The following is a 288358-nucleotide window of genomic DNA, read 5'->3' on the forward strand; positions in this document are numbered from 1 at the left end:
AATCTTGATTCCAGCTTATGCTTCATCCAGCCTGGCATTTTGCATGAGGTTCTCTGCATAGAAGTTAAATAAGCAGGGTGACAATATGCAGCCTTGACATACTCCTTTCCCAATTTGGAACCAGCTTGTTTTTCCATGTACACTTCTACTTGTTGGTTCTTGACCTGCATATAGATTTCTCAGGAGGCAGTTCAGGTGGTCTGGTATTCCTGTGTCTTGAAGATTTTCCACAGTTTGTTGTGATCCACCAGTAGAAGGCTTTGGCATAATCAATAAAGCAGAGTAGATGTTTTTCCTGGAACGCTCTTGCTTTTTTGATGATCCAACATATGTTGGCAATTTGATCTCTTGTTCCTCTGCCTTTTCTAAATCCAGCTTGCTTATCTGGAAATTCACAGTTCATGTACTATTGAAGCCAGTCTTGTAGAATTTTGAGCATTACTTTGCTAGCGTGTGAGATGAGTGCAATTGTGTGGTTCTTTGAGCATTCTTTGACATTCCCTTTCTTTGGGACTGGAATGAAAACTGAACTTTTCCAGTCCTGTAGCCACTGCATCATTTTCCAAATTTGCTGGCATATTGAGTGCAGCACTTTCACAGCATCATCATTTATGATTTGAAATAGCTCAACTGGAATTCCACCACCTCCACTAGCTCTGTTCATGGTGATGCTTCCTAAAGCCCATTTGACTTTGTATTCCAGGATGTCTGGCTCTAGGTGAGTGATCACACCATCATGATTATCTGGGTCATGAAGCTCTTTTATGTATAGTTTTTCTGTGTAGTCTGTTCCCTTGGTATCTCTAATTTTCCTGAAGAGAGCTCTAGTCTTCCCCATTCTATTGTTTTCCCCTATTTCTGTGCATTGATCACTGAGGAAGGCTTTCTTATCGCCCCTTGCTATTCTTTGGAACTCTGCATTCAGATGAGTATATTTTTCCTTTTCTCCTTTGCCATTGGCTTCTCTTCTTTTCTCAGCTATTTGTAAGGCCTCCTCAGACAACCATTTTGCCTTTTTGCATTTCTTTTTCTTGGGGATAGTCTCAATCACTGCCTCCTGTACAATATCATGAAGCTCCGTCCATAGTTCTTCAGGCACACTTTCTATCAGATCTAATCCCTTGAATCCATCTATCACGTCTACTGTATAATTGTAAGGGATTTGATTTAGGTCACACCTGAATGGCTTTCACAATAAACTGTGGAAATTCTGTAAGAGATGGGCATACCAAGCCACCTGAACTGCCTCTTGAGAACCTGTATGCAGGTCAGGAAGCAACAGTTAGGACTGGACATGGAACAACAGACTGGTTCTAAATAGGAAAAGGAGTATGTCAAAGCTGTATATTGTCACCCTGCTTATTTAACTTATATGCAGAGTACATCATGAGACACTGGGCTGGAAGAAGCACAAGCTGGAATCAAGAGTGCTGGGAGACATATCAATAACCTCAGATATGCAGATGACACCACCCTTTTGGCAGAAAGTGAAGAAGTACTAAAGAGCCTCTTGATGAAAGTGAAAGAGGAGAGTGAAAAAGTTGGCTTAAAGCTCAACATTCAGAAAACGAAGATCATGGAATCCAGTCCCATCACTTCATGGGAAATAGATGGGGAAACAGTGGCGGACTTTATTTTGGGGGGCTCCAAAATCACTGCAGATGGTGACTGCAGGCATTACATTAAAAGACGCTTACCCCTTGGAAGGAAAGTTATGACCAACCTAGACATCGTATTAAAAAGTAGAGACATTACTTTGCCAACAAATGTCTGTCTAGGCAAGGCTATGGTTTTTCCAGTGGTCATGTATGGATGTGAGAGTTGGAATATAAAGAAAGCTGAGCCCCAAAGAATTGATGCTTTTGAACTGTGGTGTTAGAGAAGACTCTTGAGAGTCCTTTGGACAGCAAGGAGATCCAACCAGTCCATCCTAAAGAAGATCAGTCCTGGGTGTTCATTGGAAAGACTGATGTTGAAGCTGAAACTCCAATACTTTGGCCACCTGATGTGAAGAGCTGACTCATCTGATGCTCTGAAAGATTGAGGGCAGGAGGAGAAGGGGACGACAGAGGATGAGATGGTTGGATGGCATCACTGACTCGATGGACATGGGTTTGGGTGGACTTCGGGAGTTGGTGATGGACAAGGAGGCCTGGTGTGCTGTGGTTCATGAGGTTGCAACGAGTCAGACACGACTGAGCGACTGAACTGAACTGGCTGAATGGCCTAGTGGTTTTCCTACTTTCCTCAATTAAGTCTGAATTTGGCAATATGGAGTTCATGATCTGAGCCACAGTCAGCTCTTTGTCTCATTTTTGATGACTGTATAGAACTTCTCCATCTTCTGCTGCAAACAATATAATCAATACAATTTTGATAGTGACCATCTGGTAAGGCCATGTGCAGAGTCGTCTATTGTGTTGTTGGAAGAGGGTGTTCGCTATGACCATTGCATTCTCTTGGCAAAACTCTTTTAGCTGTTTCCCTGTTTCATTTTGTACTCCAAGGCCAACCTGCTTGTTACTCCTGGTTTCTCTTGATTTCCTACTTTTGCATTTGAGTCCTCTGTGATGAAAAGTACATCTTTTTTTTGTTTTTGCTAGTTCTAGAAGGTCTTGTAGGTCATCATAGAACCATTCAACTTCAGTTTCTTTGTCATTACTGGTCGGGGCATAGACTTGGATTACTGTGATATTGAGTGGTTTGCCTTGGAAACAGACAGAGATCATTATGTCATTTTTGAGACTGCACCTAAGTACTGCATTTTGGACTCTTGTTGACTATGAAGGTTATTCTACCCAGCCATTAAAAAGAATACATTTCTTCCAAAGGATTCTTTCCCATGGTCATAGATATAATCGTCATCTGAATTCAACTTGCCTATTTCAGTCCATTTTAGTTTACTGGTGCCTAAAATGTCAGTGTTCACTCTTGCCATCTCCTGTTTGACCACTTCCAATTTGCCTTGATTCATGGACCTAACATTCAAGGTTCCTATGCAATATTGTTCTTACAGCATCAAGCTTTTTCCATCACCAGTTATATCCACAACTGGTGTTGTTTTTGCTTTGGCTCCATCTCTTCATTCTTTCTGGAGTTATTTCTCCACTCTTCTCCAGTAACATATTGGGCACCTACAGACCTGGGGAGTTCTTCTTTCAGTGTCATATATTTTTGCCTTTTCATACTGTTCATGGGTTTCTCTAAGCAAGAATACTGAAGTGGTTTGCTATTCCTTTCTCCAATGGACCACTTTTTTTTCAGAATTCTCCACCACGACCCACCTGTCTTGGGTGGCTCTACACAGCATGGCTCATAGTTTCATTTAGTTAAACAACACTGTGGTCCATGTGATAAGTTCAGTTAACTTTCTGTGATTGTAGTTCTTGTTCTGTCTACCCTCTGATAAAACGGTAACAGGCTTATGCAAGCTTCCTGATGGGAGAGACTGACTGAGGGGGAAACTGGGTCTTGTTCTGATGGGTACTGCCCTTCTTTGGAATAAAAAATGATGTTTTCCCATCCTGTGGCAACTGCTGAGTTTTCCAAATTTGCTGGCATATCAAGTACAGCACTTTAATACCACCATTTTCTAGGATTTTAAGTAGCTCAGCTGTAATTCAATCATGTCCACTAGCTTTTTTGAAAGTACTGCTTCCAAAGTCCTACTTGAATTTGGAGTTGGCTCCAGGTAAGTGACCATATCATCATGGTTGCTTGGGTCATAAAGCCTTTTTTGTACAGTTCATCTGTGTATTCTTGCTACCTCTTCTTAATCTCTTCAGTTTCTATTAGGTCCTTGTCATTTCTGTCCTTTATATTGCCTATCTTTATATGAAATGCTTCTTTGATATCTCCAATTTTTGTTATGAGATCTCTAGTTTTACCATTCTTCTCTTTTCTTCTATTTCTTTGCATTGATTCATTTAAGAAGGCCTTCTTATATCTCCTTGCTCTTCCCTAGAACTCTGCATACCATTGGATATATCTTTTCCTTTCCCCCTTGTCTTTTGTTTCTCTTCTGTTCACAGCTACTTGTAAGGCCTCCTCAGACAACCATTTCGCCTTCTTCCATTTCTTTTTCTTTGGGGTGGTTTTGGTCACCACCTCCTGTACAGTGTTAGGAACCTCCATTCCTAATTCTTCAGGCATTCTGTTTACTATATCTAATCCCTTGAATCTATTCATCACCTCCATTGTATACTTAAAAGGGATTTGATTTGGGTCATACCTAAATGGCCTAGTGGTTTTTCCTACTTTCTTCAATTTAAGTCCAAATTTTGCAATAAGGTGGTCATGAGATAAGCCACAGTTAGCTCCAGGTCTTGTTTTTACTGACTGTATAGAACTTTTCTTGGAGAAAGTAATGGCTACCCAATCCAGTATTCTGATCTGGAGATCTCCATTGACAAAGGAGCCTGGCAGGCTACATACAGTCTGTGGGGTCACATAGTGTCATACACAACTAAAGCGACTTAGCACAGCACATAGAGGGTCTCCATATTGGTTATAAGGCATATAATCAATCTGATTTCAGTATTGACCATCTGGTGATGTCCATGTGTCCAGTAGCCTCTTGGGTTGGTGGAAAAGGGTGTTTCCTATAACCAGTGCATTCTCTTGACAAAACTCTATTTGCCTTTGCCCTGCTTCATTTTGTACTCCAAGGCCAAACTTGCCTCTTATTCCAGGTATCTCTTGATTTCCTACTTCTTTATATTTATTATACTGTAGCCTATTAAGTGTGCAATGGTTTATGTCTAAAAAAATAAGGTAAATTCTTTAATTAAAAAAAATACTTTATTGGTAAAAAATGTTGATCACAATCTGAGCTTTCAGTAAGATGTAATCTTGTTGCAATGGTAACATCAAAGATCTGAGAACACAGAACACTGTAACAAATAATAATGAAACAAATAATAACAATGAAAAGCCTAAAAGAGTGTGAGTATAACTAAAATGTGACACAGTGAACACAAAGTGAGAAAAAGCTATTAGCAAAATAGACGTTCTCCATGCAAGGGTTTCCATAAACCTTCAATTTGCAAAAAGCACAATATCTGTAAGCACAATAAAAGGAAAAGCAGCGAGGTAGAACACCTGAGATCTATGTGACACTATTACATGATCTGACTTCTGTGAAATCAGAATCCCAGAAGAAAAGCAGAGAATACAGCAGAAGAAAGTTTTTTAAAAAAGGAAGAGAATTTGCCAAGGTCTAAAATTTTCAACTTTCATTCTCTATTGCATCCAGACTCACAGTGCCCTCTACTAATTCAATTTCCTGAAACTGTATTTCATATGATAAGAATTCCATTTCCAGTCATAGCTTACATATACTGTAAAAAGCAAAGCTTAAAAAAATCAAATATTTAAATGACTCAATAACATAATAAACACACACATGCAAACTCTAAGAAGTATGCTATATAATCCATAAGTGCACTTTTTGAAAAGTATTAGAATTCACTAATGAAATAAATGGTTCTGCATGGCTGAATTAATGAATATAGGGAAATTAGGGTTAATGTTCTTCTGGAAGTAAAGCCATTGGTTAAGCTATTAATCCTATAATGTGCTTAAATTAGTGATTTAATACTACTGATTTGACTTTAAAACCAGATAAGAAACATTAAGAACAGAAGGTGGCAGGGCTGTCTTTGAAATGTGTTCCTGCTAATAATTGTTTGGATCATCCTCAGAATTTATTTCTGCATCATATATACAAAAAGGATCAGATTTTCATGTTCAGTGCTGCAGATATTAAAGTGACACTTTAATCACACTAGATTAATCATGTCCTTGTAACCATGGCTTGTTTTATAATTCTTGGATATATATTTCCCCAATTTTAAATTACAAGAAACAAACAAAAAATCATACTATTTTAAGTATTAAAAATATTTGTCAGGGGTGGCTTCATATCGGTGTTAGAATGGCATGCCATCTGCAGGTTTTCCCCTTAAAATCTTAATATTTATTAATAACTTTGACAAAATGACAATCTTAATTAATGACTATATTTATCCTGGATAGAAAGATGGATTCCTTTCTAATATAACAGGTATAAAACAGGCTTAACTGTGAAAATATTCCTATCACTATAACTTAGCTTATATTTTAGTATAATCAAAGAAAGTTTTCTAGTTTTATAATAGCTAAATGGGTGAAATGCTATGATTTTAGTGAGGGCTATTTGGAACAGATATGTCCTCTAAATAGGTTCAGTTCAGTTCAGTCGCTCAGTCGTGTCCTACTCTTTGTGACCCCATGAATCACAGTACGCCAGGCCTCCCTGTCCATCACCAACTCCCAGAGTCCACTCAAACTCATGTGCATCGAGTTGGTGATGCCATCCAGCCATCTCACCCTCTGTTGTCCCCGTCTCCTCCTGCCCCCAATCCCTCCCAGCATCAGAGTCTTTTCCAACGAGTCAACTCTTTGCATGAGGTGGCCAAAAATCTAAAATAAAGACAGGGATGTCAATCGGTATAGGCCTTGTATTCATCCTAAAGGGGATAAAAGGGAGGTAAAATGACAAAAACTATAATGCAGTTTGCATTAAGCAAATAATTAGCCATTGCTTTGAAAAATACGCACCTCACTTTCACTTGACGTTTGTTTAAAAGCAAAATATTTCTACTTTACTCAAAATGGCAATACTTTCCATAAATTTCTGATTACTTCTTTAATAGCATTATGTTTCACTCTGAAAAAAAGAACAGTTCTGGTTTTCACATACTATAGCTCTAAATATCTGAAGTGATGTGCACTTCACAAATCTCAGAGAAAAGGTAGCCTAATATTTGGCTCTATGTATGATTTCTTCATTCTCTAATTTCATTCACTCATTTTATGAATATTCAATCATAATTCTTCTCCTTATAACCAAGGTTTAAACCAGTTTAAAGCATTGCCTAAGAATGAGATTTACATTGAATTTATCGCATGAATTTTTGAAATCAAAAAGGGTACCATAATTGCTGAATCTATCACCTCACAGAAACTGTTCATTTCTCTTACTGAAGAGGATATTCAAGAACGTTCTGAATATATAAATAATAAGATGATTATTAATGTCTTTAAAATGTCTGAAAGTTTGAGGGGAAAAAAAGCATACAGACAAGGTTAATTTATAAGGAAATATTCTCATACTGATTATTGAAGTTCTTGCAGCAAAAGGCTATTCATAAAACAGCTGTAACTTTGAATATACAGTAAGTCCCCTACATGCCAACCTTCAAGTTTCAAACTTTCAAAGATGGGAAGGTGTGTTCTTATGTCTAATCATGTAAGTTAGTTCGAATGTCTGGTGTACACTGTCAGGATTCCCTGGTGGCTCAGACAGTAAAGCATCTGCCTGCAATGCAGGACACCTGGGTTTGATCCCTGGGTCAGGAAGATCCCCTGGAGAAGGAAATGGCGATCCACTCCAGTACTCTTGCCTGGAAAATGCCATGGACAGAGGAGGCTTGTGGGCTACAGTCCATGGAGTCGCAAAGAGTCGGACACGACTGAGCCACTTCACTTTCACTTCTCACACTGTTGCGTGCATGCACCCTCCACAAATGGTTGTGCTTTTGTGTACCAAACAGTAGTGTATAGAGTACTCAAGGACACTATCCTTATTTCAAGCTACATCTGCAAGAGGATGGCTTCATTGGTCTCCTTGCTGTGTAACACCAGGAGCTTACTAATGAAGACATGGAGAATGGACGAAGAAAGAAGTCCAGGTAAAGATGAAGAAAGATAAGTGGAAGAAGCAACTGAAAGACTGAAGAGATTCAAGACAAAATCCCAACCTGCCTTTGCGCCACCTTAACTGTAGTAATATTTTTTATTCCAATAAATACCATAATTAATTTTACCTACCCTTTTCATCAGCTGTCTTCACTCAGCCGTGCTTAAGCATGCCAAGGCTGTATTCTCTTTTATTTGCTCCAGTTATATTCTCAAAATGTCTGCTCAGGTCTGCATGAAACTCCTCATTATTCTAAAAATGTCGATTTTTTTGACTAATTTTGAGGAGGCGCTTGATTTGAGGAGGCTCTGTTAGTTTTTGAGATACAGGACCTTAGCCTAGAATGGTACATGAAGGTTGTGGCAGCCTTTCAGAATGCAGTCCAGTGCTACCTTGTCATTTGTGATGAGAAAAAAAGAGATACTACCCAGACATCATACATGTCTACCTAGACAGCATATTAAAAAGCAGAGACATTACTTTGACAACAAAGGTCCATCTAATCAATGTTATGGTTTTTCCATTAGTCATGTATGGACGTGAGAGTTGGACTCTAAAGTGCCGAAGAACTGATGCTTTTGAATTGATTGTCTATATAGTATTGTACTGTAATAAGTTTATAATACTTTCACACAACTACTACGTAAAAAGCAAACACATTAAAAAAAAAAAAGCAAAAACAATAGCCAAAGAATTGATGCTTTTGTGGTGTTGGAGAAGACTTTTGAGAGTCCCTTGGACTGCAAGGAGATCCAACCAGTCCATCCTAAAGGAGATCAGTCCTGGGTGCTCATTGGAGGGACTGATGTTGAAGCTGAAACTCCAATACTTTGGCCACCTGATGGGAAGAACTGACTCATTTGAAAAGACCCTGATGCTGGGAAAGATTAAAGGCAGGAGGAGAAGGGGACGACGGAGGATGAGATGGTTGGATGGCATCACTGACTCAATGGACATGGGTTTGCTTGGACTCCAGGAGTTGGTGATGGACAGGGAGGCCTGGCGTGCTGCAGTCCATGGGGTCACAAAGAGTCGGACACGACTGAGCTCTGAACTGAACTGAACTGACCAGACATCATTGGATATTTTTTCAAGAGGGTAGACAGAATTGAATCCAGCAAGGAACAAGAATCTGTATAATCAGCATTAGGCATGAATAAAGTTGCAGCTTGCTGTTCATCTCCTATTTCTCAGGATCTTTTGGTTTTGCCTTCTCCCACTCACCACCCCCCCACCTCCTCCATCAGTAACTCTTCTTTTCTGTTCACTCAATGCCTGTCCTGTATGCCAGCTGTTGTACAGTATACTGTACTTTCCAAGATACTGTACTGTGGGATTAAAAAGTTTGCTTTATTTTTTTTTTTATGCATTTGCCTTTTATGTAGTAGTTGTGTGAAAGTATTATAAACCTATTATAGTACAATACTATATAGCCAATTGTGTTAGTTGGGTACCTCGGCTAACTTTATCGGACTTTTGAACAGATTAGACTTACGAACAACACTCTTGAAATGGAACGTGCTCATATATAGGGAACTTACATAGTAGCAATTATTTGCTTTTTATTTGATTGTAAAAGTAAAATGTCTATATAAGAAATGTGGAAAACTAATATGAGCTTTAAAAAGTAACAGGAATTAACTGCTATCTGGCCAGAACAATACTTTTAATAATTTAAAATCATTTTATTTCTTTCATTTTATGAAAATGTCTACTAATCTCTAATTTTAATAAAAATGTAATGATTTGGGGGAAGTCTTTAAAAATCTAATAAGTAAAGAAATTTTAAAAAATGATTTGTAAATGCCATATGATATTGTTATTACATATATCCATGAAATTATTAAAACAAATTTACATAGTTTATATGATGAGTTACCCTATTATGTAGACAAAAAACTGGCATAAAGAGAGATTAAGTTGTATAACCAAGGTTATAAAGTTAGTATGAAATCGAAGGTGACTTTGAAGTAAAAGGAAAGAACTTTTCGTTTAGAATAGTCTGAAGACCTGAATTGAGTCACAGCAAGCCAACAACAACAACAGAAATAACTTTCAGAGGTATCCTGTTGCCAGTCAGACTTAATTGTCAGAAACATATTAATAAAATGGAAATTCTGGAAAAAATGGTGAAAACTTGGAAACTTGGAAAACAGAGGAATACTTATGGAAATTTAAGTGTTTAGGTGCTGCAGAGAAATTTGTTTTCACTGTAAAAGAAGAAGTAATATTTTGACTTGATAGAGGTATTAGCTAAGTCTACAGTGGTAATTGTATTGCAATATATAAATGTTTCAGATAAGGCATATTTTACACCTTAAATGATCACAGTGTTGCAAGTCAAGTATTTGCATCTCAATTAAGAAAAATAAAATAACGTAAATTCCTCATAGCATAGCTTATTGCCCAATATAAATAAGGCTTTTTATAAAATATTTTTCAAATGAAATCCCAACTTGTCTTTGCACTTCCTTACTGTAGTAATATTTTTTATTCCAGTAAATGTCAGTCTTAATTTTACCTACCTTTTTCATCAGCTGTCTTCATTCAGCCATGCTTAACCATGCCAAGGCTGTATTCTCTCATATTTCCTCCAGTAATATTCTCAGAATGTCTGCTCAGGTCTGCAGTGAAACTCCTTGTTCGTCTTAAAAATGTCTGATTTTTTGACTAATTTTCCACAAAGAAAGAAAACATTCTTATATAAATGTTTGCTGATGCATCATGACATTATGCTTTCCAAGGGCATTATCTATGTTTCTAAAAAGTTCTAGGTGTTCTCATTTTAGTGCTTAGTGTTGAGTACAGCGTTGGTTCTTTATTTCCAGCAGTTAGAATGCTTTTTAAACTTCACCTCCGTTTTCATTGTTTTTTAAAAACATTCTTGTTTTTATTTCATTCTGAATGATTTATTTTTCAGCCCCCACAAAGGTTCTGTAATTGGCCAGAATAGCTTATTATCTAAGCTATTTTCTTTTTGTGTCTGCTTAAGCAGTGTTGCTTTCATTACTTCTTTTTGATAGTGTCCTTTCTTTCTTTAGGTCCTTTCTGAATCTAAAAAACAAGAAAGCTTTCTGCTTTAGCTAACTATATTTATAGTTGACATCCAGATGTTTTCATTCTGAGTTCTGCTACAAGTGAAGGAAAATAATAATTATATTTCACATTTGGATAGTACTGTGGGATTTCAAAATATTTTTCCTGACACCTTCAAAACAATCTGGATAGAAGTGTATATAATTTATACCATTTCCCTTATGGCTTTACCAGTGTTGTGCTGTAAGCAAGGCCTGGAAGGATTAGGTGACATATCCATAGCTTCATATAGTTCGAATGAGATATTGTTAGTCCACCTCTAGTGTGGTTTCCTTTTGACCAAATCTGACAACTTTTTTTTTAAAAAATACACAATATGCAAAGACTTTGATGTATTTGGACTAGATGCATATCAAGGCTGCTTCCAGCCATAAGATTGCATATGTATTATTGCATCTAGAGAAAATGAGGAAAATATGCCAGAAATTATTATTATTAAAATTTGTTCTTTTTTTTCCCTTTGTCTTTCCTTTTTCCTCCTCTGTTCATCTTTTTTCTCCTTTCTCAGCCAAGAACCAGGGGAGAAAACTAGGAACATCAGGAGGTCACACTCTGCATGACCACACTCTGCAGACTGCCATATTCTATACCTTCTTCCATCCCTTGGTGCCCGGTTTTAAATGGCAGCCATGATGTCTTTGGTACACCAATGGGAAAGTTTGTGGGAATCTGGGGCTGCTGTTCTATAGTAATTGTAATAGGGTGTACTACGCTGGTGGAGAAGGAAATGGCAACCCGCTCCAATACTCTTGCCTGGAGAATCCCATGGACAGAGGAGCCTGGCGGGCTACATGGAGTCGCAAAGAGTCGGACACGACTGAAGCGACTTAGCACGCACGCACACACTACTCTGGAATCCAGCGCGTGGTTTCTCTGCTCTACTTGAATTTTAGGCCTTAGGCTATGCTTGCCATTTTTTTCTGTTAAGATATAGCAACTTAAAGTTGGGATAAAGTGAAGTCGCTCAGTCGTGTCCGACTCTTAGCGACCCCATGGACTGCAGCCCACCAGGCTCCTCCGTTCATGGGATTCTCCAGGCACGAGTACTGGAGTGGGTTGCCATTGCTTTCTCCGTTTGAACATATGAGAGAAAGATCCGAATATTAGAAGTCTTTCAAGTGGTATGAATAAAATTCAATTTACCTGGTTTTTAGACTCAGTTATTCCCAAAATATTAATAATAGGTAATATATTTTTGATGATCTTTACAAATACATCACTATGCTTATGTACATGTACTTACAGATGGTTTTTCTTTATGTAATTTTTAATTAGCATATTGCTCTGCTATTGTTTTGTTCACATGAACAAGTGTGCATGAATAAGCCAGTGGATTTTTGAGTGATGATAAATAGAAAAAAACAGATGGCAAAACTGACAAAAGGTTTAGAGCTGTTGTAAATTGAATAGCATAGGTCAAACTATTTTAAACTAAAGTATTTTGTTCCCAATACAATTTCAGTCATTTCCAACAAAGTAAGTTCAAATGCCTTTTGTCCTCTGCCAGTTCTACTGAAAAATACATTTCAGTGCCACGATTACTGTTTGATGATGTTTAAGAAATATCTACATTGACTTTCTAAAATTTGAGAATAAGAATCAGTTTTGCAACAACTTGGAATCTTTTATGTTAATGAAATTTTACATAGATCTTACTTATTGAGCCATATTTATAATTTTATCTGTAGATTTTTGTAACAAGAAGAGGAATGGGGTTCTAAGTGTATAATAAATTTAAATCTCCCCTATTCAATACATATAGACCAAAAGAGATCACCTTGAGCTCATGAAGTAGCCATATTTTTAAAAAGTATGAGAAGTACATAATATAGAGGGAAGATTTTAACAGTGTTTGTTATAACCAATCAGTAACTAGAAAAATGAGGCAAACGTGTGTACCAATTTGATCAGCAATATTATAGTTCTTGATTATCAGTATTGTGTACTAACTGACCATGAGAGGTGAGTAGGCATGGAAACCTCAGACATATTCTGCTTCTAGGTCAAAGAGACCTTGAAAAATCACAGGCAAACAAAAAAATGCACCAGGACATTGATTTATGATTTCCCTTTTCTGAACAATGATCCTGATGATGTTTTACTATCTCTCCTAAATTTTAGACAGTAATCCTGTGATCAAAGCAAACTTGTTCTGGCTAGCTCATGTGCAGAGCAAAAATGTAAAAGTTTAAGGACAGATTGGATATGTTCTAACTGTATCATACTTGAATAACTGGTCAACATTGTTAACCACTTCAAAAAAGTTTATGAAACAAACATGGAAATTTCTTGAAGCAAGTTTTATAAGGCTGAAAAATATTGTCAGATAATCAATGGCCACTACAAACCCAGACCATCAGAAAGATGGATACATAATTCTTTATTATTCTACCACATAGGACGTTGTTATCTAGGCCTGACTAACAGCTTGGCCATGATTGAAAACCTAGTCCTAAGTCTGACAGCAACTCGGCCATGATTAAAGACCCAGAGCTAAGTCTGTTAACCAGCCGCCAAACCAAACTTTCCTACATGAGAGATAAGTTGCAGTTCTACCCCATTCTTTTTCTGCTCCGTGATTTCAAAATTATCTCCTTCCATCTATCAACTTCTGTCTAGATCCTAACTGCATTCCCATCAGTTTTATATTTTGATAAATAACAATGGTATGCCATTTCAAAGTTTGTTTCATGTATATACATCCATTAACTTGCATGGACTTTATGAATGTGGATAGGGAAAATATTGTTATTGGTTCCTTTTTTTAGTTGAACAAAACCCATGCTCACAGGGAGTAGAAATCTTCAGTGAAATCACATAGCTGATAAGTGATAGAACTAAAACACAAATCTGTGGCTACTGAGTCCAGTTGTCATTATCCTTTCACTGTACTATTAGTTTTCCTAGGAAAAAAGTGTGGCACTCTAGCACTTGACCATAGATAAAGGATTATAGTTCTCAAAATCTAAAATAAAAATATTTTGATTATCATAGAAGGTTCTGCTTTCTATGATTTAACACCAATTTTTAGCAAATGTAGGGACCAACAAATTCATATATTTAACATAGTTTGTTGTTGTTAACACAGATATCTAACTGCTCTTGCCAAGCACAGCTCCTCTCAGAACCTGCAATTGACTTCTGATGTTATGGTCTTTTACACGTATTTGTTTTATTATACATTTAAATTATGTCATTACTTTGCCATTTTTACCTAAGTAAATTAAAAGTGAGTATTTGGGGAACATAATATGACTCAAGAGAATCACCATTAAAGTCTTCAGATTATGTATACACTGGAAAAGCAAGAAACATGGGCCTGAAGGACAACATCGCCGGAAATGAAATTGGCAATTGAAGCAGGAAGGAAAAATGAACTAAAAAGGGACAAATTAGCAGGCGGGCTGCATGGTGTTCTGTCATTAACTATTGTGGTTTGTAGAGCCCCTTTGGTATTTGTCTCAGGAAAACAGCTGTTTGGGGCATTCAGTCCGTTCACTGTTCAGGAATAAACAAAGTACTGAGAGAAGACGAGGGCTGAAGCTGAGCCATTTTAGTGTTCCTATTCTTACATGCTTCCTTCCCCCATATCTTCTTTCCTCAGGGCCTACAAAATTCCAAATGTAATTAGTAATTCAACAAAGAAACTTGCACACACTTGCCCCTAGAGTCCCCTAGGCTTTTGAATATTTTTTTGCACACATTTTGGAGATTTCTACTAATACTTTTAAACAGTATGAAGGCAGTTGCTGAAGGTGATTCTTCTCTTGGCAACTCCCTTGATCAGATCAAAGTCTAAAAGAAAGTCAAGCAGGAAAACACAGAGGGGATGTGGGCAGGGGAAGGTCTGGTTAGTCAGTTGACAGAGAATCAGGAGGGAGAAAGAAGAAATTTTCTTTTCAGCATTCTTCGCTTCAGTTCGGTTCAGTTCAGTTCAGTTGCTCAGTCGTGTCCGACTCTTTGCGACCCCATAAATCGCAGCACGCCAGGCCTCCCTGTCCATTACCAACTCCCGGAGTTCACTCAAACTCACGTCCACCGAGTCAGTGATGCCACCCAGGCATCTCATCCTCTGTCGTCCCCTTCTCCTCCTGCCCCCAATCCCTCCCAGCATCAGTCTTTTCCAATGAGTCAACTCTTCGCATGAGGTGGCCAAAGTACTGGAGTTTCAGCTTTAGCATCATTCCTTCCAAAGAACACCCAAGGCTGATCTCCTTTAGAATGGACTGGTTGGATCTCCTTGCAGTCCAAGGGACTCTCAAGAGTCTTCTCCAACACCACAGTTCAAAAGCATCAATTCTTCGGCGCTCAGCAGTCTTCAGAGGATCACACAAATAATCATTCTCATTAAAATATTTTCAAATGGTTTGACTTTTTCACAGATTTTCCAGCTGCTCCACAGTCTTCTAAAAGAATATGCTTGACTAGCATAAGATGATAGATATTATTGACTTGAAAAGAATCCTGTGCTATAAAAGAATTTTATAAAAATATAAAAAGAAATGATTCTATTTGAGCTAAGTCAAGTATGAGTCTATATTTTAAAATAAACCATACTTGTATATTAAAGGAAATGTGCTGAAAATTGCACCCGTGAAGATCTAGAACTTTAAGTGGCTTCATCCTATTCTAAATGTCTACCTTTCTTGGGAATACAGCATGAAGTATCCATAATGAATTATGGCCTGAAGACGTTATTTCTCAGTGGTAATATATGGTCAAATGTTGATTTGGGGGAAGTATTGAAAGCTACAAATTACAGTCAAATCATATAAATAGAACTTTACAAGTGTATATCTGAACTGCATTACCATTCACACCTCATACCTAAAGTCAAAAATATTAAGCAATAGGTCACCCAATTCTAAATCTGTCTTAAAAAAAATAGAAGGCCTTTGTATTTTCTCTTCGTTTCTCTTCTCTGCATCAAAGATGCAATAGCTTACGATTAACTTTGTAGTTTCAGCACTTAAAAGTGAGTATGGAAATGTTTGCATTTCTGACATTAGAATTAGTGATGAAATAAATGCATTTAATGATAAAGCCCACTCCCCTGTATTTTTATATTACTTTAATAATCTGTTCTGTACTTAGATCTTATTCCCTGAGGATATAAAGCAACGTAACATTGCTTAAAGCAGCACTCTCAAGCCTACTTTATTTCCTGTTCCTTTCCAGTGATTCATCTCTTCATTATGTAATGGTTTTTATGTGTTTCCGTTATACTCCAGTTTTAAAATAGTATACTATACACTCTTTTTAAAGAACATTAGTAGGTGTGACAAAGTATGGATTCATTTGTGAAATGAGTCTATAAAATATGGGCTAGAAAGGGTTGAACAGGTTTCCTGACTCCAGATATCTCGGAGTCTGTAAAATACAAGTGAGCGATATGATCTCCACAAGAAAGATGTAGCATGCTAGTGTGTGAATCATTCATTGGAATTTTTCTATGTAGCTAAAAGGAGGAAATGAGAAGCCTGGGCCTGAGGTTTACAGGTCAGTTATTTTGTTTTTGGTGTTTTTGTTGTTTGGTTTATATTTATGGCAGAAACTGAAAAAGAACTAAAGAGCCCCTTGATGAAAGTGAAAGAAGAGAGTGAAAAAGTTGGCTTAAAACTCAACATTCAGAAAACTAAGATCATGGCATCTGGTCCCATCACTTCATGGGGAGCAAACAGAGGGGGAAACAATGGAAACAGTGGCTGATTTTATTTTGGGGGGTTCCAAAATCACTGCATATGGTGACTGCAGTCATGAAATTAAAAGATGCTTACTGCTTGGAAGGAAAGTTATGACCAACCTAGACAGCATGTTAAAAAGCAGAGACATTACTTTGTCAACAAAGGTCCGTCTAGTTAAGGCTATGGTTTTTCCAGTGGTCATGTATGGATGTGAGAGTTGGACTGTGAAGAAAGCTGAGCGCCAAAGAATTGATGCTTTTGAACTATGGTGTTGGAGAAGACTCTTGAGAGTCCCTTGGACAGCAAGGAGATCCAACCAGTCCATCCTAAAGGAGATCAGTCCTGGTTGTTCATTGGAAGGACTGATGTTGAAGTTGAAACTCCAGTACTTTGGCCACCTGATACAAAGAGCTGACTCATTTGAAAAGACGCTAATGCTGGGAAAGATTGAGGGCAGGAGGAGAAGGGGATTTCAGAGGATAAGATGGTTGGATGGCATCACCGACTCAATGGACATGAGTTTGGGTAAACTCGGGAGTTGGTGATGGACAGGGAGGCCTGGGGTGCTGCCGTCCATGGGGTGGCAAAGAGTCGGACATGACTGAGTGACTGAACTGAACTGAACAGAAGAGAATCAAAGATAATTTGTTCCCTGAATATAATTTGGCCAGATACAATGTATCTGTAAAACAAAGTAGATTCTAAGGATGTAGTTGCTGAGAGTTTAAAAGTGCTCATTACAAGAAAAATAGTGTACATATGTATGGCGATGGATGCTAACTAAACTTATTTTGGTGATCATTTTACAGTATACACAAATACCGAATCCTATTGGGCTAAAAATGTGCAGCATTTTAGATCAATTCTCAAATACAAAGCGGGACACAATTTGCTTTCTCAAGGCAGTCCAGTAAAGACATAAACTGTAAATCACACTTTAGGTAGTATAGATAACACCTAGTTCCAGAATTTTTATTTCATGATAATAACATTAATTTCAGTAGAATTTATATGTTAGTAAATTCCATGATCCTAGAATTGTATAAGTTTGTCATTGTTGATAATGAGAAATCACAAGCTAATTATCCATTTCTGGTGTGTTAATTATTTTGAATAGTACTTCTGTTGAAAATTTTACTCATAAGTTTTTCTAAGCAGTGTATCACCTCAGTGATTGTTTTGTAGAGGCAAAGGAAGTAAAATGGTAAAAAGTGATTTTTCGTATACAAGTCTATTTTCCCTAAAAAGTTTCTATCTGTAAATTATAAGAAATGCATGGCACAGGCTGCAGCACTCATTTTCCAGATCTCAGCCTGGGACTCTACCCCTAGGTGGAGCTCTGGTTTCTTACTGAGCCAGGAATTACTATTACTATTTGATTGCAGGGAACACAACAAAGGAAAGAATAATCCCTAGAATGAATTAATAACTGAAGAAAAGGTAGTCCAAGGAATTCTAAAGGAACCCTAAGCTATTAGCACCTTCATATTGCATCACAGCGACACTCAGCTGATTATTATAAATACATTTCTAGTATATCTCTAGAAGCTCTTTAACAGAGGGACTAATATAAAACTACCTTTTATCTACTTTTTTATTTCAGGGTATCTTACTGAAAAACCTAACCCAAAACACATAAAATCAATGTTATAAAAAAACTAAATATGACATAGGGGAAAACTGAATAAAGAAAGGTGACTACAACTGATTCTAATATTGAATATTGGGTTCTGTATATTATTCCTATTAACATTAAAACTGTAATTGTTTTGTTGGAGATATATGTATCTCTGTGATATTATATCAGATAGTTAAATATTTATTATGTTATATAGTAACATCTATTAGATGTATGTGATAGATATATTAGATATATTGGATATATAGATATACTTTGTTATATTTGTATTTATATAACATATAAAAGTATATTAAGGATAGATTTTTCACTTGTGTTTTTGAAACACAAACTGAAACACATTTGACTGCTTTGAAATGAAACTGACATTTTAGCATTTTGATATTGTGAATAGTCAAAAGATTAACAATGGCATCACCTAGTAGATTTTCAGAAATGCTGAATGCCCACCTCAGATCTACTGAATCAGAATCTACAACTGAACAGTTGCCCATGTGATCTATGCAAATTAAAGATTCAGCTTTTTTAAAGTATTACTTACCAACAAAATCTAGGCAATCAGATTTTTTTATATGTGTTTGTGACTTTTTGTCCAATGTAATAATGACTTGTCTGTTTAAAATTTCTATGTGATCAGATCAGATCAGATCAGTTGCTCAGTCATGTCCGACTCTTTGCGACTCCATGAATGGCAGCACACCAGGCCTCCCTGTCCATCACCAACTCCCAGAGTTCACTCAGACTCACATCCATCGAGTCAGTGATGCCATCCAGCCATCTCATCCTCTGTCATTCCCTTCTCCTCTTGCCCCCAATCCCTCCCAGCATCAGAGTCTTTTCCAATGAGTCAGCTCTTCATATGAGGTGGCCAAAGTACTGGAGTTTCAGCTCTAGCATCTATGTGATACCAAGTTATAATGTTTTTAGTCCTTTGGTATCAATAGAGTCAAGTTTACTACTCAGTTCAGTTCAGTCGCTCAGTCGTGTCCGACTCTTTGTGACCCCATGAATCCCAGCACACCAGGCCTCCCTGTCCATCACCAATTCCCAGAGTTTACCTAAACTCATGTCCATCGAGTCAGTGATGCCATCCAACCATCTCATCCTCTGTCGTCCCCTTCTCCTCCTGCCCCCAATCCCTCACAGCATCAGGGTCTTTTCCAATGAGTCAACTCTTCATATGAGGTAGCCAAAGTACTAGAGTTTCAGCTTCAGCATCAGTCCTTCCAATGAACACCCAGAACTGATCTCCTTTAGGGATGGACTGGTTGGACCTCCTTGCAGTCCAAGGGACTCTCAAGAGTCTTCTCCAACACCACAGTTCAAAAGCATCAATTCTTCGGCGCTCAGCTTTCTTCACAATTAAGCCATATTTTCCAATATATTCGACTAGCATACAAGCTTCCTGAGAACAAACTTAGTCATGCTTGTTTATTGAGTATTCCCAGTGTAGTAACAAGGGAAAACCAAACAAACAAAAAACTGGCTGGGAAGTGGCAGAATCCAAGGATAGCAGAAGAGAAAAATGAAGTACATATCCCGAGAAAAGGGTGCCAAAAGGAAAAGAGAAGATTCATCTTGGAGAGCATCTTTAAACTGCTAAACATAGATGCATATGCATTTTATATGGGCTTCTCTGGTTGCTCAGCTGGTAAAGAATCTGCCTGCAATGCAGTAGACCCTGGTTTGATTCCTGGGTCGGGAAATCCGCTGGAGAATGGACAGGCTACCCACTCCAGTATTCTTGGGCTTTCCTGGTGGCTCAGCCAGTAAAGAATTCACCTGCAGTGGGAATTATTGGGTTCAATCCCTGGGTTGGGAAGATCCCCTGGAAAATGGAATGGCTGCCCACTTCAGTATTCAGGCCTGTAGAATCCCATGGACAGAGGAGCCTGGCAGCCTACAGTCCATGGGGTCGCAAAGAGTCTGACACAACTGAGCAACTTTCACTTTCACTTTTCACACTCTCAACAGTAGGTGAATGGGAGCTCTTGTAAGAGTTAAGTTTGTTCATACACACAAAAATACCATAAAGGAGTTAGCAGAGATTTCAGACAATGTGGGGTTAATCTCCGGGTAATCAGAGAAACAGCTAATCTTGCTTATTTGTTCTTCCATTGCACAACTATTTTAAAACCCGTACTATGTACTACCTTCTAAAGAGACACAGATGACAAACGAGGGGCCCTGCCATTAAAGGTGTTATTGTCTTTATTTTTCTGGGCTCCAAAATCACTGCAGATGGTGATTGCAGCCATGAAATTAAAAGACACTTACTCCCTGGAGGGAAAGTTATGACCAACCTAGATAGCATATTCAAAAGCAGACATTACTTTGCCAAAAAAGGTCCATCTAGTCAAGGCTATGGTTTTTTCAGTGGTCATGTATGGATGTGAGAGTTGGACTATAAAGAAAGCTGAGCACTGAAGAATTGATGCTTTTGAACCGTAGTGTTGGAGAAGACTCTTGAGAGTCTCTTGGACTGCAAGGAGATCCAACCAGTCCATCCTAAAGGAGATCAGTCCTGGGTGTTCATTGGAAGGACTGATGTTAAAGCTGAAACTCCAGTACTTTGGCCACCTCATGCAAAGAGTTGACTCATTGGAAATGACCCTGATCCTGGGAGGGACTGGGGGCAGGAGGAGAAAGAGACGACAGATGATAAGATGCCTGAATGGCATCACCGACTCGATGGACATGAGCTTGAGTAGACTCCGGGAGTTGGTGATGGACAGGGAGGCCTGGCAGGTTGTGATTCATGGGGTCACAAAGAGTCGGACATGACTCAGCAACTGAACTGACTGAACTGACTGATGCTACAGCTTCTTAAGACAGACATGATTTTAAAATGATGAAATCATATTTTTGAGAAACAAGTGGTTATGACATGTTAGAGGGAAAGATAAGGAAGGAATTGAATTATACAAGAGCAGCTCAGATGTTCCCATGTACTGTGGGCTGTTTTCTAAATAGTTCGGTTAGGTATGGATAAATCATGTGTCAGTCTTTTCAGGAAGCTTGAAATAAACATTGGCTAGTCTTTTGTTCAATCAAATATTACTGAAAATACAATCAAAGTGTGACCCTTCTGATCACATAATGAAGCAAAGCCCATAGTAAAAGCCCATTTGCTTCCAGATATGCAACTGCAGTGAAGTTAATATTTGACTATGTATGATTTGTCACCAGTCATCTGAAATTCAGTTCCAAACTTCATGCGTGGATTACTAAATAATGTCAAAGCTCCCCCACTGTCTGAAGGTGAAAGTGTTACAATTTTGGTTTCAGAGAGAAGACAGAATTATTGATGAACCAAATATACAAAACTCTGGCAGAATTCCAGTTTAATTTTTCCCAGGTCCAAACTATGCATTGTTTATGATGCTCAATTTTTGATTCACACATTTAGATTGTGGCTCAGAGCAAGGTAAAAGGAAGCAAGGGATAGTCGATGTCAATTTTGAAATTTTAACAATCCTATGAAACAAGTAAGTCTTCCTTTGAAGTTCTGCCTGTAAGCTTTTCCAAATTAATATTTTTGAGTTTGACTGTCAATGAGTTTCATAAATACAGAGTTGGCATCTTTTTAATATTGTAATGGCTTGTATATTTAAAACACAATCAACATCTTGTTATACTCTGCAAGTACTAAATTATTCTTTTCATTAAATTTAGCTCATATCCTAAAATGAAGTCATTGAATAAATGAATAATAAAATTACAGGATGATTTCCAACTTAAATTCATACTACTGATATTTCCAATGCCTTCAGTGCTTATTTTGTAGCCTCTGTATATATTTCACATATTTTGAGATAAACCATTATTAGTAAAGGAGTGTGTATGTCCCAGCCAGTGATGACATGTCAAATGTATACTGACATCTCTCTAAAGTGAATTTATAGAAAAGAAATAATTACTTAAAAAAAAATTAGTATGGTCATGATGGCAGAAGTCAGAAATTAGTAGGGGATATAGTAGGGATTTTTTACAGAGATTTGTTTTCCACGACTGTGGGGTTGTTGTTGCAGTATTGTATACTGAAGCTTGAAACACACAAGACAGACATGAGGAAAGGAAATCACCAGGCTGATAACCATAGGCTGACGGTCCCCAAACTTCTTGGTACCAAGGACTGGTTTCATGGAAGACAATTTTTCCATAGACCAGGGGAGAGAGGGTGGTTCCAGGATGGTATTTATTTCCACTCATTATTACACCAGCTCCACCTCAGATCATCGGGCATTAGATCCCAGATCCCAGGGATCCCTGCCATAGGCAGTAGTAGCTGGAATTCCAAGTGAGTGAAAGTCGCTCAGTCGTGTCCAACTCTTTGCGACCCCAATGACTGTAGTCCACCAGGCTCACCTCTGTCCTTGGGAGTTTCCAGGCAAGAATACTGGAGTGGGTTAATTCCAAAGGGATGGACTAAAATCTATAGCCATTATGATTGCCTTTGACCTTGGTGGCAATGTTATCCGGAAGAAATCAGTGTCCTACTCCAAGGCCCTTCACTGCAAAACTAAACCCACACCTGGTCCAGAAGTTAAACGGAAAGAAGAATCTAGGTAGGATGGCGCAACTGCAAATCCACTGCTGCTTCACACCAACAAGTGAATCAGCAGATGCACAGCATGTGTATCCACATACGTGTGCACACAGAGGGGCATGCCGACAATGGTCATGGCTGCCTCTGTTCTCTGTATCTAGCAAGGATGTCTCTTTTGTTCACTGCCTCCCAAATGGAAACATAAAAAAACTGGATTCTGTGAAACGGAGCTCAGTCTAGCCAAGCTGACCCATTCCAAAGCCATCACGGTGATACTGACATCTAAAAAATTTATAAATATATAACCTATTGCAAAGTCATGTTTTTTGCGAAACAGAGATCTCTTCTACTGATTAAAGTTTAGCTCATGCTTCATGTAGTTTAGCCAAACCTAGTTATGATTCTGTTAATACCCTCATCACTGATTTCTTTACATAGGTGGGGGTGGGGGGGTAGACAGAGGGAAATAGAATTATGTTTCTATCTCATAGCAATTATTTTTCTGAAAATGAAATTTGGAATGAATTCCTGGTCTCAATGGCCAAATGCATTTATTAAAATATGTATGGCTAAGTTAATTACCTATATACAACTCATGATTCAGAAATAATTTATTTCCCTTTATTATTTAACAGAGTTTATTGTTTATAAATAATTGTGAAGCCACATGCATTTGTAAACAATACTGACAGCTCCTATGCACACTTGACCCAGTTTCTCCAAAATGCTTCCAGAAACCATTGTAAAATATCACAATCAGAATGTTGACATCGATACAGTTCACATACTGGGTACTTGTGACCACATAGTCTCCTTAATAAGTTCTCCAACCTCAGAATGGTATTGATATCTTGCTATCGCTCATCTTCAGCTTCTTTCAACATCCTCTGTGTGACTTCTTATTTCCTCCATCACCCATGTAATCAATTTTCTGTATTAAGTATCCTCTGATCAAAATTCTTAGGATGATTTGTGTTTTCTTAATTGGAAACTGTCTTGTGTGTTCCTTTAGGATTTTTCCATACCCTATTCAGTTCAGTTCAGTCATTCAGTCATGTCCAACTCTTTGTGAACCCACGAACCACAGCACACCAGGCCTCCCTGTCCATCACCAACTCCCAGAGTTTACCCAAACTCATGTCCATTGAGTCAGTGATGCCATCCAACCATCTCATCATCTGTCGTCCCCTACTCCTCCTGCCCTCAATCTTTCCCAGCATCAGGGTCTTTTCAAATGAGTCAGCTCTTCGCATCAGGTGGCCAAAGTATTAGAGTTTCAGCTTCAACATCAGTCCTTCCAATGAACACCCAGGACTGATCTCCTTAGAATGGACTAGTTGGATCTCCTTGCAGTCCAAGGGACTCTCAAAAGTCTTCTCCAACACCACAGTTCAAAAGCATCAATTGCCTCCTTTAGGACAAATAATGATCAAGAGTTCTTTTTTATTTACTGTTTTATTTTTGTTGTTGCTTTTCTTCCTAAGGCAATATAAAAGGGTCCCTAAGTGGTTCAGTGGTAAAGAATCCATCTCCCAATGCAGGACACATGGGTTCAATCCATAGGTTGGGAAGATTCCCTGGAGGAGGCAACGACAATCCACCCCAGTATTCTTACGTGGGAAATCTCATGGACAGAGGAACCTGACTCCAGTCTCCAGTCCATGGGGTCACAAAAGTTTTGGACATGACTAATCAAGTAAGCAGCAACAAAGCAATATCATAGGCTTCTCTGGTGGCTCAGCAGTAAATGACTTAGCAACTAAACAACAACCAAGCAATATGATAATGCTGAGTCCCTCAGTACAATGAAGTAGTTTTTTGTATCTATTTTCTTCTGACATTCTATATATCTTTTCCTATTTGAGACATTTGGACAAGAAGAACACATTTCCCTCTTACTAGCTCATGAATATTGTAAATCCATCAAAAGGATAGCCAAATAACAATGCCTCTCTTCAGGAGCAAATATTTGCTTTGAGTTGATCCTTACCTTCAGGCTTTTGAATTATTTGTTTATTCTTATGTTTTTCTCCATTGTCGTTCTTAGTGAGATAAAATTATTTTCACTAAGTAAAAAAAAAAAAAAAAAAAAAAACACAATTTAAGTAAAAGGGCAATAAAACAATAGATAAATTATTTCTTAGAAATATATACCCATCTACAATTATTGGAACCAAACTATCCGTACCTATAGCTATATCTCTAATGTCATTGATAGTAACGTGAAAACATCTTTACATGCCCAGTTGTGGCTATGCATATATAATATGAGTCCACATATTAGACTTCCAGAGAGAAGCTCAAATGAAGCTATCCTGAAATTATGATTCTAAGCAGAAAAAGAAAACATTGTGAATTAAACCAGATATTAGCTCAAATGAGTATGAATTTTGCCCAGTAATGTAATGTAACGTGTCAGAGGAGCCTGGCGAGCTGCAGTCCAGGGGGTAACAAAGAGTCAGACATGACTGAGTGAGGCACTGGCGGTAAAGCACCCACCTGCCAGTGCCGGAGACGTAAGAGACTCGGGTTCAACCCCTAGATCAGGAAGATATCTTGGAGGAGGAAATGGCACCCCACTCCAGTATTCTCGCCTGGAGAATTCCATGGACAGAGGACCCTGGTGGGCAATGGTTCATAAGTTCACAAAGAGCCAGACCCAACTGAAGTGGCATAGCACTGGCATTAGCAATGCAACATGTACTTTAAAATGTTCAAATAGACCTTCAATAAACAGACTAATACTAAGAAAATTAGAAGACTCCATAATTCCTGAGTTCCATATTACTATTGTTAACCTTTTGTAGAAAGGGATTTTCCATAAAAATAATAAATGAAAATTTATATATACTACCAAATATAACAAAACTAGTTGTAAATATCTTGAAATATAGTCCTTATTTTCACACAAGTTTCTCCTTTAAGAAGAATATGCTAGGAAAAAAGAAACTAATGTTTTCATGTATCAAAAACTTACACTATCTGTACATTTTTCTCTTACATTTTTTTCAAATAGAGATTTTCTTAATTATTTCTCTGTTTATTTTTTCCTTTCCTCCCTCTTCTCTCTCTCTTCTTCCCTCCCCTCCCCAAGCAGAGAAATAAAATATGTAAGATACTTTCCTTCTTTCTTGACCAGGTAGAGGAAAAAAATGTGTAACATAAACCTTCACTCTGCTTTTTGCTTTGGAAAAGAAAAAATTCTGGAAAATGTGAGTTAAAAGAGGTACTAACTTTTTTATAACTTTTATTAGTCCCTATCTGTTAATAAAATTTGATGAACTCAGAAAATTTGTTCTTTTTGATAATTAGTAGCCTCTGACGGAGGAGCCTGGTAGGCTGCAGTCCATGGGGCCGCTAAGAGTCAGACACGACTGAGAGACTTCACTTTCACTTTTCACTTTCATGCACTGAAGAAGGAAATGGCAACCCACTCCAGTGTTCTTGCCTGGAGAATCCCAGGGACGGGGCAGCCTGGTGGGCTGCCGTCTATGGGGTCACACAGAGTTGGACACGACTGAGGTGACTTAGCAGCAGTGGCCTCTGTAAGCACCTGCTTCTCTTTACTATTTTCTTGACTTAGTTCTCATCTTCCCAGGAACCTCAAAACAAAAAGCTGGTCATCAAAATCCAAGAAGTGTCGACCACTCTAGAAGTGTATGTGGGCTCCTATTCTGGGGACAGTAGTTTGGAGAAGCTTGCTAAACTGCCTCATAAAATAAATTTTGAGAAAATTTTCTTCCTACTCCAAAGCAATTTCTATTTAACTCTGTACAAACATCTTGGATAAATGTGTCATTTCTCCTCTCTCTCTCAGGGAAATAAGATGAAACAGATGAACAAAAGCAGTACAAATGTAACCACAGAAGGTGAACGATAAAATCTCTCTAAGAAACTAGGATCTGAAAAAGCAAATATTCATATTCACTGTCTGATTTGAGAGCCTACATTCACTAATTTCTGCTATGTTAAGAAATATTGTGAATTGTCCATAATCCCCTTTTCAAAATGGCAGTTTTGACCAATTTCTTAATGATTTTTTTTCAAGAACAGTTTGAACTGAAGATCTGCATAAAATAGAAGGTGAGTAGTTGTTAGTGACTTAATGATATGATGATACAGTGGAGTGTCTATTAATGATTTAGAAAAGGCAGAGAAACCAGAGATCAAACTGCCAACATATGTTGGATCAACGAAAAAGCAAAAGAGTTCCAGAAAAACATTTACTTCTGCTTTATTGACTATGCCAAAGACTTGGACTGTGTGAATCACAACAAACTGTGCAAAATTCTGAAAGAGATAGGAATACCAGACCACCTGACCTGCCGCCTGAGAAATCTGTATGCAGGTCAGGAAGCAACAGTTAGAATTGGACATGGAACAACAGACTGGCTCCAAATTGGGAAAGCAGTATATCAAGGCTGTATATTGTTACCCTGCTTATTTAACTTATATGGAGAGTATATCATGAGAAACACTGGGCTGGATGAAGCACAAGCTGGAATCAAGATTGCTGGGAGAAATATCAATAACCTCAGATATGCAGATGACACCACCCTGATGGCAGGAAGTGAAAAAGAACTAGAGAGCCTCTTGATGAAAGTGAAAGAAGAGAATGAAAAAGTTGGCTTAAAACTCAACATTCAGAAAACTAAGATCTTGGCATCTGGTCCCATCACTTCATGGCAAATAGTTGAGTAAACAATGGAAACAGTGAAAGACTTTTTTGGGGGGGCTCCAAAATCACTGCAGATGGTGACTGCAGCCATGAAATTAAAAGATACTTGCTCCTTGGAAAAAAAAGTTATGACCAACCTAGACCATTTATAAGCAGAAACGTTACTTTGCCAACAAAGTTCCATCCAGTCAAAGCTATGGTTTTTCCAGTAGTCATGTATGGATGCGAGAGTTGGACTATAAAGAAAGCTGAGCACAGAAGAAATGATGCCTTTGAACTGTGGTGTTGGAGAAGACTCTTGAGAGTCCCTTGGACTGCAAGGAGATCCAACCAGTCCATCCTAAATGAGTTCAGTCCTGGGTGTTCATTGGAAGGATTGATGTTGAGGCTGAAACTCCAGTACTTTGGCCACCTGATGTGAAGAGCTGACTCATTTGAAAAGACCCTGATGCTGGGAAACTTTGAAGGTGGGAGGAGAAGGGGACAATAGACGATGAGATGGTTGGATGGCATCACCAACTCGATGTACATGAGTTTGAGTAAGTTCTGTGAGTTGGTGATGGACAGGGAAGCTTGGCAAGCTGCAGTCCATGGAGTTCCAAAGAATCAAACACGACTGAGTAACCGAACTGAACTGATCTATTTTTGATACCCGTAAGTGAATACGCCAAGCTTTCATGAGTAAACATTACCCTATCACCCTCATGACTCAAAGCTTCTTTCTGTTAGATTACCAAACTAATTGAAAATTCAATCTGTTGCTCAATTCACAGAGAACAAGTTACTGCATTTAAACAGATCTCACAAATTGGACATTTTGTTTACACACCACACACACGCATAGGCTTGTGTTATACATACCCACCAACTGAGTTCCAAGTTCCATTATCTTCTTTTTTTCAGTAACAATAACGCCACATTCTCTACTATCTGAATTTCCATAGGATAATATTAGTTGAAATGTTAGTTTTTTTTTAATTAATTCTGATTCTTTCATCTTTCACAGCATAATAATGTGAAATTATATTTAAAACACCCATCAGTACATAAAATCTAGAGTTTTAAGCATTGAACTTTGTTAAAATGTGTAAAATGTGTAGAAAGTTGAGACTAGCATCAAAGGTTGTGAAAGTTATTTACAATGATATTATCAATGAGGAATTAACATTGAAAAAAAGAGCATTTTAAGAGAATTAACAGAATTGTTAAAACCAAAATTTTCAAACTTTATAAATTTTAATTTGTGAATAAAATTGTAAGTCAAAGATTGCATGTCTACCACTTTCAGTTCAGTTCAGCTCAGTTCAGTCGCTCAGTCGTGTCAGACTCTTTGTGACCCCACGAATCGCAGCACGCCAGGTCTCCCTGTCCATCACCAACTCCCGGAGTTTACCCAAACTCACACCCATCAAGTCGGTGATGCCATCTAGCCATCTCATCCTCTGTCGTCCCCTTCTCCTCCTGCCCCCAGTCCCTGCCAGCATCAGGGTCTTTTCCAATGAATCAACTCTTTGCATGAGGTGGCCAAAGTATTGGAATTTCACTTTAGTAAACTGAAAAACCCCAATATTTGAAAATATGTATTGGGAGAATTAAGATCATTTAAAATTAAATGTGAATTGGAAACATATATTCCCCTTTATTGTTATTTTTTGGTTGTCTTATGGATGTAGTGGGTCATCAAAGAACCTATTTTAAAATTTTCATTGTTCAAATCACTATTAAATAATCCTTTAATATTCACAGGAAAGTATATCCATATATTCTTTCAGTGGTATGAATTTTTAAGTTATCATCTTGTTTTCATTTATTTTGTCTTTCATCTAAAGAAAAATGTTTACAAGAACAGGTAAAGCTTTTTTAAAATATAATATACTTGTAGTAAAATCAATTCAAGGAACTTAATTCATGCAGATTTTCTTTCAAACTCTTCAGAATATGTGAAGAAACTGTAAATTACACAGATAGAGGGAAATATTTTTCTAATTGATAAATTTGTTAAAATTGACACAAAATCTGGATACTTTTGAAACTAACAGCATATTTACCAAAAAAATGAATATTTAAACTAATTTGTTTTAATTTACCCAGAATAGCACCTATGCCTTGATTAGCTTCTGTCTTACTAAAATGAAAGCATCTTTTCCTAAAAGTAGGCTGATTTCCATGCATTCAATGCATATTCATTTCAATTATTACATCTAAGTTGAATGGTTTATTCTTTAGCAACACAGCCATTTGTTCACATATAAACAAAATTCTGTTTAATTCCTAAGTACATTTTCCTGCTTAATGTGCTTAGTTTATTTATTACCTGACATAATGATATTCTGGAACTTATGAAAATCACACATCTGTTTTTCTTTTATATTGTTTTTCAATGAGTCCATTCACTGAGTGCCAGTAAAGTGAATAAAATATGTAAACAACAAAAAATATTTTTATGGAAGAAGAAGAAACTAATCAAAGAATTCCATAATTACAAGTCTCATATCAATAACTATTCCCCTGCTGCCTGCCACAGTTTATTTACTGCTGTCATTTGGTGCAGATATTTTACATATATTGCTCTGTTTAATCCTTACAATGATATAGCATAATAAACATGTTAAAAGCATTGTAGGTTTAGTTAAATTGAAGCTCCGCCAGTCCAAGTGGGAAGTATGTAGGGAATAGTGGCTATAATCCCAGTGTTGGCAGAGTCCAAACACACACACACAGACACACACACACACACCTGCACACATGTCATTCCCACTACATATACATTATGTATCTTTCGGTAAATAAAAACTACTCCAGGTGTTTCAATAAAAGTAATTTAGAAACAATAATTAAGTCTTACACTACCATTGGACTTGATTGAGAAGTAAGTGGCATTTGCTTTAAATGTCGATGCTGCAGTAAAGTAGCAGGAGGAAACTGCAACCGCAGTTACTATGGCGGCCACCACAGCTACCGCAGGCTTGCTGGGCTGGTGATGCGACCTGGATGGAGCATGTCGACTCCCACGGCCAGCTCTCACACCCAGCCTTGCTCACCAGCTAACACAGGAAGGGTTTTGGTCTCCGATTTCTTCCAACTCCCAACTCTAAAAGAATAAATCTCATTGACAGAAACTATATAAACAGCCAGAATTCTAGACACAGAGGAACTGGGAGATAAAGTTTTCAGCTTTGTATACTCAGTTATAACCAGGAGAGTGCTGCTTTGGTGACCCAGTGATAAAGGAACCCCTTGCCAATGCAGGAGACACAGGAGACATGGGTTCAATCCCTGGGTTGGGAAGATCCCCTGGAGAAGGAAATGGAAACCCACTCCAGTGTTTTTTGGCTAGGAAATCACATGGACACAAGATCCTGGTGGATCCACAGTCCACAGAATAACAAAAGAGTCAAACATGACTTAGCAACTAAACAACAGCAGCAATAACTAGGAGAACATAGAAGTGGATGGAAATGCTGAATTATAATAGTCCTTATGGAGCACTGCGACCTACGTAGGTGACGCAAATTCCTTATCTTGGAATTTTATTAGCTTTCCACGTAAACCAAGTTATTCAGCCTTTTTTCTCCACTGAATTTTCTCTGCCACTTGCCAGGGTCCAGCCCCCGTGCATCCAGGGAATTCGAAGTGGGGACGGCATCGGCAAACTGGATACAATAGCTTTAATTAAATATTAATTAGAGATATAAAGTGTAATAGAATAAGGATAGCTCAGTAGGAAAATTCAGTGGAGAAAAGAGGCTGAATAACTTGGTTTACGTGGAAAGCTAGTAATTCCAAGACAAGGAATTTGCATCACCTATGTAGGCTGCAGGTGCCCTCCCATTCTCCCGAAGGAGAGGAGACACTAAGGCCTCCCCGGTCGGATCTTAGAAGCCCAGGCAAAATTAGTAGACTTGACGAGCCTCCATGCTCCAGATGGGAATTCAGCCAGAAGGTGAGAGAAAGAACGACATGGGGAGACCAAGTTTCGGTGAACAAGGCCTGCACTTTATTTTCCAAAGTAGTTTTTATACCTTAAGTTGTACATAAAGGATAATGGGGGAAGGGGTAGAGTCATGCAAGGACAGCAGTCCTTGATCTTTATTGAAGCCAGGCTTTCAAACTTATCATATGCAAAAGTTTAGGTGATTTACATCATCTTCTGGCCAGGAGGCCTGTTAACATTTTATGACCCTTTCTTCAGAAAACTTATTTTTCTCTAAAGGTGATTATTCTAAAGCCAGGCACCACCCTCTGAAAGCATTAGATAAAGTTGCATTTCTATAGGGCAAAGGTGTGGTGGGCTATAATAAGCAAAGAATTAACTCAAGGGTCCAAGGTTACAAACATTAAAGCTACTACTTACATTCCTATACATTAATTATATTAATAAATACACTGCCAGGGACACAGTAGGTAAGGGATATGGAAACTTGGCAGCATTGGCCCAACAAGTGAAAAACCCTTCACCAATACAATTTCTAATCAACCTTTTAACTGCTCAAAGGAATCTGTATTCAGACAGTTTAGAACGTCTCATGCCTCTCACGGTTGGGAGGCTATGAACAATCACATGTGGCCGGAAGAACCTGTTCAGGCAGGCTAGAGGACTTCCAAAGGAGTTTGTAGGTTGCAACACTCTTGTCACACCCAGGAACTGTATTAACTGGAGCTGTAAGTTAACTCTTTTTCAGAGAGAGGTGGTGGGGGACAGCCCCCTGTAAAGTCAGAGGTGTAGGTGAGAGCACAAAGCAGTAAAGTAGGCAGACTCTGGCTTTGGGGGTAGATGCTCGAGAATTTCCAGGGGGACTCCTGAGGCTCGATCCTGCCTTTGCATATACCGCGCCTCCTTCCTTATGACCTTTGCCACGGGTGGAGTTCCTCACGCTGGCTCCCGACAGAGCACAATATGTTATGCATTTTCTTAGGTGACATTTCTAGTCCTAGAGGACAGGGAAGACAAATGTAACAAAAATTCTGGTACCTGATTATATGTGCCATTTACTTGGTTGAAATAATTGTGTATAAATAAACATTAAGACTGTATGACAAGGAGAGAATTGAGACTGGCGTACATACTGTGTATTTGGTTCAGGTTTTTTTAATTTCATGCCGAAATATGAAAGAAAACAGTCTTAGCATATGCCAATGAAGAAGCAGGAAGACATCCAATTTTTTAGTGCATCTCAGATATTTAAATACCAGAACTTATTTATTTTTGAGGAAAGTCTGTGATTCAATTAGCTGACGAGAGTTGTAAAGTGGAATAATCTATTGGAAATGGTAGATGTAATAACATTTACCTAAATCTGTTAAGATTCAGCAATGTTTTAATACCTACTTCATTATGGAGCAATGCTAGAGCTGTCATGGGGATGAAGCAATGATGTCCTTATTGTTCAAGAAAGTGTTTTGTGGTTTTGGCTGCTTGATCATGTATAATTTTGGAGTTCATTAAAATGATTGATACAAAACATGCAGAAAAGTCAAATTGTATGGAGAAATTTTCACAAGCTGCTCAGTAAAAATAAAAAGTAATTTACATAGGAAGAATACCTTGAAATTAGATTTCTCTTCTGTTAACAGTGGAAGCTATAAGAAAAAGCAACACTAAGTACAAGCTACCAAGAAAGTAATATTGTAATCTATCCTATATTCAGCCAAACTATTATTCAGCTATCTAAGTTAAAATATTTAGACTATGCTACCTGCATATTTTGGAGAAGGCAATGGCACCCCACTCCAGTACTCTGGCCTGGAAAATCCCATGGGCAGAGGAGCCTGGTAGGCTGCAGTCCATGGGGTCTCGAAGAGTCAGACACGACTGAGTGACTTCACTTTCACTTTTCATTTTCATGCATTGGAGAAGGAAATGGCAACCCACTCCAGTGTTCTTGTCTGGAGGATCCCAGGGATGGCAGAGCCTGGTGGGCTGCCGTCTATGGGGTCGCACAGAGTCGGACATGACTGAAGCGACTTAGCAGCAGCAGCAACACCTGCATATTTAGTCTTAGGAAAGTACTTGAAAAAAGAATTGTAGGAAAAATTTAAATAATTCAGAGAGAAGACCTCATTACAGAAGAAATGAAGCAAGTAAAAAGAAAAAAGATGAGTAATGAATTTTGAATTATATGTAGTTTAAATCTAAATGGCTGATAATGATTAACCACTGGAAATTTAGGACCAAAAATACATTCATATTGAAAAGAAGTATGTTTTTAAAGCTAGATGAAGTCATATTCTTTTAAATTTTAAAGTAATTTACTCGGAGACTTAGTAGTAAAAATAATTAGTAGTGATTCTAGTTTAATGGGTGTCTATTAATTTCTCTGGCCTTCACTGCTGTCTGAGTGGTAAAGAATTTGCCTGCCAGTGCATGGGACACGGGTTTGATCCCTGGTCCAGGATTAACCCCTGGAGAAGGAAAAGGCAACTCACTCCAGTGTTATTACCTGGAGAACTCCTTGAAGCCCTGTGTGCTCCTGGAGACCATGAGGTTGCAAAGAGTCAGACATGATTTAGTGACTGAACAACAACAGCATTGATTTCTCTACCAAGTATCCGTGATAACAACAACTTGGATTTCCTTTAGGGAACTATTATGAACCTACAAATACAGTTGTGTTGGGAGTAACAACCAAAATACAACATATATTTTCACGGTCAATGAATGGGCACTTAACTCCAAATGCACCTGACCACTCTTCTTGGAAACTATGTTTTCAAAAAATGTATGTATTTAAAGGTCTTCAAAATGTTTAACAATAGTTAAATCCTAGCCTTCCTTTGTGACTCAGTGGTAAAGACTCTGCCTGCCAATGTAGGGGACACAGGTTCACTTCCTGACCCAGACACATCACACATGCCATGGAACAACTAGGCCTATGTACCACAACTATTGAACCTGTGCTCTAGAGCCCGAGAACCACAACTCCTGAGCCCGTGTGCCATGACTAGTGAAACCTACGTGCCCTAAAGATTGTGCTCTGCAGCAAGAGAAGCCACTGCAATGAGAAGCCTGCACACCACAAGTGGAGAATAGCAGCCCAGCAACTGAGACCCAGCAGAGGCAAAAATAAATAAATATTTAAAAAATAAGCAAATCCTATAACAGTACCATACACATATTACCCAATTGTGTCAGCTTCTGAATTCCTGGAGCCATTGTTTCTAACACCTACTCACTTAGCTTTTCTTACTTCCTTTGACTCTGGACCATCCTATATTTATCCAGTATATTTATTTTTCTGTTTAAATTAGCCAGAGTGGTTGCAGTTGTTGCAATAGAAACAATATTTGTCAACAAAGGTCCATCTAGTCAAGGCTATGGTTTTTCCAGTAGTCATGTATGGATGTGAGAGTTGGACTATAAAGGAAGCTGAGCACCAAATAATTGATGATTTTGAACTGTGGTGTTGGAGAAGACTCTTGAGAGTCCCTTGGACTGCAAGGAGATCCAACCAGTCCATCCTAAAGGAAATCAGTCCTTGGTGTTCATTGGAAGGACTGATGTTGAAGTTGAAACTCCAATATTTTGGCCACCTATGCAAAAAGCTGACTCATTTGAAAAGACCCTGATGTTGGGAAAGATTGAAGGCAGGAGGAGAAGGGGACGACAGAGGATGAGATGGTTGGATGGCATCACCGACTCAATGGACATGAGTTTGGGTAACCTCTAGGAGTTGGTGATCTACAGGGAGGCCTGGCGTGCTGTGGTTCATGGGGTCGCAAAGAGTCAGACACGACTGAGCGACTGAACTGAACTGATTAACTTATCTTGGAAAAAAGTCAGAAAGCTCGGTAACAATCATGCATATTACTAGTATGTAGCAATTTTTAAGAGCAATGTTAACCATACCTTGATTTATGTCTGGAAGGTTTCAAAAAGATAGTTATGAATTCACAGAATATTTTCTTGATTTTTCTTAATTCTAACAAATGAATTATCAATCCCTATCATTGAAAGTTTTTAAAAGTAAATAATGTTTGTTTCAAATTCTGGGTATTAAAAAAAATGTAAGTTTAATTATTTTTCAAATCAGTTGCATAAATGAGAAAATCAATGAAAAAATTGCAAGTTATGAAAAATGTAATTGTTTATAGTTAAAAGAATGGATTAGTTATGATTATTATATGATTTTATGGAGGTGTTAGTTAATACTACTGTGGTAATCATATCACGTACATATATAAATGTAACATTAATGTGTAGTAAGGAAATATTCTTAAATATTCAATTTATTTTATTTCAATCACAGTATTTAAGAAAACTATGAAAATAGCCACCAGACATTTGCTGATACTTAGTTGTGGTCATTGCATTTTAACCCAGAAGTCAAGACCATGGACTTTGGGGTTACATGTATCTAAGATAGATTCTTAGCTGGTTCTTTCACCTTTGAGAACTTTGGCAAATAGCATAACATTTATAGTCTCCATTTCTCCTCTGAATAAAAGATAATAATAGAAATAAAAATATACTAATAAGAATTGACAAGTGACTTATATGCCTATAAAGGGCTTTGTACTGTCCCTGGCATTTCGAAACTTTCTTAAAGTTTTTAACAAAAGTGTTATTTTTACTGGGATTATTGTTGTTGCTATTGCTTAGAGAAATTATAGGCATCCAATATGATCTTTATTTGTGGATTGTGCCAGAATTTAAAAATCTACAAAGTGAATATAGATTTTTGACATGATACAACTGTAGGTTTTAATCTAAATTTCCCAGTTTGAGTGCAGATTTTTAAATTGTTCTTTTTACCAGTGGGTATCCAAATAAGAACTTGTTTGTGAAATTTTAAGCCAGGGGAAAGCATAAATATGAAGATATAAAAAATGCCCCTCTTTCTCGATAAAGCAGTTTGAAGCTGTGTCAACAAATCAAAATTGTTTTCCGTAAAGAATCAGAGATGGGTTTATAAAGACCTCACTCTCATATTATGTGCAGAATGTATCTTATTGGTCATAAAAACACCTATTTATCAAATCATAATGTGATAAAAAATGTTAGAATGGAATATAAATATCACCATATCCAGTCCAAACCTATAAATTTTTAACTGTTACAATCAGTTGCAATAATGTGGCATAAGGCTAATAACATTACAACCGTGGCTCATCACTGCAGGAGAAGAAAAATTACCTTTTTTAATCCAACAATGGTCATGTTAGTAACCACAGGAACTTCTAGTGAAGTATAGTTCCAGAAAAAAATATTCCTATGCAGAACCACAAGAATCACTTATCCACTGAATTACATTAATGAGTGGAATATAAACACCATCTTCCAGATGGTATAAAGGCAGTGTTTTCTTCACCATGAAGTTTATTGGTGTCAATCTTTGGATATCTGATTGATAATGATAACTAAAGAGGTTTGACCTAAATCTAGAAAACCCAAAGAAAATAGGTAGAGATCAGAGCCCAGTGGTCAATATTTTTGTAAAGTATCTTATTTTTGAAATGAATTCAGTGATTTTAAGACAGAAAAAGTATTGAAATAATGTTTAAAAGTGTTTAAAATTTGAAATAATGATCCAAAGCAGTAAAATTCCTCAGGATCCTAACTTATAGTTTTTAGATTCAACATTACTATGGTAATTTTAAGATGATAAAGGAGAAAAAAATTAGGGACATAATGATAGCTTTCAGAGTTCATTAATTTTCAAAATATTGCTATACAGCTTCTTTAGCAGGCAAAATAAAGATGAAATGATTTTAATAAAAGGAAATAGAAATTGATGCAATAGAGTAGCCTGAGCATAAAATGAGTGTTATCTGACTGAGTGGGTCACATTTAAAAGTGTAGGTTTAAAGTAGACCAAGGGTTCTGATAAAAATCTAAGGAAAATGGTAGAGTTCAAAAGTGGCACAAAACTTCTGTGAGAAGCAGTATTTATGTTACCGCTTCCTTTGGTCAAATGAAATGTGGGTTGAAAATGCTCTAACTTCAATGATAGCTATCAGGCCTCTGTGAAGCATCCTGTGAAAATGTATAGAGAGTCCAAAAAAAAAAAAACCAAACAAACCTAACAAAACAAAAACCTTAAAGCAAACCTATGTCACATCTGTGATATTTGGAGGGGAAATGGTTGTAAATGTTCAAACCAGAGCCCTGGAAGACCTGTATCTTTATTGTAGCTTTATTATGGCCAAGATGTCTAAATGAGCTGGTTCTCCATTTGAGAAAAAGGTGGCTGTTATCATCTTGTTTGAAGGGTTTTGTGACACAATGTGTAAAAAATAGTAACTCTTGTTATTAGATCTGTGTTTAAGCCTCATAAAGTACTCATATTTTTGAAGTCATGGCTTAGTGGATAAAAGTTTACTGCTTACTTTTATTAAGGTTGTACATGCTGCATGTCTATATATGCGTATGTGCATGCTAAGTCACTTCAGACATGTCTGACTCTTTTCTATCCCATGGTCTGAAGCCTGGCAGACTCCTCTGCCTTGAGATTCTCCAGGCAAGAATACTAGAGTGGGTTTCCATGCCCTCCTCCAGGGGATCTTCCCAACCTAAGGGTCAAATCCATGTCTCCTGTTGCTTCTACCCTGCAGACAGATTCTTTACCACTGAGCCATCAGGGAAGCCTGAGTCTATATACGCAAGATGTACATTATAAATATTGCATAAATTTAAAATATATACATAAAACTATGCTAGGAAACATGTTCATTCACAATGTCCTAAGATTGAGTGCATTCATAAATAATTCCTAGAATTTATCTCACTGTTCTTCATTTATGGTCATTTATTCTCTGCCTTTTTGACATTTACACTTCCAACCAGAAAAATTGATACATGGGCAAAATAGATGCTTCTCAGTATCACTTTTTCCCTAACATGTTTTCAGAGGACTCAAATAAGTTTGATAATATGAATAACTCTAAAGCGTTCAAGAGTTAACTCATAACTCATAACCTGTTTGGAAAATGGCCAGTATGAATAATTCTTCAACTTAAAATACTCTTTCTTGTATCCTATTACCATTGAAGCACTTAAAGTTATGAATATTTTATATGCAAAGAGTGATTTTTTTATGTACAAAATGATGCAGTTAAGTTTCATATTGCATTTCTAACCTGCCCCAAAGAAGGAAGATTTCAATGGTAGGAAAATTGTTGATGAGAAAGTAAATTGTCCCTAACATAAAAGAGAAAATCTAAGCTCTCAGAATTACCTTAGATCAACCATGGCCACTTAGCTTGCCTACACAACATCGCTGAGTTCTGATTTTTAAAACCAAATACTTAATAACCATCTGCATTTCCCTCAGGTGATTTTCAACTCTTAAGATGTAAACCTAGTATAAATCCACCATTTTTCCTGTACTTTTCCAACATGCCCTGAAACAAAGCATCATATAATTTATCAAACTTTGATACAAGTACAGAATATATATACCACAAATCCAGTAACCCTAGTGCAAACTTAAAAGAGTTACTTGGCCTGGTTTATTCTTAGTGAAATAATCATAGTGGTCATCTTCTTTTTCTATATTAATGATCAGTTTAATATGCTATACAAAAATGTTTACATGAGAATTAACGTTGAGAAGAGTGCAGTTTCTAGGACATCTATAAACCCCAGATATAAAGTACAGACATTTACTCCATCTTTCATTTGGCAAATCTCAATCTCCATAACTTCTCAAATATTATTTAGAATGACCCCTGGCCATGAAAGAGTCACTGTAGCTAATTTCCCCTCCCAGTGTAAGCAACAACAAAATGAACAACAACAAAAAGATGAAATGTTTTTAGACATTGTACCTCAGATAGAGGAAATAATAGAAAGAAGCTCTTTTATCAACCTTACTTTCTGCTTGGAGGTAGCTCTAGATCATGGTACTAGAGCGATGCCTCCACACAAAGCATGTGAGTATTGTTGAGTTGAAAAAAAAAAAGATAATCAGGTTTGAGAACTTGAAACAGAAATTACAGGGCAGAAAACAAGAGGTGGTTTAGCTATGCATATGAAAAACTCCAGGAATCTGCATATGGATACAAGTAGTGAAAGTTGCTCAGTGAAGTCTGACTCTTTGCAACCCCATGGACTGTAGCCTGCCAGGCTCCTCTGTCCATAAAATTCTCTAGGCCAGAATACTGGAGTGGGTATTTTTCCCTTTCCCATTCCCTTCTCCAGGAGATCTTCCCAACTCAGGGATCAAACCCAGGTCTCCTGCATTGCAGGCAGATTCTTTACCATCTGTGCCACCAGGGAAGTCCCTTATGGATATAAGTAAGAAATCTAGTTATCCACTTCAGGAAGTCAAGGAAAGAAGAGCAGAGAGGATATAACAAAGAACTGAGCTGAAAAAAAATGAAAGAGTATATGGAAGAAAGAAGGGAAATTTCAGAGAACATTGTTGATTTTTTTTTACAGTATCTATAATGTTGATAAATGTATTGCTAAATTGATCAAGGAAAAAAGATTATAAATCAACAGTATAATGAGGGACTGAGCAGACAGCACTATAGATTCCACAACATTAAAATTTTAAGGATATATTATAAACAGGTTTACTCCAACAAATCTGACAAAATTTAAGAATATATTGAAATTGAATTGTGAAAAACACAATTACCAAAACAGACCCAAGAAGAAATAGAAAACATGAATGGTGCTGTATCTATTTTAAAAGATGAATTCTTTTTTTAATATAAATTTATTTATTTTAATTGGAGGTTAATTACTTTACAATATTGTATTGGTTTTGCCATACATCAACATGAATCCGCCACAGTATGAATTCTTATAGTATAAACCCCTTCCTACAAAAAAAATCTTCAGACACAGATTACTTCACTAGTAAATTATAGGAAATAATATTAATCCTACACAAATTATTTCAGATGATAGAACAGGAAGGAATACTTCTTCAGTAATTATACAGCTTTGGATACAAGACAAGATGACTGAGACTCGACAGGGTACACTCATGTAATGTTTTAATAAAAGTAATAGACTTGGTAAACAGATGAAATAAATGACAGGCAAACATCACATCAGCACAACTAACCTTGGTCCTTCTTAGTTACACAAGACAACTTCATTCCTATTTTGAACCATCATGTATATGTGAAACAACTTAGCTTAAGGGGATGCAAAATCTCAATCAAAGAGAACTTTTTTATATTCTTCTGACATGTAACTAAAACCATGTTTCATGATAAGGCTCAATATCAGGAAGCAAGAATACGTAAAACAGTACAAAATAACAATCAGTTAAATGCTGTTAAAAAGGCATAAATTGTCCCTGATCTACTTCATACTCTAACACAGCATTGTATTAATCACTTAATAGTACATTTATTTCAAGTTTAATCAAGAGTTAGCGCTAAGACTTCAGGTTGCCCAGGAGATAAACACAAGCTTGCAGCAGGCAAACAGAGATCAACTGTGTTTGCATACAACTTGCTAATTCATGCTATGCGGCCAGCATCACCCTGATATCATAACTAGATAAATAAATTACAAGGAATGACAATTATATGCCAATGTGCTTCATGAACACAGATGCAGAAATCATTAACAAAATTGCATCCAGTTGAGTCTAGCAAAGTATAATCAATATAGCAAATTAGAACGAAGTGACATCCTAGAAATTCAAGGATGATATGACATTTGAAAATAAATGAATGAAATTTGCTATATAAATAGCATAAAATAATAAAGGAATAATTTTAGATTTTCATCAACTATAACTTAACAGATACACAGAAATAATCTATAAAGATTTACATGTCTTAAAGATGCATAGAAATAATTTGAAAAAATTAAACACTAATTCATAAAAACAAAACAAAATCTCAGCAAATTAGAAATGGGGGATTTCTTCATTCAGATTAAGGACATCAAAGAGAAATCTACATAGAGCATTATCAGTTTGTTTCAGTCATTCAGTCATGTCTGACTCTTTGAGACCCCATGGAGTGCAGCACGCCAGGCTTCCCTGTCCATCACCAATTCCCAGAGTTTACTCAAACTCATGTTCATTGAGTCGGTGATGCCCTCCAACCATTTTATCCTCTGTCATCCCCTTCTCCTCCTACCCTCAATCTTTCCCAGAAAAGCATCAGGGTCTTTTCCAGTGAGTCAGTTCTTCATATCAGGTGGCCATAGTACTGAAGCTCCAGCATCAGTCCTTCCAATGAATATTTAGGACTGATTTCCTTTTGGATGGACTGGTTGAATCTCCTTGCAGTCCAAGGGACTTTCAAGAGTTTTCTCCAACACCACAATTGAAAAGCATCAAGTCTTCGGCGCTCAGCTTTCTTTATAGTCCAACTCTCACACCCATACATGACTACTGGAAGAACCATAGCCTTGACTAGATGGACCTTTGTTGGCAATGTGTCTGCTTTTTAATATGCTGTCTAGGTTTGCCATAGCTTTTCTTCCAAGAAGCAAGTGTCTTTAATTTCATGGCTGCAGTCACCATCTGCAGTGATTTTGGAGCCCAAGAAAATAAACTCTTTCACTGTTTTCATTGTTCCCCCATTAATCTATCATGATAGATAGTGATGGGACTGGATGCCATGATCTTTGTTTTTTTAATGTTGAGTTTTAAGACAGCTTTTTCACTCTCCTCTTTCACTTTCATATCTAGTGCTAAAACAGTGAATACCTTTCAAGATCAGGGAATGGAAATTTAAACCTCAATTCTTAAAAGAGTAAGTTTGTAGTGAATAATATATGTAAATCTAAAGTAGAAATATTTCATAGAAACACACAAATGAGTGCAAATAACATTTGTGTAGAAATGGTGGTATTGTTGTATAAATTAGTATTTTAGTAAAATTTGCTGTTTAGTTATTAATAGTACAACAATGTTAATTTCTTATTGTCGATAGTGTTCTATTATTATGTAGACTGCATTAACGTCATTAAAGAAAGAGGCCATCAGACTGAAATAGTTCTGATACTTTCATTGTCTGTGTAAGAACATGGAAGCCAGAGTCAGTGCACTCATTCCCAAGAAAACCAAATTTAAGAGCAACCGATCACAACAGCTAACTAGCCTTTCCCAAATAAGGTAACTTTAAAAAACTAAAGCCAATCAAATTATTTCCTTACTTTGCTTCCCTGTCTGCTGTATAAAAACCTTTCTCCAGCTCCTCTCAACCTAACAACCCCTTTCAGTCTGGCACAGCCCAGTTCAAAATAAATGGGTGTTCAAGTAAACTCTAGAAAATTTTAATGTACTTCGGTTAATTACTTAATAGAAGCTACATTGGGGAAAGCTGGGTGAAGAGTGTGTGAAACTTCTCTGTGATACAGTTGCAACTTCTTGTGTGGCTGTAGTTGTTTCAAAGTAAAAAGTTAAAATGAGAGCATCTTGTCATTGTACCTGCCCATTCCTCCCCTCTGGTCCTTGGTAAAGCACTGGGTAATCCATCTGTTCTGGAGGTTGCACTGTCCACATGAAATTTTGGACTTGAGTTTAAAGCAGGCAGGGTTTGCAGCAGTTCCTGTTAGTGTTGCTCATCATAATTTCATGGGTTTCCCTGGTGGCTCAGCTGGTAAAGAATTCCTGCAATGTGGGAGACCTGGGTTCGATCCCTGAGTTGGGAAGAGACCCTGGAGAAGGGAACACCTACCCAATCCAGTATTCTGGCCTGGAAAATTTCATGGACTGTATAGTCCATGGGGTCACAAAGAGTTGACACAACTGAGCAACTTTCACTTTCACATCATAAGTTTGTAATATTTAAACATGATGTGAAATACCTCTAGAGAAAAGGAGAATGCATTCAGAAAACTATCTAGGGAGTAAAGATACTATCATATACCAAAATATTTTTTCAGTCACTTTTTCTTTAACTAATAGTCTAATTTTTCATAGATATTCATTTTAAATATACAATAAAAGAGAATAACTTAAAATATGAATGGTTTACTTTAATATTAACTATTTTTACTTAAAACTCAGAACTCATTTTAAAAATCTTGATTACAATTGAAATAAAGCCCTTTAATTATAAAGGAATGCATCTATCCCTATCTCTCAAAAATAAGAAAGATATCTGAAAAGCAATGGTTTTGTACAGCATTTAAAATATATATTGAAGTAGATTTCCTATAAAATACCCAAGTTTCATTGTATATTTTTTCATTTCTTTCTTTTGCTGAACACTGAACTTTGGAGGGTTAAGGGAATGATAATGACTTGACTCTTCCAGAATCTGACCTGTGTCTTTGGGACTTTTGATTTTTAATGTGTCCACAAAGGTCAGCCAGCCCTTGCTGTTGTGAATCACATTTATATTTATGCTCAGTCATTAAATGGCCTCTTTTAGTTTGTATCTGCTCATCCCAAATAATTCTATTTTCAGCTATGGGATAGACTAATATTCTTATTATAAATTCAAAATTTTACGTTTTATTCAATGAAAATTCCATCTCCTTAGACATAAAATGGATAGTCTTATATGTTTGCCTTCTATAGCTATACTAGGTACTGTATGCATTTAAAAATTTTTTAAATCCCTTGGAAAAATTTTTATAATCAGAAGACCAATATTTTCTGTGCAAATTTAGTGTAGTGAGTTCCTACCTAAATAAAAAAAATGCTTCGACATGACACTGTAGTGAACACAATGAGTATGTGCTATGTCGTCCCACACGTGAGCCAAGGTGAGCAGTGTCAGTGGCTTAAAGCCTATAAGATCCAAAAGTGATTATTTTCATTTCAAAGATTATTATCCGTGGCATGTGTATTTTAGCAACTTCGTGTTTACTTTTAGTTCTAGATCAACCAACGATAGAACACGCATGCTGAGTTTTTTACATTTTAATTTTCTACAGTCTAATATTTTTCACTGTAGACAGGTAAGGAACAAGTTCAATAAAATAGATAATAATCACAAAAGAACAAGAGGAATCACAACCAACTCTGGGCCCAAAAGTCTCTGGAGCAAATTCCACACTGAATAAGTCAATATATTTGAATGTGATGCTTGATTTAAAAATTATGTCTGGTAAGCCCACTGTATTCTTTAAAATATTATCTCCCCTTTTACCAAATACATACCCATGTGAAAAATGACAACTATGCTTAGATGCTTAGTTTGAATACTAAGTATTTGTGGGTTCATTATACAACTGCTTCATACTCTTCAGTGTCTGCCTTGGTCTAGTACAGGACTACACTGAATGGTAGGTACACACCACATACAGGGAGTTAGTACAGTTCTTTTTTACTCTTATATCTCAGACAGGTCAACTGCAGATCTCAGGAGAATAATTTAAAATCTCTATCTTACTGTAGTTTCTTGGCAGAATGCTCTTGGGGTGGTATTTGGGAGTGGAGTGCATGAAGCTTGTAAATTAAGCTTGATAAATTAAGAAAAATAATACTAATCTGTTTGCTTTGAAAAGGGTATTGTAGAAAAGTAAAGCGATACAAAATGTTTTTTTTTCTTAATAAAGTATAAGATGAAAATTTAAAGAGAAATTAATCTTATGAAATAAAATTTTGAGTAGAAGTATAATTGTATAAAAACTTTAATAATAAATTTGAATAATAAAAGAAAATATATTAATGTTCATAATAAATTTTGACTTAACATAATAACAAAAGTTATATAAAATTATACAACCCTAAGTATACCCTAACAAATAAAAATTTGTTTTATAATAATTGTGTCTAAATTTGAAATTATATGAAATATTAGTTCATTGAGAACAGAACTTTGAATATTACTTCCATTTAACATTTGTACTAGTATACACCATGTATGTATCATTAAAGTTATTTCTGTATGGTATGGTAAGAATTGAAGATTTACAGAGTTATAGAATTAACTTGACTAGTTATCCTGATGATTTAAAATAGCATTTTAAAGTTTTAGTTGGTTGACAGTTTAGACTAACCAAACGTAATTGTCAAGTTAGGTCACTTTAGTTAGAAACTTGAAGAATTAAAGATCTTTTAAGTATAAACAGAATGATAAAATTCACTGCTATTTTGTAAAAAATATTTAAGTATGTTTCTACTTATGCACTTATCTATACTGCCTTTATATTAAGTTTTTAAATGACTTAATTATATATAAAGATGAAGAATTAAAAATTGAGCAGAAAACATTTAAATACATTTTAATCTTGTCTTTATCATTTAATTTTATCTTTATCACTTCTGACCTCACTGTGAAATTGTAGAATTTCTTCTTCAAGGCTCTGCTGTACTAAACTATTAACAGAGTCTGAAAACATATGTTTTTATTTGAGGATACTATTTACTTTTATTAAAACTTTAACTGATTTTGAAGTAATGTTGATTCTTCTAACATAGAATTTCTGTGATGGTTGTCCTTTTATGTGATCTGTCCCTCTACTCAGCCAGAAAAAAGAAAAAATTGATTTAACAGTGAAATTAATGTGAACTATTCTTTAGAGAATTTATATTGAGTCTTGCAGATCCCTGGTGACCATTTAGTCACATAATGGTGCTATTTACTCAAAGTAATTCAGTGACTTAAAAGAGGCTGCTGAATTTTAAGTCAATAACTCTGCAAGTACATACACACATATTTGTGTGTTTACTTTTTAGGCAAAAACAAAAAGTTAAAAAACGAAAATAGTTGCCTACAGTTGATATATTTAGATGTTTTACAAGTTATATCAAATCACCAAACAACAGAAATTGAAAAACACTGTTCTCGAACAGTTAATTAGGATTTATTTGTGTGTGTTTTCCCAAGGAGAGGTACTTTCTTCTCAGCCAGTTGCCTCTACACACTGAGAATCTCTGAACTAACTTTCTAGAATGAATTTCTCAGTCTCTTTGATGCTCACAGCAAGAATTTTGCACTCAATTGTACAAAACAGCAAATCCAGATAGGGCAGGGCGAAGAAGCTACAGTCGCAGTTCACAACAGCTCTGAAGACTACCACTCCACCTCCCTATTTATCTCTGTCACTGAAATTCAAAAACTGCTGTGTTGGTTAGGAAAGGCCTGGGAGAATTATCTGCTGATTTATATCATCTGTACTCGTAATAAACTGAGAAATTACACCACAAAAAGCTCAGATAAGTAAGAGAAGCATGAATATCTCCTCTCAGTAATGAATATAAGTTCACATCCTTCTGAATCATGGAATGCTTATCAAGCAATACTGCCGCCGTCACTGTTGAGCCCAGTGTACACCAGCTCTCAGGCAGACAGGATCTAATTGGAGCGCCTTTAGCTAATTTCTTCCACTGATTTTCCACATTTTCATAGAGTGAGCTGAAAACAGACACACGGCACAGAAAAGCAATCAAATATGCAATCGGAAATCATTTTAATGTTACTCAAGGCGACATGACCATATGTTCTGGTTTACTAGTGTTCAACTGTTATTCCAGAATCCCACCTTGTTCACCAGCTCTTGTCCTAGACAAATGCAGCGTGATTTAGACACCTACCCAAAAGACAAGACCATATTTGTGAAGATTTTTATCTCCTTTGAATATATTGATATTTTCTGAAATGTTTGTAGAGAAATCATATAGACCTATATTTAAACAAACCAAATGGATATCACACATCCAAGTAGGTGCTTGCTCAAAATTATCATATTGTAGGAGTGTGTTGATGGTAGGATTCAGGTCAAATGATGGACTAAATATATACTATACTATTGCTCAAAACTTATGGCTTTTCTTCATATTTATCATTTCCTACAAATTCCCCAAAAGCACTAACTATAAAAGTAAAGAGAATTATTTATATAAAATATTAAGTGTTTTTTATCACCTAGGGCAGCATAAGTCAAGTTACTGAGTTGGCCAAAAAGTACATTCAAGTTTTGCCATGAATGTTCTTATGGAAAAACCCAAATGACCTTTTTGGCCAACCCAATAAAAAGTATATAAAGACATGATCAAATGACAAGTATCCTTGCCTGATGTTCCAACACAGGGTATCCATTAAGATAAATTAATAGAGTTAAACTTACTATAAAAAAAAATCATCTATTCATAGGTCTCATCTACTCTAAGAAACAATTTGTAAACTGAAAGTAAAAAATTTTGGGTAATAATTGGCTACAGTGTAACACTTGGATTAAATAAAGCAATTACCAAATTTTAATAATTCCATGATAGTCTGTATGAAAAAATAGAAATGTGGTTTTGGAATCTAAGGGCAGCGTGTGGCAGTCTGTCTCTATGGTCACCTGGTAGAATTGATACTTTGAGCAAAGTCCCTGTCAGAAGTAGGTCTGTCCCTTCAGTGACGATGGGACCATCATATCTTCACTATCATACCATCATGTTTACTTGCTCTATTTCCACACACACTCTGTGAAAAAATGTCCCATGTAGCTTTAACAACTAGCTCTTTATATTATCTGTCTCTTATGAGTTGAGTTAGGATTTTGTACCTCTAAAACTCATAGATATAAATGATAGATACCCATTTTGTGCTTCTAAAACTCATCAGATATAGATAATAGATACTCATATATCACATCAAGATTTACCAAAGAGGCCCAACTGGGTAACATACAGCACATTCTAAGAAGTGTGCATGACACTCTCACCTTTTGTGTATAAAAATACAGAACTCTGACTTTTTGTTCTATTATAATACTGATTGCAAAATGTTCAAATAATTCAGCAATAAATAAAAAACTAAGTACCATCAAAATATAGTACTATTAATTTCTAACTACATAAACCTTCACATGCATATGAACTCATACTAAAAACTGTATATACTCTAGGTATTTGTCATACCTATTAGCTGTCTGTTTCTCCTAAAGCAACATAGATATAAATGTGCGTGGCATTTTTAACAGCTGCATAACATTTCCTTGTATAAAAAATATTACTAACATAAAAATAATAAATGAATTTGAAATTTTTAGTTTTGTGTATTTTTTCCCATTTGTAAGTTTTTCTTTACAGATTATGTCAGGATTATAACTATAAAAAAACTTTGTATTTAGTTTGCGATTATACATGTTTACATACTCATTGAAGGAAAACTCCATGCTTTGTATTTAGCTTATGTCTTTATAGAGATTATTTCTATGCCTTGTTTGAAAAAAGAAAAATGGATAACAGTGTGGAAATTCCTTAAAAAACTGGAAATAGAACTGCCTTATGATCCAGCAATCTCACTGCTGGGCATACATACTGAGGAAACCAGAATTGAAAGAGACACAGGTACCCCAATGTTCATCACAGCACTGTTTATAATAGCCAGGACATGGAATCAACCTAGATGTCCATCAGCAGATGAATGGATAAGAAAGCTATGGTACATATACACAATGGAGTATTACTCAGCCATTAAAAATAATACATTTGAATCAGTTCTAATGAGGTGGATGAAACTGGATCCTATTATACAGAGTGAAGTACTGCTACTGCTAAGTCACTTCAGTCGTGTCCAACTCTGTGCGACCCCATAGATGGCAGCCCACCAGGCTCCCCCATCCCTGGGATTCTCCAGGCAAGAACACTGGAGTGGGTTGCCATTTCCTTCTCCAATGCATGGAAGTGAAAAGTGAAAAGTGAAAGCGAAGTTGCTCAGTCGTGTCTGACTTAGCAACCCCATGGACTGTAGCCTACCAGGCTCCTCCATCCATGGGATTTTCTAGGCAAGAGTACTGGAGTGGGGTGCCATTGCCTTCTCTGCAGAGTGAAGTAATCCAGAAAGAAAAACACCAATACAGTATACTAATGCATATATATGGAATTTAGAAAGATGGTAACAATAACCCTGTATACGAGACAGCAAAAGAGACACTGATGTATAGAACAGTCTTTTGGACTCTGTGGGAGAGGGAGAGGGTGGGATGATTTGGGAGAATGGCATTGAAATACATATAATATCATATATGGAATGAGTCGCCAATCCAGGTTTGATGCATGATACTGGATGCTTGGGGCTGGTGCACTGGGACGACCCAGAGGGATGGTATGGGGAGGGAGGCGGGAGGAGGGTTCAGGATGGGGAACACATGTATATCTGTGGCAGATTCATTTTTATATATGGCAAAACCAATACAATATTGTAAAGTTAAAAAATAAAACTAAAAATGTATATATAAAGAAAGAAAAATGAAAGTGATAATATTTTTTAAGTATGTCAAGGGAAATAAACAAATACACAAAACACACATATAAGTTTTTCATTTTAGAGTTTTGTAGCTGAGAAATCTGGTCAAATTCTCACCAAGCTAATAGCAAAGTGTCAACAGGGCTGTTTTCCCATCTGGAAGCTGTATGGGATAATATATTTCATTATTCATTTATGTCGTTGGCTGAATTCAGTTCAGTGCTGCTGTAGGACTGAAGTCTTCGTTTCCTTGTAGACTGTGAGAGTAATCCCCAGGTTTTAGAAGCCACCAACATTCCTCAGCTTATGGTCCTGCTCCTCCGTCTTCAAAACAAGTCACAGTGGGTTGTGTCTCTCTTATGCTTCAAATCTGTCTTGCCTCTTCTTCTATTAATACCATCACATCTCTTTGAATGACTATTCTAGTTTCCTCTTTTGCTTTAAAAAAAAAATTTTTTTTAATTGAAGGATAATTGCTTTGCAGAATTTTGCTGTTTTCTGTCAAACCTCAGCATGAATCAGCCATAGGGATACATATATCCCCACCCTCTTGAAACTCCCTCCCATGTCCCTCCCCACCCCACCCTTCTAGGTTGATACAGTGCCCCAGTTTGAGTTTCCTGAGCCACACAGCAGATTCCCAGTTGGCTATCTATTTTACATATGGTAATATAAGTTTCCAGGTTACTCTTTCCATACATCTCACCCTCTCCTCCCCTCTCTCCATGCCCACCTCTTTTGCTTTTAAGAACCATGATTATACAGGATTAATCTGCTTCAAAGACAACAGATTAACAATCTTAATTTCATCTGACTTTGCTTTGTAAACTGGTATCATGTATCCCTGGTATCATGCTGGGGAGTGAAGATCGTGTGAGATACATCCTTTCCTCCACACCCTGCTTGCCACCATGCCCAGTGGTTTTATGCTTCCTGTCCCGGAACTTTGGCCTTTATAGATTACACATGTTGTTTTCCAGAGGGAGGATATTTTCGACAGTTTACAAGACCCTCGTAAAGATTTGAGCCACAGGTTACTGCTTGGTTACTGCAAAGAAGCCAGCCAGCAGGCGGGAAAGGGAGCCGCCATGTTGGCTCCCTGAGAGGAGGTTGGCTGCTGGCTCACAGTGAGTGCTTTCACAGGACATTCTTCTGCCTCTTTTCTGGGTTTTGACTGTAAATGGTTAAGTACTGTAGGTTTAGTAGGAGAATGTCATTGCCTCGGGCGCGTGAGGGCTGAGGGTCTGATCAGGCAGATCTAGCTGAGTTGCTAGATGAGAATGGTGGTTTAGTTGCTAAGTCGTGTCCAACTCGTGCAACCCCATGGACTGCAGCCTGCCAGGCTCCTCTGTCCATGGGATTCTCCAGGCAAGAACACTGGAGTGGGTTGCCATTTCCTTCTCCAGGGGAGCTTCCTGACCCAGGAATCAAACCCGGGTCTCCTGCATTGCAGGCAGATTCTTTCCCGACTGAGCCACAAGGGAAGCCCTAGATGAGAATGAGAGGAGTCAAATTGTGTAGGATGCTGCAAAATTTGTTCTTAGATAGGGACACTTTTTTTAAAAAGTAAAAACTTAAAAGATAACAAACTATTTTCAGGGAAGAGCTGGAGCATCAAGATGTAGCCTATAATATTTTTGAATAAACATGAATATTAAACTAAATTATAGAGATAATTAATAATATCCAGATACTTTCTCAATACATCCTGGGATGCCGTTCAGGTAATAAAAATGAAAATAAATAGGCAAATTGCCCAGTCCAGCAAATATATTTGAAGCAACACTGAGGGATTAAGAATAGTTCTATAAATGATATGCTAGTGAATAAGGAAAACACCATTACTAATGGAGAGCAAAACACACATACACAAAAAAGCATTTTTTGGCAATATTCACAGGAAAATCCATTGATAACAATCAGAGAAAATTTTTATAGGGTTTTTCTGCATCACAGACAATTTACTGCCATCAGTCTAACTAAAAAGAATGATTAAAACAAGGTAAAATAAATTATGTTTCATTTTCTTGGCCAACATTTCTATAACATGTTTCTTTTTCAGTTATTTATCAGTGAGGGGAAAAAAATAGTATGCAAGCTTTCCATACTGAAAGTCAAAACTTTTTTGAAGCTTTTTGTAGAAGTATTGGTGAAATAATTTGTCACTGTAAATCATGTTTGCAACTCACATATAGGAAGATAATTTTTTTTAATTAAGTATTGTTATGGAATTAAAAAAAATTTGAGTCAGATGATCAGCCATAGTCATTATTCGGTGATCTATTTACAAAAAAATATGCTATTTTATATCAAATTTAAAGTTTTACTTTGAAAATTGATCCTGCAGTCCTATTCTCACTTTGTCAGAAGAAATGATGCATGTCATTGATTAGACTTTCTTCATAAAACTATAAATGTAAGTTGTTTAGTCACTAGGTCATGTTTGACTCTTGTGACCCCATGGACTGCAGCCTGCCAGGCATTTTCCAGGCAAAAATACTGGAGTGCCTTGTCATTTCCTTCTCCAGGGGATCTTCCCAATCCTAGGATCTATCCCATATATACTTCATTGGCAGAAGCCACCAGGGAAACCCCAAAATATAAGTTGAAGTATGGATAAAAATAGAATAATGTTATACTAAGAGCACAGACTACAGAATCCAGCTGCCTCAGGTTGAGCCCTGAAGGCTGGTGTTATGGGTGCAAGAGTTTCTTTGGTGGAGGAGGATAAAGTAAAAAAAAAAAAAAAAAAAAAAAAAAAAAAACAATTAAAGGAAAGCAACTTTGTACTAAGAACCAAGGAAGATAAATAATAAGAACAATGTTTCTCCTCTAGCATGTTTGAAAAAAAAATTTTTATTAAGAATGTAAGTTTTTTTCCTCCTCATAATTTTTATTTATTTTTTAATTTATTTATTTTAATTGGAGGCTAATTACTTTACAATATTGTATTGATTTTGCATACATTGACCTGAATCCGCCATGGGTGTACATGTGTCCCCCATCCTGAACCCCCCTCCCACCTCCCTCCGCATACCATCCCTCTGGGTCATCCCAGTGCACCAGCCCTGAGCATCCTGTATCCTGCATCAAACCCAGTCTGGCAATTCATTTCACATATGATAATATAAAAGCTGCATTCTGTTGACACCAACACCACTCTTGAGACTGAACCAAAGTAATTGCAGCTTTTCCATCTGAGTTAAACACACTCAGGGGATAGATACCAAGAGAGATAGAGATAAGATAAATATAGTGTACATTACAGAACATATATGTAATACAATATATACTGAGTCCATTTCATTCCTATTAAATGTAGTCAAAGCTAGAAAATAAAGGAGCCTAACAAAAACCATTTTTTATAATAGAGAAAAAGTTAAACAACAACAACAGGTTTTCACATCTCTTCTCACTTCCTCCAACTACTGTCTCTTTCAATGTAACTAGAGTTTGTTTGAAAATTAATAGATTAAGTTCCTTCTTTGTAGGGAAAATAAAGCCTTAATAGTTATACAACCATTATTTCCATTGCATAGACTTGAAGACGATAGCATTTTTGTCCCCCCTGAGTTAGTACCACTGTAATTCATTATGAAATATAGACTGTGGCATTTAAAGGGAACTCAGTAGGTTTCAAATGAATTATTATGCAAAACATAACTTCACAGAACACAACAAAGTGAAACAAAACAATATATATGCAGAGAGATGTGTCTTGGTGATGTGAGTCTCTATGTGAAAGTCTCAATAGATAATAAAACAATGTCTTAGTAAAGAAGAAATACTAATTCTAATTAAAAAAAATTCAAGTTGTAAATTTGATGATTTGGGGCAAATTTGAAGAGACAGTACTTCGAGGAAACAGCAAGACTGAGGAGAAAACCCCGTGGCTATACACTGACAATCAGGCTGACTTAGAGCCTCAGAACCAGAAACCATAGACCCACATGGAGTCCACGGGAGCAGAACCTTAGCCGATACTCACAGCACTCTCAGATCTGGATGACTCTGCTCCAAAATTATTTTCTGCTAAAGATCAGAGCCTGAAGGTGAATTTATGGCAATGTGAGGTCATTTTTCCAAGCCCAAAAGAGAAAAGAACTTGATATGCTGAGGTGAGGCAGAAGATTGAGATTCAAAGTGGATGTTCATACAGAAAGCAGACTTGCATCTCCCTCTGTCAAGGCTATGGTTTTTCCTGTGGTCATGTATGGATGTGAGAGTTGGACTGTGAAGAAGGCTGAGCGCCAAAGAATTGATGCTTTTGAACTGTGGTGTTGGAGAAGACTCTTGAGAGTCCCTTGGACTGCAAGGAGATCCAACCAGTCCATTCTGAAGGAGATCAGCCCTGGGATTTCTTTGGAAGGAATGAGGCTAAAGCTGAAACTCGAGTACTTTGGCCACCTCATGCGAAGAGTTGATTCATTGGAAAAGACCCTGATGGTGGGAGGGATTGAGGGCAGGAGGAGAAGGGGACGACAGAGGATGAGATGGCTGGATGGCATCACTGACTCAATGGACATGAGTCTGAGTGAACTCCAGGAGTTGGTGATGGACAGGGAGGCCTGGCGTGCTGCGATTCATGGGGTCGCAAAGAGTCAGACACGACTGAGCGACTGATCTGATCTGATCTGTCCTTTGGGGGTTTTAGGAAAGTTGGTGTCAGGAGATAAACCCATATAATTTTTAAGGATTCTGGATGAAGATCTTTAAGGATAAGGATGAAGAAAAGGGCTGTCTGTATACCATGTACAACTCGAGGAGATATATAAAAAGCAAATAAAGCAAAACAAAGACATTTTAAAAATTCACTCTCTGTGCATCACCACCACCTTTTCCTTTTCAATCTGAAATAACGTGGGAGAATATTTCCAAGTAGTTTGCATCCACCAGACCGGGGTAGAAGCAGAAAAGTAGGCATGAGGATGCCTATCTATTGGGTAAAGGTAGCCATAGTCACACTGACATGGTGATGGAGAACAAAGGTGAGGACAGTTTAACTGCTGGTATGTACGTCCCCTGCCCACCTCATCAGCTTCCAAGCTAGGAAGAGAGGAGAAAAAGTGAAGGAGAGTGGAAAATACTGAACTGACTGACTGTCTATAACCAATAGACTAGAGTGGGGAGCAGGGAGAGGAAGGCAGAGACAGAGAGAACCTGCTTTTACCTTCAGTGAGCACCAATGTTTTTCAATAAAAGTAGAAATGAGGATGAAATACCTAAGGGCATTTATGAGAAACAAGTCCTTACTTTGGCAGTTCCTGTTTGCAGACGATAAACTTTGGACCTGTTCTGCCAGTGAAAACACCTCAATCCAATAATGGCCCATTATTGCACACCTTATATAATATAATGGAACATCTTATATTATATAAAGTTAGCAGCATTATATGACAGCCGTACTAACAAGTTGTTCCTCATGTTTTAATGTTTGGACAAAATAAACTACTCAGCAAGTATGCCTAAAAGGAGAAGGAGACAAAACTGGAAGCAGTTCTTTGTCAGTATTTAAATATTGAGGTAGGGTAACTTAAGAGATGGTGGAAATGGCATCCATGTCAGCTTGAGTAAAAGGAAAAGGAAAAAAAAAATGTATAGGATAGACCTACCTAGACTTCAGGTATTAACCTTTTAGAGGGAGAGGGATTAAACCAGGTGATTTTTCAAAGTACAACCTAGGACTGTCATTCTATCATTCTGGTTCTTTGATGTCAGAATGCAATTTGGAGCTTTTGAAATACATTAGAAAACCCAGTATAGCTTGCTGTCTCCTGGGCCACAAGCCGACACGAGTCTTATGAAAGAAAGTATCAAGGATGGCTTTCGCTAAGGATGCAAAACTCACCCAAAGAAACAGATGAGAGAGGGAATAAGATACTGAAGGACCTATTAGGAAGGGAAGTAAATGGTGGAGACATAAGAAGCTCAGGCAGAAACAACCTGAATTAAGACAGTGTATATATAAAGGAGTAGTGCTTATCTGGTTTTATCCATTTTAGATACCTGAATTTGAATGTTCATTGACAAGTTGGTGTCAGATATAGAACAGGAAACTATCAAACTGGTCTCTAGAGGAATTTCTTACCAGAGTACTACGAAGAAAGAAGGTTTATTGGGAATATCTGAAATCCTAGAAATAAATTATGTGTATGATAAAATACATACACGTATCTGGGGACACTGGTATCATTAATCCTTCAGATAAATATTTATGAACACCTGCTGAAAACTAGGCACAAGGCCATATTCTGAAAATAAATTAGTAAACAAGTAAAATACAGTCTTTCTCCTCTCGAGACATACAGTTATTGCTGATCCTATGGATCCCCCTCCTTCCTCGTGCTCTGTGTGCCTCAGTGGGGATGATGCTCACAGAAAGCATCTCCCCGGCTCTCACATCACTGGGCTCCAGTCCTGGTCTGACCACAGAGCAATAATGGTGGGAGGTCGGAGGGACAGAGAAGCGAGGATGGTCTTTGTGCTCTTTCTGTTACATCTCTTCACTGGTTCCCACTTCTTCCAAGTGGCCACTCTCAACAGGGTCCCATAGGAGACCATGGATTCATGAGTGCTCCTTTGCATGTTTTCAGGTCTCATCTGGTCATCCTGGATTCTGGGCTCTCAGAGCACCGCGTTTTCCTTTTGTTCATCAACATTCCAGTTGCTGCTAGTATCTTGGTTAGCTCTATTTGTCTTCTTAGCTCTCCCCAGATTTCTATAAATTATGTCAAGGAGATTGTTTTCCTGACTTAACCCTAACTAATCCACTGCCTAATAGAATAATTAAATAAGATTACAAAAGACCTAGGCTGCTAAGGACACATTTATCCATGGGGACTACCATAGTCTTAGGTCAAGGAAATGTCTCTCAAGGCAACTGACATGAATGCTGGGGCCTGAAGATCAGTGGGCTTCACGCCACTAAAATAAAAGGAAGATTTCAGACCTGGCAATAATAGCACCCTCAGAATTACCATTTGTGACTGTGTGTATATGGTGAGAACACATAAATCTACTCTGCAAATTTCAGATATATGGTAGATTACTAGCTGTAATTACCATACTGCACATTAGATTACTAGAACTTACTCCTCTTAAAAGTAAAAATCTGTTTGTTATGATCAACATCTCCCTATTTCCACTGCTCCCTGACCCCAGCCCTTGGAAGCCAACACTCTTCTCTCTGTTTTCTAAGTTCAGCTTTCTCAGATTCTGCATATAAATAACATCATGTAGTATTTGTGAGTTTGGTTTATTTCACTTAGTATCGTGTCCCCCAAGTTCATCCACCTTGACAGAACTGGCAATATTTTCTTCTTTTTTAAGGGTGAATAATACTTAAATATGGACTCCCCTGGTGGCTCAGCAGTAAAGAATCTGCCTGCAATGCAGAAGACTTGGGTTCAATTCCTTGGTCCAGAAGATCCTCTGAAAAAGGAAATGGCAACCCACTCCAGTATTCTTGCCTGGAGAATGCCATGGACAGAGGAGCCTGACCGGCTACAGTGCATGGGGTCACAAAAGAGTCAGGTATGACTGAGTGACTAAACCACCACCACCAATATTTAAATTTAGCTCTCAGGCTTCAAGAATTGTGGGCATGTAAGCCAGGACTGGATGAGTGCTTGATACTATGCAGGTTAAGCAAGTGAAGGGTTTGAACGATGAGAAGTGGGTGAGGAATGGACGGGCAGGGAGCTCTGCATTTCATCTCACTGTGGAAGTAAAGAGATGTTAACTCACATTGGTGGTGGTGCTGCTCAGTCGTGTCTGACTCTTTGTGACTCCATGCACTGTAGCCCACCAGGCTCCTCTGTCCATGGAATTTTCCAGGCAAGAATACTAGAGCGAGTTGCCATTTCCTACTCCAGAGGATCTTCCCAATTTCTCCCCATAAAATCAATATTACATTCTTTGCTAAAATTCATTTTTTCATTTTCTTTCCCCCAGATAACCAGATGCTTCACTCTATCAACTCGTTCAGGTGTTAACTCAAATATCACCTACTCCTTCCTCCTTCATCTCATTTAAATCCCCAACTTCACCTAGAACTACCTATTTCTTTTCCTGGTTTTGTTTCTCCCCTTAATGTTTAGCATTAGTAATGGAGCAGATTTTTATTTTACTCTATATGCATTGCTTCTCCATTCCCAGCATCAGAACAGTGCCAAAAACATGTAGGAATAGTAAGAATTTGATAAGTACTTCTTTAATTGAATCCAATTAAATTATCTCAACTCTGCTGATCCTTTTCCTTCTGACAATGATTTTATGAGCCATTATCACTAAATATTTAGCCTTTGAAACAATAAAAGACCAGAGTTCACTTTAAGTAGAATCTGCATCAATTGATTTCTACAGAGACTTTGCTTCCCTCTGAGATGTTCTGCAATATGCTGACTGACAGTCTGACTTGTTTTCCACAGGAGCAGTGTCTGTCTGGCAGCTTTGGCTGCAGCTCTGTCTCTTCTGAAATTCTCTGCCTACTTCAGGGTTATTTGCTATGTTAAGTGTGAGGGCAAAGAAAGACACTTCTCTCATGAGGAATTTGAACTGAAAATGAGTTGCCCTTCTTATATAGGGCCTTACATTTTCTGATAAATATTCCCTGGAAGCAATTTCATATCATCAGTTTGATATATTCTCTGCAGAACAGACCCATAAACAGAGATGTGTATGCAGACATTGTATTCAGCCATGTTCTAAAGGACAGAATGTGTAAGGGAATGCATGCGGCAGGGTTGGGAGGAGAGAAGGGAGGAATTGGATGCAGTTGGAACAGAAGGTTCAGATGATCCCAGAGGAGATCTGAGATGAGGATGGCCCTTGAGACAAGCCAGTCATCAAGGCACAGGGGCTAGCCAAGCCCGCCCCACAGTAGCCATCACTGGACTCTGGCCACTCCAGGAGTCCAGTTCAGTTCAGTTGCTCAGTCGTGTCTGACTCTTTGCAACCCCATGAACCGCAGCACTCCACGCCAGGCCTCCCTGTCCATCATCAACTCCCGGAGTCCACCCAAACTCATGTCCATTGAGTCGGTGATGCCATCCAATCATCTCATCCTCTGTTGTCCCCTTCTTCTCCTGCCCCCAATCCCTTCCAGCATCAGGGTCTTTACAAATGAGTCAGCTCTTCGCATCAGGTGGCCAAAGTATTGGAGTTTCAACTTCAGCATCAGTCCTTCCAATGAACACCCAGGACTGATCTCCTTTAGGATGGACTGGTTGGATCTCCTTGCAGTCCAAGGGACTCTCAAGAGTCTTCTCCAACACCACAGTTCAAAAGCATCCATTCTTCGGCACTCAGCTTTCTTTATAGTCCAACTCTCACATCCATACATGACCACTGGAAAAATCATAGCCTTGACTAGATGAACCTTTGTAGGCAAAGTAATGTCTCTGCTTTTTAATATGCTCTCTCGGTTGGTCATCGGAGAAGGCAATGGCACCCCACTCCAGTACTCTTGCCTGGAAAATCCCATGGATGGAGGAGCCTGGTAGGCTGCAGTGCATGGGGTCGCTAAGAGTCGGACACGACTGAGCGACTTCACTGTCACTTTTCACTTTCATGCATTGGAGAAGGAAATGGCAACCCACTCCAGTGTTCTTGCCTGGAGAATCCCAGGGACGGGGGAGCCTGTTGGGCTGCTGGTCTATGGGGTCGCACAGAGTTGGACACGACTGAAGCGACTTAGCAGCAGCAGCTAGGTTAGTCATAACTTTCCTTCCAAGGAGTAAGTGTCTTTTAATTTCATGGCTGCAGTCACCATCTGCAGTGATTTTGGGGCCCCCCAAAATAAAGTCTGACACTGTTTCCACTGTTTCCCCATCTATTTGCCATGAAGTGATGGGACCAGATGCCATGATCTTAGTTTTCTGAATGTTGAGATTTAAGCCAACTTTTTTACCCTCCTCTTTCACTTTCATCAAGAGGCTCTTTATTTCTTCTTCACTTTCTGCCACTCCAGGAGAGAAATTGTCAAATCTCAGGGCCTCACCTCCCTTCAAACAAAGGCATTTCAGAGTGAACTACTCTGTTGCTGGTCACCATCATGCAACACTCCTGGATTCTAATGGAATGAGTCTCCTGAGGTGCACTCAACATCGCCCACAAACTTCATGTGCATTTATGGGAATAACCAGAAAAGATAAGTTAAAAGAAATTAGAGGTGCAAGAATGAACAGATTCTTTCCTTGAAGGTAAATAAAGAATGACTATACAATAAATAAGATGCTTCTAGGTGTTATCATAATCATAAAATATAATAGTATCTTATTGCTAGATAGGAGATAATAATAATTGGTTAATACTTGTGTCTCTTCTTAGCAAAAACAAAGTCTTTTTCCTGCTGAAATAGGCAGTCATTAGGATAGTATGTATTAAATAATTAATAACTATTTTTATAATCATTAAAGGTAATATTTCTCTTGCAGTTATTACTGTCTTATTGTACTGGTCATACACATTCATAATAAAATCTTTAAAAATATTTTAAAAGCTCACAAAGGAAAATAAGAACACAAAACCCCACTACCCAGATGATGCTTGTTGCCATTCAGTTACAATTCTTTCAGGATGTAAGAAGCTAGCAATCTTTTCTCAATTTCTACACACACTGTTTATATACATATATGCATGCATACAACATTTACCCATGCTATTTTTAACATAAGATACATGTTGTTTTATATCAACTGTATTTTATTTAATATATCATGAACATTTTAATAACTTCAGATTTGCTTATACTGTTCTACTGATTGCCCATTATTCTTTTACACAGATGCATCTTTATTTCTATATTTCACAAAGTTACCATAATTCATTTCACTGATGAACTACTGCTTTTGATATAGACAAATAACACTTTAAACTCTTTCATTTTTCCTTAAGCCTTGGGCAGGTTTTTCTAAAAGCCAGTTACTGCAGAATATGTGACAACATATTTTACACGACACATTTATAATTCTTCAATATGTTCCTCGGCATGCAAGGAGGCTTTGAGGCAGAATATATCTTTGAAGGCAATTAACACTAAACTGTTGAACCACTAAAATACATGATTATTTGTATTGTTTAAATTTTGTTGAATCCAATTTTTCATTATTAAAGTAATTCAGCAGTTGCTATCAAGTTCCCTGAGAGAGAATATACGCTGCTTTAATCTTTAATCACATAAGTGAGGCTTATTAGATATAAAGTTACTTTGCTTAATTTAAATATTTCCTTTAATAAAAATGCACAATATAATTTAAATATTTAATTCTAGTGGCTTCTCTGAACTGTGTATTGCTATTGAAGGTGCATTAACAGGGGGAAATTAAAGACTTAGTAATGCACTAGATAGAAATTTTTAACATTCTTTTACAGTAAACTCATTTTGTATAGTAATAAGCTTTGTCATTGCAAATGAAATGCACCACCTGCCACAATTAGTGTTATGCCTCTTATTTTTTTAGTACATCTCAGAGCTCTAGTACAGTGGCATAATTTGCATTGTTATAGCTCAGGAAAAAATGCTAGAACTTGATTCAGAATATGTCTTCCATACCTGGGTCTGAGGTCATTTAATGTATTAGTTACCAGTTAGGTACCATGAAATTTTTAAAGAAAGCACAGGGCTGGTAAAATCAGGGCAAAAATTAATGTATAAGTAGCTAAATCTTTCAGGAAAGAGCACTTGACTCATGTAATCTAGTGAAAATTGTTGTTGCTTAGTTGCTGAGTCCTGACCAACTCTTTTGCAACCCCATGGACTGTAGCCCACCAGGCTCCTCTGTCCATGGGATTTCCCAGCATGAATACTGGAGTGGGTTGCCATTTCCTTCTCCAGAGGATTTTCTTGGCCCAGCAATCAAACCCACATCTCATGCATTGAAAGGTGGGTTCTTAACCACTGAGCCACCAGGGAAGCCCAGTGAAAATTAGAACCTCATATTAAAATATAAATGTAATACAACTTATCAAGTAAGTGTATTAAACTATATAAAGGTAAAGTTGTAAAAATAATTATATTCAGCCAAAGCATACAAATTACCCTTCCAACATTCTGTGGGAAAATGGGAAGAAACCTAAAAGAAACAGTCTATTGAATAGACCTGATTTTATTAATTATACTTGAGAATAGTTCTTAGTAGGTTGAATATTGCACCATAACCATTAAATTTAAGACAATGATGAGGCCATTAAAACAACTGTCAAAAACATAGTAAATTATATCTCTCGATTTTGAGGAAGGTTATTAACAGTATTTCATTCTCTATCTTCCAAATTCCATTTAAAAATCACCGTAGAACATATATGTAAATGAGAATTAAAAATCACAAAAGCTCTGACATCTAAAGATAGAAATAGGAACCATAAGATATATAGATAAATAAAGATAGAAACAGAGATGTGTGCTGAATTAGAGAAGCCCAATTCTTGGATAGTGCTTTCAAAGTGTGCAGATGAACCCCTTTCAGGAGAAGACGGGGAGATAGGAGATTTTAACTCTTCCCTTTACATTGACCCTGGGTAGAGGAGGAAAGGCACTGAAATGGGAGTGCCTTTGCCTTCATTAACAACTGTTCCCTTGTTCGCTGTGATCTTGTAGGTTTCATGGACACAAACCTCAGTGAAGGTGGGAGGTGGGAATAGGGGGTTCTTTCCCAGTTGTATGAGGCTGTACTAGAGGTGGCATTTATGGCAAGAGTACCTGTTTTTCTTATGAGTACCTGGCAATTATTCTTTCCTTTGATTTTTTTTCTTTGCTGTCATGGAGTTTCACTGTACACATGCAGATTGGCATTCAACCTAAGACCCCAAGAGACACTTCTGTAGATTTCCAGGGTTCTTTCTCTATGTAATTCCCTCTTTCTTCCTTTTCCATTTGCTATTGCTGGTTTTGAGGATTTCAGATATTCAATAAACGGCTTTTATTGTCAGTTTCTTGAGAGAGATCACTAGTGTACAGTCATGAACCTGCCCTGGCTATGCAATTAGTGATGTAATCTCTCCATTAAGCAAGCTCTGCTATCCAAGCAGACAGTATTTAAGAGTCTAGTTATACTCATAAAGAGAAGGTAACATTGTAATCACAGTTAAATTTCTGAAGTATACTTTTACCTAATTTTGAACATCCAAGTTTCATATGATACCTGTATTAGTCCAGGGTTTTCCAGAAAAACAAAACCAATGAGATATGTTTAGAGAGAGAGAGAGCTTAATTATGGAGAAGGCAATGGCACCCCACTCCAGTACTCTTGCCTGGAAAATCCCATGGACGGTGGAGCCTGGTAGGCTGCAGTCCATGGGATCGCGAAGAGTCATTCAGGACCAAGCGACTTCCCTTTCACTTTTCACTTTCACGCACTGGAGAAGGAAATGGCAACCCACTCCAGTGTTCTTGCCTGGAGAATCCCAGGGATGAGAGAGCCTGATGGGCTTCCATCTATGGGGTCGCACAGAGTCAGACACAACTGAAGTGACTTAGCAGCAGCAGCAGAGGTTAATTAGCTATAAGGAATTGACTCACACAATTATGGAGGCTGGTGAGTCAGAACTCTGCAGTGTGGACCAGCAGGTTCAAGACACAGTTAAGCCAGTGGTGTAGGTGAAGTCCAAAGGTGATCTGCTAAAGCTTCATTCAGGTCTTCAACTAATTTGAGGAGGCCCACTCAGGTTATCAAGGGCTATATGATTCACCCAAAGTTTGCTAATTTAAATTCTAATTTCATCCAAAACCCTCCAAGTTGACACATAAAAGCAGCCATCACAATAACATTTAATGTTAATCCCTTAGGCTTATTAAAATACTGATAAATAGACAACTTACAGTAAAAAACGTTTGATAAGTTAACAAAGACATGCTCATTTTATAGGATGAAATGACAAGAGTTATTGTGAGGAGAAGGTGTGGATTAAAGAAAATAGAATGGGAAATATTCAAGAGGTTGAGATAAAGGGGAAAATGGCGTATTTGTCATATTCTGTTGTTGAATCTCGATCGAGTACCTACTGTCTCAAAGCCTTACTTGCCAGTGGCATAGAAGGAGAACTGTGAAGCCTTGTGAGCACTAATGACTGCAGGTACTGAGTCACATGTGAAAACCCTACAGTTACTGTGTGATAATTAATTAGCAGTTTAAGTCACACAAGGGCTAAGAGACTTTTTTAGCCTTAGCTTTTAGTGTAAACATTGCTAAAGAGAAAGCCATATTATACACAGCGAGGATTAAATAATTAAACTTTGTTAAAGGAGTTCCTATTCTGCCTATTGCTTCCCTGCTGGCTCAGGTGATAAAGAATCCTCCTGCCAATGCAGGAGACCCAGGTTTGGTCCCTGGGTCAGAAACATCCCCTGGAGAAGGCGATGGCAGTCCACTCTAGTATTCGTGCCCAGGAAATCCCATGGACAGAGGAGCCTGGTGGGCCACAGTCCATGGAGTCGCAAAGAGTTGGACACGGCATGGCAACTAAACAACAATTCTGCCTCCCAATCCATAGCAATCAGATTGATTTTTTTTTTTTTTTTGCCTTTTTTTTTTTTAAATTTCCCTTATCAGTCTTAAGGCAGGAGCCAAAAAACGAATGTGTTCTTGACTGATTTGTGAGGAAATTTCCCTGGCTGTTGGGAGCTGGCGTGACGACCTCCACCCATGGCAAAGGTCATGAGGAAGGAGGCTCGACATACGCAAAGGCGGGATCGAGCCTCAGGAGTTCCCCTGGAAATTCTTGAGCATCTACCCCCATAACCAGAGCCTGCCTACTTTACTACTTTGTGCTCTCACCTACACCTCTGACTTTACAGGGGGCTGTCCCCCACCACCTCTTTCGGAGAAGGAGTTAACTTACAGCTCCAGTTAATAATAATTCCTGGGCGTGATAGGAGTGTTTCAATCTACAAACTCCTCTGAAGGTTCTCTAGCCTGCCTGACAGGCTTGTCTGGCCACATGTGATTGCTCACAGCCTCCCAACCATGACAGGCACGAGATGCTTTAAACCTTCTAAAAACAGGTTCCTTAGAAAAGTTAGAAAACCATTAGTATAAGTATAGTGGGCTGATTAGAAACTGTATTGGTGAAGGGTTTTTCATTTGTTGAGCCAATGTTTGTTGCTAAGTCTCCACATCCCCTGCCCTTACACACATTAATGAATATATAGAAGAAATAAGTATTAACCTTTGATATAAATCATGTTAGACCTTAGGCTAAGTAAACTCTTTCCTTAATTAAAACCCACTACACCCTCACCCTATAGGAATGTAACTTTATCTGGTACCTTCGGAAGGTGGAATCTTTTTTAAGAATAATCACCCCTGGAGAAATAAGTGTCCTGGTTGACTGACCGCTGTCACAAGGAGAGGGTCATAAATTGTCAGCAGGCCCCCTGGCCAGAAGATGATGTAACACCCCTAAGACCTCTGTATACATTTGTATGTAGCACCTGACTTTGATAAAAGTCAGGACTGCTGACCCCGCGTGACTTTTGCATAACATCTCAGTGTATAAAAGTAGACCATGGAAAATAAAGAATTGGGATCAGTTTCTCGAAATACTGGTCTCCCCATGTCGCTCTCTCTCTCAAACTCTGGCTGAGTCTCCATCTGGAGCGCGGAACCCACCAAGCTTACTAATTTTGCCTGGGCTTCTAAGATCCGATCAGGGAGGCCTCAGTGTCTCCTCTCCTTCGGGAGAACGGAAGGATGCCTGCGGCCTACGTAAGTGGTGCAAACTTCTTGTCTTGATGTTTTATTGGTCTCCCACGTAAACCAAGCTACTCAGCCTCTTTTCTCCACTGAATTTTCCTACTGAACTATCCTCATTCTATTACTCTATACATCTCTAATTAATATCTAATTGAAGCTATTGTATCCTGATCCTCGCCGACGCCATCCCCGCTTCGAACTCCCTGGATCAGCCGGGGCTGGACCTCGGCACCTGGCTACCTTATTTTCTTTTTTCTCCCAGAATACTTGAATATGTAAAATTCCTGTGCTACCTTGATTCTTATCCTCCACCCTCAAAAACAAGTACCCTATCTGGTGATTAGGAACATTTTAGTCCAACTCTGCAGTCACACTGTCTGAAATGAGGGATAGAGAACAGGACCTTGTGCCTTTTTTGTCTGCTGTATGCCGTACTCTCTAGGAGTCAAGGGTTGCTGAGCCGCCTCCATAATCACAAGGTTCTAAACACTCATTCAGACATTCTCTTTAATCTCTGAACATATCATAAAATGGCTAATTCATCTGTCATTTTATTCCTTCATTTTTCAGAATAACATGCAGACTATTCTTATAGCTCTCCGACCACAGTTTTATTTCAATGTTTGGAAACAACACAAAGGCATATGTAAACATTAGAGTGAGTAGATGATGCTACAATAAATATCAACGAGATCTATTTTCATTAATCATCCATTCAAATGTGCACTTTCAGGCTTTCTAGATGAAGCTATCTCCCACAATATGAAAACATTTAGGTAAGTGTTGGTGAATGTTATGTGCAGCCGTGTGATAACTCATGAACATTTATATGAATCTTTCATTGCCCATCCAAATAAATGCCACATTGAGCATTCAATATGTTTGAATGTGCAATCTCGCACAAAAAGTATCCTCTTTCTTTAAACCATAATGTTACATATTGCCTTACCATCCAGCTTTTAATATCATATTAAAATGTGATTCTGCACATATCATCTTTGGGATTTTGTGCTATGAGCCATGGGATGCTCCTATACACTGCTGTCTGGATCAGTGGACCTGCGCTCTGTTATCCCACTGCAAACAGAAGGAAGAACAGAGGTGCTTGTCACTTACATCAGGGTCTCTTACTGAGTCTTTCAGTTAGTGAATCTCAGTGTCATTAAGGGTGATCTGAAAATTAAACATTGCAAAGCATTTCCAAAATTAACAATTGACTGCTTCACACAGCAAGATGAAGAAAATCCACTTCAAACTACAGGTGGTATTTTTTTTTTCTTCCCTTCTTTTTATTTTCCATTAAACCTCCAAGAATTAATTAAACAGCCCATTTTTCTAAAGCCTACTAGAGATACTGGGCTTGCTGAAGTTATCCATTGTAAAAAGTGTCAGACACAATCTGCCTTTTTTACTATAAAATCCTGGGTTTCTTGAAAGGAATATATTGTCTTTCTCAGAAAAATGTTAAGTAACAAAAACTCCAACATTCGTAAGTTAAAATAGCTGTCATGTGTGTCAACACTAAAGACAGTACAGAATAAACCTGATGAAAATTGAATCAACTTCATACCCTCAGAAACTACAGTTAAAAACAGGGAAAAATAAAGGTCCTAAAATTCTTATGAATGCAAAATCAAGGAATGACCAAACAGTGCAATGCCATTTTCAATCACTTTCTGTAGTAGATGATACAGTGTGCCACCCAGACTCCCCCAGCAAGACTCTGCTGGAGAGGGTGTGGAGAAAAGGGCACCCTCTTACACTGTTGGTGGGAATGCAAACTAGTACAGCCACTATGGAGAACACTGTGGAGATTCCTTAAAAATCTGGAAACAGAACTGCCATACGACCCAGCAATCCCACTGCTGGGCATACACACCAAGGAAACCAGAATTGAAAGAGACCCGTGTACCCCAGTGTTCATCGCAGCACTGTTTATAATAGCCAGGACATGGAAGCATCCTAGATGTCCATCAGCAGATGAATGGATAAGAAAGCTATGGTACATATACACAATGGAGTATTACTCAGCCATTAAAAATAATACATTTGAATCAGTTCTAATGCGGTGGATGAAACTAGAGCCTATTATACAGAGTGAAGTAAGCCAGAAAGAAAAACACCAATACAGTATACTAACACATATATATGGAATTTAGAAAGATGGTAACGATAACCCTGTATGTGAGACAGCAAAAGAGACACAGATGTATAGAACAGTCTTTTGGACTCTGGGAGAGGGAGAGGGTGGAACGATTTGGGAGAATGGCACTGAAACATGTAAAATATCATATGTGAAATGAATCACCAGTCCAGGTTCGATGCAGGATACAGGATGCTTGAGATTGGTGCACTGGGATGACCCAGAGGGATAGTATGGGGAGGGAGGTGGGAGGCAGGTTCAGCATGGGGAACACATGTATACCCGTGGCGGATTCATGTTGATGTATGGCAAAACCAATACAATATTGTAAAGTAAAAATAAATAAATAAATAAATACTGAAAAAAAAAAAAAAAAAAAAAGACTTGAGACTCTCATTCCCATACCTTTGGGGAACACCAACAGCTGTGTCCCTCTCCAGAAATTTCCTTCAGCTCAAGTAAGCATCTAAACTCAGGTCGGCTACCATCCCCAAATGGTCTCAAGGCAAGGCCACTCTAAAGGACCACCCCAATTCCAGTGCTTCCTATGAAACTATGAGTTTATCTTGGTGACTCACTGAAGTTCAGGTTCTCTCTTTGTCCAGTTCTAGAGTGTTTATATCTAAATATTGGTATTGAGGGCACTGCCCAAGACACCTTGTTTTTTGCTGTTGTTGTTGTCTTTTTTGCCCCAAACACTTTCCACTTGAAAATCTCCCACTCATGGTCTGTTTTCCAGAGTTCTGACTTACAACAATGTGTCAGCAGTGGCCCAGGTTAATAATTCTTAATATGAGTTGTTGAAGCTGGATGCTCTGGCAGCAAGCTGGCAAGGAAGACTCCATCAGTGGTGGTAGGCACAGTCCTACAATTTTAGCAGTGAATTTATTAAGTCCCTCACCTTTGGTGAATTGCTTTGGTGTACATTCACAGGTACAGTATCTCAGGCTTTTGCGTGGCTGAGGAAAGTATTAGTTAGAAGGAAATCATGCCAGGTGTCTCTTACTGCATGACTTTGATGCATCCGAGAAAACCAATAAAAGGCCTTGGGGGATTAATCACCAATTGAAGGTGAAGTATAAAATTCAGAGGGCCTCTGTGGCAGCTTATATAGGGACTCTTATCTCCTGCAGCTAGAGACAGGGAAAAAAACTGAGTATTCTGCCCAGGAATTAATTACAATAATAGCAGAGAGCCTTCCAGAGAAGATTGAATTGTCAGTCTTTCCTGCAACAGTTGTGCCAGTGATAGATCCCTGGTTGGAAAGACTGAGATCCTGAGGCTCGAGTTGGGGACATTTGGGTTGATGAACTCCTTATATTAACTCCAGATCCCTTAAATCACCTTGACTTGAAGAAGAGGCCTGCTCCTTCCTAATAAGGGCCTGCACTCCTCCACTGCTTGAAAATTACTGAGTGATCACTGCTTAACAAGGAAACATGAACACCCCTCAGCACCTGGCTGTTAGCTCCCCTTTAGATTCCAAGCTGGGGAAGTGCTGGGCAGGTGAAAGGAGGCAAGGAATTATGACCCCCAGGGCACCTCCCAGCAGACTCCTCGTGGGTCCACAGGACTTAGTCATATACATGGAAAGGAGCTGGGAGAATCTTACTGAGACTGCATCCTGATGGTCCTGTATCAAAAATAGAACATGAGATTGGATAACAGTTCCTTGATTTATTAAGAAGGGGAGAACTGTCTTGCGATAAAGGGTTTGGCAGCTTGACAAGATCTCAAAGGACATGTCGAATCAATGTTAAGATAGATCTTGGAAGCTTGGAGACAGTGAAAGCCCATAAGTAGAGTAGAAAAGTCAAAACAGCCATGGCAGATGTGGGCAAAAGGGAATTTTAAAAATTAATAAAAATGGCCAAGCTACTGGATTATATATGGCCTGAAAACCCACCGGTTAATCATGTCCTGAGGGAGAGCCTGGGATACTCCTCAGTTCCAAAAGCAACAGTGAAACTCTGGTGCAGGAACATCATTGTCCTTGAGAAGCTCAAGGACAGCTATTGTCTGTTGGCAGGACTCAGGGCAATAAAATACTGTCATAGAGCCGTGTTCTCTGCAGATAAGAAGGACGATGGAATCTTGAAAATACAGAGGTCAAAGGTAGCAACGAACCATCAGAAGCAGCGTGGGTGCAGCTGCCATGATGAGTAGTGACACAGGTATGGCTGCCACAGGCGTTGCCTCTCAACGAGTTTCCCTTCAGACGACATGAAATAATGTTAATACTACTGGTATGAGCCTCCCCCAACACATGCTAAGACTGAGACTTGGGACTGGCTCCGTCACTACCCAGCAAGCAGAGGAAATGCAATCCTGAACAGAAGGTGGGACATTGACCTGAGACATGGCCTGACCCCTCATATTCACACAGGTAGTGATCTGTGAAAACAGCCTTGAGGAAGAGAACACCTTTGCAGATGTGAAGGGGGCAGAGAGGTATCAACATGGAATTCAAGTGACCCACTTGGATGCTCCTGTTGCAACTTTCCTCTGAAATAATTGTGAAGAGACACAAGCAGGAAACTTGTCCTGGGGAAATGATGATCACCAAGAGGTTAGAACCATCATGAACGGAGGTCTGAATGAAACCACTAGATAAGCCACCAAGACTTTCAAAGCTGCCTGCCGAGGGTGAAACGGGGAGGCAACAGTGAGTACAGGGTATGGCCCCATGACCAACAGCAATAACAGACACTATTTGTTCAACCAACCACTGCCACCGTTCCCCTGCCACAGTCCTGCCAGGACCCCACTTCCTATGAGCTGATCCCAGCCAACGAATGATTATGGCAGAAACACCAGTGCCTTCCAATGGGCTACTTTGTCTTCAGGATTCTCCATAGGTATGACTGAAACTCTCATAGACATGTACTGAAGGCTGACATTTATTTTCCTACCCAGCCCCCCTTCCTCCCCTCTTTCTTCGAGGGGTAAGTCTTGCATAACAGTCTGATGGAGCCCCCTGCCTCCTGGTATTCCTCACAGTCCTGTCCTCCAGTACATCTTTTGCATGTCTAATCCTGTCTTAGCTTCTGCTTCTCAGAGGAAATGGGCTAACACATCTGTGATCCCTAAGAGAAGGGAAATGCTTGAGGTGAGCCTCATGTTCGCACTAGTTGCTGAGTGCATGCCACTTTCTGAATTAAAGTGTAAGGAATTAGAAGCCAAACAGAACATGGTTTGCTGTAACACAAAGTTGAAAAATCTCAAGACCAAGCTAGGAAAGAATATTACTGCATAAGTCCATCCCTAGGGAGCTCAAGCACAAGATAAACAAATGTATAGCGAGATAAATAACAAAGATTCACTGCATTTGGTAGATGGAGATTGACTGGAAAGGGGAACAAAGGGCATTTCCAGGATGATGGAAATGTTCTATGCTCTGATCAGAGTGCCAGTTATTGCTTATAGACTTTACCAAATTCATCAAATTGTACCCTTCATAATAGTACATTTCACCAAATGTCAAGGATTTTGATATATTTATTGATTTATTGGTAATGAAATAAAAATGACCCTTGCCAAAGTCCACAATGGACCATGAGAGTGAATAGCTAACTCCTTGTTACGCTTTTATGAATACCTCAATTCTCATATCTAATTACTCCTTTAAGTAAGTCTTTCTACCTTGATCAGACAATTATTAGGGTTGTTGGTTTGATGTTCGAGAGTTTTGAACTCTATCTTCAAAAGATATAAACATATTAATTTATTATATTTGAAGTGAAGTGAAAGTCTCTCAGTTGTGTCTGACTGTTTAGGACCTGATGGAATTCTCCATGGAATTCTCCAGGCCAGAATACTGGAATGGGTAGCCGTTCCATTCTCCAGGGGATCTTCCCAACCCAGGGATCAAACCCAGGTCTCCTGCATTGCATGCAGATTCTTTACCAGTTGAGCCACAAGGGAAGCCCATTACTATATATACCTGTTATTAATTTAATGAGGCAATATAGTTAGGGGAAAACTCTCCAAGTTTAAGATTCAGAAAGACGTGTATATTATGCGAATTTTCTAGAATTACAGGATAGCTACATAGCTGTGAATTCATAAATGTAACTTAAATGGGATAAGCCTGCTAAATAAGAAACGTGCCAATCAGAAAGGATCAAGATTAAACCAGAAATACTACATGCTGCTGCTGCTAAGTCGCTTCAGTCATGTCCGACTCTGTGCAACCCTATAGACGGCAGCCCACCAGGCTCCCCCGTCCCTGGGATTCTCAAGGCAAGAACACTGGAGTCGGTTGTCATTTCCTTCTCCAATCCATGAAAGTGAAGTCGCTCAGTCATGTCTGACTTTTAGAAACTCTTGAAGATAAAAGTTTTATCAGCCAAGGAATAGACTTACGGAAAGAGAGTTTTGGCCATCAGCCTTCAAATACATTAGCCCACATCCCTATGCTGAAACAAAAACAAAAAAAACTTTGCTCTTTGACACGTAGAGCTTTTGTATAGTGATGACAAAATTAATATGTCAGAGTCACTAAATTTGGTGGCTAGATGTTGGATCATGAATAATTTACTGTGGAAGAGTTGCCACTTTGTGAAGGATTTAAGGTATGGACTAACAAACCTTTCTTTTCTAACAGTATTATTCCTTTTGCTTCACCTGTTTTTATTTTCTGTGATTTTTATAGAAAAAAAAATATTGCTAACATTTATTCTGTCTTTAAATCTCATATCCCTTCAGACTCTACAGACTTTGTCAGCTTGGATCTCTATCCATGATAGATTCAACTCTACCTGCCCAGTATGGATTTATCGCCTGAGTATTCATCTCTTAATGATTTATTATTAAATCTTATCTTTTGAGTCAGCTATTAGATCTACCAGTGGTAGGTCGTATTTTTCTGCTAAATTTTCACTTTCTTCCTAGTAAGGGGTTTACCCATCCTCATTATGGGCACATAGCATGCAGGTAGGCCCCTACAGTACTAACTCATTGATTTGGGTCTTGGCTACAGGACAAGCTGTAGCTAAAGGAATGTGAAAGAAGAAAGCATACAGAAATATCTGAGGGGAAGCTTAGGAGACATCAAGAGTTCCTGCCAGCTGCCTTTCTAAATGTCCCAAATAAGGCCAGCTCCCTGAGGCTGGAATCTAGAAGGAGAAAACTTGTGGATCAGAACCACAGAACTTGAGCCAGGCCAATGACATCTACCATGAGCAAGACCTAAATATATGTTGTTGTGAGCCACTGTGATTTGGGTGGGGTCACTTGTTATTAACAAAGCTTACTAATAAAATTCATATGCTGAATTAGGAAATAATCAAAATGAACACTTGTGACAGCAAATTTGAACCCATTTTAGCTGATATATCACATAAGAATGAAGAATAGGACTTCCCAGGTACCTCCGTTGGTAAAGAATCCTCCTGCAATGTGGGAAACCTGGGTTCAACCCCTGTGTTGGGAAGATCCCCTGGAGAAGGTAATGGCAAACCACTCCAGTATTCTTGCCTGGAAAATTCCATGGATAGGGGAGCCTGGGGCCTGACAGGCTACAGTCCATGGGTTGCAAAGAGTCAGACACAACTGAGCAACTAACGCACACACAAACAAAAATAATTAAGCAAAATAAAATTCACATTAATACAGATAAGAAAAATCTTAAATATGGCAGCAACTACAGTCCAAGATTGCTAAAAAATGATTTTTTTGTCTTTTGGTTATAATTATTTAAGATTAAGTAACTAGTGTTCTCATCGCTTAATGAACACCTGCATTTGAAAAGAGGTCCCTTTTTCTCCAACAAGTCCTCACAAATGAAAGCTGTTCTTCCTCGACATGTCATATAAATCAAGGCCAGTAATAGAAGAAATATCCTTTTTGGTTCTCCATTACATATACAAAACATCTCTTCATATCCTCTGATGCTTATGCCATCAGTAGTATCCTTCTCTACCACCTCTGATGCTGTCATTTACAGAACACGGACTCAATGCACACGAGTCTGAGTAAACTCCAGGAATTGGTGATGGACAGGAAGGCCTGGTGTGCTGCAGTTCATGGGGTCGCAAAGAATCCAACACGACTGAACTACTGAACTGACTGAACTGAACAGAACACCTACTCACTCACCGTAATTAAAGGCCTGCTCAACTCACTCAGTCCATACTTACTCCTCTTGTCCTCCTTGGTGACTTCAAATAATCATCTAAATGATCCATCTGAAACCCTAGTCTTTGCATTTTGTCTCATCTCTAGGAAAATTTGGTTTCACCTCAATTTAGTCTCCCATTGCCATAGATATTCTGTATCTTACCCTGCCATTAGCTTATTTTCCCCTGAAATCCACACTGTTAGTATCTCACTCTTTGAGTACTGACTCTACCTTTTGAACTTGGTCCTGTAGCCCTTTAAAATTATTTCAGTTCAGTTCAGTCACTCAGTCATGTCCGACTCTTTGTGACCCCATGAATCACAGTATGCCAGACCTCCCTGCCCATCGCCAACTCCCTGAATTTACCCAAACTCATGTCCATTGAGTTGGTGATGCCATCCAACCATCTCATCTTCTGTTGTTCCCTTCTCTTCCCGCCCTCAATCTTTCCCAGCTTCAGAGTCTTTTCCAATGAATCAGCTCTTTGCATCAGGTGGCCAAAGTATTGGAGTTTCAGCTTTAGCATCAGTCCTTCCAAAGAACACCCAGGACTGATCTCCTTTAGGATGGACTGGTTAGGTCTCCTTGCAGTCCAAGGGACTCTCAAGAGTCTTCTCCAACACCACAGTTCAAAAACATCCATTTTTTGGCACTCAGCTTTCTTTATAGTCCAACTCTCACATCCATACATGACCACTGGAAAAACCATAGCCTTGACTAGACAGACCACTATCTTGAAATTTCATCCTCTTGAGTTATAGACTTTACACATCTGTACCCCTTTTTTAAAAATGTTTGGAAGTATAGTTGATTGACAGTATTGTGTGGTACCATTCTGCTTTGATTCCCCTTTTTCCCATATTAGGTTTGGTGGCCCTTTCAACCCTTGTTAATCACTGTCAACTCTTTCCCTTTGCCATTCTTGTCTGGCAAAACCTCAACCCTGGTTGAATGCAAGTATATATATATGTGTTTGAAACCTGTATAAGTGAGCTCAACTGGAAGTAGGAAGTAGTCATATAACCATACAGACATGTCTCTCCTTAAATTCATGAGCTAAAGCCTCAAATAGACAAGGATTGCCTAAAAATAATGCTACATGTCCTAAATAAGTTGGCTTTCACAGGCTTTGAGATATATATATATATATATCTCAGAAATTTGTTTTCCTCAAATACCTTCTTATATGATATCTTCTATTTCACTTAATTTATTGTGCACTGTATAATGACTTCTGGCTGGCCTAACTTCTCTTGCCTTTAGGGGCTTCCCTGGTGGCTTAGATTATAAAGAATCTTCCAGCAATGCAGGAGACCCAGGTTTGATCCCTGGGTTGGGACGATCCCCTGGAGAAGAGTATGGCTACCCACTCCAGTATTCTTACCTGGAGGATTCCCTGGACAGAGGTGGGCTACAGTCCTTGGGGTCGCAAAGTGTCAGACATGATTGAACAACTTAACACTTTCACTTCTTTTTCATATAATGGCTGCTGTTGTATTCGTTATTTATGTCATATCTGCCTAGCCATTTTCTGCTTCCTGGCCATTGTATTTGCTATTCTCTTAGCCTATAATTCTCTTACTGAGTTCTGTGGATTCCTATATCCCTCTCATTCAGCAAGTTCATTTCAACCATTACGTCCTCAGAGAGCCCTTGCCTGACCATCTTATTCAAAGAAAAACACCTTTATTACCCTCCGTTCCATTGCCCTGTCGATTCCTTCACACACTAATCACAATATGAAATTATCCAATAAATATTTTGGCTAACGAATAAATGAATGAATACCATCTGCAAATCACTTGATAATAGTTTAATTCTTTTTATAGTCTGTAAAATGAAGATGTAATAGTACGTGTAATAGTCATTTTTTAAACTTGTAAAGTGAGAGTGTGAGAGTGTATTAGTACACATGATAGTGTATGGTTTACAAGGTCTCCTGCAGGATTCTAGCCATTTCTTTAATTAATACTTTAACTGTAAGTTGTGAATAACTATCACAGGATTAAGTGGATAGTTGAATCCTAGTTGTACTGGCAGTTTGACATGTCTTTTTATGCTTGTTCTACCAGGTGTTGTCAGAGAGCTATCTAAGACTAGTTTTAAGGCTTCCTGTAGGTGACTTCATCTTCAAAGGGATCACAACATCCATGGACAAGAATCCACTGCCCAAATATCTCTGCTTACCTTAACAGACCTATGACAAATATCTCTAATACCAAGGACACACGTTCAAAATCTTCATAGGTTCTAGGTTAGTCTCCCCAGGAATTCTATACATCATAAATGTTATAGTCATAGTCCACTCATGTCAGAGAACTCCCTGTAAACACACTACTCTGTCAGAAAGATTGTGAGTGGATAAATCCAATCAGCGTTCTTCTTCCTATCTCTTTCTAAGACATGCAGTCAAAAGGTAAAGAGTTTCACATTTAGGTCACACAGGAGGGATAAAATCGCCAGATATTTTTGATCTTCCCAGTAGAATTCTAAAGCACATTTATGTATTTTTCTAAGGATAGGATCACAGTTGTAACTAACAAGCTATCACAATTAGATAAGGTGTATATTTGTGAGCATATGGTTAACCACAATGCCACCATTACTGCTAAGTCACTTCAGTCATGTCCGACTCTATGCAACCCCATAGACGGCAGCCCACCAGGCTCCCCCGTCCCTGGGATTCTCCAGGCAAAAACACTGGAGTGGGTTGCCATTTTCTTCTCCAATGCATGAAAGTGAAAAGTGAAAGTGAAGTCGCTCAGTTGTGTCCGACTCTTAGCAACCCCATGGACTGCAGCCTACCAAGCTCCTCCGTCCATGGGATTTTCCAGGCAAGAGTACTGGAGTGGGGTGCCATTGCCTTCTCTGATGCCACCATTATCCATAGCTATTTACACAAAGTTTTCTGGTGTAATGTAGGGATATATGATAGTGGTAATGCAGTGTGTGTGTGTGCTCAGTCGTGTCTGACTCTTTGTGACCCTATGGACAGTGGTAGCTGGCCAGGCTCCTGTGTCCATGGGATTTTTCAGGCAAGAATATTTGGAGTGGGTTGCCATTTCCTCCTCCAGGGAATCTTTCCGACCCAGGGATCAAACTTGTGTCTCCTGTGTCTCCTGCATTGTCAGGCAGATTCTTTACCAATGAGCCACCTGGGAAGCCCCTAGTGGTAATGTAGAAGACAGATCAATTATTTATATTATGAGGCACAGGTCTTATGTTAATTAGACTCATTGTTTTTCCTTTATTCCCACAGGTGCCCTCTAGGGAATACCTATTGATTCATTCCCCTAGAGCAACTTTCTCTTCTGACAGACATTTGTAGACTTGGCATTTGAAATTTTGGTTAATAAGAGCTTTATTTTGTTACTTTAAAAAAAGCTGATATTGTGTAAAGTTCAATACATTAGACAGGTTAATCATGAAGTATATAACTTTTAAAGGAATCATTTACTTGAAGGACTGCAACCCAAATACCTGCAGGGGCCAAGAATTTAAAGTATAAATGAATTTTTAAATTCTGGAATAAACACAAACAAGAGAGAGATGAAACAGCTGCTGCTTAACTTCACCTAATTACTACCATCAGAGTAGATGAATCTGATGTTAACAAGTCTTATGATATTTTGAAAAGAAATTTGAAGTATTGACAACTAATTTTCTGTGTGTGTGTGTGTGTATCTTATTTCAGTCATTTCCTCATTTTGTGGGAAAACAAAATGCCTTTTACAGGCTATGTTGGTCACTAGTTTGCCAGTTAATAATTACCTCAATATTATTTTTCTTTAAAATCTTCAAATGACAAATTAAAAATAATTTGAAATGTCTGCTTCACAAAATTCAATTTGCATAGAACTGTTCTGTGTTATAATATGTACATCAAAACAATATTTTCCAGAGATACTCACTGAATACTATTTTAACTATAAAAGCAATTACTTGAATATAGATATCTGGAAAGAGATAGACTTACACAAATGATTTTTTAGCCTTGAACAATTTTTATTACTATTTCTCTTTTGCTTTTATTGTGATGAATGGAAAGTCATATAAAAAGAAGGTGGGTTCCATAAAAGAAGATATTAAGTGAGTGATTAGATTGGGCAATCTTATGAAATATAGATAATAGAAGAAAAGATAAATTGGGTGAATCAGATACAAGACAGACTTTTAGTAGGTACAAAAAGATTAAAGAAATCACAATCCCAAACAGTAAATTCCCTAGGTGGTGACACGCAAAATTGCCTTTGAAGTGACCACTATTCAATAGCTGAGCAGTTTGAAGTGATATTGAGCCTTATGGTTATTCTTGTCCTGGTAGATAGCTTCTCCCATCACCATTAAGCACAGAAAAACAGCAAACTGAGAACACAAAACGTATCACTGGGTAATAAGGTAGGGCATCTGGAACTTGCCAAAGCATATACGGGGTGTGTGTCTGTTTATTTTAACATTCCAGAGGTGTGTGCAGTAGGAAATAAAACACCAGGAACTACGTCTAAAAGAAATAACAGTTTATAAACAATTAAAATGTGAACTGTGAGCAAAAGAAGTGCTTATTTCCAATTGAGATATGTTTGACAAACAGAAGGTAAAAGATGTCAGAGAATATTTCAGATGGATATTACAACTTAAAGAATATTTGACTAATAGTACATAAGAATTGTCTCTTCTAAGGAAGTTCATGTTTTGAGATTAAGTATTAAAAGCAAAGGATGATGTAAGTGACATGCATCACTTAAATAATGCGTTAAATGATGGGGAAAAATTGAGAATGGCAATGATGGAATTTTTCCTGTTGTTCCAGTTATACTAGATTCATGCTTGTATCTGGTACCTAAAGTCAAAACCACTCTTGTGCTGTAAGCCTAGTAAATTTGGTTACTATGAATGAAAATAGTAACAGACAGTGAATAGAAATATTAAAAAATATGTGAAGATTTTATGAATTTTTACATGGGCAAAACGAATTGATACAGGATGAAATTTAAAGACTAGATATTTTGTCCAGAAACAAAGAGCTTGAGTTGCCTATTGGTGAACAGCTGAATTTTCTTATTAATATGCTTCTTGTTCTTATTGATAATTGATTCATGGGTAAAAGGATTTGTTTGAATAATTCTTACTATATTGCTAGGTCATAAATAAGACCTTCAAGTAGCTCATCTGTGATGGTTAATTTTATAGTTGATTAGGCCGCAACACCCAGATATTTGATCCCAGCACCAGTCTAGATGTTGCTGGGATGTGTCCTTTAGATGAGGTGGTGGTGGTGTTTGTTTAGATGTTTAGTTGTGTCTGACTCTTTGCAACCGCATGGGCTGTAGCCCACCAGGCTCCTCTGTCCATGGAATTCTCCAGGCAAGAATACAGTGGGTTGCCATCTCCTTCTCCAGGGGATCTTCTGACCCAGGTAGCGAACCCTTGTCTCTTGTGTCTCCTGTTTGGCAGGCAGATTCTTTACCACTGAGCCACCTGGGAAGCCCATCTTTTAGATGAGAGTAACATTTAAATTGGGCATCCCAGGTGGCTCAGTGGTAAAGAATTCACCTGCCAATGAGAGTCAGGAAGATCCCCTTGAGAAACAAACTCCAGTATCCTTGCCTGGTAACTTTCATGGACAGAGGAACCTGGTGGCTATGGCCCACCACTGACACTACAGTCCCCGGGACTGCAAAGAGTCAGACATGCCTTAACCACTAAATAGCAACAGCGTTTAAATCAATAAACTATGAGTAAAGCAAATTACCCTCCATAATGTGGACCTTAGCCAGTAAACTGAAGACTTTAAGGGAAAAACAGACCAAGGTTGCCCCAGAGGGATACCTGCCCCCAGATGACCTGAGAGTTGAGCAGCAATATCAGTTCTTTCCTCTTTCCTAGTCTCCAGCCTGGCAGCTTGTGCTGCAACATTAGAAACTGCCAGCTTCCACAATCATGCAACCTATTCCTTAAAATAAATCTCTTTATTTCTGTACATACACACTTTCTATTGTTTCTTTTCCTCTGGAGATTCCTAACTACTACAGCAGCATCCTCACTATTAAAATGTCACAGGTACTAGCAAGGAACACTTGGAATTTGAAATGGAAAGAAGAAATATCTATACTAGCATTCAAAAAAATGAAACACTTAAGTATAAATTTAAATATGCACAAAATGCATATGAGGAAAACTACTAAATTCTGATGAAAGGAATCACAAAGGAACTAAATAAGGGAAGAAATGATCCATATTTATGGATAGGAAGACTCAGTATTGCCAAGATGTCCATTCCTCTCTGCTTTCAACAGAATCAACACAATTCCAATCAAAATCCCAGCAAGGTATTTTGAGGATATTGACAAACCAGTTATAAAGTTTACAATGGAAAGAAAAACCCAGAATAGCCAACATAATATCAAAGAAGAATAAAGTTGGAGAAGTGAAGCGACCAGACTTCAAGGCTCACTACTAAGCTTTAGTAATCAAGACCATGTGACACTGGCAAAAGAACAGACAACCAGCTCAATGGAACAGATACAGGACCCACCCAGAATATTCAACTGATCTTTGATAAAGGAGTAAAGCAGCAACATTCAGAAAAGATTGTCATTTCATAACAAATAATGCTGAAACGCTAGACATCAACATGCAAGTACACCTTCTGTATGCTTGTCACAAAAATTAACTTAAAATAGACAGTAGACCTACGTGTAATTTGGGAAACTATAAAACTTCTAGAAAGTGACACATGAGAAAATCCAGATGAGCTTGGATGTGACGATGACTTTTTAGATACAGCATCAAGGACATGATCAATGTAAGAAATAGTTGATAAGCTGGACTTAGTCAAAATAAAAAATTTCTACTCTGTGAAAGTCAAGAGAATGTACTGGAAGAAAATATTGCAAAAGACATGTGATGAAGAACTGTTATCTAAAATATACAGGAACTCTTAAACCCAGCAATTAGAAAATGAACAACCTAATTTTAAAGTGGACCAAAGATCTGAACAGATCTCGTCACAGGAGATAAACAGGTGGCAAATAAACATACTGTGTGTTACTGGAGAAATGAAATTTAAAACAACAGTGAGATACCACTACATACCTAATAGATGGCCAAAACCCCAAACGCCAAATGCTGGTAAGGATGTGGGCAACACAATTGCATTCTTTGCTGATGAAATGGATAATAATACAGCCACTTGGAAGTCTTTCACTTCAGGTTTCTTACAAATCTAATCATGGTCTTGTTGTTATTCTTTAGTAGTCATGAGGTCATGTCCAACTCTTTTGCAACCCCATGGACTACAGCCCACCAGGCTCCTCTGTCCATAGAATTTTCCAGGCAAGAATACTGGAGTGGGTTGCCATTTCCTTCTCCAGGGCATCTTTCTAACCTAGGGGCTGAATCTACATCTCCTGCTTGGAAGGCAGATTCTTTACCACTGAGCCACCATCAGTCTTAGCAGCAACAGCACTCCTTGGTATTTACCCAAATGTTTAAAACATGCCTACACACAAACACAAAAGCTTATACATGTCTGTAGTAGCTTTATGAGTGCCCAAACTTGGAAGCAACCAAATGCTCTTCATATGCATTTGGATAAATAAACTGCGGTAGATGCAGATAATGGAATGTGTGTGTCTGCTAAGTTGCTTCAGTTGTGTCTGACTCTTTGTGACCCATGGACTGTAGCCCGCCAGGCTCCTCTGTCCATGGGATTCTCCAGGCAAGAATACTGGAGTGGATTCCCATGCCCTCCTCCAGGGGATCTTTCCCTACCCAGGGATTGAACCCTCATCTCCTATGTCTCCTGCATTAGCAAGTTGGTTTTTTTAACCACTAGCACCACCGGGGAAGCCCAGATAATGAAATATTCAGTGTTAAAAATATGAGCTTTCAAGCCATGAAAAAATATGGCAGAATCTTTAAAGCATATTATTAAGTGAAAGAAGCAAAGGGCTGCATACTTTATCATTCTAACTATATGACTTCTGGGAAAGGCAAACCTATAGATACAATGAAAAGAACAGTGGTTGCCTGGGGAGGGGGCCATGAATAGCCAGAACACAGAGGATTTTTAGAGCAGTGAATCTACCTGTATGACATTCCAATCGTAGATATTATCCCGGCATTATATTGGTGGATATCATTGTACATTTGTCAAAGCAATTAGACATATAGACCACAGAATGTACAATTCCAAGAGTCAACTACAGACCATGGGGTGACAATGATGGGAAGGTGTACTTTCATTGACTTGAACAAATGTACTGCTGTGCTGTGGGGTGTTGATAGTCAGTGAGGCTGTGCATGCTTGGAGGTAAAGGTGTGTGTGGCTGACCCACCTTGACTCCATTGGTCAGCTCCATGTTAGGCCCACAGTCCAAGCCACCCCCATTTCCTTAGGACTGAACATTTACCTACTCATAAGGAATGCACCTAAGCCCAAAGAGTTCCCCATCAACTTTTACCCTTGCCTTCACCAGATACGAAAACTGGAAGGATGTCTTTTGCTAATGCAGATGGTTAACAGTCATGAGACCTCCAGGGGGAGGGAAAACCGCTGGTCCCAGTCCCTGTTTATGTGTGTCTCACTGCGTAGTCAGGTTCTGTTTTATAGGGTTTGTCCCTTTGAATACCTCAGTACCCCTTTTGTTGGACGGAATGCAATGGCAAATGTCACAGGCCCCAGTACCCCTTTGTTGGACGGAATGCAGTGGCAAATGTCGCAGGATCCTCTGTATGTGAGTTACCCACAATAAACTGCATAGTTTGCACTTTCTGGAGTTGCCTGCTTTGTTTGTTGGTCTCCAAAGTTCCTTCTCAGTTTGGAGCATATTCAGTATCTCCACCTCTCAACTGCATATGTGGGCAGTCTATAACTTGCTACTCAATATCTCTGTAAATCTAAAACTGCTCTAAAAAATAGCCTATTAAAAATGTCATGGGCTATTGAAAAACCCCACTATGAGATTCCATGTGTCTATTCATTTCTTTCCAGCTGAAGTTGAGGGCACTGCCAGTAATTAAAACATGATTTACATTAAGTTAAAGGATAAAGTTGCATTTTGAAACTAACTGCCATTACTTGTATTATTTATTCATAGGGTACTGTGTAATTGCAGATTTGTGCTGAATAAAGACAAATGTGTTCTCTTTATTGAAGAACTTACAGTCCAAATATAGAATAGAAATTTAGGAGCAACTTTAATTTTTCAGGATCATCAAAACCAGTATTCTAATAGAGGGCGATAAGTTCAAAAGATACTTGTGTGGATAAGAGTTTTTACCCAACATACATATTTATGGCTCTTGTCCCTAATAGCACATTGAGAAGAATCAGACTGTCCTCAATTTGGTCATACTGTTGGTCTCTACATATTTCTAAACTTGGCAAATGATTGTGGATGCATATTTCATAATTCTAATAAGATGAAATAAATGACGTTAAATTATACTCTCAACACTTAATTGTTCAAATATGGAAAGGAGGACTCTCTTGAATTTCATTGAACCATTATCAATCATTCAGAAGTGTTCACCTTTAAGTAAAAGGTGCTCTGCTTAACAAATTCAGAAACAGCAGCATTATACAATTGGAGAGTTCTTTTTTTTTCCTGGACATTTGAATTTGTCTTATGTGTTCCCATAACTAGTTCTTGGTTTGCTTTAGTTTTGCTGTTGATGGATTTGTTTTGTCTTGTTTGGGCCATGAGAACATTTTCACCAAACTGGAAGCTTAATTCATGAAATAAACTTGCTGTCCTCTTGAAGATTTTCATATTGTAACTTGCTTATTAGAGAAAACAGTTTGACATTGTGGAGGTTTAGATTAGTATGATCACACTGAGGACTATATCCCACTGTTTTCCTTTTCCATTTCTTGTTCCAACAGTACTGATCTATTCCAAAACTCCAGCAATGTATTCCTCCCTGTGTACACATATCTTTCCTGTGCTTGTTGAACCCTCTGCCTGACTTACCTCTTAGCTGTGCAAACTCCATTTATGTGTGCCCTTTCCTAGAAATCCTACCTTCCTTGCTGCCAAAAACTTAAGTGCTTTACGTGTTTCCATCCAGTAGCCTACCTACATATGAGATACATACTTCAAACCTTACTGTTAATTCATGGTGCCTAAATGTAACTTGGGCTTCCCTGGTAGCTCAGCTGTTAAGGAATGTGCCTGCAATGCAGGAGACCCTGGTTTGATTCCTGGATCAGGATTATCCCCTGGAGAAGGGAAAGGCTACCCACTACAGTATTCTTGGGCTTCCCTGGTGGTTCAGCTGGTAAAGAATCTCCCTGTAGTGTGGGGGACCTTGGTTTAATTGCTGGGTTGGGAAGATCCCCTGGAGAAGGGAAACGTTACCCACTCCAGTATTCTGGTCTGGAGAATTCCACAGACCGTACAGTCCATGGGGTTGCAAAGAGTCGGATGCAACTTTCACTTTCACATTGCAACTTATTTTGATTTCTTTTTCTCAATCTGTCCCCTCTGAGTGAGTGGTCTTCCTATCTGCTTAGTTGCTAAATTTTATTCACTACTGTATTTCCAGGTACCTACACATTATAGGGGACTGGAATGCAAAAGTAGGGAGTCAAGAAATACCTGGAGTAACAGGCAAATTTGGCCTTGGAGTACAGAATGAAACAGGGCAAAGGCTAATAGAGTTTTGCCAAGAGAACGCACTGGTCATAGAAAACATCCTCTTCCAACAACATAAGAGAAGGCTCTACACATGAACATCACCAGATGGTCACTACCGAAATCAGATTGATTATATTCTTTGCAGCCAAAGATGGAGAAGCTCTATACAGTCAGCAAAAACAAGACTGGGAGCTGACTGTGGCTCAGATCATGAACTCCTTATTGCCAAATTCAGACTTAAGTTGAAGAAAGTAGGGAAAACCACTAGACCATTCAGGTATGACCTAAATCAAATCCCTTATGATTATACAGTGGAAGTGAGAAATAGATTTAAGCGACTATATCTGATAGATAGAGTGCCTGATGAACTATGGAATGAGGTTCGAGACATTGTATGGGAGACAGGGATCAAGACCATCCCCATGGAAAAGAAATGCAAAGAAGCAAAATAGCTGTCTGAGGAGGCCATACAAATACCTGTGAAAAGAAGAGAAGCAAAAAGAAAAGGAGAAAAGGAAAGATATAAGTATCTGAATGCAGAGTTTGAAAGAATAGCAAGGAAAGATAAGAAAGTCTTCCTCGGTGATCAATGCAAGGAAATAGAGGAAAACAACAGAATGGAAAAGACTAGAGATCTCTTCAAGAAAATTAGAGATACCAAGGGAACTATTCATGCAAAGATGGGCTCGATAAAGGACACAAATGGTATGGACCTATCAGAGGCAGAAGATATTAAGAAGAGGTGGCAAGAATACACAGAAGAACTGTACAAAAAAGATCTTCATGACCAAGATAATCACGATGGTATGATCACTCACCTAGAGCCAGACATCCTGGAATGTGAAGTCAAGTGGGCCTTAGAAAGCATCTCTATGAACAAAGCTAATGGAGGTGATGGAATTCCAGTGGAGCTATTTCAAATCCTGAAAGATGATGTCGTGAAAGTGCTGCACTCAATATGCCAGCATATTTGGAAAACTCAGCAGTGACCACAGGACTGGAAAAGGTCAGTTTTCATTCAAATCCCAAAGAAAGGCAATGCCAAAGAATGCTCAAACTACTGCACAATTGCACTTATCTCACACGCTAGTAAAGTAATGCTCAAAATTCTCCAAGCCAGGCTTCAGCAATACGTGAACCGTGAACTTCCTGATGTTAAAGCTGGTTTTGGAAAAGGCAGAGGAACCAGAGATCAAATTGCCAACATCCGCTGGATCATCAAAAAAGCAAGAGAGTTCCAGAAAAACATCTAATTCTGCTTTATTGACTATGCCAAAGCCTTTGACTGTGTGGATCACAATAAACTGTGGAAAATTCGGAAAGAGATGGGAATACCAGACCACCTGACCTGCCTCTTGAGAAACCTATATGCAGGTCAAGAAGCAACAGTTAGAACTGGACACGGAACAACAGACTGGTTCCAAATAGGAAAAGGAGTACGTCAAGGCTGTATATCGTCATCCTGCTTATTTAACTTCTATGCAGAGTACATCATGGGAAATGCTGGGCTGGAAGAAGTACAAGCTGGAATCAAGATTGCCAGGAGAAATATCAATAACCTCAGATATGCAGATGACACCACCCTTATGGCAGAAAGTGAAGAGGATCTAAAAAGCCTCTTGATGAAAGTGAAAGAGGAGAGTGAAAAAGTTGGCTTAAAACTCAACATTCAGAAAATGAAGATCATGGCATCTGGTCCCATCACTTCATGGGAAATAGATGGGGAAACAGGGGAAACAGTGGAAACAGTGTCAGACTTTATTTCTTGGGGACTCCAAAATCAATGCAGATGGTGATTGCAGCCATGAAATTAAAAGACGCTTACTCCTTGGAAGGAAAGTTATGACCAACCTAGATAGCATATTCGAAAGCAGAGAGGTTACTTTACCAACAAAGGTCCGTCTAGTCAAGACTATAGTTTTTCCAGTGGTCATGTATGGATGTGAGAGTTGGACTGTGAAGAAAGCTGAGCGCCAAAGAATGGATGCTTTTGAACTGTGGTGTTGGAGAAGAGTTTTGAGAGTCCCTTGGACTGCAAGGAGATCCAACCAATCCATCCTAAAGGAGATCATTCCTGGGTGTTCATTGGAAGGACTGGTGCTGAAACTGAAACTCCAATACTTTGGCCATCTCATGCAAAGAGTTGACTAATTGGAAAAGTCCTTTATGATGGGAGGGATGGGGGTCAGGAGGAGAAGGGGACGACAGAGGATGAGATGGCTGGATACCATCACCAACTCAATGGACATGAATTTGGGTAAACTCTGGGTGTTGGCGATATACATGGAGGCCTGGTGTGCTGTGATTCATCCAGTCGCAATGAGTCGGACATGATTGAGCTACTGAACTGAACTGAACTGAAGGCATTTTCTGGTCAATAGGAATTGCTTAAGAAGGATGAATTTAATTAAATTATACATATTACTCCATCAGCAGCAGCAAATAGTGTTTTATTTGAAATTCAGAATATGTTTGTTTACTGCTTAAACATCAAAAGTTAACTTAGTTAACATCCTAACCATGCATTGCCAACTTCCTATGCATCCTGGTACCCTTCTCACTTCAATAAGAAGCTGTTTATTCTTGCAGTTTCTGCTAGTTGAGCAGGAACTGTGATCAAGCTGCATTAATGCAAGCGGGATTTCCCGAGACATCAATAAACTCGAAAGGCTCCCGGTGGGCCACTTGTAGTGTCAATAAAGGTTCATAATTACTTGCTCCTTTGAGCTTTTTAGACCCAACTTCCTTTCACTCTGCTGTGAATAGGAGGCTGGAGACCTGAGTGGTTCTTAACTGTCTACATCTTAGCTGAAGAATGGCAAACATCGCCAGGGATCCCAAGTTTTTAAGCAAAGGTGTTGGCTGGTATCCTTGTTATTTTACGCTGTCAGGGGACTAGAAACTTTTTGCCAGTATTGCTCCCCTCCAGCAAAGGACTGGCGGTGAACCTCACCATTTCTAAGTTCAGGGAGGTGGAAGGCCTAGGGGCCAAGGGTGGATGACAGTTGGAGCCACTGCTCAACCTGAAGGAACAAGAAACAGAACTGAGAGAGGCTCTGGGGGAAGGACTAAAAGCAGAGAGTCTGGGTCCTGCTCAGATAGATGGGGGAAATTCTGGCTTCCAGGCACTGTCTCACTTTAGGACTGACTCCCTCAGGCACCTCCACCATACCCACACCACACAAAAACCAAACCAAGGCAAACTAAGTGGCTGAGGCTAGGGGACCCAAGACTTGGAGAGGGACTATAACTGAAGACTAGAATCTAGGAAGGAAAAAGTGCTCCCGCCACACAACAAAGTAGAAGTCAAACAAACAAACAACAACAACAACAACAACAACAAAAAACAGTAGAGGGAAAGAGACGGTGAAAATTAGGCTAAATAGAATTTACTAACTTTGAGAGAAAAGCTTGCTGTTTTTCCTTTTCCCCCTTCTTCCTCCCTCCCTTCCTTCATTTCTTCTCTCCTCCCTTCTTTCTTCTGGGTGTGTGCATGTGTGTATGCGTGTATGGGTCTGTGTGTGTGTGCGTAAGTCTACTTGAGTTTTAAAAAGGAGATTCTGCTTTTCTCAGACTCTGATCTCCCCGCAGGAAAGTTAAAGTGGGATTGGAGTTCCCTTGACTTCTGCGTGAGGAGTTTTCAAATGGCAGCGATCGACCCTCCTAAATATCCATCAAGTCCCCGTGACACCTCTGCCATCATTGGTTCCTTGCCAGATTCTGAGCTGGGCTGGTCATCCACCACCCACCCGGAGTGGGAGATCCGCTCTTGCACGCGTGTGTTTGTCCTTTCGGGATGGAGCGGCGCCCAGCATATCAAACGTCCTCCAACCCCCTCCTCCTCCCGCCCCCTATTCACTCCCCTCTGGAGGCTGTGCGTTTGGCTTGTGTGCGCCCGCGAGGGTGTATATTTAGCAAAGACGCCTGGAAGCGGATACCCCTCTTGCTAGCCACCCCCAGCTCTCAGATCGCGTCTCCTATCTGTGTCCCCAGCCGCGGGGTCCTCTCCAAGCGGAAGCGGACAAGACTATCTAGGTGCGCCCTGCCTCCCAGATCGAGCTCAAGCTTTGCTGTCCCGAGAGGACGAGCTGACTTTTTCCTCGGGCGCTTCTCTCTTCCCACGGTGTGCGAGCACTGGTGCGTGCGTGCGTGTGAGTGTGTGTGTGTGTGTGTGTGTGTGTATGTGTGTGAGCGCGATTGTGTCTGTACACGACTGAGCTCGCGAGCTTCCTCTCTACGCACCGCGCAGGCAATGCCGGCGACGTTACTCTGCAAGCAGCAGCCGGAGACCGAAGGCAACAGCAGCCTCCGCCCCCTCGGCGCCGTGATTGGCTGGCTTTGCTCATCATTTCCATGCTAGCAAAAAGGGAAGGGCCAGTGACGCCCCCGAACCCCGCTGCAGAAGCGGCCGCCACCTCCAATGCACAAGGTGTCTCTCCTGCAAAGGAACCGAAGCCCCAGGGAGGAGGCGCTGGACCGACCCGGGCAGAGCTGGAGGGAACCGCGCGAGAGAGAGCCCCGCTCAGCGCTCGGGTACCAGCCGGAGGTCGGCCGCAGAGGACCCTCGAGACCTGCTGGGGAGATCCCGGCTCCACGGTCTCCTCGGCTTTTACAGATCTTGCCCCCCCGCCCCGCGACTACCTCTCCCCCTAAAGGAATCTTTCTATGAAGAGGAGGTGAGGGAGCTGGGGCCACCAGGAGTTTCCCGGGCACCCAAGATGCGCTCCATCAGGAAGAGGTGGACGATCTGCACGATCAGTCTGCTCCTGATCTTTTATAAGACAAAAGAGATGGCACGGACCGAGGAGCACCAGGAGACGCAACTCATCGGGTAAATGCAAAGCTTCATTCTAGGATCTGACAAAAAGTCCAGCCGTGAATGAGATGTGAATTGAAGCGATCGAGTGAGGGTTGGGGTCGTGTTGGCGGTGGGGTCCGCCTGTGAGCGCTTAATCTGGTGAAGTAAATAACAAAGGATGTTGTTGAGGTGTGTGATTTCTCCACGGCGGGTTCTCAGTAGGAGTTCAACTTGCCCTGCGCGGTGATAGCGACAGTTGCCTTGGTGCCGGGGCTCGCAAGCCAAAGAAGTCCCCGCAGAGTGTCAACTAAGAACGGGCACCCTTGCCCTTTTTAGTCCCAGGGCAGAACTCGGTCCAGATGTCTTTATTGCCCTTCCGTCTTTCTCTGTGCTAGCTCTAAAGGGAGGTACCAGCAGAAGCTGGCTTCCTGAAAGGCTGAAGTTAAAGCCCAGAAAGTAGGAAAAGCGTCTCCTCTTCTTTACAATTGTGTGTGTGTGTGTGTGTGTGTGTGTGTGTGTGTTGGCCTCTAGTTAGATCTGTGTATCATCATTTGAATTAGAAACTCCAGGTCAACCAGTGATACTTCCTTGTTTGCTGTCCATGGGTCAAATGCATGGGCGTCATGGTTACAGTTTTGGAAACTGGGTTCGACTTCACACAGACTAGATTTCTGCTTTTTCTTTAGTTTGTCTAGATGAGTTCAGAATCTTCCTTCACCCTAGTCAGTTCTCTAAATATCACACTTCCTTCCTCCCTCCCCCCAGCCTCTGTGACTTTGAAGTTTACCCAGGAGGTGGTTGCAACTTTGTGTTGCTTACAGAGCTTGGAAGCGTTCGTTTTTTTTTTTTTTTTCTGAGAATGTGACCCCTGGTTGTCAACTCTGCTCGAAGTCCTGTTTCGGAAATCCTGCCTCATCCGGAGGTGTCTGCTGTCGCTATCGGAAACTCCACACTGGCAGTGATGCCAGCCTGGTTTTTCTTTTCCCTAAAGATGAGGACGAAGATAGAACCCTTGCACGTTGGGGCGGGGAGGCGGGGGCCCAGGACGGCTAAAACGTGTGTACGCGCGCGCGCACACACACACACACACTAAACTTAACGCGCTCCATTTCCTAATATTCCTGCTCTTCCCTAAGTAATGAGAATTTAAGTGAACAAAACGCCGGCTTATCTGTACAGAAGACGCTGTTCTTTGATAGAAAATTAACACAGAAGTAGTCGAAGGGGACTGAAGAGAATGAAAAAGCCAAAGAGGCATGTGCGGGATGGTTGTTATGCCTCAATAAATCTCCAAATGAGCTATTCGGGGAGGGGGTCCCCGAACTGTGTGAGGTCCTTCACACTGGGAGGGGGTGGCTTGAACCTTCAGCCTGGCTCGATTGTCAGAGAAGGACTCTGCGGGGGGCGGGGGGGTGGTGGTGAATGGGTGGGCATCCCCGGGTAGACCTGGGGCTTTGCAGACGGACAAAGGGGTCTTTTGGGAAGTGGTGAACCGGCGCCCAAGGGGGAGAGGCTGAGGCTGGGCTTGGGGGTGGGGGGTCGAGGCTCTCGGTGATCTTCCGGGTTCGGTGGGCTCCGCAGACGCGCCTTGAGCCCAGACAAAGCGGCCGCGTCCTCGGCCAGGACTCCGAGGGTCGGGGCCTCAGCGGCGGGCCACCCTGCGGGGCGCGAGCGGGCGGAACGGGTTGGGGGTCTCCCCCGAGGGGCCCCCTCCCCAGGCCTCCGTAACCCGCCGGCGGGAAGGCGGGGCTCACCCCGAGTCCTGGATTGCTCCCCCTTTCCTGGGCGACATGCCTCCTGTGGCCTCTGCCAGCCGGTGTGCGCAGCCCAGGGCGCCCGGGAGGAGGAGGAAGGGAAGGGGAGTGAAGGCGGGGGGCGAGCAGGCGTCTGCCTGGGCCAGAGGTCGGGTCAGCCCCGCGGGGCTTCTCTCGCACCTTCTCCGGGCCGAGCCCGCCCCTCCGAGGATGCGCGGGGTGGGCGCATCCAGCAGGAGGAGGGGTGCGCGCGGAACGGGGGTTCTCCGGGCCCCCCTCCCCGAGAGAGCTGCCCGCCCGGGTGGAGGAACCAGCCTCTATTGCAAGAATCAGGCCCCCTTTACAAATAAAATAATAACTTTCACTGCTCCAGTCCGCCCCCGAGCGCCTCCTCCCTAATTAAAACCCGCAATCACGGCCACGCAGGGCGGCGCGCGCCGCGCCTCGCTGAAACCTGGGAGTTGGCGCTGCCCGGGGTTCGGGGTTGGGGGGGCGCACCGGGAGGACAGCTGGTTCCCCCGAGCCCACACTCGCCCCAGCGCTTTACCCTCGGCTGAAACGTGTCCCTGAAAAGCTGGGGATAGCAGCTGATTATTTCAACTCCCGCGAGTAGTGCTTCTGGTGGCAGGGTTGACTCATCCCAAACAACGGTTCTTCTCATTGACTCTCTTTCTACCCAAGCCACGTGGAGGGGCTGGTTTCTTTGGAGATGAGTAACCCAGCGTGGCGGTTTGGCCGCCTGAACCCAAGCCAGTTCATCGCCCGAGAGGTAAACAGGAGTCTGACCTTTGGGGGCGCCGCTGCGTACCTTGTGAGCGGGCCGTAGATTCGGTGAAGGGCAATTCCATAGTCCTTGGATCAAACATCCTTCTGGATTCGGATTTAGCGTCCCTGCTTCCATCTGGCAGCAGACAGGTAGTTTCTTTCTTTATTCCACCTGCCTGCCTTTTAACACTGGAGGTCCCACCTAGAGTCTGTGTGACCTGGTTCTTCTTATATCCAGCATAGAGCAGTCATTCCACACAGAGGGAAAAGCAAGAAACAGCCGCTCAGCTTCCCACACCAAGCATCCACATTCACACATCTCCAGAGGAATTCCAGCATTGTGTTTGTCATAAGCAATGATTGAAGAATAGGTCGAGTAATTATTGGATGTTCAGAATTGTTTCTTTCAAAGCTAGCCTATTAATTGCCTGATCTGTTGGCTAGTTAATAAAATTTAACTGAAAGCTCATTTAGGGATATAAAGGGGTCTATTCTTAGCTGATATTTTTACTTAATGATGGAAAGTGGCATTTGCCTCTCAGTTGGCATATTCTTTTACTGACTGTATTCTTTGGATATAATTAGAAATATGCTAACTTAAAGATCCTACAGATAAAATCATGTGGGTGTACTCATTTAATGAAATAATGCATTTGGGAAAGTAACAAACTTTAATACCAAATAGACATTTGCTTTGTTACTCCTTAAAACTTACCACATACTTTTTTAATGGTGGACGTTAAATGGCACTTTAACTTACTTTTCTTATTATCTCGAGATCTCTTTTTTCACTTGGCTGTGCACTTTAGGTTGTCTCACCAGGTTATCTCCAGTATTAGTTCTGAAACAGGATTGACAGTGGAGATAAGCATTCATACTCAAGAGTATTTTAGCATTGTCAGCAGTGTTCATTCCAGTTTGTTCTAGAGTAGAACACGCTCTGGTAACTCAGGAAACCAGAATCTGCATGTTACTTCATATGTTATATTTGGAATTCTACTAAAAGCCATATGCTGTAAGTTAAGGTGGCACATCTCATTGCTTTTTAGTTGTTTGACACTTAGGTAAGGAAAACACAAAACTGCCTGCTATTTCTGTTGAGGCTTAGTTTGATGCAAGTTCTCTTTGCATAAATAATGTACATTTTCATTTTAAATAGGAAGTTTAACCTAAGAGAGCACATTCCAAAACCAAATCAAGAAGAGTTTACAATGAGGTGGAATACAGGGCTTTTGGGTACCTAATTTCATGAAATTGAATTAATCCTCTGTATTAGGTACTGCAGAATTAATAGAATAAATTATAGTGATGCCTGGCAACTCATATTTCAAAGAGAAAAATATTTGTAAAGTCTAGTAGTAACATTACTACTGACTAGCTTCTATCCCTGGTATTACATGGATGGCTATCTAAGTGGGTTTTTTAGCTGCGTATAAGCAGGAATACTTTATATGTTGCTTTATTTCTTTTATATGGTGTATAATTATCCCTTTAGAAGTACATGTTGAACCTTCCTGTATATAGCCCATGCAAGAAATGTTTTCAGTGCAGCTGTTTGGATCTGGGATGAGAAGCTAGGAGTGGGTGGCAACATCCTTCATGCCTTGCATTCACAGGAAGGAAAAGGCTTGTCCAAGACCAAGTACTACCAAGGTCACAAGGGAAGAACCCCCTGGGACTCATTTAACTTTATACAAAGAAGTTTGCTCCAGAGCCTCAGATTGCTGGAAGCCTGGCCTTCTCACACATGAGTTCCACTGACTTCAAGAAGTGAGACTAGTTGTAGATACTTTCATTCAAAATACTTTCCAGTAATAAAAGTCTGAAGTTTGGCTGATCACCAGTTTAGTGAAAACAAAACAATTCAAAGGGCAGAGTCATGTGGCAGCATTTCGTTAATATATTAATAAAACTGATTTAAACTTTTAAAGCACTTCTTTAAATCTTTGCAGTTCTGAAAAGGCAGCATACCATATCATAGGAATCATTCTGCTTTATAAAAATGTATCTTTATCTACCTGTCAATAAAGCAATCTTCCACAGGTATTTAAAATGCCAGCTTACTTCTTCTATAAAAGTTTATTGGTGGCAAAAATAGTTATTTTAATTGTAATGTTAGGTAGTTAGAATAGGGAAAAGGAGTCCAAAATGGCGGTGGCTAAAAGACAAGGAAGGGAAAAGCCCGCAAAAATAGAACAGAGGAAGGTTAAAGGAAGATCCGAGGACCGGAGTAAGGACTTCAGGTAGAACAGCATTCCTGACTAAGCCAAATTTGCCTAGGGCAGCCCCAGGAGGAAGAAAAAAAAAACATATAAAAAGAGGAGCCAAAGGGCTGTTTCTCTCTCTCTCTTTCCTGCCCCTGCACGCGCTGGGGCTCTCTTCTCTTCGCGTCTTTGGATCTAAGTGCCCTCAAGCCTCGAAGATGGATTTTCCTGCTATCTTCTAAATAAAATAGAACTGTAACACTGATTTGTCTAAGAGCTATAACATGGTCCGTTCACGACCTGAGAGCTATAACAGTCTGTCCAAGACCCCCCAGCTGTGACAGGCCGAGAAGGCTTTAATGTCCGTCACTCCAAATCTTTGTTGTGACAAGACAAAAACTGAGGAGCATACAGTCGCCTGACAGTAGCAATCTGTGTTTAGAAAAAGATGAATTAACAGGCCAATTATTGACAAGATGAAGACTGGGAAGATACTGACCCCTAGAAATGTTTGTGTCCATACCCTTGGAAGTACATCTCCAAAAGTATGAAGGTTAACTCTGTACATCCACATTTTCATTCATATACAGTTATCATGATTAGACATGTAATATAAAAATTGACTCTGGGCCACTGAGTAGTAATTGCACCCTGTTTCCTTACATCCTAAATGACCTCTATAAAATGACTATTATTAGCCATGCCTAGGCATGCGAGTGTATCGTTTTCATCAGTAGAACAGTTTAAAATATTAATTTTTATAGACTTCTAAATTTTACAGGGAGTAGTTGCATTTGATGCTTTGAGTTGCTTCAAATTGGAACTACATGTTTCAAAAAGAATGCAAACCAAAATACCAAACTATAAGCCTCCAATTACAGAATTCATCTAGCAGCTGTTGTACAGGCAGTGTTTCCATTGATAGTAGGGGAGGATTGCCTACATAATAAACACAGATTTAGACTTTGTGACTGAGCAAATAGCCATGCTGCTTTTTAACTATGTTCTTGAGATTCTAAAAAAAAAAAAAAAAAAAAAAAAAAAATTAAGAAGTGACATGTAAAGAAATACAGATTTGAAAGGGCTAGGTCATAGACAGGAGGCTTTTTTTTAATTCTCTGAGTCTGGATTTACATCAATAAAATGCCAAGAAATAGTCTACTGAACAATGAACAGTTTCAACTATAAAGGCCCTAAGGGCCTAAATGCCATCATAGATATCTGTCACTTACAGTCAGTACCCCTGCTGTTAGTATGCCTCATGATATACTTGCCCTATGCTGTTGATTGATGGGGGTAGCACAGTTGATTTTTTGATATAACTGAAAATACCAGTAATAATGGCTACTGAATGAGTATTCCCCCAATTGCAATCTCTTATCTCCCCACCCCAAACAACTATCAGAAAAGCACCTCATTGTTGAGATTTTTTTGAGACCAATGTAATTTCAGAATTGGCACTTCAGTTGTTTTATAAATTACTTTTACGTGCAGAGTCCCATTTAATACTCACAAAGTCAAAGCATATTAGTTAATATTTTTGCAATTTTCAAGGTAAGGTTCAAGCCACCTCATCACAGAGGATGAGATGGCTGGATGGCATCACCGACTGGATGGACATGAGTTTGAGTGAACTCCGGGAGTTGGTGATGGACGGGGAGGCCTGGCGTGCTGCGGTTCATGGGGTCGCAAAGAGTCGGACATGACTGAGCGACTGAACAACTGAACTGAACTGAAAGCCACGGTGGCTTGGAAAGAAAGGATTTAGGTGCTAGCGAGCAAGAGAGTCACAAACATGCCTAGATCACTTGATAGCCAGCGTCTTACTCCAAAACAAAAGCTCTTTCCGTTATGTCTCATGTCTCCTGTGAAAATAAAATTACTATCTTAGGAGTCACAGTTACACAGATGGAGGAGAACTGGCCAAACATCCTGTCTCTATTGTTACACACAGCAGGGAGGGAGGGATTAAAGGGGAGCAGAACTTTGATGAGAATTTTTTCCTTTAAGTACCACAAAGGTCTTTTCTTTACACGAAACAAGTCTTTTCTTTACACGAAACCAGTTTTATTTAAAAAGAGTAAGTGAAATAATAAGTGTAAATGATTGCCTGATAAAGTCACATTCACCTAATCTTTGTAATAATACCTTTCATCATGCTTATACTTCTTCTAACATATAGAAAATGTTGTATCTGTAAGCTGTCAACCAGTAATCTAAATCGGGTATTATGATATTATACAAAGTGTTTCTTATTTTTACAAAGCTTTTATTGTGTTCTGTTCCAGAGATGGTGAGCTGTGTTTGAGTCGATCCCTTGTCAATAGTTCAGATAAAATCATTCGGAAGGCTGGTTCTTCAATCTTCCAGCATTCTGTAGAAGGTTGGAAAATCAATTCCTCTTTGGTCCTAGAAATAAGGTGAGTTTCTTTAATAAGGCATAATGAATTTCACATCATGTTCGAGAATACACTGGATTTGGCAAATGTACATTGAATGCTTGATTTATAGTTTAAGTGTGAATACTTCAGTAAGAGTGGACCAGTGTTTAATGTTGCTCACTGAAAGATGTGAAGTCATAAGACTAAAATCACTATACAGTCAGAAATATAAGGATGGATATATGAGTTTTTAACATACTGTCTTTATGCTAATGAAATAAAACATTCAGCAGAACCCTAATATTTAACATACTTTTGTCTGTTAAAAGTGGACATATATTTTGAGAATTATCTTTAACTTCTCTAAAGTCTTTAATAATCTTGTGTTTTCTCATACTGGATACAAGTAGAGCCTATTCAACTGCTATTTTTGCCAACAGTTATAAATAAATTTTACTTATTCTATGAGTACTTATTCAATAATTATATCCTAAACAGGTAAAAATTAGCAAATAAGGTTTCTAGAATAGAGGTTTATTCTTTGTAAGATTCTGTTATTTTCACTTAGATAAGCTCTTGAAATCAAATACAGCGCCTATCTATATTCATTATATCTTGTTTTCTTCAGTTATAATTCTATAACTAAGAAGAAAGTTAGGGCCTTCCTAATTATAGAGGAAACAAGATCATTTTCACTATAGTTACTTTGCTGTGTTGGTTGGCATGTTTAAATCAGAGCATTTCAGTAAATCAGAACTCTTTAAAAGTTCAAGAGAACAACCATCCTTTACATAATAAAACATTGCATTTTTCTAGCATTGGTAAAATGCTAATTACTCAATGACTGAATATTAACATATAGATTTTGTAAGAGTGGCTTAGTGGTTAAGAGGGTAAGCTGGCTGATCTCTTTGGGTTTCTTCCTCCTCACTTCTTGCCTCACATCTAGATATAATGTAGAATGAGCCACTTGAAGGAAGGATCCACTACCCTCATCTGCAGTGTATGCATAGCAATTCGTAGAATGCATTGCATCAAAGGCACTCACTACATGTTAAAATATAATTGGAAGAGTGGCTGGAAATTAAAAAGAGATGGGTGCCATGGAAATGCAGGAATTGGTAGACCTCTTTGTTTTAAAACTTTCAGTCTGACTGGAGTGGAAACAGGAATCAAGCCATGCAATGTCAAGTGGTGTCTGTTTGGTTGTTTTTAGCTGAGGGTGAACTTTGTATATTTGAAGGCAGAGTACAAGAACAAGGAGATGAGTAGCATCTGACTGATGTAGTACAACTCTGACAGTTTATAATTCGATGTCTTCAGGGTAGAATGTGTGCAGCAATCAATATTTATTTCCAGTGGATAAAAAGAAACTTCAAACAGTTCTAATAAATTAGCAAATTCCTTATAAAAGTACAGATTTTCATATTCTCTTGAGAGATTGAAAAATGTGTGACTCTGGGCCTGTACTCCTCCTAAGACTTCCTTGGCTAAAACCCAACACTAATCATGGTATCTCCAGTTGGACAGTTTTATACCTTGGCTCTGATTTCTCATGATACCTACCTAGTGTCATCCTTACTATCTCATACTCCTATGCCCACATTGAAATTTAGAAACCCTGTAAGAGATGAGATAATTATGAAGGAAAAGCTACAGCATGTGGAACTAGAAGGGGCCATGAGTACAGTGTGTTTGAGTTTAGAATGGAGTAAGGATTTAATATTTCTTAGAAGTAGATCAGAGAGAGAGAGATATGGGTGATTAAAAAGAAAATATATGATCTACAAGAATGGCTAGAAAGAAAACTTTTAAGTGTGGATGATTTGACAAGAAAGGTGTCAATTACATAAGGTTCTATAGATCAAGTAAAGTACTGAAAGAAAGTAAAATCAGAAATTGAAATGCTTAATATAATTATTATATCTAATAATTAATGTAATGAACATATATAGCCATGCTGAAATAATAAATCAGGTAAAGTCTAATAAATAAAAATACATAATTAACAATATATTAATCAATAAATCTGGCCATGCCTTCTTAGTATCTGTGAAAAAATGAATACTACATAGGGGCATGAGGCTCCATCTATTGCTGTTTTTAAGATATTCAAACTAAAAGTATTTAACATAAGTTGACCCAAGCAATTTATTGTTACAACTTTACAAATTAATGAGAGTTGCATTCATATATTTAAGGGTGATTTATCTTCAATTATAATAGTTCATAATGTGAATGAAATGTAAATACTTCTTTCATATGGTTCTCCTTAGCAGGTAAAGAAGTAAACAACTAAACAGTGAGCAAATATTGAATAAGACATACAAAGTTGTCACTTCCTTTCAAGGAAATAATAATTTATAAAACCATTATTGCTCAATATGCAGTTTATAAAAATTATATAATTGCCTATCACAGTAGTGACTAGTAAGTATCAATTTGACACCTAATATAAAAAAATGTAGAATATAAAATAGCTAGTTAGTGGTTTAACTTTCTTTTTAAGTCCAACCTAAAACTAATCTTAAAGTATTTTGGTTATTTTCCTTTGTTTTTCCCCACACCTGTAGCATTTATGAAGAACCATATTAAATTTGTGTCGGTGAGTGGGTGTGGGCCTATTTTACAAGTGTTTTCAAAATTCGACTTTGAAGTTTTTGATTAAGACATTAAAACTAGTCAATTTTGATCTTACATGGTTGAACAGTGCTTACAAATCTTTCTCATTTTTGAAATCTCATTAAACTTATAATGCTCTTGTGACATTCCTAATAAATTATTTATCTATTTGCATTAAAATGTGAAACAGTCACTGAAGATAAATTGTTTTCCCGTACTTTTGTAGACATGCTTTTCTTTCTTATTACTAATTCTTCCAGCCCTATATACACTCTGCTGCTTGCATATGCTCATCAAGAAAGGCTTCATATATATTCATCAAACAACTGTACCTCTGAGGAGTTATCTGAGAGAGATGATTTCATATATTAGTTCATTGTACTTTGAAAACTCATCGAGATTTTGGGAGGTTTACACATCCCACAGCTAACTTCACAATTAAACTAATTAGCTTGGTTAAAGGCTTGATTTTATTGTTAGTAGCTTGTTCTTTACACTGTAAGCTAAGAAATGACACGTTTAAGATGCATCAGATGTTGTCAGTATATCTGTGAACTATGTACTGAGAAATTGTACTAGTCATGTCCAACATTTGTGACTTGACTTTTTTTTTTCATCTTTGGGTTGTTTCTTTTTGTTCCCTCATTTTTCATGTGTTGACTGGAAATCTAAAGAATTACAATACCAGGTATAAATGTACGGAAATGTATGAGCTCAGCTGCTGCTGCTGCTAAGTCGCTTCAGTCGTATTCGACTCGGTGCGACCCTGTAGATGGCAGCCCACCAGGCTCCCCCGTCCCTGGGATTCTCCAGGCAAGAACACTGGAGTGGGTTGCTCATCAGAACCAGAATAAGCACATCATGATTAGTCAGCAAATAGATCTTCAACTCTTAGTGTCATTATATAACAAAGTTCTTCACGGGATAAAGTTGGTAGGTTGACTAACCATAACAGCAAATTTGTATGTGCTCCGGCTGTCAACAATAATTTGCTGTTGCAGGCACTGATTTACTTTAGAAGAAGGTCCATATACAGTTCCACTTGTTCAGTAAGTGACCATCTTGGGTCTCACAGGGCGCTAGTTCCCCGGTCACTCTTCAAAGCCAGGCCTCTCTGACTGTGCAACCAGAGCATCTTATTATGAGATAAATATTTTGGAGGGCTCAAGTTTAATACTAAAAGTGCATACTATTAAAACACATCTTTATGTAAAGTTCACAAGGTGGAGTTTTTTTGCTCTAACATAATAAAATATAACAGTATTCATCCAGTATTGCCAAATGCTGAACCAAATATCACATGGCTGCCTGACGTGTAAATTAAACTAAAACAGGCTTTTCTTCAAGCTTTTTTGAGACAGTTTTGCCTTTTCATTTGGTTGTGTTCAGAATTTCTTTATTTTAACACTAACTAGAATATCTTTCCTATAACAGCTAGAACCCTAAGCTCAGAAGCTCTAACAAGCTATGGGTTATGTTTTTGTTTTGTTTTGTTTTGTTTTCAGAGCTTTAAGGCACATTACCTTGCAGAATTAATCTTTTGAAACAAAAAATTGTCTGCTTTCTCTAGGTTTAATGAAACACTTGGCATTTCTTAAACTTTTTTTTTTTCAGTGAAAACAATTGAGTGATTTTTGTCTAGAGTCAAAAGTTTGCAAAAACTGATTCCTAATATATGTGTATCACTACCTAATTCATTTCTCAACGTGTGATGCCTTCCAGCTGTAAGATTCGCCTCACAATACTTACTGATGAAGTCAACAATGTCATTTAGATTAAACTTTAGCTGCCACAGCACGTGTGCTTGCTGTTGACAGGAAACCTACAGAGAAGAAAGAGTGGCACCTGGTGATAGGTTAGCTATATTTAACATTTCACAAGTGAAAACAATGTTTAGTAAATTAATTCCCCAGGACTCTGCAGCTGCTATTTCAAGTGGTGGGTGACGTTGAAAGGGAAGTTGTCGTTGAAAATTCAGTTGAAAAGTTTCTGTATAGCATCTATTCCTGTCAGTTTCAGTCTAAACCAGTCTTTCGGTTTAAGCCAACGTTGCCTAACAAAACATTATCTTTATGACTAACTTTTTAGTCTTACCAAAAGTGAAAAATATTTTCTGATTCTGTCAGTTTATCGTTAAGACAGTTGCTGAATTTAGGTGTTTGCTTTTCGAATAGGGTTTCAGAAGTCACATTATGCTTACAAAGTAACAGTTAAAGACCTGTAAGGAATCCTTCAGGGCTTCCCTGGTGGCTCAGATGAAATCCTGCCATTATGTTGTTCTTTGAAGCCACACACAGAAAACACAATTCTCTGCTTTAAAAAGCTGGTAATAACTTGACCACATATTAGGAAAGCTTACACTGGTACAGCCTGCATATTCAATATTAGATTCTGTTGATTCATGCTTCCAAGTTCAGAAATTGGAGTTTTCTATCTCTTTCCAAAGGTTTTTTTTTTTTTAAATGAGCTGTTTTCATCCATGTCAATTTTATCTTGTGAGCAAAGCATGTATGTTCCCCTTGGTAATACTTAACATGTTGTTTCAGTTCAACATAAGTACACAAGCTTTTCAGGCTTCCAATGACGTTCAGTTAATTATAATTAAGCACTAGTTTTCTTCTTTCTGGGGCTTCCCCAGTGGCTCAGCAGTAAACAATCTCCCTGAAATGCAGGAGACCTGGGTGCCATCCCTGGGTCGGGAAGATCCCCTGGAAGAGGAAATGGCAACCAGCTCCAGTATTCTTGCCTAGAAAATCCCATGGACAGAGGAGGTTCATGGGCTACAGTCCTTGGGGTCACAAAGACTTGGACACGACTAAGCACCCACTCACTTTCTTTTTTCTGCTTTTTTTTCTTCAATAGATTTATAGTCTGAACAACAATTAGACTTAGCAAATCCATATAATTTTTATATTACATTAAATCAATAATCTAAAAAATACAGCCTACTGGGGAGGAAAAAAAAAACAACTAAATTTTCTTTACTGTTTCCAAACAAATATCAAGCATTTTCATCAATATTTTCACTCATTGTCATTATTTTCAGTCTTTATTGTACCCTAGACTAAGAATTTTAGCTCAGATAATATTCAAAGCATAGGTTTAAGCCCAAAGAAATGAAAAGTTTGGTTGAATGTAGGAAAAAGAATAAGCTGGAGGCATTCAAGGTCCACCTCCCCTGTTCAGCTTAAGAAAGCAAATTCTATGGCAACAATTGTTCTGAGTTTTATCTAAGAAGCTTACATTTTTATATTTCAATTAGTCTGTGTGAATTGCTGTTTTGTATTCTGTTTTGTAAAGTACTTTATTTTTACTGCTTCCATTAAAAAAAACAAAACAAAACACTGTTGAGCCTGTAAGACAGCATTGGAATAATACATACAATAATATCATCTGTACTTAATACTTATTTATCACATTAAGCATTATTTTTTCCTGAACTCTTAGAGTTCACTTTTTAAATATCAATTTTCCCTAAGAACTAATGAATTGAAGTGTTCTCTTATCTAAACTCAGAGATTTAGAGACCTGTGTTGGAAAATATTTTTACTGCTAACTTTTTATGACACAGCAAAGATACTGAGATTGGAAAGTCCCTCTTGCCATCGGTTGACAAGCATTTAAGTGTTAACGTTATGAGTAAGGGGATTTTCCCTTTTGGATTTCCAAGCTAAAGAGTCCTTTTTCAAAGCCGGACCTGTAATCTATTCACCTTAGGCTTGCAAACATACCACAACTCCTGAGTTACATCTTCAAATACCTACAGCAACTCCTTTAAATTATGTTCAAAGGAAAATGATAAACATCTTCTAGTTTGTCAATTCGACCACATCCGTGCAGTCTTTAAAGTCAAGCTTGTCATTGTCACAGGAAATGAAAAAACAATGGTTAAAATACAGGTATCAGGCATTACTTAATTTTTTCACCAGAGAAGTAAGTGGGAGTTAATATGTACAAAAGTTGATTGCTGCTCTTGGTGCTAGTTAACTTTTACGAAGAATCACATGTGCTTAACATAATGAAAGGCTTCTGAATCTTCTGCAATTCGTATGCTCCATGGTTGCTGATTTCAACAGTGATTCTCTTCTGATGTAGTCTGTACTTTGTTAAGATGACTATTATGATGCCTTATAAGGTTGGTTAATTTTAAATGTTCATTTGTAGGACATTTATATACATTTTCCTGTATAAATTTTACCCCTTATGAACCTGATAATCCAAATATTTGATAAAAATTTTAAAAATGTCCTTTTTTTTTCAGAGCTAATGGGCATATTCCTTGTGTATCAAATCTGGACAAATAAAATATTCAGTGATCTGGTTTCCTAATTAGATCACACGTTAAAGTGGGATGTGTTTAAAGCAAACCAAAGTAAAACCAAAGGATTATGGTTTTCTTAGGGTGTATGCCCAGTAGTGGGACTGCTGAGTCATATTATAGTTTTATTTTAGTTTTTTGAGGAACCTCCAAAGTGGTTGTATCAATTTACATTCTCACCAATAGTGCAAGGGGGTTTCCTTTTCTCCACACCCTCTCCAGCATTTATTGTTTTGATGGTTTTTGATGATTACCATTCTCACCAGCGTGAGGGCCATTTGTAGTGATATGGATGATACAGATTGAAGTAAGTCAGAAAGAGAAAAAACAAGTACCACATATTAACACATGTGTATGGACTCTAGAAGAACGGTACTGATGCACCTATTTGCAGGGCAGGAATCGAGAGGCAGACGTGGAGGACATTCTTGTGGAGACGGTGGGGGAAGGAGAGAGTGGGACGAATTGAGAGGGTAGCGTGACATTTGTAATGTCAGTTACACCTTGACTACCATGTATAAAAGAGATCGCTGGTGGGAAGCTGCTCTGTTGTACAAGGAGCTCAGCTTGTCGCTCTGTGATGATCTAGGTAGGTGGGATGGGGGAGGTTGGAGGAAGGCTCAAGAGGGAAGAAATATATGTATACATATAACTGATTCGTCTTGTAGAGCAGACACTAAAAAATTTGCAAAGCAATTATATTCCAATTAAGAAATAAATAAAAAGTAAAGGAAAGATTCTTGTTGTTCAGTAGCTGTTATGTCCAATTCTTTGTGACCCCATGCACCTGTAGCATACTAGTCTCCTCTGTCCTCCACTAACTCTCCGAGTTTGCTCAAATTCATAACCACTGAGTCGGTGATGCCATCTAACCATCTCATCCTCTGCTGCCCTCTTCTCCTTCTACCTTCAATCTTTCTGAGCTTGAGGGTATTTTCAAATGAGCCAGCTCTTCGCATCAGGTGGCCAAAGTGTTGGAGCTTCAGCTTCACCAACAGTCCTTCCAATGAATATTCAGGGTTGGTTTCTTTTAGGATTGACAGCTTTGATCTCCTTGCTGACTCGGGACTCTCAGGAGTCTTCTCTAGCACCGCAGTTCGAAAGTGTCAATTCTTCAGCACTCAGCCTTCTTTTTGGTCCAACTCTAACATCTGTACATGATTACTGGAAAAGGCATAGTTTCCATTCTCTAGATTTGTCATAGCTTTCCTTCCAAGGAGCAAGTGTCTTTCAATGTCATGGCTGCAGTCACCATCTTCAGTGATTTTGGAGCCCAAGAAAATAAAATCTGTCACTGCTTCCACTTTTCCCCTTTCTACTTGCCAAAAAGTGAAGAGACTAGACGCTATGATCTTAGTGTTTCAAATGTTCACTTTTAAGCCAGCCTTTTCACTCTCCTCTTTCACCTTCATCAAGAGGCTCTTTAGTTCCTCTTTACTTTCTGTCTTTAGAATGGTGTTAAGCAAAGATATTAGTTGTTTTACATCCCTCTTTGCTAGTCATGCTTCTGCCTTATCGGGGAATTTCCCTTTTGTTGGAGTGTTAGGAAGAGATCATATTTTTTGCTCATTAATAAAATTTACAAATAGTGATGAAGCTTAAACAGTAATATCATTAGAGGAAAATGTATCTATCATATCACAAATATTATAACAATGACTTTGTTTTGTGCTTTCTGAAAATTCAAGCTTGGAGTTAAAGCACTTCAGTAAATAATATCCAACGTCCAACTCAGAAGACTGCTTTCTCAGATTGCTTCTAGTGGGTCTCTGTTTGGTAACTTGAGGATCAAGCAGTCTTAGACTTTTGTAAGCTAGGTTAATAGATATTTCTTTGTTAATATATAGTGAAAGTCACTCAGTCGTGTCTGACTCTTTGTGACCTCATGAACCGGGGCCTGCCAGGCTCCTCTGTCCATGAGTTACTGGAGACATTTGGGAGGTCCCAAATACTGAACTTTCACACAGTTTAAATTGTAAGCCATTGCTCGAGTTACTTCCTTCTATCTCAGCTTGCAACTTGGCTGTTTCATGTCTGACTTAACCTCTTTTGGTGCCTTGCTGAAAGGGGTAACCAACATAGCTATCCAAGAGCAACAAGCTATTATATGTAGAATATGACTCTCAGGTTATTACAGACCACAGTTTTAGCAGGTGCTATCCTGTATCATGCCAGGAGTCACCAGCTTTCTGGGCAACTGTATCTATTTTCTCATTTTCCATCATCTAACTTAGCATAAATGCATATATTTTTATATAGCTTCTCACATCTTTTAACCAATTTCTTTAGTAGTTAGGGGATAGGCTAAGCTTCCACAGAAAGGAGACTTTAAAATACAGTGGGTCACAGGGAGCTCGGCTTGGTGCTGTGATGACCTAGCGGTGTGGAATGGGTGGGCGGGTGCAAGGGAGGTTCAAGAGGGAGGAGATATGTGTGTACTTAGAGCTGATTCACCTTGTTGCATAGCAGAAGCTACCGCAACATTGTAAAGCAAGTATCCTCCGATTAAAACTTTTAAAAAATTCAGTGGGCCAGTCAAACAAGTTGGAAGTTTCTTTCTCCTATAGGAATATACTTGATTCACTCATATCCTGTTTAAGAAAACTAACTCAGATGACCAAATCCAGCTATACTTGGGTTTGGAAACTTGGACATGTTCTAGCTGAGCATCCATGTCCCCAAGTAAAACTTAGAAGATTTGATTAGGAAAAGAGAGAAGGGAAGAAAGAACACAGAAACAGTGAGCTGTCTCTGCCATACAAGGTCCAGTATTCTATCTGTCCATGTTTTCCTCTAATATAGCCATCCAATTTCCAGGATTCTTGAGCTTGGAGGAAAACTTTCATAAGTACATATTGCTGTAGTTTTAACATTACTTTAATTACAATATACACATGATTTGGTAAATGTCAATAATTTTATTGGAACAATCAGTCCTTTAACAGAGTTAACTAAAGTATAATTCCAAACAATTTCAAGTTTCTTCTATGCACCTTAACTAGACAATATTGAACCAAATAGATGATTATGGATAATTAATAAAGGTTGGCAGAATACTATCAGGCTCAGGTAAGTCAAGTCATGGCAATAATATTTCATTTAATAAACTAATTTTCTGTTTCATAGATAGGGGGCCTTTTTCACTCCACATATAGGTGTATATAGTGTATATCTATTTACAGAATCATTGAAAAACTATGTGAAAATGACTTTTTAAAAATATATTTTATTTCCTATAGTATCAACTTAATTGGTGGTTTAATTACCAAATGCATTTCTTTATAAATGATATTACCTCATTATTGACCAGAGACGTGTTAATGAATTTTTTGTTACCTTATTGACCACATTATTGACCAGAGATGTTTCAATTTCACTTACATAACAAATTGCTTGCCACCGGCATTAATTTCTACAAAAATCCCCCAGTCAATAACGTGTCTCCAGTCCTTGGATGTGTTGTCGTTAACGGGGAACTTTGCTTGTATCTCAAATGCAGGAAGAACATTCTTCGTTTCCTAGATGCCGAGCGAGATGTCTCCGTGGTCAAGAGCAGTTTTAAGCCTGGTGACGTCATACACTATGTGCTGGACAGACGTCGGACACTAAACATTTCTCAGGATCTGCACAGCCTCCTACCTGAAGTTTCACCAATGAAAAACCGCAGATTTAAGACCTGTGCCGTTGTTGGAAACTCTGGCATTCTGCTAGATAGTGAGTGTGGAAAAGAGATCGACAGTCACAATTTTGTAATAAGGTGAGTTTTCTTCTGTTGCTAAAATGTGTAACTTCTTCAAAGACCTTTTACTTAGGACTAGAACGCTGGCAGAATATGTAAATCTAATATTAATAAAGAATTACTGAAAGCTAAACCTAGCGTTCATCCACAATATCTTTATCTGTGTGGTATCCAAATTTACTCACCGTGAAATGTCAAATTAAAATTATTATATCATTGAAAGAAAAGGTGATCTTGTAGCAATAATTCACACCAGCTTGTTTTTTTATTTTTTTTGCCAAATGATAATTTTATTACATAGAATACATAGAAAAACTATTTGCTAATAGATGTAATTACTTATTATAATTTAATTTATTTAATTGTTTATTACTATTACTGAATAGTTCTTCTGTGTATAATTTATAATATATTTATAATTATTCTTTTCTATTAGTGAATGAATTAATTCACTTAATTGCATTTATAAGCCATTTATATTCAATAAATTATTTTACTTATTCACAAAATTATGAACATTACTCTGCAATGATATAACAGATGTAACTTAATTTTACTGTTTTAACAATGATTATTTAGCATATTCTAGGAATATACTGTAGCAAATTTATATTTGATACCTTGGGCCAAATTGATTTCATCATTCTTTATATGTGGTATTTGTGAATGTTAGTATATTTTGATTTTTCAGTTTTCTCATGGAATTAAACATAGCTATTTGTTTTTCATTGATGTTCAACAGATATTTGATGAATCATGTGTTTGGTTAGCTTTTGATTAACTGAAAGAAAGACAACCGTAGACTTAGGATTGTAATGATGACATAGATATTATCATTTTTTAATTCTGTTATTATTTTTAAATAGATTTGTTGTTTTTTTATTTCTTCAGAAATACTTGCTAAATAAATGAAACATGTATATTGAAATATGAAATACTACAATATAAAGATAAATAGGAAAATATGCTGATTTGCCATGTTGACAAATAGCTTGAAGTCTTGAAGCTATGCGGGAATCCTGCTTGTGGTAGTATCTTGAAAAAAATTTTTTTTGAACTATGGTATTAAAAATAAATATAATAAATATTAATCATAAATAGGCCACAGTTTTTTTATAAAGCAATAATAGCCATGAAAAATCATAAGAGAACACTCAGGGAATACAATTCATAACAATGAATATTGCTACAAACATTTTGTATAACTATCTTACTTTGCTTAGTCACATGCAGGGTTAGTGATTGATTTGACATCAGTTGACCCTTTATTTATTATTATTTTTTTAATTTTATTTTATTTTTAAACTTTACATAATTGTATTAGTTTTGCCAAATATCATTGAACTGAGAGGAAAACCCTGTGAAAATATAGGTATACAAACAAAATTGTGTCCCAAGAGGAAACAAATTGTTTGATGAGGGAATGATGGTGGAAATGGAAACAATGAGCTTAAGACATTGAAGTCTGTATGAAGTATGGTTGGGAAGAAAAAGTAAGGCTTCTAGAATTTCTGAAGAGATTAAAATCAGAGCTCAGATAAGATGAGGAGGAAAAGATTTTAGAGTATAGAAGAAATTTCAGAAAGTAGATAATTTGTAAAGATGATTAATACTGGAGGGATACAGGATTCGAATGTATCCTGTATCCTTATTAAAAAAGACTGACTCCTTATTCCTACATCTCTTTAAACCTCAGCATTGAGATCTACATAATGCACTGGGTTCAACCTCACCTCTAACTCTGAAATTAAGATTGTAATGTCAGCTAACACCTCAACCAGAGCACATAATTATCTCTTCTTTTTTGTGGTGAGAATAATTAAGATCTTGTGTTTTCGCAGCTTTGAAGTGGGTAATGCAGTACTGTGCCTATAGTCACTAGGTTGAATTAGATCTCTTGAACTTACGTGTTTGTTGCAGGTCACTCACTAATGTTTCAGGGCTCCCCAGGCGGCACTGATGGTAAGAACCCGCCGGCCAACGCAGGAGACATAAGAGACGTGGTTCAATCCCTGGGTCAGAAAGATCCCCTAGGGGAAAAAGTGGCAACCCAAGCCATTCTTCTTCCCCGGAGAGTCCCATGGACAGAGAAGCCTGGTGGGCTACAGTCCATAGAGTCACAGAGTTGGACGTGACTGAGCGACTTAACACACGCTGACGTTTGAGCATTTGCAAATGTAGAGTGTTTTTAGGCACTGTACTTCAGAAGTTCTTTATACTTTTCTCAGCTATGATTATTTTAAAAGCTTATTAACAATATCACAATAGTGGTCAATCCTTAGTGTCCTTATGGTCTTACCAAGAAGTATAAAACCCTGAGGATAAGCATTTCAATGAAGGCATAAGATTATTGCCATAATTACTTTTTTTTTTCCCTTTTACTCCTATTTTTACTAGTTTCTGAAACTAGAAGCTGGAATGTTCTACATTAAAATATGTACTAGGAAAGCCTAGCCTACGGATGGGTTTCTGATTTTCCAAGAAAAATTTCAGCAAGAATACATTTAACATTAGAAACAGGTAATCCCTGCAGTGAAACCTGTTTTTTTGGTCATAGTATCTAGTCTGGAAACCCATTCCTTTGAGTCTCTTGGACACAAGAGACTTCAGTGACACTTCGTTATACCAGACCTCCACCCTTCCTAGAACTCGACTCTTCCCCCGGCGTGTGGCGTATCATCCATGTGCATCTTTCCTTCCCCGGCTGTATGTGACCTTTTGTTAGTGTCTGTTCTACTCTGCTGCTGCTGCTAAGTCGCTTCAGTCGTGTCCGACTCTGTGCGACCCCATGGACTGCAGCCTACCAGGCTCCTCCGTCCATGGAATTTTCCAGGCAAGAGTACTGGAGTGGGGTGCCATTGCCTTCTCCAGTTCTACTCTACACCAGCAGAAAGGATTTTTGCTTTAAAACTCAATCAAAACCCATTCCTTGAAACATTAATAGTTTCCCATCCAGGTCAAACTGGTTAAAGTCACAAATTCTAGTAACAAGTTTTAAAAATCTTCCAAACTTCCCGTCTTCTCAGAGCTCTGTGGTGTGCACGTGCATTTACTTAGGTACATAGTTTTAACTGGTTGTTTGCCTGTATCACCTATTGCTCCCAGGTTGTTTGTTTCTCTTTTCTTCTTGTTAGATAATAAGTTTGTTATGGGAGAGAGAACTTATGCCTGATCTCTTGCCGAGGACACTGTTGGTTCAGTGACCCCTCAAGGATCAGATGCACCCAGGTATTATGTTCAATTTGACCTCTGACATGAAGCAAAGCATGCTTTTTAGATAAAATATTCATTCAACATTAGATTTCAAACTTTATCTGTATTTTTTCTGAAGGTGCTTTAGAGGAATGCAATGCTGTCTTCTTTGTTTAATGATGTACAGAATGCACTATCACGTGCAAACAGCAATCTCTTGCTCCAAACAGTTGTCCTATTGAAAAGGAGAGCAAGGTGCATGGAATAATTGTCCTGTGAAATGTATCAGTATTTTGGGAGAATGTTATTTTTAATGTCCCACAATATTTTTAAATAAGCTGCTTAAAACTGCTCATGTTATGTGTCTGCACACGTAGTGATAGCTATACACAAGAATTGACACACACACACATCGTCATGCATTTCTTCTCTTAGAAGAGATACTCCCTCAGGGGCTCTTTGTATTAGAAGTGAATCAATTAAATTAAATGCTGGGTTTGCAGGGATATTACACAAAATGGGAGTTCGATCAATATCAGGATGCTTAAAGGGGAAAAAATGAGGGTCAGAAAAATCAAAACCTTACTCTGATTCTCTAATTACTAAATATTGAACTGATTTGTAAAATCTAGGTTTCACATGTACCTAAAAAACAGAAAAATGGGCATAAAAGAAATATTTTTATTTCTTAATAAAAATGCCTGAAGTCATAATTCAAATATTAGCATTATGTCCACACGTGCTACACTTAAGACCCCTAATCTGTAATTCTTCAATCGGTGAGTACCATGCTGCAAGGAGGAGGCCAGGACAGAGTACAGGTGGTCAGTCACTCACTCAAATTGAAAATATCTCGCTTTTCTGGACTTGAAATCCTGTCTGATAGAGAAAGTTCATTAAGGATGATAAAGTTCTTGTGCTGTTAAAGATCTTGTCATATAGCTCCAGATAAGCAAAAATTCAGTTTAATCTGGCACCAGTGTGTCAGATATAAACCTTCTCTCACCTCGTAAGCATTAGAAACATTGTCCTATTGATGTTAAATTCTGTATTGTATATCTGGATGGCCTGACATGCTAAATATTGGAAAGAGAGAGAGAGAGAAAATCAATGCTGCAAAGGAAGACTATTGCTCAACATAGAGTCCAGGATTTCAAGCAGAATTCATTGTCTGTGATAGTGGATGAAGTTGTATACCTTTCTATACTTTAGTTTTCTAATTTAGAAACTGATATTATTGTGTGAACTATTTCTCTATTCCTGGAGTGTTACAATTTACCTGCTCATAGAACCTAGAATGGTACAATTGTCTCTGGACAATGTCAGTGTTAAATTTACCCTATATACTCATCTAAAGGTATGTTGTAAAATTTCAAGAATTTAGAGTTTGGAAGACATTTATGCATCATTTATGTATCAGTATAAGTAAAAGAAAACAGAGTTAGAAAGCTCCCTTCATGCAATCTGTTTAAAAGTATCTTTAAATACTTTCTTGGGTCTTTTTTTTTTCCCTTTGCTTTGTGTTAGGTATAGGTATAAAGTTATTTCAACAGTTCACATCTTAGACTAAAGAATATATCTCTTTAGTGGTCAAAGTTGGATTTTGCAAAATGATATTTAAAGTGCTTTTCAATTGTCCTGCAGTTTTGGGATGCTTTCTCATTTTTTGGATGCTTTAGTCCCATGTGTATTTACAAAAAAAGTACATTATAATATTTGTATTGTTTATACTCAAGAATGTCATAGAATTAACAAGAGTGGTTTTCTTCTTTTTTTTTTCCTGCCACTTTATTCTTTTAACTGAACGATAATTGCTTTACAGAATTGTGTGGTTTTCTGTCATACATCAGCAAGAATCAGCCATAGGTAGACCCATATCCACTCTGTCCCTCCCGAACCTTCCTCCCATCTCTCTCCCCATACCACCAACAAGAGTGGTTTTTCTAATGAGAACCAGAAAAGTAAGGTATTTCCTAAAACTAACGCTGAAAGGTGCTGAAAGACCATCTTCCCTGGTTCTTCTCTCCCCCCCCCCCCCATCGTGGTGTGGAAGCGACTGTGCATTCTTTCCATTTTCTGGGCTTGTGTGGATGGTAGGAAATGTCAAGCATCTGCCAGTGCTGGTTTTTCATAGAAGAAGGACAGCGTCCAGCCTCATCGAAAGTAAACTGAGCCTTGCAGTATACTGTCTTTGATGCCATATGGGGGACACTGAAGTGAAGTCAAGTGAAAGTTGCTCAGTCGTGTCTGACTCTTTGCGACCCCACGGACTATACAGTCCATGGAATTCTCCAGGCTAGGATACTGGAGTGGGTAGCCTTCCAGGGGATCTTGCCAACCCAGGGATCAAACCCAGGTCTCCCGCATTGCAGGCAGATTCTTTACCGGCTGAGCCACGAAGGAAGCCCGGAGGGCACTGAGGGAGGAGTTAATAACAGTTATAGTTCACAGCTGACACATTTTGACCATCAGCTGCCGCTCCTCTGTCTCCATGCTGTGCTTAAACAGAGATGCTAGAAGCAATGAGTAAGACTTAAGTGATTCAGACATGGTTAACCAAGAGCTGCAAAACACTTTGTGTTGTTCTGGCTGCTTGAGATTTCAGTTAATTTTGTTTATTGATTGCTCTCTTTCCACCTTTCATTTATCCATTCTGTCTTGTCCCTGTCTTCCTCTCGGATAGACAACTTTGCTCATTTTTCCTTTGTTAATCATTATTCTCATCTCCTGCCATGTTTGATTAAATCCTTTCTAATTTCCTTTTCATTAGTGTTTTTTCCCTAAAAACACAGGAACAGCAAGGATAGATCACTTAAAATATCCCTTTAAATGTATACATATTTATATAAATAAATCTTTGTCATTTAGATTGAGATTCTGAACTAGCAGCATTGACATCAGTTGGAAGCTTGTTGGAAATACAGAATGTCAAAACTTGCAAAAGACCTGCTAAGTCAGAATGTGCATTTGATCACGGTGCCTTGGTGCTTCTTTTGTGCGTTAAGGTTTGCCATGTATTAGAATTCCCAATATGGCTAAACAGCATGCTCTAGAGAAGCTGGGACTACCCAGTATGTCTGCTTTATGTAGCCTGTATCTTCAATAATCTAGCACCAAATTTGATACATTGAGACATGTGCTGTTTATTGAATGAAAGAATTAATGTAGGATTTGAGAAATTTTTGGTTTGTATTCAAGTTTTATTGTATTAAATTTATACACTACTGAATTTCAAAATTAATATTTAAGAAGAGTCATGTATAAGGTTATTTATGGTCATTTAAACCTTTACAGCAGAAGGCAATGGCACCCCACTCCAGTACTTTTGCCTAGAAAATCCCATGGACAGAGGAGCCTGGTGGGCTGTAGTCCATGGGGTCGCAAAGAGTCGGACATGACTGAGCGACTTCACTTTCACTTTTCACTTTTCACTTTCATGCATTGGAGAAGGAAATGGCAACCCACTCCAGTGTTCTTGCCTGGAGAATCCCAGGGACAGGGAAGCCTGGTGGGCTGCCGTCTATGGGGTCGCACAGAGTCGGACACGAGTGAAGTGACTTAGCAGCAGCAGCAGCAAACCTTTACAATTAAAAAGAAAATATAGAAATATGAGTAGTATAATGACATGTACTAGATGTTGGGAATCAGAAAAGCTGGGCTTTTGACAATTACTAGATTTATTATGTTGTACACCTGAAACTAATATAATATTATATATCAACTATAATTTAATAAAAAATAAAATGGAAAAAATAAAGCCATAAAATGTAATAGTGCACAAATATCTTAATTTTTAAACATTATCATTTCCAGTGTCCAGTGATGATGATAATAATAGATGTATAATTTCAAAGTGATTTTCCAAGTATCATATGGGAAATATAATAAAGAAATGTATAAACTGTAAATCTAAACTAATGATGAATGATATTAAAGCATACCTTGCTTGAGTTAAATGTCATAGTTGAAAGTTAAATTTGTTACTGCATTTTCTAATAGCCATGACCATTGGCTGGAAATGCAAATTCTCTCTGTCTTACATAAACAAGAAGTCAGACCTTCCCCAAATTTGTCAACTTTATCAAACATGTCTATAGTTGATACTGAATAACATATTAGATAATATGAAGACACAAGAACACTACTCAAGAGTGTCTATAAAATCTGAGTGTATACAATTAGAAATAATTGTAGTGAAGTATATATTTCTTCAGGAAACCAAAGTATAAGATAAAAATGTTTTACTTTATGATGATCTAGCTTCCTAAGAGAAGGAATGAGATGTTTCACAAAATGAAAAGATGGAAGAACTGACTTACATTGACTGATCCCAGTGTATTTTTATAACTCAATCAGTGTTTCATTCTCCACTGGTAGATAATTTATGGGAAACTTTAAATCATTCTCTTTGACCTTCTATAAATGCTAACTCTTTTATAGCAAAATAGAATCTTTTCTGGGAGAAAAAATTATGCTTGCTTTTCCGTGTGTTCACAAAAATGGCCTTGTTTTTTTTTTCCTTCCACTCTCACTGAGGATGTTCATCATTAACTCAAGTGTTTTAACTGCAAACAACTAATTTCTGGTAGTGAATCTGGTACAGGCATTAGAAAGATTTTTTTTTTAATTCTTATTGATTAAGATAACCACATTATATTTTAGAAATAGCAACATTGATTATTCAGTATGTTATTCATATTTTTGATCTATGAAATTTTATACTTTTCAAGAAACTACCACTGTTATTTCTATTGATTTAACCATAAAATTCATATTCTAGGTAGAAATCAGAATTTCTATTTATTTCTAATTAGTTATGGTTTTTAAAATTAACTTAGAACTAAATATGGAATTTTTGTGGATTGTGATGTGAGTTGGGCTTCACTGGTGGCTCAGTTGGTAAAGAATCCATCTGCAATGCAGGAAACCTGGCTTTGATCCCTGGGTTGGGAAGATCCCCTGGAGGAGGGCATTGCAACCCACTCCAGTATTCTTGCCTGGAGAGTCCGCATGGACAGAGGAGCCTGGTGGGCTATAGTCCATGGGATTGCAAAGAGTCAGACATGACTAAGTGATTAATAAGCACATGTGATGTGAGATAAGACTCTAACTTTTTTCCTTATAATCATGTGACTGCTAGGATGAAAAGATTTAATCCAGAAGGAAAAAAAAAATTTTAATGGAAGTAACAATGAATTGACAAGCTATTTTAAGTTTTAAAATGCTTATCTCATTTTCTAAAAATGCAGTATTAAATACAGTTTCTTGTCTATCAATCCAACAAAGATATTTAAAATCCGTAATATTCAGCATAAAGTTATGTTGATATTGGCACTCGTATTAAATGCTTTTAAAAATGAAAACTGATACAACTTTTCCAAAACTAAGGTTGACAGTGTCCTCCAAGCCTTAAAAATAGTAGATTGCTTTATTTACCATTTCCAGTTCTAGGAATCTACCCAAATGTGAACACCTATTTAAGTATAAATGCATTTTATAACACAGAGCAAGAAAAGGATGAGTAAATCATTGTACACGTGAATGATACGTCATTCAGCACATGAAAAAGAGGAATCTCAGGCAGAGATGAGTAAGCATGGTCTTCAGAGAAGGCAGTGTTTGGGACTCCTCTGCTATTAGGTTCTTAATGAAACAGGCTGTGGAAGGGGAAATGGCAGGGTATGCTGGCCTTAAATCATGAAGGATTGTTTCACATGATATCCTATAGTCCAAAAGACGGCCTTGCAGTTTATTGGTTTATTTATTTGTTCTTGTTGGGATTTTGTTCTTCCTATTGTAAGCAGGAGAGGAATATAGAGGTAAAGAAGCATGAGCATATTTGCAAATAAAAAGACCACGATAATGAATAAATCAAAGACAAGAAAAACAAAGAGCACTCAATAAGATACTAGAGGAGGCAGATGTGATGAATTACAAATCACAGGACAGAGTAAGATGATAGACTTCAATGGGAAGAGTCATACTAATGTAAAATATGGTGGAGATCATCCTTCCCTGACACCAGAGAAGCATTAGCAAATGGGCAGTTCACCATTTCCTAGATTTTCAAAATACGGCTTCAGTTTGGGGGTTAAAGCATTTGCTACCTGCCTACCAACGTTCCAAAAACTGAGATCATGGCATGCGGTCCTATCGCTTCATGGCAAATAGAGGGAGGAAAAAGTAGAAGCAGTGACAGATTTTATTTCTTGGACTCCAAAATCACTGCAGATGGTGACTGCAGCCATGAAATTAAAAGATGTTTGCCCCTTGGAAGAAAAACTATGTCCAACCTGACAGCATATTAAAAAGCAAAGACATCACTTTGCCGACAAACGTCCACATAGTCCAAGCTATAGTTTTTCCACTAGTCATGTACAGATGTGAGAGTTGAACCATAAAGAAGGGCTAAGCACCAAAGAACTGTGGTGTGTGTGCTTTGAACTGTGGTGTTGGAGAAGACTGAGAGTCCCTTGAACTGCAAGGAGATCAAACCAGTTAATCCTAAAGGAAATCAACACTGAATATTCATTGGAAGGACTGATGTTCAGCTGAAGCTCCAAAACTTTGGCCACCTGATGTGAAGAACTGACTCATTCGAAAAGACCCTGATGCTGGGAAAGATTGAGGGCAGGAGAAGATGGCAACAGAGGATGAGAAAATACTGAAAATAGTCTAAATATGGAGATAATGAGGGGCAAAATAAGAGAGTGACAGTGGGGATACATGGTGGAAGGCAGTTTAAGAAAATCAAAGAATATATGAATTGTATAATTTATGGCTCAACGGACGTGAATTTGAGCAAACTCCGGGAGACAGTCAAGGACAGAGGAGCCTGCCCTGTTGCAGTCCATGGGGTCACAAAGAGTCCAATATGACTTAGAGAATGAATAACAACAAATAATTCATGGAAAGGGCAAGTAATAATGAGTATGAGGATGCCATGTTTTAAAACGTAACATATTTTTGGATGGCAGAAAATGGATCTTGAATAATCCAAATTGGTTTCCATTGGTTCCTTTGAGAAAGTTAGGCTTAGGTTCAGTTCAGTTCTCTCACTCAGTCGTGTCCGACTCTTTGCAACCCCATGGACCGCAGCACACCAGGCTTCCCTGTCCATCACCAACTCCTGGAACTTGCTCAAACTCATGTCCATGGAGTCGGTGATGCCATCCAACCATCTCATCCTCTGTCGTCCCCTTCTCCTTCTGCCCTCAGTCTTTCCCATCAGGGTCTTTTCTAATGAGACTTAGGTTAACATACCACATTTTGTCATAGATCAGAGAGTCTAAATGACTTTCCTGAGTGTACACAGTAAGTTGAAGAAGGAAACAGTAGAACTGTTTCCTCTCAGAGTCTAATACTTTATTTTTAAGTGAAGATTGGAAATGCTTGTCTTTTTAAATATTTTTTTATTTGCTGGCTGCACAAGTCTTAGTTGTGGCATGGGGGTCTTCAGTCTTCAATGTAGCATGCAGGTCTTTAAATTATAGCATGCAGACCCTTAGTTGTGGCATGTGGGATCTAGTTTGCCAACCAAGGTTTGACCCCAGACCCCCCCTGCACTGGGAGCACAGTCTTAGCCACTGGACCACCAGTAAGTCCCTGAAAACATTTATCTTTTTAAATTAGAAATAATAGTATTGCACTAGAGTGTGAAGTTTTTTGGTTGCATGTTTATTCTGAAATGTGGAGACCAGTAAGAAATTATCTTAATTAGGAAATATTTCAAATTTTGATGACTTAACATGAAAAGCAGAAGAGGGAAGGCCATTTTTAATGTCTGATATTTCCACGAGGTACCAGCAATTCTTTAAAGGCTGGGTTAACAAAGCAAATTGAACAGCAAATAAAATCACACACACAAAAGCTGTGTGGATGGTAACTATATATGGCAATCCTTTTGAAATATGTACAAGTATAAAATAACCTTGTGTACCTTAAACATATACAATTTTATATGTCAATTATGTCTCACTAATGCTACAAAAAAAAAAAGGCAAAAAAGCTTAAATAAACACCAAACCAACCTTATAATGTTTAGCATTTTCTCCAGTTGTGGTCTGTGGATCATCCAACGAGAATTCTTTTCTTTTACTAAGCACTTGCTGTGTGCCAAAAATATGTCAAAATATTCTAGAGACAGATAATAGAGCAGGAGACTCATGACCTTTTCTCTCAGATAATCAAATGTAATAAACCCTTAAATAAGATAAATCTGGTTTCAAGTTCCATCTTTTCCATCCAATTTATTTTTGGTCTTAAATGATTTATTTACTTCTCTAAACCCCAGTTTCTTTATATGTAAAAGAAACTTTATATGATGAAAATAATCTCTTTCTTCCCTTTTTCTGTGGGTATAGATGATATGTGTGAAATTGACTAGAATAAATCCAAATACACGTCAGCTATTCAGTAAATGTAGATCTTCCTTCTTTTTGATGGTATTAGCATTAGCATATTGGTGGTATACTCATGGTGGTAAAATTATATCTGTGACCCAGGAACACAGAAGATGTAAATATTTGTGCTTAAATGGTCGTTGTTGCTCAGCAGTACGTATCCTCTCATGAACTGCAGTTACAATAATACTCGTCAGAGAGTTCAGAAACTTGGATCCCCTGGCTGGCATTGCCTATAAATATAGCTGTGTGACTTTGAACAAATACTGTAAACCATTTGGGGCTTCAGTTTCCTACTATGCCAAATCTAGCCGTTGAACTAGATGGACTCATAAATTCCTTTCTGGCTCTAAAAGTCTATGACTATCTTCTTATGATTCAATAGACAACTTTGGAATAGAGCCTGTCAACTTGCGTTGTGGTTTGAATTTTTTCCCTTCTGGTTGTCATGTTCTATGAATAAATTTCCTTCTCATCAATCAACTTGTATAAATAGCATTCTCTGCTTAATACTGTGTATCCTCTAATCTGGTTTTCTGTTTCCTCTGGTCCAGGAGTATATTGCCTTGTCTCCTGATGTATGCGAGCCAATGTTAAGACCTAAAATTATGGGAAGGGTTTTACTTCTCAGCCAAAGAAAAACAAGACTAAGTTTTTGTTTGTTTCTTTTTAATTTTGATTGAAATATAGTTGACTTACAGTGCTGTGTTAATTGCAGGTATGTAGCGAAGTGCTTCAACTTTACATACATAAACCGTTCCCCTTTGATAACTACGTGCTTAGTTGCTCAGTCGTGTCTGACTCTTTGCTATTCCATGGACTGTAGCCCTACATAAGTTTGTTATTTATAGATCAAGACTAAGTTTTAATGATTTATACAGATTATTCTAAGTGTGATGAGGTCAGGGCCTTGGGAAGTCAACATATGTACAAAATACATGAGGAACTGGTGAATAAAAGTACTATCAAAAGAGAGAGAAATTGTTTCACAGCAGTATCATTTAGGATAGTTTTGGGAAAGGACCCTCACATTTTTGTTGGAGATAAGACCTCCCACTTCTCATATATACTTCACTCAGTTCAGTTCAGTTCAGTTGCTCAGTTGTGTCCAAGTCTTTACCACCCCATGGACTGCAGGATGCCTGGCTTCCCTGTCCATCACCAACTCCTGGAGTTAACTCAAACTCACATCCATGGAGTCGGTGATGCCATCCAACCATCTCATCCTCTGTCATCCCCTTCTCCTCACACCTGCAGTCTTCCCCAACATCAGGGTCTTTTCAAATGAGTCAGTTTTTCGCATCAGGTGGCCAATGTATTGGAGTTTCAGCTTCAAAATCAGTCCTTCTAATGAAAACCCAGGACTGATCTCCTTTAGGATGGACTGGTTGGATCTCCTTGCAGTCCAAGGGACCCTGAAGAGTCTTCAACACCACAGTTCAAAAGCATCAATTCTTTGGCACTCAGCTTTATTTATAGTCCAGCTCTCACATCCATACAAGACTACTGGAAAAACCATAGCTTTGATTAGATGGACCTTTGTTGGCAAAGTAATGTCTCTTCTTTTTAATATGCTGCCCAGGTTGGTCATAACTTTTCTTCCAAGGATCAAGTGTCTTTTAATTTCATGTCTGCAATCACCATCCGCAGTGATTTTGGAGCCCAGAAAAATAAAGTCAGCCACTGTTTCCACTGTTTCCCCATCTATTTGCCATGAAGGGATGGGACCAGATGCCATGATCTTAGTTTTCTGAATGTTGAGTTTTAAGCCATTTTTTTCACTCTCCTCTTTCACTTTCATCAAGAGGCTCTTTAGTTCTTCTTCACTTTCTGCCATAAGGGTGGTATCATCTGCATATCTGAGGTTATTGATATTTCTGCTGGCAATCTTGATTCCAGCTTGTGCTTCCTCCAGCCCAGCGTTTCTCATGATGTACTCTGCATATAAGTTAAATAAGCAGGGTGACAATATACAGCCTTGACGTCCTCCTTTTCCTATTTGGAACCAGTCTGTTGTTCCATGTCCAGTTCTATGTGTTGTTTCTTGACCTGCATGCAGATTTCTCAGGAGGCAGGTCAGGTGGTGTGGTATTCCCATCTCGTTCAGAATTTCCCATCTATTTCACTGGTGTCCACCAAGATTCTTGGAACTACAGCTTGATTTATGCCATTAATGGAATCTTTTTCCAGAATATTAGAATTCAATTTGGTACCAAATGTTTATAGTGATTGTCTTTTGGGGGAGACTTGCAAGTGCCCTATATTTGAAAAGTAATTAGGCTCCTGTTCTTGTTAGTGTTTGTGTGTGTGCATGTTTTCCATGTAGTGAATACCAATACTATTCTTAAATTGGAAATGAGAACAATTTTAACTTTGAAAATTATCTTAAAGACCTGAGGTATAGATAAGACGAGTGATAAACAGGGACTTAGGAAATTTGGGGTCATGTTACAGCTCTATCACTACCTGAATAATCTGGAAATATTTTTTTAAACAAACATATAAAACTGAAACTTAAAGATTTTGTAGTCTGTTGCTTTTAGTATTCTGTCTTTAGTGCCAAGTGTAGTGTGTGGGGGCAGGGAGAAAATGAATATGTATTTTAGACAAAGAAAATCATTTGGATGCAGTATTGTGCAGTAAATTTTGGATTCATAATGTTTTAGATACAAAGTTGGATTTAAATCCCAACTCTGAAGGTTCGTAAACTGAAACTTTTTTCTTTATTTGTAGGATATGATTACTTACTTATACTTAATTATTTGGATGTGCTGTAAGTTTGAATAACAGATATGTATAGTATCTGGCATAAGGTAGTATATGATAGGTCTTATTATGTTTAGTGAATTATATAAATGATCAGACTAAACAATGTCAAGAGCATGGTGATCCTATAAAGAATTGAGAGGGACTTTTCTATTGTGATTAATAATTGTTTAGAAAAGAAGTCCAGAGTTAGGGTCCACAATTATTTTGTAAGTATGGAAATCACATATGGCACAAATATATGTCTCCTAAATAACAAATAAGAAGCATTTACTTGAAGTTTTAAATGGAAGCAGTGACTCCATTAATTTGTAGTCATATCAGCAAGTATTTCTTCATTCAACTAATAATTATCAAGCAGCCACTAGATGACAAGATCTGAGGGATTTCAGTCTGTATTCGGGATATAGGGATAAATTACATGGTGTATTCTGTTTGAAGTTCACAGTCTGATGGAGGAGACAGTCTGATGGAGAGAGGAATAACAAAACAGGACAGTAACAGTAATAATAACAGTAAAAATGGAACTAAGAACATAGCATTGCTGCCAGGTACACACAAGAAATTAATTATAAAAGTGAGTGAAACTGAGTTTTAAAGCTGTTCAACTTGGGACAGGAAAATAGCCCCCTTTCCACAAATGTTGTGTTTGTATGGATATGCTTGCCCCTGCTCTTGGCATATACCATCTTATCGAAGGATTGCAGGGATATGCTTTTCATGCTTTTTAACTTCAGTGATTGAGATCGTTAATAATAATCCTACTTACCTTTTAAACATACATACACATGCCTTGTCCCTCAGTGTATGTTTTCAACTTTTCTAGGCATGATCTTCTGTATGTAACTTAAGAAAGCTATTAACATTTGGAATGTATTATTTGATTCCTTTAATACAAAAATGTTTCTGATACATTCTTTAATTATCTGCTGAGATTTCAGAGTCTTGGGTAATGTTAATGTATAATAGACCTTTAGGCATATCTCAACTTTTTATGTGATGTTTAACAAAGAAACAGAACACCGTCTTGATTAACCGGTAACTCAAAGTATCATTTATACAAACCATGGACTGAAACTGTGAGACTTTAATGAAAGGGAGAGGGGGACCCCACCAGTCAGTGAATGCTAAGCAACATAGTTTCTTTTCTCCACCTGTCACCCCTGTATATTCTCTTATAGGTACATTTTGACTTGTGAGTGTTTTTAAAAATCAGACTGAAAAATTACTATCGGCCTTTGGAACTCCTCTAGGCTTTCCTTGCTTGTTTTGAATGATGATGGCTTTGCACACAGAAAACACAGGTCACCTAGAATAGGCGCGTCAATGAAACAGATCGCATTTCTTACTGTAATGTAAGTAATTCCAACTAAAAAGGACGGTTGTGTTTCAATTTTTGTGTATTTCAGTTAGCACACCTTCTGAGGGTTAAACATTTTATCAGCTTCAGAGTTTTCAGCTTAACACCTGTTTATTAGTATGTTTGGTGATCCTTAATTCACTTCCCCAAACACACGCTGTATCAGCTTTCTAATGAAACGCCTTTAATGTATTTAACAGAACAAACACGTTAAAAGTGAAAATTGAAGTGGTTGTACAGAGAATCAGAAGATTTAGTGCAGAGCTCACGAACTGACGCCCTTGGGGCACAAACCAAGTGGTAGTTTTGTTTTCTTTGGCATTTATCATCATCAGCCCACGAGAGCCTGTCCCCTTTAAATGGGGAAATAGCCCAGCAAAATTGCCCATTTTTCAGAGTTATGTTAACCTGTGACCCAGAGGCCTGTGAATGTTCAGGACTTGGTTAAGAGCTTCAGCAGCACTCCTAGAAGACTTAAGAGATCAAGTAACCACTGTAAATTAAACAGATTCTCAATTCACATACACAGAATAACCGATGTTATTATTATAGTTAGCTTAACTAATTGCATTAAAGAGATAGCAACCCTATACAAGCAACTAAATGTAATGGAGTTCCATATGTGATAGAATAAAGATAAGGTAAATATTTTAGATCAGTGCTATAGAAGCAGTCGATTCTGCCAAAGAAAACATATAAAGCATTGCAAAGGATATTAACCTTTGAGTTTTAGGAAAAGATAGGACATTTTGAGGTTGGAGGCTAGAGTGTCTTAGAGAGAGTAATTTCACTCAGAGATGTTCATCATAAATAAAGAGACACAGACAGAAAACTACATGGAGTAGTCTGATGCCATTGGGATAGAAGACAGGCAAACATGTAGAGAGAAAATTCTGGAAAGAAAGGGTATAGGCGAGTTATGAAAACCCTTGGACTGATGTCACTGAAGGTTTTGGTTGGGATAGTATTGTGATCAAATATGCTTATTAATTGGAGAAGGCAATGGCACCCCACTCCAGTACTCTTGCCTAGAAAATCCCATGGACGGAGGAGCCTGGTGGGCTGCAGTCCATGGGGTCGTGAAGAGTCGGACGCGACTGAGCGACTTCCCTTTCACTTTTCACTTTCATGCATTGGAGAAGGAAATGGCAACCCACTCCAGTGTTCTTGCCTGGAGAATCCCAGGGATGGGGAATCCTGGTGGGCTGCCGTCTGTGGGGTCACACAGAGCCGGACACGACTGAAATGACTTAGCAGCAGCAGCAGCAGCAACATGCGTATTAATAAAATGATACCATCCTTGAAACAGACAGATCAAATTGGAGTCCGGGTTTTATAGAACTGGTTAGAGCAGTGTTTTTCAGTACTGTTTAGTAAACATTACAGCAAGAAATACAACTTACATCATGATATCCTCCTCCTGTTGCTTCCCCAGCTATGGTCATTAATGCTACACACATGTAAACCTGAAATAAATTTCCATAAGGTGATGTGCATGGAACACTGTCACGTTCTGTTATAATCCATTTTATTCTCCTTCATTCTTTAAAAATTGCAGATCAATTCATGATTCATCAGTTGTTATAGCCAAGTAGTAATCAATTCGGAAATTATTCCAGTGATAGTTCAGATGCACATGGCAGTGCCTAAGCTTTGAAAATACCGATAAGAATGAAGAAGAGAGAACATACTCAGGAGAGATTTTCTGAGATGGATTTTTAGGGCTTTGTGATGAACCAGATACGGAAGATAAAAGAATTGTGGAGATCAAGTCCTTCTGGTCAGTCAGAATGTGACTTTCTGCTAAATGGAGATAGAGAAAGACCCACTTAGAATAAATATGATGTAATTAATGTGAGATGGCCTCGGCCTGCCTTGTGATATTAGGAAATGAAACATTCATTTTTATCCACGCATGGTATGATACTTTTCTGAATGCTTGGTGAGCATCAGAATACCTGACTCTTCTGAACATTATATCAACCTTCTTTCCAGGGGCATGTGTCAAATAGATTATATATACTAAGTAAGAAATCATCGTTTAATCTTGGATTGCTCTGGGAGATGGTGAAGGACAGGGGAGCCTGGCATCCTGCAGTCAGTGGGGTCCCAAAGAGTTGGACATGACTGAGCTACTGAACAAAAACCAAATGTATGTGTATACATTACAACCCTGCTGATCCAGTCTGGGTTGAATCCCAGGAAATTTCTGTAAAAGATCAGAAAAAGCTATGTGTAAGAAAATTAATTACAGTGATGTTCACAATAGTGAGAACCTGGAGAAAACTAAATGTTTACCAATTGATTTTTATCCATTCCAGATAGAAACTGTTTTATATTTTCAAAGAATAAAAAAACTATATGGCAATTAAGAGGAATAAACTAAATTTACATATCTAAATTAAAATCTTAGTTAATGTTGAGTGAGAAAGAAATTTGAAGAAAAATATGTTCAACCTGTTACCAGTTATACAAATACAAAAAAACATAAACTAGATGTTGTCTATGAATGCATGAATAAAAGCTTAAAAAACGGGAAAAAAAAAAAGAAATGAAAAGAAAAGTGCATTTGTAGTTTAGAATGACAAGTTTTTGTCTTCTTAGACAAGAAAGTTGTGTCAGCGTGATATTACTGTGACGAGTTTGCTGATATCATCACGAAATGTTAGAAAATTCGAGTGTTTCCCACCACCACTCTAATGCTCACATGGTACTTAGTTTATTAACACTATGAATTGCAAAGAGAAAATGTTATAGTTTTTCTGCCTTGGTTTTCTGGCGTGGGTGATTAAAGTATCAGCTATAATATTTCATGAATGCTGTTTCTTTCCTTTTAATGTACAATATAATTTTTAAGAACATAAATTCCATGCTAAATCAGTTTTTCCCTCTGTAGAAAAAATAGTAACTGCTCAGCAACCACTGAAAAATGGTTCAGTTCCCTGACTAGGACAAGAGGGCTGAAAAATACATCCTAAGAATCTTGCTTGGTTTTCCTTGTCTTAAATATTTCCAGTAATGGATTTTTACCAGAAAAAAGGAATTCCTCAACAGGAATTTTTTGCCAGAATTTTTTCAGAAAAGTTAAAATGATCCTTCATTTTAATTACAAAGGAAGTATTTATAGTGTATGCTTAATATTCATTTCATATGCATTTTCAAGAAACTTATATGTATAATTCAAATAAATATTAGTCTTGCAACTATATATATTCACTTTGTGAAAAAGAAAACAATCACATGCATGGAAATTCATTTGATTTAGCACAGTATGTTCATTCTTTGGCATCCCTTTCCTTCTCCCCCCTCAGAAAAAAACTTAAGTTTTATTGAATAATATCTGTGCAGTTGTAGCAAATTTGCCAAATGGGTGATGCTATTTTGATTTTGACTGAAGTATGGGAATGACATAATCTAAGATATTTCTCTGTTACGTGGATCATTGTCTTCTAGAATGAGTTTGACTTTTTTTTGATTCTGTGATTTCCCTAGAAATAATATGACACTGTTTTCCCACCCTTGCCAGTAATATAAACAAATCTGGGTTTGTGAAAAGAAACCTCTTTTCTACTTAGTCACTTAGTCATTTTCATGCTATGTGTCATTTGCATTTATTTCTGTCAACTTGAGGATTTTATTCATTGTTATCAGCAAGCATAACGCACGATGTGTGTTTCTGTGTTTTTGTGTTCATCTACCATACTGAAAATTCAAATCTTCAACATGATGCTTCATTTCAAACTCTTACACTTTGTCTACTACATAATATTATACCACATATAAGTCATCTGTTAACCCTAGGCTTCCTATTTCAAAAAGTGACATCAACTAGCTATTTAATCATTTTACTAGCATTTTTAAAAATCCTTTCTTTCAAGAGACCTGAAGTGTAACTATTGTTTTGCTGTGTTAGATATTTAAAACCCCTTTGTTCAATAATTGCTCAATGTTTGGGGAATGTTGTGAGTGAGTGGCCTTGTAGAATATGCTTAAGACCAAATGATAAGGCATTCTGTTCCTTACAGGAGGGTTGGGTGAAAGATGAACATATAGAGATTTTCACTGATTCTGAAAGAAATCAGTGTGTAAACAGTGTCAATTAAAACACCTGTCCTGGAGTAATTTTTAAATAATTATCTTTTATTTTCTATACACTATGTCCTTAAACTTATTTCTTAATCGGCTTTGACCTAGTTCCTCACCCCTAAGTGAAGATAATACCACCCCTGACCTCAAAGTATTGCAAAAAGTATTGGCTTCAGTTCTACTACCTTCACCTCAGGAAAAGCCAGAGAGGCTGAGAGGTTGCGTGTTTCGGCTTCCCCTAGCAGAGTTGAGAGGGTAACCACAAAGCCTAGAATAAAACCAGGTATTAGAGAGTCAGTGTTCTCTTGACTCTTCAAGCTCAAAAACAGGATGGGAGCAGCTAGGAACCATGTGCTTCCTCTCAGGGCAGAAAAGAAAAGAGGTCATCTCCCATTTCATGTCAGTTGACAAATATGGTTCCCAGCTTATGATGGTTTCAGTTAAGGGATTTCAGTGTTAGTACAGCAAAGAGTGAGATTGGCTAACAGAAAAAAGGGTGTGTTTGTAAAATTATGTGATTGGAACTTGTCTGAACATTAATGTGAGAAAGAATGAAGATAAGGCTGTAATCCACTTAGTTGTTATTGACATCCTCCTGTATCACAGTGCATTCTGTTTCACCTCAGTGTCTCCAATGACTAGTTCTGTAGGTAGCACAAAGGTATGTAACACACACTGTGGGATATGTAAACATGTGGCTACTTGAGCATTTTCTTATTGCTATTACTAATAATAAATGTCAGGATCATACTTTGGCGAGATTACATCATTGCCAACTAGCACAAAGAGTAAGATAGCCAGAAAAAAAAAAATTCTGAGCAATGTATTGTATTTGCACAATGAACTCTTAAGGCATATCTGTTGAACTTTTGAAAGAGGGACCTCCTAGTTGCTTAGACTGTTCAGCCATAACTTAAGGGAAATGCAGAGAATATTGCCAAGTCTACAAGATATGTCTTGCTGGAGAATGAGGTGGTTTTGAGCGATCATTGTGAAATAAACACAGCTTTCCTAAAAAATTAAATAAATTAAAATGCCTTAAAGAATATTTTATATAGCCATGAGATAAATGAAAGTGCCTTCAATTCTACATAAAAGGACTGTTGAGAAGGCATCACATCTAGCTTGAGATCACAGAAGAAATTTCAGAGGTCTAGGGTGGAAATGGAGCTGGCTGCATTCCCAAAGGTTTTAATCAGTCTTGGAAAATAAACACAAATGAATAGAAAATTGGGCAGCTTTGAATAAGCAGCGAGTTTGGCCACCATACCTAATTCTTAGATATGGTTTCATGTTTTTGATATGTCAAAATAGTTGGTCAGTATAAAATTTTGGGGCTTCCCTAGTAGCTCAGATGATAGAGAATCTGCCTGCAGTGCATGAGATCAGGGTTCCAGCCCTCAGTTGGGAAGATCCTCTGGAAAAGGGAATGGCAACCCACTCCAGTACTCTTGCCTGGGAAATCCCATGGACAGAGGAGCCTGGTGGGCTACAGTCTACGGGGCCGAAAAAGAGTTGGACACAACTGAGCAACTAACACACACACACAAATTTAATTTGGCTAAAGAAGCGGAACTTGAGTGCATTAAATATTCTGTATACTCGGTAGTTTCGACTCACAGAAATCCACCATTTAAAAATCGAGCCCTCTTCAATTTTACAAGATTAAGAATAACGTGAAATAATGCTTCATAAATGCTTGCTACCGATTCTGGCTACTTTTGATTATTGTAATCCCTGAGAAGAGTTATTAAAAAGGAAGATGAAGAATGTGTGATTGCAAACCTATTTATAATCTTGCTCAATCAGCACCATTGCTACTAGTAATGCTGTGAAGTTCACAACGAGTCTACTGAATTGCTGGAGTACAACACAGCTGGTTGGTTATTTTGGCCTCCTTAATGCTTGCCCTGATTATATGATTCAGCTAATTATATGACTACATATCTAATCCAACCGCAGCAAAGTTAATTTGCTGGCCACATGTGGACGTGATATTAATCTTTCCTTCCAGTAAAAACTTAGGCATAGGCACTCCAAACAAAAAGAACAAGCAGGCGTGCGGAACCAGCATAGTCGACATGTCACGGTGTGTCCTCTGTCCGCTATTTTCAGTACTCCCATTTCCATCCTTCACAAAGCCTGATGGGGCTGTGCTTGGGTCATAGAAACTGTACAGCGAAGCTCAGGTGAACTGATGATTCTTTGATCGCCTGATGCCCTTTCGGTTTGCATCACAGCCACTTAGCGTTTTTTACCTCCTCAGATACGTTAGTTCCCTCTTGATCACCCCTGTTCTCCAGAAATCATGTTATTCTGCTAATTTCCTTTTGTTTCCAAGGTGGAAAGTCCCTGTCTTTCAGCACCCAGCTTTATTGATGACTGCCTTATTAACTCTTCAATAACACCTGGCCAGACAGTCCTGTTTCAGAAACTGAGCTGAGGCTAAGAGTGGGTGTTTGCAAACATGAGATGTGGAGGGGCTTTTTTTCATGTGATAAGAAAAAGGAATGAAAAGCATACACTAAGTCTTTTTTTTTTTCCTGAAAAGATAATTCATTGGGATGTTATCTTGGCTGTCTTTAACAGGGATGGCTCTGATTACTTGTACAATTATAGAGAAAATGACATTTATAGATATTGTTTTTCCTCTGGTAGAACCCTCTGAAAAGGATGGCTGAGGTATCATTACAGCAGAAAGATCTGTCTGAAGCTATCTCCCCAGACAGGACATGTTAACTGCCGTGTTAGCAAGTGCTGTCTATTTTTTTACCTAAGGAAGGGGAAGTGTCTGCACCCATGTTGTTCAGAATGTATTTCCACACTTTCCAAATACATCTTATAATCAGCTTGGTTAGAATTTTAGACTATTTTTGAAGCTGATGTGGAGCGCATTTTAAGACTTTAAAAATAACCATATCCTTAGTCTTCTGTGAGTTACACTGTAAGATGCTCAGTTTGTTCTGTTCGCATGTAGCTGTTCTTTCCCAGGGCAGTCCCATCGCTAGTATCCTTACTGTGAGAGGAATGAGGAATAACTAATCTCCAACAGGGCATGGATCATGGATGGAGACAGATAAGTACTCTATCACATAATCTAGTGGGTATAATTAGAGTTACATGACTTGAGATTATTTCTAAATAATATGATGATGTGTTAACTTTGTTTTCTCTCAGTAGCTCAGCCTAGATAACAGAGACTCTGCTTAATTGTGTGAGATGAAAGATATTTGTTGTGTTAGATAAGTGTTGTCAGAGATCTAGGAAGTAATCAGATATATTAATTAAGAGAGATAAGGAACGATATATAAACCAATAATTTTAATAGAAGAACACACACTTTACTTTCTAATTCAATTTAACTGGTTTGAGATTTAATTAATGTGGAGAAATGCAGCAGGTAGAGAAATGTGAGAAACTTTCATAATGCAGTCAAACCTGCAAAAATGCTGCGAGAGGAAATTAGTTTATCTTCCCTTCACTTGAAAGGTTGATGTAAACAACCAAAAAGAAAAGAAAACAAAAAAAAAATCTGTGAAAGTGTGTTTTCATGAATGTAGATTCAAATTATTTTTTTCCCAAATAGCAAACTCTTGTTTGTTAAAAATTTAATTTTTCACTGATCAACTAATTAAAATGTGCCCCTTTTTTTTTTTAGCAAGTTTAACTATTATAAAATTTAAAAGCTGTTTTTCAAGTTTAATCAAATCCAGAACTCTTTGTGACAGAATCAAAGTATCACAAGTGGAAGACAAATTCCAGGTGCTTTCCAAAGCTTTCTTAAAATGCAAAAATCAGGTTACAAGAATAGAATCAGTATCAGGTACTTAGTGAGGCCCAGGAGCTCGGGTGTTGAGAACAGGGGTCCTCCTCCACAAAGGGCTCATGTCTGATTAGTAGGGAAGGCAGGCGTTTTGAGGATGTCCTCAAAAGGGACAGAAAGATATCTGATCCCTTGGTAGAGGATTTTTCTCTGGTAACATCTCAAAGAGGTACATTAAATGCAGTAACTCCATTTTCTTACTTTTCCTCCCCATTTAGGCCTAGGGAAAGCAATTACAAATAGGTTTGTGGAAAATGTTGCAAGGAGTTATATTTTTCCCTTAACCTCAGGGTACAGAAAAGCCATCTCCACTTACATATGTTTAGAAACTTGTTGAAATGACTTAAGCTTGACAAGTGGTGCAGGTTAGACTATCAGGTCAAGTGTGTTTGACTTACTTCTAGAACAGCATGTGGCTTAGACTGCCTATTTCATGGCAGAGCTCTTATGAATTTACCATCATGAATTCCCCTATTAGGAATTCATATCTTGTGGTTTTATGAAGATAATAGAAATAAGTATTCTTCAACAACAGGTTGTGTTAATATAAATGACAATTTGAGCCCCATTATAATCCTTATTGAAGACAGTACTGTATTCCTGAAAGTGTGATGACTTGCTGAAAATATAATTTTACCAGGCAGATTATGTTTTTTTTTCCCTACCTGGTTAAAAAAACTGAAAAAGGAAAAACATGCTCACTCCGCTTTTTCTTTTCATGAATGCCATTTTATAAGTGAATGCTTCATACTTACTTTTCATTTGTCCATTAATTTTTTCCCTCTTCAGGTGTAATCTAGCCCCTGTGGTGGAGTTTGCTGCAGATGTGGGAACTAAATCAGATTTTATTACCATGAATCCATCAGTTGTACAAAGAGCGTTTGGAGGCTTTCGGAATGAGAGTGACAGAGAAAAATTTGTGCATAGACTTTCCATGCTGAATGACAGTGTCCTTTGGATCCCTGCTTTCATGGTCAAAGGAGGAGAGAAGCACGTGGAGTGGGTTAATGCGTTAATCCTTAAGAATAAACTCAAAGTGCGGACTGCCTATCCATCACTGAGACTTATTCATGCTGTCAGAGGGTAAGTGTCTGCAAAGGACCAGTCTGTCCTTGGCACAATGGTGCATATACCTACACAGTTTCCCTAGACCAGAAGGAACTTCAGTAATTTATTTATTTATATATATATATATATATATATATATATAGTTTCTATTGTTTTATAATGGCTACTCTGCTTACCAACTTGAATTTTATTTACCTACTATTTTATTTTAGCGCTTCTCTTCTTTGAAAAGGCAAACATATGATCTTGGCGCTTACTTTTATCTGCTTATGAACAAACTACTGATTTTTATATGTTGCTGCATTAAAGAATAATAAGAATTCATAGTATAATTTGATGAATTTGGGGTAAAAACTATGAACAGAAGTGCTAAATAGCTAGTGGGCAATGTTGTGGAAGCTTAAATGTTAAATGTCTGTAAGAAGCAATTAAATCCCATCTGTAGTTAAGAGGCCAACCAGTGATAAAGCTGGCTGAGATAATATGCCTTAATGCTTCCCCACTAAAGTCACAGATGCCACTTTTATGGATTATGTCAATATTTTCCTTTTATTAATACAAGCTCAACAGAAAGACCTCAGGAGTAGACTCTTGTCTCAAAGTGGCAAATAACCAAAAGGCTAAATTCAGTCATGCATACATACGTGTATAACATGCATAACACAAAGATAAGCAATACTGTATATTTATTAAATATCTACTGAATGTCAGATACTCTAGATTCAAAATTGAAGAGCTGATCACTGCTTTAGAGGAACGCATAGGCTTTCTGGTAGAAATAGAGGCCTGTACAGTGAGCTAAGGCATAAACAATGATAAGGGGGAATATTGTCTGAAGTGTAGAATCTGTTCCTCATGTCAACAAAGAAGTCCTAAAAATCTAACATCTGAACTGGACTTTTAATGCAAGAAGTGATTTTTAAGAACTTTAAAGTGATTGTCAGGGGAAAAAAGAAGAAACCAGAAGGAAATGTTATTGCATCATTAGAGCAAACTGAGGCAGGAAAATAATTTAATGCGTTGTAAATTTGTGTAATAATGGAGTCCATTTTGGTGCAATAGGATACAAAATAACTTTTGTGATCTGGTTCAGAAGATAATCAATTTTATCCTTCCAGAAGCATCATTAGATATGTGAATTTAGGAGATTAAATCTTGTAACTGCAGACTGTATTGACAAGGAGAAATGCTAGTGATACAAAGACCATATAGGCTTTTGTTCAATTTACTCATAAAATGATAAAAATGTAGAGCAAAGTCAGTGGACATGAAAACGATGGGCAAGTTCAGGGTAATTAAATACAACGGACAGGAGTCCCAAAAGAAAAATCTTTTCAAACTCAGAGTTAAAAATAGCTTACTTTATACACTGTCATTTGGACTGGGCTAAGGTGTTTTCTGTTTTGTTTTTCTTATTGAGATAATTTCCTTCAGGAATTTGTCATTTCTTTGTTTAATTCTTGAGACAGATTTTTTTTTAATTGTTATTCTGCACACAATTAAATTGCATTCTTGCAATTAGATCCTGGTTATTCAACTTTCATTCTCTTGACATTTGGCATGAAGTTTTAACAAAGATCAAATACATACATTCAGAAGATAAGTAATTTTTTTTAAGTTACTGATTCCTGTAATTACAGATTGAGTCTGGAAAATAAAAAAAAAGATGTGTTCTTAATAGAGAGAAACTTTGTAATGTGTTGTGCTAGGAACATCTTTTTAATTTCTTTATTAATCACATGTATTGCAAATATTTTTTCCAGTCTGTGGTTTGCTTTTCACTCTCTAAATGGTGCCCTTTGATGTACGGGAATTTAATTTTAACAAAATCTAATTTGGGCTTCCCTGGTGGCTTGGAGGTTAAAGCGTCTGCCTCCAATGTGGGAGACCCGGGTTCGATCCCTGGGTCGGGAAGATCCCCTGGAGAAGGAAATGGTAACCCACTCCAGTATTCTTGCCTGGAGAATCCCATGGACGGAGAAGCCTGGTTGGTAGGCTACAGTTCACAGGGTCGCAAAGAGTCAGACATGACTGAGCGACTTCACTCACTTCACTTAATTTGGTCTATATTTTTTCCTTCATTTAAAAATTGTGATAAAGCACACATTCCAGAAAATCTACCATCTCAACCATTTTAAGTGTACAGTTTAGTGGTATGAAGTGCATTCGCTTTGTTGTACAACCATCACTACTATCTGCATGCAGAACTCTCTTCCTCTTGCAAACTGAAACTCTTTATCTTACAACAATTGCTCCCCATTCCCTTCTCCCCCCACTCACTGGCAGTCACCATGCTACTATCTGTTTTTATGATTTGGACAACTCTAACTACCTTATTGGAGAAGGCAATAGCACCCTACTCCAGTACTCTTGCCTGGAAAATCCCATGGACGGAGGAGCCTGGGAGGCTGCAGTCCATGAGGTCGCTAAGAGTCAGACACAACTGAGCGACTTCACTTTCACTTTTCACTTTCATGCATTGGAGAAGGAAATGGCAACAACTCCAGTGTTCTTGCCTGGAGAATCCCAGGGACGGGGGAGCCTGGTGGGCTGCCGTCTATGGGGTCGCACAGGGTCGGACACAACCGAAGCAACTTAGCAGCAGCAGCAGCAGCAGCAACTACCTTATATGCGTGGAATAATACAGTATTTGTCTTTTTATGACTGGCTTATTTCACTTTGTGTAATGTCCATTGTTTCTTGTAATTTTTTTAAGTTAAAATTTGTTTTGTCTGACATTGGTATAGTAACTCCTGTTCTTATATTACTGTCTTTTGTTTTTTAGTATTTTGTGTGTCTATGTGTGTAGTGAAACATTTGAATTTCTTTCTCATTTCCTTTGTGTGTATTCTAGAGCTATTTTCTTTGTGGTTACCATGGGGATTTCATTTGAAATCTTAAAGTTATAACACTTTTATTTGAATTTATACCAGCTGAACTTCAGTAACACAAAAAAGGTTTTGTCCCCACTACTCTCCATTGTTGGTGTCACAAAATTATATTTTTATACATGGTGTGTCCCAAAACGTAAACTAATATTTTTAATGCGTTAGTATCCTAAATTACGTAGAAAACAAGATTTAGATATAAACCAAAGGTACAGTAATCCTAGATTTCACACTAACAGTTTTTAATGTATTAATCTCTTAAGTCATGTAGAAACAGATGACAGTAGTTACAAACCATTGTTACAATAATACTTTTATAATTGCCCGTGAATTTACCTTTAGGGAAATCTTTCTTTCTCCACACATCTTTTTTGATGTGTTAAAGTTGAGTATCATTGATTCATAGAAAAACAAAGAAGTCACTCTGTCCTCTCTTACACACACACACACACACACACTCTAACACATTCATATACATATATGCTTACATGTACACATCCATATACACATATGCATGCCTATACATGTACATATACCACTCGGGTTTCCCAGGTGGCAGTAGTGGTAAAGAACCTGGCTGCCTGCCAGGAGACATAACAGACGCCCATTCGATCCTTGGGTCTGGTCGGGAAGATCCCCTGGAGGAGGGCATGGCAACCCACTCCAGGATCCTTGCCTGGAGAATCCCATGGACAGAGGAGCCTGGTGGGCTACAGTCCAAAGTGTCTCAAAGAGTTGCACATAACTGAAGTGACTTAGCATGCACACGTACACATACACCAGTGATATCTTAAGATTAAATACAAATATTTTTAAGTACTCCCTGATTGTAGGAAACTAATAAGAAAATTCAAGGTTACTGTGAATGAGTACTTTCCCAATAGATTATTTTTCGTGCAGATTTATGTTCACAGAAAAATGGAGAAGATGGTGTAGAGATGTTCCATATACTCCCTGCCCCCACACATGCATGGTCTCCATGGTCAAAATCTTCCACCAGAGACCTACATTTGTTACGATTAGTGGACCTGAATTTATAGAACATCATCACCTGAAGTCCATACTTTATACCAGAGTTTACCCTTAATTGTACATTCCATGGTTTTTGACAGATGTTATATGACATGTATCCACCGTTATAGTATCATATAAAGTTTCCTTGTCCTAAAAATCATCTGTGCTCAGACCGTCATCCCTTCCTCCCATTAACCCATAGCAAGCATTGACGTGTTTACTTTCTCCATAGGTTTTTGCCTTTTCCCAAATGTCATATTGTTAGAACCATACAGTATGTAACCTTTTCATATTGGTTTCTTTCACTTAGTAGTATGCATTTAAGTTTCTTTCATATCTTTTTACCGCTTGATACCTCATTCCTTTTTTAGGGCTAAATAATGCTTCATTGTTTTGATGTACCAGTTTATTCTTTCATCTATTTCTTCTAAGTTTTAGCAATTATGAATGAAGCTACTAAAAACATCTGAGTGCAGGTTTTGGAGTGGACATAGTTTTCAACTCATTTGATTGTTGGGTCTTATGCCTGGAGAATCCCATGGACGGAGGAGCCTGGTGGGCTACAGCCCATGGGGTCGCGAAGAGTTGGATGACTGAGTGACTTCACTTTCACTTTTCACTTTCATGCATTGGAGAAGGAAATGGCAACCCACTCCAGTGTTCTTGACTGGAGAATCCCAGGGGCAGAGGAGCCTGGTGGGCTGCCGTCTATTGGGTCACACAGAGTCGGACACGACTGACGCGACAGCAGCAGCAGCATGATATGAGTATGTTTGGTGTTGTAAGAAATTGATAAATTGTCTTCCAAAGTGACTGTATCATTTTACACTCAAACTAATAATGATTGAGAATTGCTGTTGTTCCACATCCTTCTCTGCATTTGGTGTTTTCAGTTTATATTTGGGTGATTTTGGTCATCCTAATAGGTATATAGTGATACCTTCCCTGTTAGCTCAGCTGGTAAAGAATCCGCCTGCAATTCATTCCTGGGTCAGGAAGATCTGCTGGAGAAGGGATAAATTACCCACTCCAGTATTCTTGAGCTTCCCTTGTGGTTCAGCTGGTAAAGAATCCACCTGCAATGCCGGAGACCTGGGTTTGATCCCTGGGTTGGGAAGATCCCCTGGAGAAGGGAAAGGCTACCCACTCCAATATTCTGGCCTGGATAATTCCATAGACTGTACATGGGGTCTCAAAGAGTCACACATGACTGAGTGACTTTCACTTTCACTTGTTGTTTTAATTTACATTTCTTTTATAACATATGATGTGAAGCATCTTAGAATATGCTTATTTTCCACCTGCATCTCTTCTTTAATGAGATGTCTGTTGAAGTCTTTGGCCCATTTTTTTTATTGGAGAGTTTTTTTGTGTATTTTGGATAACTATCCTTTATCAGATATGTCTTTTGAAAATATTTTCTCCAAGACAGTGACTTGTCTTTTCATTCTGTTCCCATTGTCTTAATGAAGTCCAGTGTATCAATTATTTTTTTCATTGATTGTGCTTTATGTGTTGTATCTAAAAAGTCATCACAAACCCAAAGTTATCTAGATTGTCTTATGAGTCATCATCTAAGAGCTTTATAGTTTTGCATTCTACATTTAGATCTATCATCCACTTTTAGTTAATTTTTGTGAAGGGTCTCAAGTTCTTTATCAGGAGTCATTTTTTAATAAGAGTGGCCAATAGTTCCAGCACTGTTTCTTAAAAAGACTGTCTTTGCCTTTTGTATTATTTTTGCTTCTTTTTCAAACATTACTTGACTAAATTTGGGGGGGGGTCTATTTCTGGTCTCTTTAACTGTTTCATTTGATCTATTTTGTCTGTTGTTGCCAACATCATATTGTCCTGAATACTGAAGCTTTATGGTAAGTTTTGTTTTTTTTTTCCCCTCAGTTTTATTTATTTTACTTTACAATATTGTATTGCCTTGAAGTCAGGTAGTGTCAGTCCTCTGACCTTATTCCTCCATCAATATTGTGTTGACTATTCTGGGTGTTTGCATCTCTGCATGAACTTTGGATTTGTTACTTTATTCCCTAGATTCTGGTTTTTCTCTCTCCATTTACTGACAACAGCAAAACACTTAATCAGAGGAATGATTGAAATAGGGCATTTTCAATAAGTTAGAATCTAGATAGAATTACATATCTTTAACAACAGTAAATTCACATAGCCCCTTTGCATGTATTTTAAACATAGAAAGTGCAAAACTTTTTACTAATTAGTTCATCAGTCCTCTCCTTTTATGTTTGTCTTATTCACTTTTCTTCCATAAACTTTATACATATAAAATGTACATAATAAAATACCATTTTCTAAACATTTTATTCCAAAGAACAACAAAGTCAAGCTTCTGACTACTAGTGAAGTCCGTGATATGCTTTTAATTACTGCACTTTAGGTATTTTTGACAACACTTATTTTGTATTCTCCAGAAAGAACTTAACTTGCTACTTTCATGCTTACACAGCAGCATCTTTCCCCTCAAGGTCAAGTTCTCAACTGTGGCCTAAGGTATAAAAGGTAGCCCTAAATTTACCTTTCACCTTTCAAGTAACATTGGAAATTTGTACATATGATGTTTGTGAAAGGTTGTTTCATTTATGGAACTAATGGAATTAACACATTGATTCATGCAAATGTAGCATTTCAACCTAATATTTGTACTCTACAAAGTTACTGAGACTCAGAAAGAAAATAAGGAAGTGGGAATACTGATGAAACAAAGAAGATTCACATGATATGAAACCATGAGCAAACTCCCCAAAGATATATTCTTGACGTATAAACATACGTCACATGTCTCTGAAACCCTGTGGTTAATACAATTCAGGAAAATAGTTTAGAGAGTTTTGTGTCCTCTATGGATTATTAGCGTTGTGTCTCATGAGAGGTCTTTCTTGCAGTCCATGCATTTTATGATGCACGTTATCACAGTATTAAAATGGAAAGCCTCTTCCAGGTACTACAGTTACAAATAGAAATTTTAAATGATTTGGAAACCAAAAAAGTCCTTGAACACCCATGAGAATCATTTAGTTCCCATACTGTCAAGCTTCATGATTTAAATTTTTTCCTCTCTGAAAATTATGATGGCTTACCAACTTTAAGCATCAAATTAATTGCACATGTTTTAAAGCTCTGAAAATATAACCATCAATCACAAAATTTGATATGGTTTTTAATGTGTAGTCATTCTTCTCAAGCCATGTTAAGTGAAACAGGAGGGGAAAATATCTCTATTTTCTAATTTTGAAACAGTCTTACAAAATAATGAAAGAGTAGTCTAATGGGGAAAATTTTAAAAATAAACTATAATTACAAATTAAAGTGAATACATCAATGTTACACTGGTTTGGGATTGCAAGCTGTTCATTTGTATTTATTCTGATGCTTCACATGTCTAATACTCTTATTACTATGTTGTAATTTCCCTTGTGAAGAATGGAACAATTTTCCTAAGACTTTAGGAGTGAAGAGGGAATTTTTAAACTTTAAAATGACTTGTTGAAATTTTAAAAATGTGATTACAAAATATAAAAATCAAGGTTTCTTCTTTATATATTGATAACAAAATTATCAATGTATAACCTGAAATCTGAAAAGAATTTAACCCAATAATGTGATTTAATATGCAATTCAATTATTCTGTAAGATATATTAAATATATTTTTGCAAAATATATATTAGGCAAAAAATTCTATTTTTATAATTACCAAAATGATTTTTAAGGAAATGATAAATTCAATTCATACATATTCTTTACTATTTTATGTGAATTCTCTTTATGACTTTCTTCCTTAACTTTTAGCTTAGAATATGTATCTACCCTTGTATTTGAGAAATATTCCAAATGATTTTTTTCTTTGAAGGATAATTTTGCAACTACAAAAGAAATGTGCAAGTGTGAGATAAGTTGACTATATGACTGCTTTAAATTTGCTTGGAATTAAGAATTTCTATTTGAAATGCTTGGGATAACCCTCATGACCTACAGCAATATCATTCACATTGGAGTTCACAGATGTATTTCTCAGGTTCTAAGAAAAAATACTTATTCTCTTTAAAACATGTTTTTATATTGATCCAAATTGAGAACACTGGCTTACAGAATTTTAAAAAATTACTTAGGAGTTTGACCTCCAAAGACAGTCAAAACAAACCCTTCTTATTCTGACCATAGACAAGACTGTTTACAATCTGGAGACTCAGATTTATATTCTATAAAATGTGGATATTGACATAAATAATCATCGAGATCCTTTGGGCTTTTGAGTTTCACTGGTTCTGTTCTTTAGTTTTCTTACTCACATGAATATTAAAAATGCCACAAACATTTGTACTGAATTTTCATAAATATCCTCAGGAATATCCTCTCTATAACCTTAAGGGAGCATCATTTAACTTTTGATTTTCACAATAACTGAGGTAGCTTTCTAAAATATTCCTGCTTTAAAGTCATTTGTCTAGGAATTTAAATATTCTTCAGGTTTTTCAAGACCAGAATTAATTAAGAGCCTCATCAGAATGTTACACATGCACAAACACATTCATATACACACATAAATATGTATGTGCATATATGAAGATATAAAAGAGATAATTATATATGTTTGTTATGGAGCCATTTATCTATTGAATTATTCTTTCTTTGATTTCTGCAGTTATTGTTAAAAAGCATAGATCTTTCTATAAATGCAAATTATGGAAAATTATTTCTGGAGAAGTGTTTATTTCTTGCATACTTGAAAAATAAAAGTAGTGTTCATATATGCTGTATATACATACTCACAAAATACATTCTTATATAATACAATTATAATACATTAAAATATATTAATATATTATTAATACCTTACATATATTTACTGACTAAATAATGTGTAATACACTGTTTTATATGTACATATATAAAGTACAGTATACTAATAATACATATGTAACAACTTATTCCATGCAGGTTGCTTTGCTAGACCTTGAGTGTGTCAAACAATACTCAAAAATACATTGTCTTACATTGCTTAATATACAGCAGTCTCCCATTCTGTATTTATATTGTTGGCATTTATTTTGCCATCTTGAATTTATTATTTCTAGTAATTTCTTCTTGTGTTGGAGGACTAAGTTTCCTTCTATATTGTTTTGAGCTCAGTTCAGCTCAGTTCATGAGTTGTGTCTGACACTTTGCCACCGCATGGACTGTAGCACACCAGGTCTCCCTGTCCATCACCAACTCCCGGAGGTTACTAAAACTCATGTCCATTGAGTCGGTGATGCCATCCAACCATCTCATCCTCTGTCATTGTCTTCTCCTCCTGCCTTCAATCTTTCCCAGCATCAGGGTCTTTTCCAGTGAGTCAGTTCTTCATATCAGGTGGCCATTGTACTGGAGCTTCAGCATCAATCCTTCCAATGAATATTCAGGACTGATTTCCTTTAGGATGGACTGGTTGGATCTCCTTGCAGTCCAAGGGACTCTCAAGAGTCTTCTCCAACACCACAGTTCAAAAGCATCAATTCTTTGGCAGTCAGCTTTCTTTATAGTCCAACTCTCACATCCACACATGACTACTGGAAAAACCATAACCTTGACTAGATGGACCTTTGTTAGCAAAGTAATGTCTCTGCTTTTTAATATGTTGTCTAGGTTGGTCATAACTTTTCTTCCAAGGAGCAAGCATCTTTTAATTTCATGGCTGCAGTCACAATCTTCAGTGTTTTTGGAGCCCAAAAAAATAGTCTGTCACTGTTTCCACTGTTTCCCCATCTATTTGCCATGAAGTGATGGGACCAGATGCCATGATCTTAGTTTTCTGAATGTTGAGCTTTAAGCCAACTTTTTCACGTTCATCAAGAGGCTCTTCAGTTCTTCTTTACTTTCTGATGTAAGGGTGGTGTCATCTGCATATCTGAGGTTATTGATATTTCTCCCGGCAATCTTGATTCCAGCTTGTGCTTCTTCTAGCCCAGCATTTCTCATGATGTACTCTGCATAGAAGTTAAATAAGCAGGGTGACAATATGGAGCCTTGACGTACTCCTTTCGCTATTTGGAGCCAGTCTTTCATTCCATGTCCAGTTCTAATTGTTGCTTTCTGACCTGCATACAAATTTCTCAAGAGGCAGATCATGTGGTCTGGTATTCCTATATCTTTAAGAATTTTCCACAGTTTGTTGTGATCCACACAGTCAAAGGCTTTGGCATAGTCAATAAAGCAGAAATAGATGTTCTTCTGCAGCTCTCTTACTTTTTTGACAATCTAATGGGTGATGGTAATTTGATCTCTGGTTCCTCTGCCTTTTCTAAATCCAGCTTGAACATCTGGAAGTTCACGGTTCTTGTACTGTTGAAGCCTGTCTTGGAGAATTTTGAGCATTAATTTGCTAGCATGTGAGATGAATGCAATTCTGCAGTAATTTGAGCATTCTTCGGCATTACCTTTCTTTGGGATTGGAATGAAAACTGACCTTTTCCAGGCCTGTGGCCACTGCTGTGTTTTCCAAATTTATTGGCATATTGAGTGCAGCACTTTCACAGCATCATCTTTCAGGATTTGAAATAGCTCAACTGGAATTCCATCACTTCCACTAGCTTTGTTTGTAGTGATGCTTCCTATGGCCCACTTGACTTCGCATTCCAGGATATCTGGTTGCAGGTGAGTAATCATATCACTGTGGTTATCTGGGTTGTGAAGATCTTTTTTGTACAGTTCTTCTGTGTATTCTTGCCACTTCATCTTAATATCTTCTGCGTCTGTTAGGTCCATACCATTTCTGTCCTTTATCAAGCCCATCTTTGCATGAAATGTTCCCTTGATATTTCTAATTTTCTTGAAGAGATCTCTAGTCTTTCCCATTCTATTGTTTTCCTCTATTTCTTTGCATTATTTCCATTATATTATTACTGAAATGTTTAAATAACTTGAATTTTTCTTCTTATTCAGAATATAAGATATATTCTAGTTTATCTATATATTTCATGATCAGTAAACTTATTTCTTGATTTTTTATTAAATAATGTTATGTTGAACAATGGGATATCACTTAATATAACCTCCCAAATTTCTCAGAGTTTTGCTGAATCATTAATGTTTTCTTTTAGCATGCAGCCTGTAAACTATTATAGCTGAGTATTTAATTCCCAATGCAGTAAGCAAAGTCGTAATTCCTAGTTTGTGGATTTCAATGTAGGAAGGAACAACACGCCTTACAGAAATGATATCAAATGACATCTCTAGCTTACCCCTTATCTGTGTAGCTCTCTCTCTGTTATAAACTATTTAATTGGTTAAGTATACTTTTCTATTAAAAGAAGCACATATTAGTTCCTTTGTTACAATGTATGATTTTCAGTATGGTTCTTACAGATAAACACGTTGTATTTTCATACATGTTTCAGCATCAATGTCTATTCCAGTAAGACTAACACAAAAATACAGTATCAAAGACTTTATTTTCTGAACTTATCTTTTAGGTGTTAAAACCTGTCACTTTTAAATGAGTGTAACGATAAAAGGCTATATAAAATTAGATTGATCCTCTGCAGGCTAAATTCATGTGAATGGCATGTACTTGCAGAAGAAGTTGAATCAGACCAGGAATTCCAATAGAATCGTTGGTAAAAATATACACTGACATAGACCAATACTAGACTTCAGGAAACTTGAGTTTACCTCTGTTATACAAGTGGATTATTTTAGAGTATTGAATCAACTCAAAATTGTATAAGGAAAAGCAATTTTAAAAGACAGCTTTGAAAATGGAGACACTCACTCGGAACGCTTTCTGAAAATGGCTTACTTGTTTTAAATTTAGTTTTATGCCAAAAACACTTCCATATGGTTTCCATTTTGACTAATGAGCAACACAGCTGTAATACTTCTTTGTAAAACATGTATTCTTCTTTAATGCTTTTGAGCAGCTAGAAACTGCTTAATCGGTATTTTAAATGTCATGATATTTCCATGATGGAATATTTCTTCCCTTCCTGGCCACTCTGATATCCACCCTTCCGCATTGCAGGGTTTCTTGATATCTTAATCTAGTTGGCCTTGAGCTGTGGTACTGTTTTCTGGCAGCTTCCATCATTCATATTTTATTGTGGAATGTGACAGTATAAATAGCTTATATCTGAGAGGTCATTCATAGGTGTATGGCTCCATGGACCCTGTGGGATTGCCAGGATGTCCTCAGCCAGCCTGTTTTCCAGTTCTTGATTCTTCTCATTGAGACTAAAAGCTTTTGCAGGGTATCTAGAGTACTTTTAAGGGAGTAGAGAATCCTTCATGGCACTCACTGATATTGACGTATCCTGGAGCTTCTCCTTGATAGGCATTTTTTTTCTTTTCTCCACCTAGATCATTCTGCTTCTTCACTTTAAAGGTAAGAGCCAGTTGGACGCAATTCCTCACTCTTTTATTTATTTATTTTTTTGTCCTAAGACATCTTTATTTATTTATTTTTATTTATTTTTATTTTTTAAATTTTATTTTTAAATTTTACATAATTGTATTAGTTTTGCCAAATATCAAAATGAATCCGCCACAGGTATACATGTGTTCCCCATCCTGAACCCTCCTCCCTCCTCCCTCCCCATTCCATCCCTCTGGGTCATCCCAGTGCACCAGCCCCAAGCATCCAGTATCGTGCATCGAACCTGGACTGGCAACTCGTTTCATACATGATATTTTACATGTTTCAATGCCATTCTCCCAAATCTTCCCACCCGCTCCCTCTCTCACAGAGTCCAAACGAGACAGCAAAAGAGACACTGATGTATATAACAGTCTTAATTCCTCACTCTTGTCCCTTTCTCGGAAATTAACCTGGATGTCTTTTCTCTTCAGAAGGGATGTATATTTCAAATAGAACAACCATCAGAATATATGATTATTTTTTATATTGTTCTCTGTCTTTTTATATTGTATATTTCATGAGAGAAAAGGTTGATTTATTCATCCCTTTGTATACCTAAGAAAAAGTATGAAATCTCTGTGTTCATTATATTGGGGCCTGGGGCCTGGCGCCTGAGTGCAAGGGGAAGGAGAATGGAGTCATGAAAAAGAGCCAAGTTGTGCTGAAAAAAGACTTTGAAGTTTTGTTTAAGGGTTCATTATTTAGAGCAAAGAAGCAAAGCAGCAAGCAGAAGGAGGAAATGACTTTTTATAATATGAATCTGGATACCACTGGGAATCACATTAACCATTCAGCTTATTTTGAAATAGAAGGAAATCATGGAAATAAGGAAGGCTTGAAACTCAAATAATGAGGTTAAAACTAGAATAACTTGTCTTTCCCACAATTTATTAATTAATCAACTGGTACACATCAAGAACCATCCTGTGCTCAGTATTCACAAAATTGTGAAAGCAATGCTTACTAAACTTTACCAGCCTAAGTTGTTGTTAGAATGAAAATGTAAGAATAAGTTCTAACTAAAAAGTAAATAGGTCATAATAACGAAGTGTGACACAGGAACATTCAGACTACAAATTCATCCTGGCCACCTGAGGAATATTGTCTTTGTTCCATAATTTAGTAACTTAATGTTTTCTCTTGATTATTGTTTTTCAAAATCTCTCTCTCTCTGTGTATATATATATATCTGTATATATATATATATATATATATCGTATATATATGTATCTATTATTGTTTGATTATGATGCTTTCTAAAAGAAAATGGTTATTTAAAACATGTTAATGAAGAAAATAAATTTATTTTTATCATTTAAAAAAATTCCTATACTGACACTTAGTATTCAGAACAAAGGTTTTCTCTGCTATTTTAAGAGCTACACAAAATATTCATGAATTTATTTCATGGATTGTATTCATTACTTGCTTTTGGTTCTTTTATTTCCTTTCTACTCTGAAGACCCGATCTTGTAATGAGTGGTAGAAAATTCATAAATAACATTAGAAATTCCCTTGTTTCTCTGACCTTTAAAGAAAAAAGAACACGGATCACTATGCAAAATATGTCTTGAATTAATCTGCATAAAGCTATTCTAATTTAAGTTCAAGTGATCTAGCAGTGACTACATTCAGAGACTTCTTATATACATTAAAAAATTAGTTGTGAATTTTAAATAATAGGCAAATATATAATAAATTTTTAAGTAGTATGACTATATATTGTCTAAGTTTGCTGAGGAATGTAATTGAATCAAAGGTCCCATAAATCTTTTAAAATGTACAGTTTCTTGAAAGTGGTTAAGTGTTAGCTGCTCACTTGTCTTTGACTTTTTGCGACCCCATGGACTGTAGCCAACCAGGCTCTTCTGTCCATGGAATTCTCAAACCAAGAATACTGGAGTGGGTTGCCATTTCCTTCTCTGGGGGATTTTCCCAAACCAAGGATCGAAGTGGGTCTCCTGCATTGCAGGCATATTCTTTACCATCTGAGCAGTCATTTCCTCCAATTAGTATTGTACTGGGACTCTCACTTCATGGGCCTACGTGAAGGTAAAATCCTAAGGTATTTTCTCCATTCTTACAAACAGATAGTTTTTATCATATCCTAAGAATTTTAGCCTTCTAATACGCTATTATTATCCTCATCCATAAATTAAAATTCTGTTTGGTAGAATTTTTATATATGCCATGAGGATTCCTCATCCCTCAAAAGATTTTACTTCTGTGCAATTTGAACAGATTTTTGCTCAAGGAAAAATAACTACCTAAATTTAAGATATTCAGGAGAGAGCAGCTTAGATAAGCAGTAAGCTATACATAACTGATAAGTAATTTTTACTTAATTGCAAATAAATTGTTAGAATTAAAGGAACCAGTAAAATTGCTCAGTCGTGTCCAACTCTGCGACCCCATGCCTACCAGGCTCCTCCATCCATGGAATTCTCCAGGCAAAAATACTGGAGTGGGTTGCCATTTCCTTCTCCAGGGGATCTTCCCAACCCAGAGTCAAACCCAGGTCTCCCGCATAACAGGCAGACGCTTTGCTGTCTGAGCCACCAGGGAGGCCCTAGGAGTAAAGGAAAGTAATCATAAAGGCCCAGTGAATATACATTGGGAGCAGCAGTACTGATATTTCTGTGCTACTGTTGCTCATACCCTGCCTGTGTGTCCTTATCCAACTGGATCATGAAGTTAGATCTCAGTGAAGGTTAGTACAAAAAACTGTTGGTGAAAAGTCACTGCTCTGTATTTGATATATACCTGCTGCATTCTTGCTTTTATGTGAGTTTTCAGCTCAGGACCTTGTTACCACAGCAATGATATTATTTAGCTATATTCCCTGATTAAATGTTCCTGGAGAGAGTATCAGTCAAATATTAGTGTATTAAGAACTCACAGTCATTCAGTTCCACCATGCTTTAACTTTTATCCTCCAAACTGTCATCCAATGACCATGTTGATGGTCAAATGAAATGTGTTACAGAGATTAGGCTGGCAGTTGCTATCTTATCATTAATTCCTTACTAAACATGTAACAGGTCTTATTTCAGGCAGTATACATTTCCACTGTCAACACCAAATTGTTTCACCATAATGGAAGTATGGGTCATATTGCTTGTCCTATTCTGTAATTACTCATTTAAAGCAGGCTTTTTGAAGAAATATCACCCTTTGATGTCCTTCTAGAGACAGTAAAGTCAGTGGGAGAATGCATTTCTCCTTCTTTAAAAGATAAGTAAAATGGTAAAGCTGAAGCTCCAGTACTTTGGCCATCTCATATGAAGAGTTGACTCATTGGAAAAGACTCTGATGCTGGGAGGGATTGGGGGCAGGAGGAGAAGGGGACGACAGAGGATGAGATGGTTGGATGGCATCACTGACTCGCTGGACGTGAGTCTGAGTGAAGACTCACGGGAGTTGCTGATGGACAGGGAGGCCTGGAGTGCTGCGATTCATGGGGTCGCAAAGAGTGGGACACGACTGGGCAATTGAACTGAATTGAGCTGACTGAATAAGGGAATAGTGCAATAAAGTAACTAGGAATTCTTGGATACTTAGCTTGTATAGGGTCCATTGAATGACTTACATGTACTGACTTTCCTTGGCCTTTGTCATAAAATCAGACAAATTGGCCAAAATTAATAAAGCTGTAGCACCAGCAACTGAGTTCAGATTTAGAGCTTCCTTATTTCAAGTCATAATATCTTTTCAGTTCACAGTTGGATGAAATTAAATAGCTAAAACAATCATGTGACATCTGGATATTCTTCCATAACTTAAAATGCAAGGGATTCTATATTAATATGTTTTGATGATTTAGTCTAATAGAATCTAACTTTATTTTTTCCTTTGCTTCAGTGAATCTTACTTAAAGCAAAATTATTACAGCTAAAGTCATGATTTTGCATTTTATTGCATTAAATCATCTTACTCATCTCAACAAAATTTTGTAAACTTTGTAACAGAAATTACTTTATAGCTATATATAAAATTTTCACAATATGACAGCCTGATCTTATATTAAAGTATCTATTTTTCAGTAGAGTTTGGGAAAATTGTACAGTCATTATAAATACTTGGCAGTGTCTATTTTAAAATAATAAAAAGTTAAAGAAACAGTTGGAGTGGAAAATTGGAAGTTTCCCAAAACTCTCATCTTTGTTTTTGCTTCATGGTAGTCACGATAAAAAAAAAAAAAAAAAGAAATTGACACTTTGTAGAATTCATAGAATTGTAGTCATATAACCCATCAGCAGGTCTCTGTTATTAAAAGTCACTAATAGGCAAAGTCAGCACATTTTGTAGTTTATTTAGCTGGAAAATATTTTCTTTCTTTTTTCCCTAGAACAGATGCCTACAACAGTATTAACTGTCAGTTTCAAAATTAGTAAGCTGATTATTTTATGGAAAATAACACAAAATATGTTTCAGACAAATATTTTAGTAGTGTAAAAAGCATGGCATTCCTATCAGACTGGAAAAGTAATGAAATACAAAATTTTTCATTAAAAAGTTTAGATTAAAGTGGCAAAATACTTTAAGTCACATAATTCCACATTTGGAAGATATGAACAGATGTGTTTTGGCATGTTTACCCGTTCACCGATTGTAGATGCAACGTATTCCAGGAGCTGGGCAGGGTCTGAAACTGCAAAGAAAGCAAAAGAAATGTGGGTTTCCTCTAGTGATGGATTCCCCTCCTGCTTTATCCAGAGATTCATATAAGGAAGAGACATGGTAAGTTGCGAACTCCAGCCCAAGGAATCTGGCAAATGCCTGGAACCTCCAGTGGGATATATGAGCTGAATGGACTCACTGAGCAGAGATGCACAAAACAGTTTCCAAGCAGGATCAAAGGTTAACTAGAAGAGAATAGACCAAGAATTCACAGGAGTGCCTATTTGCAAATTGTCTAATAGCTAAATACTGCATAATAGTCCTCTTTTGAGAGAAATAAATAGAAAGATTTCAATAAGTTATGGCTTGACTTTTAATGAAAGACTATTCATTAGAATCCCAGTTTACACAAAGCTGTGAGACCCAGACAGTGATTTCACACACTAAATATTTTTCTAGAAAGGGATGGAAGGTGATAAAAGGAAACAGGTATGCAACCTGGTAGCTCAGAAGGTAAAGAATCTGCCTGCAATGCAGGATATGAACAGAAAACACATCTGTTCATATCTTCCAAATGTGGAATTATGTGATTTAAAGTATTTTGCCACTTTAATGTAAACTTTGTAATGAAAAATTTTGTGTTTCACTTTTTGTCCAGTCTGATAGGAATGCCATGCTTTCTGCATTACTAAATGCAAAATCAAACCCAGACCCAGGGTTTGATTCCTGGGTCAGGAAGATCCCCTGGAGAAGTGAACGGCTACCCACTCCAGTATTCTTGCCTGGAGAATCCCATGGACAGAGGAGCCTAGTGGGCTACAGTCCTTGGGGTCGCAAAGACTCGGACACCACTAAGCGACTAAGCATGCATACAGCTACTAAAAAGAATAACCTGTTTAGAATTAATTCAAGGTGACAGAACAAAATTATATTCAAATAGATTTATGTGTCTCTCTTCTTTCTCCATCGTGATATATGGTGGGCTTGACGTGTCCCTTGCTCTGGTTTTCTCATTTCACTTGGTGTGCACAGGACCTAATCCCTTGGACTTTTGACAGCATGCCAGGCACTAAATACGATGACGAGGCATACTGGGACTGCAAACATATTACATGGAGGGAGATTTACTGGGAAACAGAAGAGGAAGAAACAATTACAAAAAAAAAAAGTGACACACTGCTATTTTCATTCACTTTATTCTTTTGGATCTAAATAAAAGGAAATCTTTGTAGATTGGTTTTCTTGTATCGTGAAGAAACTTGGTGATAGGGAAATCACAAACACAAACATAGCCTGTCTGGGAAGGAGACTGAAAGCAGACTGAACTATTCAAAAGCTATGCTGTCCCAGCGGGCCAGGAGATGCTGGAGCCGTGCGGTTTCCTCTCCAGCAGTTAATGTGCTAGGAAATGACTCTGCATTGCCCAAGCCTGTGACTCACGATGAACTGAACTGTTTGGGGAATTTGGCATCCTCACTCAGGGTTCTGGACCTTTTAACACAGGTTTGACTGGGGACTTTCTCAACAAGCTGATGGTGGATGATTTTAGGGAACACTTGCATAACTTGTTCTTTATTATGTTAGAGTAATATATTGAAAACTAGTTTTGTAGTTTCTTTGAAAATCCCCCATATTTTACCCTAAGTTCAGTTCAGTCACTCAGTCATGTCCGACTCTTTGTGAGCCTATGAACTGCAGCACGCCAGGCTTCTCTGTCCATCACCAACTCCCAGAGTTTACTCAAACTCATGTGCATTGAGTCAGTGATGCAACCCAATCATCTCATCCTCTGTCATCCCCTTCTCCTCCCACCTTCAATCTTTCCCAGCATCAGGGTCTTTTCAAATGAGTCAGCTCTTTGCATCAAGTAGCCAAAGTATTGGAGTTTCAGCTTCAGCATCAGTCCTTCCAATGAATATTCAGGACTGATCTCCTTTAGGATGGACTGGTTGGATCTCCTTGCAATCCAAGGGATTAACAGTATAAAGGAATCTCTGAAATTGTCATGTATTTATATACATATATTAAGGCAACTATATACTCTGATTTGGATTTCTTTAAAAATATCACTATAATCTTCCTTAAAATAAGTAGAAAATATTTTAAAATATTAAAGAAGGTGTGAGGAAATGCATAACTGCTGAGAAAACTTTAACTTACTTGAAAAGCATTTCAGATTGTCATTTCATGCATTAGAAAATTTTGTCAAGTCTCATTGATAAAACCACACATAATAAAAGTTCAGGATCAGAAATAGTTTAAAAAGATTAGAGATGTGGTAAAAATATTTGAAGGATATAATTTTAAATATAGAGATACTTTCAGTTCAGTTCAGTTCAGTCACTCAGTCATGTCCGACTCTTGGCGACCCCATGAATCACAGCACACCAGGCCTCCCTGTCCATCACCAACTCCCGGAGCTTACTCAAACTCATATCCATCGAGTTGGTGATGCCATCCAGCCATCTCATCCTCTGTTGTCCTCTTCTCCTCCTGCCGCCAATCCCTCCCAGCATCAGAGTCTTTTCCAATGAGTCAACTCTTCACATGAGGTGGCCAAAGTACTGGAGTTTCAGCTTTAGCATCAGTCCTTCCAAAAAAATCCCAGGGCTGATCTCCTTCAGAATGGACTGGTTAGATCTCCTTGCAGTCCAAGGGACTCTCAAGAGTCTTATCCAACACCACAGTTCAAAAGCATCAATTCTTCGGCGCTCAGCTTTCTTCACAGTCCAACTCTCACATCCATACATGACCACAGGAAAAACCATAGCCTTGACTAGACGAACCTTTGTTGGCAAAGTAATATCTCTGCTTTTTAATATGCTATCTAGGTTGGTCATAACTTTCCTTCCAAGGAGTAAGTGTCTTTTAATTTCATGGCTGCAGTCACCATCTGCAGTGATTTTGGAGCCCCCAAAAATAAAGTCTGACACTGTTTCCACGGTTTCGCCATCTATGTGCCATGAAGTAATGGGACCAGATGCCATGATCTTAGTTTTCTGAATGTTGAGCTTTAAGCCAACTTTTTCACTCTCCTCTTTCACTTTCATCAAGAGACTTTTTAGTTCTTCTTCACTTTCTGCCATAATACATAGGTAATTAGTATATATCAAAGAGGCTGATCCTTAGACACAATTGAGCTATAAACCCCTCATTTTACAGAGCATACTATTGAGACCCAGTCTGATCCAAGACTACTTGTAGATATTCAATTAGTGGCAGAGCCTGTATTGCTGATTTCAGCAGCTCACTTTCCAGCAATATCTCTGTATAAGAATGTAGCTTTATATTAGCATGACAATATTTGTGCCATTTTATCATTCCTTTTGAATGTATGATTTTTGACTATAATAAAACTATTAATTTATGTAGCTTTGTACTCTTTGCCAAAATGATATTAAAAAAGTGAATGCATTTCTATTTATATCTTATCACAGATCTTGAACTGTTTCTGACTTGTGTTTCCTGGCCAGAGATAAAAGAATGTTATTTTTCATAGACAAAAAGAGGAAGCAACTGAGGAAACTCTGTTTAGCTAGGGACTTATACCACAAACTTCAGACACAAGTTCCTAAGTAATCCTAAAATTGAATTCCATTTTGTTTCCAACTCTTAAGGAAATAACACAGATCCTATAGCTGGGTTCTGAAGCATTTCATTAAATTGAACTTCATGTATCTACCCAGGTTTTCAGCTGACTTCTGCAGAGCAAAACCAAGATCTCTTCTAGAAAACTGAATATTTTGTGCATATTATTTGTAAACCTCAAATCATCTATATTTGAAATATTTTAACCAAAATTTGAAACCCGTTAAGGACCTTTAGGAGAAGGAAATGGCAACCCACTCCAGTGTTCTTGCCTGGAGAATCCCATGGATAGAGAAGCCTGGTAGGCTGCAGTCCATGGGGTCGCACAGAGTCGGACTTGACTGAAGCGACTTGGCAAGGACCTTTAAAATTATTTGCCCAGAGAATCAGTGAAATTTGTATCATAACTGAATAACAAATCTTTTTTGAACTTAAATTTATTTATTTTAATTAACGCTAATTACTTTACAATGTTGTATTGAAGTAAGCCAGAAAGAAAAACACCAATACAGTTATCAGTTCAGTTTAGTCGCTCAGTCGTGTCCAACTCTCTGTGACCCCATGAATCGCAGCACACCAGGCCTCCCTGTCCATCACCAATTCCCAGAGTTCACTGAGACTCACGTCCATCGAGTCAGTGATGCCATCCAGCCATCTCATCCTCTGTCGTCCCCTTCTCCTCCTGCCCCCAATCCCTCCCAGCACCAGGGTCTTTTCCAAAGAGTTAACTCTTAGCATGAGGTGGCCAAAGTACTGGAGTTTCAGCTTTAGCATCAGTCCTTCCAAAGAACACCCAGGGCTGATCTCCTTCAGAATAGACTGGTTGAATCTCCTTGCAGTCCAAGGGACTCTCAAGAGTCTTCTCCAACACCACAGTTCAAAAGCACCCATTCTTCGGTGCTCAGCCTTCTTCACAGTCCAACTCTCATCCATACATGACCACAGGAAAAACCATAGCCTTGACTAGATGGACATTTGTTGGCAAAGTAATGTCTCTACTTTTGAATATGCTATCTAGGTTGGTAACGCATATATATGGAATTTAGAAAGATAGTAACGATAACCCTGTATGTAAGACAGCAAAAGAGACACAGATGTATAAATAACAAATCTTACATATTCTAAGTTGCTGAAAGGCTATAGGAACAAAAAATAATCTGTTTGTTTTTTTTTTTTTTTTTAACTAGCTTTGTTCACATGGTTTAAACAATTTTCCTGGGAAGCTTATTGTGCATGACATTGTCTCACAACTGACTGAGAATACCTAGTGACAACTGTGTTTTCTAGTCTATACATTTATTATTCCATGCAAAATAATCATTCATGAAGATATACCTGAGACAATTGTCAGAGAATATATTCTAAGTAGCTGCAATGTTGATGACTTAGACCTCAGTCTGTGGACTCAAGTCTGTATTTATTTGAAATTCAGATTAAACTAACTGCATTCTTATAGATAAATAAGCAAATGGCTAGTTACACTGGGACTTCTACTTTAGTGTTTAATTTGGCAGGTTTTTTCTCTAGTGCTCCCAACATAATTTGTTGTTAATGTTTGGACTGGAATGAGAAAAATATACTTTATATATTATTTCTGGTCAAAACAGATTTTTTAATGTACTGTTATGGCATATATTTGGCACTCATGGTGTCTATTTGGCACTCATCTCTTTGCTAGTAGTATAACTAATATAATGTTGGGCTTCCTTGGTGGTGCAGATGGTAAAGAATCCGCTTGCAATGTAGACCTGGGTTCGACACCTGGGTTGGGAATCCCCTGGAGAAGGGAAGGGATAACTCCAGTATTCTGACCTGGAGAATTCCGGGGACAGAAGAGCCTGGTAAGCTACAGTCCATGGGGTCGCAAAGAGATGGACACGGCTGAGTGACTTTCATACTTCATACTTCACTAAAATACCTGCTTTCTCTCATTTCTCTTGTAGAAACACCCTATCACTGTTTCTGTTCCTCTTCTTGATTATGGAGTAGGGACATCAAACTGATGACTAACAATTCATTTCCAGCCTATTGATCTGTTTAACAACACAGATATTTTCAAATGAAATTTGTTGCCAATATTTAAGGTCCTTGAACTATCAAATAAAAATTTTAATCTTTGTTGATTCTTTAGAAGATCTGGCAGTGATTGGTCCTTCATTTCTTCAAAATGCCTGTGAGCCAGAACTGAACTGTTGTCTTCTGTGTCTAGCTGTTGTTATCCTGTTCTTCATCATTCACACAGCCCTTTATCTCTTCCATCCTGACAGTCAGCCTGATTCACTTATCATAGTTTTCCGCTGTATCCAGCTCTTAACCATTCGTTTCACTGTTCTATTTTTGGGGAGGAGAGTGAGGTATAAACATATATGGCAATGCTTCAGACAATCTTAGAAATGGAGAAAACTTTTCATATCATCTAACCAAAATTCTCATTAAAAGTAATGACATTTATGCATGTTTGGACAGGTTAGGTGACTTACTAAGATTTGCATATAAACAGTAGTTTAGTCTCAAATATCCATCTATTGATACTAAATGTCATGCTCTTTTCACCATCTTAAGAAACTGGTTGTGAAATAGTTGCAGAAAATTACTCAGCATTTCACCAGTAGAGTTTCTTTTCAGGCAGTGTGTGCGAATAAATGTTTAATATCAACTCTCTGGGAAAACAAACCTGGATTACAGCATTTGCTGATAGTGTAAATACTCCCACCTTGTTCAAATCCAAGCTACCAATGAGACATCAACCACCTTATAAAAGTCAAGAAAATTTAGCAATAGCTATTGTCAATCATTGAGCCACATCCAGCCCTCCAGAATACATGTCTGATTCAAGGATCTTGCGTATATTAGAGAAATTCAGTTGACTAACATACATGCTTATTAAACAAAATCATTTCTATTACACTGGCAACCCTTATCAAAAATGTCTGTCTCACTTATGAGAATATTTGCCTTTTATTTTATCTGTTATCATGGCTTAGATCAGCTAATGGAAATTCACTGACAATACTGATACATATAAAAGCAAAATCAATCACTCTTATATAATTCATCTCTTTGGTTTATTATTCTGACCAAATATAAGCATGCATAATGGCTCATTTATATGATAATTTCTAAAGTGGAGTCTTTGAATGTTATTGACTAAGGAAAAAGTACTTGAGTTCTTTATCTGCTATTGAGTTTGGCCTGGCTAAGCACTTTGAATGGCATTCAATTTTATTTTGTTTTTCAGAAATGGATATGTACTATAAGCTTTTTATTATTTAAATATTGTTCTTTTTTCTAAAATGTAAGAACTCCTAATCTTATTAATGATAGCTATGATATGGCAAAATTCTTATGTTCTAGTTTCTCTATTGTAAATGCTTGAAAGTATTTTGACAAGAGTCAAAATTTTCCATTTTATCCTGCTTTTTGACATTGATTCTCATAGGTAAGAGAGTCATTTACCTACATAATTTGAAATTTCTGATTTATTAATGACATAACATGAAAACAAAGATAATATGTAAAAATGGTAATGATCTATCTGAGCAAGTAAAATTGTATTGTCATTTACTTTAGTCATAACTGAAAAATTTAAGAAGATAGTTTTGGGTAAAAATATTATAAAGAAAGCAGAAGTAAGATTTAATACTTATAATAATAATACATGATTAAAATATATATGTGCATGTTACTGTGCTTCTAATTCTATATTAGATATTCCAGGAGGCTAATGCAGTTTTCTATGGAAATAATTGTTAATACATGTTAAAACTCATTTGAAAATAAAAAAAAAATTATGTGTGAAGTAGCAGTTCAGATTTATAGGAAAAATATTTCGTTTAATCTATGATTTACTATAACTAGTTATTTATTTCAGAAATGTTTATGTTAAGTAACTGAAATATTGTTTTCTTCATATTTCATAATAAAAGCTTCTCAGCAAAGAGAATTATAACCAAACCTTTTCCAATACTTGAAATCATCAGTTCACCATTAGTCTTTATAGCAGTTTTAATATTTTAATTGAGGAGGATAATTTTTCGTCAAAAAACCGACTATATAGAGCCATACAGGCAAAATAGTGGCTTCCCAGGTGGCTCTAGTGGTAAAGAAACCCGCCTGCCAATGCAGGAGAGGTAAGAGATGCGGGTTCAACTTCTGGGCTGGGACGATCCCCTGGAGGAGGGCATGGCAACCCACTCCAGTATTCTTGCCTGGAGAATCCCATGGACAGAGGAGCCTGGCGGACTACAGTCCATAGGGTCACATAGAGTCGGACATGACTGAGGCAACTTAGAGTGCAAGCAGGCATGCACAGGCAAAACAATACAGTGGGTGTTTTATCTAAAACCCTCTTAAATTCATTCTAATGTCGTTCCACTATAACCATCACATCTCCAGCATTTTGCTCCTACTTCCTGGAGATGGCGTGCTCAATGCCATAGAACCAGTAAATGCTATTAGATCAGATCAGATCTGTCACTCAGTCGTGTCTGACCCTTTGCGACCCCATGAATCACAGCACACCAGGCCTCCCTGTCCATCATCAACTCCTGGAGTTCACTGAGACTCACGTCCATCGAATCAGTGATGCCATCCAGCCATCTCATCCTCCGTCGTCCCCTTCTCCTCCTGCCCCCAATCCCTCCCAGCATCAGAGTCTTTTCCAATGAGTCAACACTTCGCATGAGGTGGCCAAAGTACTGGAGTTTCAGCTTTAGCCTCATTCCTTCCAAAGAAATCCCAGGGCTGATCTCCTTTAGAATGGACTGGTTGGATCTCCTTGCAGTCCAAGGGACTCTCAAGAGTCTTCTCCAACACCACAGTTCAAAAGCATCAATTCTTTGGTGCTCGGCCTTCTTCACAGTCCAACTCTCACATCCATACATTACCCCTGGAAAAACCATAGCCTTGACTAGATGGACCTTTGTTGGCAAAGTAATGTCTCTGCTTTTGAATATGCTATCTAGGTTGGTCATAACTTTCCTTCCAAGAAGTAAGCGTCTTTTGATTTCATGGCTGCAGTCACCACCTGCAGTGATTTTGGAGCCCAGAAAAATAAAGTCTGACACTGTTTCCACTGTTTCCCCATCTATTTCCCATGAAGTGATGGGACCAGATGCCATGATCTTCCTTTTCTGACTGTTAAGCTTTAAGCCAACTTTTTCACTCTCCACTTTCACTTTCATCAAGAGGCTTTTGAGTTCCTCTTCACTTTCTGCCATAAGGGTGGTGTCATCTGCATATCTGAGGTTATTGATATTTCTCCCAGCAATCTTGATTCCAGCTTGTGTTTCTTCCAGCCCAGCATTTCTCATGATGTACTCTGCATATAAGTTAAATAAACAGGGTCACGATATACAGCCTTGATGTACTCCTTTTCCTATTTGGAACCAGTCTGTTGTTCCATGTCCAGTTCTAACTGTTGCTTCCTGACCTGCATACAGATTTCTCAAGAGGCAGATCAGGTGGTCTGGTATTCCCATCTCTTTCAGAATTTTCCACAGTTGATTGTGATCCACACAGTCAAAGGCTTTGGCATAGTCAATAAAGCAGAAATAGATGTTTTTCTGGAACTCTCTTGCATTTTCCATGATCCAGCGGATGTTGGCAATTTGATCTTTGGTTCCTCTTCCTTTTCTAAAACCAGCTTGAACATCAGGAAGTTCACGGTTCACGTATTGCTGAAGCCTGGCTTGGAGAATTTTGAGCATTACTTTACTAGCGTGTGAGATGAGTGCAATTGTGCGGTAGTTTGAGCATTCTTTGGCATTGCCTTTCTTTGGGATTGGAATGAAAATTGACCTTTTCCAGTAAATGCTATAGACATCAAATATGTTCCATTTGTTTCATTAATTGTTTTTACCCAGATGAAGAAGCAATTAAGAAGCAACAGACATAGTATTTGATTTAGGGAAAGCAAGAAACAGAGTATTTGGAGATGAACAGGTAAATCCTAGTGAAAGTTTCCTGATGCTTACAGGACCGGTGGACACCATTTATTTTATGTTTTCTGTGGCGAACACTGGCAAAATGGAAGAACGTGTGTGTGCGGGTGTTTGTGTGTGTGTGCACACACTGTGGTGTATGTTGTGCTGTGCTGGAAGAATCACTTGGCACAGTTGGTGACTTCTACCTTCTTCTGTTATTTATAGTTCTTCACTTATCACATAAAGTAAAGAATTTCTTTTGCTCAGCACACATGTACACACACACATTGGAGAGGGTTAGTATTTTGAAGAGTTTGGGGTGAACAGTATATGAAAGGAAAATACATAAAAGAAAAGTAAAATTGCCTGTGCTTTAATATTTTAGGATTATCCTCAAGACAGAATTTGGATACATAAGACTAAGATACAAATTGGCTTATGACTGTCTTATGTGTTCTCCCCAAATTTGAATAAAATATTGAAAATAAAGCTGCAGGACTCTACCTACCTATTCATCATCTACCTATTAAACTGTCTGTCTATCTATCTATCTTATACCTGCCCTCTCTTTTTTTTTTTTTTCTGTGTAAACCAATTCAGCCTTGACTCCTGAAGTACCTCTAACATGATGACTTGGATTTTACAAGTGAAAGCAGAGCTAATAATCAGAATGACCTCTTATTTCCCTCAGGTATAATGGGTGTGTTTATGTGTACGGGTGTGTGTTTTAGCACTAATGACAAAATTCCCTAAACTTCCATTAGAGCTCCTGTGAGTAAAGTCAATAGTGATAATAACTGACATGGGAGTGTTTCTGCCTGGAAATTGGAGAGTCAGTCTCCAAAGTACTCCATTTCAATGTCAGCACAGAACAGTGGCAGTTTTCTCTGATGGATTTTATTCTTTTCCAAATATCAATGTTATTGCTGCCAAATGTAAGTAAAAATAAAATCCAGAGATGATAAAATACTTCCTAGAAATTTTTTTCTAATTATGCATAATTCAAGTTTATTATTTTTATTCCTACAATTATTTGTCCCCTTCAGAGATATAGAATGATAACTTTGACAAGTATAAAGTAAACTTGGAATTTAACTTTGCCATAGAAAAGTGAAAGTTTTTTAATTCTAGGTTACACTTAATAAGAGTGCCATATATTTAACCAGGAAAAGCACATTGACCTATTTTTCTATGTTAGATTTTAGAAGTATTCCTACTTCTTTGCATTTTATAAGTTAATATAACATACCTACTAACTAATCTCAGAATAATACTCACAAAAGTTCTAACATGGAGTGAGTATAGGACTCTCAGACACATTTTACTTTTTAGTAATTTTTAAATTTCCAGTTGAATTGATGTAATGCCAATTAAAAATGGCTTGGCCAAGTTAATAGCTTTACTAAGATCCAGCTCAACCTAGTTTCTAGGGCACAAACTCTGAAGGGAGATTGTTATTTCCCAGTGCGCAGTACCTGCTCACTCTTTGGGCCTATTCCTCCTGCTCGTCTATGCTTCAGGTTTCAGAGCTGTAAAATGGGGTTATTAAAAATATCTACTGCTTAACATTGCTGAGAGGACCATTTGAGTTATATATAAAGCATAGAGATTAGTGCCTGACACATTGTCAGTACTAAACAAGGCTTGGCTCTAATTAACAGATCCCTGAAAAACAGGTTCAATAAATTACCCTTTGGGTAATTAAGAAATGTGTATTTTTTATTAAAGTATAGTTGATTTACAATGTGCTGTTAATTTCTGCTGTACAGGAAAGTGATTCCATTTTATATACATATAAATAGTACATATATTTTTATAAGTAATATATAAATTCAATTATGTATATTTTATATATAAATATATATATTATATACATGTGTGTGTGTGTGTACACATTGTTTTTTCTATTCTTTTCCATTGTGGTTTATCAGAGGACGCTGATGTATCCTCTCTGCCATCCAGTGTGCCCTCGTTGTTTATTCACTCTATCAGTAATAGTTACATCTGCTAACCCCAGTCCCCCTCTCTGTTCCTCCCCCACCGTCTTCCCCTTGGCAACCACAAGTCTGTTCTGTATTTCCATGAGTCGATTTCTGTTTTGTAAGTGGGTTCATTTGTGTCGTAGTTTAGATTCCACATATAAGCAACATCAAACGGTATTTGTCTTCCTCATTCTGACTCACTTCACTGAGTATGATAATGGCGAGTTGCACCCAGGTTGCTACAAGTGGCATTATTTTGTGCTTTTCATGGCCGAGTAGTATTCCATTGTATGTGTGCCCCTCATCTTTATTCATTCATCTGTCGATGGACATCTAGGTTGTCTCCATGTCTTAGCTACTACAGATAGTGCTGCTTTGAACATAAGGGTGCCTGCATCTTTTTGGATTAGTTTTGTCTGGATACATGCCCAAGAAAGGGATTGCTAGATCATATGGCAATTCTTTTAGTTTTTTGAGGAACCCCCATACTGTTCTCCATAATGGCTGTACCAGTTTGCATTCCCACCAACAGTGCGGGAGGGTACCTTTTCCTGTATATCTTTCCAGCATTTCTTATCTGTAAAGTTTTTAATGATGGTCATCTGACTGGCATGAGGTGGTACTTCATTGTACTTTTGATTTGCATTTCTCTAATAATTAGTGATGTTGAGCATCTTTTATGTGTCTTTATTTTCTGTGTGTGTTTCTTTGGAGAAATGTCTATTTAGATCTTTCTGCCTAGTTTTCAATTGGATTGTTCTTTGTTCTTGAGTTGTATGAGCTGTTTGTATACAGATTTTGGAAAACAAGCCCTTGTTGGTTGCATCTTTTGAGAATATTTTCTCCAATTCTGTAAGTTCTCATTTCATTTTGTTTATGGCTTCCTTTGCTGTAAAGAAAAGCTTATTTCTCTCTTCAGATATCCCTCTCTTTGCTGCCAACCTCTTCTTTTGCTGATTTATTTAAATTAATAGCAGGTAGTTCTAATAAAACATATTGAAATAAATGAAAATCTTTAGCTAAACTAATAGGAGACCCTGCAATTATTAATACTTCTTATGCCTTACCCTGATATCAGAATGTACTCTACTCCAGATGTCTGTGTTTATATTCCTCTTCACTTCTATAACTCCCTCAATTTGGTTTGAAGTTAACTGATGTTTATCTTTCCATTCTGGTGAATATTAATAATGGATGAATATGTCTACTGCATACTAAGAGGGGAAATATGTCTATTCTAAACTTGGCAGGTGAAACAGATCTGCATTTGTTGTTGGGAAATCTCTCTCATCTTTTCTATGTTATTTCTGAAATATTATTTGGCAACCACAGCATCCATAACGTCTTTTTCCATTTTAAACTTCATCTTAGACCTTTCACGTGAGTGACAAATACAACTTCTGATGCAACATTTAGTAAGAACAAATACAAAGCATATTTTAGCTACTAGTAATTTCCATACTGCATGAAGCACATTGTCCAGAATTTGCCTTCTGTAACATCATACATGTTCCGATTTCAGCTGGCCCCATAGGTTGTGACTGAAAAACATTTTTTTTTCAAAGTTAATTATTTTCCCATGTATTTTTATATTTCTTCACCCATATAATCAGATTATGTTTGGGGAATATGGCAACATCATTCAAAATAAATAGAGAATCAGACTTGGCTGTCAGAATATCTAACATTTCTGTAAACAATTGACTAACTCCCCACACAGTAAGCTCTGGAGTGTTTTCTGATACCAAATGACCAGTTGTCTAATTCCTTGGACAATAAGTATATGTCCAACAATTGAATCCACTTTTGATAAAATCTATGCAGAGTTATCATAGGATGCAAAATTGCTATAGCTATATGTGAAGGAATATAAATTGAAAATATATAAAAAATTCTTTCTATTTTTCTTTGTTTTATGCCTTTAAAAAAATCATTTAAGAAGGATAGGTCAGTTTCATCAAAAGTCATCACTTGAGAATGAGAAAAAAAAAATTGAAGCATTCAGAAATTCAAAGCCATCAAATTAAAGTAAGTCACAATAATTCCTTCCAGCAAATATGTTTTGATGCCCCCATTCAGTTCAGTTCAGTCACTGAGTCGTGTCCAATTCTTTACAGCCCCATGGACTGCAGCACACCAGGCCTCCCTGTCCATCAGCAGCTACCGGAGCTTGCTCAAACTCATGTCCATGGAGTCAGTGATGCCATCTAACCATCTCATCCTCTGTTGTCCCTTTCTCCTCCCGCTTTCAACTTTTCCTAGCATCAGGGTCTTTTCCAATAAGTCAGTTCTTCACATCAGGTGGCCAAAGTATTGGAGTTTCAGCTTCAACATCAGTCCTTCCAGTGAATGTACAGAATTGATTTCCTTTAGGATGGACTGGTTGGATCTCCTTTCAGTCCAAGGGACTCTCAAGAATCTTCTCCAACATCACAGTCCAAAAGCATCAATTCTTTGGTGCTCAGCTTTCTTTATGGTCCACCTCTCACATCCATACATGACTACTGGAAAAAGCATAGCTTTGACTAGACGACCTTTGTCGGTAAAGTAATGTCTCTGCTTTTTAATATGCTGTTGAGGTTGTTCATAACTTTCCTTCCAAGGAGCAAGCGTCGTTTAATTTCATGGCTGCGGTCACCATATGCAGTGATTTTGGAGCCCAAGAAATGAAAGTCTGTCACTGTTTCCATTGTTTCTCCATCTATTTGTCATGAAGTGATGGGGCCAGATGTCATGATCTTAGTTTTTTGTATGTTGAGTTTTAAGCCTGCTTTTTCACTCTTCTCTTTCACTTTCAAGAGGCTCTTTAGTTCCTCTTTGCTTTCTGCCATAAGGGTAGTGTCATCTGCATATCTGAAGTTATTGATATTTCTCCTGGCAATCTTGATTGCAGCTTGTGCTTCATCCAGCCCAGCATTTCTCATGATGTATTCTGTATATAAGTTAAATAAGCAGGGTGACAGTATACAACCTTGACGTATTCCTTTCCCAATTTTGAACCAGAATCCATGTCCAGTTCTAACAGTTGCTTCTTGACCTGCATCCAGATTTCTCAGGAGGCAGGTAAGGTGATGTGGTATTCCCTTCACTTTAAGAATTTTCTACAGTTTGTTGTGAAATGTCCCCATTAGATACCAAATTACAGGCATTGTCAAGTTTAAGCACATTTCTCTTTTATGTGAGATAGACAACCAAGAGGTTGCTTTGTTTAATATCCAAGTAAAGTTTTAAGAAATGCTGAATCCTAAGCTATTCTATTCTCTCTGCATGTGTTGCTAGCTTCCTTCAGTTGTGTCCAACTATTTGCAACCCTTGGACTGTAGCCCAGCAGGCTCCTGTGTCCATTGGGTTCTTCAGGCAAGAATACTGGAGTAGGTTGCCATGCCCTCCTCCAAGAGATCTTCCTGACCCAGGGATCGAACCCAAGTCTCCTGCAGCTGCTGCATTGCAGGCAGGTTCTTTACAAACTGAGTCATCAGGGAAGTCCCACTACTCTTTCTATGCCCCACAAATTAACAATTGCTCCTTTTGTCACTGTAGGATTTCATGCTTCATTTCTATTTATTATTATTTCCTTTTTTGACTCTTGTAATTCTGTTAAAAGCAGACATCAATATTATATTCACCTGCACATTTTGTACATGTCTATGTGTTTAGATTGCATCTTATACTAATATCCCTTATTATTATATTGGTACTCACTAAGATGATTTCCTAAACTTTAACTTTCTTTTCTCCTTTCACCTATTCATTCACTTTTTTTATTGAACATATGCTATATGCCAGGTACTTTGCTCAGTCTAGGGTTCAGACTTGGACTAAAGAAATACAGTTTCTCCTCTTCATGATTGTATTAGTACCAGGTAATTACAGGGCAGTGTAACAAGAGCTATGACAAGGGGAGGTAAGGGCACTGTGGGAGGATCACTTCTCAAAGAAATGAGAACAGGGGCTTGATGACAAGAGAAAGACCTGCTGGAGAAGTTGGTGCTTCGTTTATTTATTAGTGAATTAATGATTTATTTCTTTTTGCCATGCCGGGTCTTCACTGCTGTGCGGGCTTTTCTCTAGCTGTGAGAAGCAGAGGCTCCTCTAGTTGCGGGCCACAGGTTCCCATTGCAGTGGCTTCTCTCGTCACGTTGCAGGGGCCCTAGGGCACAGGGGCTTCAGCAGCTGTGGCTCATGGGCTCAGTAGTTGCCTCTTCCGGACTCGAGAACACAAGCTCGATAGTTGTGGCACGAGGTCTTAATTGCTCCTCAGCATGTGGGATCTTCCCAGATCAGGGATCCAGCTTGTGTCTCCTGCATTTGCAGGCTGATTCTTGACCACTGAGCCTCCAGGGAAGCCCTGAAATTGGTGGGTTAATGCAAGGAATGGGGAGGGAAGTGTTTCAGGCAGAGAAAATGACAGATTTAAAGACAGATGCCTTGTTGCAATTATTTCACTGTATAATATTACAACACTCATGTAACACTATGTACCAGTCACTATTACAAGTGATTTTTACACTATGTAAACAATCCACTAAGCTAATTCTGTTGTTTCTTTCATTTTCCAAATAAGGAAACAGAGAAAGTAAGAAGTTAGCTCAAGTTTACGCAACTACTCAAAGGCAGAGCCAGAATGCAAGTTGTCCAGCTTGTTCTGATAAGCTGTACTCTTCAGTGCCTGTTACACTGGAAAGGCATTAAAATTCAATTTTAATTTAGGATGCTAGGTATTCACTTTGGAGTCTAATAAAACCAGTACGATTATTTTAGAGACCAATTCACCATAGCTAAAATAATATGAATCACCAAAAAGTCTGTGTGTCATTTATCATGAATCAGAAGTCCATAACAGAACAAGAACTCACACCACTTCCACAAAGATCTGCTGTCTTCCTCCCCATGTAGTGTTCTCTGCCAGGACCCAGGGAGAGCAAGTTCATTTAATCTTTGCTCTCCAGGGATTCTCAGTTCTGCCCAGGAAAGTGAGATGTTAACCAAAAACAGTACATCAAACTTGCAACAAATGCAACCAAAGAGATGCCTGTGTGATATGAGGGCAGAGAATTTGTCATATTCACCTTTGAATTCACCACACAGTGCCTAGCATCTGATTAAACACAGAATGATTGAATGATTATAACAATGTGTTATGAGGGGAAGAATTACTTTCATCAGTGTAAATCATGAACTACTTAATTAAAAGGGAATATTTTGAGCTCTGAAGTATGGGTTAGATTTCCCTAATCTAAGACGGTTAGCTCAACCTGTAAAAAATGTAAAAAAAAACCAAAACAAAACAACTTGCTTGACACAGGAGATGAACAAAATCATTAAAGAATAACCAAGAACAGTGAGGGAATAATTAAGAGAGTGAGACAATGCACAAAAGAGTTTGACTAGAGTAAGTGTCTAGAAAGCTTCAAATCCTGTAACAAAGAACTTTATTCTTTTAAAAGTAGAGAATCAGCAGAGGTTTGTGAGCAAGAACTGATCAGACCAGAGCAGTATTTTCATAAAATTAGTCTTGTTTTGGGTAACCAGAGCTATAAGAATATTATAAAGGCTAATTTGTTAAACTGTGTGCACATTTCTGATAGTCTAAAGAAGGCCAATAAATATGAGAAGGAAACAGATGTGAAACTTAGCTAAGGGTGTATTGAATTTTTAGAACACTGTGATACGTTTCAATGCATTAACCTGTATTATCTGAAAGAGAGTGAGTCACGCTGAAAATAAGAACAATTTCCTTCACTTCATTGATGAGAAGAACAAATCTTTCCTCTTATTATTATAGTTGCTGTGGTCCAAAGCATGTTTGAAAATGAAACATCTGTGATACGGAAATATCTTCAATATTTTATAAGAATTGGGCAGGCTTCCCTCAGGCATATGTCCCAGATATACAGTAGCACATTTGAGGTCTAATTGCCAAACTGTGGTGGGCCCACAGAGCCTCAAAGGAAAAACTAGTCCACGTGGAATTAACTGGAAAAAAAAAAAAAAAAAGCTGAAATCCAAAGTGTGGACTGATTTCTATCAGAGCTCTTGTTTGAAGTGTGAATGAACACAGCACATTTAACTTATCTAGATATGAAGTCTCCACTCTTGATAACTGGTATCTGTATAGACCATTATGAAGTGTTGTTTTTTAAGCAAAATTAGTTGCTGTTTAGAGCTCAAAGATAAATTCTGAGTGTCTTGAGGAATCAACATTTTACACAGAATTTTGGCTCTAGATCCTGAGAGTGTACTCAAATGCTCAAATATTGTTCATTTGCATATATAGTTTCCTACTATGTCTCAACTCCTGTGTCACCCATCTACCCCCCTCAAAAAAGTGTAGAAAATTTACCTTGAGTCAGATGAGCATTTTTTAAGTAAAATGATTTTTCTGGGTCATCCCCTCAGAAATGGTCACATCTGACCCATCTCGGAGCACTCTCAGTTCAGTTTAGTTCAGTTGCTCAGTCCTGTCTGACTCTGCGACCCCATGCACTACAGCACGCCAGGCCTCCCTGTCCATCACCAACTTCTGGAGTTTACTCAAACTCATGTCCATTGAGTCGGTGATTCCATCCAGCCATCTCATCCTCTGTCATCCCCTTCTTCTCCTGCCCTCAATCTTTCCCAGCATCAGGGTCTTTTCCAATGAGTCAGCTCTTTGCATGAGGTGGCCAAAGGATTGGAGTTTCAGCTTCAACATCATTCCTTCCAATGAACACCCAGGACTGATCTCCTTTAGGATGGACTGGTTGGATCTCCTTGCAGTCTACCTAGCTAATGACTGGACTCCACCTCCAGTGGAAGGTTAGGTAACAGAGTAGCAGAGAAGGAAGGAAAAATGGATATGATGAGCCAGGTTGGAGATGGGAAACGATGCTGGAGAAGAGCTGTATGTCTCTGCCTGGGAAGAAGGACAACAGTCATGAGAACTGTTTATTGAACATTTATTTTCTCATTTAATCCTCATAATAGGATAATAGATGGATTTATAAGTCTCCTTTTAGGATAAGAGCACGCCTTGTTCTGTACTCGCTCCCCAGGAGAGTACCTGCAAGATAGTAGACCATAAGAGCTAAGTGGTCACTTAAGGACTGGAGCATAAATGAAAAAAAAGAGAAATATTTCCAAAAGTAATTTATAATGTTAAATTTAAAATATAATTATATTGATCCACTGGTAAAATCAGCAACTTCAGTTTATATTATTAAAGGGAATTGTCTATGTGCACTCAAAGTCAGTCCTATCTGTATTTACAGAAAGATTTATTTTGAGAAACAGTGGGTCTAAATTTTAAGAACTAATGTTCTTAATGGCCTTACTATATTTTAGCATTTTGTTCTTGAAATACTACTTATATAGTTACAACCTAAGCAAATGTAATAAAAAATAATACTTAGATTTTAGGTCATATGCAGGTATGGTTATATAAATACATATGACTGTGTACTTAATCCTCGGTAGAAATCATTTGTCTGTATCTCTTTTAAAAATTAATTTTAAATAATCAAAAATTAATTTTAATTAATCAAAATTAATTTTAATTTACATTTGTGTCTATATTTGTGCTCAATAGTACATACAGCATAAATAATAAATAGATAATATAAATCTTTATCTTTTCAAATTGCACTTTAGAAAGATTCGTTTTGCCTAAAAGAGAATATGTTGCTAGATAGAAACATTGTGGTAATTCTGAAAGGTATGCTCAAGCATTTTAGAGGTCAAGAGCATAAGTGATTTATTATGTCCATTTTCTGTTTAACTTATGACTTTCCTTTCCCTATTATAAATCTATCACTGTCCATAGCTTTTGCTTTTCAACCTTTTCTTTATTACTCTAAAATAGAATTAAGGTGAGGAAAAGCTTCAAGTAAATGAAAAGATTTATCAAAGCATTTAGGCAGTAGCTGGGAGGAGTTAAAAAAATGGATAAAACAGGATATATGTGCTTGTTTGAAAAAAGACTAAGGTTTAATTTATAATCCAGGAGAGGGGAAAAAAAGACAGGAGAGGGCATCAAGCCTGAAGATAATGGCTTTGAAGAGGGAAAAGAGACAGTGCTGGGCAAAAACTCTTGGTTCATAAGCTCTCATCTTTTGCTCAGTTAGGGAGTGGTGTGAACCGAAAGGGGCTTCCCTGGTGGCTCAGACGGTAATGAATTTGCCTGCAGTGCAGGAGACCCAGGTTCATTCCCTGGATCAGGAAGATCTCTTGGAGAAGGAAATGGCAACCCACTCCAGTATTCTTGCCTGGAGAATTCCATGGACAGAGGAGCCTGGCAGGATGCAGTCCATGAGATTGCAAAGAACTCAACACAAATCAGCGACTTTTACTTTTTCACGTGAACTGAAGCCCTTTACCTCTGCTGACTTGAATTGACACCTGTGGACTAAGCATCTTTCACACCCCATACAAATTGCCCATCCTCTCTATTAGACTATATTGGAGCTGTCTACCTAGAGCTGCCACAGGCAAACTGCACGTTTAATCATGAAATACGGCCTTAGATGTCTCTGGAGTCCCTTACGTGAGAAAAACTAGGACCCAGGCTAGACTTTTGACCCAAAAGGAGTTTTGTTGCAAAGATGTGCTTCAAAATCTGAAATTCAACCTATGTCCCCCTCTAACATAGAATTTTTTTTTTTTTTTTTTTCCTTACAAGCCTCTTTCAGAAAGGTTTTCAAAGAGGTAGCTGCTTTTCAGGCACAAAGTGGGGATGGAAAAGCTGAGAGTAATGCTTCTTTCTTCCGGGTGTTTTAAATATATTGGCGCATTAGTCTCTTGCATTGTGGTTAGTTTATACAGCCCCCATTTGGTAAGGAACTCAAGCAGTGAAGGAAGCAATGACTCACATAGTTCTTTCCCGTGATTAGGGGGAACTCATGTTTTGTTATTACAATCACAGATTAGCTCTGGTTGGCAAGGTGTCTCAGAACTAAATTAAGATGCTTTGTTTTTTTTTCACTTCATACCTCTATATAGACTGAAATAAATGGATGTGAGGCACGGACTTCAGTTTGAAACTTGAATCACTTAACCAGTGTCTCCCAACAGTGTGAGTGTGGTATCAGGAAGAAGCGCTACAATGGGACACAGGAAATCCCTGACGATAGAAGGCTTAGCAGGCTCTCACAGAGCCGCAGGATGTCCCTGCTGCCGTGAACGTCCCTGCTATTTAGGGAATGGAAAAGGGACATCTTGAACTTCTCAGAGTGGCCTGTAGCCACACGTGCAACTTTGTCATGGAAGCTGGGGAGGGCTTGGTTAAAGCCAGGGCTGACCCACTGCGAGAAAACTCTCTGGTATCCCAGCTGCCATTCAGAATGTGAAATCCAGGATATGACCTGTCAAGATGAGCCACTTCAGCATATTGTGGCAATGCAGCTGTCACGGAGATACATAAGTCTCCAGAGAAAAGCATTCGAACCGTTTCCATGGTGGAATGAATACAAATGCAGAGCTCCGTCACATTTGAATGTGATTTTTTTTTTTTTCTAACAGGATGGTCTGCACTAAATATGCAGATGGGTGGAAGTGACCCCAGTGCCTCTTATCATCTTTGATTGCTGAGCGTTTTCTGGAGGCAGACTTGTTCAGTATTTCCCTCCATCTGTATTTGAGAGGGTTAGGCAGTGTTTGGAAATCAGACGGATTTAAAATACACGTTGATGTCCTTCTCTTTCTTCAATGAAGACTAAATTGCTAGATTCCCCCAAGGTGTTTTAAAGAAATGTTTGCAGAACAGATGATTCCATAACCCAGATTTTAAAGAATTATTTCATATTTATTCCTTGCTATGGAACTTATTCTAGTCAATGTTTTTACCAACTTATAGCACTAAAACCAAAACTTATAATAGGGTTTGAAAACTTCTCCCTTGTACCATTAATGTCAAGAGGAGTTCAGTGAGTAAGATGAGTGATTATATAAGCATTTTATTAATAGGGAATTAACGTACATGGTCCCTCAAGTGTGTCCAAATAGATGACAGTAAATCAATTTTAGAGCAAATTTCTTTTCTTTTAATTTCATTTTTAAAGCTTCTAAAAAGTAGGAAATAGGGTCATTTTCTTGGCAAAACTGGCTGAAATGAGTCTCATAACAAAAATGCCAGAGTTTTATCAGGAATTATGCAGATCTACATTGTCAACTAACAAACTTCATTCTAATAGCAAAAAGGAAATGAGAGAAACATTTGATGCAACTAATACTGGAGTTCAAAAAACTTGCTGTCTCAAACTAGTTTTGATTTTAAGGCAATACTGTCATCTAGATATTCTGATATTTAATGTACCTGTGAGATATCTGTGGGCTTCCTAGGTGGCACTGTCTGGCAGGGCAGGAGACATAAGAGATGCGAGTTCAATCCCTGGGTCGGGAAGATCCCCTGGAGGAGGGTATGGCAACTCACTCCAGTATTCTTGCCTGAAAAATCCCGTGGACAGAGGAGCCTGGCAGGCTATGGTCCATAGGGTAACAAAGCATCGGACACGACTGAAGTGATTTAGCATGCACACATGTGAGATATTTGTATGTATATATCTTTGCATAGCAAACTAGTGATGCATATTACAAATATTCATATGTTTATTTACATGTGCATTCCTATGTATTAATGTATAATTAATTGTACTGTAAGTGTAGTATGCACCAAGTGCTGCTGCTGCTGCTGCTAAGTCTCTTCATTCGTGTCCAACTCTGTGCGACCCCACAGACGGCAGCCCGCCAGGCTCCCCCGTCCCTGGGACTCTCCAGGCAAGAACACTGGAGTGGGTTGCCAATTCCTTCTCCAATGCAATGAAAGTGAAAAGTGAAAGTGAAGTCGCTCAGTCGTGTCCAACTCTTCACGACCCCATGGATTGCACCCTACCAGGTTCCTCTGTCCATGGGATTTTCCAGGCAAGAGTACTGGAGTGAGGTGCCATTGCCTTCTCCGATGCACCATATAACTATATATATATATATAGTTATAATATATATATATATATATATATATAATGGCCATACTTAATAGTATACTTGTAGGGAGATTCACATTATTAATTATAGTAAAATGTCCTATTTCCCAATCATAACCGATATTAATTTGTTTCAATCATTTATTTCTTGCTTCCAACAGCTCATTTTATTTAACAAATATGTCTCTGCTTACTGTGTAAAACCGTTAAATAGATGAATATTTTGTGTTTGTGTGTATATAAATTCAGAACTTGTCTATTCCAAAATACCTGAACGCCATCACTGAACTATGAGGTAACCTTAAGACCTCCACACATGTCATTTCTTCATTGCGCCGTGACAGATTCCCCCTCCCCCAAGTACCCATCATATTCCCCAGATGGCTTAGCCATCATCATTGGCAGATTATGAATAATGTTTTAGGTTGAACAGATGTAAGCAATTTATAATTTTTCCCCTTTCTGAACCAGCTTTGTTTTGATAAGTCAACTGGAAATTAAAATTTAAAGTAGAACTTCATTTTTGAAAAGGAATATTCCAGTATTGTGCATCGAACCTGGAAAAAAAAAAAGAAAAGGAATAGTGTTTTCCCACATTAGACTATGTAGTCAGCTCCTAAATATGGACAAGAGACAGTCAACAGGGAAACTGGTCAGAGTATGTGACTAAAATCTGGAAGATCACCACTTAGCATTGCATCGCAGTTCCAGTTTCTTTCGTCTATAGAACCACATGTAAAAAATAGTTTTAGGTCATTCCAAACTAACCACACTTCTATTACATCTTGAAAAGACAGTTTTTAGCTAGTGTAAAAATTGCCTGTTTTTCTCTTTGGTTAACATACTCTTCAAAGAACTAGAGTTCTGGAAATGCAGAAAGTGCTGATGAAATGTTAAGAGAAAAGGAAGTGAACTATCCTTCTGGCAAGGATTTGATTTATTGTGCCAAATTATATTTTAAGTAAACTATACAAATTAAAATTATATTTTGACCTTAATATAGTCAACTTAAATTGAGACTTACTGGCAATCCAGTTTCAGGAAAAGCTATTCACAAACTATAAATCGAATATACTTTTGTAAAAAAAAAAATTTAAAAATCTACCTATTAGACAGGTCTTAATTCTGTAGCTATAAAATACATATGTATCTATACCTTGATCATCCATTTGCAAAAAATATAATGTCTTTTTCTTACCATAGTCAGTTACTGGGCCTAAAAAGCCCTTTTAATGTCTAGAATTCAGTCACTGTCCTGTTCTTCCAGAGCCTGTTTCTGACCTGATAGTTCTTGCCATAAGAAGAAAAATTATAATGAATGTTTTTAAATGTCTTTAAGGTTTTTGAGACTAAATTAATTAGAAATTGGTCTAGATTAGAAAATTAAGAATACTTAAATGCTGAAGAACTTGGGAGCTCCAATTATCAAAGACAGTTATCCATACACATTTTGTGTCTGCGCTTATTACTACATTTCAAAATCATCCAGGAAACTTAATGTTAATATAGTAAAATATTTTAGGTAGACTGTGTGGACAATCCTCAAAGCATTTTTAAACTTTGACCCCTTTTAAAACCCACAAAATCTCATACCCTTTAATTATATTTGCAATTTCAAAATAAATGGTATGACTTAAACCATTAGTCAAAACAACTATAATGTTTATTAATCTCCTTCTATGTCCACTTCACTCCAAAAATCGACCTGTTTCCCCTTCTTCAGTGAATAATCACTGGTTCTAATGAAGCTGGTTAAAGATCTTATTTACTGAGTCTCTCGTTGTAAGCAGACATTTTTAAGAACTTATTAGGTATATTTTCTTACTTAATTGAGGGACTCTCCAGAATGCCCTACGTTGGCTCCTTTTGTTCTCTTGGAGCCTATAATTTAGTGCTCTTCAGATGTATTGCTCAGTCCCTGAGTTCCTGAGTTTGCTTTCATTTACCGTTGTTAGACCAAAGATGAAAAGGCTTGTGCTCATGCCTGTACAAAATGAAGGATCCTCTGGACAGCTCTTACAACAGAGTCTCTGTGAATTTTAATGATTTGCAGCCTTTCTGGGATTGTGTTTCATTTATCTTCCATATTTGAAAGGATGAATAGTAAGATAGCAACTGAGACATTTTGGGGATGTTTTATTTGTTAAGCAAAGCCATAGAGATTCACTGTGAGATTTCTCCATATTTTCAGCCTGATCACTTTTATTCCAGAATGTAAATGTAATTTATTCTCCAGAAGTACCTACTCCTTTTCTGAACCTGTATATTCCCCATATTCATCTCTTGCTTTCTGTACTCTACGTGTGTTTCATGCATTAATGAAGTTTATAAATGCAACTTAGGTCAGCCTACGAAACAATATTACATGAATGTGTTAACACAAAGAGAAGCAGATGGTCAGGAATACTGTATACATGCTTTGTAAGCCAACTCCCACAAATTGCTTATCTTTAGACTTTTTTTTTCCCCCAAGTAGAATCAATCATCAGAGAAGTGATTTGAGATTCTTTATTATGGAAATATTCCTCTTGAACAACAACAACAACAACAAAAAGGCATTTCAATTACATTTTCATTTTAAAGAGAGTTATGTTTCACCCTCTTGATAAGTTTATTGTTATGAAGTCTGAGGTAATTATCTCCATCAACTTATATTCTTGTTTAAAGTGTGAAAAGAAAGTTTTGTGACTCTCATTTCTGAATTTCTATTATATTGGTATGGCTAAAAGAAAACAAATCTTGGGAAATAAATGTTTGTCTTAGGCAGTGCCTCTAAATTTATGTGAGTTTCATGATTGCTATATTCAGTTGAATTGTATAGCTCATATTCTGGATGGAAACCTAATGATTACTTCTTCCTGCCTCTTAAAATTTAACAAGTTTAAAGGAAGTAACTATTGGGTTTTTTGTTTGTTTTATTTTGTTTTGCTAGATGCTCTTTGAGCCCTAGTTGTATAATGCAGGCAATAATTCAACAAGTTCTTTAAACAAAGTAGATTAACTAAACTCAAATTGAGTGCTACTTAGGTGTGTGCACAGGTGATGTCACTGATCTTACCTAATACAATCACATCAATAGAATAAGACTTCCCGGGTAGATCCAAGGTAAAGAAACTGCCTGTCAATGCAGGAGATGTAAGTTCAATCCCTGGGTGGGGAAGATCCCCTGAAGGAGGAAATGGCAACCCACTCCAATACTCTTGCCTGAAAAATTCCATGGAGAGAGGAGCCTGGTAGGCTACAGTCCATAGGGTTGCGAAGAGTTGGACACAGCTGAGTACAAATGCAACATCCTAAAATTTATTTGTATATGAATTCACAGTATTTGTATCATATTCAATTTCTCCAATATTCCCAGAAGGTAAGATGTTCTAGTTCAAATTTATAGAACAGGAAACAGAAACAGACATGACAAGGAGCAGCTGAATCTCACAAAGCAGATTCCAATTTGAGCAGAGCACACTCTGATAGCTGACTCTATTTTAAGTCCTAGGATTTTCCATAGTACCAAAGCAGCATAGTTGTACAACACAATAAGATCAGTTTCATAGTTGCTTCTGAACTTTTTTTTTCCATTTCTTGTTTTGAGATAGATGATGTGCTTACATACTCAGTCATGTATGGCTCTTTGCCACCCCATGGATTATAGCCTGCCAGGCTCCTCTGTTCATGGGATTCTCCAGGCAAAAATATTTGAATGGGTTGCTATTTTCTCCTCCAAGGGATCTTCCCAACCCGGGGATCAAACCAGCATCTCCTGTGTCTCCTGCATTGACAGGAGGGTTTTTTGTTTTTTTGTTTGTTTTTACTACTTACACCACCTGGGAAGCCCAAATAGAGGATAGATATTGTAATTTTAAATTATTTGTTATTTAGGTCCTGTAGGCTTATAGTTCTCTACCCTTTAATTTTTTGAGTTGTGAATTTATATTAATAACATTAAAGGAAAATAATTTTTGGCTTAGGACCTTATCTCCTTCTCAGTATGAGGTATAGATGTTCATTATTACATTTTTTTAAAATATAACAGCTGTATTGCTACATAATTTACCCTCAAGGTAATTCAGTCTTTAAATTATATAATTAAATCCCTATAATGACAGATTTGGGCAACTATTATCACAATCAATTTGGGGACATTTTCTTCACTCCAAAACAGTCAATACTTATTCCCCCCTAAACCCCCAACTACAGCTCTTGGCAATCACTCATCACATCCATGTAGCATGTTTCAGTATTTCATTTTGTTTGTCATGTAATATTCCATTGTATAGATAGATCCACATTTTACTTATCTGTTAATCAGTTGATGAACATGTGAGTTGTTTTCACTTTTTGCCCATAATGAATACTACTACTAGAAATATCTGTCTGCAAGTTTTTATATGATCAAATGTTTTCTGTTCTCTTGATAATTATGAAAGAGAAACTGAGCAAGACAGACTCTGGCCAAAATGATAACAGATTTTATTCAGAAACTATTGCCATAAGGGAAAAGAGACTTCAGAATCAAACTGAGTTTAGTTCTGAATACAGCGGGAAAAAAAAAAGGTAGAAATTTATGGCCATTGTGCAGAGTATGGGTTGGAAAATTCTAAGAGAAGACAGGGGGTTCAGGGAGGTGATTCTTACTTAATAGGCTTAATGAGACTCTTCTAAAGTTAAGCCAAGAACTTGAACATCAAAGTTAGGGTATGAGAAATTTGATCAGGTATCAGTGGTGGTCAAATAGCAGTGGTAGAGAGATTCTCTCTAAACTAACTTGGCAGGATTTTTGCTAAAACTGGCCTCAGCAAAGATGGCTACAGAAGGCCAAAAAGTAGAGGCCTAGTTGAGAGAAGGGCAATGGCTGCAGGATAAGATAACTCCATGTTAACCTTTTGAGGAACTTGCAGACAGTTTCCAAAGAGGCTGTCTCATTTTCCTCACAGATACAGTCACTAGCACTTTATGATGGTTCCAGTTGTTCACATCTTCACCAATAATCATCGTCATTTGTCTTTTTATTGTAACCATCTAGTAGCTACAAAATTCTCTCACATTTCCCTAATGGATGATTATATATATTGCCTTTTCATGCGAAGGTTGACCATTTGTATGTCTTCTTTGGAAAAACGGCTATCCCTTTACGTACTTTTAAAACTGAGTTTTTGTCTTTTTATGATTGAGTTGTAGAAGTTATTTATGTGTTTTAGATACAAGCCTCTCTGCAGATATATGGTTTGCAAATATTTTCTTCCATTCTGTGGGGTTTTTTTCTAACTTTCATGGCCTCATTTGAGGCATAATTTTTTTTTAATTTTGATGAAGTTCAGTCTGTTTTATCTTTTGTAGCTTGAGCATTTTGTATTGTACCTAAGCAGGGTTTGCCTAAGGTCATGGCATTTTCCTTCTGTATTTCTTCTAAGAGTTTTAGAAATTTGGGTCTATGACCCATTTTGAGTTATTTCCTGCATGTAATATGATGGAGGGGTCCAGCTTCGTTTTTTCAGCATTGTACTTTAACTGAATGTTATGACAAGCATTAGAATAGGGGGAAGTCCTAGGCAAGGTATAATTTGTTACACAGTAGCCTGATTATGTAATGCTGTTTTCACTTTTGTACTTTTCCATTGCAAAGAATAGTATTTACATAATGTAATTGTGTTTACAGCTGAGTTTCTGATTATTTTATTTTCTCAGAAGAACATTATCTTTTTGATATCTACTAATGGTCTTCTATTCAGCAACTATTTAATAGTGATTTATAAATTTAGTGATTCTGCCTATACATATGTTGAAGGAATCAGGATTAAGTGAGACTAAAAAAGAAAAGATAGGAAAATTAGCATTGATTCCATTAGATTGGACTTTCATCAACTGCACAATGACATCTGGAGGGAGTAAAATTCCCAAATATTTATTAATATTTGACATAATGAAAAATATTATTTATCACCATATTGCCTTCAAAATTTTAAAGATAAAAATTTTAAATTATCCCCTAATTAAACTTGTGGAACAGAATTATACCAATAGTATTTCTAGTGACAGGTAGCTTTAGCATATTGGGCTTCCCTGGGTGACTCAATAGTAAAAAAATTCACCTCAGTAGTAAAGAATCTTCCAAGTAAAGAATCAAACGTGCGTTTGATTCCCTGGGTTGGAAAGATCCCCTGGAGGAGGGAATGGCTATGCACTCCAGTATTCCTGCCTGAAAAATCCCATGGAGAGAGGAGCCTTGCAGGCTACAGTCCATGGGGGTCGCAAGAGTCGGACATCGACATGACTTAGCGACTAAACCACTACCACCACCACAGGTCATAAACCCTGCTTTGCTGGCATTGTCTCAGCAATATTCCTTCACGGAACTCTTCTCTCAGCCAGAAACCCCTTTCTCAACTTACATGCTCATAGAAAGTTCTTTACTGAGTGATAATTCCATGCCAAGGACAAGGTTGTTTTCTAAATGGTCCATCTCTTCAGCGTCACACACTTTATGACAGGAATAAAAATAGAGAATACTGATCTATATTTGACTACCCTCCCCAAATGTTATTGTTTTTATACTTGCTGAGAAAGCTTAAAAGAAGTACTTTGAACTTGCTTATGACTGTCTTGATTCTGATTCTCACTGGGTTTTGAGAAGAACTCTGATCTTTGGCTGATGTTTAGTTTGTACACTTTGGTAGTAAGCATTTTTCATTATTTAGTGGATTATAGATCACATTATTATTGAATGGATTATAGATTGCATTTGCTGCTCCTTACTCCTCTTAAAATAGATTTGAGTGCCAGACCTATCTGGAAGGTTACTGTAACCTGACTTATTGATGTAAACTGGGCATATCCATTTGTAAATAGTCTGAATGAAGCTAAAATAAGATCATCAGGCCATTAGAAGAGTTGTTTACATTTTGTTACTAAAGTAAAATGGACTTCTATTGAGAAACTGTGCTTATGTTGGCTGGGGAATGTGGAAGTATAATCTCTAAGTGCCTCCTTAGAATACATGTTTATGTAAAAAGGGGAAAATCTCATGGATAAATCACTGCAATCATTTTCACCTGCCAGTATCTAAGCCATTTTTGAAAAGTGTTAGGATTACCTACTCTACTTACTCTTAATTCCTCTTTCTTTTCTTGTAAGACTCCCTGTCTTATGATAAATGACTTCACTGCTTCCTTTTAATTTTAGGAGGAGAAATGTAAAGTTTCTGTAATTTTTCATTTTCAAAATGTCGCCTGATTCCTCATGAAGAGGACCATTCACAAAGCGCTTTAGCATTAACCTCATTTAATTCCTTCATCACACTTCAAAAGACTGTCCCCCTTCTACCTTGCCAATATTTCACCTTTTGGGCATCACCACTTCCTCATTCTGGCACTTTAGATTATACATTCAGTTGTCTTTCAGAATTCAGTTGGGTTATAACAGAAACTAATTAAAGCCTGTAGCATTATGTCCATGTTATTATTATTATTTTTATTTTTTTACCATGGGCTGCATGTGCCATTTCAAGATTTTAAACATTAATGCTTAAAATTATGATGGATGATTTTATAATTTTTAGATAACAAGTATCATTTCATTGTGATTTGGAGAGTAAATAAAATTGTCTGCTCTCCCATTACAACTATTACAGGAAACTAGAATTGTTTTTTCAGCAAGGATGACTTTTACAAAAGAGCTATGTAATGTTGTTGAAGGAAGAGGACACATGTCTGTCACATGACATGTTATCAAAGTCGGAATAATTTATAGTTAATAGCAAGACAGAAAGATTGGACCGCTGTTCGGTTCAGTTCAGTTGCTCAGTCGTGTCGGACTATTTGAATCCCCCATGAATCACAGCATGCCAGGCCTTCCTGTCCATCACCATCTCCCGGAGTTCACCCAAACTCATGTGCATAGAGTCAGTGATGCCATCCAACCATCTCATCCTCTGTCGTCCCCTTCTCCTCCTGCCCCCAATCCCTCCCAGCATCAGAGTCTTTTCCAATGAGTCAACTCTTTGCATCAGGTGGCCAACGTACTGGAGTTTCAGCTTTAGCATGATTCCTTCCAAAGAAATCCCAGGGCTGATCTCCTTTAGAATAGACTGGTTGGATCTCCGTGAAGTCCAAGGGACTCTCAAGAGTCTTATCCAACACCACAGTCCAAAAGCATCAATTCTTCAGTGCTCAGCTTTCTTCGCAGTCCAACTCTCACATCCATACATGACCACTGGAAAAACCATAGCCTTGACTTGACGGACCTTTGTTGGCAAAGTAATGTCTCTGCTTTTCAATATGCTATCTAGGTTGGTCATAACTTTCCTTCCAAGGAGTAAGTGTCTTTTAATTTCCTGGCTGCAGTCATCATCTGCAGTGAATTTGGAGCCCAGAAAAATAAAGTCTGACACTGTTTCCACTGTTTTCCCCTCTATTTCCCATGGACTGCTGCTACTAGTGGATAAACACTCACATTCCTCAGGCAGAATTCAGGTATTATTTGTGAGCTTTTATAAACGAGAGCTTTAAGTGTAGGAGAAGCCATATGTAGAATCTCATTTTACTGGTAAGTAAGCCAAGGCTGAATAAGTTTAAGTAGTTTGCCCATGGCCACATAGATTGCTGAAGAAAAAACAAAACCAAAAGGCCAACATTGCTGCACTTTCCCACTGTTGACTGTTGTCACTTGGAGATGGCCAAGGCATGCGTATGCTCCATCTCATTAACACTACAGATCTGTAAGGTGCCAGAAATAATACATTAAGCAAGCACTTACTAAGTACTCAGTGTGTATCCAGCACTGAGTTAAATATAATGTGATAAAAATAGAAAGAGAGCACTGTGCTTTATGTAATAAAGTTAAGCTTCCCTCTTAGGATATAGTGAAGTTATCTTTACAAAGGTATACATTATACCTCCACCTTCTCTCTTTAATCCCTACCTGGGAATCTTTCTAAGGGAAAGTTCTTTAGTGTTAAATTTTATTGTGCAAACGGAATGAGATTGTAGGTCAAGAGGACTATTTTCTGTCTCTTTTCTACTGCCAGTAGTGTTGTGAAGCTGGCTTGTACTACCTTGTGAGAGCTGATTTTGCCATCCCTCCTCCAGCTCAGTGCTCACTGATGTCAGCTTCAGTTCAGTTCAGCCACTCAGTCGTGTCTGACTCTTTGTGACCCAACGGACTGCAGCACGCCAGGCCTCCCTGTCTATCACAATTCTCGGAGTTTACCCGAACTCTTGTCCATTGAGTCGGTGATGCAACCCAACCATCTCATCCTCTGTCATCCCCTTCTACTCCCGCCTTCAATCTTTCCCAGCATCAAGGTCTTTTCCAAGGAGTCAGTTCTTCGCATCAGGTGGCCAGAGTATTGGAGCTTCAGCTTCAGCATCAGTCCTTCTAATGAATATTCAGGACTGATTTCCTTTAGGATGGACTGGTTGAATCTCCTTGCAGTCCAAGGGACTCTCAAGAGTCTTCTCCAACACCACAGTTCAAAAGCATCAATTCTTCATCACTCAGATTTCTTAATTGTCCAGCTCTCTCATCCATACATGACCACTGGAAAAACCATAGCTTTGACTAGACACACCCTACAGTATGATGTCAGCTTAGTCGGTTGCAATTAGCCCTGATGGGAATATTTACACCACAGAAATTGACAGGTGCTACAAAAATGCAACTCTCTCTCTCCACTAGCCAGTGTCTGCTTTAAAACATTTACCATCAGGTCAGTGTACAACACCAGCATTCATTGGGCAGAATTGGACAAGTTATTTTTTTTTACTTCTTGAGCTATTAACTGCACCTTATGTGAAACAGGGATAGTAATATATCCTATAGCATATATCACAGGATTTTAAGAGGAACATGTGAGAGTACTTTGAAAATGTATGATGTGAAATTAGTAATATCACAATAATAGGAGTTGTATATTCAGTGATAAAACATGAAAGTTTTGGCAAAGCCAATATAGTGTAAGTGGATGTAGACGTTCTTACCCCTATATGTACGCTCAACCTGACAGTGTACCTGGTGAGATGAAAAGAAGAGTGAATTCAGAGTCAAAGAATCAGGCAAAAGACTCATTTCTGTAGTATACATCAAGTAACAGATAAGTACCAAATACAATGTAGATTATTAGCCCTAAATAGTAACCCTATTCCTTTTCACAAGCTCTGAGCTCTCTATGCCTCTGATGAATTAGGCTTATGAAGGTGGATAAAATATCTTCTGTATGTATGCTATGAAGGGCCTCAGCAGAAAGAATTTTCTGTCTTCTTTTTATCACCTATTCAGTACAAAGCTCTGCATATAAAGGACACACAGGAAAAAATTACTGATAAATTTGACCTCTTGAGGTTGCAAATTCCTGCTTTCATTTTAATGACACTTCAAAATACTTTTAGAACCCTATTCAAATCTGCATGAAAATCCCTACCCTTTGATTCAGTGTCACTGCCTTTGGCATTTTCAATGTGGTTAAATAAGTTACATATTGAAACTACGAAATCATCTTCTGACTTCAAACACTTTTGAGAGTGCTTATGTGGAAAAGTGGGTACTTTATACTGGTCAGCTCTTATTTACCTTTGAAAAAAAAAAAAAAAACAAAGCCAAGAAACTTCCCTCCATAAAACACATCACTATTGATACTAGACTGTCAATCACCAAAACACCCTACAGTTGTTTATTTTTCCTGATGTGAACTCTGTGTTGCAGATTGTCCTGAGGACTTGCTGTTCCAAGATGAAGGCTTTGTAGAAGCTAAGGAATCCTATTCTTTTTTAGCCGAAATTGAAATCATCATAGCCAGATAGATGTGGGCTTGTCATTCTCAAATTCCATGACCTTAATCTGGTTATTTAACCTTCCCAAGCCTTGGTGTCCTCATCTGTTAAATACATGTACAGGTTTGTGGTAAGGGTTAAAGGAAGAAGACTACATATATGGAACTCTTAACACTGTCTCTGGCCCATTATAAATAATACATTATTATTACTGTTACTACCTTTTAATAAATTGCTTACTCCTGGGTTTACTCCTATCTTGCCAAATCACGTTAAATATGCTACTCTGTCCTTTTGTTTCCTCACATAAGAATTTGGTATAAGATCTATCACTTTTTGCTTCTCTGGAATAATAGAATTAATTCATGGTGGACTAAATTATTCTCAATAAGTACAGTGAGAACTCAGTGAAGTTCTTTTTTTAAAAAAAATATCACCAACCCTAGTTTTGTGACAAGCCAAGCTATCTCAGCAATTCTAAAAGGTATCATGAAGGTTACCACAAGAGTTTTATGAAAAAAATAAGTTTTATGCACTTTTAAAATCAAATCATGTTATGTAGTATGCTGCAGACTGGGAATACAATGAAAGGACAATTTGAATAGTTGAAAATAAAACAGCAGTGATATTCCATTTCAGAATGCCCAGGAATGATTGCTTTGAAGTCTTAAACTTTATAATCTGAACACACATACTCCTCCTAACAATGAACTTAAATAATGACAAGCGTGGAAGACACAATTCCAGAATACAATATTCAGATATTATAAAAGAATTAGTTTAGGGGAGTGGAGTGTAGAATTGGTAAGATGCAAACATCTTCTGCAAAGATGATGAAAACGAATTCTTTCATAATGTCTGAGATTTCTGCAGACATTGTACACCCAGAAGCCACACTGTTTACCTTTAACAGAATCTTCCTCTGGAGCCAAGCTCAAAGCTCGGTCGCGAGAGGGTAAGTATGAGTGGAGAAATACAGAAGATTCATTGGAACTCAGAATGCACAGGCACACTGGGCTGTGTATTCCACTTCCCATCCCAGAGAAAATAATTTCTGGACTCTTGAATGGATATTTTGCTTATAGTATAATATTAAAATAAAACTGTTGGCACAGTGGGAATTCATTCTCTCTATTCAAATTCTTCTAGAAATTTCCTTGGTTGATTTCAGGAAGAAAAATATTTTAAGAGGAAAAAATATATTACTTCTAAACTTTTTGACTTCTTTGTTTAAATATAAATACAAATTAATATTCCTTGTTTGCCAGTGTGTTGAGTGTGAGCTATCATCAATATGTTAAATACTACTTTGAATTTAACATTTTTTGCTTTAATTTCAAAAACATGTGTTTCTGAAAACAATCATGCATGTTGGCTCCTGAAGTGATTATTATCTACCTGATTATGAGAGAAAAGTAACCTGTTGCAGGCTTTAAAATCAAAAAGCATCTATTAAGTATGTTGGGCAGAATTTTAGAAGCGGAGACCTAATTGAAATTAAAAGGTGTTTATTTGGAGTTTGTTAGGAGACATATATTTGCCCAGGAGATATATATTCAAGAAACACTTGAATTGTGTACCACAGAACTATACAATGAAGGAGGCTTATAAAGGAAAACAATCTCAAGGTTGCAGTTAGTTACATGAGTGGTGGTGGGTTAGTCACTAAGTCGTGTCCGACTCTTGTGACCCCATGGACTGTAGCCCACCAGGCTCCTCTGTCCATGGGATTCTCCAGGCAAGAATACTGGAGTGGGTTGCCATTCCCTTCTCCAGGGGGTCTTCCTGACTCAGGGATTGAACCTGGATTTCCTGCATTGCAGGCAGATTCTTTACCAACTGAGCTACGAGGGAAGCCCCTAGTTACATGAGTTGTGTATCAATCATTATAATTGGACCTGGCAAAAAGTAAGGGTGCTTGTTAAGTAAAGCTTGGTTGGAATCTGAAATGGTTGCATAGTCACAGGGAAAGACCTTGAGAGCTGGAGGCTGCAGCTGCCAGGTGCTGTTGGGAACACAGCTGGTGGTGAGCTTGGGCCTGGTACAGTTCAAAGACAGTTAACATTTTCAGTGGTGCAGAGATGTGTCTGAGACCAGATCCTCAGTGACTGCTCAACTCCTTATTTTAAGCTTGTGATTACCCATTATAATATCGATTGGTCATCAAATGCATTTGCTGTGAATGTATTAAATACTAAAGAAGGTAAAGGGAACAGAATGGGAGGAGGAAGCTAGAGCTGGAACAAGAGTTTCACGCGGCTTCAGGGAGCATGCAGTTTCACGGAGAGAGATTTGAAACAGTAATCGAATCTTGTAAACAGAGGAAACGCTAAAGCCATACGGTCAGATGGTTTTGTTTCTCAGCTAAGGAAACACACCACTGAGATGAAATGACACATCCAACCCATTTGTAGTTTCAGATGTTGCCGGGAGAAAGTACGCTGTGGGCACGGGATTTAAGACTGGATTTTGTGGGCTACATGGAAGTTCAACTACTGTTACTCACTGTGTGTCAATTCCTGGGCCGGAAAGATCCCCTGGAGAAGGGAATGGCAACTCACTCCAATATTCTTGCCTGAGAATCCCATCGACAGTGGAGCCTGGCAGGCTACAGTCCACAGGATCGCAAGTGTAGAACACCACCACAACTGCGTGTCAAGCTTTATGCTATGTTCCTATGTCCTTACTACCTCTTTTACTTTATCCTAACAATGTTGTGTTTGTCACTGAGTCCTGTCCGACTCTCTGCAACCCCACAGACAGTAGCCCACCAGGCTCCTCTGTCTGTGGAATTCTCCAGCCTAGAGTACTGGAGTGGGTAGACCTTCCCTTCAGGAGAAGGCAATGGCAACCCACTCCAGTATTCTTGCCTGGAAAATCCCATGGTCGGGGGAACCTGGTAGGCTGCAGTCCATGGGGTCACTAAGAATCCGACACAACTGAGCGACTTCACTTTCACTTTTCACTTTCGTGCATTGGAGAAGGAAATGGCAACCCACTCCAATGTTCTTGCCTGAAGGATCCCAGGGATGGGGGAGCCTGGTGGGCTGCCGTCTATGGGGTCTCAGAGAGTCAGACACGGCTGAAGTGACTTAGCAGCAGAAGCAGCAGCAGACCTTCCCTTCTCCAGGGCACCTTCCTGGCCCAAGGATCGAAGCCAGATCTGCTGCATTGCAGTTATTACCGTATAAGCTATAACAATGTTATATGTTAAATATTATTAACCCAAGTCTGAAGAAGTAAAGTAGTTTTCCCAAGGACTCATAAGCAGTATATTATGGATTCACACCCATAACTTCTGACAATAAATTTGGCCTTCTATAGCACACCAATGTGGTGAGTAAAGGCATTTCAAGTTGCATTCGTTTGAAATAAGAAATGGGACTGATATGTTGGAGGAAGAGAAGATAAGATACCTTGCTGGGAAGCAGAAATAACTGTGGAAAGTTTTACATCTATAGAAAGCTACACGGCAAATCCAGGGTGAGCTTGTTTCATACAAGACAGAGTATTAGAATATTAAAGTAGAAAGGAAGGGAGGGAAAGGGGGATTAATAGTCTTTGAAATAAAACTGAGCCTAGCTGATAGAAAATATCCTATGTATGTCTATGAATGGTTGTAATATATATTGATTCAAAACAGCTAGGGAAACAAAAGGATTCAGCACCTTGTAGCAGTAATTGTCAATTTGTCTTTGGATTATAGGTAATACTTTTCTTCTGCATTCATTTCAAAGAAATAGATATGTGGAAACTAGATTATTTGCTGAATTGAAAACACTGCTGAATTTTAAGCCATAATAGATAAGAATTTGAAATAAAAATTAGAACAGCTTGTACTGAATTGGAGTATGAATAGTTCATTATTTTATCAGTTAATTGCCTTCCATCTTTTTTCCTAATTAGAGTTAAAAACTTAACAGTCTATTTCAATGAACTGTTCACAAGAAATCTGTAGTTTTTAAATGCCAGCTTGTATATAAGTAGATACTCACAGATTCTTTTTAAAATTGTACTGTGTTCCTGGACAAATACTGAATCTTGATAGTTTAGGTTGGCCTAAACGATTTCAAACATAACTTTAGAGCTATCGGAGAAGGCAATGGCACCCCACTCCAATACTCTTGCCTGGAAAATCCCATGGACAGAGAAGCCTGGTAGGCAGCAATCCATGGGATCGCAAAGAGTCGGACACTACTGAGCAACTTCACTTTCACTTTTCACTTTCATGCTTTGGAGAAGGAAATGGCAAGCCCCTCCAGTGTTCTTGCCTGGAGAATCCCAGGGTTGGGGGAGCCTGGTGGGAGGCCGTCTATGGGTTCACACAGAGTCGGACATGACTGAGTGACTTCACTTTTCACTTTAGAGCTATATTAAACACTCAGTAAACTTTTACTGATTGTATTTGGTTTGGCTCCTTATAATTTTTTTTTAATTTCACAGAATGTTACAGCAATAATTATGACTTTAGTTCTTGACCTGCTTTAGATGATTTTGTTTAAATTTATCTGTTACATATTGATGCCATTTATTAAGGCCTTTTCTCCTGTGATTTCTTTCTAGAAACAAATAAGATGTTATTTATTTTCATTATTTCTCAAAAAATGTCAGTTTTTAAAAATTATTCAAATTGTCGTATGCCAAACATCACAAAAGTTATTTATAACATGATCTTGTAATTACACACAATGTGACTTTGATGTCCCATACAAATGCTATAGTGTTACATTTTTCTGCTCCTATCTATTTTTCTCCCACTTTAGAAATCAGATAATTCAGCATGACCAATGTACTGCCAAGTGTTAGTCACTCAGTCATGTCTGACTCTGACCCCTTGGACTGTAGTCTGCCAGGCTCCTCTTTCCATGGAATTCTCCAGACAAGAATACTGGAGTGGATTGCCATTCCTTTTTCCAAGGGGATTTTCCTGACCCAGGGATTGAACCTGGGTCTCCTGGATTGCAGGCAGATTCTTTATGGTCTGAGCCACCAGGGAAGCCCATATATTGCCAAACTATTTCCAGTAATTGACATTCCCTGATGGAAATGATTTTTTTTTTTTTTTACTAAGCTTACTTCATTCACTTTAAAAATTTATAAATGCACTTTTTAAACTAACCAACTGCCTCAGCTGACATTTGTAACCACACACAAATCATGCTCACAAAACTTTCCTATAATAACCATTTCATCTTAAGAACACCTGCTTTCTCAGAGCGGAGAGAGCTGCCGGCTGTATCAAAGTTTCTTCAAAGCCTCCAGGCTGTAGTTTATGCTCCTTGCACAAAATCCATCTGTGGTTTCTTCATGATGTTAACAGTATATGTGCTACGGGTTTTGCTCCTGCCTTTAGGTTTTGAGAAAATTCTTAGATGTTCTTCTCTAAAAATTCCTTAATAACCTTCTTTACTAAGAATATGCTTTCTCAAAACACTTGCGTTAACAGAAAGTTCATAACGCATTTCACGTTGCTCACAATATTCAGCACATGCCCTTTACCCAACAAGAAAAATAAAAAGTGTGAAAGGTCAATACTGGTTCAAAGAAAAGGCAGGAAAGAAGGAAAAAAAGGAAAACAGGAATAACAATGGCTAAGTATATTTCCCCTGTTTTGGATGTTTGTAGTGAGGTCTGAAAGTCCAATATTTCTTTAACCAAATTAAATAAAACAAAGTTTGGGTTTTTGTACTCATTAGTGTAGATGTATTTGATCCAGCCAGGAAAACTTCATAAATTACTTTTTAGAAAAGAAAAAGGAAAACAATATTATGTAAAATCTAAGGAAAGGATTTAAATATAGCAATGACCAGAATCGAACAATCTTACCCTCATATTTGGATAGCCAGTTATATATTTCCTTGAATAGGAAACGATAATAAAAACAAAAAACAAACAAACAAAAATTTATTAAATTCATTTGTAACTAGACCACTTTTGATCTTGTGAGTTTCTACCTTGTTCTTTCATTTGCACTGTATTTCTGTCTTGTCTTTTTCCCGCCCCCGCACCCCCCCAACTTGCTCCATTTGATGTCTCCTTTTCCCAGGCTCTAGGGTTGTATTCCTTCTTCCTTTTGATTTCTGCCCTCAGTGGGTAAGGTTGGTCCAGTGGGTTGTGTTGGTTTAGTATTGGGGGTTACTTGTGCCTGCATTCTAGTGGGAGGAGGTGAGTTTATCTTTTTCCCCTGCAATGGACAGGACTATGTGAGGTGGTATGATTTGGGGTGTCTGTGGGAATCCCGTCTGCTGATAACTGGTTTTGTGTTTTTTTCTTGCTTGTTGTTTGGGAGAGGCGTCCTGCACTGGGTACCATTGGCAGCTGGGTGCTGCTGAGCTTTGTATGCAGGTATAGTCCTTCCTGGAAGTTCTCACTGATTAATAGTCCTTGGGATTAGGAGTTCTCTGGCAGTGTAGACAACTTTTTATATCAAAGAAAATCCACACTCTTCCTTAACTTTAGCTGACCCCATATAAGATCATGACTGTGGCGAGAGGGCTGGGACGCCTCCTTTCCTGTTTGAGGTGGTGATTAACTTGCGAGTGTGCACGCTATTCAGGTGAACAAAGCTTGGAAACAAAGGTGGATCAAACATTTTGGAGTATTCTATTGCCTTTTTAAAAGAATAGTATAAAATACTTACCAGCATTGAAAAATATTTTTCTATCAAATTACAGCATAAGCCGTGAACGATTTACAAATATTTGTTACTTGTGCTATGTTTTTGTTCTTCTGTGGGTTGAGGCAGTATTCTTAATTAGCTTTAGTAAAATGTGACTTAGAAATTGGAGTTGAATAAGTCAGTATAGTACAGTGTTGGGGGCCAGCGCGAGGCACTCCGCCAGTGGCAAAGGTCATGAGTAAGGAGGCTCGACATATGCAAAGGTGGGATTGAGCCTCAGGAGTCCCCCTGGAAATCCTCGAGCATCTACCCCCATAACCAGAGCCTGCCTACTTTACTACTTTGTGCTCTCACCTACACCTCTGACTTTACAGGGGGCTGTCCCCCACCACCTCTTTCGGAGAAGGAGTTAACTTAGAGCTCTAGTTAATAAAAACTCCTGGGTGTGACAAGAGTGTTTTAACCTACAAACTCCTCTGAAGGTTCTCTAGCCTGCCTGACAGGCTTGTCCGGCCACATGTGATTGCTCACAGCCTCTCAACCGTGAGAGGCACGAGATGCTTTAAACCTTCTAAAAACAGGTTCCTTAGAAAAGTTAGAAAGCTATTAGTATAAGTATAATGGGCTGATTAGAAATTGTATTGGTGAAAGGTTTTTCATTTGTTGAGCCAATGTTTGTTGCTAAGTCTACACATCCCCTGCCCTTACACACATTAATGAATATATAGAAGAAATAAGTATTAACCTTTGATATAAATCACGTTAGGCCTTAAGCTAAGTAAATTCTTTTCTTAACTAAAACCCACTACACCCTCACCCTATAGGAATGTAACTTTATTTGGGTGGCGTCTGTTTTAAGAATAATCACCCCTGGAGAAATAAGTGTCCTGGTTGACTGACCGCTGTCACAAGGAGAGGGTCATAAATTGTCAGCAGGCCCCCCTGGCCAGAAGATGATGTAACACCCCTAAGACCTCTGTAAACATGTGTATGAAGCACCTGACTTTAATAAAAGTCAGGACTGCTGTCCCCATGTGACTTTTGTATAACATCTCAGTGTATAAAAACAGACTCTGGAAAATAAAGAATTGGGATCAGTTCCTGGAAAGACTGGTCTCCCCATGTCGCTCGCTCTCAAACTCTGGCTGAGTCTCCATCTGGAACGTGGAACCCGCCATGCTTACTAATTATGCCTGGGCTTCTAAGATCCGACCGGGGAGGCCTCAGTGTCTCCTCTCCTTCGGGAGAACGGAAGGACGCCTGCGGCCTATGTAAGTGGTACAAACTTCTTGTCTTGAAGTTTTATTGGTCTCCCGCGTAAACCAAGCTACTCAGGCCTCTTTTCTCCACTGAATTTTCCTGCTGAGCTATACTCATTCTATTACTGTTAACATCTCTAATTAATATCTAATTGAAGCTATTGTATCCTGATCCTCACGGACGCTGTCGCCGCTTCGAACTCCCTTGATCAGCCGGGGCTGGACCCCGGCAGTACAGGCAAAGCATTTATGTTTGGATTTTTAATTGAAATGTGAAAGATTTTGGAAACTTGTAGGCATAGTTTCAAGTCCTCTTTTTCTGAGAAAATTGCTTAATCACTGCCCAATTACTGTGCCTTTTGCAGTCATATTTAGCCCTTTCTGAGAAGATTCTATTCTGCCGGTTCTATAAATGTTTTCTTGTAGTTCTTTTTAATATAAGATTCCACGGTAATATTTACTCACCTTCTAGGTCCCTTGGCTATTCATGTGACCTTGAAATGAGCAAGAAAATAAAGGATAAGAAAGATAAAATAAATGCATTCAATTTTCTAAATGCATGAGAAATATATTATTCCTTCAGCAATTTTTTAATGTCACTTATACAGTTACTTTTCACATTTCATTTACTTTATACATAGTATGCTTGCTATAGGTTATATTGAATGCTTCTCTAAATTCTTCTCTTGTGTGTATGTTTTTTCTTCCCAGTTACTGGCTGACAAACAAAGTTCCCATCAAAAGACCCAGCACAGGTCTACTCATGTATACACTTGCCACGAGATTCTGTGATGAGATTCACCTGTATGGATTCTGGCCATTCCCTAAGGATTTGAATGGGAAAGCTGTCAAATATCATTACTATGATGACTTAAAATATAGGTACTTTTCCAATGCAAGTCCTCATAGGATGCCATTAGAATTCAAAACATTAAATGTGCTACATAATAGAGGAGCTCTGAAATTGACAACAGGAAAGTGCGTAAAGCAATAAAGCACACCTGAAACATACAAGCAGACTGAATATGCAGTTCTTTTCTGAAGATGCTTCCTAAGATTTGAAAAACAGGATCCAATACAAGACTGGGTTGCAGCATCCACCACTTACCTGAAAGGTGATTAAAGAACATTCATGAGAAATCTACTACCAGCTGATGAAATACCTGCAAAGTGCTCTAAAAATTAAGTATTTTGACTTCAAGGGTCCTAGTAAGTGCCACTTCCACTCAGAACACAGTTTGAATGTATAATCAGTAGTGTTTACAAGATCCAGCAATGCACTCGTCATTAGTTAACGAAGCAAAAATGTTCATCACTGTTGGGTTGCCACTGCAACGCCAAGCACATGAGAAGAGGAACCCAGGAACACAACTCAGCCCTTGGGGAAACTGAACTGTCCTGTCAGCAGAAATCAAGATGGAAACAGTTTGAGCAGTGAAATCTGTAAGGTTAAACAACTCAAGTAAATGCCTTCAGTCAGGACTCTGAGTCTGATCATGACAAACTTTATGTTTTGTTTCTGTTCTTGTTTGCCTTCTGGAGTCTCTTTTTTTTGAGGGTATAGGGGTGCTTTGAAATCCTTTCTGAGATAAATATGAATGAGATAAATGACCTTTAAGTGATCGTTTTTAAAGTTCTTATATTTTTAAACAGTTATCACACAATAACTTTGTAAAAAAAAAGTTTTATTGTGCACAACTGTAAACCTCCCAATTTTTTCCCAGTGGTGTAGAAGGTACCAGCTAAACTGTTTCACTCAGTAATCTCGAGCCACCCTAAAGGAAAGACAAACTCTGTGTCATCTGAGATGGTAAAATTAGCAGGAAAAAAAAAAATTACTTTTGGTACCAAAGATTATACTGATGTGTCTACATGAGAAACCAGTCTCCTTTCATGAAAATAACATATTAGTATATTACGAGGCTACTAATGTGAAAATTGTCTCTAGGTATTTTAAATTTTCCAAACTCAACCTTCATTTTTGTTTGAAGGAAGATTCCACAGCTTTTACATTTCATAATGATTTTCTGGAAGCATTTTGCCCGTTAGAGTAAATGTTTGACTGGTAGGGCTGAAATGTGACTTCCAGTTCTTTGATATCCCACTTGTTAATTCAGATAGAAACATTGACTTGCTCTGTAGATGACTGTTAAAATTTCTTAGTTCAGAAATAATATGATTAATAGAGTGCTGTTTTCATCACAGAGATAATTTTAAGAGGTTTAACAATGAGACTGTATGTCAGTATTTTGAACTTCAGATTAATTAAATTGACCAATATTTTTTCTATAGTTAAATTTATTCACATTATCACATTATTGTGGTTCCAGAGGAGCACATGAAATTATTAATAAAGTGATTTTTGAAATTTTTAACATATAACAGAATTGACCAACAGGCCAATTTCTGGTAATTACTACGCTGGTAGGTAATTCTGACGGTAAATTGTTTCTTTAGAAAGCAGAAGTGCTTCGTTCCCACTTCTACTCTTGGCCTGAAACAACATAGGTTACTTCTTGTTTCTTAGGGAAGGCAATCTGCGAAAAGAAGAAATAGCATGAGGAATATATATGTTTTGTTTCTTGGCGAAGAAGGCCTGAAAAAGAATAAATAGCATAAAGAATATACACACATATATATATATATATGTTATCAAGAAAAAGGATATTCATAGTAATACAGTTCTCAATATATTAATAATATGTGGTATTCTTTTTAGAAATATGATAGAACCTTGGGGTATAGAAGATTATATTTTCTGAAAACTTATGTGTCTCAAATAAAACAAAATAGAATCCACAAAAGAGATACATAGCCAAAAATGGATAGAATATGATGTACTTTTATCACTGAACCTCTTATTATTGGGAAGTTTTTTAAGGATTAGGTCCATATTTTGAATGTAAACTTGAAAAGTCTGATTTACCCAACCAATCAAAAGTAGGCAATTACTTAATTTGGACTTGCAGACAAGCTGTTTGAGTAGTCTTTAATTTAAATGTAATAAACATTTTGAAATCACAAGTCAGTTCTTATAGATAAGATACATCTCAGAACTCATTGAAGGTAAAAAGCAGCATCAAGGTACCTTGCCATTTTGTCTGCGCTTTCAACAAATGTGTTTAGACAATTTTAAGGCCACAGCAAAAGCATCCGAGACATTCACTGTTCCGTGCATTGATGTTCATCTCATAAATGCATTGAGTAGTGCCTTTTTAGCTTCACATTGCTTTGTTACCCTATGCTTTATGTTCTCTAAATACGTTGCCCAGTTCTGAAAATTCTCAGCATCTAAAAAGGGCTTCAGTATCGACTGAGACTACTTTTGTTCATCTCAGGGAACTTTCAATACTCAAGAATGAATTTAGTTAAAGGCGTTTAGTGTTCAAAGAAGACAAACTGTACAAGACCAATCCATTCCCTATTGTAGTGCTTTCCATCTCCCCTCTGCCTTCACCATCCACTATGGCCTTCTTACAGGGGTGGGGCAGGGAGATTACTGAAGGCTGATAGCAAGAATAAGAAAAAGAATTCAGATCTAACGAATCAGGGGGCAAAAGCGATCATGATGAAATCAAATTATAAGTACATACTTGAAATATTTGTGTTTGTTTTTTTTTCTTCTGAGACTATGTTCACAGCTTTAATATTTTATTTCCTTTTCATGATTTAAACCTGTACCTGGCAATACTCAGGCAGCTGAGTGTGAAACACTCCTGTCCCTTTGAGAACATGGTTGTTACTGTGCTGTTGACATGAAGAGGCCATGGAAACATTTCATCATTATTACCCAGCCTGTTCTATACTTAATATTAAGTTGCTGGAATAAAAAATAATAAATCAGTAACAGATTTTTCTGGGCAGATCTGATGATTGAGCCCACAGGACTGATGAAATGAGACTGAAAGTTTTTCTGTCTGAAAGAAGGTGCTGGGCATTCAAATGTGTTTATGTATTGTATATCATATGAAATGTATATCAGTTGCTAATGGGAATTTCTACATATATGCTTACAGAAGCAATTTATTTAAATAACGCTGTAGGTAGTGTACATACCAACTAGTTGTTAAGCTACTACGCAGGAAGAGGGTGAACAAAGTAATTTATTTCTGATTGAGCCAGTTAGTCATAATACCACAGTGTGGTGTTTGGTTCATAAAAGAGTTGTTTTATGTGGTTATTGTTGGGAGTATCCATAATTGTGGAAGGGGTATAGGAAGAGTTATGTGTAGTTAGTTGTGACCTCTACCAGTTTGAGAGTTTCCCCATCAGACATGATCAATATACCAATGTTTGACAAGTTGAGTGAGAGAGGGTTATCGTTCCTATCTGATGAAAGAAAATCCAAATAAAGCCCACCTAGAAATAGATATTTTATTATATATGTGCTATAGATATATCTACATAGTACAAATAGACATGTGTGATGCATATATACAATGTTATATATGTGTGTCTGTGTGTATACACACTGATTCTGTAATATACACACACTAGATTTGTGTTACGCTCATGTCTTCAGGGTTTGCGCTGGGAAGCACTCTGGAGATAAGACCTCTTTAGAATAAAGAAGTTCTTTTGAAACTTCAGTTGCTAACCTGCTTTAAAGGGATCTACTTTGTAACTGAATTCTATGTTGTTCATACCTAGAGTTACAATGAGGGTCTAGTATATCCAAATCTTTAAAAAAATTAAAAAAAAAAAAAAAGTCTTCAAGCTGGCAATGTATTTGAATTGCAATTTTCAGATTGTGGCTCCAGAACCATTGTCTCTGCATTTAAGTAGCACCTTTTAATAATTACTGTTTCTTTGTGTAGGCAAAAGCACAAGAGTTACAAATGTATATAGCAGGGGGAAAAAAAAAGAGTTTACAGAGATAGTATTGCTGCATAGAATAATTGCTACTGAGTGTTTCTTATATCATCTGTGGAATTGAAAGATGAGGTTTATTCTGTCCAGTTCATTCTGTTCAACACTGTTTCCCTTTTGTTTATGTATAGCAATCAGGTGTTATTGTTTTATCATTTGTAAAACTGTAAAATAAATTAAACCCCATTTTTTTTCATGTTTCTCTTATCTCTTATATCTACGAGGTCTGTTCCGCTTTGCACGTCAACATAAGGTGGGTGATACCAGCTTTAACAAGCTTTACATAGGGTTCCTGTTTTCCCTCCCCGTTAGCCCCAGCTATTTGCAATTTAGCCAGTCATTTCTTTAAAGTGTATACGGAGCGATATGGACAATATCAACACTCTCATGGACATCCGGGAATCCTGAACAGTTTGTGTGTGTGTGTGTGGTGCATTGTGTTTGTAGTTGAGGGGATAGAGTGTTACATAAGCTACAGTCGTTTATATCCGATTTGTATTCCCAGTGACTGCTGTCAGTGAGTCACTCCAGCTTCATGGCTGAAGAAGCCAGTGGCTCCTTACGCGTTCTTATGGCTGCCCTGTGACTTGTGATTGCAAACACTATTACACCCACTTGCTCTTGTTTGCATCTCAACTTCCAAAGGATGATCCTAAAAACCACATTTTTAAAGCTTTCATGGCTTTCTAGAACTGACTATTCTGTTTTCTGACTGCATTATTTTCTCCAGAAATTATTAACTTTAGTTTCATGAGGTCACTTTTTACCTTCTGTAATTTTAAAATATTTGCTGGAGACCAACAGTGAACCATGAACAAGGGTTGGTGAATATCAATCTTGTTTGTATTTGCATAATTTTTTTCTTTCAAAGATCCATATACAGTGGGCAATCCCTGTTTATTCTTTGGATATAATCAGACCTCAACATGCGCCCATGAGATGTGAGCTGCAATATCCCATTTTTATAGATGTGAGATTATGTGATTCGCTAAAGGTCACAAAGCCCAGAAATGAGAAAACAAGGATTTGAATTCAAGTAGTCTGTCTGACTTCAGTGTACATTTTCTTAACCATCAGGTTTTGATGCCAATACTGATGGCAATACTTGCCAATAACTGGCAAGAAGTTCCCTTGGAAACTCAGTTTGCAAGTTAAGTCGTTATTTAGTGAGCATAGATTAAAAGCTGAGGTAAGTCTATCAATTCAGTTCAGTCACTCAGTCATGTCCGACTCTTTGTGGACTGTAGGCAGGGTCATATAGGCAGCATCATAATTTAGACTTGGGAGCAGTCTAATAAGTGAAAAAGGAATGATCATCTCTAATGACCGAGCTGCACCTTCCAGGGCAGTATCTCCTGTATGGTTCTCCATAAATACTGTTAATTCTTGCTTCCTATATTTTTTCATGGAAGCTGGATTACTCTTATGTTAGAATCTGACTTTATGTATCACAAAATATATGGCACTGCCTTTAAAGTCTAATTATGAGATTTCTATACAAACATTTTGATTGAATGAGTATTTCCTCTCCATTAACAATTTAGCACTAAATATTTACATAAATATCTTGAGGTTGAAACTCTGCGAATGACTAGGTTCATCCATTTTATATTGATTTTTTTTATTAGTTTCTTTCTTTTCCTGAGAATGGAAGTAACCTAGTCTCCAAATTAAGGAGCAGTTTAATGATTTCCCCTATATACTGGCTTCATCATGCACGAGCCCATAAAAGCAAAAACTAAAAAGATCTCAGATAGAAGAATATCAGCATTGTTCAGTCTGTTCCTAAAAGATAGATTTCAGTCATGCAGGTGCTGAATTTCTGAAATCTCAATCAACAAATTATGAAATGCTAATGTAAGCATCTGTTAAAAATATTTTTGCTTCCAGATTTCTGATTTCTGACTCCAACGTGGAATTTCTCAAGTAAACACAAGCAAACACTGGTCCAGGACTCGCACGACAAAAATATGCTCGGTGGATGACAACTCTGTATGTCTCTTCCTTGCAGATTCAGAAAATATATTAACATAGGAAAAGATCAGCGAAATCTTGCAATAAAGGAAGAAATTTCTGTTGTTTAAAAGTCATACATAATTTGTATAAAAATCCTATTAAATATGAAATTATGTTGTTTAGAACAGCGTTTTGGATAACACTTCTGAATATAAATACCAGTACAGAGAGAACAGATAAGAGCTTCGGTTAGAAAGGTCGATGCTTCCTTTACTCAGTGTTTTTTCTTTTCCCATAGGGTAAAGTAGTTTTGAAGAATATTTTCAAATAGGAAAATATTTTAAACATATATTTATTCTCTACACTCTTTATATTAAATTTTACTAACAGCTTTTCTCTCTTCTATAATAATAATCATACCATGACTACACTCCTAAGAGCAGTCCCAAACCTAAACTTTATGACTCATTCCAGACAACACACAAATAAGTTAGCATTAATAGCACAGGAAGAGAAAAAGCCTGTAATGAGGTGCTAATTTGCGTTTTCTAGAACCACTCAGCGTGTTGCAGTAAGCGGCCTCTCTGCTATCTGTCCTGCACCGCTTCCGTCACTCCAGCCTCCATCCACGCACAGATGGGCTGCCTGAGAACCCATCTGCCGGGGCTGCCAAAATGTAAACACTCCGCTGGCAGCAGATGTTTCCAGGAAAGAGCACCTCCACCAGAGCTGTTCTGCTTCGGCTTCCACGCGCGTTGATCTCCACGATTGGGCATAAGGTCATTGTGTCCAAATAGATCATTTGTCTCTCAGGTACAGAAGAATCACAGGGGAGGTGCAGGATTCAATGTGTGATATTTACCACGTGCATATATGAAGAAACGTTTCTGAAGACTCTCCTAATAAGTCAAGAGTTTTCTTTTTTAAAATACAGGCTTTTAGAAAGATCCTATTTGCTGAGCTCTCAAAGGTCAAATGTAGGCTTAGCAAAAGAAAAGTAGGTATACTTTCTGCTTTTCTATGGACATCCTTATAATTGTTAGTGTTCTTGTGAGTTGTTAGAATAATCATCTGTATTCCTGGTTCTCAGTCCTACTTTTTTTTTTTATCAATACATAGGCATATAATTTATGGGGTAATTCTATTTAATTCTACAGACCCTGATGGCATATTTTCTTATGTGAGTTTATAAACTCTGTTAATATGTCTGTCTTTGTAAGTATTATATAAAATATGCAAGTATTGTCTAAAAAGAATTTATCTTATAAAATAGTTACATTTATTCAACATTTATAAAGTAATACTCCCTACTAGGCACTCCATGAAACATGAGGAATACCTTTCCTCGTGGTTATCAAAATTTACATAAAAGAAACAAACATGAAAATAAATAATCATATCCTTTAGTAGCAAGGATTCCTATTCCTAGAGTGCCCAGAGAGTTAGGGGAACATAGCGGGGGCCAGAAGAGGACACAGGCTACTTTGAGTGTGATTTGTAATCAGGTGGTCAAATCAAGACAAGCTATAGCCATTAACACAGATGATCCAAAGAACAGAATCCAGCTGTGGATTTTGTTTGTTTTTGTTTGTAATCTAGCCAGTTTGAGAAACTATTACCCTAAGAAACTGCAACAGTCAACAGTCCCTGCTCATGGAAATTACTTTCCACCCCAGCTCCTGACCATATTTCCCCAGAATCATTGTTGAATTACAAGTTTAAATAAAGCTTATCAGGTCAGATCATATCAGTTGCTCAGTCGTGTCCGACTTTTCGACCCCATGAATCGTAGCACACCAGGCCTCCCTGTCCATCACAAACTCCCAGAGTTCACTCAGACTCACGTCCATCGAGTCAGTGATGCCATCCAGCCATCTCATCCTGTTGTCCCCTTCTTCTCCTGCCCCCAATCCCTCCCAGCATCAGAGTCTTTTCCAATGAGTCAACTCTTTGCATGAGGTGGCCAAAATACTGGAGTTTCAGCTTTAGCATCATTCCTTCCAAAGAAATCCCAGGGCTGATCTCCTTCAGAATGGACTGGTTGGATCTCCTTGCAGTCCAAGGGACTCTCATGAGTCTTCTCCAACACCACAGTTCAAAAGCATCAATTCTTTGGCGCTCAGCTTTCTTCACAGTCCAACTCTCACATCCATACATGACCACAGGAAAAACCATAGCCTTGACTAGACGAACCTAAATAAAGCTTAAATTCATCCTAAAACAAGCACTTACTACCAAGACCAAGTAGCCACAGACCTTTTGAAATTATCCACCACACAAAAGCCTCCACTTCCAAATGTCTGTTTCAATATTTACTTTGTTTCCAGCTTGAAAGAATGGCACATGAAAGAAAGCATCTTGTACTTACTTCCAAGTAATGAATTTTTAGACAAAATAAAGATCAGAGTTTTAATTTTTTTTTTAATTAAAACTCTGTATCTTCCTGCTGCACCGCTTCACTTGGTTCTGATGTCTTCAGATAACCAGCATCTTCGAAAATCGCCCTGAGTGACTTCTCGTAGCCCTGGGCCGTGATCAGCTCATCCACCAGGTAGGATTTTTCTTGTCTTCTTTAATCTCTACCCATTCAGTGAAGTCGCTCAGTTGTGTCCGACTCTTCGCGATCCCATGGACTGTAGCCTACCAGGCTCCATCCATAGGATTTTCCAGGCAAGAATACTGTAGTGGGTTGCCATTTCCTTCTCCAGGGTATCTTCCCAACCCAGGGATCAAACCCTGGTCTCCTGCATTGCAGCCAGACGTTTTACCATCTGAGCCACCTTTAGAGATCCTATCTATTCCGATGCTTTGTAAAACAGATGTATGGACATGCAGAGAAAATAAAATTAAGGACTCTATTCATAGAAAAATGTGCACATGTATGTCATATTCACAGTACAGAAAGAAAGAAAGTGACTCTTTGTGACCCCATGGACTGTAGCCTACCACACTCTTCCATCCATGGGATTTTCCAGGCAATAGTACCAGAGTGGGTTGCCATTTCCTCCTCCAGGGGATCTTCCCAAGCCAGGGATGGAACCCAAGGCTCCTGCATTGTAGGCAGATGCTTTACCATCTCAGCCTAGGTTCTTTTAAAAACATAGCTCAAAGAGATTTTAGTACAAATAGTCAAATGGACAAATGCTCCCAAGAAGCAGAAGTGTGAAACCAGGGTACCATAGACTCAGTATTTGTATCCCTCCAAAATTCCTGTGTTGAAACTCAGTCCCCAGTGTCACAGTATTTGGAGGACCTCTGGGAGGTAATTAGGTCAGGAGGGTGGATTACTCATGAAAGAGATTAGTGCCCTGATAGGGGGAACACTGGGGAGCTCTCCATCTCAGCTTCGTATGAGGACACAGCAAGGAGACGTCTGTCTTTGAACCAGGAAGCAGGCCCTTACCACAACACCAGTCTGCTAGTGATTTGAATCTAGTCTTCCCAGTCTCTAGAACCGTGAGAAACAAATGCTTGTTGTTTATTATATTTGGTTTCTATTCTATTATAGCCACCTAGTCTATTATATTTGGTTTCCTAGTGGCTCAGATGATAAAGAATCTGCCTACAATTCAGGAGACTCAGGTTCTTTCCCTGGGTCAGGAAGATGCTCCTGGAGAAGGGAATGGCCACCCACTCCAGTATTCTTGCCTGGAGAATCCCATGGACAGAGGACCCTGATGGGCTACAGTCCATGGGGTTGCAAAGAGTCAGACACGACTGAGTGAAAAACACCCACATACCATATTGGAGAAGGAAATGGCAACCCCTCCAGTGTTCTTGCCTGGAGAATCCCAGGGACGGCGGAGCCTGGTGGGCTGACGTCTATGGGGTCGCACAGAGTCAGACATGACTGAAGCGACTTAGCAGCAGCAGCAGCAGCAGCAGCAGCAGCATATTGAATGGGCTAAGAAGTGGGGAAAGTGTAACAATAAAGGAGAAAATAAAAGCCTATATAAAAGATATGTTTTCAAATTGACTTCTGTGAATACTGAGTGTGTAATCCCACTTGGACTATCTGGGGAAATTTATGGTAAGGATCTCAGGATTCAAGGAATGTAAAGAAGCAGCAATTACCCATCAGATCCTGTCTCCTATTGAGTGTTCCTTTATGAGTCATAAATTCCCTGAACTTCTGAGTTGCACACATGAATTCTCAGCTAGCTCCCACAGGTGAAACATATGCTAGAAATGCCCCCAAGTGGCGTGCAGTTCTCCAAACTGCCGGCTGGCTGTAAGCTTTACAGAAGAGTTTGTATGGGGAGATGTTTTGCAGCTGTAGTTCTATCATATGTAAACAGTTACAAGTCATAATTGGTATTAATCATCTCCTTCCTTAGAGCTCCTTCATGCAGCTCGTGTGGGTTTCTTGCCCAAAGGGGTGACCCAGCCTTCAAGGAGTCTGGCACTTGGCTGACTTGTCTGTGGCAGACCTGTGTTCTGTGCTAAGTCACTTCAGTTGTGTCTGACAATGTGTGGCGGACCTAAATGGCTGCAATTATCCAGTTCAGTTCAGTTCAGTTCAGTTACTCAGTCGTGTCCAACTCTTTGCGACCCCGTGAACCGCAGCACACCAGGCCTCCCTGTCCATCACCAACTCCTGGAGTCCACCCAAACCTATGTCCACTGTGTCGGTGATGCCATCCAACCATCTCATCCTCTGTCGTCCCCTTCTCCTCCTTCTTTCCCAGCATCAGGGTCTTTTCCAATGAGTCAGCTCTTCGCATCAGGTGGCCAAAGTATTGGAGTTTCAGCTTCAGCATCAGTCCTTCCAATGAACACCCAGGACTGGTCTCCTTTAGAATGGACTGGTTGGATCTCCTTGCAGTCCAAGGGACTCTCAAGAGTCTTCTCCAACACCACAGTTCAAAGCATCAATTCTTCTGTGCTCAGCTTTCTTTATAGTCCAACTCTCATATCCCTCTCAGGTTTATTTCTGGGCCCTGAAACACCAAGATATGCCCAGGGAATCTTCCTGGTCCCAAACATGCCCATGTCCTTCCCCATCAAACAGCATGCACTCTGACCCTTTGTCATGATCAGTGTAGATACCCTGCCAGCATCAGCACCTCTGGCTCATTAGCATGAGCAGCCCAATTTCATAAGGTGTTAATTTTAGCTTCTGGTTCATTGAGATCTTTACTGTGTTCCCCGGAAGAAACATTTCCCCAATAAAAATCAAAAAGAGTCTAAATTGTGAGTACATGAAACACAGTTTCCCGAGTGGATTGACAAGGGTAATGGGAAGAGAGCCAATGGTACCTTTATATTTCTTATGGAACTGATATTATAGACATGATGGACCCAGCACTTTATATCGGCCATTAGTTTAACAGATAAGGCACATAGCAAAGGACAGTAGACAAAACATGCATGGTATTGAGGCTCTGAGCTTTCATTTCACTTAACAGTTAAGAGGTGGTCCCCTCATCATATTAGTTTGACCCTTTGTGGTGATAAGGTGTATAATGAGACAAGTAGATTTGCCATAAAATTGTGTTGTTCACAGGAAGAAATTTTTATGATCTCATTCTGATGAATTTGGTATTTTGTAAGAGCCTAGACGGTAAGGTTGGCCAAGTACTGCATGTGGGAAAGCAAATCCACATCCAAAATTATGTCAGTGCTAGTAAGATTAAATCGCTGCTTCCTCCGAGGTTGAAAGGGTCTACTGTCAACGTGCCTCCAAGTTGTTCAAATTGAGGGTCAGATTGTTCAAACCAAGGGCTCTGGTTGTTGCCATTGACAGTTTATCATTCAGTGTGGTCACAATAGCTAACAGCCAGAGTGAGAGGGAACCCACATTGTTGGGTTCATGCATAGCTCCGTCTCAGCCCTAATGGACAATCTATCCATCAGCCCATTATACAGACATTGTGCTGGCTGAGAAATAAGCTGACTGGCGGGCCATCTTGTCCACTTTCCCGCTGAAATTCTCTTCTGTCACAGAGGCTTTATGTCTATCAGACATTAATGTGAGACATACAATAATCCACAGGCCTTGTACCTTATCCCAAATCCTTCAGCATATGATACTCCAGTCTTCCTTCTGTCTTCCAATCTTTGTCTGTCTAGGTCCCAATTCAGCAAAACGAATGACCAGTGATACTACCCCCAACTCTGCTCACTGGGAGGGTCTTTTCTCACCACTGACCTGTAGAACTGTACCTAGACTGGGTGGACGTGCAGCAGGTATCTGTTTTCAGCTTACATCAAACTGGTAAGCTGACCCATCTGAGAACCAGACCAGAATTTTCCCTTTGTTGTTTGGTCATAGGGAACTCCCTAGGAGGCCATAGATGTGAGCTAAGGGATAAACAACACTTCATTAGAAGTAATTGATATGGAACTTCCCTGGTGGTCCACTGGTTACTATTCTGCCCTCCCACTTTAGGGGGTGTGGGATTGATCCCTGATTGGAGAACTAAAATCCTGTATGACTTGTGGCATGGCCAAAAAATAAAAATAAATAAAAATTTTAAAAAAGAAGTACTTGGGGTCTTCACTGGTGGTTCAATGTCTAAGAAGACAACTCCTTCCCAATGCAGGGGGCCTGGGTTCAATTCCTGGTCAGAAAACTAGATCCCACATGCTGCAACTAAAGATCCCACATGCCACCACTAAGGCCCAGCACAGCTAAATACATAAATATGTATTTTTTAAGAAGATGAAGTAGTTGATGTGGGCCTCCTGGCCACCTGGAGAATGGAGATAACATACTAACTCCAGTAAGAGGTACAGGGGAAATGGTTGTTTAAATGACACTGGGATTGATGTCTAATTGACAGGCAGTTGAAAAGTATTATGAATGATAAAGAAAAGGGCTCCCTGGGAGCTTAGACAGACACATTCTTTTGAAGTCAGAGAAAGCTGAGAACCTAGCCCAAAACAATCATCTGAAGAACCCAGCTCCAAAAATGTAGAACTCTTCACCAAGAAAACTTATTTTATCAAAATCAGGTCCCTAGGTGGCAAAACATCTATTTCTGCATTATTAACTATGCCAAAGCCTTTTCTGTGTGGATCACAATAAACTGTGGAAAATTCTGAAAGTGATGGGAATACCAGACCACCTGACCTGCCTCTTGAGAAACCTGTATACAGGTCAGGAAGCAACAGTTAGAACTGGACATGGAACAACAGATTGGTTCCAAATAGGAAAAGGAGTACGTAAAGGCTGTATATTCTCACCCTGCTTATTTAACTTCTATCCAGAGTACATCATGAGAAATGCTGGGCTGGAGGAAGCACAAGCTGAAATCAAGATTGCCGGGAGAAATATCAATAACCTCAGATATGCAGATGACACCACCCTTATGGCAGAAAGTGAAGAGAAACTAAAGAGCCTCTTGATGACAGTGAAAGGGGAGAGTGTAAAAGTTGGCTTAAAGCTCAACATTCAGAAAACTAAGATCATGGCTTCCAGGCCTGTCACTTCATGGGAAATAGATGGGGAAACTGTGAAAACAGTGGCTGACTTTATTTTTCTGGGCTCCAAAATCACTGCAGATGGTGACTGCAGCCATGAAATTAAAAGATGCTTACTCCTTGGAAGGAAAGTTATGACCAAACTAGATAGCATATTCAAAAGCAGAGACATTACTTTGTCAACAAAGGTCTGTCTAGTCAAAGCTATGGTTTTTCCAGTAGTCATGTATGGATGTGCGAGTTGGACTGTGAAGAAAGCTGAGCACAGAAGAATTGATGCTTTTGAACTGTGGTGTTGGAGAAGACTCTTGAGAGTCCCTTGGACTGCAAGGAGATCCAACCAGTCCATCCTAAAGGAGATCAGTCCTGGATGTTCATTGGAAGGACTGGTGCTGAAGCTGAAATGGCAATACTTTGGCCACCTTATGGTAAGAGCTGATTCATTAGAAAAGACCCTGATGCTGGGAAAGATTGAAGGCAGGAGGAGAAGGGGATGACAGAGGATGAGATGGCTGGATGGCATCACTGACTCAATGGACATGGGTTTGGGTGGACTCCGGGAGTTGGTGATGGATAGAGAGGTCCGGCGTGCTGTGGTTCATGGGGTCGCAAAGTGTCACACATGACTGAGCGACTGAACTGAACTGAGGTGGCACATATATCAGGGACACATAGGTTGACTCCTCCCAAGATATTGAGCTCAAAGATTTTCCTGAACAACTTTACAGTGTTCAGTAGCAACACAGAGCTAATGATTATTGACTTGGAGAGCACAGCTCCACACAGTTCTTCTTTGATAAATTGTGGGAGACTTTCACAGTCAATAATTGTTGTGTTGTGTCTATGCAGGAAGGACTCCAGGGCTGTAGACAAAAGACCTGGCCCAGCCTGGCTCTTGTGGTTATTTGCCATGAAATCTCTGCTTTTCAAGCTATCTATAAACCAGAGAGAACAATCTCACCCTTGTAAGAGTCTGACACCTAGATATGCGAGGATTTGATAGTTAATAGAAAATAATTTTACTGGTGAGAAGAACATGTGATGTACCATGCCGTGAGGGCAGTAGGTATTACAAATGTTGCAAAGGAACTAGTTTCTCATAATCATCTTATTTGTTACTAGAAACCTTAACATATATATTAACTCATGTTCATAATAAAATAGAATATAGGAACCCTTGATTTTTAAGATAATTTTACTACATGTTTACATGATTAAATAATATACAGTTTATTATGCATGCTTTTAATCTCAATAAAAGTAGAATCATACTTTATCATTCTACCAATGGATTTTTCTTTAAGCATGATATGTATAGTCTATATTTATGTTGATATATGTAGGCACTATTTGAGTTATTTTTACTACTATTTAGTATGCTGTTCTATGAATGTAAATTTCAAATAGCCTGTCTGTTGGAATACTCAAATAATTTTCAGATGACATCCTGCCTCCAGGTTTCCAAAGGCAAGCATGAAATTTCTGTGCATGTGTTAAGATGTATTCCACATGCCCATCTGTAAGCCTCAAGTCAAAAGGTTCCGTTAATTGCAGGTTAATCCTCCACGTAAACGTTTCCTTTACCACGAACATTTAATGCCATTCACTGCAAAGGAAAAAGGGTATCTCAAGCAGAAGATGAACTCGGGGTGACCAGAGTCCTGACTGTATGGAACAATGGCTACTACAGGTCGAGCTGTGGTTTTCCATTACTCTTTCCTTATCAACCCTTCAAGAACTTGTATCTTTTGGTCTCTTTAGTTGCATTCTTGACACTTAAATTTCATGGGCAAAGCAGTGTGCTCTAGTCATACTACATTTTTTCAGCACCATCCTTTTTTTTTTTTTCCTGTATCCTCTGGTCTATCTATTCCATTTAGCTAGAACCTCCTTCCTAGCAACCACCACATATTATGTGAATAGAATCTGTATATTATTTAAGCCTCAGCTGAAGCATCAAACTGCATTTCCCATATAAAAGCACCATCCAAACTTTATTGTTACTTTTTCAATTTGCAAAAACGGTGACAGCTTGGGGACAGAGATTGTTTTGCATCGGTTCTGTGTGTTATGACTGGAGTTCCTCTCAGAACTCTCAGAGTACCTGGTACATAGACCTGTGGTACTTTTAGTTGGATTAATTACTTAATTACATGTTTCCTTGATTCCAAGGCATGCATATTTTAATATTCTAGCATCTCCAAAGTCAGAGTGTTTTTTAGCATTGGTAGTGTTTATAGATTAATCATTGTTAATTAATCATTAATCATAGATTTCTCTTGTTTTCTTTTCATTTCACCTAAAATTATAGTTTTACAATTTAGGAGGTATTTGATTCTACACAAAGATAATAATTAATGATGGAAATGCTTGAAGTTTGAGATTATTTTCTCATTGTAGTGTTTGATATTTAATAAATACTAAGTAAACTAAGTATACTTAGTTTACTAAATATAAACTTGGTGTATAAGAGAAGGCAATGGCAAGAGAAGGTAATGGCACCCCCCTCCAGTACTCTTGCCTGGAAAATCCCATGGATGGAGGAGCCTGGTAGGCTCTAGTCCATGGGGTCACAAAGAGTCGGACACAACTGAGTGACTTCACTTTCACTTTTCACTTTCATGAATTGAAGAAGGAAATGGCAGCCCACTCCAGTGTTCTTGCCTGGAGAATCCCAGGGACAGTGGAGCCTGATGGGCTGCCGTCTATGGGGGTCGCATAGAGTCGGACACAACTGAAGTGATTTAGCAGCAGCAGCAGCAGCAAGTAAACTAATAATGTGAAAATGAATTCACTGTTAACCATCAATTAGTGCTGATCAGATCCTTTCTGTCATTTTGTATTCTCAAGAGAAGATGCTTAACTATTTCTTTTTTGCAGCATTATCTTGTTCTCATTCCACCAATTGCTGCAATTCAAAATTTTATCAGCTCAAGATCTCAAAATTTCTTATTGAGAAGCATTAGGTATTAGTATCACTAGGTTATCCACAAAATTTTTGTAGCTTTAAAGAGGAACATAAGTTAGCTCTAGTCAGGCAAGAAGCACATTCTTCAGAGAACTTAGCCCTAAAAATGTATAGTGTCCTTCCATATAGAATAATAAATAGAAACACTGTGTGTGTGTGTGAGTTGCTTAGTCGTGCCCGACTCTTTGCAACCCCATAGACCTCAGCCCAACACTACTATGTAGTAAAACAATTGTAAGGAAGTAAAATAAGTCTCCGAGATGCTGCTGCTGCTGCTAAGTCACTTCAGTCGTATCCGACTCTGTGCGACCCCATAGACGGCAGCCCACCAGGCTCCCCCATCCCTGGGATTCTCCAGGCAAGAACACTGGAGTGGGCTGAGATGAGTTGATGCTTTTTCAATCCATTATCAAATGCTTTAAAAATAATTGTGTTCCTATGAAGCTAGTTCTTCACTAATCTAACACTGGCCACAACACTCAGGCCATAAACATTTGTCTGGACCAAAAAAGTTTCACCATGTGTTTAAATCTAAACTCTTTATTTTCCATTTTGAATAAGAAAAATGTTAGAAACCATTTGCAGATGATCCAGAATGCAAGTCATTTCATATGAAGGGAAGGGTTTGTAGACTCCTTTGAGCTAGAAACTGCTTGTCCACATTGACTCTGTAACTGTGCCAGGACACGGGGGCCCTTGCAGTGCCTTTTTGTAAATTCCAGGGCTCCAGGCCTCAGTGGGAGAGGACACCAATCTCCCTGTTCTGCACCTTCATGGCCGAGCATGCACTCCATCCCCTTGGTCTCCAGACTTTCCTGAAACATCAGGTACCAAGTGGTGGTCAGCTCTGATTCTGGCACTGGGAAGAAGGCCTGGACACATGGAAGCAGGCTCCTGCCTGCTTCTTTACCTAACCTCCTGCACCAAGGAGCCTTTCTTGGGATTTGCAGGATGATCATCAGTATGAGAAAGGTCATCTGGGTCCAGTTTAGACCTAAAATACAATCCTTGAATCCCAGTGAAAGTGAAAGTTATTTGGTCATGTCCGACTCTTTGCAACCCCATGGACTATGGGGTCCATGGAATTCTCCAGGCCAGAATACTGGAGTGGGTAGCCTATCCCTTCTCAAGAGGATCTTCCTGATCCAGGGATCAAACCCAGGTCTCCCTCATTGTGGGCAGATTCTTTACTAGCTGAGCCACCAGGGAATCCCAGTGCCCTATATCAAATGTTCATACTCCTATTAGTTTTGACAATATGGACAATTATGTCAAAAAACATAGTAAAACCCTCCTTCCTAACTCAGGGGGAAAGCTGAAGTTGTGGGGATTAGTCTTGTTTTGAACTGGCTCCAAAAGAGTAACTTTCAAATGATATGTGTATATCCTAAATATACACATTTATAGTATATCCAAGTAGTGGACATTTTAAAGTGAAAGTACCAATCTTCTCATCTCACTCGGATGCCAAGTCAGTCCTAACAGTGGCCCTGCAGTATCTGCAGCAATGAACCTCTCACATGCATGCATGTGTGGTCAGTCACTCAGTGGTGTCTTATACTTTGTAATCACATGGCCTGTAGCCCACCAGGCTCCCCTGTGCAGGGGATTCTCCAGGCCAGAATACTGGAGTGGGTTGCCATTTCCTTCTCCAGGGGACCTTCCCAACCTAGGGATGGAACCCAGGTCTCCTGCACTGACAGGCAGATGCTTTACCACCGAGTCACCCGGGAAGCCCAACCTCTCGTACTATCCTCGTCCCTCACTCCATGCCGTCACACTGGCCTGCTAACATCTGCATGTTTCTGACTCAGAGCCTTTGTACTCGTTACCGTACCTTCTCCCTCGGGTTCCCTCACCCTCTGAATTTCTCTTTGGCTCATTTCCTCTACGTCTTCAGCTCTTTTCCCAAACGTCACAGTCTCAATGGGCATTTCCTAATTACAATATGTTAATTCATATCCATCTCCCTTTCCTCTTTGGGTTTCCCCCCACCACTCATCACTATCTGATACCTACATGTTACTTTCTACTTATCACCTACTTCCCTTTACTAGAATGTTAGCTTTGAGACTTACATCTTGCTTCTATTATTCACTTCTCAATTCATACCCTTTAGAGCTTCCCAGATGGCACTAGTGGTCAAGAATCCACCTGCCAATGCAGGAGACACAGGAGACTCAGTTCGATCCCTGGGTCAGGGAGATCTTCTGGAGGAGGAAATGGCAGCCCACTCCAGTATTCTTGCCTGGAAAAGCCCATGGACAGAGGGGACTGGCGGGCTACACTCCATAGGGTCACAAGAGTTGGACACAACTTAGTGACTCAGTACACTGCCACAGAGTTAGTACCCAAAACAAATTTTTGAGAAAAAGAAACATTTTACAAATATTTGAAGATTCATGGTTGCTATGAAGGTTACCATATTTAGGTTGGTAATTCTGATTCCTGAAAAGATTAAAGCAGGAAAACCTCCTAGGTCTAATTCCATAAATCCGTTATTTATGAGTAAAACATAATTGTTTCCATGAACGCCAGTGTAACACTGAGCATTGATTTTTAAAAGTACCTCAAGCAATACATTTTATAATGTGGTGCTCACCCTTCACATTTTAATAATTTCTCATGTCATAATCACACAGTAAATTCAAGGAAGGTTTCATTCACCTGTTCAGCCTTTTCAGTTCAGTCACTCAGTCATGTCCAACTCTTTGCGATCCCATGGACTGCAGCACACTAGGCTTCCCTTTCCATCACCAACTCCTGGAGTTTACCCAAATTCATGTCCATTGTGTCGGTGATCCCATCCAGCCATCTCATCCTCTGTCATTCCCTTCTCCTCCTGCCCTCAATCTTTCCCAGCATCAGGGGCTTTTCCAATGAGTCAGCTCTTCACATCATGTGGCCAAAGTATTGGAGTTTCAGCTTCAACATCAGTCCTTCCAATGAACACCCAGGACTGATCTCCTTTAGGATGGACTGGTTGGATCTCCTTGCAGTCCAAGGGACTCTCAAGAGTCTTCTCCAGCACCACAGTTCAAAAGCATCAATTCTTTGGCACTCAACTTTCTTTATAGTCCAACTCTCACATCCATACATGACCACTGGAAAAACCATCGGTTTGTCTAGATGGACCTTTGTTGGCAAAGTAATGTCTCTGCTTTTTAATATGCTATCTAGGTTGGTCATAGCTTTTCTTCCAAGGAGCAAGCATGTTTTAATTTCATGGCTGCAGTCACCATCTGCAGTGATTTTGGAGCCCAAAAAAATAAAGTCTATCACTGTTTCCATTGCTTCCCCATCTATTTGCCATGGAGTGATGGGACCGGATGCCATGATCTTAGTTTTCTGAATGTTGAGCTTTAAGCCAACTTTTTCACTCTTCTCTTTCCCTTTCATCAAGAGGCTCTTTAGTTCTTCTTAGCTTTCTGCCATAAGGGTGGTGTCATCTGCATAATAAAGGTTATAAGATGCTTTTTCTGTGGCAGGCATTCACGACAGCTTCATGGTATTAGAAGTCAATTTAGCCTATGATGAATGACCTTTTAAAATGAAACAGCAACAAGCAGTAAACGTAGACTTACTGATCTTTCAGAAATTCATGTGCAAATAAAACAAAATGAAATTTGTTTACCTTTAGCATTGCCTATTTTTCTTCATTCATAATAGCAGATGTGCTCCTTTAAGAATGTCTAAGGCATAGGAGGCGTCTAACTTTTGAAAATAGGCCTTCTACTAAAGGAGAGAACATAGAAAGAAAGGAGGATTGTAGAAAAAATAAATTCCTCTTTGTATTTTATTTTTCCCTACTCTAAGACACACTGTAACTTAAATTCAATTGTGCCACAAAAATTATGTCCATAATTGGATCCAGTTGAAAAAGTTTACTTTTATCTCTATTAGTTGAAAACATATGAAGTTCTTTTCATGGTGAAAAATAAAATCGAGAATAACAAAACTAAGACTAGAAAAGGAACACAGCCAAAACCATCACTGCGTGCACAGGTGTTCGTCCGTGTAGAAATGCAGCACTCTTTCCTCCAATCTGAGAAGCAGACAAGACTTAGTTTCAGGAAAGATTGTCTTTCCAATTTACAAAAGTCCTTAAAATACTAAGCTGCAGACAATTTCATTGAGGCTTTCATTTGGGGTAATAGATTCAAAAGGACTTACCCAAATCAGTTCTTCAAGCTTGCTTTGCCATTTGCACATGGACTTCATTCATAGGAAGTGGTTGTACAGTAATATATATCAAATGTAAAAGCTGCCCTTCAGATAGCTAGATGTATGGCATTTTAATTATTACCAGCTAGATTGAGATGCTGCTCCAGTTCAGAGGGTCAAGAAATCAGTGTGATGCTATGTCCGGCCTGGACGATCAAGATGGCTCTCCTCTTGTTCTCTGTGTGTCCCCTGCTTGACCATCACCTGCTTCACCTACACCCTACTCACCTCACTGACCTCCCTCCACATTTGCCCCAGGCCCAGCTAGTGATTGTTCTAATCCAAGGGGCTGTGAGAGGCGTGCCCGTCTGTTGGTTTCCCTGGTAACCTGCTGAGCCCACTTGATGTCAATTGCCCAGGTAAGTGGCCATCTCCCCCTGCCTCCAGGAGCAAAATCTGCCTGCATGTCTTGCCACTGTCTGCCCCACACAAGGTGGAGTGCTGCTCCAGGGCCACTTGTAAGCTGACCCATCCATTAAACCCACTGATGTCTCTGTCGCTGACTCAAGGCTTTTTCTTGGGTCTTGAAGCTGGGCAAGCACAGGGTTTAAGGGCCCTTAGAGTATAGCCCAACATGCTCCTTATGTTCTCCAGAATGTACGATGCAATCGTGTTTTTCTATTATCTCTTTCTCTTGGAAGGCAATTAGTTCCAAAAGCTAAGCAGTTAGTGGAAAAAAAATGAAGATGCCCCCACCTACTCCTAATTAAGATGAAGAGAATTCCTTGTCATGTTAAGTGTACTTAGGCATAAAATTACAATCATCATGACATTAAATTCTCATTACTGTATTTCCCCAGTGTGCTCTTTTTACATATATCCGTTGAAATGCTGACTGATAACAACCTTTTTCAATGCCATTTCCTTGTTTACTTTTTCTTCTTACCTCTACTTCCTGCTTCCCAACGCCAACACCCTGTCTCTTTCGTTATGAAGTTTGAAACTCAAGAAGTAACTGAAAGCAAAAGAAGTCCAGATTATTTCCCCACTAGTTTATATAGGGAGAAGGCAATGGCAACCCACTCCAGTGCTCTTGCCTGGAGAATCCCATGGACAGAGGAGCCTGGTGGGCTGCGGTCCATAGGGTCGCTGGGAGTCGGACACAACTGAACGACTTCACTTTCACTTTTCACTTTCATGCATTGGAGAGGGAAATGGCAACCCACTCCAGTGTTCTTTCCTGGAGAATCCCAGGGACAGAGGAGCCTGTTGGGCTGCCGTCTATGGGGTCACACAGAGTCGGACACGACTGACGCAACTTAGCAGCAGCAGCAGCAGCAGTTTATATAGAGGCTTCCTTGGTGGTTCAGATGGTAAAGAATCTGCCTGCAATGCAGGAGACCCTGGTTCAGTCCCTGGGTCTGGAAGACCCCCTGGAGAAGGGCATGGCAACCCACTCCAGTATTCTTACCTGCAGAATCCCATGCACAGAGGAGCCTGGTGGGCTACAGTCCATGGAGTCGCAAAGAGTCGGAACCGACTGGGCAATTAACATTTTTACTTAAGAAGAAAAGCCAAGACAAGAAAGAGTTGGTAAAATCAGTCTCATACCAAACAGCTTTCTGAGAGTCTATTTAAACTGTGGGGAGGCCACAGTGACAGCAGAAGAAGTCTGTGCATTGCTGATGGAAGGAGTCTGGTAGCTAGTTACTCCAGAGCCATTCTGTGCAGACCCAGCAGGGGAAATCCAGGAAAGGACCCAGAGGTTTAGACCTGCCCAACCTGCCCAACCTCCCACCTGCAGCTCAGGTGAGCTCTGAAGCCTGTGAGGGCTGCAGAAGGCCTCCCGAGTCGGCCGAGGCCAGCTTCCTGACAATGTCCTGAGAGCCTGCTGCTTTCTGCTACACACAGCGCCCTTGAACTCTGCTGCCCTTTGCTCTCTGGAAAGGCCGACTTGCACCGCCTTGGACAATGGAGCCTAAAAGGACGCATGCTGGCTTCATTATCTCTTTTAAAAGTCCCTTCTGAAGGAAGTCAGTCCACAATATCATTGTGGCTCCCTCTAGGACCATACAGCAAGGTCAGCCCTGTGAAAGAGTCGTGCACTGGAGACAGCAGAAAAAGACAAGAATATTTGACTTCAAACCTCCTGGTGATTTTCATTAAAAGATAAATCTGCCTCGGTCTATTTCAAGCCTGTTTTTTATAACACAATAATAAAAGGTGCAGTGGGAAAAAGACTTCATTTCATCCACCACCTTTTTCCTCGTGCTTGTTCTCTATAAATGCATTTAGCAAGTCTAAAGGCAATTGGAAAGTGTGAGCATATGGTTGCTTTGCAGGCAGGTGAAATATTGTTCAATCAAGTTAGAAAATTCAAGACCTGACTCTCCCAGAGAGAGACAGCAAAAGTCAACTTACTCTCCAGCTTAGTCTCTTCATGTGAAGTGACAACATGATCAAGGGTTGCATTGTGAACAAACACCATAAGCCTCAGAATGTCCCCTACCATTTCAAAGTTATACTTCAGGGCACCCGCGAGTCTGAGAACAGGTAATTCAGTGCAGAAACCTACTGTCAATAGTTGAAGTGTCTCTGATCCCAACGCTTAGTGATTCTTTAGGGACAGACTTCTTGCAGAAGGTCTTCTGCTGTGTAGAGTCAAGTCTGAAAAAATAATAGCTCAGTGGTAAAGAATCCTCCTGCCAATGCTGGAGACTTGGGTTCAGTCCCTGGGTTGGGAAGATCCCCTGGAGGAGGGCATGGCAACCCACTCAGTATTCTCCTCTGGAGAATCCCATGGACAGAGGAGGCTGGCAGCTACAGGTCACGGGGTCGCAAAGAGTCTGATGCAACTGAGCTCAACACAATAGGCCAGCCATTTCCTAGATTGACATTAAAAAAAAAAAAAAAACCAACAACCTGACAGCATTTAAATATTAATGTGTTTCTAGCATTTTAAAAAACCATAAATGTAATATGAATTATGGCTAAAATTCATTGCCATGAAGCACTGGATTCCAACTAAATAAATATTTGTTGTTAGGATAATGATATCAATATCATTAAAGTATGGATAGCCTCAAAGTTACGCTGGATAGGTTGGTCAGTAAATAAAAACTGACAGTAGAGGCATTCTTACTGCTCCGGATATACTGGCTCTTTATTATGGGGTCGCAAAGAGTCGGACATGACTGAGCGACTGAACTGAACTGAACTGAGCTACTCTTGAAGCTTGAAGGCAGGAGAAGGGGACTACAGAGGATGAGATGGTTGGATGGTATCACCAGCTCAATGGACATGGGTTTGAATAAATTCTGGGAGTTGGTGATGGACAGAGAGGCCTGGCGTGCAGCGGTTAATGGGGTTGCAAAGAGTCGGACACGACTGAGTGACTGAACTGAACCAAATTCTTGAAGCATGGATTGTTTGGCCATCAAGGATATGCTCAACTTCCAAGACAGATTCACAGCTCCAGATATATCAACTTCTCGGAACTAACTTATCTCCACGCCCACTCGAGCCTAGTACCCATTTGTTCTGTCCTAGGGTACAGGGGTTAAGGAGATGGACTTTAGGTCATTCAGCATATCCAGCAGACCATTTCATACCCTCGTATTTTCCTCAAATTAAACACTTATGTTTTTTGTCGAACATTTGAGCTCCTGACTCCACTACCTACCTTCTATTAATTGTATGAAACTATGTCTGTTATGCCACAAATATCCATATTTGTTTACTTAATCACTTCTGAACTCAGCCTGAAAAGTCCTACTTTGAATTTTATATAATCTTTCAAAGGCTGTATAAAAATTGGCTGAAGCTCTGGGTATTTTATAGGGATATTTCTTTGAAATAAAGTCATCCGAGGCAACATAATAGGCAACTATAATTTACTTTTTCAAGATTCCAATAATTAGACTCACAAAGTCCTGTAGCTGCTGAAAATTATTAATAATGTTAAAACAAAAATAGAGCATATTCATTGTTAATAATTATTAAGATCATCTGAAACAGTATATGCTGTGTAGGAAACATATTTTTAAATCTGACATGTCAGTACAATATCCCTAAATCCTCATGTGGCACCAGGTGTATCATAGATTAAAGTATTTATCACGTGAGTGAATGAAGCACCAGTTCCTCTCTCAAGGAGGTTCTAGGTGGGAATATGAAAGAATGGAATCGCAAGGTACGTTTCATCTTAATAACACAAGTATATTAGAGAAAGACAATATTGAGGGAGGTGGTTTTTCAACCAGGATGAATTTTAAGTCACATTCATCTGATTTTAAAGCCCTCTTCCATTACTGATAGGTTTGGTGACTTTGGGCATATCATTTTCCTTTTTAAGCCTTAGGTTGCACATCTGAGAAATGGGTATAACCAAAGCCCGTAGCTTGCCATCACGTTGCTACTTTAAAAACAAATAAAACTTGAAAGTTCGTGGAAATCAGGGAAGAAATGAAGGAGTGGACTGTAAACTTCAGTTCAGTTCAGTTGCTCAGTCATGTCCGACTATTTGCTACCCCATGGACTGCAGCTTGCCAGGCCTCCCTGTCCATCACCAGCTCCTGGAATTTACTCAAACTTATGTCCATAGAGTTGGTGATGCCATCCAACCATCTCATCCTCTGTTGTCCCCTTCTCCTCCTGCCTTCAATCTTTCCCAGCATCAGGGTCTTTTCCAATGAGTCAGCTCTTCCCATCAGGTGGCCAAAGGATTGGAGTTTCAGCTTCAACATCATTCCTTCTAATGAACACTCAGGACTGATCTCCTTTAGGATGGACTGGTTAGATCTCCTTACAGCCCAAAGGACTCTCAAGAGTATTCTCCAACACCACAGTTCAAAAGCATGAATTCTTCGGTGCTCAGCTTTCTTTACGGAGAAGGCAATGGCACCCCATTCCAGTACTCTTGCCTGGAAAATCCCATGTGCAGAGGAGCCTGGAAGGCTGCAGTCCATGGGGTCGCTGAGGGTCAGACACGATTGAGTGACTTCACTTTCACTTTCACGCACTGGAGAAGGAAATGGCAACCCACTCCAGTATTCTTGCCTGCAGAATCCCAGGGACAGGGGAGCCTGGTGGGCTGCCATCTATGGGGTCACACAGAGTCAGACATGACTGAAGTGACTTAGCAGCAGCAGCAGCTTTCTTTATAGTCCAACTTTCACATCCATACATGACTACTGGAAAAACCACTGTAAACTTAGATTTTAATAAATGGATAAAATTTTAGATACATAAAAAAATGAAGGTTAATTCTAGTTGCAGTTTAAAAAAAAAGTAGGAAAAAAAAGTACTTATGTGCAGAAAATAGTTAGGAAGCTATGTGGAAGTACTGGGAAAGACACTGGTAGGTTTGAATAAATCAACAGTGATGACTGGGCTGTGATGAATTGGGCTGAGTCATGGATAATCCCCATGTCATGGTTTGTGACACACGATGGGGAGGGATACAATTAATTGAGGTGAAAAGCATTAGGAAAGAATCAAATTGAGAAGGTGGTAAGTGAAGGGCTCCATGTGTAAGCTGAATTGCTAGAATTTTTTGCCTTTAACATGGAGCTGTTAAGAATCAGTTGAATATATTGAATGTATTGATCTGGAGCCTAGAGGTTTTAGTTAGAGAGGTGATTGGTATTTAGGATGAGAATATGAAGCAAATGCAACTGAGGAAGATATATTCCCCAAATCCTGCATGATCAGAAAGGTCTGGGTGCCCAAAAAATTACATATAGGATAGGATATTACATAGGATATGATTATGTCCTAATTATGTCTTATTATAGGACAGGATATTCCATAGGATAATATTATGCCCATATTATAAATATTACATAGGATACACATATGAATTTTATGGATGGGGAGCTGAAATTAGAACTAGAACCATAAGAGATCTGCTGCTGAAGAAATGCTCAACTTAGTAGTAAAATTTGAAGCCATAGAGTTTATAAAAAGTATGAGGGAGAAAGCATAGACAAAGAATGGAAATTTGACAGAAGCCCCAAATTATGTAGCAGAATAGGGAAGAAAAGCAGAAACAGGAAATAAAGAAGGCATGAGTCAGTGGAGAAAACTAAGCTTAATTTCATAGGAACTGAAGGAAGAGAGTTTCAAGAAAAGCCTGTGAACAGTTATAAGACACAGCCCATGAAATTGGCAATTTTATCATGATTGAAGGCAGTGCTGGAGACTAGACAATTTGGCAGGAGTTTATAAGGTCTATAAGTACTTTTCAAAATATTTACTGACTTTTTTCTGAAGTATCCAACATTTTTATAATAATCAATATTATTTTATCTTTGGGTTCAACATGAGAATATCAGAAAGACAAAATATTTTATTTTTAATTTTGCCATTACAGTTTGCACATGAAAATGTGTTACAGATATATATATAAGGTTAGTTATAAATGTTAACAATTCTCTGAATTACATCAAAACTAGTATCTCCATTTCCAGCTATTCTGCTGCCAAGGAGATAACAAATGACTTGTCATATTTATTCCAGTAAATCAGAGACCAAATGGCTCTATCACTTTATATGAGTAACATTTGTAATACCTTCCAATTTGCCTAAAATAAGATATTCACTGTTATTGCATTATTCCACAATTTATTTTTAAATAAACTATAGCAAAGAAAAACAGTAGTATGTTAAGTATAACTGCATGCAAAAAAAGATTGCCTCCAAGCTTATTTAAAGCATTATTTTGTCCTTTTTTTTTTAATGATTTTTTTTTTGGCTGTGCTATGCAGCTTGTGGGATCTTCCTACAAGGACCATGGAGTAAATCTGTGCCCTTGGCAGTGAAAGCGCAGAATCCTAACCACTGGACTACCAGAGAATTCCCCTCTTTTCTTCTTTAAATCAATGCTGACATAGGATTCTGAAAGGAGAAAAAGTTCTTTCCTATATCCTGGTACCACGTGACTCAGAATAAACAGTTTGTCATTCAGCATGTCCTGTGGGAATCTTAGTTTATAGATGTATAAATGTATGTATATATGTGTGTAGGTGTTAGTCGCTCAGTTGTGTCTGACTCTTTGCGACCTCACGGACTATAGCCCACCATGTGCATAATTTGTTTATATGTACATATATAAAACCTATATAAACACATATGTGCGTACATATGTGCTTAGTCGCTCAGTCGTGTCTGACTCTTTGCGACCCCTTGGACTGTAGCCCACCAGGCTCCTCTGTTCATGGGATTATCCCAGGAAGAATACTGGAATTGTAGCTATTCCCTTCTCCAGGGCATCTTCCCAACCCAGGGATCAAACCTGGGTCTCCTGCATTGCAGGTGGATTCTTCACCATCTGCGCCATCAGGGAAGCCCCAAACATATATATATATATATACACACACACACACATCTTTATGAATATATGCATTAGTGGTTTTATGTATGTGTATATACATATATATAAATATAAGCAGACAGTTTTAAAAAATAATTTAAACCATAGGTAGAACTGTGATAGGGAAAAACCTGTACTTCATTACCCAGGCCACTACTTTCTGAAGAAAAAAAGTAACCTAAATATAAATGTTTTAAAATGTCACGAGTTGACCTAATTTCCTCATCCCCATGCTTATCGGTGAATGGATTGTTGTCTGATGAAAAAATAGTGTGAACTCCTACCCTGGGGATTTTTGCAGTTGTTTAGAAGAGCAATGCTGAGGTTAAAAACAATTCTCTTTGAATTTCGAGAATGTTTTAAACAGTAACCACACTCATTCTCACATTCATTTGTAAGTAGTTACCAATTTTTCAGCCTTTAGCATCCAGTGGCTTGATGTAGCTCAAAATGTCACTCTGCCTGCCTCAGGGTCCATGCAGAATGAACCTACTGGAGAAGCAACTGGAAGTGAGGGCCTATCTGTTGCTATGAGAAGTCAAGTGTTTGACTCCTGGTTCTAGCAATAATTGGAGAAGGCAATGGCAACCCACTCCAGTATTCTTGCCTGGAAAATCTCATGGACAGAGGAGCCTGGCAGGCTACAGTCCATGGGGTCGCAAAGAGTGGGACATGACTGGGCGACTTCACCTCACCTCTAGCAATAATTTTTCCTTTGTTACCAAGAAATTTTCAAATTTTCACATTAATCAATAAAATGTAGTAGTATGTTTGTTGCAAACTTGCAGTAATTTTTATACTGGATTTTCTTGGATCACCTTCAGTTTGAAGCCTTCTCACATCTCTTATTTAGCTCCTTTCTCTGAACTTGGTGATTATTTGTTGTACTCTACCCTATTTTCTCCTTCGTCTTTTCCTTTAAGACAAATGCCATCCTGACCTCTCACCTTTGTCTCACATGCATTCCCTGAAATCTGATTAGCTGTGTCTTACATGTTATTCTCAGAAACGTCCCTCATTATGCCTCATCTAAGAGACCAAGTAGCAGGCCATAACACTAAAAAATAATAATAAATAATCCTTTCAGATGGCCCACTTTTTTGCAGTTAAATGTTCTAACATTGATTTCTAACATATTCTTGAAGACACAAAAGGAATTCCTTTATCTCCATATCTCCATGATAGAAATGGCTTCCTTTCCACAGTACAATTCCCAGGCATTAGACTGGAACTTTGACTTCATTCTCTCACCCCTGCCCTGACCTCAGAAAGCCAAGCTTATACTGCCTGTCTGGTAAGTTATGAGAACAGAAGGGAGTTATTCAATATATTTCATCAAGGCCACTTAAACAAAAATTTCTACTTGGTATCAGTGTAGTTCAAGGTAGAAGTTGATATTATTATGCTGCTTTCCTATTTTCTCTCCATGGATTTTGTAATCTTAAAACTGCATGCTTGTTCCTTGGAAGAAAAATTATAACCAACCTAGACAACATGGTAAAGAGCAGAGACATTACTTTGCCAACAAAGATCTGTCTAGTCAAGGCTATGGTTTTTCTAGTAGTCATGTATGGATATGAGAGTTGGACTATAAAGAAAGCTGAGCACCAAAGAATTGATGCTTTTGAACTGTAGTGTTGGAGAAGACTCTTGAAGGTCCCTTGGACAACAAGGAGATCCAAGCAGTCCATCCTAAAGGAAATCAGTCCTGAATATTCATTGGAGGGACTGGTGCTAAAGCTGAAACTCCAATACTTTGGCCACCTGATGGGAAGAACTGACTCATTGGAAAAGACCCTGATGCTGGGAAAGATTGAAGGCAGGAGGAGAAGGGGATGACAGAGGATGAGGTGGTTGGATGGCATCACCGACTCAATGGACATGAGTTTGAGTAAACTCTGGGAGCTGGTGATGGACAGGGAGTCCTGGCGTGCTGCAGTCCATGGGGTCACAAACAGTCGGACATGATTGAGCGACTCAAGTGATTTGAAACTGCATGAGATGTAAAGTATAAGGGAAATAAGAAAAAACTATATTTCATGTAGAGAAGCAATAAATTTAAAAATATCATCAACTCCAAGTCAGTTCAGTTCAGTCGCTCAGTCGTGTCCAATTCTTTGCGACCCCATGTGTTGCAGCAGGCCAGGCCTTCCTGTCCATCACCAACTCCTGAAGTTCACTCCAGCCGTCTCATCCTCTGTCGTCCCCTTCTCCTCCTGCCCCCAATCCCTCCCAGCATCAGAGTCTTTTCCAATGAGTCAACTCTTTGCATGAGGTGGCCAAAGTACTGGAGTTTCAGCTTTAGCATCAGTCCTTCCAAAGAACACCCAGGGCTGATCTCCTTCAGAATGGACTGGTTGGATCTCCTTGCAGTCCAAGGGACTCTCAAAACTCTTCTCCAACACCACAGTTCAAAAGCATCAATTCTTCAGCACTCAGCTTTCTTCATAGTCCAACTCTCACATCCATACATGACCACTGGAAAAACCATAACCTTGACTAGACGGATGTTTGTTGGCACAGTAATGTCTCTGCTTTTGAATATGCTATCTAGGTTGGTCATAACTTTCCTTCCAAGGGTAAGTGTCTTTTAATTTCATGGCTCCAATCACCATCTGCAGTGATTTTAGAGCCCCTAAAAATAAAGTCTGATACTGTTTCCACTGTTTCCCCATCTATTTCCCATGAAGTGATGGGACTGGAAGCCATGATCTTAGTTTTCTGAATGTTGAGCTTTAAGCCAACTTTTTCACTCTCCTCTTTCACCTTCATCAAGAGGCTTTTTAGTTCCTCTTCACTTTCTGCTATAAGGGTGGTGTCATCTACATATCTGAGGTTATTAATCTTTCTCCTGGTAATCTTGATTCCAGCTTATGCTTCTTCCAGTCCAGTTTCTCAGGATGTACTCTGCATAGAAGTTAAAAAAGCAGGGTGACAATATACAGCCTTGATGAACTCCTTTTCCTATTTGGAACCAGTCTGTTGTTCCATCTCCAGTTCTAACTGTTGCTTCCTGTCCTGCATATAGGTTTCTCAAGAGGCAGATCAGGTGGTCTGGATTCCCATCTCTTTCAGAATTTTCCACAGTTTATTGTGATCCACACAGTCAAAGGCTTTGGCATAGTCAATAAAGCAGAAATAGATGTTTTTCTGGAACTCTTTTGCTTTTTTGATGATCCAGCAGATGTTGGCAATTTGATCTCTGGTTCCTCTGCCTTGTCTAAAGCCAGCTTGAACATCTGGAAGTTCACGGTTCACGTATTGCTGAAGCCTGGCTTGGAGAATTTTGAGCATTACTTTACTAGTATGTGAGATGAGTGCAATTGTGCAGTAGTTTGAGCATTCTTTGGCATTGCCTTTCTTTGGGATTGGAATGAAAACTGACCTTTTCCAGTCCTGTGGCCACTGATGAGTTTTCCCAATTTGCTGGAGGTGATCCTAAAATATATATGAATTCTAAAACGGTCTGGATGCCTCTGTAAATAATGGAACCATAACTGGGAATTAAAAGAAGGTGTGAGTGTTGTACTGCATCTCACTTGATGGGTGTGTGACCCATTCAAGCAAGTGGTCATGACCCACTCCAGCAAGCTTTCCAGGGTATGACCCTCAGAAATCCTCTTGGCAACATGACACAAAACAAGATGGCAGATGAAAATGGCCCTTCATCGGCTGCCCACTTTCACTGCACTGCTGGTGAAAATAGACTTGCTAAATCACTTCAGGACAGTCGTTTAATTCCATCCTGATCAAATTTTACAGGTCTGTGATTCAAATTATTCCACGTTGTCAGCTGCAAGACTTCATGAGGAATGAATTTGTTCTGCTTGGAATCCTTAGTTAGTATTTGAGGAAGACCTCTGTGATTAGCCAAATCAAAACCTTTCAACGGCAGCCACAGCCACATTCAGACTGAATCTCTGCAGCTGACTTTTCAAACAAAACATTATCTTCTCTCTAATCAAGTTCTAAAACGCATGATTTTGTTTCTAACTTTCAGTAAACAATTGAACTGTGAGCTAGCTGTAAAATCTGAAGGAGCTAAGCATCACACACCAACTTCCCCAGGTAAGTGAGGTGCCCCCTTTTAAAGCCATTCCTATAAAGCCTCTGGGTCCTCTCATCCTATTTGGACACTGAAAATGAAATCAGTGAGACCTTTTAGAGTCCTTTTGCCAAGGGGAGCAGTTGAGGCCAAGCAACTCAAAGTTGCCTGAAAAATCCCAACAGGAGCACAAGAGGGAAGCCTTTGCCTGACCAAACAAAGACATAGCCACCCCACTTGGCAGCTGAATCTGCTTTAAGTTAATTGCCCTGCTTTTTGCAGGAAGCTCATTTCCCAGACCCTCCAAGAACCATAGCTTCTTTCCAATACCTAAAGCACTGGGCACGTTTCCCTGGGTCTTGATGAAGACTCTAAATGCCATCTTGCAGTTAGTTGCCTCAGTCTTTATTTACTTATTTTTAAATTAAGTTTATTTATTTTAAGCTCGTTGACTGGCATCTCCCCTAGCTTAAGCATTCATATGAGTAGAAAATTCTGATTTCTTGTTTCATGCATGGTTAGCTGTTTATTGTTATCATTTGCTGGTCGGCTAAGCTCTTTGATGACTGTAGAAGGCAAGTAAGTACCTCCAGTTTACAGCTGAGTGCCTTGGTTGGCATGGAGCTGTGCTGGAGCAGGCTTATTTGAGAGACTGGTGTTTGTTCCCAGGTTTGTGATGCTCTTACTTCTGTTTCAGAAACAGCAATTAAACAAGACATCTGACCAGTCCTCCTGGATTGCGATAGAACATCTTATGGCCCAGAATCATCTGCCCCCAGCCCTGAAGAGAGTACTATTCACTAACATTGCAGAAGACGTATTTTGATGATGATCCTTATGGCAATGATACTTGTAACTGATATATATTTTTTTCAGTAAACCTTCATATTCTTGGCCTGATTCTTATTGTAACAAACATCTCTCAGGTAACTAGATGTCAAAGGTGGTTTTTGAACATCAGAAAGGATAATAATGATACTAGTTAAGCACTGTTTCTTTATTCTTTTTTTAAAAAAATAATTTTATTTATTTCTGGCTGTGCTGGGTCTTTGTTGCTGTGTGGGCTTTCTCTAGTTTGGGGGACCAGGGGCCACTCTCTGGCTGTGGCATACAGGCTTCTCATTGTGGTGGCTTCTCTTGTTGCCAAGCACGGGCTCTAGGGATCTTGGGCTTCAGTAGCTGTGGCAAGTGGGATCAGTAGCTAATGGTTTCTGGGGCTTCTGAGAACAGGAACAGTAGTTGTGGCACACGGGCTCAGCCGCTCTGCGGCATGTGGGATCCTCCTGGACCAAGGATCTGTCTGGTGTTTCCTGCACCGGCAGGTGGATTCTTCACCACTGAACCACTAGCCTGCGTGTCTGCGTGCTCAGTTGTGTCCCAGTCTTAGCAACTCCACCGCCTGTGTAGCCAGCCAGGCTCCTCTGTCCAAGGAATTTTCCAAGGAAGCCCAGAAATTTTGGCTTTGAGGAGAAGTATCAAAAATAAACAACTAGGAGGATCCCCTACCCTCCAAACTAGAGAACAATTCTGCCAGTTTGGCTGTCTGTGTATATGCAGTGGAGTGGGAAACAACGAAAGAAAGAAAGAAAAAAAAAAAATTAATGTGGTGCTGAACTGAGGATCTTACTTCCTGTAGAAAATGAAAGACATCTTAATTTGTTATAATCCTGGGCTGCGCATGGGACCATGAAGAGCCCAGGTGAGTGTATAGTCACGACAGTCAAGGTGGCCGTCCTCTTGTTCTCTGTGTGCCCCCTACTCACCTCACAGATCTCCCGACACACTTGCCCCCCACACAGCTAATGCTTCTAATCAAAGAGGCGGTGAGGGGCGAGTCCCTCTGCTGGTTTCCCTGGTAACTTGGGAGCCAATGTGACGTCATTTCCTCCTTCAACTGGGACCCGCCCCTTGCACCCAGAGCAAGCCTGCCGCCATGTTTTGTCTGCCATTTGGCTGAACACTATGAGGTGTCACTGCAGGACCCTGCTTCAGACATGTAAGCTCCCCACCCATTAAACCAACGGTCCCTAACATTTTTGGCACCTGGGACTGGTTTTGTAGAAGACAATTTTTCCACAGACCAGGGTAGCCATGGGATGGTTTCAGTTTCACCAGTCACTATGTTCCTGTCATGTAGCCTGATTCCTAACAGGCCACAGACTGGCACCGGTCCTTGGCCCATGGGTAGGGACCTCTGCATTAAACCATTGATGTCTGCCACTGATTCCGGGCTCTTTCTTCAGTCTGGAAGCTAGACAAGCCCAGGCCTTGCAGGTCCACTGGGTACAACCCAACAGTGCGATTCCCAAATCTGAGGTGACAGACACATGCCTCTGGAAGTTATATTTGAAAGAGTTGTTGTTTAGGTGCTCAGTCATGTCCGACTCTTTTGCGACCTCATGGACTGTAGCCCAGCAGGCTCCTCTGTCCGTGGGATTTCCCAGGCAAGAATACTGGAGTGGGTTGCCATTTCCTTCTCCAGGGGATCTTCACGACCCAGGGATGGAACTTAGGTTTCCTTTGTCTCCCGTGTCTCCTGCATTGGCAGGTGGGTTCTTTACAACTGAGCCATCAGGGAAGCCTCATTTGAAAGAGGAGGTGGGTGATTTTGTGTGAATAAGATGTATGTTAGATTCTCATTTCGTGTTTGTCAAATTAGTGTGGTAAGGTCGATGGGAAAGTGAATTTTAATTTAGAAACACTGAGTTTGTGGTGGCAAGCAGGGCATCAGAATGAGATATCTAGAAAGCAAATTGGAAATGTAGTGTTACCAGGTCCAAGCTTATTCTGCTAGCTGCACAACAGGCCAATGAATCAGGAGAAGGAGTGGTTGGGTAAAGGAATGAGGACTTTATTCAGAAAACTAGGAGAGATATTGAACTCATGTCCTAGAGAACCACCTTACCAGGGTCTCAGGCCTGGATGCTGGTTTCTTTTATAGAAAAAGATGGGGGAGTGAGGAGGTAAAATACTAAGGCCATAAATTGTTCAGCTTGACTCCGTGAGTGTGAATTTCTTATTTCCTGCAGCCATTCACAAGTGGGTTTGGTCAGATGTTTCCTGTGAGATGACCAAATGTATTTTCGTTCCACATTCACTCATGATGGGTGCAGGGGCAGTGTTCTCGAAAATGGGCCGTTATGTTTATTTTCAGCTGTAGGCAACATTCCTTTAGCAATTAACGTCTAGCAAAAGCAATAGAATGCAAAGATTAAAGTAAAAGAAACAGATTTGTTCCTTCCTGTTACAGTAGTACTGAGAATTAGGAGAGATCTTTACTAGGGACATAATTTAAGAGTTAAGTATAAAGATATGTGGTTAAAGCCATGAAATGTGATCACTGAACAGGCACTTAATACAAGTGTCAGTCATGTTCCAGTCATTTTTGTATTCCAACTTCCTTAATACCTAGCACGTTGCTGATTGGACCTATTGGATTAATGAACAAAAGAATAGATGAAGAGAGACAAGGAAGGTGATCAGATACAGGGAGAGAAGAATCAGGTGCGTCATCTGCCAACAAATTGAAGCCTCTGAAAAGGATTGAAATCTCATTCAGTATCAAAATAATCTTTACATGAAAGGATACAGATTATTTCAGATGTTATAAACCTGGCTGTGTATTCTTATCACCTAAGGAACTTTACAAAATAATAAAAGAAAAGAGTGCCTGGTCAGATCACTTAAATTCAAATCCATTGCAGTCAATTAAGCTTCTCTCATAGCTCATTTGGTAAAGAATCTGCCTGCAATGCAGGTCGACCCTGGTTCGATCCCTGGGTTGGGAAGCTCCCCTGGAGAAGGGAAAGGCTACCCACTCCAGTATTCTGACCTGGAGAATTCCATGGACTGTATAGTCCATGGGGTCGCAAAAAGTCAGACGCGACTGAGTGACTTTCATTTTTCACTTTGCAGTGGATTACAAATCAAGATTTTTAAAATACTGCTCCTCATCTGATTCTAGGTTTCAACCAGAGATGAGAACTACTCGATTAGATGATTTTTATGATCTCTTAAATCACGAGCATTACAACTTTTAGCAAAACTATATTTTTTATCTCAACTTTCCGAAACCTTCTCAGTCTACACCTTTTTTTAAAATGTGTCATTATCCTTCTGGTACCCAGAGTCATTTTGACCCTTGTTTCTCCCTCATCTCCTACATTCCACAAAGTCAGACCCTGCCGTTGCTTTCCCACAACCTATCTTTTGCATTGCATTTTGTTTGCTGTAGTGTGGCTCACCTCCACACTTTCTCTTGCCATAGGGTCAGTTTGTGACATGATCTCTTACTTGAATTTCTTAACTCTGCATTCCATTACCTTCTTTCCCACCAAACTTACCTTCCCAAGCACAGGTCAGATGTTGCCACTACCTGGCTTTTGTGAATTCCTATTACCTAGAGGATAAGAGTCCAGACTCCTTAAGCTTGCGTCCGAAGCCCTCCATGGACTAACTGTAGCCTGGCATTCCAGCCTCATCTCCTGCTGCCTCCTCGGTCCCTCCCAGGGTTGTTTTTTCTTTTTCTTTTTCTTTTCTTTTCTTTTATAACTTTACAATATTGTATTGGTTTTGCCATATATCAAAATGAATCCACCACAGGTATACATGTGTTCCCCATCCTGAACCCCCCTCCCTCCTCCCTCCCCATACCATCCCTCTGGGTCATCCCAGTGCACCAGCCCCAAGCATCCAGTATCGTGCATCGAACCTGGACTGGCAACTCGTTTCATATATGATATTATACATGTTTCAATGCCATTCTCCCAAATCATCCCACCCTCTCCCTCTCCCACAGAGTCCAAAAGACTGTTCTATACATTAATGTCTCTTTTGTTGTCTTGTATACAGGGTTATTGTTACCATCTTTCTAAATTCCATATATATGCGTTAGTATACTGTATTGGTGTTTTTCTTTCTGGCTTACTTCACTCTGTATAATAGGCTCAAGTTTCATCCACCTCATTAGAACTGATTCAAATGTATTCTTTTTAATGGCTGAGTCTTAAACTCCAGAAAGCTCTGTACTCAAGTCTCTCCGTACACATTACCTCCTTTATGTCATCAAGGTTTCTTCTTTCCTTTATCAAAATCTGAATTTCCAAAAAAGAATTAGGCCCCAAACCACTTTCAATAGTCTTTTTCCTTGCCTAGTCAGAACTAATTCGTCCTTTGCTGTGCTCTCTTGTCAGGTAGCATCTGTATCACAGCACTTAACACATTATGTCTTACTTTATGGTTAATTGCTTTAAACGTCTTTCTCCCACACTGGCTTGTGTTCCCTCAGAGGCCAGCTTCCAAGTCTCAGTATATTCTCCTTCATTTCATGTAGCGTTGTGTGTTATAGAGTTCTTAATATGGCTTGCTTCTCTGGCTTGAACTGAATTGACTAGAACTATGGCAAAAGTAATTTTATCTAAAAGTTAAAAAAAAAAATGCCCTAGTAACCTAGTAAACACTTTTCCATAAGAGGCATGCACTGAACTATAATACAGCTGATACAACTCCATTTTAAATATTTATTATTAATTTACAGTTATGATAAGAATAAACAAATCCATCAAGTTTTTTTTTTTTTTTTAATTTGACCCTGTTTATCTGTTAAAACAGAAGCAATTAACAAAAGAGATCTGAGAGAAAGTACAGTTCATCTAACGACATTGCCTTTGTTCTTTTGGGACTTAAGGTAAACCGTGTTTGTGAAGTAATCAATTTGGATTTAGCCCATCTCTTTGTTAGCTAATGGATTCCTTTTTCTATTTAATAGTTATGGTAATTCTGTTATTTCTGAATAACTATGTGATTAAAGTTTTTGAAATATGACAGCTCTTGAAGCCTTGCTTTTCCCCCCCTTTTGTTTGTAAAATGAAAGTCAAAATTGCCCCCATTGTATTGCCTAGGTTGTACCATGCATTAAGGAAACGTTCTACGAGAAAAAATAGTAAATGAGTTTCCTAGTCACATGCTTTCTGCTTAACTAACGACGCGTTTAGAGGAGCCCTCATCAGTTCTTCCTTCCCTAGGCGTACAGGGGATACAGTGCATGAATGGAAGCTGTAGTTATAGGCTTCATTTTTTATTTTTCCAGTGATTTACAGAAAATCACCTTCCTAACTTGCCTGCAAAAATACTTTTAATGAGGCTCTCTAAAGCCATATTATAATCTGTGTTAAAGAAAAATGTCAAACAATGTCTATTATTTTTCCCTCCATATTAGAGTTTCTGTATCAGTTTGCTAGTTTCTCTGTTGTTTTGTCCAAGGACACTCATGCTGTTTGAATACAATAACTAAAAACTAACAGCGTTACTGCCTGTGAATGAATATGTACCTCATTTGGTGAATCAAATATTCAAACATATGCTGCCATTTTAGAAGATAGAAATCTATTTTTTAATATGAATTATAACTGATCATAACAAATCATACATGGTTTCTGTTAGTAGGAGAAAGGAATCTTGAAATGTAATAATGTCTGCAGAAAAGGCATTATTTTTCTGTAGCTAAATGCTGCAAACTAGAGACAATTGAAACACTATATGAATAGTCACACTTATTCATAGATCTATTCCTATAAAGTCTTAAGTTTTATATTAAACAAAATAATGTAACATTGGTAATATTTGTCTGTGTTTGGGTGGGGAGTGAAGAGAAGTGAAAGTCGCTCAATCATGTCCAACTCTTTGAGACCCCATAGTCCATGGGATTCTCCAGGCCAAAATACTGGAGTGGTAGCCATTCCCTTCTCCCAGGAAACTTCCCAACCCAGGGATCGAACCCAGGTCTCCCTCATTGCAGGCGGATTCTTTACCGCCTGAGCCAACGTAGAGGGGAGGGGAGGGGGTTCTTTATTTGTAGCTTGCTTGTCCATTACTGTCCTAAGTAGCTACAAAAGTGAAAGTTGAATCAAGGACACTTCTCTTAGTCTGTGTGAAGTCCACTCATACATCTTTCTTTCCTATATATTCACCTATTTCTTCATTAATAGCCTCTCTACCTTATCAGGGAACCATTTTCATGATCATCCTAATGTAAAACAGCACCTTTTCTCTACCATATCACCTTTTTTTATTTTTCTTCCTACCATTTATCATTATCTATTACATTATATATTTTAAATTTTACATATGTTATTCACCCACACAAGTTACATAAGAGTAAGCCTTTTTTTTTTTTTTCTTTCAGTCATGTTCACCACTGAATCCCTTGTGTCTAGAACAGTATCTGACACAGTTCAGGTGCTATTTAAATTTATATGGAGTTTTGCAAAGACCTACTGTATTGCACAGGGAACTCTGCTCAATGTTATGTGGTAGCCTGGATGGGAGGGGGGTTTGGGGGAAATGGATGCATCTGTATATATGACTGAGTCCTTTTGTTGTCCACTTGAAACTATCACAATGTTAATTGTCTATACTCCAATATAAAATAAAAAACTTTTTTAAAAAAGAAAATATGTTTGGGATTTTGATTGAATGAACACTAGTTATTACTTTCAACTCTAAAAAAAAGTCACACATTCAACTAATTTGATAAACCTAAAAGATTTCAGCGCTCAAAAAGAAGATGGCTAATAGTCCAAGAAAATGTTATTAACATATAAGGAACATTAATATTAGAGATGACAGTAAGGATTATGCAACACCTCTGCCTGATTGTTAAATCCAAAAGCATATGGGTACCTATTATGGCCATTTTTTGCACTAGATTCTGGAGATATAAAATATTTAAAATATATTGTTTCTTCTTGTGAAGAATATAACTCCTCAGGAAAATCACAGTCAAATGAAGAACTAAGATAGGTAAAAAAAACTCAGTCCTTTGATTAAATAAAAAAAAGTAAGAGAACTATAAGGTAGGGTGATGGTACAGTCAGAGGTATGAATGCCTGTTTTGGGAAAGGTATCAGAGAAACATAACAGTAGGCAAGGCTAAGCTGGAGCTTAACATATAGCTTCCTCTTCTACTTCTGAAACTCTTTCTGAGAGAATTAAAAAGAAAAAAGTATAATTTTCAAGTTACTGTGAAGGAGTCCAATGATGTTGAAAATGAATCTTGCCTATCCTCACTGAGAGTTGATCCAGGTATTTAAAACCTTCACTTAAAATTAATGAGCATCCACAGAGAAACAATTGCAATTCTGATCAATATCATAACATAGAGTAGATTTCTGTATGACCACCACTTAATCATTCACAGTTTTAAAAAATTTCTCAGCTGAAACTGAGTATGTTAGTCAATAAAGTTATTTCTAATACATAATAAGCAACCTAGACAGCATATTAAAAAGCAGAGACATTACTTTGCCAACAAAGGTCTGTCTATAGAGTCAAGGTTATGGTTTTTCCACTAGTCATGTATGAATGTGCGAGTTGGACTATAAGGAAAGCTGAGCACCAAAGAATTGATGCTTTTGAACTGTGGTGTTGGAGAAGACTCTAAAGAGTCCCTTGGACTGCAAGGCGATCCAACCAGTCCATCCTAAAGGAGATCAGTCCTGAATATCCATTGGAAGGACTGATGGTGAAGCTGAAACTCCAGTACTTTGGCGATCTGATGCGAAGAACTGGCTGATTTGAAAAGACCCTGATGCTGGGAAAGATTGAAGGCGGGAGGAGAAGGGGACAACAGAGGATGAGATGGTTGGATGGCATCACCAACTCCATGGACAAGAGTTTGAGCAAGCTCTAGGAGTTGATGATGAGCAGGGAGGCCTGGTGTGCTGCAGTCCATGGAGTCATAGAGTCAAATACAACTGAGCCACTGACCTGAACTGAATGAGCAAGGGTTCAAGTTGCCATCTGCACAATAAATAACTGGCTATGCTTTCAACCAATTAAGTTCAATTTATCTTTTCCTATTTGATCCAGACTGTGACCATGAATGCCACTGCAAGCAAATAGGTGGCCAGACACTTAAGAGATTCTTTTTTTTTTTTTTTCCATTAATCTACTGTGAATCGATAAGAAAAAATAGTAATACCCATGTATTCTATTGATTGTGCAAGGGAAAGAGCAGAACAGCCTTCTCCCCTGTAAGATGATTCTGCATGACAATCAGGACTCAAATTCTTCCCACTCCCATGAAAGAAGTGTATTACTATGGCCTCATCTTTGTCTTAGTACTGCATCTTGGCTAAACAATGCCTACTTAATTTTAAAACACTTAAAATAATGAAAGCATGTATTAGAATTTTTTTTGTTGTTCTTTATGATGAAAATAACTAGTCTCTGAAATTTTCTCTATTCAGGCAATCTTGGGTATCCAATAGACAGTATATATTTCAGTAATGAGGATAGATGATTGATTTCCAGAATCTTATGGCCACTATTTTGTATTGACAATGGGAAGTCATTAAGGGTTTTAATCAGGATAATAAGTGAAGTGAAAGTGAAGGCATTAAGTTGTGTCTGACTCTTTGTGACCCCATGGACTGTAGCCTACCAGGCTCCTCTGACCATGGGGTTCTCCAGGCAAGAATACTGGAGTGGGTTGCCATTTCCTTCTCCAGGGGATCTTCCTGATGCAGGAATTGAACCAGGGTCTCCCGCATTGCAGGCAGAAGCTTTACCGTTTGAGCCACCAGGGAAGTCTAATCACAATAATAAGGTTAAGACTAAATCAGACATGACCAAATAAAGGGAGGATGAGCCAAGTTTAGAGTGCAGAAATCCAGCTGATAAGAACAAAAGTTTGGATTAGGACATTGGTAGTAAAAACTTGAGAAGCATAGTGGATTTGAGGTAGATTCAATAAGAATTTGAAATTGATTGAGCAGGATAAAGAGAGACAGAAAAGAGAGAAATCAAGAATGTGTGGCTGACTTGAGGAAAACCGAGAGGAAACTGGTTTGAAGCAAGAAACAATATTTTAAATTTTGAAGTTGCGAAACATTAGTTATCTTCAGTTCAGTTCAGTCGCTCAGTCGTGTTCTACTCGGCAACCCCATGAATCGCAGCACGCCAGGCCTCCCTGTCCATCACCAACTCCCGGAGTTCACCCAAACTCATGTGCAGTGACTCGGCGATGCCATCCAGCCATCTCATCCTCTGTCGTCCCCTTCTCCTCCTGCTCCAATCCCTCCCAGCATCAGGGTCTTTTCCAATGAGTCAACTCTTTGCATGATGTGGCCAAAGTATTGGAGTTTCAGTCCTTCCAATGAACTCCCAGGATTGATCTCCTTTAGGATGGACTGATTGGATCTCCTTGCAGTCCAAGGGACTTGCAAGAGTCTTCTCCAACACCACATTTCGAAAGCATCAATTCTTTGGCGCTCAGCTTTCTTCACAGTCCAACTCTCACATCCATATATGACCACTGGAAAAAACATAACCTTGACTAGACAGGACTTTGTTGGCAAAGTAATGTCTCTGCTTTTGAATATGCTATCTGCTGCTGCTGCTACTAAGTCGCTTCAGTTGTGTCCGACTCTGTGCGACCCCATAGATGGCAGCCCAACAGGCTCCCCCATTCCTGGGATTCACCAGGCAAGAACACTGGAGTGGGTTGCCATTTCCTTCTCCAATGCGTGAAAGTGAAAGTGAAGTCGCTCAGTCGTGTCCGACTCCTAGCGACCCCATGGACTGCAGCCTACCAGGCTCCTCCATCCGTGGGATTTTCCAGGCAAGAGTACTGGAGTGGGGTGCCATTGCCTTCTCCGGAATATGCTATCTAGGTTGGTCATAACTTCCTTCAAGGAGTAAGCGTCCTTTAATTTAATGGCTGCAATCACCATCTGCAGTGATTTTGGAGCCCAAAAAAATAAAGTTTGACACTGTTTCCATTGTTTCCTCATCTATTTGCCATGAAGTGATGGGACCAGATGCCATGATTTTCGTTTCTGAACGTTGAGCTTTAAGCCAACTTTTTCACTCTCCTCTTTCACTTTCATCAAGAGGCATTTTAGTTCCTCTTCTCTTTTTGCCATAAGGCTGTTGTCATCTGCATATCTGAGGTTATAGATATTTCACCCGGCAATGTTGATTCCCGCTTGTGCTTCTTCCAGCCCAGCGTTTCTCATGATGTACTCTGCATATAAGTTAAATAAGCAGGGTGACAATATACAGCCTTGACGTACTCCTTTTCCTATTTGGAACCAGTCTGTTGTTCCATGTCCAGTTCTAACTGTTGCTTCTTGACCTGCATATAGGTTTCTTAAGAGGCAGGTCAGGTGGTCTGGTATTCCCATCTCTTTTAGAATTTAGTTGTCGTAGAGTCATTCAAATTGGAGTAATTAGTAAATAACTAATAAATGGCTCTTGAACTCAGCTGTGATGAATATACAAGTTAGAAATATATATATGACATTATGTGAAACCTTGGGAAATACTAAGTGATTTGAATAGAAAACATCTAATCGGATGAGAACTTACCTGCAACATAACCCCAAAGAACACCCTCACACAAGTATAAAAACAGAAAGAAAAATTGCTTTAGATTATTTTGGAGTGGAGCGTAAAAGAAATTCAAGAGAAAGGAATGTTTTTTGTTTTGTTTTGTTTAAACTGAGCATGTTCAATAGCATCATCAGCTATTGGGAGGTCAAGTAAATAGGGCTTTGAAAACGTGCGTTATATTCATCAACAAGAAAACAGTAAGCATGGAATTTCAGTGTCCATGGGGACCTGAACAGTGGAGATAAAGGCGGACTGAGGAAAGTTCGTGTAATAGAGTCCTGGCCCCTTTGTGAAATTTTTAAGTGGAAAAAGAGAAGGTTGCTGAGATGAAATGTTGGCACGCATGTGTTATTTTGGATTAAAAAGACTAGGGCACGTCCCCATGTCAGTAGAAATGAGACACTAAAGAGGAGAGGTGGGGTGGTAATAGTCTTGTGATAATATTCCTGGATTCACATTCTAAGTCTGTATAATGCTGCCTAATCTGCTCCCCTTTGAAACATTCATTGTATATAATAGTATTTTAATAAAGCCATTATGAATTTTGTGGTAAACCTATTGGATTTTATGTATCCAGGAATTTCCCCACATGAATTTGAGCTTTTTTTTTTCTTACACAGTACCTGTTAATTATCTAAAAAACAATTCCTTGAGAGCTTTGTGGTAAGATAGAGTTCCTGAGGGGAAAGAGAGTAATGAGATTCTGTGCTCAAGTGGAGGGATTCATCTTAGCAGTACAATGAACCCTCCTAGTGTGAAAAGATGTGAAAAAAAGAGTATGATATTCTAGGATTATAAGGTTGATGGCGATACGTTGATAGCTACTATTTCTTTCAGAAGTTTAAGATAATATCATAGCAACACACACAGAAATAAACTCAGAAACCTACAAACTGAACTAAGCACATGGAAACCCACACGGATGTACACAAACATATGTAACATGTATATAAACTCACAAACCCTAGCCCTTAAATATATATGAATCAAAAAGTGGAGATAACATAGAGCTCAGATATAGTAGAATTGTATTTTATGAAAAGGAGAAGAGTAGTGAAACAGCGCGGGTGCTCGAGCAGCGAGCTGCAGCTGCGGGATTGCTGGAGGTACACCACGTCCAAGGTAAGGAGTGGAGGCCGAGAGGAGCTGTCCCACATTCAAGGTCAGGGGCGGCGGCCGAGAGGAGATACCCCATGCCCACGTAAAGGAGCACGGCTACACTTTGTTGGAGCAGCCATGAAGAGATAATCCACGTTCAAGGTAAGAGAAATGCCAACTAGGCTGAGAGAGGGCATCAGAGGGCAGACAGGCTGAAACCACAATCACAGACAACTAGCCAATCTGATCACATGGACCACAGCCTTGTCTAACTCAATGAAACTAAGCCATGCCATGTGGGGCCACCCAAGATGGATGGGTCATGGTGGAGAGGTCTGACAGAGTGTGGTCCACTGGAGAAGGGAATGGAAAACCACTTCAGTATTCTTGCCTTGAGAACCTCATGAACAGTATGAAAAGGCAAAATGATAGGATACTGAAAGAGGAACTCCCCAGGTCAGTAGATGCCCAATATTCTACTGGAGATCAGTGGAGAAATAACCCCAGAAAGAATGAAGGGATGGAGACAATCAAAAACAATACCCAGTAGTGGATATGACTGGTGATAGAAGCAAGGTCCAATGCTGTAAAGAGCAATATTGCATAGGAACTGGGAATGTCAGGTTCATGAATCCAGGCAAATTGGAAGTGGTCAAACAGGAGATGGCAAGAGTGAAAGTCAACACTCTAGAAATCAGCGAACTAAAATGGACTGGTTAATTTAACTCAGATGACCATTATATCTACTACTGTGGGCAGGATACCCTTAGAAGAAATGGAGTAGCCGTCATAGTCAACAAAAGAGTCTGAAATGTAGTACTTGGATGCAATCTCAAAAACGGCAGAATGATTTCTGTTCATTTCCAAGGCAAACCATTCAATATCAGGGTAATCCAAGTCTATGGCCTGACCAGTAATGCTGAACGGTTCTATGAAGATCTACAAGACCTTTTAGAACTAACAGTCCACAAAAAAGGTATCCTTTTCATTATAGGGGACTGGAATACAAAAGTAGGAAGTCAAGAAACACCTGGATTAACAGGCAAATTTGGCCTTGTAGTACAAAATGAAGCAGGGCAAAGGCTAAAAGAGTTTTGCCAAGAGAATACACTGGTCATAGCAAACACCCTCTTCCAACAACACAACAGAAGACTCCACACATGGACCTCACCAGATGGTCAACACCGAAATCAGATTGATTATATTCTTTGCAGCCAAAGATGGAGAAGCTCTATACAGTCAGCAAAAAACAAGACTAGGAGCTGACTGTGGCTCAGATCATGAACTCCTTATTACCAGATTCAGACTTAAATTGAAGAAAGTGGGGAAAACCACGAGACCATTCAGGTATGACCTAAATCAAATCCATTATGATTATATAGTGGAAGTGAGAAATAGATTTAAGGGACTAGATCTGATAGAGTGCCTGATGAACTATGGACAGAGGTTCATGACATTGTACAGGAGACAGGGAGCAAGATCATCCCCAAGTAAAAGAAATGCAAAACAGCAAAATGGCTGTCTGAGGAGGCCTTACAAATAGCTGTGAAAAGAAGAGAAGCAAAAAGCAAAGGAGAAAAGGAAAGATAAACCCATTTGAATGCAGAGTTACAAAGAACAGCAAGGAGAGATAAGAAAGCCTTCCTTAGTGGTCAGTGCAAAGAAATAGAGGAAAACAACAGAATGGGAAAAACTAGGGATCTCTTCAAGAAACTTAGATACAAAGGGAATATTTCATGCAAAGATAGGTTCAATAAAGGACAGAAATGGCAGGAACCTAACAAAAGCAGAAGATATTAAAAAGAGATGGCAAGAATGCACAGAAGAACTGTACAAAAAATATCTTCATGACCCAGATAATCATAATGGTGTGATCAATCACCGAGAGCCACACATCCTGGAATGTGAAGTCAAGTGGGCCTTAGAAAACATCACTATGAACAAAGCTAGTGGAGGTGATGGAATTCCAGTTGAGCTACTTCAAATCCTAAAAGATGATGCTATGAAAGTGCTGCACTCAATATGTCAGCAAATTTGGAAAACTCAGCTGTGGCCACGGGGCTGGAGAATGTCAATTTTCATTCCAATTCCAAAAAAAGGCAATGCCAAGGAATGCTCAAACTACCACATAATTGCACACATCTAACACGCTAGTAAAGTAATGCTCAAAATTCTCCAAGCCAGACTTCATCAATACTTGAACCATGAACTTCCAGATATTCTAGCTGGTTTTAGAAAAGGCAGAGGAACCAGAGATCAAATTACCAGCATCTGCTGGATCATCACAAAAGCAAGAGAGTTCCAGAAAAACATCTATTTCTGCTTTATTGACTAAGCCAAAGCCTTTGACTGTGTGGATCACAATAAAGTGTGGAAAATTCTGAAAGAGATGGGAATACCAGACCATCTGACCTGCCTCTTGAGAAACCTATATGCAGGTCAGGAAGCAACAGTTAGAACTGGACATGGAATAACAGACTGGTTTCAAATAGGAAAAGGAGTAAGTCACGGCTGTATATTGTCACTGTGCTTATTTAACATATATGCAGAGTACCTCACGAGAAACGCTGGCTGGAGGAAGCACAAGCTGGAATCAAGATTTCCCGGAGAAATATCAATAACTTCAGATATACAGATGACACAACCCTTATGGCAGAAAGTGAAGAACTAAAGAGCCTCTTAACAAGTGGTGCTGGGAAAACTGGTCAACCACTTGTAAAAGAATGAAACTAGAGCACTTTCTAACACCATACACAAAAATAAACTCAAAATGGATTAAAGATCTTATGTAAACATAAGACCAGAAACTATAAAACTCCTTGTGGAGAACATAGGCAAAACACTCTCCGACATACATCACAGCAGGATCCTCTATGACCCACCTCCCAGAATATTGGAAATAAAAGCAAAAATAAACAAATGGGACCTAATTAGACTTAAAAGCTTCTGCACAGCAAAGGGAACTATAAGCAAGGTGAAAAGACAGTCTTCAGAATGGGAGAAAATAATAGCAAATGAAGCAACTGACAAACAACTAATCTCAAAAATATACAAGCAACTCCTACAGCTCAATTCCAGAAAAATAAATGACCCAATCAAAAAATGGGCCAAAGAACTAAATAGACATTTCTCCAAAGAAGACATACAGATGGCTAACAAACACATGAAAAGATGCTCAACATCACTCATTATCAGAGAAATGCAAATCAAAACCACTATGAGGTACCATTTCACGCCAGTCAGACTGGCTGCGATCCAAAAGTCTACAAGCAATAAATGCTGGAGAGGGTGTGGAGAAAAGGGAACCCTCTTACACTGTTGGTGGGAATGCAAACTAGTACAGCCACTATGGAGAACAGTGTGGAGGTTCCTTAAAAAACTGGAAATAGAACTGCCTTATGATCCAGCAATCCCACTGCTGGGCATACATACTGAGGAAACCAGAATTGAAAGAGACATGTGTACCCCAATGTTCATAGCAGCACTGTTTATAATAGCCAGGACATGGAAGCAACCTAGATGTCCATCAGCAGATGAATGGATAAGAAAGCAGTGGTACATATACACAATGGAGTATTACTCAGCCATTAAAAAGAATACATTTGAATCAGTTCTAATGAGGTGGATGAAACTGGAGCCTATTATACAGAGTGAAGTAAGCCAGAAAGAAGAACACCAATACAGTATACTAATGCATATATGGAATTTAGAAAGATGGTAACAATAACCCTGTATACGAGACAGCAAAAGAGACACTGATGTATAGAACAGTCTTTTGGACTCTGTGGGAGAGGGAGAGGGTGGGATGATCTGGGAGAATGGCATTGAAATACATATAATATCATTCATGGAACGAGTCGCCAGTCCAGGTTTGATGCACAATACTGGATGCTTGGGGCTGGTGCACTGGGATGACCCAGAGGGAGGATATGGGGAGGGAGGAGGGTTCAGGATGGGGAACACATGTATACCTGTGGTGGATTCATTTCAATATTTGGCAAAACCAATACAATATTGTAAAGTTTAAAAATAAAATAAAATTAAAAAAATAAAGAGCCTCTTGATGAAAGTAAAAGAGGAGAATGAAAAAGTTGGCTTAAAGCTCAACATTCAGAAAACTAAGGTCATGGCTTCCAGTCCCATCACTTCATGGTAAATAGATGGGGAAATAATGGAAACAGTGGCTGACTTTATTTATTTATTTATTTGCCAACAAAGTTCCATCTAGTCAACAAAGGTCCGTCTAGTCAAGGCTATGGTTTTTTCAGTAGTCAAATATCGATGTCAGAGTTGGACTGTGAAGAAAGCTGAGTGCCGAAGAATTGATGCTTTTGAACTGTGGTGTTGGAGAAGACTCTTGCGAGTTCCTTGGGCTGCAAGGAGATCCAACCAGTCCATCCTAAAGGAGATCAGTCCTTGGTATTCATTTAAAGTACTGATGTTAAAGCTGAAACTCCAATACTTTGCCCACCTGATGCAAAGAGCAGACTCATTTGAAAAGACCCTGATGTTGGGAAAGTTTGAAGGTAGGAGGGGAAGGGGACGACAGAGGATGTGATGATTGGATGGCATCACCAACTCAGTGGACATGAGTAAACTCCGGGAGCTGGTGATGGACAGTGAGGCCTGACGTGCTGCTGTCCATGGGGTCGCAAAGAGTTGGACATGACTGAGGAACTGAACGGAACTAAACTGAAAGAAACAATTGCTGAAACTAGTGTCAGAGAAAGCTGAGTAGAGTTTCTCAGTATCACTGGGGTCCAGGTAAAGAAGAAATAATCCTTTATATTGACACTCATTTACTTATAGTGTAATTCCTCCAACAGCTTTAAACAGTCTCTTTGGAGACTTCCCCAGTGGTCCAGTGGCTATAACTCCAAACTCTCAATTCCGTGGCCAGGGGTTTGATCCTTGGTCAAGGAACTAGATCCCATGTGCCACAGCTAAAGATACTGTGTGCCAAAACTGAGACCCAGCACAGCCAAAAAAAAAGCAAAAGAAACAACAGCAAAAAATACCCAGCCTCTCTGTAGAGAAAGAGAATGCATAACTGGGACTGCTCCAAGATTAAGGTTTCCCAGGTGGTGCTGGTAGTGTTTAGTCACTAAGCCATGCCTGACTCTCTGTGACACTGTGGACTATAGCCCACCAGGCTCCTCTGCCCATGGGATTTCCAAGGCAAGAATACTGAATTGCCCTTACCTTCTCCATGGAATCTTCCTAACCCAGGGATCGAACTTAAGTCTTCTGAATTGGCAGGTGAATTCTTTACTGTTGACCTGCCAGGGAAGCCGTCATATGTGATACTACCAGCAATATCATTGTGTCTATACACACAGTTGTCTATATGCTTTTTTTTCTTTAGTTTTTATTTTATTTATAACCATTTTTATTAAAATATACTTAATCCACAATGTTTTGTTAATTTCAGGTATAAAGCAAACTATTGTATATGTATAGGCCAGAATACTAGAGAGGATCTTCCCAACCCAGCGATGGAATCCAGGTCTCCCAACTTGCAGGCAGATTCTTTACCAGCTGAGCCTCCAGGGAAGCCCTTGAATACTGGATTGGGTTGTCTATCCCTTCTCCAGTGGATCTTCCCAATCCAGGAATGGAACTGGGGTCTCCTGCACTGCAGGTGGATTCTTTACCAGCTGAGCTATTAGGGAAGCCTATATATATATGTATATATATATTCATTTTCAGATTCTTTCCCATTATAGGTTGTTTCAAGATAGTGAGTAAGTTCCCTGTGCTATGCAATGGGTCCTTGATGTTTATTTTATATATAGTAGGGGACATCTGCTAATACCTGACTCCAGATTTATCTTTCCCCCACCTCACCACTGTTTTCCTCTTTGATTTTTTTGTTATCTGTGTCTGTAAGTCTATTTCTGTTTTTTAAATAAGTTCATTTGTATCACATTTTTAGATTCCACATAAAAGCAATATCATATGATATTTGTCTCTCTCTGACATACTTCACCTAATATGATAATCTCAAGTCCATGCATGTCACTACAAATAACATTATTTCATTCTCTTTTATCATTGAATAGCATTCTATTGTGTGTGTGCGTGTGTGTGTGTGTGTGTGTGTGTGTACCTCATCTTCCTCATCCATTCATCTGCCAATGTGCACTTCGGTTGCTTCCATGAATTGATTTTTGTAAATAATGTTGCTACGAACATTGGAATGCATGTACCATTTCAAATTAGGGTTTTCTATGGACGTACACCCGTGAGTGGGATTGCTGGGTCACATGGAAACTCTATTTTTAGTTTCTCAGGGACCCTCCATACTGCTTTCCATAGTGCTTATGCCAGTTTACATTCCTTTTAACAGTGTAGGAGGGTTCCTTTTCCTCTGTGCCCTCTCCAGCTTTTATTATCTGCAGACTTTTTAATGATGGCCATTCCAAATTGGTGTAAAGTGATACCTTATTATAGTTTTGATTTGCATTTCTCTAATAGTTAATGATATGGAGCTTTTTTTTCGTGTGCCTCTTGGCTGTCTGTATGTTTTCTTTGGATAAATGTGTTTATGTCTTCAGTCCATTTTCTGATTGGATTGTTCATTTGTATCCCATTAAGCTGTATGAGTCTTTTTGGAAAATAATCTCTTATAGGTTGCATTATTAACAAATATTTCTCCCATTTTGTAGATTGTCTTTTTTTTTAATTGGTTTCCTTTGCTCTGAAAAAAGCTTTTAAATTTAATTAGGTACCATTAGTTTATTTCTGCTTTTGTTTCCACTACTCTAGGAGACAGATCCAAAAAAAAACACATTGCTGTGATTTATATGAAAGAGTGTTCTGCCTATGTTTTCCTCTAGGAGTTTTATAGTATCCAGTCATACATTTATATCTTTAATTAATTTTGAGTTTATTTTTTATATGGTGTTAGATAATGTTCTAATTTCATTTTTTATATGTAGCAGTCCAGGTTTTCCCAGTACCACTATTGAAGAGACTGTCTTTTCCCCCATTGTATATTCTTGCCCCCTTTTTCATAGATTAATTTACTGTAAGTGTGTGAGTTTATTTCTGGGCTTTCATTTCTGTTTCAGTGACCTGTGCGTCTGTTTTTGTGCTAGTACCATCCTGTTTTGGTTGCTGTAAGTCTGTAGTATAGTCAAAATTCAGGGAGTGTGATTCCTCCAGCTCTATTCTAGTTCTGTGAAAAATGCCATTGGCAAATTGATGGGGATTGTATTGAATCTGTAGATTGACTTGGGCGGTATGATCATTTTAACAATATTGATTCTCCTAACCCAAGAAAACAGTGTATCTTTCCATCTGTTTGTGGGGTCTTCAATTTCTTTTGTCAGAGTCTTTTTTTTTTTAACTTTACAATATTGTATTGGTTTTGCCATATATCAACATGAATCCGCCACAGGTATACACATGTTCCCCATCCTGAACCCTCCTCCTTCCTCCCTCCCCGTACCATCCCTCTGGGTCATCCCAGTGCACCAGCCCCAGGCATCCAGTATCATGCATCGAACCTGGACTGGCAACTCATTTCATATATGATATTATACATGTTTCAATTTCGTACTACAGACTTTTGCCTTGTTAGGCTTATTCCCAAGTATTTTGTTCTTTTTCATGCAGTAGTAAATAGGAATGTTTCATTAATTACTCTTTTTGACATTTTCTTGTTAGTGTACAGAATTGCCACAGGTTTCTGAATATTAATTTTGAATCCAGCAACTTTACTGAAGTGTTATCCCTTAACTGCTTATTGTGGATACAGATGATTTTGCTACTTTTGTCTGTTACCTTTCCTGCTAGCGTTAAGTGTGGATGACTTACTACCTTTATTGTACATTTGCCTTTACCAGTGAGTTTTCCATTTCATAATTTTATTGCTTCTAGTTGTGGCCTTTTCTGTCTAGAGAAGTTCTTTCAACATTTGTTGTAAAGTTGGCTTTGTGGTGGTGGATTCTTTTAGCTTTCACTTGTCTGCAAAGCTTTTGATTTCTGCAAATCTGAATAAGAGCCTTATTGGGTAGAACATTCTTGGTTGTAGTTTTTCTCTTGCATCACTTGAAGTATATTTTGCCACTCGCTTCTGGCCTGCAGAGTTTCTGCTGAAAAATCAGCTGTTGACCTTATGAGAGTACATTTGTATGTCATTTATTGCTTTTCCCTTGCTGCTTTCAATATTCTCTCTTTATCTTCAACCTTGGTCATTTCAATTATAATGTGGGTGCATTCCTCTCTGAGTTCATCCTGTATGGAACTCTCTCTGCCTCCTGGACTTGGGTGATTGCTTCCTTTCCCAAGTTAAGGACATTTTCAGCTATTATCACTTCAAAAATATTCTAAGCCATCTATCTCTCTCTCCTCCTTTTGGGACACCTATAATGTGAAGATTGGTGCATTTGATGTTGTCCCAGATATCTCTTAAATTGTCCTCACTTCTTTATATTCTTGTTTTCTTTTGTTTGGTGGCAGTGATTTCCACTTCTTGGTCTTCCAGCTCAGTTATCTGTTTTCCTGCCTCATTTAGTCCACTGTTGACTACTTCTGTGTATTTCTCATTTCAGCTATTATATTCTTCAATTCTGTTTAGTTGTTTGTTATATTTTCTAACTCGTTGTTAAAAACTTCTTATACTTTATTTTTCTGTGCATCCATTCTCCTCCTGAGTTCTTTGATCATCTTTACAGTCGTTACTCTGAACGCTTTCTTGTAGATTCTCCACCTCCTTGTCACTTAGTGCTTCTTATTTCTCTTTCACTTCATTTAATTTAAATTGATATTTATATTTTTATGTACATGACAGGTTAGTTATGGTTCTCAACTTTGAAGCATTAGCCTTCTATAGGAGACATCCTGTATGTCTTAGCAGTATTTTCCCCTCTCATCACCCAAGGACCAGGGTCTAGGTGGTCGTGGTTGGGCCTGGCCAGTGTTGCAGACTTGGTCTACAGGCTCTGGGACTCTAGTTTTCTTTCTCTGGTGTTTGCTTCCTGGTAGTGAGACTGGTCTGGAGGCTTGTGCAGTCTTCAAGGTTGGGGGTGGGTGGGTGGGGTGGCGCCTGGCCACTGATGGGTGGAGCTGCATCTTGGCTTTCTTGTAGGCAGGGCCATTACTATGTCCAGAGGCAGCTGTGGACCCAGGAAGTCTTTAGGCAGACTGCCTGCTGATGTTTGGGGCTTGTCCCTGACCAGTTTGTTGTTTGGATGGAGGCCTGTCAGCTCTGAGGTTTAAAGCATGTTGGGTAGGGTCAAGTGTTGATGCCAAGATGTCAGTCCCCAGGAGAGTTCATGCAGATGAATGCTTTTGATCTGTTGGACACCAATGTCTATGTCCTCAGGGTGAGCCACAACCATATACCCCTACCTTGCCAGGAGACCCTCCTCGACCAGCAGGCAGGTCTGTCTCAGGCTCCTATCAAATTACTGCTTGTGCCCTTGGTCCCAGTGCACATGAGATTCTGTGGATGTTCTTCAAAAGCCAAGTCTCTATTTCCCCTGATGTTTTTCCCTGCAGTCAAGTCCTGCAGGCCTTCAAAGCCAAAAGCCCTTGGGGGTTTCTCTTCCTGTGCCTGACACCCAGTCAAGTTGGCCTGACATGGGGCTAAGTACTTTCACTCCTAAGGGAGAATGTCTGTAATATAATCTTTCTCCAGTATATGGGTCACCCACTGAGAGGGTATGGGATTTGAGTATATCATGAGTTCACCCCTCCTATGTATCTCACTGTGGTTCCTTATGTCCCTAGTTGTAGAAGGTCTTTTCTGGTAGATGCTAGTCTATTTCCTCCAAGGCTTTCTGCAGTTAGCTGGGGTTTTGGTCGCTTGTGAGGGGAGCTGAGTCTAGGGACCTTCTACTCCATCATCTTGGCCAGTCTTCTTCTTCTTGCTCATCTGCTTCTCTATATGATTCCCACACTAAACACCCCTTAAAAACCCTCCCCAGAAAATTTCTCTTTATCAGTTACCATCTTATTTTTGAAGGTTTTCTTTCTTTCAAAAATAAAATTATAATACTCTTTCAAAAAGAATGTTCAACAATTTAAACATGTATAGTTTTCTCTCAGTAATTTATTCTAAATATTTTAAAAATAGTCTTTGAATTGAAGACAGAAATTCCTAACCTTTTACCCATATGATTCACAGCATAAGCTAAATCCATAGGTAGTATTTCTTTTTTTTTTTTTTTTTTTCCACTTTTTAGAGTTGACCGACTGTGCTTGAAGGATAGTTATTCCTAGAGTAAGAAAATGTGATATGGTTGCCAGTGAGGAGAGTAAAAAGCTGTGCAGTTTATTCCAGGACAGCTCTATTACAAGCAGTTATGCTCCAAGCTTTAGTAACATTTTGCTGAAAACAGGCACCATGGGAAGACAAAGGATTTGCAGATGGACAATGGCAGTTACATTTTAGAATCCCAGAGTGAGGACAGCTGTTCACCTTTGTGGGTACCTGCCCCTGTGGCATAAACTTTTGCATGTGATCCCCATGAAAGGATATCCCCTCACTCACCTTAAGCTGTGTAAATCAGAAACACACTGACCAGACAGATGATGATGAGGGCAAAATGGTTGTTTCCTTTAATCAAATTTCTGATTACTACTGGCTTAGAAGCATGCCTTTAGATAATATATTTAGAGTTGAACAGAAACATTTTATTTGGGTGGAGCTATTATTAATCTGTGAAGAAGGCTGAGCGCCGAAGAATTGATGCTTTTGAACTGTGGTGTTGGAGAAGACTCTTGAGAGTCCCTTGGACTGCAAGGAGATCCAACCAGTCCATTCTGAAGGAGATCAGCCCTGGGATTTCTTTGGAGGGAATGATGCTAAAGCTGAAACTCCAGTACTCTGGCCACCTCATGTGAAGAGTTGGCTCATTGGAAAAGACTCTGATGCTGGGAGGGATTGGGGGTAGGAGGAGAAGGGGACGACAGAGGATGAGATGGCTGGATGGCACCACTGACTCGATGGACGTGAGTCTCAGTGAACTCCGGGAGTTGGTGATGGACAGGGAGGTCTGGTGATTCATGGGGTTGCACGACTGAGCGACTAAACTGAACTGAATCTGGGTTAATCTACTTGGATAGGTATCTGTTTTTCACCTTGGGGTGGCTATACATGCCAGGAGGGAGCCATAGTTTGGGGGTCCTTTGCTGGGGAAAGATGGTCATTCTCTGATCTATTTGTACATCCTTTAAGAAATATCTTCCTTTAGAAAACAAAAATGTGATTTTGATATAATAATTCCCAGAAATTCTGGGACTAATTCTAGCCAAGAGGAAGATAGGGATCTTCCCTTTTGGTGCTCCTCCAAGAGCATTTAATTCTCGAAATAATTGTTTTATATGCTTTTCTCTTTAAAAATATATTTCTGTCATTCATGTAGTTAGGATATCAGTAGTTCCTCTGAATATTTTCAGAATCATTGTGCAGAAAATGATGGCATGGTGCAGCTTAATTATAGAATTATAAAAAGAAATGTATTAGACCCTGGTTAAAAGTTCTAAAAATTATACATTAAAGTTTCCCATTTTCAGGATGCAGAAAAATTCCCTTTCTCAGAAGTTCTATTGATGGTTAATTTCCCTCTAGCCTTCAACAAGGAAGTAGATCTTAAATTAATTAAAACTTTAAAAGCTTGTTAATTTCTGGAGTGTATGCTCACTGTTTATGGAACAAAAGGTGAAAACTCTTCTTTGCTGAAATGGCTTTGTTTGTATTATGCATCTTCTTGGTTCATTAACCCCATTTTATGTATCAGCATTACACTTCCTTTCCTGCTCATATAGGCCTGCCGTCTGAGTGGTGAGAGTTAAGAGAATGCAGGGTAGTGTGCCAAACTTTAGAAAATGACTTCATTTTCTATTTACCCAATTCTTCTAAAGCTGCATCCAGGTGGTCATTAATAACAATGACAGCGCTACCTCCTTGATAGAAGAGAGGTGAATCAGAAGCAAAGTCCCCTCACAGTCCAACTGTAGGTTTTTCTTGGAATCTACCACCTTTGGCATTTTTCTTTAAGAGTTTTTCTGGTTGGCTGGTCACAGAACATTGAAATAATAAAAATTCGAAGCTATCTAATATTAAAAGAATATGGACTACTTAAGAAAACCTATGTTTAAAATGTTACCCCAGAAGGCCATATTAGTAATAGTCCAACTGCTTTTTATTCATAGAAAATGGCATCATTTTACCTCTTGGATGTCATGTTTTGGACAAAAGCTAATAATTTTATTAAGACTCAGATTCAAATTGGGGGAGAACTGGGAAAAATACATTTTTTTTGGTCTCAAATATGTGAGTCATTTTTAGGCAAATGTTCTGTCTCTGTAAGCATTAGATTTACTACATGAATGATAATAATGTTAATGTGTATGAAACACCCATTATGTTTCAAGAATAGGGTTAAGTGCTTATGTGGATTATGTCATTAAACTGTTCTACATGGCCAATAAGTCAGGCATTGTTACATGTAAGGAGAATTAGACTTGGAGAACTTCAGTGCCTTATCCAAAGTCACATGGCTAGCAAGTGTCAGAAACAGAATTCAAACTCGCAAAAGTCTGATGTCGGATTGCACTCAACCAGTCTCTTATACCATAACCCTTCTCAGTGTCTTAATAGAAAAAAAAAACCCAAAACTCTTCTATTGGAGAAAAACAAACTAAAAAATAGCAATTCTCTCTGTTTCTCTGTCTCTGCTATTTATTTTGGGGTATAAACACAACCCCAAATTGCTAATTATACATGCAGCATCAGCTGGTAATCATCTTTATTTTTACTATAAGAGAGAGGTTTGTGTTGATTACAGACTACTTTTTTGTTATCTGAGAAATTTAATTGTATATGCCACTTAAACTGTAGACAGTATACTAAGGAGAAATATTTACTATGGTTTTCAAGACAACTACTTTCCAAAAAAAAACAGAAAGACACAAATATATATCCAGGTACAATTTCCAACGATATAGCTGTATGTTGTTTATGAAGTGATGAAGATCAAATACTATTGGAAATAGTCATCCCACTGAGGAAAACTCACCTTTAGAATGGAAAAATTTGTGTACTGCTAATGCTGATTTAAGACTTACAAACATAAACAGGAATCCCCATAGTGTCTGATCTAATCTTGTCACGAACAGTATCCAAAAGATCTATTGTCAGTCACAGCTCAAAGCTGCTGTCTTGGGAAGAAAAAATGCTTTGATAACTCGTTGTGTCAAAGAAAAGGATTTTACTGTGTGAAATATTGATTAAAACTTTAAAATAAAATTGGTATTTTCTGAAAGACCTTATAAAGGTAACAAAGAAAATAACAAAGAAAATCCAAAGGGTGCTTTTAGATTGTTTTCAGAAGGGTTGATGTTTAAAGAAAATCTTGTAGAAAAGAATGTACATTACCTTTTAATATCTATATCAATATAATTTTTCCACTAACAATGACAATATGCTTTCTTCACATTGCTATTATTAATTTTTATTTTAAGATCAAAGGGCATTCACTGTGCTTTTTAGTTGATAAAATAAATGCATTCCATCCATAGGCTTCAGAATATTATTTCTCAAGTCAAGGAAAAGTCAATAGTACAAATAGATATTTTGCTGTCAAAGAAGAGTTAGGAGTCTATCTAGGCCTTCCAATTGTATAACATATTTATAAAATATTGTGATGCTATCACAACAATTTTAGGGGGAGCTTCTATTTGATTAGGGGGTGTAGGAAATGTGATGTTAGTAAAGACAATAATTGCAAACAAGCTGGGATGATGGGGGCCAAATGATGATTACACAATTTAAGGAGATATTGAGAAAGGTTTAAATCATGAAAATCACCCTTGATAAACTTTATCATTTCAGGGAAAATGAGGGTAGAGTGGGAATAAGACCAGAAATTGAATTGAAAGGAGGAAGTTGAATCCCAGCTAAATTACTGTAAGCCCTTCAGAGTGAGGTCAGAGGAAAGACTTGTGGGTCAGGCTTCTTTGTGTGTCTCTTTCCAATGACTTTTCATTCAGTCCATCCACACTTACCAGGCACCCACTCTGACAACTGCCCTAAAAATGTAAGTTTAAAAACATGGCTTCTATTTTTTTGATAAAGAGATTTCTGATGAAGCATTAAAATACATAAAGGTTGTCTAAAGATACCATGGTGTTTGGAGAGGAGATGTGATAAGATGAGACCAATTATCTTAGTAAAGTGCCTGGAAAATAGTAAATCATCCAGAAATATCCACTGACATAGTATCAGGACCTCTGGGGGTACTGAAACATAGGTTGGGACCCAGTTACTTCTCAGATGTTTACTTAAGTGTGTGACTGGGTGTGGGGCCTGCTTCTCCTTGGGGAAAGCAAAAAGTGAGGACCAGACTCCAGCCCTCATGTGAGAAGCAGTTCTAAAAAGAGTTTAGTTCTTGCAGTATGAATCATATGATGTAAGAGAAGGGAGGTGTTTCTCAGGCGTTCTGAGATGCAGCACAGGGAAAATGGTGAGGACGACAGGAAGACACCTGGGCTGGGGCTCTGAATTCAGGTCCTGAGTTCAAATCCTGTGCCTGCCACTAGCTGAGTGATCTTGGGCAGGCTGTCTAGACTGAATCTCAGTTTCTCCTCCATGAAATAGACCTATGATTGTACATCCTTCACTGGGTTGTTGGACAGGTGAAGAGAGCACATTTTTAGTTCTAGAGTTGTACTTGGAGCATGGTCCATGTTCACAAGCTTGTGAAATGGTTCAAGTTTGTAATATCCAGGGAAATCAAATGGCTCTCAGATTTTTTTAACCTGGTATATTTGCAACCACAACTCTTATTTTTTCTTAAAGCCACACAGGCTCAACTCGACCTTATCCTGATAGGTTGATCCTTCTTTCATCCTTCTGTCAGGGCTGTGGACCCAGCGTTAGTTTTTCTACTTACAAAAGAAAAGGAAGAAATGGTACACTAAGCCCACTCATTTAAGAACAGTCCCCATGCTTTCCGTTTTCCTTTTCCACCCCTGTTGAAATGAATGTGCTTAAAAGCTCCAGAAAATTAAGATGAAACTGTGAAGATTTTTCTTTGTTTGCCTTAAGATCTTTTCCTAGGCATTTCACACATCATTCTGCAGAGGCATGGCGTACTCTGGAGGGGGAAGCAAATACACTCAGCATACTCGTCTCTTCCTGACTTGGCCTTTCAGATTATTTGTCCTTCACGTCATTTGATATTGCATAGCCAGACAAATTCAATTATTTCCCTAACGCTGAGCTCTGTGACTAATACTTATGCCTTTGGGGTTTGGTCAGAAACATTAGACCTGTATGATGTATAATACAAAGTGGGGCATATTTACGAGCTGTGACCTTTATCATACATGGCGTCAATAAACAATTTAAACATGAACATTCTGGGAGAAGGTCAGGTTAAGGATAAAAAGCTGGTCTCAAAGTTCCTTGAGTGGTATTTAATTGAATCAGCTGCTTTACCTTAAAAATTATGGAAAATTTACCCTTTTCCCTCAGGCCAGTATATGTCCATTCCTTGCAGTCCAGGAGTGTAGCTGTGTACAGATGTGTTTAGAGGTGTCTCAAAAACCAAGGTGTTTGATCATGTTGCTACATGACAGTGACACTTTCTGATGTAGTAGAAAGAATATCTTTTGTGTTAATATAATTAAGAGTGTGCAGTATATATGTATGTATATTAAAATTTCAACCTCTAACTCCTTATTTTCACCATTTCTTAGAATGTATTATTGGTACAACTAAATTACCCATAGACTTAATTGTCCCCTGCACCTTATTTATTCTACCCTGAGCTGTCCACACTAGAAGTCTAGGCGTTCACCACCAGCTATGTGTATTTCCCATCTGTTTGACGTCTTGCCCAGTTGACCCAGTAAGTTACAAACTTAAATGCTTAAAGCAACCAGGCAAACAAAATGAATACTTCCAGCAGGTGTCAAATGCATACTGTATGTATTGAAATATATTTCAGAGACACATATAATACAACATGGAATTAATATTATTCTGCAAATTACAACCTATAATTTTTTGACAGTTAGGCTCTACTTTGCTTAGAGCAGTTGGTTTGCTTAAATTTGAATGAGAAACACTTAAGCCTGGATGTTTCAATCGTGTCAACGTTCTCTCAAACCACTCTCCATGTGGAACTGTAGCCTGGACCCAAGTGAAACTTATTTACATGGCCCATATTAAAAATTATGGTTATGGGGCTGAATTTTGACCTAATTTGATTCTTGGAATATTACTTATCAGAAATGGGCTCTGTGTCCACTTTAGGTTGAAGGAGTCTGATTCTGGTGGATCTGCATTAATACTTCAAAACATCATGACTTTGTCTCATCTGCTCACCCTTTTCATATGAATCTAATGTGGAGGCTGCAATGTGCTCTGTTAGATTAGATGAAGAACACACTGCAGCCTCCACATTAGAGCTTTATGAAAAAGCCTAAAGTATAAGACCCACAAAAGGTCTTCAGATGCTCATCACCACGGTGAGTCAGAGGCGGGCTCAGTGAACCTCCTTTAAGGGTCTTGATGCTGATTATTGCTCACTAGATCACCCTTGACTTCATGGAATTCTTTTTCTACTTCAATATTCTATTTAAGCCTATTTTCCCAGAAGAAAAAAAAAATTGAAGGACTATGGTGCTGCTGCTGTCACTTCAGTCGTGTCCAACTCTATGCAACCCCATAGGCAGCAGCCCACCAGGCTCCCCCGTCCCTGGGATTCTCCAGGCAAGAACACTGGAGTGGGTTGCCATTTCCTTCTCCAATGCACGAAAGTGAAAAGTGAAAGTGAAGTCACTCAGTCGTATCCAACTCTTCATGACCCCATGGACTGCCGCCTACCAGGCTCCTCCGCCCATGTGATTTTCCAGGCAAGAGTACTGGAGTGGGTTGCCATTGCCTTCTCCATGAAGGACTATAAATTTTGTTATTACATATTCTGAACAGTTGTAATAAATAGATAAATAAAATACAAAGAAATAAATGCATACTACAAGAAGTCAATGGCACCCCACTCCAGTACTCTTGCCTGGAAAATCCCATAGATGGAGGAGCCTGGTGGGATGCAGTCCGTGGGGTCGCTAAGAGTTGGATACGACTGAGTGACTTCACTTTCACTTTTGACTTTCATGCATTGGAGAAGGAAATGGCAACCCACTCCAGTGTTCTTGCCTGGAGAATCCCAGGGATGGGGGAGCCTGGTGGGCTGCCGTCTATGGGGTGGCATGGAGTCAGACACAACTGAAGTGACTTAGCAGCAGCAGCAGCACAAGCAGTCATAATAATCTTGAAACATATTTCAGGTAATATCAAGCACATATTTTATTCAGTTCAAATTTTCAATTATAAATGTAGAGTCACAAATAATTTCTTTGTAGAGAAGAAAACTTTTGAGATATTCTAGTAGGTGCTTAACTTACTGTAGTACCATGAGGCTTAACTCCTGCTCAGTTACAGTGTGTGCATGCACACATGTGTGTGTGTGTTTTCTTTTTTTTTTTTAATTTTTATTTATTTGACTGGGTCTTAGTTGTGGCATGCAGTAATCTAGTTCCCTGACCAAGTATCAAACCCATGCCCGCTGAATTGAGATTGTGGAATCTTAGCCACTGGAGCACCAGGAGAATTCCTGCAGCGTGTTAAAGAGAAGTCCCTACACTATGTTAAAGAGAAGTCACTGGCCCGAAAACAATGTCTCCATTCCCAACTTCTGTGAGTCCTGCAGTTGCACCCCAAACACCAGGGTTTCATGATGGTGCCCAGCAGAATCGCCTCCAAGCAAGTCATTTTTGAAGAGCCTAGGAATTTACCAACAATTTGATTTTAAAGTGCATGACAGAATTTACAGAACCTTTGAAAATATAATGATATATTGGTGAAGTTTTAGAACAGTAGACAAGGAAGTGACAGATATTTATTTTCTGTTCAACCAGTGCATTTGAAATACTTCTATCCTTTATGTATGGTGAATGAAACTCACCCTAAACCAGCATGTCAGCATCAGTCTGGTGCCCTGATCTCAAGCAATTCAATAAATGAACGATTGCTCTAGAGAGGAGTGGTCTTATTCCAGGGGACCTTGTGGAACCCCAGGCTAGCAAGGAGTGATATGACCTCATTTGCACACATCCTGGGACTTGTTGGGACATGTGTGTAACCCCACTGACCTGATAGGAGCATAGAGGGCCAGAAGGCACGTGGAAAGGGAGAAATAAGTCCAGTGTCTTCCCCCTTCCCAGTTCAGGCTCTGTGTACTCACCTCAATAGTAGAATAGCATCACTGCTCATCTTCTCCCTCAACTTCCCTTCACCTACCCCACCATGTCTCAGCACTGGGAGACTGCGGAAATTTCCAGAAATGCAACCCAAAAGCCATATTAGGGGCTCTGTTTGTCATGGTCTAAGTGTTACATGGGTCCCCAAAGATGAAGATCTAACTCACATTGTCTCTGTCCTATATTTTTTTCTTCTGTTGTTTGTTCTATTCAAGTGTAGTTGATTTGCAATGTTGTGTTAGTTTCTGGTGCATACAGTAGTACTATACAGTAGGTCCTTGCTCTTTATCTATTCTATATACAGTAGGGTGTATCTGTTAATCCCAAACACCTTATTTATCCCTCCCTCCCTCATCTTCCCCCTCGGGTAACCATAAGTTTGTTTGTTTGTTCAGTACTGGTCACTGGTCACCCTGTACTGCTTAAAAGCACATCTGCTTGGGCAAGCCTAAGGTGGTCAGAAGAGCCTGGCTTCACCATGTATTTCACCAATGGCCTCATCCTAACTGATTTCTGTGCCCACCTCCCCCTACCCAGCGTCAGGGACCCTCAATCTAGGTTCATCTATAGACTGTGTCTGAGTTGTTCCTGATCACAGCAAGGACTCACCCTTACATCATCCTGAGTTTCCTCCCCACACACTGGTGCTCACAAGAGTCTCACATTCCGAAGTGTTGGCTCTCTTCCTCCCCTCTCCAAACATTATGAGAGTTGTCCTTTTCCTATGTCTGGTTCACGACAGTTAAGAATCTAAGTTACACTGCATGTTTATGACTTGTGTTAGCTTAGGGAGGTTGAGTAATTTAATGAGGTAAGCTAAGATTTCAGGCTTAGGTAGACTTAGTTTCAAGTGCCTGTTTCCTGTGTGATGTTGATCAACTCACTGAACCTCGGTTTGCTTATCAGTAATACGAGGAGAACACATCTATTTAAGTGATTAAATTGACTAGCTTAGTGTCAGCATGTGGCTGTTTATTTTTGAGGTTAATATTCATTAGTGATATGAGAGTCAGTATGAAAGCAGCTCTTTTGGAATCTGATAACAGAAGACTAAACCCCTATGAGAAGGTGTGGTTGTGTAAGAGGTGGCTTTTTGAGAGGAAGTAGAGAAGACGAAACTGTTTGCAGTTTAGCAGCACATTTTCCACTACACCCCTCCCTTTACTTCCCTTGAACACTAGAAATAAAGTTGCTTTGAATCAAAGAGTGTGGGCAGACTAGGCTTTAAAAGAATTTCAGCTGTTATCAGAAAATCCTCCAGTTCCACCATAGGCATTCCACTGAACTGCCTTGATGTCTGAAAAAATCCCACCTGTGAGGTTACTATTTTGAGTAAATTGTGGTAGATGCCAGCTTTCAACCCAGATGTGCTGTGGAGGTGGATAAAATGTTAAGCTATGATCATGACTTTCTTTTAGATGGATTAGCTGTTACAGAACATAAGGCAAAGCCTCTGGGCCTAACTGGTGGCTCAGATGGTAAAGAATCACCTTGCAATGCAGGAGACCCCGGTTCAAACCCTGGGTTGAGAAGATCCCCTGGCAAAGGAAATGGCAATCCACTCCAGTATTCTTGCCTGGAAAATCCCAGGGACAGAAGAGCCTGGTGGGCTGCTGTCCATAGGATCAGACAGAGTTGGACACGACTGAAGTGACTTAGCATGCGTGCATGCATTGGAGAAGAAAATGGCACCCCACTCCAGTATTCTTGCCTGGAGAATTCCATGGACAGAGGAACCTGGCAGGCTAGAGTCCATGGGGTTGCAGAGTCGGACAGGACTGAGTGACTAACACTTTTACTTTCACACTGTGGTAAAGGATAAAGAATGTTTGCACACTTAGTTCTTGCTGCCCAAGAAAGCAAAACCCAGTGGAAAAGTTTGCATAAACTGTAACTTGGAGACCCTATCACGACCAGTGATCAGGAAGGACAGGGTCAAACTAGTGGACAAAAGGCCTTACTTTAGGTCTTGATCCTAAAAATCCTCCAGGATATTTCTTCTCCAGTTTTTTTTTTAAACTATGTGTTTTAATCTAAGTGAATAACTAGGAAAAAAATTTTATTGAAGGTAAGGTATTCAATGAGCTTCCCTTGCTCACCAGTAAAGAATCCTCCTGCCAATGCAGAAGACATGGGTTTGGTCACTGGTCCAGAAAGATCCCCTGGAGAAGGAAATGGCAACCCACTCCAGTATTTTTGCCTGAGAATCCCCATGGACAGAGGAGCCTGGCAGGCTACAGTCCGTGGGGTTGCAGAATAGGACTGAATTTAGTGACTGAACAACCACAACAAAAATGTATTCAATAAAGTAGATGTAAAAATACACACCTGTGTCTAATATTTTTGAGCACTAGCTCTATGTCTATTTCTCTGCTATGCGGTGGTACTTCAGTGATTAAAGAATTCATGTTTCCTAGCCCAAGAAGCACAACACTAGGGTGGTAGAAGCCAACACATGCAAGACAAACTGAATTGCAGGTGAATGTCTGTCTCTTCAAGACCCCAGTCAAATGTCTCATCTATCAAGTCTTAACTGACTCAAATTCAAGGCAATTTAATCACTTAGCTGTCGAAACTCATCTCTTACACAGGCCTTCATCTTTGTAATTAAGACACAATGTTGCAATCAATATGTTTATGTGGGTATCTTTCTAACTAGGCTGTAAACTTCTTTAAAGCAAAGGGTTAGCTTTTGTTCTACTCTGTACCTTTAGTACCAATCACAAAGTTTGCTTGGTAATGGTCACTCAAATGTTTTCTGAATGAATATCGTAATCATGTTGTGAACTGTCTTTGAAGGGAGCATAAAGAGGCAGAGCATTTACTCTAGCTGAGAGGAAAGCCTCATGGAGGAAATGACCTGCACTTGGGTTTTGAAGGATGAGATAAATTATGCTAGTATACCCTCAGACTTTTTTGGAACAGACTGGTTCCAAATAGGAAAAGGAGTACATCAAGGCTGTATATTGTCACCCTTCTTATTTAACTTATATGCAGAGTCCAGCATTTCTCATGATGTACTCTGCATATAAGTTAAATAAACAGGGTGACAATATACAGCCTTGACATACTCCTTTTCCTATTTGGAACCAGTCTGTTATTCCACATCCAGTTCTAACTGTTGCTTCCTAACCTGCATACAGGTTTCTCAAGAGGCAGGTCAGGTGGTCTGGTATTCCCATGTCTTTCAGAATTTTTCACAGTTTATTGTGATCCACACAGTCAAAGGCTTTGGCATAGTCAATAAAGCAGAAATAGATGTTTTTCTGGAACTCTCTTGCTTTTTCCATGATCCAGCGGATGTTGGCAATTTGATCTCTGGTTCCTCTGCCTTTTCTTAAACCAGCTTGAACATCAGGAAGTTCACCCTGTTTATTTTTTTTTCTTTTTTTATTTTATTTTTAAACTTTACATAATTGTATTAGTTTTGCCGCATATCAAAATGAATCCGCCACAGGTGTACATGTGTTCAATTATATGCAGAGTACATCATGAGAAACACTGGACTGGAAGAAACACAAGCTGGAATCAAGATTGCTGGGAGAAATATCAATAACCTCAGATATGCAGATGACACCATGCTTATGGCAGAAAGTGAAGAGGAACTAAAAAGCCTCTTGATGAAAGTGAAAGTGGAGAGTGAAAAAGTTGGCTTAAAGCTCAACATTCAGAAAACGAAGATCATGGCATCTGATCCCATCACTTCATGGGAAATGGATGGGGAAACAGTGGAAACAATGTCAGACTTTATTTTTTGGGGCTCCAAAATCATTGCAGATGGTGACTGCAGCCATGAAATTAAGAGACGCTTACTCCTTGGAAGGAAAGTTATGACCAACCTAGATAGCATGTTCAAAGCAGAGACATTACTTTGCCAACAAAAGTTTGTCTAGTCAATGCTATGGTTTTTCCTGTGGTCATGTACGGATGTGAAAGTTGGACTGTGAAGAAGGCTGAGCACCGAAGAATTGATGCTTTTGAACTGTGGTGCTGGAGAAGACTCTTGAGAGTCCCTTGGACTGCAAGGAGATCCAACCAGTCCATTCTGAAGGAGATCAGCCCTGGGATTTCTTTGGAAGGAATGATACTGAAGCTGAAACTCCAGTACTTTGGCCACCTCATGTGAAGAGTTGACTCATTGGAAAAGACCCTCATGCTGGGAAAGATTAAAGGCAGGAGGAGAAGGGGATGACCGAAGATGAAATGGTTGGATTGCATCACGGACTCAATGGACATGGGTTTGGGTAAAATCTGGGAGTTGGTGATGGACAGGGAGGCCTGGTGTGCTGCGGTTCATGGGGTCTCAAAGAGTCGTACATGACTGAGCAACTGATCTGACTGACTGACACTCAGACAAAGCTCCACAGATTTCTAAACTGATTCTAAATGCATTCAAATAACTTGCTTAGCATGTCCGAAGACAACCTAAAGGCAGCTTGTCAGAATAGGCTAGACAGTTGTTAGGGAAATATGTTGAAGCTCCAAACAGCAAAAGTATTTATTTTTCCAGCAGTGTAAGTAAGACTATATGGGGGGAAAATAAAACAACTAAGAATTCATTTCAATGAACTTCTTCAGCGAACACCACACTCTACGTGGTTGCTCGGCCTTTTCCCTGGATTTCAGGGCACACAGCTGGAGTTATCATGGGGACGTGATGTGACTAATCCTTTAATAGCCCACTGGAGGTGAGCTGACCGGCCTGCAGCACTGTGGCACATGGTTGGCAGAATTTGTCACACTCTGGGTCCTCTTGATGTGGAGCTTGTCACTGGTTTTTTAAGTTTCTCTCCCTTCTTGCCTGGAGGGGGGCAAATTATCCTTCTGATATTTTCCCAAATATTTCCATGCTGAGAGCCCAGTGATGTGTGAGGAGATCTTGCTAAAAATAGTTAAGAGACATGTCAAGGTATTATTATGGCCAATTTGACTTGGGGTGGTACAAGGAAACTAGATCTCATCTGAAATAAGTTAAAATAGAAATTTTACTGTACATAAGAGAGAATGAGACGGTTGGATGGTATCACTGACTCAGTGGGCATAAGTTTGAACGAACTCTGGAAGATGGTGAAGGATGGGGAACCCTAGAAAACTGCAGTTCATGGGTCACAAAGAGTCAGTCATGACTTAGTGATTGAACAACAGAAACAACTGTATATCATGGCAGTTTTGTGATATGTGACTATAGAAATGACCAATCTTGGTGTATGTTTTGAAAAGTAGCCAGTCAAAGGTCTCTGAGAATCAGTTCATAGAAGGAAGATTTTAAAATCATAAATTTAAGTGCACTAAAGATACTATTTCACTTTGCTCAGTTTAACGAAATTAAGATTCATTCCAGTGGTGATAGTAGATGTGAGTACATTTTAACTTGTTTTTCAAGATGTGCTACATCTTTAAAAGTTGCATTAGGTACACTATGAAAGGCATAGCCATCAACAGTTTAAACATTCACATGAAGAGAGACCATAATTTCACTATACTGTCTGTATATCTGACCACATCTAAATTATTTGTTTTCTAGTTACACATATGATGTTTTAAAATGATCAAAGATCAAATGCACCGAGGAGGATGTGTCTGGAACTGAGACGAGTCTGTATACTAAGACACAGATGGGGCCAGATAAAATAGTTTAGAATAGTAAACCTAGAGAAAAAAATAATGGTGAAGATGATGGTCAACTATAAAGATCACAGCCATAGCTAAAGAATTCTCATGCTTCACATGAAGTAAAACTTCTGTTTTGCTCCAGAAGACCTAGCTATGGCGAAAGTGTGGGAGTTACAGGAAAATAGACTTCATCACAAAGTGCAAAGATGATGCATGAAGATATCTAATCAACAGCAAGAAGGAATACCTGGAAAGATATCAGCCAAATTGTTTAAACAGAGGCTGAGAATAATTAATCATAAATGTTGAAAGAGATTTGGGCATTAGGTGGAAATTTGGACCAAACGACCTTAAGATTATTCCATATCTATAAAATTAACCAGGCAGATAATTAGATGAATTACAAGACCATAATAATAAACATGGAATGATATCAGGCAGAAATTGACCATAGTCAAGTGAAATTGAAGAGAAAGCTCAGAGAGAGAAACAGAAACATACAGAGCCTTAATTTTTAATAAAGGAACACAACAGATCAATTAATAAAAGATAAATTGCTTTAGTATACAATATTAAGTAATCTAATTCACTATATGAATAAAAGCAAGATTGGATCACTACCTATCAGCACATTAAAAACATGCTTCCAGGGAATTCCCTAGAAGTTCAGTGGTTATGAATAGGTGCTTTTGATTTGAGGGCCCAGGTTCAATCCCTGTTTGGGGAATTAAGATTCCATAGCTGGCGTGGCACAACTCCGCCCTGCACCCAAAATGATCCCAAAATATTTAAACACTAAATGTTAGCAGTAGCACTATAAAAATAATAGCAAGATGTGTTTAAAAAATCTTTATACTAAGAGAGGACTTTATAAGTTTCAAAAGCACAAAGCATGGGGGGAAAATTGCTTAACTGTATTAGATAAAATTAAGAACTTGTATCCAAAATGGATTAGATCTGAAGACAGTGTCTGAAGAACTATGGATGGAGGTTCATGACATTGTACAGGAGGGAGTGATCAAGACCATCCCCAAGAAAAAGAAATGCAAAACAGCAAATTGGCTGTCTGAGGAGGCCTTAAAAATAGCTGAGCAAACAAGAGAAGCTAAAGACAAAGGAGAAAAGGAAAGATATACCCATTTGAATGCAGAGTTTCAAGGAAGGGCAAGGAGAGATAAAAAAAAAACTTCCTCAGTGATCAATGCAAAGAAATAGAGGAAAACAATAGAATGAAAAAGACTAGAGATTTATTCAAGAAAATTAGAGATACTAAGGGAACATTTCATGAAAAGATGGGCACAATAAAGGACAAAAATGGTAGGGACCTAACAGAAGCAGAAGATATTAAGAAGAGGTGGCAAGAATACACAGAAGAACCATACAAAAAAGATCTTCATGACCTAGATAACTACGATGGTTTTATCACTAACCTAAAGCCAGACATCCTGGAATGCAAAGTTAAATAGGCTTTAGGAAGCATCACTATGAACAAGTTGAGTGGAGGTGATGGAATTTCAGTTGAGCTATTTCAAATCCTAAAAGATGATTCTGGGAAAGTGCTGCACTCAATATGCCAGTAAATCTGGAAAACTCAACAGTGACCACAGGACTTGAAAAGGTCATTTTCATTCTAAACCCAAAGAAGGACAATGCCAAAGAATGATCAAACTACCACACGATTGCACTCATCTCACACACTAGCAAAGTAATGCTCAAAATTCTCCAAGCCAGGCTTCAATAGTACGTGAACCATGAACTTCCAGAAGCTCAAGCTGGATTTAGAAAGGCAAAGGAATCAGAGATCAAATTGACAACATCTATTGAATCATGAAAAAAGCAAGAGAGTTCCAGAAAAACATCTACTACTACTCTAATGATTACACCAAAGCCTTTGATTTTATAGATCACAATAAAGGGTGAAAAATACTTCTAGAGGTGGAAAATACCAGATCACCTTACTTGCCTTCTGAGAAATCTACATGCAGGTCAAGAAGCAACAGTTAGAACCAGACATGGAACAATAGACTGGTTTCAAATTAGGAACAGAGTACGTCAAGGCTGTATATTGTCACCCTCTTTATTTAATTTATTTGCAGAGTGCATCATGTGAAATGATGGGATGGATGAAGCATAAGCTGGAATTAGGATTTCCAGGAGAAATATCAATAATCTCAGATATGCAGATGACCACCACCATTATGGCAGGAAGTAAAGAAGAACTAAAGAGCCTCTTGATGAAAGTGAAAGAGGAGAGAAAAAAGCTGGCTCAAAACTCAACATTCAAACAACTAAGATCATGATATCCGGTCCCATTTTTTCATGTTAAATAGATGGGGAAACAATGGAAATAGTGACAGACTTTATTTTCATGGGCTCCAAAATCACTGAAGATGATGACTGCAGCCATGTAATTAAGAGATGCTTGCTCCTTGGAAGAAAAGCTATGATCAACCTAGACAGAATATTAAAACCAGAGACATTACTTTGTTAACAAAGATCTGTTTTGTCAAAGCTATGGTTTTTCCAGTAGTCATGTATGGATGTGAGATTTGAACCATAAAGAAACCTGAATACCAAAGAACTGATGCTTTAAAACTGTGGTGTTGGAGAAGACTCTTGAAAGTCCCTTGGACTGGAAGGAGATCCAAACAGTCAGTCTTAAAGGAAATCAGTCCTGAATATTCATTGGAAGGACTGATGTTGAAGCTGAAACTCCAATACTTTGGCCACCTGATATGAAGAACTGACTCATCAGAAAACACCCTGATACTGGGAAAGATTGAAGGCAGGAGGAGAAGGGGATGACAGAGGATGAGATGGTTGGATGGCATCACTGACTCAATGGACATGAGTTTGAGTAAACCCCAGGAGTTTGTGATGGACAGGGAGGCCTGGCATGCTGCAGTCCATGGGGTTGCAAAGAGTCAGACACGACTGAGCAACTGAACTGAACTGATTCAAAGTGGACTCTGAACAAAATTGTTGTTGTTTAGTCACTAAGTGTTGTCCCACTCTTTGCCACCACATGGATTGCAGCATGTCAGGATCTATGCAGCATGTCCCTTGCTATCTCCCAGAGTTTGCTCAAACTTATGTCCATTGAGTCAGTGGTGCCATCTAATCATCTCATCCTTGGTTGTCCCCTTCTCCTCCTGCCCTCAATCCTTCCCAGTATTGGGGTGTTTTCCAATGAGTCGACTCTTCATATCAGGTGGCCAAATTATTGGAGCTTCAGCTTCAGCCTCAGTCCTTTCAATGAATATTCAGGGATGATTTCCCCTAAGACTGACTGGTTTGATCTTAATGTCCAGGGGACTCTCAAGGGTATTCTGCAGCACCGCAGTTCAAACGCATCAATTCGTCAGTGCTCAGCCTTCTTTATGGTCCAAATCTCATATCTGTACGTGACTACTGGAAAAACCATAGCTTTGGTTATACAGACCTTTGTCACTAAAGCGATGTCTCTGCTTTTAATATGCTGTCTAGGTTTGTAACAGCTTTCCTTCCAAGGAGTAAGCATCTTTTAATTTCAAGGCTGCAGTCACCATCCACAGTGATTTTGGAGCCCAAGAAAATAAAATCTGTCATCTATTTGCCATGAAGTGAAGGGACCAGGTGCCATACCTAAGTTTTTTGAATGTTGAATTTTAAGCCAGCTTTTTCACTCTCCTTTTTCACCCTCATCAAGAGGCTCTTTAGTTCTTCTTCACTTTCTGTCATTAGAGTGGTATCATCTGCATATCTGAAGTTATTCAGATATCTCACTGCAATCTTGATTCCAGCTTGTGCTTCACTCAGCCTGGCATTTTTCATGATGTACTCTGTGTATAAGTTAAATAAGCAGGATGACAATACACAGCCTTGATGTACTTCTTTCCTAATTTTGAACTACTCTTTTGTTTCATGTCTGGCTTTAACTGTTGCTTTTTTGTCCTACATAAAGGGTTCTTAGGAGACATGTAAGGTGGTCTGGTATTCCCACCTCTTTAAAAATTTTCAAGTTTGTTGTGATCTACACAGTTAAAGGCTTTAGTGTAGTCAACGAAGAAGTAGGTATTTTTCTGGAATTCCCTAACCTTCTCTATGATCCAACATTGGCAATTTGATTTCTGGTTCCTCTGCCTTTTCTAAATTGAGCATGTACATCTGGAAGTTCTTGATTCAAAAACTATTGAAGCCTAGTTTGAAGAATTTTGAGCATTACCTTGCTACTATGTGAAGTGAAGTCGCTCAGTTGTGTCTGACTCTGCAACCCCACGGACTGTAACCTACCAGCCTCCTCCCTCCATGGGATTCTCCAGGCAAGAGTACTGGAGTGGGTTGCCATTTCCTTCTCCAGGGGATCTTCCCGACCCAGGGATCAAATCCGGGTCTCCCTCATTCCAGGCAGACACTTTAACCTCTGAGCTACCAGGGAAGCATGAAATGGGTGCAAAAGGACAGTAGTCAGAACATTCTTAAGCGCTGACCTTCTTTGGGATTGTAATGAAAACTGACCTTTTCCAGTCCTCGGCCTCTGCTGAGTTTTCTGAATTTGCTGGCATGTTGAGTGAAGCAAATTAACAGCATCATCTTTTAAGATTTGAAATAGCTCAGTTGGGATTCCATCACCTCCACTTGTTTGTAGTAATACTTCCTAAGGCCCACTTGACTACACACTCCAGGATGTCATACTCCTTGTACAAATTTAGTACATATAAAACAGAATGGGAAAAGATATTTGAAGTCCACAAATGGCAGAGCAACAAAAGCTAGAATTCCCCCAAATCAACAGGTCAGCACCAATAGAAAAATTGACAGAGAGGCTGAAGTTGGCAAAGTCAGTAAGAATTTTACAGAGTAGAAAATCAAAAAAGCTAAGAAACATAAGGCAGTACTCACAATCATTAATGAACCAACAATTATAAATGTAAAGACAATGAGATATACTTAGTAATGACCAAAAATTTAGACAGCAGGATAACACAAAATGTTGACATAGAATCTGCTGCTACTGAGAATAGATTATAAACTCATGGTGAAGGGATTCTGCTATTTCCCAATAAAATAAAATTATGTTATGCGTTATTATTCAGGCATTCCACTTCTTGAAGTATGGTTCTAAGAAATTCTCACACGTCTTCAGACATATACTTACATCAAGGTTCACAGCAGGGATATTTATATTAATAGGGAGCTTGAGGCAACCAGAGACTGCACTACTAGAAGGGTAGAAAAGCAAAGAAAGTCAATGCACACCATGAAATATTGTGTATGGAATACTGAGTCCTGAAGTCCTGGATTAGAGGAACACAAAGAAATATGATGTTCTTAAAATATAATATTTAATGATAAAAGTGATGATAGAGATTATCATAGAGAGTAGAATACCATTTAAGTGTGTTAAAAATACTTGCATATATTTACCAAGACACACACACCAAATACATATTAAATACATTAGTAGAATGACTACTGGATAAATAGGAATAGAAGGACAGTAGAGGGAATAAATGGGTATAAATAGACAAGGAAAACAAAAAAGAGTCTTTCTATGGATCATTGGTGATAATGTACCATGAACTAAGCATAATCAACAGTCTGAATCTGAGTATTGGAAAATAAAATAAAACATAATCATACTTTGTTTTCAGGGAACCTAGAAACTGATAACAACTCACACACTTTATTCAGATCTCCTAGGGAGATAAAGGACTTCATTTTCCCGTTCTCCCAAGGCAGGTCTCAGGTCTTCACTTTATGATACATGTTTTGTGAAGGAGTTTCTTTCAACTTATGGTGTACATGCATACATGAAAGAACAGCAAAGGAGAATTATCTCTGAGTTTTTCACTTTGAAACCGTTTTCAACTATGCACTAAAGTATTTCAATCATTTTTAAAGGTTTCACTTTTTAATGGAAGAAAAGTTTAATTTGAAGATAATATGAAACTGTTATAATAGCTTATTAAACATAAGGATAAAAGAACTAGTGAAGCTTTAAAATGGTAATTAAAAGAGCTGATGTGTGTCTAATGCATTTATTCAGTGTCTTCTAGCAGTAAGTCATGATGATGTTAAAAATTTTGCCTATATGTTCAAGTTACTACAACGGCTAAAATTTCTGTCTCCACCAACTGTCAAAGTCCCGTGCTATCACTGCATCTGAGCCACATAATGTAGTAAATGCACTCAAAACACAGACACGCAACCTGCAGCAGCCCAGTCTCCCTCTTTACAGGAGGTGCCTGGAGGCTGCGTGGCCGCTCCAGCATTGTGGGGGAGGCTGGAAGATGGGTGAGACGTGACTTCCGGATCAAAGTGAAATTAAAAGTGACATAAATTACCTAATAGTCCTCTGTATGTAGATATTCTGTTTCAGGGTGCTTTCAGATTTACAGAGGAATTTACAGGTGTTTGCTAATCACTGCCTCCCAAGTAACTGCCTGTTAGATGGTGGAATGGTATCATCTTGATTTTGCAGAGGAAGAAACTGGATCTACAAAGACATTTTCATCCACATGCTAAAAGTCACTTAAGTTCCTATGCTAAAATGTGATTTGAACACAAGTTTGCTAGTTCCAAATCAGAATCATTTTTTCTAACATGATTTAAAATTTCCCTCAGACTGTAAACCGCTTCCTCAAATTATTTCCCAGTTTGAATCAGAAGTTACATTTCCCTAATGCCTGCCATTAGAGAAAGATATCCCAGAAAGAGGGGCAAAGGCTGGATGGAATTATAGAACATTTTGGTAAATGCATGATCTGACATAATAGTTCAAGATGGATTTATATTGATTTGGTTGTGTTGTATATTTGTTCAGTGATCCATGTAGAAGGATAACTGTTTTAAATAAAATACAAAATAATAGAATAATGTTAATAGACTGATTAAACCATATACTCACCGCCTTGTCTATAAAGTACATGATTCTGTTAGACAAAAGTGTAGAAAGAGAAAAAAGAACCTTCATAAGCCTAAATAATAAATATATAATCTATGTAAACATATAAACATTATGCTATGATAATATTTTGCACATCATAGAGATATTGACCGAAAAAAATTATCATTATATTATGAGTCCATAGGGTGCAGATTTGTGTGTAGAGAGGGAATTCTAGGTCACTGAAAGGAGAAAGAAGAGACCCATTAATTTATTGAGTAGGAGTAGAGAGTCAGAATTCCCTGCTCAGAAAATCCTCTCTTCAACAATTTCCATAATTTATGATTAATTTGGTCTTTTAGCAACTGCAAATAGCCCAGGGAGTGTGTGCAGACGAGGCTGGAGGTAGGTGGAAGGGGAAATTAGTTTATAAACTATTCACAATTTGGTGTCAATCATATTAATTAAATTGAGGTTTTACAAATTGTTGATGTTGACTCAGTAATGAGTTTCCACGAGCAAGGTTTTTTTTTGTTTTGTTTTGTTTTTAAAGAAAAGGACCATGGCCCTTTGATACAAATAAAATAAAAGGCTATCAGCAGAGGAATGGACACAAACATATATTAGCTCTTTGAATTTAACTAAGTTCCAAATGAATGTCTCATATGACACTGTTCACCTTAGAATTCCAATTATCTGTAGAAATTATTAGCTTCATTTGATGATTTACACCCTTCAAATCTCCAAATATAGCAGTTTCTAACCACTGCCAAAATTAAAACATCATTTTTACTCTGAAATATTTTAAATATAGAAATAGTTGTGCTTGTATAATGTAATGTGACATGGTAGAAGACAGAGTTTGGAGTTATACAAAAATGAAAATCCTGGTCTCACTTTTTACATTTAAGTTTCTTCACCTTTGAGTTTGCATCTTAAAGAGTCAGCAAGGGAAGAAACTGGATTTCCATGCCAGTACCTGCATCTCCCAGGGTTTTTAGTTGGGCTGAAGTCTGCATAGCCAGGGCTGGAACCTCTTTTCTGTCACCTAATAGTTTAGGTCATCTAACAGTTTATTCAAAAAACTAAGATCATGGCATCTGGTCCCATCACTTCATGGCAAATAGATGGGGCAACAATGAAAACAGTGACAGACTTTATTTTCTTGGGCTCCAAAGTTATTGCAGATGGTGGCTGCAGCCGCAAAACTAAAAGATGCTTGCTCCTTGGAATAAAAGCCTTGGCAAACATAGCATATTATAAAGCAAAGACATTACTTTGTCAACAAAGGTCCATCTAGTCAAAACCATGGAGAAGGAAATGGCAACCCACTCCAATGTTCTTGCCTGGAAAATCTCATGGATGGAGGAGCCCGGTGGGCTATACAGTTCATGGGGTCACAAAGAGTTGGACATAACTGAGTGACTAACACTTTCATGTATGGATGTGAGAGAAAGCTGAGCTCCAAAAATTGATGCTTTTGAACTTTGCTGTTGGAGAAAACTCTTGAGGGTCCCCTGGACAGCAAGGAGATCCAACCAGTCCATTCTAAAGGAGATCAGTCCTGAATATTCATTGGAAGGACTGATGCTGAAGTTGAAGTTCCAATACTTTGACCACCTGATGTGAAGTACTGACTCATTGGAAAAGACCCTGATGCTGGGAAAGATTGAAGGTGGGAGGAGAAGGGGACGACAGAGGATGAGATGGTTGTATGGCATCACCGACTCAATGGACATGAGTTTGAGTAAGCTCCAGAGTTGGTGATGGACCCGGAAGCATAGTGTGCTGGGGTTGCAAAGAGTTGGACATGACTGAGTGACTGAACTGAACTGAAGATTCAATATCCCCTCACATTTAATGCCCTCAAAATCACCAATCCATATTCCACATCAGAAATTTGTTGGCAATTTTCTATTCTTTATTTTCTATTGGCTATTAAACATAAAATATACATTATCATCTAAAGTCTCAAAATCTAGAGCCTAAAATATTTACAAAGTTTTTAAATAAAAAAAGTGGAAAAGTTCAGTTCAGTCACTCAGTTGTGTCCAACTCTTTGCGACCCCATGGACTGCAGCACACCAGGCCTCCCTGTCCATCACCAACTCCCGGAGTCCACGCAAAAGGATGTTCATTGAGTCAGTGATGCCATCCAACCATCTCATCCTCTGTCGTCCCCTTCTCCTCCCACCTTCAATCTTTCCAGCATCAGCGTCTTTTCAAATCAGTCAGCTCTTTGCATCAGGTGGCCAAAGTATTGGAGTTTCAGCTTCAACATCAGTATTTCCAATGAACACCCAGGACTGATCTCCTTTAGGATGGACTGGTTGGATCTCCTTGCAGTCCAATGGACTCTTAAGAGTCTTCTCCAACACCGCAGTTCAAAGGCATCAATTCTTTGGTGCTCAGCTTTCTTTATAGTCCAACTCTCACATTCACACCTGACTACTGGAAAAACCATAGCCTTGACTAGATGGATTAGAAATTAGAAAATTAGACATCCATAAATTAAAATCTAGGAACATTTTTCAAGATGATATTTATTTCATACTTTGAGTTTCACTGGAAAACCAAAGTAAAACTCACTATCACATCAAAGTTTTGTTTTTATTGTGATTTTCCCTACCCCATCATCTAATATTTTCATCACATAATAATTTTAATGGCCTTAACTATGGGGCTGAGATGAGTTGACCTATGTTCAGTCTCTTAGTATAATTATTTATGGTACCCTGTTTACTTTTAAACTTGTTTTGTGTTGGGTGATAAAACTGTATTAATACCCTAACCATAACTCATAATACAAGGCAATGGCTATATTTCACTTATAGATATACTGTGTGAGGGAAAAATGGGGGAACATTTATAATTGCTCAGAATGGTCAAAAGCTAAATGACAGTGAAATTTAATATTCAGTGATATGCAATAAGATTAGTTCCTTAGCCATATTCAAAGGTACACCTAATTATTTATTTTGATAAAATGCTTACTCAATTTTGGGTCAGGTCTACAACCAGAAAGGAAAGTAGTGAATTCTGGGCCAAATTTAGTTGGCCAAAATAAACTTGATAATTACCTCCTTTCTCAACTATAAATCTAACAATTTGTTCAACAAAAGTACGATTAGTGCAACTGCATACATGTCCTTCTTTTATAGGGACATTGGCTTCACTTGCTTGCTGAATCACCTTTAATTCAAGGTTATCTTTATAATTTGATCTCTCCATTATGGCAAAATTACTCTTACCAAGAACATCAGCCCCTTCCCTTGATACCAAAAAGATTCTTTTGATATATATCAATGATTGGAACCTTGCTACTAAGAATTATAAATTGCTATGACTGAGAAATTAAAGTCCTAAAATCGAATTACCTCAATTTGTTGTAAGTACATTAAATTATTATGAAAGGACTTGCATTGAAATCTCTAAGTACCAAGTCTTCTCTTTATAGCTAAAGAATAAGTTGCTGCTTTTCCTATCATGCCTTAGGGATATATTTTAGTGTATAGAAATCTATCAAAAGAGATTAGAAATAAAAATTTATTTCTATTTTCCAACCTTTAACAAGTATTTGGGCACAATTTTTCCAGCTTGAATGATCAGTTCAGTTCAGTCACTCAGTCATGTCCGACTCTTTGCAACCCCATGAATTGCAGCACGCCAGGCCTCCCTGTCCATCACCAACTCCTGGAGTTCACTCAGACTCATGTCCATCGAGTTGGTGATGCCATCCAGCCATCTCATCCTCTGTCTTCTCCTTCTCCTGCCTCCAATCCCTCTCAGCATCTGAGTCTTTTCCAATGAGTCAACTCTTCGCATGAGGTGGCCAAAGTATTGGAGTTTCAGCTTTAGTATCAGTCCTTCCAAAGGACACCCAGGACTGATCTCCTTTAGAATGGACTGGTTGGATCTCCTTGCAGTCCAAGGGACTCTCATGAGTCTTCTCCAACACCACAGTTCAAAAGCATCAATTCTTTGGTGCTCAGCTTTCTTCACAGTCCAACTCTCACAGCCATACATGACCACTGGGTCGACATTCACTCTTGCCATCTCCTGTTTGACCACTTCCAATTTGCCTGGATTCATGGACCTGACATTCCAGGTTCCTATGCAATATTGCTATTTACAGCATCAGACCTTGCTTCTATCGCCAGTCACATCCACAGCTGGGTATTCTTTATGCTTTGGCTCCATCCCTTCATTCTTTCTGGAGTTATTTCTCCACTGATCTCCAGTAGCATATTGGGCACCTACTGACCTGGTGAGTTCCTCTTTCAGTATCCTATCATTTTGCCTTTTCATACTGTTAATGGGGTTCTCAAGGCAAGAATACTGAAGTGGTTTGCCATTCCCTTATCCAGTGGACCACATTCTGTCAGCCCTCTCCACCATGACCTGGCCGCCTTGGGTGGCCCCACACGGCATGGTTTAGTTTCATTGAGTTAGACAAGGCTGTGGTCCTAGTGTGATTAGATTGACTAGTTTTCTGTGATTATGGTTTCAGTGTGTCTGCCCTCTGATGCCCTCTCGCAACACCTACCTTGGGTTTATTACTTGGGTTTCTCTTACCTTGGGCATGGGGTATCTCTTCACGGCTGCTCCAGCAAAGCGCAGCTGCTGCTCCTTACCTTGGATGAGGGGTATCTCCTCACGGCTGCCCCTCCTGACTTTGAACGTGGAGTAGCTCCTCTCGGCCCTTGTGTTCCCGCACAGCCACTGCTCCTTGATGGTAGTTCAGGCTAATATATCAATAATTTCATTTGTTGAATGTTAATAACAATCTTCATTTTTCCTGATTTGAATTTAGAAGTCTTTTTTAGTCCTCAGCCTAGTGACAGTGAGGCATTTACTTCATATTCAGATACAGAAAATTCTCTTTATATTACAAATAAGAACAAAAAACTCGACATAATAAAGTAACTTGATGCATGTATAATTCTCCTTAATTCATACTCTAATGCTCTACTTTCATATAATCAAAAATAAAATTATTTGCCTAATTACCTTATTTCCTCAATCTTTGAGATATAATCCATGTAGAGAGCAGTTTCTTAATGCTATTAAAGGGAATGAGCACATCATCATTTTAATAATAAATTAACATAATGACACATTTAAGCTTTTTTACAACTGAGCAAAATTGTGAGCTAAAATTGCTTTCATTTGTTTCTTCTCTATTGCTTTCATTTGTTTCTCCTCTATCCAAACAAAACCACAAAAGCGGTGTTTCCCTTGACTTGCTATGTAGGGACAATTGGACCACACGGCATCCTATCAGTTAGAATCCCAACTCCTTCTTTCTGCGGCCCCTCTCTGCTCTCATCACAGCACAGATTCTACACCCTGAGATGGCTTGACTGTCGATTCCTCTGTGATGGCTATGTGAGGGCTCCATGTCCCTGCATTGGAAATAGCCATACACTTAAAGCATTGAACCATGTATCTGACTTCCTTTAAAGTCTCTTAAAATCAATTTATAGTGAATGAGCTAGGATATTATCCAAATACAATGCCTGTTATAATTACCTCCCTTTCTGATTTGCTTCCTCAACACTACATACTGTCTTCCACATATGGAAATTTGAAGTTGTATATATTTTAGGTAAATAATGCGTGTGTGGTGTTTTGTTTTTTTTTTTTTTGATAAATAGTAATATGACTCTGTTTATCTTTATTTTCCCTTTGAATTTTTATTTTTGTTACCATGGTCTTTGAATTTTGCTGAATGGTACAAATAAGATGAGAGTATAAAGAACACGGATTTTTTTTTACTATTTCTACTCTATTTTTAATTCACCATTTCTAGCTAACCTATTAACTCATTCTCTCCAAGTTGAGCTATTATAATTCAGTATCTCATGAAAGTTACAAGACCATAAAAGTTAAAACTGGTAAACTTTACATACCAAGAAAATCCCCTTCTGAAAAGCCCAACTATGATAAAGCGAATTATTAAAGTAAAAATATAATTTAGAACAACATATTATAATTTTCTAGAAAGTGACATACAATTTTGTGTGTGTGTTTGTGTGTGTGTATGTATTACATATTTGGTTTCCTGAAAATAAGCTTGTTTCTCTTGAAAATCAGTTCTGTATTTGGAGTAACTAAATTCTTTTCCAAAGTTTTTATGTAAACCATATATTTTGCCTCTGAAGTTCTCAAAAATAATTTGGTTTCAAAAGCAATTTATCAAATATTTATTAAATTATGGCCCACTTCCATCTTTGGCATGCTATACTCTTCCTTTTTTGCATTTAAATTCTCAGATAATTGAGAATATGCAATAACAAGAAAATGAGTTATTTAAGACCAATCTGGACTAACATAAACAAGCATTCAGTATTCAGTATAAGCATAAAAATACATAGAAATCTTGCTGAACTCAGTTCCTAATGGGATCTTAAAGCTTACTTTCTTAACCATATTCCAACAACTTTTAAATGACATTTTTAGGTGCCACATTTCCTTGGTGTTTTATATCAATTAACATAGCTGTTTCTAAAATTTACTTTATTTATGAATTCATGAGTCTAGTGACTTTGTGTATATTCTATCTTCACATTACCAAATGAATTTTGAATAAGGTTTTAAATTATTTTCATTCTTCTTTAATTAAATGATCTATACTATAAACAGTAAATTTGCATAAATTCTATATGCATGCAAAACAAAGCAATACTCAAAGTAATTACTCAATACTCAAAATTTTTGGCAATTTCTTTATTACTTTTTGCTGAGAACTAATGTCCTATACATCAAAGTAAATTGAAAATATTAACTCAGAAGATATATACATTCATATGTTTTTATAAAATTATACCTAAAATGAGTCATTAAACTTTGAATAAGTATTGACGGTATAATAAATTATATTGTCAGAAAGTTAAAGTTAGGTATATATTGATTTGAGTTCACTAATAGGGACAAAAATTACAAATGAATAAAAGAGAAGCAGAACAAAGTATAAAAAGTTAAAAAAAATAGAAACTCTAAGATTAACTGTGAAGATATGGGAAATATATTAATATTTCTTGAAATCCATGCTTTTTAAAAATTTTATAATTTATAAGCACATGTATCAAATTGCGTTTTACCAATATAATGTTAATTTATATATCTCTGTATTAATTAATCAAACAACACTTGTTAAAACACAATCTGTATACATTCCACTTTGGGGGGTGTTAGACATGCAAGGAAGAACCAATAATCTAATGAGGTGGCAACTTTGAATAAACAACTGCTTCCATTCTTATAGAGTAGAAATAAATACTGCCTGTCTAACATTTAATGTTTCTTTAGATCTCAGCCTACCTGCCACTTTGTCCAGAAACTATTCTGAGCAATATTCCTTACCCACAGCTAGCTGCATCTAGGCAGTTTCTTAGCTCCCTTTTCTTTCTTTCTTATATTACTTGCCACACATTATTGTAAATACTTGTGTTAAGGTTCAACTCTGATTCCTGACTCTGGTTTAGAATCAGCTAAGCTTTGGGAGGGGATACAAAGCTAGCTTGCTTACAATTATATCCCTGTGCCTAGCACACTTCTCGACACATGGTGCGTGTCTAATACATACCTGTTGAAAGCATGCAAAACGGAAGAGAGAAAGAAAAGAGAAATGAAGAAGGAAACAGAAGAGATGGACGGAGGGAGGAAGAGTGACCAGTTTTACGTTGGAAACTTCTCTTAAGGACAGTTGTGGATAAAATTCTTCATTTCTCTTCATATCAGTCGAATAATAACAATAGTCGGGGATCATAACAAAACTAAAATTCAGGAAAAATTATCATTCACTTCAAATGTAATATATTGGGATGAGGGTAATGGAGACACACAGAAGACCTGATTCTACCTTCAGTCGATCAATAAATACTAGCCAGAACTACAATTCTTTGAAAAGTTTAAAAAAGACTCAGTCATTACCATCATAGCTAAAGCTGTCTATATTTATCAGTCAAATATTTGCTTGAGCAGTCAAGAAGCAGGAAGATTTCAAAACGTTTTCTACTGAAGAGACTCCATGGGATACTATGTAAAAACATCTGTGCATTACTTTTTGATATAACATGTCTAATGTTAGAAACTAAAATAAAACATCCCCAAGTTAATAGTAAAATATTTACGAATTTCAAAGTGCAATGGTCATTTAAAATTAAAACAACATGCTTTCTTTTTTTAATTTTTTTAAAATTTTATTTTATTTTTAAACTTTACATAATTGTATTAGTTTTGCCAAACATCAAAATGAATCCGCAACAGGTATACATGTTTTTAATTTTTGTCTTTGGAAATGTACTTTCAAAGCTTTCTATGGTGAACATACATTACATTTATACTTAGAAAAGATAAAGATGAATGTTAAGTGAAAATTGTGGAACTGTACTGAGCATAAAATCACATAGCAACGTATCACATGAATGTTTGTATTCAAATATGTACAACCTAAGACTTACCGTGTGGTGTTAGTGGTAAAGAAAGAACCCACCTGCAAATGCGGGTTAGACTTTAAGAGACATGAGTTCGGGAAGATCCCCTGAAGGAGGGCATGGCAACGCACTCCTGTATTCTTGCCTGGAGAATCTGATGGACAGAGGAGCCTGGCGGGCTGCAGTCCATAGGGTCTCACAGAGTCGACACAACTGAAGTGACTTAGCATGCATGCACACATGTGCACATACCCACACCTCACCCACTAATTATCTTTACCAAGGATGACATAGTATGTGTTGAGTTATGTCCTATTTAAAACAGATTATCATGATTTAACTTTTTCAATTGACTGAATATGGAATTGTCACATTCCTGTCCTTTTTGCTTCTAGGGTTTTTTTTTTTTAACTTTACTGCATTTTCTTCCGAAAATCATCAGTTCAGTTCAGTCGTGTCGTACTCTTTGCAACCCCATGAATCGCAACATGCCAGGCCTCCCTGTCCATCACCAACTTCCGGAGTCTATCCAAACCCATGTCCATCGAGTTGGTGATGCCATCCAGCCATCTCATCCTCTGTCATCCCCTTCTCCTCCTGCCCCCAGTCCCTCCCAGCATCAGAGTCTTTTCCAATGAGTCAACTCTTCGCATGAGGTGGCCAAAGTACTGGAGTTTCAGCTTTAGCATCATTCCTTCCAAAGAAATCCCAGGGCTGATCTCCTTCAGAATGGACTGGTTGGATCTCCTTGCAGTCCAAGGGACTCTCAAGAGTCTTCTCCAACACCACAGTTCAAAAGCATCAATTCTTCAGTGCTCAGCTTTCTTCACAGTCCAACTCTCACATCCATACATGACCACTGGAAAAACCATAGCCTTGACTAGATGGACCTTTGTTGGCAAAGTAATGTTTCTCCTTTTGAATATGCTATCTAGGTTGGTCATAACTTTCCTTCCAAGGAGTAAGCATCTTTTAATTTCATGGCTGCAATCACAAAAATTACAATTAAAAATTGGAATAATTGAGCCCAAAGTATATATATTTTCCAGGTTTTTGATTTATATTGATAAATACTGTCTAGATAGATTGCCCATTTTATTACTTCCATGGCAAAATTTATTATTATAATCCTTGGAAATATTTGCTAATTTGATGATAAATGACCAGTAGCTTAAAGTTATTTTTACTTGGACTTTTGTTTGTTAATAGCATTTCTAAATATTATTTTATGTATTGATTAGGGGATTTTTTTGGGTACTATTAGTCTATTTGCATAATTTTTATTCATATAATATATGCATTTGTGCTTCATCACTTTGTGTATTACCTGTTTAAAATATATTCATAAGTCAAAACTAATTTATCATCTTTAATCAGTAATACTTAAACCCATTATGTAAAATTATATTGAAATATTAATTTCATCCAGTAGAAAGATTTTGATACTAACTTGACAAATTAATATATCTGAATTACAAACAAACTACTTGAATCATATTAACAGGCAAATTTTAATCATAAGTCTGTGCTCAAACTATATCATTCTGCTTTTAACTACCAGAGTTTGGGAAAATAAAACATGAAGTTAATAAGTTACAACCTTTACCAATAAATTGGTTATTTTTGCTGCAAGATAAGGTGACCATTTGTGGTGCTAAAAAGATTTGCTTTCAAGCTCTTAAGATGCTTCTTTTGAAATAGTGTCATTGTGATTATGGCAGTAAATGGTTCAAAGTCCACCTAATACATTCAGAGTTCAACAAATTCTCTGCATTTTCAGTCTGACCCTCATAATATTTATTGGGCTGTAATGACTGTGGATCACAACAAATTCAGGGTGCTCTGGAAAAGCAAAACCTCTCCTATTAATAATGCAGAAGTTGGACATTAAAGTACAGTCACTGTGCTATTTTATGATGTGATAAAAAATGTTAAAAGTACATAACTGTACAACTGCAAGTGTACATTTGGGCATAAGAGTGTTTTAAGTATTAAAGAGAAACAGGAATAAAATAAAAACCAACATGGCTTTTGTGTAGGTAAAAAAGGCACGATCCATGTTATCAGGCACAATGACTGTATGTATATGTATGTGTGGTGTGTGTGTACATGTAGTGTAATGTGTTGAGTTCATGTCTGTGTGCATGGCTTGGATATGAATGTGTGCTCATGCATGTGCCATATGAGTTTATGTGTATTTGTGTAAAGGTGGCCTCCAGATTTCATGGCCCACAGTGAAGATGCTAATGACATGTTCAGAAATTGAAAGGATGGATGATGAGGGTTTGAAGTCAGGGGGTGACTACTTTCTAAGAATAAAGCAGGGAGTGCCAAACCTAAGTATCCAGCATGAACAGTAAATCCTGCAAGGTTCTAGTCTAGTTTGTAACACAGTGCCTGTTTCTTTCATGGAAATTGTATATTTAAACAAAACAATTGATTTTTGAGAGGTGTCTGTGTTAGTTTCCTACTGCCATGATACAAATTGCCACACACTTATTGTCTTAAAACAGCACGCATGTATCACCTCACAGTTGCGATAACTTAGGAGTCCAGACACAGCTTAGCTGAGTCCTCTGCTCATGGACTCACAAGCCTACATTTTAAGCATTGCCCAGGCTACTTTAATATCAGTAAGCTTGATCAGAAAAGAATTTACTTCCAAGCGTATTCAAGTTGTTGGCAAAATCTCTCTCTTTATCATTACAGTCTCGGGGTACCTGTTTTATAGTTGAGGGTTGACCAGGGTGACTCTCAGCTCACAGAGGCTACCTGCAGACCCATGCCACATGGCCTTCTCCAAAGGTAGTTTGAGTGGGTGCTAAGTCACTTCAGTCTGTCTGTCTCTTTGCAACCCTATGGACTGTAGCCTGACAGGATCCTCTGTCCATGGCTATTAGCTTCTTAAGGGTAGCAAGGGAAACTTTTCTAACCTCAGGAAGGGCTGCTCATTCAAGGGCTTTTATCTGATTAATTGGGCCCACCACAGATAATCAGTCTTTTGATTAAAAATCAACTGATTTGGGACTTTAATAAATCTTCAAAGTCCACTTAACTTTGCCATACAAGCAGCCTAATTACGAGTGACATCCATCATATTCACAGTTCCCACCCGTACTCCAGGGTGGGCTTATATAAATGTACCCCAGGGGGGCAGGAATCTTGAAGGCCATCTTGGATTTCTACTCACAATAGCAAAGAAAAACTTGTATAGGAAATTAAAGTAGTTCAGCTGCCCAGTCATGTCCGACTCTTTGGGATCCCATGGACTACAGCATTCCAGGCTTCCCTGCCCCTCACCATCTCCCAGAGTTTGCCCAAGTTCATTTTCATTGTATCGGTGATACAATCCAGCCATCTCATCCTCTGATGCCCTCTTCTCCTCCTACCCTCAATCTTTACCAGCATCAGGGGCTTTTCCAATGTGTCCATCTGTTCTCATCAGATGGCCGAAATACTGGAGCTTCAGCTTCAGCATATATAGTTTACCTTCACCCAGTTTCTGCCTCCAAGGAATTGATTAATTAAGTTGCCAAGACTATAATTTAAGAACTGTTTGCAAACTTCACATTAGATCTCTTTCTAGCACTCTTACTTTTGTCTACATTCACTATTATCCATTCCATTACTTCATTCCTTGATTTATGCATAGGTCCAAGACTGAAAAATTATTGCACAAATTGCTGGTTTCAGCTTACTCTCTTCCCCCAAAGCCCACTCGTTATGTCTGCATCCTTACGTCTGCATCCATGGAAAATGAGAGTAAATACTTGTCCCACAGACAGACCTGAATTTGATTTCTCCTACTTTTTATTAAAGCATGGAAACCATTTCACTTTTCTGAGTCTCAGTATCTTCACCCATCAAAAGAAATCATAATATTTACTTTCATTATAGCAAGAAGGAGAAAATATATAATGTATACCTACACCTAGGAAAACACATGGCATGCAAGAAGTGCTCAATAAAAGAACAGTCCTTCTCTTAAGTATACGTATCTTTTGGCAGTCACTGTAGGTTTTATACAGCTCAACGCTTGCATAATAATAGCTTCTATTTACCAATAACATTTATGTTGTAGATCATATATTAAATATATTCTTCACAATGATCTCATTTAATGCTGTATTAGTTTCCTGTAGCTGCTGCAGCAAGTTACAATAAATTAGTTGGCTTAAAACAGAAATTTATACTCTCTGGTTCTGATGGCCAGAAGTCCAACATCAACAGGTCAGCACTCTAGGGAGCATACATTCCCTGCCCTTCCAAGTTTGGTTGCTCCAGGTGTTCTTGTGGTCACCTCATTCCAATCTGTCTTTCTATTGTTACATAGCTGGCCGGTTTTTTTTTTAATAATTTTAACTAAGAAAAATAGCTTTGTAGTTTTGTGTTGGTTTCTGCCAAACCTCAACATGAATCAGTCATAAGTATACCGTGTTCCCTCCCTCTTAAAACTCCCTCCCACCTCCATCACCATCCCACCCATCTAGGTTGTTACAGAGCCTGGGTTTGAGTTCCCTGAGTCACAAAGCAAATTCCCATTGGCTATCTATTTTACATATGGTAATATATGTTTCCACGTTACTTTCTCCATAAATCCCACCCTCTCCTTCCTCCTCTTTGCCCCTCCGTGTGCATAAGTCCAATCTTTTATGTCTGTGTCTCCATTGTCACCCTGCAAATAATTTTATCAGTACTATCTTTCTAGATTCTATATATATATGTATTAGCATACGATATTTGTTTTTCTCTTTTTTACTTACTTCACTCTGTATAATAGTCTCTAGTTTCAAATACTTCATTAGAACTGACTTAGATGCATTCCTTTTTATTACTGAATAATATTCCATTGTATATATGTACCACACTTTCTCATCCATTCATCTGTTAAAGGACATCTAGGTTGCCTCCATGTCCAAGCTATTGTAAATAGAGTTGCAATGGTCATTGGGGTGCATGTGCTTTTTCAATTTTGGTTTCCTCAAGGTGTATGTCTAGTAATGGGATTGCTGGGTCATATGGTGGTTTTATTCCTAGCTTTTTAAGGAATGTCCATACTGTCTTCCATAGTGTTTGTATCAGTTTACATTCCCACCAACAATGCAAGACAGTTCCCCTTTCTCCACACCCTCTCCAGCATTTATTGTTTGTAAACTTTTTGATGATGGCAATTCTGACCAGAGTGAGGTGATATCTCATTGTAGTTTTGATATGCATGCTCTGATAATGAGCAATGATGAGCATATTTTCATGTGTTCATTACCCATCTGCATGTCTTCTTTGGAGAAATGTCTGTATAGGCCTTTTGCCCACTTTTTGATTGGGTTGTTTGTTTTTTCCAGTATTGACTTGTGTGAGCTACTTGTATGTTTTGGAAATTAATCCTTTTTCAGTTGTTTCATTTGCCATTTTTTCCTCTCTTTCTGAGGGTTGTATTTTCACCCTATTTATAGTTTCCTTTGCTGTGCAAAAGCTTTTAAATTTAATTAGGTCCCACTTGTGTATTTTTGTATTTATTTCCATTACTCTAGGAGGTGTGTCATAGAGGATCTTGCTGTGATTTATGTCATAAGTGTTCTGCCTATGTTTTCCTCTAAGAGATGTATAGTTTTTGGTCTTACATTTAGGTGTTTAATCCATTTTGAGTTTATGTTAGGAAGTGTTCTAATTTCATTCTTTTATATGTAGCTTTCCAGTTTTCCCTGTAGCACTTATTGAAAAGACTATCTTTGCCCTATTTTATATTCTTGCCTCTTTTGTCAAAAATGAGGTACCCATAGGTGCATGGATTTATCTCTGGGCTTTCTATCTTGTTCCATTGGTCTATATTTCTGTTTGTGTGCCAGTACCATACTGTTTTGATAAATGTAGCTTTGTAGTATAGTCTTAAGTCAGGAAAGTTGATTCTTCCAGCTCCATTCTTTTTTCTCAAGACTTCTTTGGCTATTTGGGGTCTTTTGTGTTTCCATATGAATTGTGAGGCTTTTGTTGTTGTTGTTGTTATAGTCCTGTGAAAAATGTCATTAGTAATTTTTTAGGGATTGCACTGAATCTGTTGATTGCATTTGGTAGTATAGTCATTTTAACAATATTGATTCTCCAATACTGATTTACCAAAAACATGGAAAACTGAAAGTATTCCCTCTAAAATCAGGAATAGGACAAGGGTGCCCACTCTCACCACTATTATTCAACATAGTTTTGGAAGTCCTAGCTATGGAAATCAGAGAAGAATAAGAAATAAGAGAAATCCAGATTGGAAAAGAAGAAGTTAAAGCCTAACTGTTTGCAGATGACATGATACTATACACAGAAAACTCTAAAGATACTAACAGAAAATTACTAATTCTAATCAGTGAATTTAGCAAAGTCACAGAATAGAAAATAAATACACAGAGATCACTTGCATTCCTATACATTAACAATGAAAAATCAGAAAGATAAATTAAGGAATCAATCCCATTCACCATTACAACAACAATAACAAAAAATGTCTAGGAATAAACCTACCCAAGGAGACAGAAGAGCTGTATACAGAAAGAATAAGACACTGATGAAAGAAATCTTCTGTGCCTTTTTTCTGTATGCCTCCTATAAGGACAGTTGTCATTGGATTTAGAGCCCACCCAGAGAAACCCAGGCCTATATCTTCCTCTTAAGCTCTGTAAGTGGATTACATCTGCAAAAATCCTTTGTTTTCTTAAATAAAGTATTCATAGGTGCTGGTGATTAGAACAAGGATATATCTTTGGGTATCTTTTTGGGGGAGGGGGACACTCTTTAGCTCACTACTAACATCCAGACATCTCAGAATTTTAAGTATTAGTGTTAAATCATAGAAGAAGGAACTACATTTAAGAGATATGTAAGTACTTCTCCCATGATCACACAGATGATTAGTAGTAGGTTGGAGGTGGCTACATACACATTTCTGATTCTCGGCCTGTGGCATGAACCCATTGCTGAACATTGTTCTGGCCCAAGTTCTAGAGCTCTTGGGAAATCTTAACTGGAGGACACATCTATTAGTAAAAGAAGAAAGTTTCACTCTTTATTTTTTCCTTATAGGAGCTTAACGTGACTTTCTGAAACTGTCAGAATCATTTCTTCTAGTGAGAATTAACCTGAGTGTGGGAGTGAGACTTGAATTGCTTTAAATTTGAAGATGTCAAAGTGAAGGTCGAGTAGATGCCTATCTTGGTTCTTTAATTAGAAGATCTCAGAGTTCTGTACTAAGATTTTTAAAGCAGGATGAATCGCTTCACCTTTGTGCTGTAATCTTTGATGCTTTATTGTTGACCCTTCTCACCACAAATTACAGTGATTAGAGACAATTTGAAAAAGAAAGTAAGTTTGGGAGTTTTGAAGAAACACATTGTCTCCCCAGTTTCCCCATCATTCCACTTTTGTCTCACCTTTCCAACTAACCTGGACTTCTTCAACCTACATATGATTGATTGTTCATTATGATAAGTGGTTGTGTCACAATTTATGCATGTATAGTTTTTAAATCAGAACAAATTTCTTTCCCCATAGGAGTATTACCAGATCATCTGAAAAGAGCCTTCCTAGTCTCAGCAACTAGAATTCCTTTTACATATTTACACTTTATATATATAATTCAATGTATAAGAAGTCCCACTTTTCTAATGGAAAAGTCTTAGGCTATGATCTATGAAAATTTGTGTTCTAGTTTTGGTTCTGCATTAATTAATTGTGTGACCTCAACTGAAAGCCAAGATAACATTTGTGCATTTTCATTATTTGCAAAACATGATTTCTTGACTCAAAGCATTACTGTAAGTAAAAAAAAAAAAGTTATAAAATAAATGTTGAAAACATCAGGAAACAAAAAGTGTTTTCTAATCAAACAAGATAAAAGAATAAGAAGCAAATGAGATACACAAATTTAAAATCTAAATTTAAGTTCCAAAAAATATTTTGGAACTTTTTCTCAGTCATTTTTCTACAGTTATCCTGGTTTATTTTAAACCTTGGCTGTCTGCTAATGACATTGGGGTACATGACTGAGATTTCAGAAGGACCATTATGTTGTTCATGAAATATAAATTTGACTCCACTAAAACACTTCTTTCTATAATGGCAATTCTACAAATTACAAGAAGTGTTTTTGGAAACTTATTCCAGCCTCATTTTCCCCCAGACCTTAATTTCCAGATGTGTTACAATACTTACTCTATGTGAAACCTCATCTGCCAGCCCTAGGGAGCTTTAATTCTCAGGCATTTACTTCAATAGATAAGTGGTTAAATAGTAACCAAGAGCATAGCCCTTTCCAAGAGACAGTCAAGATGTATGAAGGAGAATGCAAGCCGACTGAAAAGTATTTAAATTCAAAAGATTAGTGGAGCTGCCCAAGGACCAAAGTGGCCTCTGTTGAGTGGAGGGGATAAAGATTGGCCTGCTGTTTTCCACAGATAGTTTGCATTTAAACCATAAAGTAATTAAATGTTTTAATTTTGATTCCCATGGTGCCTCTCCTTTTCAGAGCCCAGCAGGGAGGGTGAGCTTAATTGGCATCATTTGGAAGGTTGGAGGGCCTAAGGTGGTAGCAAGCCTTTGTTTGTAGTTGAAAACTGACATTTTGTTTTAATATGTTGCTATACTTATCTATTCTGTTCCCTTTCTAGTTTATTAAGCAGAAAGATTGTGCTTAAGATATCTTTAAAATGCAGCCTGAAGTCTTCAAAAGTTAGGGTGAAAATGTGCCTATCACATGAGAGGTTAACACTTCATACACACAAACAGGTGCCCAAACTGAGCATGTTTTTGTTTCTGACCTGATTTTGTACTCAGAGAATATCAGATCAGATCAGATCAGTCACTCAGTCGTGTCTGACTCTTTGCAACCCCATAAATCGCAGCACGCCAAGGCCTCCCTGTCCATCACCAACTCCCAGAGTTCACTCAGACTCACATCCATCGAGTCAGTGATGCCATCCAGCCATCTCATCCTCTGTCGTCCCCTTCTCCTCCTGCCCTCAATCCCTCCCAGCATCAGAGTCTTTTCCAATGAGTCAACTCTTCACATGAGGTGGCCAAAGTACTGGAGTTTCAGCTTTAGCATCATTCCTTCCAAAGAAATCCCAGGGCTGATCTCCTTCAGAATGGACTGGTTGGATCTCCTTGCAGTCCAAGGGACTCTCAACAGTCTTCTCCAACACCACAGTTCAAAAGCATCAATTCTTTGGCGCTCAGCCTTCTTCACAGTCCAACTCTCACATCCATACATGACCACAGGAAAAACCATAGCCTTGACTAGACGGACCTTTGTTGGCAAAGTAATGTCTCTGCTTTTGAATATGCTATCTAGGTTGGTCATAACTTTCCTTCCAAGGAGTAAGCGTCTTTTAATTTCATGGCTGCAGTCACCATCTGCAGTGATTTTGGAGCCCTAAGAAATAAAGTCTGACACTGTTTCCCCATCTATTTCCCATGAAGTGATGGGACCGGATGCCATGATCTTCGTTTTCTGAATGTTGAGCTTTAAGCCAACTTTTTCACTCTTCACTTTCACTTTCATCAAGAGGCTTTTGAGTTCCTCTTCACTTTCTGCCATAAGGGTGGTGTCATCTGCATATCTGAGGTTATTGATATTTCTCCCGGCAATCTTGATTCCAGCTTGTGTTTCTTCCAGTCCAGCGTTTCTCATGATGTACTCTGCATATAAGTTAAATAAGCAAGGTGATAATATACAGCCTTGATGTACTCCTTTTCCTATTTGGAACCAGTCTGTTGTTCCATGTCCAGTTCTAACTGTTGCTTCCTGACCTGCATACAGGTTTCTCAGGAGGCAGGTCAAGTGGTCTTTTTCACTTTACCCTAGGACATATTCATGTGTACATCCTATATGGTCTTGTCTTCTTGATTTTCTAGTTCACTAGCCTTTGAGTTAGGCTCGTACACCTGCAATAATTGAACAACAGCATAGATTGTTTTTCAATTGATACAATAAGGATAGAGAAATGTAAAAGAAGATAATCTTTAAAAATAGACTTACTTATCACTGAGACATCATCCCAAAACAGTGCCTGATATGATTAATATGCTTCCTATATTTGAATACTCAGTAACTGAGTGACTCTGTGCATTTTAATTTCTTGTCATGTAATGCAGTATGGCACCTCTGATCCTGTCCTTGGCTCTATACCTTGAGGATATGATGATGTCCATGGAATGGGTTAGATTTAATGTTTAGATGAGAATATTTATATTTCAGCTACAACACCTATTTTTCTATTTGTATTGCGGTTAAAGGTGTGTTGAACTAAACAACTAAAGATCTAGATTTAAATATATGACTCATTTGTCTCAGATGCAAAATAAAGATCTTAAGTGTCTTTCTATCTATTTTATAGAATAGTCATATAAACCAAAAGAGAGAATGTATATTTTCTAGTTCAAACTCCAAAGATGCTATGCTATCCAAATGTGAGAGTTTATTTTCAGGCTAGATAAGAAGCACCTACATGAGCATTTCTGGTAACCAGGAAGAAATGTGTGACAGTTGAGTAAAAAAAATAAGTATTGAAATCTTTTTCTTTCATGTGGGACTGAATAGGAGAATAAGCCTTTAAGCAGTATGTTGAAATGTTGACACATTGTTTGTTTACGCAAAACTGAGTATACAATCAAATTGTTTATTGTTTTCTAAAAAATAAAATCAGGATGTATGTTAGTATTTAAAGTAAAGTGATAAATGTTTAATAAATTCAAGGTTTTACCACATTCACTAATATTTCAACCAACTCTTTCATCACTTCACTGTCTTGCATAATTATTCTTGTATCATTTATCGATATATGAAAAACTATCCATTGCTTTGACCCAAGTGTGGATGAATATTAATCAGTTAAACATAATAAAGATTTCTGCTAGTTTTCTTGTTTCAAGAGTAAACAGTCTTTAGGAATATTTTTAAATGGGAAGTCAAAAAGTGATGGAAATATTAACAAGCTAAAGTGAGAGAGAAATTGAATGTACAATATATTATTTTATAAGTGCAAGAAGTAGGAGTGCAGGAAAATCTAAAAATTATTGCAATTAGCAATGTTCCATGTCAAAGAGGCTTAAGGGAAAAATTGTGTGGAAGGGGCATCATCGTATAACAAGACTAAAATGTCTAGGGATATTCAATGAAACTATGAGCCATACCGTGCAGGGCCACCAAGATGACAGTTCATGGTGGAGAGTTCTGACAAAACATGGTTCACTGGGGAAGGGAACGGCAAACCACTTTAGCATTCTTGCCTTGAGAACCCCATGAACAGTATGAAAGAGCAGTAAGATAGGAAACTGAAAGATGAGCCATCAGGATCAGTACGTGTTGAATATGCTACTGGGGAAGAGCAGAGAAATAGCTCCAGAAAGAATGAAGAGGCTGAGCCAAAGCAGAAATGATGCCCAGTTGGGATGTGCTTTGTGGTGAAAGCAAAGTCCAATGCTATAAGAACAATAGGGCTTCCCTTGTAGCTCAGTAGGTAAAGAATCTGCCCTCAACCAGTAGACCTGGGTTCGATTCCTAGGTTGGGAAGATCCCCTGGAGAAAAAAATGGGAACCCAGTTCAGTATTCTTGCCTGGAGAATCCCATGGACAGAGAAGCCTGGCAGGCTACAGTCCATGGGGTTGCAAGAGTTGGAAATGACTTAGCAACTAAACCACCATAAGAACAATACTGCATAGGAAACTGCAATGTTAGCTATATGAAATAAGGTAAATTGGATATGGTCAAAGAGGAGATAGCAAAGTGAACATCGACATTTTAGGAATTAGTGAACCAAAATGGATGGGAATGGGTGAATTTAATTCATATGACTGGTATATGTACTACTGTGGGCAAGAACACTTAGAAGAAAAGGAGTATACCTTATAGTCAACAAAAGAGCATGAAATGCTCGGTGCAGTCTCCAAAATGACAGAATGATCTCAGTTCGATTCCAAGGCAAACCATTCAACATCACAATAATGCTAGGCTATGCCCCAAACACTAATGCCAAGGAAGCTGAAGTTGAGCAGTTCTATGAAGACCTACAGACCCTCTAGAATTAACACCAAATAAGATGTTCTTTTCATAATAGGGGACTGGAATGAAAAAGCAGGAAGCCAAGGAATACCTGGAGAAACAGGAAAGTTTGGCCTTGGAGTACAAAATGAAACAGGGCAAAGGCTAACAGAGTTTTGCCAAGAGAAGGCACTGGTCATGGCAAACGCTCTCTTTTAACAACATAAGAGACAGCTCCATACATGGACATCATCAAATTGATTATATTCTTTGCAGCCGAAGATAGAGAAGCTCTATACAGTCAGCAAAAACAAGACTGGGAGCTGACTGTGGCTCAGACCATGAGCTCCTTACTGCAAAATTCAGACCTAAATTGAAGAAAGTAGGGAAAACCACTAGACCATTCAGGGATGACCTAAATCAAATTCTGGTCAATTATACAGTGGAAGTGACAAGTAGATTCAAGGGGTTAGGTCTGATAGAGTGCCTGAAAAACTATGGATGAAAGTTCCTAACATTGTACAGGAGGTGGTGACCAAAACCATCCCTGAGAAAAAGAAATGCAACAAGGCAAAATGGCTGTCTGAGGAGGCCTTACAAATAGCTGAGAAAAGAAGAGAAGTGAAAGGCAAAGGAGAAGGGGAAAGATATACCCATCTGAGTTCAGACTTCCAAAGAATAGCAAGGAGAGATAAGAAAGCCTTCCTGAGTGATCAATGCAAAGAAATAGAGGAAAACAATAGAATGGGAAAAAATAGAGATCTCTTCAAGAAAATTAGAGATACCAAGGGAACATTTCATGCAAAGATGGGCATAGTAAAGGACAGAAATTGTAAGGACGTAACAGAAGCAGAAGATATTAAGAAGAGGTGGCAAGAATATACAGAAGAACTATACAGAAAAGGTCTTAATGACCTGGATAACCACAATGGTATGGTCACTGACCTAGAGCCAGATATCCTGGAATGTGAAGTCAAGTGGGCCTTGGGAAGCATTGCTACGAACAAAGGTAGAGTAAGTGATGGAGTTCCAGCTGAGCTCTTTCAGATCCTACAAGTTGATATTGTTAAAGTGCTGCACTCAACATGCCAGCACATTTGAAATACTCAGCAGTGGCCTCAGGACTAGAAAAGGTCAGTTTTAACTACAATCCCAAAGAAAGGCAATGGCAAAGAATGTTCAAACTACCACACAATTGCACTCATTTTACTTCACATGCTAGGAAGGTAATGCTCAAAATCTTTCAAGGTAGGCTTCATCAGTATGTGCACCAAGAACTTCCAGATGTACAAGCTGGATTTAGAAAAGGAAGAGGAACCAGACATCAAATTGCCAATGTCTGTTGTATCATAGAAAAAGCAAAAGAATTCCAGAAAAATACCTACTTTTTTAACTACACTAAAGCCTTTGACTGTGTGAATTACGACAAGCTGTAGAAAATTCTTAAAGAGGTGGGAATACCAAGCCACCTTACCTGCCTCTGGGAAACTTGTACTCAGGTCAAGGTACAGATATGAAAGAACAGACTAGTTCAAAGTTGGGAAAGGTGTACATCAAGGCTGTTTATTGTCACTCTGCTCATTTAATTTATATGCAGAGGACATCACACAAAATGCTGGGCTGGATGAAGCACAAGCTGTATTCAAGATTGCCAGGAGAAATATTAACAACCTCAGATATACAGATGATACCACCCTAATGGCAGAAAGCAAAGAGAAACTAAAGAGTCTCTCAGTAAAGGTGAAAGAGGAGAGCAAAATAGCTGGCTTAAAACTCAGATTCAGAAAACTAAGATCATGGCATCTGGTCCCATCACTTCATGGCAAACAGATGGGGAAAAAATGGAAAGAGAGGCAGGTTTTATTTTCTTGGGCTCCAAAATCACTGCAAATGGTGCTGCAGCCATGAAATTAAAGATGCTTGCTCCTTGGAAGAAAAGTTATTACACACCTTGACAGCATATTCAAAAACAGAGACATCACTTTGCCAACAAAGGTCTGTATAGTCAAAACTGCTGGTTTTTCCAGCAGTCATGTACAGATGTGAGTTGGACCTTGATGAAAGCTGAATGCAGAAGAATTGATGCTTTCAACATGTGGTTCTGAAGAAGACTCTTGAGAGTCTTTTACAGCAAGAAGATCAAACCAGTCTATCCTAGAAGATATCAACCCTGAATATTCATTGGAAGAATTTTTGCTGAAGCTGAAGCTGAAACTCCAATACTTTGGCTGCTAGATGTGAAGAACTGACTCATTGGAAAAGACCCTGATGCTTGAAAAGATTGAGGGCAGGAGGAAAAGGGGATAACAGAGGATGAGCTGGTTGGATGGCATCACCGACTTAATGAACATGTGTTTGAGCAAAGTCTTGGAGACAGTGAAGAACAGAGAAGTCTGGAGTGCTGAAGTCCATGGGATTGCAGAGTCTAACATGACTGAGCAATTGAACAACAACTAAACTTCTAGGTAAAGCATAGTACAGCTGAATTCAGAGGCTCAAACAA

The 288358-nt window shown here is 38.4% G+C and overlaps 1 protein-coding gene across 3 annotated transcripts; it reads left to right on the forward strand.

Annotated features, from left to right (window-relative positions):
* The first annotated feature begins 88738 nt into the window (after positions 1 to 88738).
* Positions 88739 to 194408, forward strand: ST8SIA4 (ST8 alpha-N-acetyl-neuraminide alpha-2,8-sialyltransferase 4). Of its 3 annotated transcripts, XM_025292135.3 has the most exons (6): positions 88739 to 88870; positions 95849 to 95980; positions 106381 to 106638; positions 131039 to 131332; positions 143582 to 143606; positions 190055 to 190286. In XM_025292135.3, the coding sequence occupies exons 1-6, from the start codon at positions 88758 to 88760 to the stop codon at positions 190133 to 190135; spliced, it is 903 nt and encodes a 300-aa protein (XP_025147920.1). In that variant the 5' UTR covers positions 88739 to 88757; the 3' UTR covers positions 190136 to 190286.
* Positions 194409 to 288358: the final 93950 nt, after the last annotated feature.

Source organism: Bubalus bubalis, chromosome 9, assembly GCF_019923935.1.
Source record: "Bubalus bubalis isolate 160015118507 breed Murrah chromosome 9, NDDB_SH_1, whole genome shotgun sequence".
NCBI lineage: Eukaryota > Metazoa > Chordata > Mammalia > Artiodactyla > Bovidae > Bubalus > Bubalus bubalis.

What these genes read in the sequence shown, in the direction of transcription:
- ST8SIA4 (XM_044947224.2), top strand. Translation starts at nt 88,758, where the DNA reads ATGCGCTCCATCAGGAAGAGGTGGACGATCTGCACGATCAGTCTGCTC. An exon ending in CAGGAGACGCAACTCATCGG is followed by an intron (nt 88,871 to 106,380) that starts GTAAATGCAAAG and finishes TCTCAAATGCAG; the next exon opens with GAAGAACATTCTTCGTTTCC. An exon ending in CTTATTCATGCTGTCAGAGG is followed by an intron (nt 131,333 to 190,054) that starts GTAAGTGTCTGC and finishes TTTTCTTCCCAG; the next exon opens with TTACTGGCTGACAAACAAAG.